At 39.8% G+C, this 258,905-nt stretch overlaps 4 protein-coding genes across 7 annotated transcripts; 3 read left to right on the top strand and 1 right to left on the bottom strand.

The window, feature by feature from the left end:
- Positions 1-110,267: 110,267 nt before the first annotated feature.
- RANBP3L (RAN binding protein 3 like) lies at positions 110,268-144,400 on the top strand. 3 transcript variants are annotated; one of them, XM_071801962.1, is made up of 16 exons: positions 110,268-110,920; positions 120,332-120,390; positions 120,657-120,693; positions 121,307-121,384; positions 122,323-122,397; positions 123,459-123,533; positions 124,174-124,298; positions 124,768-124,871; positions 129,222-129,306; positions 130,419-130,518; positions 131,723-131,847; positions 132,779-132,899; positions 134,111-134,253; positions 136,737-136,929; positions 141,824-142,066; positions 143,229-144,400. In XM_071801962.1, the coding sequence occupies exons 1-15, from the start codon at positions 110,344-110,346 to the stop codon at positions 142,021-142,023; spliced, it is 2,097 nt and encodes a 698-aa protein (XP_071658063.1). In that variant the 5' UTR covers positions 110,268-110,343; the 3' UTR covers positions 142,024-142,066; positions 143,229-144,400. The 3 variants fall into 3 exon arrangements, with proteins under 3 accessions (XP_071658063.1, XP_071658064.1, XP_065716869.1); XM_071801963.1 differs by having other exon boundaries at positions 110,269-110,920; positions 141,827-142,066; XM_065860797.2 differs by lacking the exon at positions 141,824-142,066 and having other exon boundaries at positions 110,272-110,920.
- Positions 144,401-150,636: 6,236 nt separating this feature from the next.
- Positions 150,637-182,660, top strand: NADK2 (NAD kinase 2, mitochondrial). 2 transcript variants are annotated; one of them, XM_065860419.2, is made up of 12 exons: positions 150,637-151,155; positions 165,841-165,929; positions 166,284-166,372; positions 167,813-167,894; positions 169,238-169,321; positions 171,370-171,506; positions 172,536-172,614; positions 174,932-175,075; positions 177,230-177,285; positions 177,369-177,422; positions 177,859-177,982; positions 179,883-182,660. In XM_065860419.2, the coding sequence occupies exons 1-12, from the start codon at positions 150,658-150,660 to the stop codon at positions 180,019-180,021; spliced, it is 1,575 nt and encodes a 524-aa protein (XP_065716491.1). In that variant the 5' UTR covers positions 150,637-150,657; the 3' UTR covers positions 180,022-182,660. The 2 variants fall into 2 exon arrangements, with proteins under 2 accessions (XP_065716491.1, XP_065716492.1); XM_065860420.2 differs by having other exon boundaries at positions 174,980-175,075.
- A 627-nt stretch (positions 182,661-183,287) lies between these two features.
- Positions 183,288-198,347, bottom strand: SKP2 (S-phase kinase associated protein 2). The gene is made up of 11 exons (XM_065860594.2): positions 198,301-198,347; positions 197,445-197,674; positions 196,351-196,610; positions 195,431-195,542; positions 195,019-195,162; positions 194,332-194,466; positions 189,371-189,469; positions 187,704-187,831; positions 187,284-187,335; positions 186,607-186,714; positions 183,288-185,444 (listed from the first exon to the last, which is right to left on the bottom strand). Exons 2-11 carry the CDS (start codon positions 197,450-197,452, stop codon positions 185,231-185,233), a joined length of 1,260 nt encoding a protein of 419 aa, XP_065716666.1. The 5' UTR covers positions 197,453-197,674; positions 198,301-198,347; the 3' UTR covers positions 183,288-185,230.
- Positions 198,348-198,438: 91 nt separating this feature from the next.
- On the top strand, positions 198,439-228,987 carry LMBRD2 (LMBR1 domain containing 2). The gene is made up of 18 exons (XM_065860499.2): positions 198,439-198,589; positions 205,508-205,737; positions 206,192-206,271; positions 207,538-207,633; positions 208,375-208,542; positions 210,119-210,329; positions 213,481-213,555; positions 213,891-214,004; positions 214,568-214,751; positions 215,394-215,575; positions 216,304-216,437; positions 216,652-216,757; positions 217,486-217,583; positions 219,379-219,482; positions 220,683-220,729; positions 222,510-222,612; positions 223,876-224,005; positions 225,681-228,987. The coding sequence occupies exons 2-18, from the start codon at positions 205,564-205,566 to the stop codon at positions 225,739-225,741; spliced, it is 2,067 nt and encodes a 688-aa protein (XP_065716571.1). The 5' UTR covers positions 198,439-198,589; positions 205,508-205,563; the 3' UTR covers positions 225,742-228,987.
- Positions 228,988-258,905: the final 29,918 nt, after the last annotated feature.

A 258,905-nucleotide genomic window follows, 5' to 3' on the forward strand; every position in this document is an offset into this window, starting at 1 on the left:
TAGAAAATAAGTGGCCTTCAGGTTTTTTTAGCTTTTAAAAGTCTGTACTATTGAAAAGATGTTTGCAGAGTAGAGGCAGGGGAATTCCCAAAGACCTTCTTTCACTTTTTGGAGAAAGACTTTCATTTGAAATATTGCTAAAGTCTGTTTAAATAATATAATAATAATTATATTTCAGTGCATCTTTAACGAGATTTTAAACTGTATTTTCTTACAAGATGAACACATATTGTAAATGGAAAGTTATATACATTCATCCTAAACATATAATTTAAGACATTGGTTTATAGATTATATGTCTTCTGTATTTTTTTTCCCCCGGAAAGCTATTTGAAATGTACGGAAATAATTTTATGTCTTAGAAACACAAAAATAGATATGAAATAAAATTATGAGTAGTGTTACCACCACAAAGCCACAGTTATGGTTTTGCTAAAGTGTTTTCTACTTTAAATGTGCTTCAGATAATGACGTATAATTTAGAGAAAAATTATCTTTCAGTATAATGCAAACTTACTCATGATTAATGTAGGTTAGAGATTGAACTGTGTACTGTGGAATCTTGATCTTAGTTATCTAACTTAAGAAAGAGAGTAAGCATCTAAATCAAGTTATTAACTTGCTTTAAAAAGCAAGAAGAAATGTTGACAGCTTGTGTTGCAATGATAGAAACACATGTTGTATTTTCTCCTACCTGAAAGCTCAAAAGTCTATCTCATTCTTATTTTTCATGGTGCAGTTTTAAAATACTTTCACTATTTTTCCTGGAAATGGGAACTGACCTCTTAAATGACCTTTGGCCTGTAGTGATCTGCTTGTTTGATCTTTCTTTTTGGGAGTATGGCATGCTTTCTGTGAAACCTCCCAGATAAGGACTTCTTTCTGCCCTCTTTTCATATGAATAGTAATCTTCCAGTTCTCTTAATGGGAGAGGGGTCAGGCCCCAAATGAGGTGATCCAAAACTATATCATCATTTCACACTTTCATTTATAACGGAGTCTATAAGAAATGAGGATAATCTTGTGAGAGAATTAGCTGTTCACTGAGACAAAATGAAAATAGACAATGAGCAGTTATACAACTTAGCGGTCATACTTCTATTTTAGCTCTCAGTGAGCAACAGGCATTATTACACATTGCTGACATGTTCTTGTTCAACATCTTCTTTTTATCTTTTTTACTCCCTCCTTTCTCTCCTAATACCCCTTTCTTTTATTGATTTTGGCTTTGATGGTGATATAAGGTAACTATACTATATAAAGAGTATTATCCTTTATGTTACAATAAACATGTATTCTAGATGTGCCTGGATAGCACTGTTCATACTACAGTGTCACCATGCAATATTTGAAATTACAATGCACTGAACTTTCCTTTAAAATATGCAATAGTTTTAACAGATGTAGTATAAAGTATTTAATGCTAGGACTAGGATAAATTTAAAATGCTTCTAAAATGCTTCTATCCATAATTTTCAGTATTATTGTTCGTTTCTAGGAAGAGCAACTTGAAAGTTGCTAGAAATATTGTAGGCTTTAGATTCTATCAGCCAACAATAAGAATATACAAAAGCATTCTTATGTTTTAAAGAGTAGCACAGAGCAGCAGTCATTACTGTTACCGCCAATTTTACATCAACAAAATAATTTCCACATGCTTCAGGGTTGTGTTTTGTTTTGGATTGGTTTTAAATCAACAAGCAATGACCTAAGACCTTGATGAGCCTGTCTGTGCTGTTACATTAGCTCAGCACTCTAATTTGTGCTTTGGGTTTCATTTTCAGCCCTTCATTGACAAGGTGGCTTGTAAAGCAGGGAAATGCAAGTGTAGGGTAAGGACTGGTTTTAACTTGAACCTCATCCTCACAGGCACTGTGGGTTCAGCCACCTGAAATCACACATCATGGTAAACTCAAGCCCTGTTTGGTTGTGGGTAACAAAGTCAGTCAATAAATGTACTTTGCATGTCCACAAAGTATCTGAGGGCCTTTGTAAAATAAGCAAAGGTATTAGAGTGGAAGCTGCTGTTCAAACACAAAGTATTGTTATTTTTCAGCTGACTAGAGCTATCAAATGAAAACACAGGGAGGTCAGTTGTAGCAAATGTAAGAAGTGGAAATGAAGCAAGAAATTGTACAACCATTTCATTTTCCGGATAGTAATAAATCTAGCATGAAAGTGCATGGATGCCAGCTGAAATAAGTGTTTTAACATTTAAAGTAAGCCCATCTTCACATTAATAAATCAGCACTATAAATTAATACTGGCTGAATCTTTGAAGTTTTGCGGTTCTAGGCGGAAGCTCAGTGAAGTACTGCTGAAACCACAATGGCAAAATTGGAATAAAATTATTGTGAAAGAATATGTTTATTCATGGTAAACGGTATGACAGTATGTCCCCAGTCTTCAATTCATTTGGACAAAATAAAAAAATGTATTATCCCCTTGCAAGGCCCAATCGAGCTTAGAACTGTTAATTACCATTGTACCTTGCTCTACCAATGAAAAAACTGAGTCTCTAAGAGGCCAAATTTAATCCACACAAGTTAGTGAATGTGGCTTTTTTTTTTTTCCTTGAGACTGGTGCTTGTTTTCTTGAACATGATAAAATGAGTATAAGAAGTTGAGGTTTGGTGTTTGTTTATTTTCAGATCTGTTTATCACAGTGGCATTTGACAAATACCTCACTTTTGGACAGCCAAATATGAAAAATATACTTTCTTTTTTATTAAGGTCTGATACAATGGAAGTTAAGACACTGTTTTATTGAAGACAGTGGGAAGAGACACTATACTGCAATCTATACACTTGTATGTGTTCTATACTCATCGAAAAAGACATAGGCTATGTTCTGTTAGCAAATATGAAGACCTGCAGGAAAAGATCCATAGGTCCATAGTTGGTACTGAGGATGTGACATTTGCAGTGTAAGCACTGCAGGAGTAGTATTTTGGATTAGTTTTAACCACGGTTTTGGCCCAAATGCCCATTTTTGCTTTGACTGTATGATCTGATTTTGTGTCTCCTAAAAAAAAATCTTCTTATATGAATGAAAGCATGTTGCATTTGGTCACTTTTAAATTTTCCACACTGGTTATGCTTAAATTGAGTTTATCTTTTATGCCTTGCAAATAATTGGCTCAGTTATGAATAAAAATTTTGTTCTAAAAGATTATTCTAGATTATTATAGAATGCTACTATTCTACTAAAAAAAATCAAAAGTTAAGTCTTTTGCCTGAGATTAGGAAAAATGATTAATAATAATGGCCAAGATAATCAGAAGGACTCAGATTTTCAGTGATCTATTTCTGCATATCTATTTAGTGTCCCATTACAGTCTTAACACTGTTCACCCAAACCAGCCAACAAATCCTCCTGGCCTTTTTTTTTTCCCTGCATTTTGAGGTCTTGTGCCATGAGAATAATTGCGATTCTATGCTTTTGAGCTTTGTCAGTTGTCAGTCGGAAGTTGTACAACAAAAACGAGGCATTCCTTTTCTTCTCTGAAAATTCCCAGCAGAGAAACATGAACCTCTAGTATCTCCATTCAGCATCATAGGCTGTCTGGGCCTTAACACATACTGTATGTCTGACTGCAGCTGAATAGACAACCTTGTTTCCTTTCAACACAGGGAGTCAGATCACCCACTCACTCCTGGGAGAAGGGGGAAGGGAACTGAAGTTATACCAGCAGAGGATGTGCCTCATGAACTTTTCCCCTGACTGTCTTATCAAGAATGTGAATGTCTGTATGTACAATGGAGCAATTCTCACTAAAGAATAGGCAAGGTTGTCTGGGAAGGATGGGAGACTGGATGGGGTTGTGTCATTGTAAGAAATCTACTGGGATGGCATTGATAGCTGATAGCATTTCATATCCAAACTGCTGCATAGTGCAGCTTCACTGGCTTTCCCCCAGCTAGTGGCAACCAGTTAAATGGGCGCCGAGGGTCAGACAGGCTCATTTGAAAAGTTAATACAGCATTGTGGCTAGTTACAAAAGAGTGTGGCGTTGGAGCCAGAAACTTGCTACCCCTTTTCTCTCAGGTCCCTCTCTGTTTCCTGTTCCTGATCCTTTTTTTTTTTTTTTAAATAAAAACAAAAACAAAACAAAGCAAAGCAAAACAAAAACACAAAACCACCACAACAAAAAAACTCCACAAAAACACTAACTAATAAAAAAAAAACCAAAAAATCAAACTTTTTTCTGATCTGTTGTAAACTTCAGTAACTTGTGAGTCTGCTGAGCTACTGAGAGTCCCCTGGGGAAGTTCTGGTTGTCATGGGTGCTTTAGATCGTGACCTCCAGTCCGTGCTGGTCACAGTAACAATAGAGTAATAATTTCAAATAGATCCTATTTTGGGACCATTGGTGGATGTTCCACCAGCTGAACGGTGTTTTGTCTTTATTGCCTATCAGACTGGTTGTTGAAGAAGCCCAGTTCTTGGATTCTGTGATGCTCTTTATACTGGATGTTCTTTACACAGGGCACAGGCTTATCACTACTAACGTGTGGTAGCCTGTAAAACAGACATGGTATCAGACTCCTTTTTGCTTTTTCATTGCTTCATTTTCTTGACATGATCTCATTAGACAAAGCAAGGGCAGATAGGTGAGAATGAACACCAAGGAGAAATGTGCATTTCTGAATAAGAATCTGGTATTATCTGCGTGAAAGAGTTTTCAAAAAAACATTGTGCTTCTTTTGGCATCTTTGTCTGTAGTTATTTTTGTAAAGAAACAATGGTTTATCTGCTGTTTAATGTATTATAGTGTGTTGCTAGCACAGCAAATAAGACAAATATAAAGAAAACAACTCCTTTGTATGAAGTTCATTTAAGGAAACTCATTTATTTGGACCAGTAAGCTAACATGATGTTTTAAATACACATTTAATACTATGGAATCATAATTACTGCAATCAAGACACATAAAAATCTTTTGTAAAAATAATTATAATTTAAAAACCCACAGCTCAAAGTTGCTTTTATAATAATGACTATAATAGCAACAGTTTAGCATTTGGACATTTTTTTGGCAGGAGGGCTTTGCATTGTTTATTGTGAGAAAGAAACAGGCTCTGAGAAAACATGCAAATTTTCAGCAAGCAAAAAAGCAGCATCAGGTTTGGAAAGCAGAATGGCAGAAAGTCTTCTTTGCTTCTATCATTCCAGTCCCCATAGGCTGAGATGATTTAAAGTCATTAGGTTCTTCTGGATGATCTCTGTCTAATATATTATGGAACATCTCAGATGCTATTTCATAGTATCCCTGGCATCTAGACACTCAGGCTGTATGATGGTCAGCATTTATTTTCTCACTGTGTTTTTAATTCTGAAATTCCATTCTCTGTTGGGATCCAGGGCCCACAGAGCTCATTGGTAACCTACACTTTACTTAAAAGAAGATAGAAACAACCTATTAATATTTATTACTCATTGTTCTACTTGAAAAGTGACCAAATGCCTGTCCCCAGATCTATAGAAAAATTAAGTGTTAGATAGCAGGGTGAACAAGTAAACTTAAAAAAAAATGATGACATATCACTGGTGTGATACATTAGGTCAATTTGTTCTGTTCAGAAGGACTAGGTTCTTCACTCAGTGTCTGAGAAGATATGAATATTACTGTTGTACAAAAGAAATTCAGAAAATTAAAAATTCAGAAATATAAACAATAATACGTTGAGTACACATTTTAAAACTGTCTTTTCTATAACAACACAAATGATTGATACAGTGTACATTGTTTTTATTTAGACTTATTTGGAATACAGTGAAAGCTTTTCTGACATACATTATAAATGCACCCATAGAAATAACACATACAGCAGTTTTTTCATTCAGACCAGAAATTGTTAAAAGAAAGATGTTAATTACATATTACAGCCATAGTATAGTATCTTATCCTTCATTTACAGATTCACTATACAAAACATATCAGGTTTGCTTTTTCATGCACTTATTTGCTCCATCCCTTCGGCTCCCTTCTGAATTTCTACCCCAAGAGAGCGCTACCTCACCCTCTTGTCCTCTTTTCCTTAGTAGAACAATTACTCCCCATATTTTGCAGATTCATTGCCCTCCTTCCTCCTTTCATTAAGTCTACCTCCCTTTTTACTCCTTAGCCCACCACTGCTTTCCTTAGAGTCAAATTATAAAGGACATGTTTAGTTTTCATTTGTATCAGTGAATCTGAGTTCTGAGGGAAGCTTAGATCTTGGCCCTCTTTTGCTCTTAGACACCTATTCCAAACCATCCCTCATATTATGCTCCTTCTCTATATAGTCTGTAATACTCCTTTTCTCTTTGTTGTCTCATGTTCTTTTTGCCCTGTAGCCTTTCTTGCCCTGCCATTTTGTTCTTTTTATTTACTCAACTTTAACTCCTTTTTCACCTCTAGGTTAGTGGCGGGTGCAGGGAGGAGTGTATCACGAATATACAACTGGGATGCCTCTGTAGATCAGTGGATGTGTGTGTAGACAGCAGCACACTGAGAACTGGTTGGTTAGAAATCTCTCCCTCCTCCAAGTAAACAGTGGTAGAGGGTACGGACAGTGGAACGGATTTCTGTTTTCAGTTGCAAGGATGTCAGCTCTTCCCCTGCAAAGTGGGTTGTCTCTTCCGCCTACAAACTCGTGTAGAAAGGAAATTAATTTAATTAATTTGTTAAACCAAAGGGAATGTTGGAGTGAACCACCAGATACCTTTCAAAACAAAACATGTTCAGGCCAAATAGGGGGAAATAAGAGACAATACATTTGAAATGCCACTTTATACAAGTCTTTCACATGGCTCCAAAAATGTCTGTATTTCTTCCAGTTATGTCTACCACCTAGTGTTAACTTCAAAATGGTGATGTATTGGGTGCTTTACTTAGTCACTCCATGAATGGCTCCCATTCACCAGAAGTCCCAGCTCACTCCATATGCAGGCAAAACTCCCAGTGAAGACAATGGGAGTCCAGGTCTCCTGACTCACATTTTGCTCAGGCAAAACCCCCATTGTCCAATGATTGCTTTGCTCAATGAGCAGTGATTCAGAAGTCCTGAATAGAAACCCAGTCAGCTGTGCTTTGATATTAATTTCCTGATGATTCATTAATTCTGTAAAATTACCATCAAATTCTTTGTAGAATTAGCCAGGAGTTTCAGTTTAGCCTAAATGTTAAAAACATTGAAAACATATCACCTATGAGAACGTATCATCTCCATAAAAGTATCCCTAATGGAGTATTTTCTGAATACTTCTTGAAAAGTATTTGCTATAATTGACTTCCTCTCAGCCCCGGAATATGAAAGCATGTAGTTCTTTGGTCAAGTTCCTGATGAGTTATTTAAGAGAGAATTCCAGTGATTTGGTGACTCAAAACGGGAGAATAAAATAAGTGATGAATGAAATAAGACGATAACATTCAGTTGCTGTTGTAGTGCTGTATTCAAGCAGATTGAAACAAGATACGTGAACTCTGTGTAATCACAAACTATTAATGTCTACAATGGTTCAGTAACAAATGAAACTCAGAATTTCTGTTTTCACACAAAATGTAGCCAGAACAGTTGAAAACTTGTTTGAACCAAAGGAATAATATTTTACTTTGATGGACCTATATGAATACCATGAAAATCAAATATGCTTTGCCACAGATTAATTTTTTTTTATATATATTTTGTATTTCTCCCATTTATTAGCAATGTTTGAACAGCTAAATTCCTTTTTTCTTCTGATACCCAAGGGATCTCTAAATATAGTTCAAAAAAGTGTGAAATGCTACTAATTTCACTTTCCACTAGTTTCACTGATGTGAATGCTTATGTAGGTTGTGTGTATTTAATGTTTATTCTGTAAACATTTTGGTAAGAGGCAACATACTACAAAATTATAATTTAAATATAATTTAAATAGATATGAAGCATAACCCTGAATGTATTTCATTTGCATTGCCAGAAACTCCAGGAACCATCTGTAAGGATGAGTCTCACTTTCCAGATATAACTCACTGCTCTCTAAGATGTGGGAGCAGTGATCCAGAAAGTGCAGTTCTCTATCTACCAGAGAACTTCTCTTGGATTACATTAAAAATGTAGATTTTTAGTCCAAGCCCCTCATACATCACTTCTAGCTGCGGTTTCAGAAACCAGGATGCATAGCTATCTTCAGGCTGCAGGTTACTTTTTATCACAAGCTGTCTGTCCGCTTTGTTTTGTTTTGCTTTGTTTTGTTTTGTTTTGTTTTGTTTTGGTTTGGTTTGGTTTGGTTTGGTTTGGTTTGGTTTGGTTTGGTTTTTAACATGCACACTTTCGTTCTTAGGGGTCTATAGAGAAAACTGGTTTTATAGCATGTTATATTTCTTTGGTTTCCTTGACATGCTCATGGTCTTTGAAAATAAACATACATGCATATTTAAAACTAGTTTGTAAGTAAGAGTACAAATGTGTACAGTATATCTGTAAAATAGAACCCCAGCAGTCATTTTGAAGATACTATTTGTAACTATAAATGTTATAGTATATTTTGGTACATAAGAGAATAGCAAAATGAACACAAATCATCAGTTATTTTTTCATATTTTTTATTTTATTCACTACAGACATTATAAGCAACAGTAGTAATGTTTTACTAAGTTATTTTTAAATTTTAAAAAAATGAAATAGCCACTTGTAGCACTTCAGAATCTTTCACTCAGCAAAATAGCATTTACACTTCTCAGCTAGCCTAGTAAAGTTGTCTGTAAAACAGAAAGGCAGATTTTGACATAGTAGGTCATTCTTGAACACAGAGTAACATCCGTTAGGTTTTAGATCGCATAATATACGTAATTAAATATTATTGCCACAAAAAGAGCCCAACATGGGAAAATGAGTTCTGCTTCAGTTGATATTTTGTGAAATAGAACTGCGAAAGTGCTATTAAAATCATAGTGAAATGTGTGTTTCTTGGTGTTTGTTTTTTTTTTTTTCAGGTTTGAACCTAAAAAGCTGTAGCAGGTTATAGCAGATTGAGTTTAATAAAACAGTGACTTCTAGAACAGCTACTATAACAAAATAATGACTCTAGAGTAACTATTGGAAAAGAAAAGTAGCATCAAATTTCTTCATAAATTGGTTAAAATCAAATGGTAAAATGCAATCTCAACTTACTGCAGAATATTTGCACTGGTATTCTAGATATGATGCAACTTTTGTTCTTTACAGTGAAATGTTGTATGAACCAACCACATAAGTGTAATTCTGTCTGAATAATCATGCTCAGTCTGAAAATTCAAAGTAAGTTGTTCATATATGCCACTATATTGACAAGTTTCTGAGCAAGAAGACGTGAGACATATTCAACCAGGGGGCTAACTACTGAAACTATTTAAACTATTTATATGTATATTATTTACATGGTATGAACTTTTCTTTTTAAAGTATAAAATTAGAGAAATTATTCTAGTGACTTACACCAGATGCTAAATTAACCATAAGAGTTTAAAGGTTTTGAGGTAATTTTAAAGCATAATTAAAACCAGGAGAAACTGTCCATTCTTCCTAGTATATATGAATCAGCCTCTTCCTACACTGTAATGTTTAAGATCCCTTGTGGATAAAAGCTTATGATTTTAGTTGGCATAAGTCAGTATCTTTGACTCTGTTGAAAGCTAGGTATTTCGAAAAGGTGTTACTGTGGAGGATCTTTTGAAACGTCTATTTAGTAGCTGATTTTTATCTTGTTCAGAAGATCTTCAATCTGAGATGGCATGTTAAGCTACCCACCGATTGCTTTTGATTTTTCTTAAGAAAACATCTTCAAAAAAGACCATTACCCTCATGAATATTCAGTAGGTGGCTATCTGATCACATTGCTTGCTGGTAACAGTTCACAGAAGAGAAGAATTTTCTGACATCTATATTTACCTTTTATGAGCCTGCAAAACTTGTAATATTGTACTTATAGCTTTTGAATGAATCCTTGACCATCAAGTGAGATTACTGGAATATAACCTGAACTACAAAGTAATCTACAAATTGTTTAGGAACTTTCCTATTTCAAAAGTCTATGTTGCTTTGTAACTTGAACCAAATCACAACAGGATTCAACAAGCATCAGAGCCAGGTAAGGCTAAAAGAGTGTGCAGCTGGGAGTAGAAAGGTGAGCAGAGTTGAGGGAACATGACTCTTCAGAAGAGGTCTGGTCTTTGATGGTCTCACTAGTATATGATAAGCAAATATTGCCAGGGAAACAAGGGACCATGCTCAAGCATATGTTACATGTACTGGCACTCAGAGTACTATTTTTCTGCTGTTTTTTCATCATTTGTTTGTGTATCAGTCCTTGACTACAATACTAAATGCTTTCATGTCAAAGACTTAGTCCTAATAGTTCTCAGATGTCATTCATTTAATTTTTGAAATGCCTTTTGGACGAACTTAATTTCAAAACCAGCTTTGGTGTCATGCATAAAACAAATTCAATGTATCTTTCAGAAACCTGTAAACAGTTGATTATATGTATAGTTCTGTTTATTCATTAGTTAATATACTACAATGCCTGTAAATGGCAAGTGATTTTTTTTTGTTTGTTACAGACAAGATAATGTCAGTGTTTGCTATGATAATAGTAGAACATTTTAATGACATAGATTTTGTTTTTTAAAAAGGTGGTAAATGAAGGAATAGGCAGATTCTCCTTTATGATCCAACAGGAACTGCATTCCAAAGAGACAACTGAGGTGGAAGACCCAATGAAAAGCTACATCAAATGGGCTGGTGTACTATAAACCAGGATTGACAGGCTGTGGTTGTTGCTGCGTGTGTTTGCCAGAAGCAGAGAACAAGCAGAAGTGCAAAAAGCAGTGGTGAACACAATCTTATTAGGCAGCTGACAGTCAGAGATTCTTTGGAAAATGCTTGTCACTAGAAATGTATACTTTTCTGAACATGGACATGATCTTTTAGTTCATATGCTTAATACTGAGTGAAACAGAATCTTGCATATGATTTTGAAAATAAAAAGATACCTGACTATCATTTTTCTTGTCAAAAATCTGCTTCTGCTCCTGAAACTGGCTAAATACTGAGGGTTCTACATCTTTACTTGTCCCTCTTTACCATTATCAACAGATCAAATAGCTCTTGAGTGAGAGAAATACTCAGTGAAATCTGGATGTTGCCATGGAATATGAATGTTGTGATTCTAAACCTAGGCTTTGATATTTAAGTAAGCTAGATGTGTTAATCTAAAAACTACTCTTGTCATGCTAAGAGCTTTGAAGCTTTCACTCCTTGGACAGGAATGTTATTTCTACCACAGGGCAGAGAAAGCAGACACAGTTTTACTTGGAATTAATGAGAGCAGCCAGACCCTAGTAGTTTACATCCTGCCTACACCTTGCTATCTTAATATCTTTCTCTTCCTGAATTTGATCACAAACAGCCTGGCGTTTCCTAAACAAATAAGAAAAAAGAGCCTCCCCTTTACCAATGATGCTGCTTTTCTACATATATAGGTGAAATAATTCCCTGGCTTTTTTTCTGTACTCCTATGTGTGAAAGTCAGTGCTTGTACTGATTTTGAACCACAGAAGTTCTGAGTAAACAACACAACTGTTCAGCAAAAATGCAAGCATAAAAGTTCTGGACTGATGGATTTATGACAGAAAAGTACTAAAAGGGATTCTCAAAGGATAAGCACCTTGAGATCACCTTCATGTGCTATTTGTTCTCTTTTACTGCCACTGCAGCTTATTCTGTTAAACTGACTTGATCATGTAGTTTTAAAACGTTTTTTTACACTATTTTGGGCCATCAGTATATTTGAACAAGAGTCTTGCAGACATGAAAACATTAGCTTCCTTCTCTCTGTAGGTACTCCTGAATTTTCTCATCATAAATTTTATCAAGATTAAAAAAAAAAAAAAAAAGAAAAAAAAAAAAGAATGCTGTTAGAAAAGTTTAATATTGCAACAATTTTGCCATATGTAATCTAGAAAAATTTTGGGGAGTCTTTTCCAGGTAGCTACACCACTACTTTTAAACCAGACACTCTTCTGGGTTCAGATTATCTTCCAAACCTCTCACTTCCAGCATGTTAATCCATCACTGACTATGTTACACACACACGAAACTTCAGGGACAAATCTCTCAGCTACATTTTTTGCAACCTCATTAACATCATCCTGCCTTTGCTCTTTATGCCTGCCTCTCCCTTTTATTCACAAATGTGGTAACGAACGAAATCTTCCTGATATGAATGTACAATGACTTTGTATAGTTAAAGTGATTTTGTTTCCCTATTCTTCATTGTTTTCTTCATAAATCTGCACTTTGATCTTGAAGCTGCCTGGCACAGCTCTTGTTCCGGTGCTGCCTGTGGATTCTTTGTGAATGAATAGTAAAAAGGACAGTTTCCAATCACATGAGAATGTGAGAATTGTAATTCAGATGAAGTATATAAATTTGCTTGGTTTTTTTCAGAAAAATATGCAGTCTCTGGGTAAACTCAGAGAAAAAATTACATTCCATACAGCTTAAAATAAGAGCTATGAATTTCTTCCCAGGGCTACTGTGAAGAAATTTAATTTAAAACTGAGATGTAAGTTAACTGGATTGAAACAGTTATAGCATTTTTTCCCATCATTATGATACATTCTATCAAAATTTAAGAATGGAACAATCAAAAAACCTTTATGAAACTATTTATTTTACTCAGCTATTTTTCAAACTTTAAAGTTCCAATTAACTTACAGCTATGAAAACAGACAATCCAAATGACTGAAATTTCTTTTGTCACAGATGTTTTACGAGAAATTCTATTATAAAAGTATGCACCTTCTCTGTAATCCCTCAACAGCAGGAATATAGTGACTGAAGAGGTAGAGAGCATTCTTTTCTTTAAACACTGCATTGCAAGGGTACTGTTTGTACACAGGTCATTGACTGACAGCAATTTGAGATACACCATAGTGAGAAAATAAAAACTGAAAAGGCTGTAAGAAAAAAATTAGACATTCTTAACCTACATTTTTCCATATATGACTTTTTTTCAACTTGAAAAGTATTCCCATCAACTGTTGTGCATTTAGAAATGCCTAGTTTTGAAGGAGAATAGCAGTGGACCCCCTGCAAAGATCTTTTTATTGAGAACATATGCACTAGAATAATAAATATGGCATTTACCACAGGCATAACATAGTTTTGCCGCCTCTTATTTTTTATTCCATCTTTGTGTTTACAAAGGTTGATATATTGCATAGCGGGAATCTTATGTTTGCCCTCTAGCCATATACAGTTCTGTGTGATACAGGCAGACACACTGGGAGCTCCCTGGTACCCTGCCAAAAACCTCAACCCTGTGATCAAAAGCAATATTTTCTTCATGGACAAGAGGTAATTCAGTCTCTGTGCTTGTTTGGTTTGGGCCTAGCACGATGAACAGTTTAGAAAACACCTTCTTTTTCTTAATTTGCAAGGTAATTTTGTAACTCCATATGGACAGTGGAGTCAAAACGCTCACAGAAATTCGTGTTCCATGGATTTACCGCTATGACTATTGTAACTGCAATCTTTGCATGTTCCAAAATCCATACTTGAGTGTGTATATTAGGAGGTTTTGTTTCTGACTATTGGACCAACTCATATTAGGCTGCATACAGCTACAGGCTCCTTTGTGCCATAAATTGTGAGCAGCACAGGTTCAGATATTGTAAGGGATGGATTCATGGTGCTAAGGCCAACATACAGGAAGAATAAAGACTCGAAGTTTTTTAAAAGAAGAAAATATGTATGTTCATTTGTATATGACTTTAATGTCTGATGACAAATGTAGAAGAGCCTCTGCAGTTTTAGCCCAATATCTTGTAGGGATAGTCTGATAATGGAAGAAGATCAAAGCACCTGTTAGAATCCAGGTATCCTCCAGGCTCCCAGAGAGGGTTGGGCCTTTTGTGTCCTTTAATTACAAAAAAGAGACAGACAGTGCCCTGGAGGGCTTTCAGTCTGAGGACACAGAATGAGGGTAGGCTATACCAGACAAATCAGTTTGTTGGGGAATTGGCCCTGCTGTCAGAATTGTATGGCACGCACTCTGTTTCTTTTGTTTTTCTGTTGAGTCTGGAGGCAGGGAAGGAAGGAGCATTAAAAGGAATACAGGGATGGGAAACAAACGCAAAATCTTTATAGCTGGAAATTTGCCAGGAGCTTGAAACCTTATGGAGGGAATTCGTAGAAATAAAATAACTTCCAATTATTTATTGGAATTTTGAGAAGAAGGTTTTCCAAAACATAGTATTATCAGAGAAGGAATTTTAATTGTCCTTAGGATTCAGTGATGAAAGGGAGAGAGTGTAAGGTTCTAATAACAACAGGCAATACGCATGCTATCACAACTTTGTGTATTTTATTAAGTTAGCCTGGACCCATGATGCTTTTAACTGTTAAATTTATTTAGGAACTAGACATATGTGTAAGACTCTGACTGAATCCTGAGAATTTGACTCATTTTGACGGAAATGTTTTAGGAGGTGCTTTCATGCAGAGAAGCTTTGCTGGCAGGACAGAAACTGTGGTAAATACTGCAAGGGGTGCACCAGTGAGTAGCGAGGAATGAATATAAGAGTTGTATCTGTTTGAGCTGGCACAGGTGCAGCCAGAAAGGACACACACCATATGTGTGCCCTAAAATATTAATATTCTGCTGCTGTGCAAGTAGGTACCTCCAGTGGAACGTGCTAGGTCAGCAGGGAATGTGATGAATAAGCAACAGCATAAAAGCAGAACAGTTTCATTGTCTGCCCAGTAGTACAAGCGAAATTATTTGGCTGAGATGTGAACTGATCTTGTCTGTGCATCTTCCAGGCAGGGCTCAACATCTTCATAGCCTTACTGACTTTAAAGCTGGGAGGGAGGATCTGTTTGGTGTTTGTACTGCCCAAGAATTAACGTCATGTAGCTGTACTGCTGGGGTTCACAATTATTCTGTTTTCTAGATTCTGCCATGTTAAACAAATAGAATAATGAACACCGCCCACTATGTTGTGGTGAGACATATTTCAAATACGGTTTATTAATGTCTGTATAAGAAACTCAACAGGGTTGCAGATAAATTGAGTGCTAATAAATTTTTGGAATTGTCTAGAATTTTGTGGTTTTTTGTGTTATGGAAAACTTTTCTACAATCCTTTCGATATTGACTTTTATTTGTAGTAGTAAAGATAATTTAATTTCCTTTTGTTTGGTTCCTTCTATGCAATCACAGTAACTTTCACATGACTGTTTATGGTGGTGACTTTAACAAATGAATGTAAACTGTCTTCATCTTTGTTAATCGGTTACGGTTGAATGTGATGATTCTTTCCTTTTTCTCACTGCTGTGACCTTTGGACAGCTACAGCGCATTTTTTGTTCCATTAATAGGTTTGCACAGCATCTCCACCTGAGTAAGCCTCCAGGGCTGAATGTAAAATGCTTATATACAGCAATCAAGCAAACAGGGCATGCAAAAGTCACCATAATAAACTCTGCTGTTCTTTCTGGACAGCGCGTCTTTGATAATTTTATCTTGATTTTCTCAGCAGCTCTTTTCCTCTGAGTTGTTTTTTCTTGGCTCTTCTCTTGGCAGAACAGCTGCTTCTCTCTGGCCAGTGGGTATAGACTTATTTTATTTATTCTTAACTTTTGTAGGGCAGCCAGATACATGGGGAAGGGTGTTATATAACAAATACAATAAATAAATAAAGCCCTATTTTGCAACATTCTTGCAGTCCACAGTGAAAGCTGTGGTCATGGAGAAAGGAGTTCATTACACAAAAATGCCCTGTTTGATCCTGTTGGGGAAAATGGCTAAAAAATAGGATTGGTCATTTAAACACAAAGTTTGAAAGACAAAAAGTGAAATTAACAGAAAATCAGCTGGTTTAGGGACAACTGGTAGACTTGTATGAGTGTTTTTTTAAAAAATAAAATTGAAGTATGATATGTCCCTTTGGACCAAGCAGGTCACCAGATTTCGATTTAAATCTGCAATTCTTTAAATTTTAGAATGGTTGAAACTCAGGTTGCTGCTGGCGCTGGCTGCTGAGAAGGAATGCCAGTCTCAGTGTTCTGAGGGAAGTTGATTGTGCAGAGCCAAAAGACTGATCAAGGATTCACGCACTGCAAGCAGTCACTGAGTTTATTTGAAACACTAGGATAGATTTTATAGCATTTAGAACTTCAAAAGGGTTTGAAAGAAGAGGTCAGCAGGATCTGTTTTTGCAGGAGGCTCTAGAGGTTGAGAAGAGGCCTTTGCTAGTGTTGCCAGATTTTCCAGTTGCTTATGAAGACTGAAGACTGTTTCTTCCCTACCTTTTCCCTCTAGACAATTATCTTTCCCTTTCCCATACCTTTTCTCATTTTTCCCTTTCATTGGTCCCTCTTGCTTTCTTTCCATGCCATTATTCCTCCTTGCTACTTCTCATTACATCTCTCCCTCAAACCATTGCTTCCTATTGCACTCTTCAGTCATTGGGATCAAATACCATTTTTATTATTACTCCCCTATGGGCTAATGAGTAAGTTGCTATCTTGAATGAAGAATGTCTCCTAAGCTAGACAGTAAAGTATAAGATATGCATAATTGTTTTGTTTGAAATTTGAATAAGAAAGGCCTGATGATGTGTTTAAGTGTACTATCAAAACAGAACCTTTGTTTTTCCTGGCCTTATAACTCAGTGTCACTGCATATGTATCTTCATCTCTGTTAGTAGTAACATATTTTCATAAATATGTCACTGCGTCCTTGTAGAATGCCAGCTACATTAACAAGATGACTTTTAGAGTGTACCTGGTAGGTCAAGAAAACTTATTTTCCCCCTCTATTTGGCAGCAGTGATACGTCATTCAGGCTACGGCACCAAATCTTGGGCTCTCCAGTACAAAAAAGACATCGACATGCTGGAGTGAGTCCAGCAGAGAGCTATGAAGTTGGTCATGGGGTTGAAGCATATGACCTATAAGGAGAGAACTAGGATTGTTCTGCCTCTAAAAGAGAAGACAAAAGAGGGTGGGTGTATCTTACTGTTGTCTTCAGGTACTTCAATTATAGAAGAGTATAGAGAAGATGGATTCAGACTTTTCTCAGAGGTGCACAGTGGAAGGGCAAGAGGGCAATGGGAATAACTTGGAAAAAAGAAAATTCTGACTTCACATAATAGTATTCACAGAATCACAGAATGTAAGGGATTGGAAGGGACCTCAAAAGATCATCCAGTCCAATCCCCCTGCTGGAGCAGGAACACCTAGATGAGGTTACACAGAAATGTGTCCAGCTGGGTTTTAAATGTCTCCAGAGTAGGAGACTCCGCAGCCAACCTGGACAGCCTGTTGCAGTGTTCTGTTACCCTCACTGAGAAGTTTCTTCTCATATTTAAGTGGAACCTCTTGTGTTTCAGTTTGAACCCATTAGCCCTTGTCCTACCATTGGCTGTCACTGAGAAGAGCCTGGCTTCATCCTCGTGGTACTCACCCTTCACATATTTGTAAACATTAGTTAGGTCACCCCTCAGTCTCCTCTTCTCCAGGCTAAAGAGACCCAGCTCCCTCAGCCTTTCCTCATAAAGGAGATGCTCCACTCCCCTAATAATCTTTGTTGCTCTGTGCTGGACTCTCTCCAGCAGTTCCCTGTCCTTCTTCAACTGAGCGGTCCAGAAATGGGTACAATATTCCAGGTGTGGTCTCACCAGTGCAGAGTAGAGGGGAAGGAGAACCTCTTTTGACCTACTAACTACCCCCCTTCTAATACACACTGCAAAGGTAACAGACCTCAGAACAGGGGACCAGAAAAGTTGTGGACTTCCCATCAGTGGAGAGGTTTAAAATGTGGCTGTACAAGGCTGTGAGCCTTAAATCACACAAATTTGTCATTCTGTCGATATACTGTTGACCTCGCACAGAGTAATTGTCTCTTGAGGGCATTACCCTCAAAGACATAGTAGGATGTAATTTGGGCAACAGTACACTACAAGCTCAGATGAGTAACAGGGATCAAAACTGTCTTGAGCTACGAAATTTATTTATTGCAGGAGTGAATATAATGTTATTTAAACTTAGCCTGAGATGTGCATTGCCATAAAACAGACTTAAAGTCTCCTTCTATTCTTTTGCTGTTGAATTCCAGCAGGGTGAGCTGTGTGTAGCCCACGGGAGATGTATTTGTGCTGGAAGTCAATTTCTCACACTACCACACAGTCCTTTTAGAAAATATGAAGAGTGACATACCAGGAATACACAAAGCAAAGCCTTCATTATTCACACAGGAAAAAAAAAAAAAAAAAAAAAGCTTAGAACTTGCAGGGCACTGGCATTTTTCTTCTTACATTCCAGATGTTCATTTCTCTAGCAATATAAGTGTATCTAAGTCATTTTAACAGTATCTATTCACAGTACTAGTAAAACCAATGCAAGTATTTAACAAAGAAAAACAGTGAGTCAGTTTGGTTCTGAAAAGAGATTTAATAGCAGAGATACAATATATCCAGTGAAATCTGCCTTTAGTGATCGCCATAGTTGCATAGATTTAAACTGACATGGAAAAACTTTTCTCAAGGGAAGCTTCTACAAAATTAAACTGAAGTACAAGGTGAGAATTGAAGTGCGTAGTTATAGAGTTTTATCTCTGTTTACTTGTAGAGAATATTAGGAGAGCATCATATGTACAAAAAAAGCTCAACATGACCTGGCAATGTGCACTTGCAGTCCAGAAAGGCAGCCATATCCTGGGCTGCATCAAAAGCAGCGTGTCCAGCAGGTTGAGGGAAGTGATTCTGCCCCTCTGCTCTGCTCTGGTGAGACCCCACCTGGAGTCCTGTGTCCAGCTATGGAGCCCTCAGCACAGGAAGGACATGGACCTGTTGGAGAGGGTCCAGAAGAGGTCACAGAAATGATCAGAGGGCTGGAACAGCTCTGCTGTGAGGACAGGCTGAGAGAGTTGGGGTTGTCCAACCTGGAGAAGAGAAGGCTCCAGAGAGACCTTATTGTGGCATTTTAGTATTTAAAGGGACCTATAAGAAAGATGGGACAGACATTTTAGCAGGGCCTGTTACAAAACCATAGAATAGCTTCGGCTGAAAGGGACCTTCAAAGCTCACCTAGTTCAATGCACCTGCAACGAGCAGGGACATCTCCAACTGGATCAGGTTGCTCAGAGTCCTGTCCAGCCTGGCTTTGAATGTCTTCAGGGGTGGGGCATCTACCAGCCCTCTGAACAATGTGTTCTTGTGTTTTATCACCCTCACAATATAAATTTTTTTCCTCATGTCTAGCCTGAATCTCCCCTCTTTTAGTTTCAACCCAATGGTCCAAGTAGTGAATCGATGGGGAGAGCATTTAGATAACATTGGCCTTCACTGGGTCTGCCAGTTTACAGCAAATCAGATTCTGTTTCTATACTTCTCTTCTGTTGGCAGTTTATGCAAGATTTTGCAGAGCCTGGAGTGGAGGGCTGTGCTGGCTACTTTTCTCCTATAGAATCTGCCATGGACTCCTGCTAGCTGTCTGTACACTAAGAAGTTCTGTACAGGTACAAAATCTATACTCTCCCAACTTTTCATGAGTTATATGAAACTATGGAGCTAGATGTAGTTTAGCAGAATTCATATTCAACAGGTTACCTGTTCAGTTTCAAGCTGTACATAACAATTTTGGCCAAGCACCCATGTAAGATTTCATCCCCTTAAGGCAGGTGTGTGACTAAGCCTAGGACATGGAAAGCTCAAGGGATATTACCAGTTTCTTTGGTTCCTAGTAGAATATGGGCTGAGTGCTCCTTTTGGGAGGAAATGCACAGAGTTTCTTGGTCTTGATGACCAAGGACTGGAAGGGTGTTTCTAGTTACTTGTCTTATAATTTAAGGGTAGATTCTCTGTATGGTACTGCCCTGAGAGTCCTACATTTCACCACTTCACCATGTAGAGTTGAATATCTTGAAAATTCCCTGGATTGCTTAAAAAACAAAGCCTTCTCCTAGTGCAGCTTTAGGGTATTCTAGTTTTAGTATAAACCTCTAAGACATACTTGGAGCAGGTATAAGGCTTACCAAATGAGTCTATCAAGAAATCACTATATGCTTGCTCTGCTCCTTGATCTTTGTTCTCCTTTGTACACTTCCCTAAGGATCCTCTTTTTGGCCACTACTGGAAACAAAATATTGTGCTAGAGTCTGACCCAGTGCAGCCATTGTTATATTCTAACAATGAATTAGAATTAAGGGCTGGATGGGGGTGGTTTCAGGTGCCTTGTGAAAGACGAATGAAACTCTGTATTATGTGTGATATCTTTTTCCTTACCACTGTTGGGATTTGGGAAAATGTCTATTCAGTGTTTAATATTCACAAAGACTTCACCAATTTCTTCCCTAGATTATAGTGTTTTCTTTGTTTTTTAGTGTGTATTTCCTTTCACTGCCAACTGGTACAGCAGTCTAATTTTTTTTTTTTTTTTTTTTTTCAGGTGACATCTCACTTCTGTTCTCAAACTCTTACATTTCAGTTTTCCAAGGTGCTGTGAACATCTTGATTCTTTGCTCTCCTTTTCTGTGTTAGACATATCTGTCAGACCAGAGCTAATAAATGCTATCAACTTCTTTGGTTGGTTGGCAATCTCTTTCATTGTGTTAATTGGCTGGGTTGTTTTCAGCCATTTGTGCATGAAGGTTTGGAGCAGTACATGTAATTAATAAACATCAGAATTGGGTTTGCACAATTTATAAAAATTAAAGTTAAAAATTTGTACAGATGCAGATCTAAATATATACAAAATCGATGCCCTGAACACGTCAAGTTTCAACAGGGTTTAAATTGAAAACTTTTGTCACTGTATTTTCTTTAAGGTTCCTGGAGAATATTCGTCTTTAGAAGATGGAATTAGAGAAAGTGTTCTCTTCTGCCCTTGTGCTTTTGTAAACTCATATTTTGTCATGGAACAACATAGGAAAAGTCTGATCTTCTGAATAAACGGGGCTAGGAAACTAGTCCTGCCAGCTATAGGAATAATTTAGTGCTAAGATATCCTAATTCAGTGGTCTAGAAGGAATTCAAATTACAGGGGCAACTTTGGAGAAGATAAGAATGAGATAATTTGCACCTACTTCTGCACTGCATAAACCCTCAGGACAAATTCTTCCCTTCACTCAGAATTTCCATCTCAGGGCAAATACAAATACTAGCTTCATTCTCTCTACTGCAGAGCATAACTTTTTTTTTTCTTCTTTTCATTTTTTACCCCTTTTCATTCTGAGGACATAGACAGAGGGGTGCCTTGCTGTGGTATCCAGGTGGCCTCAGGTAATACCTGGATAGCTGACAGTGCATCTGGAATGCAGGGTATGTCAAGTTTCGACAGGTAAAAAATTTTGGCTTAAAACGTTTGATAGTGCAGATATTGCTTCTCACAAGCATAAGCTTTTAAATTCTGCACAAATTACACTTTGAGTACCTATTTCTACTTGTGATTTTACCAAAGAGTGGGACTAAGAAGGGATGAGGTTTAAATATGTTTCACTAGCCCTCCTCGACATTATTAAGGCTACAATTCTATCCCTGCAACCAAACTTAGACACAGGTGAGATACAAAAAAAAATAAAACCAGGTTCTTTGATTGATGTTTGAAATGTATTCCTACTCTACTACTTCTTTGAAGGGGTAAAGTGAGAGATCATAGAAGCTGTGACTTTGGTACCTGCATTACATGGTTATATCATTAGCGACGACTACCCACTACAATTTTACTGACACAGAAATTGTTTCTGTTGAGGGACGCATGTGAAAATGCATGAAATGCCATTATTAGAACTCACATTCTCAATGAAGTTCAGAGAATCTTGAATAAATATTTCTTTAGCTTTTCTTTTGCCTGAAGTCTTCCTTTGGCAACATGAAAAACAGGTTCTTTTATTTTGCATTTTTTAGCACTTGGATGCCTATAGACTCCCAACAATAAGTAGGCAATGGGCTGAATGCCTTAAAACCTGGAGAAATGTTTTTAGAGCTAACTAACATTGCATATTAAGTTGCAAAACTGATGGGAAGTGAAAAAAGAGACACTATTTTGTACTCATGATTCAGGGATTTGTGTGTCCAAACTAAAGCAAGAACCCAAAGAGCAGGTCATAGCTGTACTGCATGGAAAGAACAGAATCCAAAAAAGATCTGTTTAAATGTATCTGTTCTTGTATTGGGACAGACAGTACTTCTAGACAGAACAAACATTAAAACATTATAGAAAGCACAATGCAAAGTTAATTCATTTTATAGAGGGAGCTTCAATCTTTACAGAATTAATTGCATGTGCTTTGAAAAAAATCTAATTTCTGGTTCCCATATGATTCTGTAGCTACATCGTTTACCAGTTGATGAATAGTGGGATGCTTTATTCAGATATGTTTACTGATAGTATAAAGACCATAATATTCAAAAATAAACATTTCATGTGCTCTTGTTTAACAATTGTCTATCATGTGTGATGTAAGACCAAATAAAACAAAGAAACCCACAATCACTGAAAATCTCAGAGGAGGAGACTTAACCAACATTTTCTGATGACAAGAGAAATGTTCAGATCACTAGACTGCCATGCTAAAGGTAAGATTACCTGTCCCTACTTACATTCTTTTATACTGTTAGAAGAAAACAATGATCAGTGTCCCAGTACTCAAATGCATGACTGCTTTTTGCTGTTAACAGCTGAAGTGATCTAACATCTAAATCAAACTGCTCTGATTGCTCTAGCAGTTAGTCCAGCCTGTCTCAGTTTTGTTCACTGTGGGTCCTGCTCTCATCTCATCTCATCTCATCTCATCTCATCTCATCTCATCTCATCTCATCTCATCTCATCTCATCTCATCTCATCTCATCTCATCATCTCATCTCATCTCATCTCATCATCTCATCTCTCTGAACCCCACCACACTCCTCAGTGTTTTGCATAGTATCCAAATGGATGTGGAGACAGTGGTGAGATGGGAATGCCACTTTTCCCCCCATAATATTAGTTTAAGTGAGTTTAGCTTCCTGACCCAGATCACTGAAGTCTCAAAGAAACACCACTGCTAATGGAAGGGAAAGAGTAGAAACATTCCAGCAGGAACAAATGGATGACCTGTTCTGCCTGTTAGCCGCATTCAGCTACAAGATGCAGTTACCTGTACCATTATACCATATCCTCAAGCTGCAGTTTCCTGGTTTCTTTAAGCCTTTGCTACAACTGCTGCCCAAAGTCTTATTTGACAGAATTAATTCTAGCAAAGCTAAACATTTGGCCAGTCTGGGGGACTGATCTTGCTGAGAATTAACTTTGTGGTATCAATAACAATTTTGCAAACTTTCAGCTCAGTCACTTCCTTGATTTGGAAGTGGCTCTCCAGGAAAACACATAAGTGTCAGCAGTAACACGTTCAAGGGCTCTGAGCTCTGAACTGAAGTTTCACATCTGCAGCTTTCAGACAGGCAAGTGACAGCATTCCAGACTTTTTTTTTTTTTTCTTAGCATTTCCTGGTGCCTGGATTAGGAATTGCCTCCTCCTTACACTGACTGTTGTCTAGATATGTAACTCACTGTCACTATATAAGGAATTTGCCTGCAACTTGGATTTAACTTTTAGGCACTGAAGCATTAAGCATCTCAATACCAAACTAATTTTTTTGATATCATCCAATGAATAAGATTTGAGGACAGCTCAGGAAAGATCATAGAAAGCTATCCAAAACTTTAGTGACCCATTTAATTGGGAGGAGGGGTGTGGAGAAAAAGAATGAAATATTGCTGTATGATTACTTTTGTCTGTAAAGAAGTTCAGGTAACTTGTAACATGTCAGCTCAGATTTGACATCTCTTAAAGATATCTGTCAGAGAATGTTTCTTGATATAAGCCCATGGTTTGAAACAATACTAACTGATACCAGTATGTGGCATCATATGATATAATACAGGAATTATATATAATATATAAAAACTATAACATAATCTGATTTTCCTTGCTGAATATATTACTTTCTCAGCTAGGATTTGGTTGGTTGATTTGTTGGTTTGTTAACAGCATGTTGTAAATGTATGTGAAATCATAATGCTCTGAAAAAATGTTAATTTAATGCGCATCATATGTAAAGTAAGAATTCTGAAAACTTGGGTAAAAAGAGCTGTATTTTCCCTCTCATAACAGTACCCCTGGTACCTCTCTTTTTGATGCATCTCACACTGTCTTGGAATCACAGAATGGTTTGTGTTGGAAGGGAGCTTCAAAGGTCATCTAGTCCAACCCACCTGCGATGAGCAGGGACACCTTCAACTTGATGAGGTTGCTCAGAGCTCTGTCCAACCTCGTCTTGAATGTCTTCAGGGATGGGGCATTGAGAACATTTCTGCGCAACCTGTTCCCATACATTACCATATTCATTGTAAAAAATTTCTTCCTCATGTCGAGCCTGAATCTCCTCTCTTTTAGTTTGAAGAGCCTTCTCTTCTCCAGGCTGAACAACCCCAACTCTCTCAGCCTGTCCTCAGAGCTGTCCCACCTCTGATCATTTCTGTGGCTCCTCTGGCCCCCCTCCAACAGGTCCATGTCCTTCCTGTGCTGAGGGCTCCAGAGCTGGACACAGGACTCCAGGTAGGGTCTCACCAGAGCGGAGCAGAGGGGCAGAATTACCTTCCTCAACCTGCTGGATATGCTGCTTTTGATGAAGCCCAGGATAAAATCAGCCTTCTGGGCTGCAAGCTCAATCAATACTGCCACAGGTACTTTCCCAATTTCAGGTATTGTTTTGCCCTCTGATGTGTTGTCTTCCTGGCGTAAATGTCAAGTATTACCCAACAATATGTTCTTTTATTTAATGAAAGCTTCAGAAAGGTAGAAAATACCTGGTATTATGCTGGAAAGACACAAGCTTTCCTTTGAGAATGTTGGAGTGTGTGTAGTTAGTGGAGGTAGTTATCTGACTAATATAGCTAGGATATGTGCAGGTAGTATATTTTTGTTTAAAAAAGTGATGAACATAAAGTATTTAAAGAATTTAATAGGACTTAGCTATGAATGAGACACAATGTGCAAGCTGGGGAGAACAGGTAAAAACAACTCTAAAAGATAAGATGCAGGAGAGAGACTTTTTACTTAAATGATCCCCTTTTAAAAGAAGGTGAAGCAAGGTCTGAGCAAGGCTGTGCATAGGTGAACCATCCTTCTTTTGGGACCAGAAGAGAAGGATGCTCCCTAGTAGACAAAACTGAGAACAGTGCTTATTCCTCAAACATGGCAGATATCCAAGGACAGACAGAAGACTCAATGGAAATTGCATGACTCTACCTACCAAAACTCTGATTGATTTCCAGAGAGCACAAGAGGAGTCATTCTGGCTGATAGGTCTGCTCTGTGAAGCAACCCCATTTTCACAGCTTTAGGAGTTCTCTACTAGATGGAAAGGGATAATGTGGATTTGATTCATTGCCCTTTTTAAAAATTATGCCCTTTTTCTGCTCTTTCACATGCACTGAGCAGGCAGAGGGAAGGATCTAGCTCTGTCTCCTACAGCATATTACCTAGTATTTTCTTTCAGTTACTTTCAAATGTTTTCTGCAAGAGACTGTGCCCATAGCAAAGTAACTTTCACAAAGCTTTCTCACGATAAAGTCCTTTCATGACCATAAAATAATGTCACTCTCCTTCATAATTCTGTGTCTTAAATCTCTCCTATATCTCCCTCTAGTTGTTACTTAACCATCATATATTAGGCTGTTGATTTCGTCCCAGCTTTCACATGGACATCTTTATTCTTCTGTTGATCTTGTCTAACCAGATTCCAATAGCTTTGAACATTGAGTAGATCATTTCATGGTCATACAGGTTTGGATTTACATGATTCATGTGTAATGACAATCTATATTCAGGGATTGAAAATGCTACAGAAAGAAAACGTCTATTTATACTTCCATATGGTATCTTTTTCTTGCAATGTTAGCTCCTTTGCATAAAATTAATCATTAAGAAAACGTCTGTTTGGGCAGTGCAGTTTAACAGCCTGGATTAATACTGGAGAACTCATAGTACTTCATTAGCAAGCAATTCTGTGACTCCTCATATTTTATAATTCTGTTGCTAACTACTGTTAAGTGTGGTTGTGAGATGTAAAATTCCATTATTTCTTTAGCTTATAATTGTATCTTCTTTCCAAGACTGATAATTGAGACCTATTAAATAATATACTGGCAAAACAGGTATTCTTAATAGTTGCATACACTACTCCTATAAATCACTTTGTGTGATACTCCTGTGCTGATTATTCTGCAAACCAGATACAGATTTATTGAAAATGGCTATGAGAAGGAAAAAACTTGCAATTTCTTGCTTTCCTGTTTGACACTGGTTTTTGTATCTGAATGAGATTATACATTGCAAACTCTCTGGAAGAGACTTTCAGAGTTTAGGTACTTTCCCTGCTGTCGCACTGATGTCAAAGAACATCTAGTCTGCTCATGTAAAGATCTCTCTTTCACATATTACAGCCTCCAGACTTGCCCATGCAGGTAGTTGAAGTATTCTGTTACCTCCTGGAAACCCTTAATATTTCCACTGAGAATGGTTCTGTCTTCCAGTTTTCAAAGCTCTTAGGAATGTGGTGCCCTCTCCTCAAACTTCCTTCTTACTCAGACTTAATCTGCACCCTTCTCTTCTTCAGTAAGGATTTCTGTGAACGTAATAAGGAAGTTGACCCTTTTAGGAAGAGTTTACTGCTTCTACATAATGTATAAAACCCCTAAAACCAGCAGAGCCAACTTTGATTGAAAAGTCTTCGACACAACCTGTTAAGAACTACCCTTTTCCTTTTTCTTTTCTTATTTTTTTTTTTTTTTTAATTGAGGAGAATTGTCTTTTCCACCTTGTGAACTGGAGTTTAATTTGAAACTTAAGGTTTAGATTGAAACGTTGAACATCTATAAATCTGACTGCACTGGTTACTGGTTTTTATATGAATAAAAATAACATAAACAGACACACAGTTTGTCTGAAGCTTTCTCAGACAGAAGAGTAGTGATGAAGTACTCCTGTTATAAATTGGGTCTCACAGTTTTTAACTTAGGCTTTAAGATAACATGATGTGTCTCATGTTACATTTCTCAACTATAAGGTAATGCATTTATTCCTGTTCGCTGTGGCTAGGAACATGCATAAAGTAGTAACGAGCCTTTGCTATTGACTGCAATCCATTAGGCTGTATGCACTCAGCCAAATATCTGGTACTTTTTCTGTATCTCAATCTTCGCTCTGCAGAATGCTTTTCCAGTTCACTGGAGTGTCTGCACAGAAGCTTTGTGAAACTAAATACATTACGAATTGTCTGGTACTTATAACCTTGTATGAACTATGTAACTTGTAAAAAAAAAGTGATAATCACTAATTTTAAACTAAGGCCTTATTAAAAGAAGTTTTTTTTTTCTTTTCAGTCAGCACTATAGTGAGAGTTGAAAAGAGCTCTGTGGAAGTGGGAAACTTAAGCTTACATGGTAGATTTAGAAATTTTCATTCTTTCTCACAGAATCACAGAGAGAATCACAGAATGTTAAGGATTGAAAGGGACCTTGAAAGGTCATCAAGTCCAATCCCCCCACCAGAGCAGTAACACCTAGATGAGGTTACACAGGAATGTGTCCAGGCAGATTTTGAATGTCTCCAGAGAAGGAGACTCCACAACCTCCCTGGGCAGCGTGTTTCAGTGCTCTGGCACCCTGAAAGTAAGGAAGTTTCTTCTCATATTTAAGTGGAACCTCCTATGTTTCACCATGTTTCTGCTAGTTTTTTTTTCTCCAGAATCAGCTCTATGCGTTAATTCACTGAATGAGAAAGGGGAATGGAATCTGGTCCTGCAGCAAGTGAAGCTGAAGAGAAAAATGGTTTCTCTTCCTGCAGTTTAGCATAAGATCTCTCCCCTCCTCTCCTCTCCTCTCCTCTCCTCTCCTCTCCTCTCCTCTCCTCTCCTCTCCTCTCCTCTCCTCTCCTCTCCTCTCCTCTCCTCTCCTCTCCTCTCCTCTCCTCTCCTCGCCTCGCCTCGCCTCGCCTCGCCTCGCCTCGCCTCGCCTCGCCTCCCCTCCCCTCCCCTCCCCTCCCCTCCCCTCCCCTGCCCTCCCCTGCCCTCCCCTGCCCTCCCCTCCCCTCCCCTCCCCTGCCCTCCCCTCCCCTCCCCTCCCCTCCCCTCCCCTCCCCTCCCCTCCCCTCCCCTCCCCTCCCCTCCCCTCCCCTCCCCTCCTCTCCTCTCCTCTCCTCTCCTCTCCTCTCCTCTCCTCTCCTCTCCTCTCCTCTCCTCTCCTCTCCTCTCCTCTCCTCTCCTCTCCTCTCCTCTCCTCTCCTCTCCTCTCCTCTCCTCTCCTCTCCTCTCCTCTCTCCTCCCCTCCCCTCCCCTCCCCTCCCCTCCCCTCCCCTCCGAGTGTTCAGCTAAATCTGAAAAAAACAAACCCAAACTACAAGGGATCACAACTGCACCTGAAAACATTCAAACACAACACATCCTCCCTCGGCCTCTTGACCTACTGGGGCTGGAAGAGAGCAGTGTAGTGGTTTGGTTTGGATAGTCCCTGTGGAATGGAAGAGATGTCTGAAACAGGCACCTTAATTCCTCTTTGTGGATTCTAGTGCTTGCTTTGCCAGAAAAGTGCAGACAAGTGAGTGTGCATGGAATTGTATTTTAAAGGGAACAGCAAATCATTATAGCATGCCAGGAACACGAGCTATTGCTATGAGAATTAAACTCCATTAAAAAAAAAAAGGAAACTAACTCTACATTTCCCAACAATCTGAATATTAAACTCAAGTGCTAGTGCTACCTATGGAGACTGGTTCTGTCCCAGTTTTTTTCCTGATACTGAAATGAAAGTCTTAGAAAATTACTAAAGAAATCAATCATAAGGCTGACATTCTGGGGGAATTTGCAGCATTCCACATCGAAAAATACCACAATCACAATTGAAAAATTCAGGATATAAATGGGAGACATGCTCTGACTTGCTAGTACTACTGGTTCTATACAGAGAAATCTGGAGCATTCAAACATTGGCAAAACTTTCCACATTTGTTATTCTGTCCGAGAGACTTATGGAACCTTAATTAATTTAATTTTGAAACCAAGATCACAGAAAAAGACCGTTATTTTAAAGAGAAACTGCAAGAGGAAAATCATCAAATCTAGAAGGGTGAAACAGTTATAGTTCTATATAAATAATTTCAAAATAACTAGACACAAAGTAACAAATGATAACATTTCTCTGTTTTTTCTGACTTTATCACTTGGCCTAATGAAGACCAATTTCTTCTTCATATATACCTTGCTTGCCCATTTTTGCATGCATTTATATCCATGGTTTCAAGGCCTTCTACCAGAATATAAAATTCTGTAAAACTTTTCTATCAGACAGGTATCCAAAACCCACACATGTGACTCATGTACACTTAATATAATACATAAAAATGTAATCTCTGACAATTTGGTTAACTAATAAGCAGCAAATGTAAATTCCTGATTTCGTATCACTGGAGGACACGAATTCTTTTAATACTTGTCATTATTGTTCATTTACTAAAATGTTAGTGCAGTAAAGTTTACTGGAGGACATCCCCACCCTTTCATTGGTATTTGCTGTACTTCAGAGTACATAAGGAAGTTACCTGCCTGTCTCATTTTCCTCTTTAGTTCTGCCTACCTTTTATGGGTTTTCAGTCATGTTAAAAAGCTGCAGGCAACCCAGCTTCATTGGCTGAATTTCTACAGTAATTTTACATAATATGTGTTGGTCTGCCATAGGGCAGCTTCAGACAATGTGTTGCTGTGCTCTGTTTAGGTTTGTTTCCATCCCTTACTAGTGCCGTTCACCAGTAAACTAGATGGCAGGGAAGTGCTACATTTCTATGAAGAGTAGCTTGAAGCAATAATCACAAAATATGCAGCAGATAACATATTGCAGGTAGTTTTTGATATCTGTCATGAAGCACTGTTTTCTTGGACAGACATATGAGATATATTTTTGCTTTGTTCATCAGAAAAATTCTGGAAAAAGAAAAGGCAGTAATGAAGAGAATTCCTGTCAGTTGAATTTTTCCCCAGTATATGTCCTAAAATATTTGTGAAGTTTGCTAAAAGCATTTCTGTGGAATAGATATCCATCCAGAAATGATTCATTGTGTGTTTGAGTACAAGCCAATAATAAAACAGGTTCTAATGAAGAAATACTAGAAGCATATGGAAAATCAGTTTGAAATCTGTAGTTTTATGAATAACCAAGTAGTTAATATCAGAAGCAACAAACAAATGTGTCAATATCTTATTATTCACATAAAATTCTTAGCAGGAAATGTTTGAATTGCATTGTGGTTTTTGCTAAAGGTTCATTCACCTAGCTAGTCAGAAATACTGCCTATTTGAATGGAAAAATATCTTCCTGATCTTCAGAAAGAACAAAGCATGAACTGTTATATTAATCAAAAGCATTTGGTTAATAAATCTAATTGCAATTAAACCTGAATCTCGGATGAGGTGTATGCTACTTATATTTACCATTTAATTTAAAGAGAACAGTTTAAGTGCATTCAGACAAAAGTATGTTCAGCAAATTTATAGAATGGTACAAAAAATGCTTAAGGCAAATGTCGTGGTTTTAGCATCTATAAAGAGATGGAATGGAGGAATCCCAGTGATTTAATTATAACACCTTGATTTATATTTTGGTTTCAGATGTGATTCTTAGGCAGCATACCTGCACAATACCCAAATACTTGAAACTTGTAACAAAGTCACAGTTGAGCCTTCACAGAATTTATAGCTTCCAGTTCCAGTAAAGGGCACAGTTTTTTTCAGTTTTATCGGTCTGATAGCCTACATTTTAATTTGTGCAGTGGAAAGACTTAGGCAAGAGAGTGAACTGCAAATTACTTATTACTCAAGTGTTTGCTACCTTTCCTTGGTCCAAGTATGTAAAAGCAAGACATCAAAGCAAAACACCACCATCACCACCACAACAACAAAACCACAAACCAAACCAGAACACAAACAAATAAGCAAATACCCCTCCCCCCACCCCCTCAACACAAACCCCAAACAAAACCCAAAACAAACAAACAAAACTTAAGAAAATGTATTATGGAAGATGTTAAAACACTGAAGAATGGCAATATTTTAAAATTAATTAATATTCATAAATTAATATTTGTATGAAGAGATACTACAGTTTTGTTCTATATTCTGCTGTAGAGGTCATTATTACTTATTTCACTGCTATAGCATGTATTCTGTTCTACAGATCAGACATGAAAACACAAATTGCTTCTAGTGAAAAGTAGGTTGGACTAAAGGAAAAAGACATAAAAAGAGGATTCCTGGCATGTTGTAAGTACAGCTAAAGCCTTGTCTACTGGAAGGTAGCATTATCTCTGGAAATCTGGAAACTTTTGTTAGGCCTTCATTTTCAGTTCTTAAGGTAAACAGTAGTGTCAGTAATGTCAGGAGACACATGTACATTGAAAAAGTATATGCATATTGCATGTATTATACAGATTATTGTAAATGTTTTCAGGAATGTCTTTGCAGGCTGTCTAATGTCTTTCATCACACATCCAGAATCCTATCTCCTATTAGAGTTTGAAAGAAGGCTGCTGTAAGCTCAATTTGGCAAATACTCACTTACTGCAAAGCTGTTTGGCCAGGTTATGATGTGAAAGGAGATATTAAAGTAAATGTATATTTCCATTTACCTGCATCTCTCTAGGATGTCTAAACTAGCAAGACTTTGGTGTTTAAGCTAGTGTCCCAACAGGTAGATTTTACTCAATATTGCTAACTTTAGTGATAATAAACAAGAATACGTATTTCTCCAGTAGTACTTACCATATGCAGATTTGAAAGCATTTCACAAAGTAACTCAGTGTCTTTTACTCATTTTACAGCAGGAGGAACCATACTGAAGGAAGGAGAAAGGACTTGGAGTTGATTTTTTTCTTAGTATTTCTTTAGCATAGGTGGCTTCATTTATTTTATGTCACGAAGGCAGGTTTTGTTGTGTAAGTGAAAGAACAAGTTTCAACATAGTGGTTAACCTATCACAAATAGTATTTACACAGAGAGAAGTATGATGGAAATGAGTCATTCCCCTTTTTAAACTATGACTTCAGTAAACACAGAGTAGCAGGAGCTGTACACTTACAATGCTGGCAAGCTAACTTAGGTGCTAAATTGAGAAAAAAGTTAGATGTATGGATAGGGTACTGATGGATGGGACTGAAATAGAGATCGCTAGAGATCCAAGCTCCCTTTTTATTTCCTTGTAAACTGGAAACACTGAAAACACTTTAGGGATCTCTGGACTGTTAATATCTGAAGCTAAATTCCATGACAGCAATGATTTTGAAAACACGGTTTAAGGACTTTTTTTTTTTTTTAAGTTAAGATGGTTTGCTTTAGGTGCAGACATTTAAACAGAATAATCAAAGAACCACCCAGGTACAGAAGGGACTAGATATCTGTGGCATTTTTAGCACCTACAGCTGTTGTAACGCAGAATCTAATGGACTTTTTTGAATGAATTTTCTTCTGTTGTTCCCCCTGAGTAAAGACACTCCTATAGAATTTCAGAGTTCTAGTGATGAGGCACAGGCTATTAAATAGAAGAAACTAAGTATCTCATAGCTTTTAAACTATAACATTCTCAAATGTCTATAAGCAGTTTAGTTCATTCTGAAATAGAAGCTATAGCTATAATACAAATAAGTATATAGCTTAGGATCCAACAGGACCGCAATAAACTTAGAATTAATCTCTGCAGTCTTAATTTTGTTATTCCTTACCGTAGTGTTCTGTTTAGATGACCAGTATGTAATCTAATTCTTTATACTTAAATACTCAGGGACAGATGGAGTTCACATTTTATGTTTCTGGGCTTTCTTCTCTGTTTCTTGCTCTTCAATGTGCAGATGATGCATGATTCCCACTGAAAAGCTAGAGAGTAAATATTCCATTGTGAATTCTCTTACTCAGTGAGAATGTTTTTATTTCTTTCTATGAGCTATGGACCAACCCCAACCATATAAATCACTTGAGGCATATTTTGATCTAAGCTGCGTGCATATGGGTCTCCCTCACATAAAGAGGAGCCAGATGGTTTCCTGTTAAAGTTATTTCAGATTGCTTTCAAATGTGGTATTAATCTTACCATTTCCATAGACTTGCCTTTATCACTAGGCTTGAAAATGCAGATGTGAAAGATTATCCGTTAGTTGATGACTGATAAGAACTACAACTTCAAAAGTGGGCTTATAAATTCAGAAAAATATAATTTTTGTTCTTTGGTTTGACTTCATAAAATCAATAGCATTGCATGAAAAGCCCCTTTGCTCACTCTGTTCAGCAGTAAAATATCAAAATCATAATGGAAAGGAGTGACTCCTTCTGCTAAAGCAGCTGGGCTGCATCTGTCAAGTGCATTGTACCTTTTGCTGACCATCACAGGGCAAATTTTAAAGCTCTTTGAGAGCAATTAACATACAGTGTAGAAGAATTCTGGGGCTGGAATCACACTCAAAAGAGTTATGTTCTGATCCTGAATATTTCACAGAACTCCTCTGTATTTTTGGAGATATGATGTAGCTCAACATCTTCAAAAGTGTCCAGTATTTTTATAGATCATCTGAGATTGCTGGATTTTTGGTCTTCAAATAAAGCAATGAAATAGAGGATCAGCATCAGATTCTCACTATAAATATTTCAAGTGAACTATCTGAAAAATGAACCATTCACAGTTATTGGGAAAATTTTCAAAATACACTCTTTCTATGCCCTAAACAAAATAAAAGTGAAAAGTCTTCCTTGTCTCAGCCCACAATTCTTCGAAAAGCACTTAGTTCTATTCCAGTAAGTAGTGTCACATCAGCGTGTGTTGCTCCGGGTTATAAAGACAGAAATCTCGTCCACATAACTTGGACAAATAAATTAGTAGCAAGTAATCCAAACACCACATGAGTTTCCTCTAAGGTTTTCAGAATGAAAGTAAGGAACACAGAACAGGAAACGTGACACCACTTTCAAAATATAAATACGTACATATCTGCCAGAGTGACAATCTAACCTTTTTTTCCAGAATCTGTAGAACATAATGACAAAGGGTACAATTCTTCAGATTTGATGTGCAGATATGATACGTGGATTTAACGTTTAATATTAAGCACTCATAAAACAAACGTATCTTTTAATCTAAGCTTTTCCTCATTTCTATTTACACACAATACAATTTAAACATATAGGAAAGAATCATAGGTTGGTGTATACAACTTAATTCAGTTTTAACTAGCAACAGAAGAATAACGGTGCATAAAGTAGAGCTCTGCCAAGCCTCTGTCACATGGCAATATAAAATTTCTGAAGACAAATTTCCAAGAATCTCAAAAACTTAAAGATCCATAAAGTTTCAGTACTCTGTTTACATTTGTTGTGCTTTATAAATAATGGTGGTTTAATTTTTCTTACTTTGAAAATTGAGTAGGAGCAGGAATGATCAACAAATTTTGCCAAGCCTAATGTTGATTTTCCAATAACACATTTCAAAGTGTCACCTTGCAACTGATCAACCATTTCTCACTGGAGAAAATGCTCTAGGTGTTACATAGGCTAGCCAAATCCTGTGTTGATCTGTAATCAAAAGAGGTCTCTCAAATTATTCTGATAGCTTCAATTGTTGCATGGCATAGCTTGGAAAAAGTGTTGCTCCTGTTTCTCCCATGTTAGCATTTCAGCTCATCGTAGTTTCTCTGTGCTAGGTATTGTCTTACATACCGTCTCAGCAATGTCATCATACAATAACTGCTTGTACCACTTGAATGAAGTATGAAACCAAGCCTTTGCCCTCATCTGAATAGTAAAAAAATTTGCAGCACTATTCATAAAAATAAGGTTATTTATCTTTGCATCTTTGCCAAGGTTAAAAAGAAAAAAAAAAAAAAAAAATCCAGCCTGGTTACTATCTGTTGAAGTAGCCCTACAATTTTTTCCTACTCTTTGCTGTGAGTTTGCACGGCATGAGATAGTTACCACTTGTCTCTTCACAGGACAGGGGCTGTGGGGGGACATCTGCATTTCAGCAGTGGGTGAGTTCGCTCAAGTAAAGTACAGAGATTACAATGCATTTACAGAGGATTTCAGCTCTGGGAGATGAGAAACAGAACATGCTTGAGCTTATATGTTCCCCAGAGGTTTTTAAATCTACTGGTTATCACAGATTAAGCACTATCAAACGTTTACAGATTTCAACCCAGGTCTAATGTTTTTAAGAATTCTGTTAAAATATCCTTCTAAATGATTTCATAATGAATTTATAATTGTACAAGTGCTACTTGCAAGCAGGATTTTACTTTTGTGATGTAAGTTTGAGAAACAATTGATTTTTAGTATTTTTTTCATTTTGTTAATTCTTTTATTCCAAGAACCTTAAATCATTTCATTGCTTTTAGAAGCATCACAGGCCATTCCATGGCTGGCAACATGAGGACCATATTTCATTGGATGGAGATGTAACTGTTTTACATTCTGATAGCAGAAGGACTCAAACTTGCTTGGTAAGGTTGAGTAGAGAGCAACCCAAATGGCTAAACACACACATAACCAAGAATTGATTACACGGTTCCCATATTTCTCACTAATTTTTTCTAACCTGGCAGTCCCATCTGCACATATGGTAAATAATAGGGAAATACAAAAGGTCTGGCAACTTTGCATGGGCAGTATTTTGAAGTGGAGAAAAGAAGCCAGGCCCTGGAAGAGCAGGCATCTAGTTTTGCACTCTGTAAAGGGGATCTTATTTCTGAGTTATGTGTCAACTCCTGTATATTTTGTAGGTCAAGACAACCACCAGTTTTTATTGAAAGATTATAATCTTATTATTTGAGCACAGGATAGAAATAAGAGATTGAGTGTCTGTCCCCAGCTTTGCAAGAAGTGTGACCCAGGGTAAGTTACTCACAATCTTTAAACCTGAGGGATATTTCATCTACAAAAATGGGCTAATAAGAGACATATCTTTCTAAATATGTAAAATACTCTGAGGTCCAGGGAAAGAAGCTAGCTATATTATTTTGCCATGTCTTTCAGCAGACAAATCCCAAAATATTTGGCAAGCCATGTAGTTTAAATTAACTTCCTCAAGTGGAAATCACTTCTTAGAAGACATGGACCAGACTGTACTAGAATAACATCCAGATCTGTGGTCAGGCATGGTGGACTCCATGCTCCCTTCCAGCCCTCATCTCTGTCCCATGGTCAGCAGGACAAGGTATACTTTCAACTACACACTGAAGCCATGCGGTAAATAGGTAAATAAGACACATTTTCCAGATAGGAATTTGCCAGACTACTTAGGCCTGTTTTTACAAGAGTACTAAGAGGAGAGATTCTCAAATGCCTGTGGCTTCATTTTGCAATGACATAGATAAGCCTATGATTCAATTCTTGCAACTTTTGAAAATGCTTTCTTACACCATCATCCCATTTCTAGTACATAATGTAAAGCTTCCCTAAGAAAATAATGACAAGCTTAAGCCATTAACATAACTAAAATAACACAAGGTAATTTTCTGTGAGAAAGTTTGAGGGTTCTGAGCATAAATCTAATTCTCCAATAAAATAAACTGTTTTTAAAAATAACTGGACTCCATGAAAGTGCTTGTTTAGAGTCCCAACTGCTGTTTGATTTTCTACTAGCAATTTAAAGTACAATTAGCAGTAAAATAGCCAGTTGTTAAGGCCACCAATAAATTAGAGTCAGAAAACAATGATGACTTGTGCTTAGTATGCAGATCATATAAACCCTAACTGCAGAGCTGAGCATTAGGATTCTGGACACCTGGTCTGCTCTGGCAGCAAATAAAGAACAGGGCTGAATGTTGGGCTTCAGTCATACACTTCTAGTAGTTAATCCTCTTTGTAACGGTCAATTTACATGTTAGAAGACCTAAAAGACAGGAAGTACAGTGTCTGGCTTTGGGTCTTGGTCTGAGAGCTTTCTGTTCATTTTCCTACGCAGGAATTGCAATTTATTACCCACTATTTTGTAGTTTACTTTGAAAGACTTCCACATGTTACACAGTAATACAGCGATCAAAAAGCATCAATACAGTTAAGGCACTGTTGGTATGTTGTATTTTCTACAGTTGAAATCAAGGCTGAATATTATCTTTAAAAAAAGTAAAAGCATTATTGAATAGGACTCAAATACAGAAATATTCACATGGACCTCAGGCCACCTTGTCCATAAAGTAGTGTGTACCTTAATGCAGTTATTCTGCTTTTAAACTTGTGGTAAATGTTACTAAACCAATTATAAAACATCTCAGAGCTTATAGGTCAGTCACCATGAGTCAGACAACAGGCAGTTAATTTGCTAAGGTAACCCAAATCCATGACTGTACCCTTTGTGTCACACCTGAAGCCTGTGAGCAAAACGGTACAAGCCCTGGTGCCCCTGCAATCACTCAAATGACCCCCCTCTAGGTAGACTGCCCACCCCTGAGACCTTGCCAATATGTGGAGAACCTTTCAGAAGGGCAACCTGGCAGCATGACAACAACCAATCAGCAGGTGATGCAGGAATTAGAGCCAATCAGAACCAGGCATTCTTCTGTGGTTGCTGAGTGGAGTCAACAGACTGCTGAGAAGCTCCCAGAGAGCCTGGAGGGCTGATGGCAGCTGGGGACATTGCAGCCCCGTCTGCTTCACGTGCATGGCCAGATGGGACCACCGTGCCTGGTCTTTTTTTCTGGATGGCACTGTGCTCTCCTGAAGGGCAGGGTGATCGCATGAGAAACCGTTATGCTGACAGCCCATCTTCTCTTCTGGGCTGTGCCATGGCTGCTGCACAACAGGCAAGTTGTGACACTTGCTAATATTAAACATGTCTCTGGCTGAATATGCTGTGGTATCTGAACCCATGTAGTCTCCATGATGTCAGTTCAGTCTCAAACTGACGTGAACAGAGCAGTGCTTCTTCGTCAGTAGTCATTCCTGCTCTTCTCAGATGTTCTGTGTCCCTCTGTGGCTCCCTTGTCTTGTAGCAACTTCTTTTCACCAGGCAAGCAATTTAGTTACTTAGATGAGCTTGAATCTGCATTTCTGTCAGGTATTTCCTAAGACTTTTGTATTTTCCAACACAATCATATATGCAGATGGAATTTTGCCTGCAGCTCATTAGTGAAAAGACATGATATGTTATCATAGATATTGAATGATGGCTGGTAAGTATATCTTTGGTCTAGGGAAGTTTCAGACTTCACTCAAGCTGGTAGGTATGCTAGCTGCAGCCTGCTCAGTCAAAATGTTGAAACAAGTACATCTACTCTTTTTGATCAATGGCTAAAGCAGAGTGAGGCATTATCCACATACAAAACGTGGGAAATAATTTGGATTCATCTGTGAACACGGCTACCTTGGCTTCCCCAAATAGGAAAGAATAGTTTGTCAAAAAATTTTGAAACAAAAATGCTGTTACTATATGATACAACTCCATCTTCCCTTGCTGTTTCTCAGTGATGCTAAGCTCTGCTATGTGAGTTAAAAAAATGGCTGGATGGCCAGGCCCAAAGAGTTGTGGTGGATGGAGTCAAATGCAGTTGATGGCCGGTTCTGTTTAATATCTTTATTGATGAACTGGATGCAGGGATTGAATGCACCAAATCGTGTGTGAGTGTTGATCTGCTGGAGGGTAGGAAGGCTCTACAGAGGGATCTGGACCAGCTGGATTGATGGGCTAAGGCCAATAGTATGATTCTCAACAAGATCAAACACCGGGTCCTGCACTTGGGTCAAATATGCTGAAGGCTTTGGGAAGAGTGGCTGGAAAGCTGCCTGGCAGCAAAGGACCTGGGGGTGTTGTTTGACAGCTGGCTGAATATGACCCAGCAGTGTTGCCAGGTGGCCAAAATGGCCGACAGCATTCTGGCATGCCTCAGGAATAGTGTGGCCAGCAGGACCAGGGAAGTGATTGTCGCCCTGTATTTGACATTGGTGAGGCCCTATCTTAAATTCTGTGTTCAATTTTGGGCTCCTCACTACAGGAAAGACATAGAGGTGCTGGAGAGTTCAGAGAGGGGAACAAAGCTGGTGAGGGGTCTGGAGCACAAGTCTGTTGAGGAGCAGCTTAAGGAGCTTGGGCTGTTTAGCCTGGAGAAAAGCAGACATGGGAGTCCTCATTGCTGTCTACAACTACCTGAAATGAGGTTGTAGCATGGAGCGTGTTGGTCTCTTCTCCCAAGTAGGAAGTTATAGCATGAGAAGAAATGGTCCTAAGCTAGGCCAAGGGAGGTTTAGAAAGCGTTGTCAAGCAGTGGAACAGGCTGCCCAGGGAAGTGGTTATGTCATTATTTTTGGAGGTGTTTAAGAAATGTATAGACAAGGTTCTTAGAGACATGATTTAGTGCCAGAGTTAGGTTAATGGTTGAACTCTGTGATCTTGAGGTTTTCTTCCAATGAAAATGATTCTATGATTCTATTTATTGTTGTCATTTTCACCTAAAAGAATGAATCCTTTCTGCAATTGCTAACCTAAAGATGCATAAATCCTTCTAGTTTTGGGTCAGTCTGACAAAGATAAGGGTTACTTGCGAAGCCCCTAATCAGAGAGACTGACCTTGCAGCTTTAGACAGTTTGAAGCCCACACAATTAGTTGAGTCTTGCTTTAATGCATATCCCAAGATTGTTGGATAAAGTGTCATCTATCTGAACATGGTTCATTGTATGCCAAAAGGATTATGTAACACAGTGGGGCTCTTTAGGTCTGCCCTGCATTTTGTATAAGATTTTATATAAGATTTCTATAAGATTTTGTGTATAACGGCTTTCATTTTCTTTCTGGCATACTGTCTTTATTCCAGCATCCAGGCTTGTGCAACTCTGTAATAAACAAGATCTTACCTCTGTGTGCTAAATTTGGTTTCGTTGTATGCATACTGGGTAAAGAACACTGGTTTTGGGACAACAGGCAAATGACAGATGATGACTGAATTCCCTTTTACTATGTAAAGGGAGATCACTGAGATCACTGTAGATCACTGAGATTATCTGTGGATCACTGAGATTTTGGATACTTGCTGTATCTTGTACAATACCTATGAAATGGAAGGCATGGATGAAGGTGTGTGTATGTATTAAAAATATCTGAAGAGCAAAGGGAAGTTGGAAATATACACATGCAAGCAAACACAGAACATAAGAGATTTGGACTTGTGAGCAAGGAATTACTTGATGTAGTTTGATCTTACCACATTCAAGAAAAAGGAGACTTCTTATAAATTGTGTTTAAGAAAAAACAAAACAAAACCACAAAACAACAACAGAACAAAACAGCAACATTAGAAGCATCTCATGCCATCATTTTTTCTTTTTTTTTTTTTTGATAGAGCAGTGTCTATACTCTGGCCACAACAATGATAGTATTTTCTTTTTTAATGGAGTGTAGTGCACATGAATACCTCTGTCAGTTTCACAGGAAGAAGACTGGACTAGCTTAGATAACTTTTTTTGTTGATGAAGTTGAGGACCAGCAGCATTACAAGAACACAGCTTTTGGTTTTGTCACCAAAAAATTCTAGTTCAGCCGTGTAGTGCTGGCTGCTTTTCAGAGCAAATCCCTACTGTTATCCATCTTTGTTAGCTTCTTCATTCATCATGTGTTTCTTTAGAGGTACACAGAACCAAGGTAATCAATACAACAAAAGTTTGAACAGCAATCGGTGTATTTGGGAATTTTCTTGTTGTCTCTTGCTGTTTTGGACTGCATCTACTGCATTTATCACTGCTTGCAGGTGAATAAAATTCTTAAAGCTGCAAAATAAATTATTGCTTAATGTTTTTCTGAATAGAATTAATTTAAGTCTCTAAAGTTTTGAATCACAATGAATTTGTGTAACCAAGATATAAAACATAACAAAGCAAATGGATTGAGTTGGACAAAAATTAGAATGTAAATTGTCATCTGAAAAAGTAATCTCAGGTGAAACTCATTTAACTCAGCAAGTCATTTCAGGGATTTTTGGAAACAAAATACAGATTTTTAGAAGTGTATTTTGTATTTTTGTTATTGTTTTGAAATGCCTCAGTTTTCTACATTTAATTGAATAAAAAGGTGAACCACCTGAAAATAAGAGGTAACATTTTACTTTAGCCAATAAATCATGTTGGTCCATCCAAAATGGTCTCTTCTGTTTGTCCAGTGAACCAAAGGATCAGTTATTCGCTCAGTTCCACAAACTGATTTTATGCCATGCTGGTGTAAAGCTCTGCCACATTGGTAAAGGAAAAAAGTTCCTGGAGTGAAAACAATTTGGCAAAGGTTTTCAAAATCAATCAATATTGGCCTTGCCTGACTTTGCTTCCACTTGTGTGATCCAAGGGTTTAGAGATCCATTGGTGGAATCCTCCCTTCATTTATGCCTATACAAAAACATTGTCATTAGTGTCTAGTATCTATAAACTCAGTCTCTAAGGATGAACAGAATTTATCAGCAACAAGGTCAAAAAAGAGGTAACCTTTCACACAGCTAGGCTGGTTTTCCAGATCAGAATGAAGGTCAGGTATTAACAATCAGAGGAAGGTCTGGATTTAAAGACGTCTAAATGTAAAATCCTTGCTGTCTTAGTATGCTATGTAAATTGCTTTAAGCTAGATTTCTTTAGTAGTAAAACAAGCCTTTTGAGTGCATACACTATAACCCTTTACAACATTCAAAGCAATTAATGAAATTTTTCTAGTTCATTGACTGACCACATTAATTACCTTTTGGAATAACATCATTAACCAACTTTTGCCCATCATTTACAGTTCTTGTCCTTGCATTTCAGGTCCTTCATAATTTCATAATTAGGAAAACTCCCTGTTTGTCTGCATAGACATATCATATTTTCTTATTACAAATTCTGATCATCTTGACTTCTACTGTGAGTTTGACTGTTTCTTAAGAAAATATTGTGGTCATTTTTTAGTTTTGGGTGGGTTATTTTGTGTGTGGTTTTGTTTATGTGTGTGTGTGTTTGTCTTTGTTCTTATTTTTGGTATGTGGTGAGAGGTTGTTTTTGTGAATGCACTGCCTAAACTAATTCCCATGGAATTATTTTCTCCTATCACATAATTCTGTGAGGCTCGCTTCCTTGAACTTGTAAGAAATACACTGTAACTTGTATAAACTTGTAGGAAAACATGCAGCCCTATAGCTGTAACATATACAATAGCTATTACAGGTAAGTCTGGTAGCATTTTCTTTTATGAAAGCTGACTGACATATTTATTAAGCATCTACCTTTGGTTGCTTATAACTTTTTCAAGCTTTTAGTCACATTTCAGACTGAATGTGTCATAAGCTGAATATTTGGAGGAATGTTTTTGTATGAAATGCTTCAATTCAAATGGAAGTAGCCTTTCCTCTTTTAAATAGATAGATAGATAGATGATAGATAGATAGATAGATAGATAGATAGATAGATAGATAGATAGATAGATAGATAGATATCTTTCAACCTTTTCTTCGAAAAGCCACCTCTTTACTATAGTATTTGCAGTTTGGCAGTGTGCTTATATGTGCTTCTATGGAGCTCCACCCTTACATAGCCAGGTTATGCTTTGAATTATCTCAGTTGGAATGTACTCTAAGACTTCTTCAGCACCTTAATCTGAAGATTGATGGAGGTGACCTCTCTCAGTTCTCAATCCTGGCCAGCCTGTACATGTCACTCCAGAAGCACAGCTGTGTTTGCTGTCTAGTAGCCAAGACATAAAACCTTTCCCAGCATAGTTACTCCCAGCTGTTTGTGGGCCAGCTCATTTTGAGGCAAGCAAATGCTGAGAGCAGTGGGGTCCCTCCTGTACTCCATCATGCAGACAGCACAGGGGCAGCAGACACTTGAGAGGGGTGCAATGGAGACGAGGCTTGTATCAGGGTCACTATGGGGAGCTGAGCATTGACTTGCAAGGAAGGGCCAGATGGGCAAGGGGAATGGAGCAATGAACTGGGGGCTGGGGTTTGGACACATATACGGCACAGCATTATATGCAGGGAACTGATAAGAAATGAGGGTGGAAAATGCTGATAGAGAGACACAAACAAGATTTAGGCTGCAGTTTCTTGTGAGAGTGTGTGAACCAAGACGGAGATCATCTGTATCCCTTAATCTGCACTTCCTGATCTGATTCCATGCCTTAACACTGATAATGCTACCCCTAGCTGTTTTAAATTCAAAACATTCAGCAGAAACCAACCCAGCTTTTTCTACTCAGTTTGTCTTAGCATTAGGAGGCTAAAGTGACCATTCAAGGGGTCCAACAAATGCCAATTCCAACATGAATTAAGTGGAAGGAGGATGCATCCCATAGCCCAGAGGGCAGAAGAATAATGGGCAGTCATTAAGAAAGTCTCTCCTTTTGTGACAGTTTGTTCAGTCTATTTTATGGAACAGAATTGACAGAGTGAATTGATGGATGTCTAAAAATGGCTGACCTGGTTACTCATGGGGGCATGGGCTGCAGATCAAGAGAGAGAAGTCTGATGTTTAGAAGCATGATGGGTTTGTCTGGAAGAAAAAGACAAGTGATAAGGTCTTAAAAGGTGATGGGATTTCATTGATACTACGGAATTTTGCTGGTAATGCTAAAGTGAATGGTAAACCAAGATGGTCAGTTTACTTCCTTTTTATCACTGTATGCTTGGGGACTATAAATCAAAACATGGAGAAAATGAGAAGGAGAAGACAGAAGATAACCCCATTCAGTTTGTGGTTGACTGATTTGGCAAGGGGTATGGGAGTGAAATGAAGAAGTTATCAGTGTGTCTTTAGAACTATTTCACTTCAAAGGGTGGATGTAATATAGATCGATTAACAATTTTTGAAATACCTGTGAGAGTGAATACACGACACAGCATTCACTTAGTACCCTTTAGCACAATTCACTATGGAGAGAATAGCATAAGATGTGAAAAAGCGTTCACTAAAGAACATTCATGTCCAGGTTTTCTGTATTTCACTGCTCCTTTCTCAGAACGTACCTATGCATCTGGCCATCTGGTAGTTTGTCTTGGTATCTCTCAGGAGGGCCTTATTAAAGATAGCAAATGCTAATGATACGAGTTACTCCTTCAGCACAATTGCTGTGCCATAAACCTAAACTTCATCTAAACTTCATGTTCTCTTGGTTTTGGAAGAAAAAAAAAAAAAAAAAGAAAAAAAAGTAACCCCACTGTGAAACTTGCGAGGTTTTTTTGTCGATTGCTTGTGTTTTTTTGGTCATTTGCTTTCAGGGAAAGCCTAGGAAATAATGCACACCTCAGAGTAGTTACCTAGAATTACTATGTATCCACTCAGCTGCTTTCTTGTACCTGTAAAGTGATACATCCCACCTTAATTATACCTGAGTGTCCTAAAAGTTAAATTGACAAGGATGAACACCTCACATATGATATTAATACATGCTGGAGAAAAACACACAAGGAAAATACTATTTCTTGTTGTCAGACATGATTTTAGTAGTATGTGCTAAATAATTTCTAGAACTACTGTTGAGCAACATTCCCATTATTATATGAGCAAGCAGAAAAATATTTGTCATTTGTAAAAAATGCAAGAAAATACTTATATGTGACAAATGTTTATTGCAAATAAAATTGTTACAATTGTCATCATTAAGAGGAAGGAAAAAAAGTTTGTTGTGTTAGTGATGGTTTTAGGATCTGGTTGGCTTAGCATTATTCCCACCCACAAAACACTGTTCTGCAGTTTAGGCATCAACCTGAAACCCTGGTGATCTGAGATCATGTCTTGGCTTAGTTACAGACATGCTGTATGACACTATAGTTAACTCACATAGGCTCAGTGGCCTTAGTTTTCATCTAGTTTCTCATGTAATTTCTTTTTTCTTTACATAGTAATTGCAGACCATAAAGTCAAGCCAAGAATCTCTTTAATGCCTGTATGTGCTGCAGTGAGATTGGGAGGCACCTGATGTTAATTAAGGTTGTACAGGAAGATTTGAATGGCCTTGATATTGAAGTAGTAGAAATGTGATAATATGAAGTGTAAAGTAATGTACTTCTAGATCATTGAAAACATTACTAGGAGCTAAGCAGTTAGAAAAAGGTGTTTCCAACAGATGAAGAAGGATTTAATGTGCTACTCAGACAAATATGGCAAATTCAGTATTACAAGCATGGTTGTAGCAGAACTGTACACAGTGTAGATATTGCTGTTTTGCTTAATGCCAGCTTACTTGGGTATAAGCACTTCAAAAAGTATTAGCTTTTTAGCCATGTCTCTTTGCACACACATAGCTTATTTCCTATATATTATCTTATTTGGCTCTGTTGCTGCTTTTTCTCAGTCCTCGTTAGGTGTACACTGCATTTGTACTTTGTGTGTATAGAACTATGTTTACATATATTTCTTTGTGTTTGTATAGAAGGTACATAAAAATGTATGTTTGTGAGATGTTAAATCACTTTCACAGTGAGTTAGCTTTTATTTTCAACAAATAGATGCTGTTTTGCTATTTTACATCTATACTTGTTTTGTCAGTGTCATTGTCTTGTTTCCTTGCTGCCTTTGATATTTGGATTTCTTGCAAAATACAGTATCCTGGTTGGTTCTCTTCCTCTGCAGGTTAGTAAACTTTGGTGAGGGGGACTGTGCTCCCCTCTTTACATGAGAGTGTGTGTGGGGGGCATTTAAGCTTCAAAATATTAGCTTTATAGTGCAGGGATTGCTTTCTGTCTGTCTTTGGACACAAACAGCCACATTGACATTGTTCAGTAAAAACATCAATGAAGATACGCATTAGAAGTAATAGGATGAGTATATTGTACAGGAAAATACAGAAAAAAAAAAAAAAGATATACTTATTTTCTGATCAGTTATTGACACAGTTTTAACAAATGTACAAATTCAAGTATGTATTTGTGCAAATAATGCACAAATCAAAGAGGCAGGAATTCTGTTGTCTAGATCAAAGGGTTATTTTAATTATACTACGAAATTAGCTAAAATCACCTCAGAAATGAACTTAAAACTCTGCTGTTTAGTGTTCATGGGTTTTTATCCTTGCTTTTCACTCTGCAATTTTGTAAAAGACAAGGATTTCCATTACCATAGCAACCACAGAAACATGTGATACTGTATGTACAAAACATTTTTTAAGAAAATACACAGCACCATGGGAACTGAGTGTCGACTCTTGGGGGCAGCACATGCTTGCAATAAAAGCAATTCAAACACATCATTCAAACAAATGGTAAAAGTCTTATATTAGTAATGCAAGACAAAGACTGAGGATCTATGCTACAGTGGGACCGTTTAGATATTTCTTCTTATTGCTTGTGGGCTGGAAGTTTTAGGCATTCTAGTCAGGGGATGGAACGCTATGCTCCTTTTGCACTGGAAAATATTTTCCTAAACTCACTGGCAATCTGACCATTGTGACTGTATTATTTTCACAATACTTTTGTTAAACATCTCTGTTTCAGACAGTGTTTAATACGTTTTTGCAGCTAACTTTGTGTGTCTACAGATGCACCCTAACCTTATTCCAAGGACTATGTAGATGAATCGAGCAAATATCTCAGTAGTCTCTTTAGAAAAAGGTGTGTGTGTAAACCATGTGTTTAGGAAATTTTCAGATATTTTTATTTATTATTAATATATAATCCTCCCTTCTTCAATTATAGCTATTTTTCTGCCTTTTGCTCAGTTGTGCAGTAAAAATGTGTTGCTAAAATGACACTGCAAGGAGCAAATGTGATAAATCAACACTCCTCTGTGTAATACAGATTTTTTTACTTCTGAGTTGTATAGACAGAAATAAACTCATGTATATCAAACATCTGAGATCAATCAGAGATTAGCATATTATAGTGCAGTTTCCATCTACTAAACTGCACTTAATCACATCAATCATTTTTTTGCTCCTGAACAGGATGGATCTCCACATCAGAATATGAGAATGGCCATTCTGTGCCACACCAAAAGTGTCCATCAAACTCGTTTCTCCAGCAGTGGTCATAAATGAAAGTCAAGAGTAGGGATAGAGCAGGCAAATGTGTTTTCTACCACCACTTAGTTCTTTACAGCTTGAAGAATTGCTGTGTCTGTTGTGGCATTATAAGTACAGTTGAAGAGAAATATTTGTATATAAGAATTGTATTGATAAAACAAAGTGGGTTTTTTTCCTCAAAAATGTGATTAGTGGGTAGAGTAAGTCTCGTAGTCTAAAGAAAGGGGGAAATTCTAAGTGATAGAGTATGAACTTCAATTGTATTTATGCAATTTATAAATGAACACTAGAGCTACCTTTACAAACAACTAAAGTTAGCTTACCAGAATGAATAGCTGGTCTCATTGAATCAACTGATTTTGCAGGAGCTGTGATTCGACCTCAAAAAAACCCATTCCTTGCTTTTTAGATACATTACTTAAATTGCCTCCTTTCATTGCCAGCCTGCAATCATCTGGTGTTTTGTAAAATGTTTTGAACCATGTGGCACAGAAATGTAACACTGCAGCATCCCAGTTACCTATAAATAAACCTTACATCCATTATTTAATTCCTCTAGCCTCCTGAAGGTGTATTAGAGAATGTCTATTCTCAGGGGACCTCCTGCATTGAAGCTGAGACAGGGAATACGAGACATCTAAGGTCACTCTGAGGACAGAAACACAACCAGCACACTGGAACTAGTTCTGTGATCCTCCTGGATTAAACTTCAAATAAGTGCTACTATTCTCTTCAGTTACTGTTGACTGGAAATGACTACAGCTTGTTCTCATGTCTGAAGGAGACAATACAATCCCTTACAAAAAAATGTGAACACTGCATAATTCTGATCACTGCATGTTAAAAGTACCACTGGTCTAAATTGAAACAAACAAATGAACAAACCAACAACCCACAAACAAACAAACAAACAAATAAAACCAGATTATAACATACCCAGTCAGAATTCAAGTGTCACGACAGAAAATCAAGTTGCCTCGGTGTTACTTACTAAACAAGTTTGTGTTAGGGATACTTCCTGAACATTTTAAAACTTACAAATGATACCTTTGCCTATTTTAGTACTGTTGTAACTGCCAGGATGGCACAATGTTACACTACTGTTTTTACCAATCTGGATAAGTTATGTGTGTCTGTCTGTGTCTGCAGCTGTGTGCATGTTACAGGATTGTTAGTAATAAATGTATATAATTTTTCTGTTAAAGCTTTATGAAATTATCTTTTCCAGTGCTCTGAATTTTTACCAAATTCAAGTGTCTTGGGCTGGAATTTTTTGCAGGAGCTTAGCTGTTGCCAAAATGGTGGTAGAAGAAGCTATCTTTTCCTCACATCATATTACAAAAACTCAAAAACTTTCTGGATTAGGAACATGCCATTTGTTGGAGCAGGATATCTGCAAGGACACTCAGTGTGAAATTACTGTAAACTTGTAAAAGCTAAGGTAAGCTATGCTTCAGTGGTTGATTTTTGAAATGTTAATCAAATTTGCATAGCTAATTTCCTAAATATGGAATCACTGCATCTAACACATTAGTTTGTTGTTTAGGTATTGTCTGTAAGTATTTAAAGCCCCTTACCCTCAAGAACATAGCAATATTCAGTCATGCAATACACATGGCTCTATCATGCTCTTGTACCTATGTGATTGCACCCACATACCTGCCCTTACATGTCCTCTTGCACTTATATAGTGTAAGAGGCTGAATTTTTACTATCTACTGGTGACAGCATAGAAAAGTAGCAGTTTATATAATGTTTGAAATCTCAAATTCTTCTATAGCACCTGGTTGAGTACCTGTTAAATAACCCTTTGAAATGTGGTATCAGAGATTTGAGAATCTCAGTTTCTTGTCCAGACAAGAACTGAGTAACAGTTAAAAAAAAAAAAAAAAAAACTTCCAAAGAGTTTCCAAATCCATTTCAGATTCTGGGACCAGCATTTTAAGGACGGAAGATTCAAATGTGAGTGCGCAAAACACAGTATGAGTTATTCTGTATTAATTCACTTGCTGACTTATGAATGAATCATTTCTTACCATAACATTTTGAAGGAGTAATGAATCTCTGTTTCTTTCAAGAATACTTTCTGTGCATTCTGTGTGTAACATATCAATGGCTGTGTCTTTGTCAGTCTAGCTGTTCTGGAAATTAATTCAGCTGTCATGGTTCCAAGAGGGATATCTCTAGATCTGGATTTCTCTCTCATTCACTTGGTGGGGTGGAGGTTGAGGGGGGGTGGGAAACAAAAACCAAACAACAAAAGGAAAAATAACTTTAAAAAAATTAAAGTAAAATAAAATAAAAGCAGAAACCAACACTAAGAATTATTCCTAAGAAGAGATTCAATGGGATTTGCCTACTGAGATACAAGAGAGCGGTTAACCTTCATTCTTAAGATGTGTTTTGTTTTGCACAGGTGAGCTACTTGACTGGCTATTTTTTTAAAAATTATTTTAATATCTTCTAAAAGACCTTGAGAAAAACTGAGGAAAAGTGTGTTGTAAAAGCAGCTCATCTTACACTGTATATTTGCATGTTCAGTATCTTTGGCCAATGGATAAACCTGATTTCAAAATACTATAAATTGAGATAGCCACAAATTTTCCAATGTCACAATCAATCACATTCAAAGGTTAAATTTAAGCATGAGAATTTTCATAGTTGGTCTGCTGTGAATTTTCCCCATTTTTCACTTGTGTTTTAGTTGCACAGGCTTAATTGTGAAAGTGGATCTTGCAGAATGATCAGAAAACCAGTAGTCTTATTTTTTCAGAGATGTTTCAAGAGGGCTTTCTGAGTGTGTACAAGACAGATTATTAAATGTACCTAGATGGCATTTTTGGTGGCTACTGTGAAGGGGAGAGGAACATGAAAGGAAGCTGTAAAGAAGAGCATTACTAAGTTTTGGGTGATGTGTTGCCTTAAAAGGAAAGTGAAGAAGTGTTAAATAAATATGAAGGATTTGGGAGTAAAGTTTGTATATGTATTACACTTTGCATCAGCTGAGGAACACAGCAATTCTGAGTTGGAGCTGACTATGAAGTTATGAGTGGTATGTAGTATATTTTCATTACAGTAATGAAAACATAAGCACAACTTCAATTTGTCTTCTACAATACTTTTTAATGCCTGATGGGAACAATGGGAATGTGTCTAAAATTTGGGAATTTTACTGCTTACATAGATAGAAAAATAGGTCCATCAGCTGATGGCAGTTACATGCACCTATAAACATTATCTTTCTCTTTACGATAACGTTTATATTCCTGACTTATCACATTCCTATTCAGGCTTCTTTTGGTTATGTTTTGTGTGGGTAATGTTTTCTACCTTCCTAATGTTTTCAGTCCAATGTCTGAAAATCCTGTTTCTCTCTGTTACAGCCTGCCCAGTGGATCTGAGTCTTTCTTGAAGCGCATTCCCCAAAATGGATACCCTGCTCTGTACACCATGTGGTTTTATCGGTGCTGATCAGACTAGACAGATTACTTCACTTGTTTTGTGGTACATATTCTGCTTATGTAACCTAGTCTGAGCTTTGCCTCTTCTGTAGCAGTAAGCCAATCCTGGCTCATGTTCAGCTTGTGTTTAATACCCAGTTCCTCCTTAGCCGGTTGTCTCATGTACAGGATTTGTACAATTGGTTGATTACTCTTGCTTTCATATAATACTTCTATGCATGCTTGCTGGGCTTCATTAAAATCATGGCATCACTCTATGCTTCCTTACTTTTTGACATCTAAGCATAAATAAGCATGCTCTAGGTATGATTTTCCATCAAATTATGCATCCATTTTATGTTAGGAGAGTCAACAAAAACCTTTCCTGAGCTGCTCATGAGAATGTTATATGGGACAGTTGTCAAAAGCCTTACTAATGTCTGGAAACATGGCATCATCTGCTATCATCTGCTGCATCCTCGGTTGTAAGGCCTGTTAGTTTATAATAAAAGGCTTGACATGATTTCATATAGTTATAGAATATCTCAAGTTGGAAGGGACCCACAAGGATTATCAAGTCCAACTCTGAGCTCCTTGCACAGCTACCTAAAATATTATTCTTGACAATGTTTGCAAGTTGTTTATTTGTTAGAGGAATTTTTTTGGTAATTGAACATTTGTTGGTTTCTTTTTTTTTTTTTCCTTTATATATATTTTTTTAATCTCCTTCTTCCCCATTAGAGTTGTGTCTTGCATTTTCACTCTGTAGAATCTACTCATCTTACTGGGTTTATTTGTTTGTTTGTTTGTTTTTCACAGGTACTTAGAGGACTGCTTATGCTCTGAAGCTTTATCAGGAATTTTGCTAAGTAAATATTGATAGTGGGTCGAGCTGATGTGAAAATTATTTTAAGCTGCTTTCATTTATAACGTATTTAAAAATTGCCTAGCTCACTCCTTCCTTATTTTAATCTAAAGGCTTATGTTTTATCACTCAACTAAGTGTTTTAGCTTCCCATTTACAAATGATCTCTTTAGTGAACTCTGAAGCTCTGTAACTTTTCATCTCTCCGTTGGAGCAAAGCTCTATCATCCTTGTTTTTCTTATGGTTCATAATGTAATTATTACTTGTGTATTTATTCCCATTCACTCTTGGTCTTCCTTGCTAATTGCAGCTGTTTATACCTTGGCCTGAGTTTTGTGTCTTCTGAAAAACACTTGTCCCTAGCAGGCTAACCTAATTTCCACTTTCTCTGTGCTCTCTTCCTGTGTTTGGGGCTAATAACAAGCTCATGACTTAGCCAGATTGGTCTCTTTCTGCATTTTCCATCCTTCCTCTGCATTGGACCAGTTTGTACTTGTGCCTCAATACCATTTCTTTGAGGAATTGCCAGGTCTCTTTAACTCCTTTTCCCCATGAACTTGCCTGCCACAAATTCTTAACAAATGTTTCCCTGAGTTTACTGGAATCTACCTTCCTGAAGTTTATTGGTTTTATTTTGCCTTCCTCTCTTTGGTTTTGCGGCTCTTTACTGTTCTCATAACAGATTTCTCTGTGGTAAGTAGTTCTGATCCTCCAGGGAAGCAGTGGAAGGCCTCTGAATGTTTAGACGTGCACAAAATCACATCCAGTATCCAAGATTTGTCAAAGAACACTACCAATTCTCTTAGAGTAGTGCATGGTCAATTCAGTTTTATTGGCGGAGACCATGTCATGGGAAAGTATTTAATACATCTTTCTAGTGTCTTTTATTTCTGTTCACAAGGTTACAGCCAGCATCATGTGACAAGCCAGCTCTCTGTGGATGACTGCAAACAATAGTTTGAGAATTACTGATTTAGAGTACAGCAGTTGCTCTATTGGAGCAGGTCCTTGGTCCATTCAAAACAAGGTGGAAAAAAACTCTTAATGACTTAGAATGCAATGCATGCATGTGAAGATTACTCAGGATAAAGTTCAAGAAAGAATTACAGGGAGAGCATAATTAGAGAAAGATTGTACTCAGTTCTTAAAATTCAAGCACTTCATTTTCCAGTCTGATCCAAATTTTATAACCAAAAGAAAATTAACGTTCCCACTGGCAGCACTTAACATTATTAGAACAGGCAGGTTTTCTTTTCTCAGCTTTCAAATTTTTCTTAGAACTAGATTTGTTTCATTTTCTACTAAAGCACATGACTTCTCTGTAAATCCTTTTCTCCTCAGAGAAGTGTCCTGCATCAAACCTTCGGTTTATTTTTAAAAGGTTAATCCATTTTGTCTGAAGTCAAGTTATGATTTCACTAAAACCTGTAACTACCTGTTCTGATTAACCAATCCTTTCTCTCTTTTAATTCTGCATTCATCTTTGTTACCTCTGAAGAACACATCCTATGTATTAGGTTAGAGAATGAACCTGTTTCTGCAGTATGATATGCTTTTTAATACTGAATTATTGTGTAAAAGATGACACACATGCAACAGTGATCTTTTAAAAGGAATAGTTTATTACATGTGTGCATATGCCACCAGTATTTTGTAAGTATTGGGCTTTTTCTTAGACTTCTTTTTATAATTCTGCTAGCTCCCTTATAATAACATTTTCTCCAAAACTCTTTTCATTATTTTGTATGCAGTAAGAAAGTCTTATCAAACTTATTTTCAGCGTACTGTAAGTTTCTACTGTTTTCAAGCAAAACTTGAAATGTTTCTGCAGTAGAATCCTGTGTTTCATGTGGATGTCGGTGAGGTGTGTGCTGATTTCTTTAAGACATGGAGTTAATGCTGTAGCAGCAACTCTTGAACTTGGTCCTTACTATTTTGGTGTGAAGAGACAGAAATGACAATAAATACTGAAGAGATTAATTTAGAAGATTAACAGGATTATGTTAGTTAACATATGCAGATTTCTTGCAGGTGAAAAAGAACTGTAAGCGTACTAGGCAAATGTAATGCTACAAGTGCTAAAAGTCAGTACAAAATCTATAAAACACCATGTAAACACATGAAGTAGGTGTCTGTCAAACTGCGATCCAGAGCTGTCCAACACAGAGTAGTCTTGTAACCTTCACACTGCTGCTGCTTGGATGTGTAGCACTATCAAGCCTCTCAGAACTATTGATGAAAGAATGCTGCGAAAGATTTGCAGTTAATGAGACAACAGCATATATAGTAATGTATTAATCTCTTTTGTCTACTAAGGGTACATTAGAATGAAAAAGCTGTTTTTGTAAAATACAGCATTTTATTTAAGGGGGAGGTTGTCCTTTTGGTTTAGACATCAGTCTCTGTGTACTCTTGCAAAAATTGATCTGTGGTTCAGATCTTTCCAAGGGTGCCAATATGACTCCACATGTGAGGCAGCAAGTCCTCAGTTCTGTGTGGGCTGAGTAACTCCACATCCAGTGTAGACGTATCTTTGCTCTATTCGTGTTTAACAACTCTGCAATAACAGTCCTCCAAAGCTTATACTAACCTCCCGGCCAGAGGTTTCAGGTCTTCCGGCTGAGATGTGTCTGAGCAGAAGCTACCCTTAGAAGCCCTGAACAAAAAGTGGATTTCTGACAGTCCAAGTCTATAAAAAGGAAAAAAATGCTACAATCTCATTACTTTGGTAGTTTAACTAGCTGTGAGGAAAGGGCAGTGACTATGCAGTCCATGCTTTCTGAGAAAGTCTGGGAAAGAAATGCCTACAGTCTGTTACTGAAGGGCTTTCAGGCACCAGGTGGAAGTGTGGGATGAGAGGCAGTGTAGCATCCTTTCCAGAGATACTGGTGTGACTCCATGGAACAAGAAATATTTCAGTGAGTGCTGGATTTGGTGAAGCTTGAGTTCTTGTATGTGCTGGTTGAGTAATTGTTTAACTGAATGATGGTGAGGTTATGCTTTCAGCTCAGCCCTTATCAAACTTCAGAAAACGAGAGAAAAATACTAGGAACTTGTGCTGTGGGAAAAGGCTTAATTGAAAGGTTTTTATCGTGCAAGATACCTGAGAACCTAAACAGAGGAGAATGCTTAGTTTACGAAAATGTGTGTAATGAGTGTGATCTCTTGTGAGCCTGTTTCCTAAATAAATACAGACAAAAAAACCTGGAGCAGTTGTTGAGTCTGGCTCCTTCTATAGGGAGCCTCATGTTGTTCTTCTGAGGGGAATGAACACTGCGCAGTTGCAACTGTGCAAGTTACCGTATTTCTGAGCTCCTTAGAGAAGAGGTGAAAGAGAAAGAAAAGAACCTCCTAATGAGGAATGGGCAAGGTCTAGGTAGATGTAATTCAGATTTAGTCATTTAAGCTCTACTAAAGAAATCACAGAATCACAGAATGTTAGGGACTGGAAGGGACCTCGAAAGATCATCCAGTCCAATCCCCCCACTGGAGCAGGAGCACCCAAATGAGGTTACACAGGAAGGCGTCCAGGCGTGTCTGGAATGCCTCCAGAGTAGGAGACTCCACAACATCCCTGGGCAGCCTGTTCCAGTGTCTGTCACCCTCACTGAGAAGAAGTTTCTTCTCAAATTTAAGTGGAACCTTTTGTGTTCCAGTTTGTAATCATTACCCCTTGTCCTATCATTGGTTGTCACCGAGAAGAGCCTGGCTCCATCCTCGTGACACTCACCCTTTATATATCTGTAAACGTTAATGAGGTCACCCCTCAGTCTCCTCCAAGCTAAAGAGACCCAGCTCCCTCAGCCTTTCCTCATAAGGGAGATGCTCCACTCCCTTCATCATCTTTGTTGCCCTGCGCTGGACTCTCTCCAGCAGTTCCCTGTCCTTCTTGAACTGAGGGGCCCAGAACTGGACACAGTATTCCAGGAGGCAGGGTTAGTTCCAGGAAACAAACCAAAGTGAGGACAACTCTGGCATATTCCTTCTGTTCTTTGGCCTTCTGCTAAACCAGATTTGAAAATAACTTCCTTCATTGCTCATGTATAAACAACAAATAATACAGAAGTGGAAATGTTGTTTATTTTGCAGACGCTCATTCCTTTTGCAGCTCAGAGATCTGAGTCCACTGCCACATAATGCCCAATTCCTCTCAATGTAATCAATACCTGCTCAGTTGGTAACCAAGCAAAGGTGATCAGAAGCAAATCAGTGCTATCTGTCTCTATAGCTTTCTGCTACCTTACCACAGACTGAGGTAGCACATTTGAGTTGCTTGAGGATATTTTTCCTTTCCCGGTTTTTCCTGTAAAGGACCAAATGCGATCCAGCTGCCAGCACCCTGGGTGAAAGTACCATATCCACAATCATTGGATATGCATGTAAAGGAAATGGAGGTGATCCTCTGCTTTTCCCTGGGCCTAGGGAAGAGTTTACTATTGGGCTATCAATCACCTTCAGCAGCAAGTTAAAATAGCTTCTAATGGCAGAACTTTCAGAATAGACATAGAATGTATTTGAAGGCGGATAGAGGTTCCTGAACAGAGAACTTCCCAGGACAATGGATCGCGCAGTTTCTAACTGAAGAATCTGCCTATTGCTCGGTTTTAGTATCTTTAAGAAAACAGAACCTCAACTGCGTTTTTCTGTAAATATGTCTGGAGACTACCTGAACTCAGAGTCGCCATTCCTGATCCTAGTGGAAGGAAACCAACAAGGCCCTGGATTTTAGCTAAACTTTTCAACCCAGTAGTATGGCAATAAGTAGTGGTGTGAAGATGATAGACTCTGTCAAGAGAGCAGATAGTCAGTGTAATGAATATCTAGATTTGAATACTGAAATTATTCAGCCATGCTGGATTGCCTGTTTCTCTTTAGTTGTAGTTCTGTTGTTGGTTGGTGGGGTTTTTTTGGGTTTTGTTCATTTGGTGGTTTGTTTTTGTGGGTTTATGTGTGTGTGTTTTGGTTTTTTTGGTTGTTTGTTTTGTTTGTTTTATTTGGGTTTTGGTTGTGTGGAGGGTTTTTTGTTTGATTGTATGGTTGGTTTTATTTGTTTGTTTTTAATAAAGCTTAAGATTAATTCATCTTAATATTAATTCAGGTTGACAGAATAATGGTCACATCCTGCAGCAAAAGATACAGGCAGGCACTACGCTACCCAGACTGGAGAGGTGTCCACCTGGTTCATCTAATCTGTAAATGCAACTAAATGCTTTTACCCAGTAGACAACTTGAGCAAGACACAGAGGTCTGCAGGGAAGGCTACATGTTCACAGGGCAAGAACCAGGCCATATGGCAAGGAAAAACTGTGGTGAACATAGCAGCTTCTCATCAGGTGCTTAGTAATGCACATTTAAATATGCCATACTTATACCATCTCACATGTTCTCTTCTTGTAAAAAATTAGAAATTATTTCTCACTATTTTGTGCCCGGACAAATACTGGACAGCTCTAAAAACCTCTTTCACTGTCAGTCTGCGCATAGAATGAGATGAATACCTAATTTAAAAATCTTGGAAAAGAAATCTCCTGTGGAAGGAAGATATTTGTTCCTTATCTTGACAATCTCTTCAAGACGAATGAGAGGAATCCTAAGTTACTGTTTTCTGTTCTGCTATGTGGGAAACATGCCTGAAATTGGAGGACTGTGTAGTCATTTTATTTAGCGGCACATGAGCACCACCTGCTGGTAAAAGCTTAGTGAGTGTAGGACTAGAGGAGATCTCTTTATTCCTGAAAGTCTGCCTTTGAGCTTATTACTCTGTGATATTGGCAGTTTTCACACTGTAGCAAGATAAATAGCTTAAAGAATTAATATTAAGAATTGATGATGATGATGATGATGATAGTAATAATAATAATAGTTGTAGCAACTATTATTACCTCATTACTCACATTATCTCATAGAGTAATAATAGCATTACTTTAATGAGAAAAAGCCTGATTCATGGACCAGGAGTCCACTGTGCGATTTTTTTTGTCAAAAATCTAACAATATAAACCTAGTGATGTTAGTTACCATCAGACGAGCACAAGGGGACATTGAGATATTATGGGTCAGTATGATAAGCAAACTACAAACTGAATTATCATGCTTTTCTAGGCAGTCTATTGAAGACTGGTTTTGAGTGCTGCTTATAAGCACCAGAGATATTTCAGGAGAATGTAGTTGATGGAATACTGAATTCAATATCTCAGTAAAAATAGAAAATAGTAGATAGAGTTGTGGGCCCAAAAGAGCCATAGGAATGGGAAAAAGGACAATTGCTTCTATTTCCTAGAGAAAAAGAAAAAAGTGTTCGTGAAAAACTGCCCAGAAGATTGTGTCAGGGCGAAAATAACAAGTTGAAAAATATTTTGTTCTTCATGCATATGAACAGGAAAACATAGTCAAAGGAAGAAAAGCCCTAATAGAAATGTGACAAAAAACCTTCCAGGGTTTTGCTATGCAAGCGAACAGGGATCTCTACTTCTCAAAACAAAAAGAAAAACCAGTGGCAATCAAGCATAACCTCAGTGTAAGACTGGAACCTTCTTGAACCAAGTCTGTGTCCAAGCCAATGCCCAGGTTACATAGTAATCCAGATGTGCTGAACTTGCCATCAGCAAGGGGCTAGAAGGGGAGGAATGAATGGGCTTTTCAATCTCTTTTCCTCTTTCATCCCAGGGAAAGGGCAAAACAACTGTTCATTACGTTGTTCCAGCCTATAGCTCTGTGTGCAGATAGCAATTGCATATGGGAGAAGGCTGCACGGGTCCTGAGTTTTCTAGATGATAAGGGAAGTGAATTATTGACCACAAGAAGCTGCTTTTTCTGTACCACGGAAGGAAATGTGCTGTATTATGCATGAAGACTATCAATGAGATGAAAGCAGGCCCATGTGTTTCTCTGATATTTCTTCTGAGAAATACCTGGCACACTCAGAGAAAGATAAAATAATAAACAATGATAATTGTTCAAGTCATAAAAATGCCGTGCTTTGCATGGCATGTCTTTGAACTGTGAGAGAGGGTACTAATGCTGGCAAGACAAAACAGACTTCAGAAACTTCAGCAAACAGCTGCACATCAGGGAGTAGTTTTAAAAGGCACCAGTCATGAAAGGATTGGGCAACTTGTCAGACTACTTCATTATACTGATAGAAAGCATTTTTATTAGAAAGCTTCCAGTTTGTTTTTTCAGATTTGCTCACACAAGGCAGATGCTTTAAATTATTGGGTGATGCTTATTCAGTTAATGTTTTGCAGGTGGTAATAATTCTTCTGTCTTTGAAAAAAAAAAAACATATCAGAGAAAGTAGAAGACCCTCCTTTTGCAAGTGTCCCGCTAGGGAAACGTGACAGCCCCTAGATCAGTTCAGAGCGTAACTGAATCTGTCACTGGAGTTTTCTGTAGATTGTCATAATACGCTTTATTTAATATAGAAGACAGTAAGAAGCCTGTTTAGAGGAATTTATTATGTGAATTAAATGATAGAACCATTGAATAGTTGAGGTTGGAAGGGACCTCTAGAGATTGTCTAGTCTGACCTCACTGCCCAGAGCAAGTTAGCTAGGGCAGGCTGCCCAGCTCTGGGTCAATTTGAGTTTTGAATATTGCCAAGGATGGATACTCTACCACGTCTTTGGGCAACCTGGTTCAATGCTCAGTCACCCTGACATTAAGAACATTTCTTTTTTCTGTTTAAATGGTATTTCCTGTATCTCAGTTTCCTCCCTTTGCCTCTTGTCCTACCACAGGACACCACTAAGACAGCGTGACTCCATCTTCATTGGTCTGTCATCCCACCCCCAGGTGTGTATACACATCGATAACACCCCCAATGAGCTTTCTCTTCTCCAGGGTGAACAGTCCCAGCTCTCTTAGCCTCTCCTTATACTCAGACACTCCAATTCCTGAAACACCTTTGTGGACTCTCAGTGGACTCTTCCCAGTACTGACCCCTAAGGTCAAGTGACTGTCTGCCAGCTGGACTTGTGTCTCTTACGACATTCATTTGAGCCTGACAGTTCAGCCAGTTTTCTGACCATGTCTCTTTCTGCTTATTGAGTCTGTACTTCACCAGTTTGTCTACGAGGATGTTTTGGGAGACAGTGTCAAAAGCCTTATTGAAATGGAAATAAGCATCACTCACTACTCTCCCCTCATCCACCAAGCTCTCCAGTCGTGCAGCAAACAATAAAACATGCAAAATGAGTAACATGTGAGAGATAGTTATAGTCACAGCTGATATTGAATTAACAAATAATGATAGTGTCTGCTTTCTTTTACAGGAAGGGTTAGAACACGTTTGATTTGAGGATGTGATCGGATCAGAAATTAAGAACATCAGTGCTACTGATACAAACCTCACTACAGTGAGAAGAGGATTACATTGCAAAGTATTTAAGCACCTTTTGTGATTGTTTTGAGTAAATAATATAGTTGTATGCTTTTAAAAATAGTGAGTTTCAGTTGTAACCATTTAAGGCATTTTTGTAATAACTTATTTTAAGTCTCCAAAAGATTCAAATAATGTAATCCAAATTTTTCATCTTCAGCTGTATCCACTGGATATTACCTTTCCTCATTACCACATGTGGTGTAGCTTCAAATGTGCCCTAGTTTCAGATACCCTGCCTACCTCTGGCCTTTGGATAAAAAGGTCAGCATGAACTAGAAAGTCTCACTGCATATCTGTTGAGATCCGAGAGGGCCTTCTTTTTCTGATTGTTAATTGCATCTGTACTTAAAAGTATCATGATCTTAGCTGTATTTATCATAGTGGAAACTGTTTTTAAAAAATCTTACCAGATCAAAAAAACTTAGTGTAAAGGACTGAAAGATTCACATTGACATTCAAGATGAAAGGTGAAATGGGTCTAAAACTTCCAAACACCATCAACTAAAAGGAAATTCTTTGTTCTTGTCTCAACTTCCAAAATGCTGAAGTGTCAGTTTTAGGTAAATGTAATTGATTATATCAACAATGTTACTTTTCAAAATAATTACAGTCTCTTCTTCTGACACCAGAAATATGATATGAAATCCAATGTTGTCTTCTGACCTCTGTTTTCATAGGTTTAGAAAAGTTTTTATGGTTTAGCAGTAACATTCATCATTAAAACATATTTGTTATTTCTTGCAACATTTCTGCCTTATTTTTCTTGACATAACTGAATTATAAGTGACCTGAAGAAGGGCTGAAACTTCATTAGTAGAAGCAGAAGGCTTAACATGTTATTTTTAAGAAATGTTTACTCAACCTGTGATGGGCCACAGGTACACAGTTTTCTTAAGAAATCTGACTGTGGCATTGCTGTCTGTCAGCAGAAACCTCGCTGTGCCTGGATAGTTCTGTTTGCAAAAGCGTGTAGTGTGGCACCACACGATGAAGCACTTCCAAGGGAACGGACTTGCATGAGCCGTGGAGTACCAGAACTCAGAGCCTCCCCCTCACCTGCTGCTTTACTTCTGCATTATGGCAATTTATTCCTTAACATGTGGATAATCAAGTTTATTAGCAATTCTGTTCGAGAATGGAAATACACTCCCCCCTCTCCTTTTAACAGAACTAAAGCTAAGCAGATGATTTGTATAATTTTGAAGTTAGACAGTCATCTAGCCAATTTCCTTTGAAGTTTCATTGCAGCGGAGAGCTCATTTGGTCTGTTTATGGTCTGATTGTGTACCTTGGGTGTGATTGTAGCATATTATTTCTTCCAGGTCAAACTATAGGCATCCTGAGTCTTACTTTGCTCTTCTTCACATATAGATGTAGGTCATTGTGATGACAAGTTATGTCAGGGACACCTGAGATCACACAAGGAATAGCACTCTTTGTGACCATTTCAATTTCTGCCCCAGAAGCATGATCTTTTGTTCATTCAGTGATGGCAGCTTCACGATCCAGTATTGTGTAGGGACTTTGTATACTTTAGAAATCTGCTTTGATTATAGTAAGCTTTCAATTTCTTAGCCTTCATTTAAAATGAAAGGTGACAAACCAGGTTTCATTAGTGCTGCCTTTGATTTAACAATACTAAGGATAGATAAGAATCGGATTCTTCATCATTAATGAGTAGTTTATTTATCATTTTAACACTGTTTTCAGCAGCTGTCAGTAGCTTCAATACATCTGCTTAAATGCAGCTGAAAGTCATTTGGATTGAAATGAGTACAAATTATTGAAAAGCAATTCCAGGGGCTTTTTGTTAGATGCAGGATATAGGGTATCTAGCAAAAATATCTCTGCTGTTTTGCTGTTGTAATTTCTTCTTAAGAATATTTGTTTAAAATCTGTGCATGACCCTTTGAAGAGCCTTTCAATCAATCCTATGCCTGCCTTGCTCCAAGAAGCTGATTCTTCTAACACTGGCCTGGGCATTTCTGTTTGGCTTGGCTTATAATTTTAGCATGTTGATCAAGACTTCATAATTTGTTGCTACTGACAGAAAGATAGCATAAAAGATTTCTCACCATTACATTTGATTTTTAAATTCTAAAATAAATTAGATTTATAGTTTCTTTTAACATAATAGGCTTCTTTATGTAACATAGGAAATTATTGATGCCTATAAACATAATTCTACAGAAGCGACATCTCCCTCTCAAACACATACTTAAAGCCTTATCCACTGATATTACTTCACATCCTGAGTTATTGCTTTAGCTATCACAGTCCACGCTGCTTCTATGACAAAACCAGACATCTTTCAAGTGGATACCACCCAGTTGTAGAATTTGTCTCTCTATATTTTTGCAGAATAATAGATTCACACTAGCTCGACAACAGTAGTAATGATTGAGTCTTTGTTACACACCTCTCTATAGCCTAGGTGGAAGGGTTGTGCTAGAGGATGAAAGCTCTGTGGCAAAATAGATTTGAAATCTCTGAATTGTGTCTCAAGACACCATTCTAAGGATATCAGCTATTGTGAAGCATGGTGACAGCTGTATTTCATTTTTCCATTAGAAATGTGTTTGAAAGGTCTGGTATTCTTCCACTGCTTTCTGGTAATTTGCAGAATTAATTTGACAAGTTTGGCAATTATTTCAGCTATGTTCAAAGTTACAGAGTGAATTTTGGTTTTGACAATCTCTGCTCAGAACGTTTTTTCAAAATTAACTTTTTATAGAGGTAGAAATAGTTACAATATATTTGGACCAAATGCAGAGTTTCCTGTGAAAAAGAGTTTCTGAGCTCCGCGTGGCTTCAGCTAAATGACTGCTTTATTCTGTAAAGTTGAAGAGTTCACAAAACAGCAAAACAAATCAAGGTAGGAACTGGCTGAAACAGATAGTAACCAAACTTTCCTTTTCTTTGTAACTTCACCTGAAGTTACATCATAAAAGGGAATGAGTAATTCACACACTGCATAGTAAATTTTACAGTAACAACAAGTTCATACCACAGTTCCTTAGAGTTGCAAATTATTGTAAGTCCTCCAAGTTTCAAAAGAGATCTCCAGACTAAAGCAGGGCACATCAGGCACCATTTAGCTTTCTGAAGGATGGCTGTGACACATGAGCTTCATAAATCACTAATAACAAATGGATTTACAAATTACAAGAGGCAGTAATAGGGATTGGTGATAATTCCAAAGGAAAGAAGAACTCTCTTTGGAACAGATGGTGATTAATTCACAACAGGCTTACCACAGAATGCCAGCAAATACATCTAAATGTCTTCTTTAATTTTAGAAAATATTCAAAATATATCCCATGACATGAGAAAAAAAAAGTCATAATTCTTAAGTTGTTATTTATTATGAGTTATAAAACATTCAAGAAATTCTGACATTGGAGAAGAAATATCAAGGAAATATTGCATGGATTACTTCATTTGGTTGACTTTTCCCCTAAAGAAGCAAAAACCAAGTTTTCATTGGCACACATTAAGTCCCACATTGAAAGAAGATTAAAAAGTTTCATAAGAAAAAAAATCAAACATAGGTTTTTTATTAAGGTAAGCCATGTTGCCTTCTTATATTTTGTAATTTCTTCTGCCTAAAATTATTCAAATGTGTTAATATACATCCTGACATCTGATTAGAGATTTACGTGTGGTTAACCACTTTCGATTTTCCTCTTTCATCTTGAGAAATGAGTTTACTCATACTGAGTTAATATTCATTCTATAAACTGTGTGACCAAATATCTTATAAAAATCTGAAATAAATATCTTTATATTGTACTGTATCTGTCCAAAAGTCCATCTAGCCCAGAATCCTATTCATGCCAATGGCCAAAAGCACCTGTGTAGTGGAAGAGTTTGCAAACAAGATGGGAATATAGTGGTGTTTCCTTTGATATGCCCTTCTAGGCAATACATAACTTGTGAATGGAATTTATAAATGTATCTTTGTGTTTAGAGGTTTTTACTTGATTTTTTTTTCTTCCATTATTTACTCTACTTGCTTCTAAAATTTCATTTATAATGTTTATGTTCAGAGAATCTTGTGGCAGTCAATCCCATCATTTAATTATTCACTGTATGGAAAATTTTGTCTGTGTAAAGAGTTCTGCCTGATAATTTGATCCCTCACAATTTTTTGTTAATACAAGAAATCTTGAGCAGCCATTCCATATTTGCCTTCCACACACCATTCATAATTTCATAGCCCTTAACCATACCCCCTTATTTTTCCAAGTTTGTTTGTTTGTTTGTTTTCCAAGTTTTATCACCTATTTAATCTCCAGTTCTGTGGTAAGTGTCTCATCATCTGTGTTGAATGCACCCAAATTGTCTATATCTATTAAGTTATTTTCAAGGTAGAGGAACAAGAATGTCAATTTGCATAATGGTTACCATACTTACAAATCACACGATTTTCTTACACAAGCTGTCCCTTTGATGCTTCAGCTTGGACCCAAAATCAGTATAACACTGTTCTTTTTTTGTTTGTTTGTTTGTTTGATTTTTTTTTTCATAGGTGCAAAAGGTTGATTGTCAAAGAGCTTTTGAAAGCTTACCATCAGTAACAAGAAACAATCTACAGAACTAGTTGAACTGTTGAATTACAAGCCACATGGTCTGACTATGACCTAGACAGAGCAGTTATTGGATTCTCAGTCCTGTAAACTAATTTCATTAAATCAAAGTCCCTAAAAATTATATGAATGAAATATTGCAAAGAGAAAAAAACAAAACTTTTTTTTTAAGTGCATTACATTTAGTTTATATATAGTCTGGGCCTACTTTATCATTTACACTCCTTGGTATGTAATGATACTTCCATTCATGTTTCCTTTCAGAATATGTGAAGGTGGTTCTTTATACACTCCTGTACATCTGATTAGACATAGAAACCACCAAAGGTAACCATTACTAAGCAGGAAGTGATACAGACAGCTCAGATGTGAGTTTTAGAATCAGTCATTCAGCATTCATTTAACTGTGTTCTTACTGATACCATTGGTAAAATCCTTTTTTGCAAGATGAATAAAGGTAGATTAATATTGATTTAAAAAAAAATAAAATCTTTCCTTTTGCATGTTTTACACTATTAGCATTTATTTGGGAATTCTCAGTATGTGAGGAATAGACTAGACTAGACTAGACTAGAATAATAGAATAGAATATTTCAGTTGGAAGGGGCCTACAATGATCATCTAGTCTGACAGCCTGACCACTACAGGGCTGACCAGAAGTTACAGCAGGTTTTTAAGGGCCTTTTCCAAATGCCCCTTAAGCACTGACAGGCTTGGAGCATTGACCACCTCTCCAGGAAGCCTGTTCCAGTGTTTGACCACCCTCTTCATAAAGAAATGCTGCCTCATGTCCAGTCTGAACATCCTGATGTAGCTTTAAACGTTTCCCATGTGTCCTGTCACTGGATCCCAGGGAGAAGAGCTCAGCACCTCCCTCTCCATGTTCCCTCCTCAGGAAGCTGTAGAGAGCAATGAGGTCGCCCCTCAGCCTCCTTTTCTCCAAACTAGACAAACCCAAGTTCTTCAGCCGCTCCTCACAGGACATTCCTTCAGCCTTTTCACCAGCTGGACACATTCAAGGACCTTCACATGCTCATTAAATGGTGGGGCCCAGAGCTGCACACTGTGCACAAGATGAGGCTGCACCAACGCTGAATCCAGCAGGACAAACCCCCTCTTCTGACTGCTGGTTATGCCATGTTTGGTGCTCCCCAGGATGGGGTTTCCCTCTTGGCTGCCAGGGCACATGATGCTGATAGTGTTGAGCTGCTGTCTACCAGCACCCCCAGGTCCCTTTCTACATGGCTGCTCTCTAGCCACCCCTCTCCCAATGTTAATAACGCCTGACATTATGCCATGGCAGGTGCAGAATCCAGCATTTGTTCTTGTTAAATTTGATGCCATTAACAATTCCCTAATGCTCCAATCCACCTAGAACCCTCTTGTCCCTCAAGCAGCTCAACAGCACGTCCCAGTTTGGTACCATCAGCAAACTTGCTAACTGTTCCATCGATTTCTTCATCCAGATAATTGATAAAAATATTGAACATCACTGGCCCTAAAATTGAGCCCCGAAGAACACCAGTGGTGACTAGTTGCCAACCAGATGTAGTCCCATTCACTACAGCCCTTTGAGCCCAGCCCTTCAACTACTTATGTTACAAACGTCTTGGTTTCACAGTTTTTAGATGTTGATATCAGGTTATCCTTAACCTTGGTGTTATATGTTCAGTGTCAGTATCATTCATTTGTCATGCTAGAACAAACCAAGGATTAGTCTTATCAGAGTCTGTCTCCTACAGTGGCTCCACAGCAGCTGCTTGGGGAATATTCAAAGAGAGAAGGCATACCTTCTAAGTGGGTATCCTCTGTCTAAGTATTTTCTAAGTCAGAAACTGTGGAGCTTCACCACTGTATATTGCATTATCTGCATTTGGTCACTATTCTTTTGAAGCCATTGAAATATTGACTACCACAACACTTTGCAGCAAGAAATACCTCAGTGAATTGTGCTCTGCTGAAAAGAATACTTGCTCCTGAGATTAACAAATCTGTGATGGGTGATTTAATTGGTGCCTGACAAAGTTTCAGTTGAGATTAATATTTAATAACTATTTTCTTAACTCAGGTAACAGCCAGCCCTACTAAAGGGGATGAGTTACTGGACCAGATCGTAACCAATGGAAGTGAGCTAATCAGCGATGTCAAAATTGGAGGCAGCCTGTGTTGAACTGGTCATGCAATGTTGGAATTCAGAGGTCCGAGGGACACGGGACAAGAAAAGAGCGAAGTGAGAACCACAAATTTTAGGAAAGCAAAATTCCAGCCGTTCACGGAAGTAATCAGCAGGATCCCCTGGGAAACTGCCCTCCGTGAAAAGTAAACAGAACAGACCTGGGAAATCTTTAGGAACACTTTCCAGATAGCACAAGAGGTCTCACACCTCAGGTGTAAGAAATTAGGAAACGAAGGCAAGTGACTGGAAAAAACTGGAAAGACTGAAAAACATCAGTGAAATACTTGAAAGGAATTAAACGATGTTCCTCTAGGAAGGTGATGTGGCCAACAACCCAGCTGAAGTCCCTCTACACCCATGCTCGCAGCACAGGCAACCAACAAGAGGAGCTGCAAGCCACCGTGCTGCTAGAAGGCTCCGACCTAGTGACCAATACCAAAATTTGGTGCAGCAAATCCCATGACTGGAGTGCGACAATGGGTGGCTAAAGGCTGTTCAGAAGGGACAGAGAAGGATGGAAGGGTGGAGGGGTTGCCCTCTCCATCAACAGATGGATAGGGTGTGAAGAGCTGTCTCTGAAAAACAGCCACGAGCAGGTTGACAGCTTATGGGTAACAACCAGAGACCAGGGCAACGAAGGAAACTGGTGTCTACCACGGGCTGCCCAATGAGGGGGAGACTATTAATGAAACCTTCTTACTCCAGCTACAGGAGGTATCGCGCTCGCAGGCTCTTGTCCTGCTGGGGGACTTCAACTGCCCCGACATCTGCTGGAAAAGGAGCACGGCGGAGCTGTGGGCAATCTGTGAGACTCCTGCAGTGCATTGGGGGTGACTTCCGCAGGCGGGTGATAGACAGCCTGACCAGGAGAGATGCAATACTGGACCTGATGGTCATCAACACAAGTGAGCTAATTGGCGACGTCAAGATTGGAGGCAGGCAGGGCTCACTGATCAGGCGCTTGTGGAGTTTGCAGTGTGAGGTGAGTGGGACCGGTGAAGAGCAAAGTCAGGACTCTGAATTTCAGAGAAAGCAACACGGGTGTGGACAGCAACACCACCTGCGTTGTTAGTAATGCTAGGACCTTTTCTGCATTTTTCATGCAATTGTTTTATTGTGTAATAAGGAGGTCTAGGGGGCTGGGGTCTCTTGGGGACCAGCCTGAAGACCCAACTGCCAGTCCGGTTGTGGTTTGTGGTAGGCCCTGAGGGACCCTCCCCGAGTCACTGGTGGTGGGCTGGCTTCTTGTGGGGCTGGGAGGGCTCCTCAGGGCTGTCGGCCCTCCTCTTCGGGGCTCGCCGGGGCCTCCCACGGAAGCGTTGGCTGCCCCGGCTGGAAGTGGAGGTCCCGGGCACAGTCTCCTCAGCGTCCTCCTGCAGTTCTTCTCACTCCCCATGGGTGGAATGATGAGTGTCGGGTGGGCTGCTGGAACCCCCCTGAAGAGCTGGGCTGGGTGCAGGAGACTCCCCGTGGGAGGCAGCAGGGCCTGGAGCAGGATCAGGGCTGCTCTCCCGCTCTCCAGCAGCAGGGGTGTCCTCCAGGTCCATCTGACATCGGATCTCCCCACTGCACAGGCGCACGATGGTGTCGACAAGCTGCTGGTCAAAGCTCCTTGTGCGCCTGCCCAGGGAGGTCTGCAGCACCCGCACCAGAGACTCTTCGACGAGGCCAAAGCGGCACAGGCTGGAGATGATGAGTCTCTGTACTGCTGCTGCCTCTTGGGCATCTTCCAAGAGCTGCCCCAGCTCCTGGTGCAGCCAGGGCAGCAGGGGCTGGAGGACAACGGGGTGGATGTGGAAGATGGACGCCCAGGTGGAGGCATGGAAGCCGCCCACTGGAGCCCTGGGCAGCGGCCCTGCGACCGGTGGCCGGACTGCTGCAGGCTGATGGAGGCCATGGGTGGCTGGGTGTCCAGGAGACCCTCCGGTCAATGGGACGACGACCAGCGGTATAGGTGGTGGAATGATCCACTCCTCATAGTCGTCGTCTGCCCGCATCGAGTGCAAGATGGAGGTCACCCTCCTCTTGCAGAGGGGCCACTCGGGCTTGGTCTCAGCCCACCGCACGATGCACGGGTAGCAGAACTGGTGGAGACATGGCAGGACGTAGCTGGCCTCCTCCCAGCTGTCCAGGCAGATTGGACAGCGGGTGTCCAGCTCCGCGGCCATGCTCTCCACATGCGGCGGTGGGCTGTGGGGAGCTGGGGATGTCACGCTGCTCCCTCTCGCTGGCGCTGCAGCAGCGGGTGTCACGCTAGGAAAGGAAGAGAGGCCACAGTCCATCGCTGGTCCGGGCAGGGCTGGAAGCAACGCCCAGGCCCCTTGAGGAGAGCCTCCCGGCTCCCCAGGGTGAGCTTTCCCCTCTCAGCTCACCTCTGCTGCTGCGAACGCTCCGCCTGGGTGTCCCGGCTGCCTGAACGAGCCAGGGCCGGGCAAAAACCTCCTATGGCTCTGGGGTCGTGCACTGGGAGTTGCACTGAAGAACTCCCCGAACTCGACCTCAGCACCAGGAGATTTGGGTTAGACAATGATGGTGGTGAAACACTGGCCCAGGTTGCCCAGAGACGTGATAGATGCCACAGCCCTGGAGACATTGAAGGCCAGGCTGGACGGGGCTCTAAGCAGCCTGATCTGGTTGAAGATGTCCCTGTGTATTGCAGGGCGATTGGACTAGATCACCTTTGGAGGTGCCTTCCAACGCAAACCATTCTATGATTCTATTACGCTATGATTCTGTTACTCTATGATTCTGTACTCTATTTTCTATTTACTTTCAGTCAAATCATGATTTTTTTAATCATCTTTGAGATATTTCTTTTCTCAGATGAGAAGTCCTACTCTGCTCAGGCTATGTTCATATGGAAGCTATACATTCCACTGTCTTTGTCCCTCCTTTATACCTTTTCTGTTTTCAGCGTATTCTCTTTAGCAGTTAGGAAGAACTGTTTGCAGCATTAAGGATTCATTAACAAAAGGTATTTACAAAGAGGCATAACCATCCATGTTTTCTTTATTCCTTTCCTAATAATTCATAGCATTGTGTAATGCTCTGCTTCCCAACTGAATTAATACTTTCAGAAAAATACCCATATTGGCTAAGATTTTATTCCCTGAGTGTGAAAAGCTCAATAAAGGCCATGTTGTACATATGCTTAGTGATTCTTTTTCTGTTAACTCTTTCCTTTCTTGTGGTTGTCCTTTTATCACCCAAGTGTGTATTTTTGCAGTTCCTTTGCAGCCACCTTTATTCTTGACTGTTATGAATAACAATGCTGTTTAATTTGTTGCTGCACTGTGCAAACTCTTTTCTAAATCATTGACAAATTAATTCCTGTTCTGAGCTCTTGTTACTTTCCAGGTAGTTTCTCTCCAAGTATTCCTAACTTTCTGCTTGTATCCTGTAACCAATTACTAGATGAGAAGCACAGGAACTCCTGGTTTACAGACAAAAGAACAGTTCTTGTCCCCAAAACATCACAGCTTGCCTGTAGCCATAACTGTTGACTATACAGACTTAAAAAGAGGCAAACAGTTGCACTCAGTAATAAAAAAGGATGACTAATTGGGTGGGTGACAAAGACTGGAGAATACTACAGACAGTACAATGTGTCAGTATGAGACAACAGTAGAGCAGGCTAAACTATGAATGCATATTTTGTTCTTAGGCAAACACCCCACAGGTTTTAGGGGATCTGTATTCATTGTGACTCCAGAAAACTCAGGAAGACCAAACCCAAAAACTGGCCAGGAGGCTGGAAGAAAAAATAATGTGACACAGCATTCCAATGTGTTTATGAAGAGACCACACACACAACCCCCCCCTTACCATGGGTATGGCTCATTCCTCTACCAATAAAGCACGCAGTGGAAATTTCCACTGCAAGTTACAGCACATTTCCACTCTTTAACCCTACACACACCAAAGTTTTGCAATTCTTTATGGTAGTTGAAAGGTATAACCTTTGCCTTACTAAAGATAACTAATCTGGTTTTAAAAATCTAATCTAATCTTTCTTGTTTAATCCAAAAAAGGTGCTTTTTAAAGTTCTAATGAGAAATATGTAGATACCATAATTTGAATAATAAGCAACCATCTAACCAAATAATAAATCGTTGTTTTAAATTGAAATAATTTTATGTAGGTCAATATTTTTACAGATAAAATCACTAGTTATATCTATGGAAAATAAAAGTATTTTTAGTTTTTAATATTTAATAGTTGTTAATATGTAATATATTGTTTGTTTTATTCACAGTAAGCATCTACATTCTGAGCACGCTGATCAGCAAGGTGCTTTGTGAACAGAAACCAGCTCCATTGCTGCATTTGATAGGCTGAGCCTTTTAAGCCTGTGAAGCTCAGTACAGTCACCTAGATGCATGCCCATATGCCTAAATGTGCATTTATGAATGACTGAATATGATGATTTTCTTACACTAAAAGCATTATTATTTAAAGTAGACAGAATTAAAATAGTATAGCAGATGAACACAAAAGAGGTAAGAAGAAATAATCAGGAAGAGAGAAGTGCTGAAAGCATTTATAAGAAAAAGTGTTTTAAGGCATGATTTTGAGAAAGAAGAGAATATAAAAACTAGAAATAAGGGTGTCCTTGACTTGCTAAGTAAGAATAAATAGTGGTATATATCTTGGAATGATGAGACAAGGGAAAAGCAATAAGTACTTGGTTTTGAGGTACAAAGGACAAATGATAAAACTTCCCATGATTAATTCAGCTTTGTTTGGTTTGGAGTTCTTTTTTTCCCCACTATTTTATTAGGAAAACTCGTGGTCCAGCTAAGCCCACCTCCCAGTCCTTTCTGTGGTGGTCTTGACTGTGTCTGCACTGCAGTTTCTCGTGCTGCCCTCCTCTACTGTACTGCATGAACACTGAAGAACTCCCTGAACTCGGCCTCAGCACCAGGAACCGCCTCGCAGAACACTCCAACTTTGCATCCTCGCTCAGCTGGCATGCAGGCAAAAACCGACAGGGTCAGACTCGGTGCCCAGATACAAGCAGGGATGCGTGGTCACAATCCATTGCTCGGTGATGTCACCGTCCATCGCTCAGTGACATCGCCATCCTTCCCTTGGCAAAGTCACCACGGACCATCCTTTCCCACAGTGCTCAAATAAGTATGTGGTGTCACTGCAATGCCACTGTCCATTCCATGCCCCATCTCGCCTTCAGCTCAGCATCGGTGTTTCACTCCGGTCACCGACCCCTTGGCCGCGTCTCCCCGCGGTCCCATCAGGTCACTATGGCCGTGGCTGACGTCTCCAAGCACATGCGAACAGAGGGTTCACTCAATAACGCCTCCTGCCTCCCTGGGAGGCTGCAGCACAAAGTCCCACGGGCTCTCCCCACACCCCAGCACTGCTGGCCATCCCTCTGCACTCCCCTTCTTCCTCCCACAGAGGGTCACAGGCAGCACCTGGCTGACTCTCAGGGATCCCGTTCTACCCAGGGGGGATCAAAGCCCACGGCTGCCTCCAGCCCCGAGCCCTGGGTGTCTCCTTGCCAAAGGTGGTTGCACGGCACGCACCCTGTGGAGACTTCACAGAACATGGTCCCTTCTTTAGAAGGGTCTTTGTGTTCAGTTCCCGATGCCCCTTGGGCCGGGCTGGGTCTGGAGTCTGCAGGATGACGGGGGACACAGCACCAAATACCCCAGCCTCTGTTCCTGCCGTGAGCCATTGAAGCAGCTTTGGGAAGAAGCAGGAGCCTGTTCCGAGTCAAACCTTGGCTCAGTCTGGGCACTCACGGGTGGGAACTGCTGGCAGTGCAGCTCCGGGACCATGAAGAAGACGGCCACGTGCCATGCCGGCAGCATCCCGCCTCCCCATCCACAGCCACTGCGCTTGCGGGGCCTGGCCAGGCATTTCCCTGTGGGGTGTCACGACAGGCACAAGCCCCACCGTATCTGCTGCCCAGCGGCACGGCTCCAAGGCCATCTCCCTGCCCAGGACCACCAGTGGCACCCAGAGATGTCGTGTCTCTCGAGTCCCCTCCAGGACTGCGAGGGACTTGCCCTGAGAGGGACTTGCCTGTCCCCCACAGAGGCTGCGTCAGGCTCTCTCCTGAGCAGGACGTGGTGCGGGAAGGCACCGTGCCATCCTCCTGGACGCTTCTTTGGGGCACTTTGGAGAGTGCTTGATCAAACGCAGGGACTTGGGGTCCCCACAGGCCCTGCCAGGTGCCACTCGAACCACAGGAGCCCATGGGCCTGCAATAACAGACGGCATCATCAGGCCTTTGGCTCTCGCCTCTTTTACTGCTAGCCCTTCTTCCTGCTACCAGCTTCTCTGCCCACCGATGCAGATCTTTTCGTTCTGTGAGAGTGGGGGAAGGCAGAGAGCCTTGGCAACCAGTGCTACTTGCTCTCAGGACAAAGGGACAAAAAAACAAAATCAAAAAAACAAGGCCAAAGCCCTAAGCACAGAGAAAGTCGAATCACTGCAGGAACTTGTGGGCGTGTGCAGCCTCCCCACAGCCCGCTTTCATCTCCTCAAATGCACGATTGGTGCTTTGCAGGGCCAGGAGGGCTTGATGGTCATCAGGCAGCACAGCCCTGGGGCTCTTCCCTCCTGGAGCCCTGTGCGAGGCGGGCTGGAGAAGGGGATGCCATGGTGCCTGGAGATGGTGCACTGCAAGCCCTGAGGAGCATCCACCAAGGTGTTCTTGCGGACCGATGATGACAGAAGGCGCCCTGGTAGCATCCCTGTTTAAGCACTGCTCATAGGGTCACCCATCGACCACACCCGTAGCATTAAGTCATAAATTCAAAGAGGATGGCGAGAAGTCAAGGAACTCTCTGGACCAACCTAGTGCTCATAAGCGTGGGTAATATGGACATGGACAGCCAGACAATGAACAAGGAAAATGCAGGCTCATCTACACAACAGGCGTTGACAGGGTCAGGAAGACCTATCCGCCGTATTGCAACCGCCTCCACGAGGAAGAAAAGAAGGGTTGTAGTTGTAGGTGATTCCATTCTGAGGGGTACAGATTGGACAGACCCTCCTCTAAGAGAAGACTGCTGCCTTCCAGGGGCCTGGGTTAAGCACATCAGCAGGAAACTTGCTAGCCTGGTACAGTCCTCGAACTCCCATGCGTTACCAGTCTTCCACGTGGGTAGCAATGAGGTTGCGACCCGTATTCCAAGTGCCATCAAAAGACACTTCTGGGCCTTGGGACAATTGGTAAGGGAATCAGGAGCACAGGTCATTTTCCCGTCTCTCCTTCTAGTTGCAGGCAGTGTCATTAGAAGAAACAGGCGGACACAGCCTATTAATACATGGCTGGGTGGCTGGTGTCACCAGCACAATTTTGGGTTTTTTGATAATGGGATGACTTACGTGGCACCGGGTTTGCTGGCATTGGATGGAGTTCAACTTTCTCAAAGAGGGAAGAGGGTCTTTGCACGTGAGCAAGCAGGGCTCATCAACAGAGATTTGAACTAGATGGGATGGGGAAAGGGGATGATATGAGGCTCGCCCATGACAAGCTGTGGGATGAGAAGCCAAGGATAGAGAGGGCTGGGGTGCTAGCGAGGACCCTCAGCCTCTGGCCTTGAGATGTTCTGACCTCACTGGCGCACACTTGAAGTCTTATGGAGATGAGCCAGGGACTCCTGAGGTAATGGAGGGCAACAGAAAAACACTGGTGAAATACTTCAAAGGAATTAAGGGGTGCTCCTCTAGGAAGGTGATGTGGCCAACAACCCAGCTGAAGTCCCTCTACACCCATGCTCGCAGCACAGGCAACCAACAAGAGGAGCTGCAAGCCACCGTGCTGCTAGAAGGCTCCGACCTAGTGACCAATACCAAAATTTGGTGCAGCAAATCCCATGACTGGAGTGCGACAATGGGTGGCTAAAGGCTGTTCAGAAGGGACAGACAAGGATGGAAGGGTGGAGGGGTTGCCCTCTCCATCAACAGATGGATAGGGTGTGAAGAGCTGTCTCTGAAAAACAGCCACGAGCAGGTTGACAGCTTATGGGTAACAACCAGAGACCAGGGCAACGAAGGCAACTGGAGTCTACTACGGGCTGCCCAATGAGGGGGAGACTATTGATGAAACCTTCTTACTTCAGCTACAGGAGGTATCGCGCTCGCAGGCTCTTGTCCTGCTGGGGAATTCAACCGCCCCGACATCTGCTGGAAAAGGAGCACGGCGGAGCTGTGGGCAATCTGGGAAACTCCTGCAGTGCATTGGGGGTGACTTCCGCAGGCAGGTGATAGACAGCCTGACCAGGAGAGATGCAATACTGGACCTGATGGTCACCAACACAAGTGAGCTAATTGGCGACATCAAGATTGGAGGCAGGCAGGGCTGCACTTGCAAGAGCTGCCCCAGCTCCTGGCGCAGCCAGGGCAGCAGGGGTTGGAGGACAGCGGGGTGGATGCGGAAGATGGATGCCCAGGTGGAGGCATGGAAGCTGCCCACTGGAGCGCTGGGCAGACCATAGATTTCTCCTTAGTGAAGCTGGTTTCTTTACTGTTTTTTTTAAAGTTTACAATTTCAGTTTATTTTTATTGCTGACAGTTGCCAGTTTCTTCCATTTGTGTACGTATTTTTTAGAGATACAGACATACAGACTTTACTGCTGTCACATTTCTCTGATAATGTCTTTGTTTTCAAATATTTCTTGATATCCCTAAAATGTTTTCTGCTACTATTCACATTTTTCTCCTGGGCAGCTGACTCACTGATTTTAGCAATATAAAATTAGCCTTTAAAATGCTGACAGATGTATAAATACATCCACTTATATTAGTAGCTTCGGTATTCTTCTGTTCACCTATGAAAATCTCAAATTAGAGTTTCTTGTGGCTTAACTAGTGCTACGTTTTCTTTCAATGTCCAGTTCTTCTTTATCTGTGCAGTGTCTTTAGAATTAAAGAAAAATTACTGATAATTATTGGTTTACTAATAATTATTATCAATATATCATTAGTGGTACTTTGAAATCAAAAAGTTGGAAAAATAAACACGGATACATTTTGTTCTCACTAGGAGTGGTTGTAGTCCATTGCCTGCATTTAAACTTCATTATGTTAGTCATATGTTTCTCAGATGGAGGGGCCCTGTGACAATCCAGCTTTCTAGCCTACACATTAAGAACCAGTTCTCAAAATGATGATCACCGTGCTCACTGGTGTGATTGATATGTATTAACCCCCACACTGTATATTGCTTTGTTTATCCTTCAGGACATTGATTTGTAAGCATTCAATAACTTTGTTGTTGTTGTTGTTGTTTTTAGCTTCTCAGTGACTTGGAAACAAGTAAAATAATTTTGACAAAGACTGAGACTCTCCTTCCATTTTTTGCCCCCTTGATTCTTCCTAAATAGTTGAGACTGAGCATGAAGTGGAAAGTTACAGGTATGCCTGAGTAAACCTTCCAAATTACAGGCTGAGGTCAGGCAAACTGTGAGCAGTATCCTAACAGTTCTTTCAAATGAGAGCAAACAAAGCTTCAGACCTTGTAAAATATTTAAAGTTGTGTGAAACTCAGCAGTTTTTCTTGGCAAGAGTTCTGACTTTGTTCTGGCTGCAGTTTGCATAAGGTTTGCATACACTGAGAATTCAAAGAAAAATGTAAGAGGAAACTCAGCTAAAAGTATTCTGGTTTTGATAGAAACCTCAAAGCAAATATTCTTGATGACTTTCACTAAAAATCTCATATTGGCATAAAAATTATTCACACTTTAGTCCAGGTTTTTCAGAAAGTTTAGAGTTGTGTTTTCCCTGTCACGGATATAAGCTGCAGGAAAAGTAGATGAATCCTATCAAATTGTATTAATTTAGAAAATTTGACAGCTCTGAAAATATTGTGGTCTTTTTCTTTGAAAATTGTGACTCCCCCATCATGCTCATGCGGAGACTCTTCTGTCTCATAGCAGGTCTGAGTTTGATCTGCAGGAAACGTAGTATTAAACCCTGGGAAGACTGAATTCATCTGGCCATGCAAAAGAATAGAGGAGGAAATAGCACCTTCCTTTAACTTCTCAGTACAACAGCTTTGAATTGGTGGAGAGGTGAAGTTGAAAGATGTGTCTTTAGATTTCAGTCCAAAGAGTTTCATTTATTAAAGTGTGGTGCATGTAAGATCACTGAATTCAGCAATCGCTGAGACAGTAGAATAAATCTTCTCAAGCTCATTCATGCACAGCAGATGGAATGAAAATATATAGTTTGTAAATTAGGTAAAAAATATAGCAGTATCCAAAGAGAGACAAAATTATTGAAGCTTTTTGTCAGTTCTTAGAGCAATAAAAGGGTCCTTGTCATGTACTTTCTTGTATTCTCAGATAAAAATTCACATCTGCTGGTGATGAAACAATATGGAAATCTGGAGGTGTATATTGCATACAGCTTCCTTCTACATACACTAAAACACATTATCATGAGTCAGGCTTCTTTAGGTTCAGTAAACCAGAGCCTTAAAAGAGCTATGTGTTTCAAAATGTCAGAATAACCATTATTACCTTCTAGCAACAGGTGTGAGAGCAATACAGATGCCTGCCCTGGTTGGTGTCACAGTCAAAATTTAAGTAGCAGTTCCAGCATGGCTGTGATGCCTTTTTTTCAGGTTGGAGGTCTCTGGATGCTAGGTATGGGGTGTGGGGGGCTTTGCAACTAGATTATTGTTAAGGTTAATTAGAGAAGTGTGGTGATATAGTAACAAAATGTCCCTTGCAGTCCAGCAGATAAATTGTTTATTATTTTTAAAATTTTCATGTAAATTAGTAAAATGTTCATAAATTAGAGATTAAAACAGTGTTCCATTTATAAACCACTGCATTCTTAACTTCATGAAGGAAAACTGAAAGGGAAAGCCAGGATGTTTTTCATACAAGAGCATCTACTTCTTAATGTCAAGTAAAATATATATGACACCACATTTCAGTGAAGCCCAGAAGTATTTTGTCCTTTCTGGAAAATGTTAACATTGAAACAAACCAGTTTCTGTCATTGAACAGTTAAAAATCAAGTCAGTTCCTCACTTCATTCATTATTTTCCTGCCCAGTTTACATTCTCTAACTAATCTGGACTTTATAAATTTTAGAAGACACATATGGAAGTCAGAAAAACACTTGATCGGAAGTATACTGTGAAAACCAATCTTCCTGTAAAGAGAGAAGTTCACAGTTGTCTAGTAGCTTGTTACTTGATTTTTAAAAATATTTTCAAATTTCAAGGGGGAAGAGTATCATCAGATGAACAAGGAAAACCAGATGGAGTAAATGATTATAAGTACAAATGCTGTTATGAATCCTGAAACAATTACAGGAGAGCCTGATTTTTTTTAAGGTTTTAAGTGTTTTATAAAGGAAGTGGTCTACATCTGTTCTCAAACGTCATAATTTTTAAGTCTTTTTAAAACAAAATTTCTAATTAGGGGTAGATGTCACTGTATTTAGATGTACTTATTGTAATTGTATATAATTCATTATATCATATCGATAGATTTTGTCTCTCAGTGGGACAAAATACTGCAGAAGTGACAGAAACATAGGAGTAATGTGTAAATAATCCTAAACTTCTTGTAATATTTACAGCATTTTCAGGTGAAAAGCCTGTAAAATAGCACAATATTCAATGTGCCAATTTGCAGGAGGTATGGCTTCATCTGGAGGTGCTCAGTCAGGAGGTGATTCTGTGATTCTGATGTAGATGTGACTTCATTCTTTATTCTTGTTCCTTCTTACTTTACACTTTTTACAAATTGTCCTTATAGATATCAAATGATAGTAGTCTTGTGAATAGTGGCCATATATTATCTGATTTTCTCCTTCCTGAGCTCTAAAGGACAAAAACAATGAAGACGTCAGTTTTTTACAAAGCCCATTGAGATTTCTGTGTTTATAATAATTACTGTATAAAGGCTCTTGCCTCCCTTCTCCATAAATGTGCAGTTGATCTTCATCACATTCTTGCTTCTGGCATAATCTCTCATTTAGGTCTGTTGTCTGTCTTGGCTCTGTGCTCAGTTGCACCCTCTCATTGTATCTATGCGTTGTTCAGGAGTCATTCTAGCAACTACTACTGCATCCTGAGGTCTTCTGTTTCCTCATTATTGTAAATCTCTCTGCTGCTCAGTGACCTTGAACTTCTTGCAGTCAAGGGTTCTGGGTTACATTGCCATTGTCCTCTCTTTCTTTAATTATCTATGTTGTGACGGCTGTCCAAGTGTTCTTAACCTTCCCTTCTCCTTTCCACTTCTTCAGTCTATCCAAAACTACCCTTTCCTCCAGCTACAGTGTTCAAGTCTCTTTCTCTTTTCCTGCTATCAGTGGATGGTTTGTTTTCCATATCACTTCAGCTGATTCAAGCTGTTTTTTAAACTCAAAGTTGTCTTTCTCTTCACTTGTGTATGTGGGTAAGTACAGGTGGTAACAGTCCAAGCAGTTAATCTGAGTATTCTTCGTGCAGGGTTAGGAAATAAGAAATGGACTTCCATCTAAGCAGAGATAAAACTGTTCAAACTCTTCAAACATTATTTCAGTCTGAGTGGGACTTTTGGTCAAATACTTAAAACCAACTAAATATAGAGCTGTTATTTTAAATTGTGTAGACAAAGAAAATTACTTCCCAACTACTGTTGGAGCCAATAGTGTGTTTTCAAATTTGTGCAAAGGATAAACTGTACAGAACAAAAACTGAACATACTTAGTTCTGACAGCTGGCAGTGTTAGTCATGAGCTGAAGTTGAAACTTCTGAAACCTATTTAGGAATTGAAAGATTGAAGACTATCTGCTTATCTAGATGCCTTTTATGAATATTTTACAAGAAACAGTGACCAACAATTAAAACCTAGGCAGTTTAACTTTATTCATGTGTGCTGAAGCTTATTAATATATAGTAGTACTTTTGATAACTGATTTTGCTTTGTGGTGTAACTTGTACGTTTTGACCTCAAAAAATTAGACATGAAATGTAGTCCAAACAGAATCAAGAAAAAAAAAAAATTGTTAAAAGTGTGCATGAAGCACAAGAAAAGAGTTAAACTGAATCTCAAAACTGTTGGAGACTCTAAAGCTGATACATTTTAAGCATTACATGTATATAGCTAGCTACAATATATATAAGAGAAGACGGGAACCAGCATACTCCTGGTGCAAACACTGACTTCAAGTATGAATACTTCACAGGGGTAGTGTGAATATTCGTGTGATTTTTAAAAATTCTGTTTAAAAATTATCTAATTAAAGAGCAGACAGGAAATATCCAAGCTAACAAATACAATTTCACTTTGGAATTTTAAATATCAAATACAACATGCTTTAGAAGATCAAAATAAACTTGACCACATTGTGACAGTAAATTTTCAGTAAGTAATTTTTTGTAGAGTATTTTCTTAAATTTTCTGTGTGACTGTGATGATGTAAATTTTCCTCTATTTGGATTCTCCTCTTTTTAAGTAGATGTAATGGGTTTTGCTTCTTTGTACCCTTTACTTTCAGATCCCCTCATGAAAGAACTTAGGTGAATTAAAGCAATGAAATAAAATAAAAAGCCTTAAAAAAGTGTTAGGGTAAAACCACAATCCTGAAAACTCATAGAAGAAAGAAAGCACTTAACAGTTGCATATAAAGGAGATAATTAGAAAATAAGTATGCAGGTGTATTATTACTTTGACCTTTCTACATATTTGAGTTTATCTGAGTATTATAATAAACAAGAAGATCAATTTTTAGCGGGATAAATGGGTATGACTTCATGAATTTCCAGGGAAATTTTCTTACCAACATACAGGGTATGTAAGGTATGAAAATTGGAATATTTAGCTGAATAAATAAAAACCAACCAACCAAACAAACAAAAAAACCTGCAAACCATTACTGCCTGTCTTGCACACTGTAGAAGCAAATAAGAACTACAGATAAACTTTAATGTAAAATTCTCAACTAGTAAACCCTATTACAAATCGTCATGAATGTCAGCAGAAAATTCAGTATTCCTGAGCCATCTTTAAATACAAAATTTGGAAGTTCAAACTGATGAGGGAAGTTGAAGTTACAGTGTCAGTCACTTTATATCATCCCAGATTTTGGCTTTACAAGGCAGCTATGTTAGGGCTGTAATTCAGCAAACAACTTTAGCATATGCTTAGGTCTTCTTCACATAAACGAGATTTAAGCATGAGCTTATGCTATGTATATAGATGCACATGGATTTAAAAACCTTGTCAAATTGGGATGACATGTTGAATTAGAACTAAATCATCATTATTCTCTAATGTTTTCCAAGTTTTCATCTAAATTCTATTTTTTATGACTTACATTTTAGAAATTATTTTTAGGATGGGTTGATTTTTCTAGTAGTCTGCTAGCAATAACAGTTAGAATCTGATGTCTTTAATTGCATTGAATAGTAGATTTTCTGTTTTATTTATTTTACACATTTGAGATGAAAAATGAAAAGTCTGACTGGGCTAGAAATATTTTTTGTGGTGTAAGACTGCTGTGTATTTATCCACATGCATTCTATGACTGTCTTTCAAAAAAACTCCGCACAACCTATGCAAGATGATATGTAACATAAACCTGTTTCATATAGAGTAATATATTTTTCTGTTTTATTAGGAAAAAAAATATGACTATGTATAAATATTTGGCACCTGAACTGCAGTAATTTATAGCACAGATTACTTCCATCTTTCATTTTTGTGATCTGTGTTCAGAAGGTATGTATAGGGGCATTGACAAAACTTTTTCAGAGCTATGGCTTTTTATAATATTAGTAGATAATGTAAAGTTATATATTTGAGAATGAGAAGGGAAGTGAGCCTCTAATATTTGCTCCTGCTAGATGTCCTGTGTTTAGTATTAATTGTGTAGGAAAGGTTTTTGATCTTACAAACACTAAACCTGGATTAAAAAACAAAAAATACAGTCCCAGTAAATGAGAAAAATATTTTTATTCCACAATAGAAATTATAGCTTTAATTAGCAGTATTAGAATTGACATTTATGACATATCATACTACATTTTTGAATTAGACTAAATAAATATAATATTTTCATCCATTATACATTTGGTTGTATGGCAGATGTGCAGATTATTCTGCACTTGTCTGGAAAAAAACTTAAGGAAGTTGGTACGGGGCTGAAACAGTCATAGAGACAAGTAAATTGCCAAATGTAAATTTTTTTGCCAGCAGCTTCCTTAGTCAAGCAAATCAAGTACCATTCTATCAGCACTAAAATCAGACAGCTTAAGACTCTGCTGCCATTTTAAAATTTTCCCTAAGCAAAGACACAGTAGTGGAAAATCCCCAGCTCAGAGGAGGGGATAGAGAAAAAGTAATCATTTACCTATCACCATGTGTACCTGTAACCAGCACCAGCTTTCCAGGTACTCCAGCCCCCTGTTACAGAATTGAAGTGTGAAAAAGGATCAGAAAAACATGAAATAGAAAATTAGAAATGTGGTGGTTTGGTTTTTTTTGGTTGTTTTTTTTTTTTTTTTCATAAAAGCTCAGAACGGCAGTATAAGTACCTTGTAGCCCTCAACAAACAAGGTGTTGTTAATTTTTGTGCAAGGAGGGGAACAATGAGGTTACTGTGCATGCACCTTTTATTCCCCTCTGTGATGTAGTATTTGGTCCCTCTGAAACAGTTGAGACAAAAGAAAAGCTTTTGGACAAGCATTACTGGGTAAGGTCAGGGCATGACTGATCTCTGTGGCACAGTACTGTGACCACGTAGTATAAATACTTAGAAGACCCATCTTGTTAATGCATTGGCTCATTTAGATGGAGGTACATGCTCCTCTCATGTTCTCAGGCTCAGGTGGTTGCCTTAATCCCAGAGAGCAGAAAGCAGCGCAATGCTACACTGAAGCCAAGGAGTGAGACTCCAAGCAGGGCTCCATTTCACCATCCTACCCCAGCATTACAGTCCCTTCCCTGTTTTGTTGCTCCATACATCATATAGGCACCTTCTTCATGTTTCCAAATGTGTAGTTTCCATCTGGCGAGATACCTCAGGTCTTTTAGTCTCTGTACTCTACTAAAATAGATATGATATTGAACAAAAGGGGATATCTGAGGCAAAATTTCTCTTATCATCATGATCTCAATTATTTCTGGAATTAAATCCCAACATGTATTTTCTTGAGAGATAATTTACTTCACTGGGTTTATCTTCACTGCAGAGTTCGTTAGAATCATAATGCTCATCCCTTTCCATTCACTCAGAAATCTTAACTCTTCTTTCAGCTCAGGGTGAACTGGCTGAGAGCTGAAACCAGCACAACTCACCAGCAGCTGACACAGCTGTTCTGTGGAAGAGTTACTGGATCATTTCATTTGCCACTGCTAGGCCTTCTATAAGTAAGGGCATGAGATCTTCAGTGGTTCACTGGGAAGGATTGTGTCGAATGGTTTGGTTACCTGCAGTGCCAAGAATGTGGGGATTTCATCCAGAAGGGAAACTTCTATGCAAAGGAGGGTAGCAGCAGCACAGACAGAGCAGCTCAATGCTTCCAAGTCACAGCCAAACTCAGCTGCAGTAATTGGAGCCATCAGTCTTCTGCTCTGCTGGGCCACCAGAAATCACTGCCTCAGTAGCAGGACTGTTGTTGGTGGCTGAATAGAACTGTTTTATTTTTTTCTTAGCTGCATTAGTCTGTAGGCCACTGTATTAACACAGTCACTGACTCAAGCTTGCATTAATGCATGAACTCTAGACTGTGGTTGCTGCATTCAAATACCAATTGGTGACTTCTGCACAGCCTGGGCAGCTACAGTGGAGTGTTAGCCACAGCTGGTAAATCCCTTTGCAATTTCCTCCAGCACATTTAGAGTAAAACCATAAGTGATTTCAGCTTCTTGTAGAGCACTGTAGTGACATGAGTCAGCTGTTTTATGGAACAGCTGTTTCATGAACAGTTCAGCCACCTTCAGAGCAGGAATCGGCCAAAACAAAGATGGAGATAACTTTGTCAACTTTCTTTATTCATTGGTTTGAGGCCCAAGGTAGGCAAGTTAACATGACAAGGTAATCTCATTCTTTTAATCACCCTTACCAAAAGAGACACAGGGACTGATCTTTTCAAAATATGGCTCCTATTAGCTGCATGAATTTGCAGACTTGGTTGCTGTTCCAAAGACAATATAACAGCTAAAGAACTGCCAAGATTTATGCCTCAGGCATTTCAAGTTTTACATACACACGGGTACAGTTAGGATAAAACCTTTGGAAAATTGAAGTAATTAAAGTGCTACTGAGCAGGTGCTTTCCAGGTAAACCTATCCCATTATATTTTAAGTAGTGTGTTATAGAAAAAAGAAAAGAGAAACAAAAAAACCCACAAAAAAAACCCAAACCAAACCAACAACAAAAACACACACACAAAAAAACCCACAACATAAAAGGAACCGTCAGTAAGCCTGACTTATTACCAGAAGTTGCTGTTAGCCATTTCTAAGTGATTTATCAGATCACATTTCCTTCCTTCACAGCACCTCCCTTACGAGGAAAGGCTGAGGGAGCTGGGTCTCTTTGATTTGGAGAAGAGGAGACTCAGGGGTGACCTCATTAATGTTTATAAATATGTAAAGGGTGAGTGTCACAAGGATGGAGCCAGGCTCTTCTCGGTGACAACCAATGGTAGGACAAGGGGCAATGGGTACGAACTGGAACACAGGAGGTTTCACTTCAATATGAGAAGAAACTTCTTCACAGTGAGGGTGACAAACACTGTAACAGGCTGCCCAAAGGGGTTGTGGAGTCTGCTTCTCTGGAGAAATTCAAAACCCACCTGGACACATTCCTGTGTAACCTCATCCAGGTGTTCCTGCTCCAGCAGGGGCATTGGACTCGATGATCTTTTGAGGTCCCTTCCAATCCCTGTCATTGTGTGATTCCCAGCACTTCAGTACATTTAGTCTTACTGATGGGTATGACTATTTAGTTAGTTAATGGCAGACTGTAAATAAATGAGCATAAGATAGGCTTCACATCTTTCGCTTTTCTGATGTGTGTTATGCAGTAGAGTCTATTATCAATCAGAGAAGCTTCTTACATTGTAGGAAGCAATACTTTCCTAAGTTTCTCAGGCATAACCCACAGAGATGTCCTATATAAAAAGCAGCGATATGCAAGAGAAATGCTTTGTCAGTTTAAGAATACAAAACAGAATGGCATACAAAATAGATCAGGCCAGATAAAACTAGTGTAATTACTTAGACTTCAACAGTTGATTTAGGAATAATATTAAGTAGGTATTAGAATTCCTAATTCTCAGCTGCACATTCTTTAAGTTCAGTATCTATCTAGATGCTGTAATAATATGTACTAGTCATTTGATATAGATACTGACTTCAACAATAGGCTTGAATAAGTCAATATGTGGCATCTTCTGACCTCCATAGTCAGGAAGACAAGCAATCAGCCAAACAATTAAAATTGTTTATTGTTCCTTCAATCTGCAAAGTGTCGATATGCTTCAAAAGATTTGTAACCTTTTCTGATTGGAAGGAGATATCTACCTGTCTTCACAGATTTGAGCCCCAAAACAGGTTAAGTAGGGAATCCCTTCAGTTATGAAAAGACAACCCCACGGTGTATTACAAAGTAACATTTGTTAGATTTGCGTATGTGCTTGAACAGGAAAAACCATCACAGGACTTTTACTTCGAATGAACTCACTGTGTGTGATTGATGTTGTGCCTTCTTATATTTAACCACATGAATCAAGATTTTTCAGTATTTGAGGCAGCACAAATAATTCATTGTTTCTAGTAATGTATATTCTACCACAATATAGCTGTATCAACAGTCTTGTATTTCTTTGCTTCTCTTTCATTGGAGAACACAATTACAGAAAAACATGGTGTTATAGATACCTGGGACCCTGGGCAGTGGAAGGCCACAAATCAATACATTAAGCCGGTAGCAGCTAGAATGAGAACTGAGGTTGCAAATTCCCAGTTCTCAGCAATAGAAAGTAGTAAAAGAATGTTATTGAAAAATACACTTTTTGGAGTTAAATCTATGTGGATGTCATGTACCCGAAGTTATGCAATAATCTTATCGTGAAACAGTGAATCATTCTGAATTCAAGCAAGACTTATGAGTAGCAGAAGCATGTAAATTTGGCATCAGTTTCTTCTGGTCATTCAAATATTTATATTTGAAAAATAATCAGTAAGCCAGAAGGAAACAGGAAAACATTGAAGATGTTACCTTGGCTCTCTTTATCACTGACATTCTCTGGAATAAACAAAGACACTGTAACTACTGATATCATCAAGGAACAGATATAATTCACATTTATTAAGTACATTCAGCTTTTTAGTTAAACTTGGGCAATACTCACAGGTAACACTGATTCCCTTTAGAGGAACCTAAGTGTACAAGTAGCATTTAGAACCCAATAAATCTGATTAAATGTAAATGACAGAGGAATGATTAAATTAATAGGAAAAAAAAATAGCACAGTGAAAGTAGCACAAATGTAAAACTAGTGAAACAATAATAGTAGGAGAGGTGCATAGGAAATCACATTAAAAATAGCAAAAGGAGGGAATTCTTTAATGACTGAGGTTTTCTGAACATATGTGTAAACCTAGGTTGTAGAGTTTTGTCAGAGAACGTAAATAGTCGTACTTCACAACTAACTGATCAGTTTTGGTGCCTGTTGATGTCAGAGGGGATACCCGAGAGACTTGGATCATTCCCTAAAACTTAAAACTGCCAAATAAAATGGATGGTGTGTATTAATGAATGGCAGAGCATAAAGGGATGAGTCTGGTAACAATCTTTTAATATGAATGAAACACTGTTTAGCAGATGTTATAACATATATTTAGAGTAGGTGTTCTATAATACTTTTTTTCCTAATGATTAATGATTTTATTAATATCAAACCACTTTACAGTTACTAATTAATGTGATTATGGAGGCAACTGAACATTCTTTCCACTTCATATGTGGGATACTGAGACAGGAAGCTGATTCATCGGTGAAGGCCAAGAAGAAATGTCAGAGAGGAGCCGAACATAAAATTGTTTAATTCTCTGCAGAATTCTCACTCCACAGGAGTGAGCGAACAAATAAAAATATCCCTCCTTTATGCCTCTTCGAGTTTGTATCTTTTCTTGCCCCTCCATACCCACTTTTCCTGTAAAGTTGCTCACCTTGCCAACTTCCACCCAGGAAAAAAAATACTCAGTTAAATCATAACATTGACTACACAACAGTTCAGTAAGGAGGGGAAGATGTGGCTGTATGCCATAGTGTAGCTGCCAAGAAGAGCATACCTCAATTGATGTCCTGTACAGACTTCTTCCGTTCAGCTGTATTGCTCATTCTTCAGAAGTAAATTTGAGGAACTATTTTTTACATTGCCTGGGAAAGTCCTTTTTCAGCATTGAAGAGCTATAGGAAGGGAAACATGGCCTAAAGCTGCTAGTTTTCTACCATTGTGTAGAAGGTCATGATTTAACTCCTCATCTTTAACACAACAATGCACCATTCTGGATACAGGAGTTTGAAATAGCACTTGTAAGAGCTGTTATGGAGCAAAAGAGATTAAATAACCTCCCGTAAGCAAAACAGTATGAATGACTTAAAGTATGATTCTGCAGTTTCTGGTTGTTATCTTAAAGTCAAATACTGGCAAACAATCAACCCCTAATGGTCAAAGTCTATCTATTCTATTGTAAAATAATTGGGACGTCTTTGGCCACATCTAAACTAATGTATTAGATCACTTCCAAGGACTGTCCCAGGAGTTTAAGGCTCTTCCAGTTGCCCTAGTCACACCCATACAACAGACTGTCCCAAATGCCCTTGGGTGCCCTATTTCATCCAAAAGTCATTTCACCATCTCAGCAAGGCCCTTAAATGCTCACCTTGATCCCACTTCATGTGCACATTTGAAAGGTGACAACCTTGTCATCACATATAAAGAATACTACCTGACTCTGTTCATCTACCAGACTCATGCACCAAGAAGCAGAAGGGCTGGCTCAGCTGAGAAATCGGCCTTCTGCATTCTGCACCCATCCCAATCTTGTCTGTCATGGCAGACCACATGGGGTAGGCCACAACATCAGGAGAGAAAAGCTTTGTTATCTAAACCACACACTTTATTAGTGAGACCCAGAAAGTGTTACCATTATAAAGGACAAAGGATCTTTTCCTCCCATCAGTGAGAGCAGAACAGAGCCTTAAACCATGTAAAATAGGTACCAAAGGTGAACATTTCCAGTTGTGTCACTTGAAGTTGGCCTCCCGAGCAAGATCAAACGCTGCTCAAAAGTTACACAGTTTGGGGAAAACAGTGCAACCAGTCTTAAAATAAATAAATAAATAAATAAATAAATAAAATTACGAATAAAATAAAAAATGCCTACTAGGCATGGGACTTTCGCTTGTCTTCCTCTCTCACCCAGAACTCACGGTCCACGTCCATATCAGGTCATCAGATTGAAAGACTTTAAAAACTGCCAAATTTGGTCTACAGAGAAGTTTTCCATCATTCATTTCAGCCACCTCCAAGCCTTCACATTACAACTGACTCTGTTTAGGACAGACACAGCTCCCGGGTTCCTCACAGGACCACCAAAATCTCTCAGCAGTGTGTCATTCTCAATCCTATTGTGCCATGCTTTGGGAAGGTACAGGCCACTGAGGCACAGGTAAGAGTCCTTCCAAGAAGACAACCTAAGAAATTGAGTCCATATATGGGGTGAAGAGAAGACTCAGAGATGGATTGTTTATTAATAAAAGACAATAGGTAGAGGAAGGAGCATGAGCATGAGCATGAGGAGAGGTAAAGATTGTTAATCTTCTAAGCACCCAGGAAGGGAGGCATCTATCTAGGTATCTATTTACCTCGTGTAGATCCTGAAACCACTGGTTGCAAGGCTGAAGTGTCACATCTCAGAGTGCCAAAGAGAAGCAGTGACCTGGCATGCAATATAAGCAGGAGAATGAAAGGGTATTCACAGAGAAGCTTCTGCCCAAGTTTAACATTCCTTCTCTAGCTTCACTTCCACACAAGATGTGGCTGCTTCCAGGGCAACCTGGAAAACAGGGGATACTTTCGCCTACAGGTGTTTGGGTAAACATGTAAGAGGATTTGCAATCCTACTGACTGCCAGCTTCTCATTACCTCGCCCCTTTGTTACATTTGTTTATTTTACATTGTCTTCTTTTATTTCTCCTATTATTTATCTTTTTAACAGCTCTCCCTATTATTATTCCTTGGGTATAAATATGGTTGGTCTTTCAAATAAAAGTAATTGCCATATGTTAAGAATTCACATAATGCATAGTTATAAATGATATGGATATAGATACTGTTTATAGATTTTTATATTTAATATTTCTTTATGTACAGAAATAAATGTTTCCTATTCATTTATTTAGGTAAGTGATGAGAAAATAATCTTAACAGTTTTTTCAGTTTTTAGAGGATATACAACACATTCAGCTCTGGATCACCGAGATATTTGTAAAACTGTGCCTCTACATATGTAGCTTCTTAGATAGCTTGGTTATTTTTTTTAACCAGGTGTTCTATTGTCTAGGTAAAAAAATCCTTTGCAAATTTCTGAAGCCTCTTCCCACTTTTTACTTATCTTTTGTTTTTTCTGAGATAAACTCCCAATACAAATCTGCTAGATATTCAACAGAAGTTTATGTTATTGGATTAGGTAATAAATCTCAATTTAGGACCAAGACTTTAAGAAACATATTTTTAGATTTTATTTTAAGAAGTTTACATGAAAATGATGAGCCTCTGTAGAGTTTAAGTATAGACCCTTGATTGCTTTGGAAACTCTGGAGGAAAGATGTCTCATACGTGTATATCCTGTCCTGGGATAAGCATAGTCTGATTTCCAAATCCTACAGTTGAAATGCAAGACAAATATAAACAATGTTATTGCAAAATCATACAAAGGTGTCTCAATTCAATACTATGGAACTCCTGAGAAGAATAAAACTCATAAATCTCACAGTTTTAACTACCAATAAATATATTTTTACCTTAGGTCTACCTTAGGCTTTTGTGTATGAGCTCATTGTCAACGTCAAGACTGAGTGCTAGATATAGTAGTGAATTCTTTCTGCAAAGAGCAGTTCCAGTCAGCATTTCAGAATGTAAGGCTAGGATTTTGAAGGAGCCTAACCCAGTCAAAAACTCATCATTCAGTGGATTTCAAAGTGTCTTAAACCCCCTAAGGATTCCTAAGGAAACATGAGTAGCTCTTGAACAGTTGAAACAGTAGGTCTCTTTGTTACAGTAATAATAAGAAGAGTCTTGTTCCAGGAAGATTTACAAACACAAACCATTTATTGTTCACCAGCAGTAAGTTTCCTGTTAAAACTGCAATACGAATGAATTTGACTCTTTTAACATTTTACTACAGAGCTAAGAAGTTACTTGAAGACAACCAGGAGCTCTCCTGGCTACCCTTAAAAGCATCCATATGAATAACACAACAAACAGATCAATAAAACAAAATGAACATTGCTACATAAGATTCAATTTCCTGGCCTTTCAGCAACAAGGCCAACAGAGATTATAAAATACAGAATAAAACTGAATAAATATTTTTTTTTCCTCTGCTTATCAAAGCTCCTTAACTTGAATTAAAATAAATTAATTCAGTAAACAGCAAAGCCAGACAAAACATCCAACCGAAGATTCAACATTGTTTAAACATCTGTTTCTTCTGATGAAACTCTGCTCTGGCTCGGTTGTGCGGCAGAATGTCTTGTTTCCTGTGAAAACCACGGTGTTGCTGTGCAGTGCTGCATGTTCTCCTGAAAAGGCTCTGTGCCCTTCCGGGAGGCTGCAATACACTTCCATCACACCATGAGTCAAGGCCACCTTTCCAGATTTACTCTTCTCCTTTCACTTTTGATCTACAGAGGCATGCAACTGTCTTTAAAGCTAAAAATCAATTGTTAAGGAGAGAAGATACTGAAGATACTTTTTAAAATCTCAGAATATTTGAACAGTCACTCCCTTTTTTTTTTTTCTTTTAGGCAGTGGGAGCTGGCAATACTAGTTGGACTTCCCTGGCTCACACCAATTGGAAGAAAGGTGCAGGCTGTGGTAGTTTATTGTCTGTCTGGGAAGCTGCTAATTCTTTTTGCTTTCTCTAGTGCTCTTGACTGTCCAGGTATTTGTGTTAGGGTAAATCCAGTATAATTTGCATTTATAGGCAATCTCTTTTCAACGGGAAGAAGACAACGGCTGATGAGATTACAGCATGGATGAAGAAAGTAATTTCGGATGAGAATGCATTTGAAAATAAATGCTTCTCTTTCTATGGAAATGTTTCAGATCATTAACATTGATTGGAAAGGAAATACAGCTATGAAAGGAAATACAGATACAGGTTTATCTGTGTGAACTACCATACTCTAAAGACACTGAAGAAAATTCTAAACAAGCAAATTCATGTAATTAAAACAGTTTAGCCATAGCACAGATTTTTGCCTTTGTTGCCATCTCACTGTAATATACTGGCAAGGCACCATGACATTTCATGTGGACACTCAGAACAGGTTCACAAAGCCATGGGTTGTCTGTTAGTCTTGAAGATGATGAATGCTGCACTGACTGTCAGAAGGTAATGAAGATTCATAGAACAGTAACAAGAGTTAATTTTTTCTATTTAAGAAATCCTAACCACAAACTATGATGTTGGAAAGGTAGTCAGCAGAGATGAGGAAAGAAAAAAAAAAAAAAGAGAGGAGATTCTCCTATAGCTGTGAAAGCATTCATTTAAATGGTATGAAGAATGGTACAAAGGATACCTTTGGAATACAAGTGTTTAACAGAAAACTGGAAAGTTAATATAATTTAGGCTTTTAATAAGGTGGCTTAGATGATTCCATGTCTGAAAGTATTAGAAGCCATTGTACTTTCCATCATACAGCTAGCTCTGCTTCAGGGGTCAGTGTTGGGTCCGGTCCTGTTTAACATCTTTATTGAGATTAGGGGATTGAGACCATCATCAGCAAATTTGCTGATGACACCAAGTTGGGAGGGAGTGTCGACATGCTGGAAGGCAGGAGGGCTCTGCAGAGGGATCTGGATAGACTGGAAAAATGAGCTGATTCCAGTGGGATGAAGTTCAACAAGTGCAAGTGCTGGGCCCTGCACTTTGGCCACAACAACCCCCTGCAGCGCTACAGGCTGGGCACAGAGTGGCTGGAGAGCAGCCAGGCAGAAAGGGACCTGGGGGTACTGATTGACAGGAAGCTCAACATGAGCCAACAGTGTGACCAGGTGGCCAAGAAGGCCAATGGTATCCTGTCCTGTATCAAAAATAGCGTGGTCAGCAGGACAAGGGAAGTGATCCTTCCCCTGTACTCTGCATTGGTGAGGCCACACCTGGAGTATTGTGTTCAGTTCTGGGCCCCTCAGTTCAGGAAAGATATTGAAGTGCTTGAGCAGGTCCAGAGAAGAGCAACAAGACTGGTGAAGGGACTCGAGCACAAGACCTACAGGGAGAGGCTGAGGGAGCTGGGGTTGTTTAGTCTGGAGAAGAGGCAGCTTAGAGGTGACCTCATCACTCTCTATAACTACCTGAATGGAAGTTATAGCCAGGTGGGGACTGGTCTCTTCTCCCAGGCAGTCAGCAATAGGACAAGGGGGCATGGGCTTAAACTCTGCCAGGGGAAATTTAGGCTGGATATTAGAAATTCTTTACAGAGAGAGTGGTCAGGCATTGGAATGGCCTGGCCAGGGAGATGGTGGACTCACCGTCCCTGGAGGTTTTTAAACTGAGATTGGACATGGCACTTAGTGCCATGATCTAGGCAATGGACTGGAGTTGGACCAAGGGTTGGACTTAATGATCTCTGAGGTCTTTTCCAACCCAGTCGATTCTTTGATTCTGTGATGCTGTGATTCTGTAATACCTGTGACTTTGCTTATGTTGTCTTTGGTTAGCATTTCCATTGCCTTGAGGTGTTGGCCAGCTTTCAACTAATACTATGACAGATTGTGAGATACCGAATCCCTGTTTTTCTTATCATTCATTACACTGCTTACTTTCGTCTTCTGCTGATAAATATATCCACAGGCTCACCCTTGTACAACTTACTGTTGCATAACATGTGGTATTTGTTTTGTACAGTCTTTCAGACTAACAGTTCTGACTTTTCCATAACATAGCTGTGAACGGAGAGCACATATTTACAGCAGGTGCACATTCCTAGATCAAGTTCTTTCTTTAATTTGGGTTTGTAATGTGTCCAGATGTGAAATTGATTAGTCCAGCTTACTTCCTTTGAAGAAGTAAGCCTTTCAATTCTGAGTACAAATGCACTTCTGCCTCAGCAGAGAGATGAAAAAGTACAGAGGATGAACCAGGCAAGAACAAGTTCATATTCTGTTCTCATCAAGGAACCAAAGCTGTTAGCCACAAAAGAGGAGTGGGATGCACACCTAAAGAGACATAGTGAAAGGGTACAACTTATTTCAACCATGGAGATGCAGAAAGTACCTGCTTGTGTTCTTACTGGGGTTCTGCATGTATTCTTTTCAAAAAGTTAAGCCAGATAAACCTTTGGGAATCCTATATCCTGTTTATTTCTGTGGAGCTCTTGCCAGTTGATGGAGTACAAATTCAGAGTTTTTACATTATGTGACTTTGTTCTCCATTGGATTGAAAGACAACTGAAGCAGTGCTGCTTAGTAGTTGGGTTTCCATCCCTGCCCTTGACTTGTCTCCTTTGCTTGTAAACCTGTAGTTTTCATTCATCATGTCTTGAATTCTTTTTCTTCCTTTCTCCAAATCCTTCCTTTATTTCAGCACCCTCTTGCCTTTCCTTTCCCTATGGGTGAATCACTTTTGAGGAGGAATGCTTGCGCATATGGTTTCATCAGTTGTTTTGTCTCCCTCACCTCTTCCCAATCCACCTTGTTATTTTATCCTTTTACCTAATTATTATCAGGGTATGCTCAGGTCTTTAGTGGAAGTCACTTTATAAATGAAGTCAGGAAATAAATAGTTACAAAATCATAGTATCAGAGGATCCATGTTTCGATAGGAAGCAGAAACAGTTTCTTTCTGAGGAAAGACATTTTTATACTAGCATGTTACTATTCTTAACATCCTGTAGGGAAGTTACACAGCTTCCCAAATCAAAAGAAGTCCCATATTTCATAAAATGCTTCACAGAAGTCTAAATCTAGGTCTTTATAGAAACCAGATCCTGTTTTAAGGCTGTTATTTTTAGACATATATGAGATAAATGGTTTGTTATTCTGTCCATTAGAGTATCAGAGGAAGGTGCTACCCCGTAATACCTCAATAGGGAATTTCTTCCTGCCTCTTGTAAATACACATGTGATTTACGCTTGGGTCATAGAATTTATCCCTTATTTATTTATCAATCTATATAATGTATTATTCCTGTATATAGTATCTTCTACACTCATTACTATAATGCTAAAAATATGTCTTCTGGCAGAGAGTGCTGTTAGTCCATCCTGGAACAAATATTTTTGCTCAAAGTTTTTTATTTTTTCAGTTTCAGGATTAGCTGCTGTTACCTGAGCTGAGCTTCCTGCAGGAACACTCAGCTCTCTATTATACAGAGAGGTAGGCATTCTTTTGACTCGGGACTTTTTCCCATTTGGTTGAATAGTCAATTGTCTGGCTGAACTGCTTTAACGTAGTTGCACAATAGGGTATAACACTGACCAGTTCTCATTTCTCACTAGTTTTACACAAGTAAATGATCTCCATCATTGTTTTCAACGAAGTTTAGTCCAGTTACAAGGAAGCAAAGGGGCAGGGAGGGAGGGTGTGGGAACCACCGTTACATATTTTACAATGCTGTCTTTTTATTTATCCTCAGTAACTATGGTTTTTATTATTTGCATTTCTCTTGCAACTTATCTCCAGCCATACTGAGGAACTCTGCAATGACTCTTAATGAATTAAACTTTTCTGGACTATAGTGAAATCTGACAATATCCACTATTCTTATTATTATGTCAGTTTAGCCAAAAAGGAAATGGATAAAACATCTGTGATGAGAAGAGACAAAACTACTTGCCTTTCCATGCCGAACTTGTTCTGCTTCATTTCCTCACAAAACAATATAAATGCTTCTCTCTTTCTCCTTGATTTTGTTTTCACTTGCTGATACGTTACACAAAATACTAAACAAACTCTCAATCCGCACATTTGCTATCAGTCACAGAGACTCACTTCAGGCTTCCAGAATTTGTATTCACTCTAATCTTTAGCAGCAGCTTTTGCTTCCAGCCCTTGCTTTGTGTATTATCCTCCTTGGCTCTCTGATTTTCCTGGAATAAAGGATAACAAAAAGCCAGCATTTGCAACTTAGTTCCTGTTTGTGTTTTTCTAATGATGAAAAACTCACCTGATAAGTTCACAGTTTCCACTGTAGCAATGTTAATTATAGTAATTTTAATATAATGTACGACAAACTACCACATAAAAACATATTCATGCAGAGCTACTTCATTTAGGGTCTTGTTTACTCTAAAACACTATGAACTGCCAACTGCGAGTTGCTAGTTACTTGGTCAACTATGAACAAAATTATATAAAGACGTTGACACTAAAACCAAAATGAAATTCCTCATTGATGGGGAGATTATATCAGCACAGTAGCTTTTGTGGGACTTGATGATGTTTCTCTGCTCAGTAAAAGTTTATTCAGAGTGGCAAAATCATCCTTGCCATGTCTCTGTGTCGGCAAGGTCCACCAGCCACTGCAGGATGTGGACAGTGACCTTTCTCTCGTTTGTGCTGAACATTAAGAAACCCTTCAGAGACAGGCAGAGCAGCTGGACTTAAAAGTTGCCACTCCTGTGGTAGCCCTGGCACTTGCATGTTGGGGTCTGCAAAGGAGGGAAGACCTCTCATGTTTAGTGCCTGCTGATGTGGTACTGCACTGACCGAAATTCAGTTTCCCCTTCCTGGGACCTGCCCGTTTGTTCACTGTACACACTGCCATAGCATACAATGCTGTGTGGCTGTTGCACATCCTCTGGTGGGATCTGGAGCCTTCCAAGGGGCAGTTGATGGCTCTTTAGCACCTTTTGTGCCCCACTATGCCTGTCCCCACATACACCCCCACAGTGGTACCAAGGTGCTGTCAGTCACATCCTCCCCTGCACCGGGACAGGGTGACTTCACCTCCACCCGCTGAGAGGCAGGGGGGATGGGACCCTCAGTCAATTGACAGGGCCCTCAACTGGACCCTGAGTCACTTGACGGGGCCTCAACAAAGGAGGTGTCAAGAGTGGCTGAGAAGCTTCTGGACAATTATAATGACCACAGCCAGATCTGACCAGGCTATAAAATGGGGTCCCCACCGAAGAACCACTCGAGTGGTCTTCTCAAAGTAGCGGGTCTGTGAACTTGAGCTATCCCCTTAGACTGGGATGCTGTCTAAGGAAATTTCCTGGGATTGAGTGCACCTCACCTCCTTGTTTGGTAAGCGGTTGTCTTTCTCTGCTGGTCATATCCTTGAGCGAGCCCTCACCTAGCCCAGGCGAATGATTATTTCTTCTGTGTGCCCTCAAGTGAGAAGCCTCTGGTTTTGTTGCTTGTGAGTGAATCCATGCATGCTGTGGAGGCTCATTATTTTTATGTGGTCATACTCCAGTAATCGCCTCAATTGGTATCTGGATCTGTGTTCTACTGTTGTTGAGCCCTAAATAATTTGTATAAACCCTGTTTCTAGCCAGTTTATTTGCTATACTCCTCTGGCTAGAATAAAGTCTGGTTTGGAACTTGTTTTTTGCCTAAATTGACTTTTGGGGTGCCTCTCTGACAAACGCACTCTTGAAATTACCCCCAAAAGGGAAGTAAATGGAGAGATATAACTATTTATCAGTTACTATGTGTGAAATATTACACTTCCATTCCACGGGGTTTGTCCACGCTCTTTTTAGAATTTCACTTGACTTAGGCTTAAACAGACCACATTTCACTTTGAGTATCGGCTTCAAATGAACTCCAAAGTGTTCAGACTCTAAAAACATGGAAATATGAATTCCATATAAGGAAATCTAGTCCACAGGATAAGCCTGGGGAATTTAACACTGCAGGGATTCATCAAAAAACAGTGTCTGGATTGTGTATACAAATTTTATTTTTAAAGGACTAGGTAAATAAACTCTATTTAAGCAAGGTAAAAGAGTAGATAAATAACACCTCATGTTTCACAACACAAAGCAGGCTGGTTACCTGCTGCAAGGAAGTAGAGTTTAATAAATTCAATAGAATTTAATAAGGTTTTGAACTGGTTCTTGTTGAAATCAAAAGTGTTTCCCCAGCTTTAATAGAACTTATATGGTTCTGGCTCTTAGATGCCTCAGACCCAAATTTATATTTCTGTGGAGCATCAGTAGTTGACCATGGCTAGCTAGTTGATTTCATGTATTGTATTAACAACGAACAAATCTAGTGCTTTTAAAAAATTACTAAGGAATCACCTTTGAAGTGGAGAAGTGTTTTGCCATCACTCTTGGAAAAATACTGTTTCATTTACTTGGCTGTTTTGTAGTTTTCTCAAATTGAGACTTTTTTTTAATACCCAGATTTTGAAACATGGAATTAGATTTGGTCAAGGGCACTATATATTTTTGGCTTGATTGTATTCAAGCTTGACTTAATTGCACTGTTACAAAGGGACCTTATGGCTTATTCCTTTTCCACTGCATGAGTAAATGAGGACTAAGTTGAAGAATACATCTGCCTACTTATCATGGGAGCAGTACTACCTATAGCATATTTGAATAATTGAAGTAATACAAGTCCTGTACTCAGAAGAGCACTAAGGAATTTCCTCTGAATGTTTTAAGAGTAAAAGAAGTGAGAAGAGATTGTTCTGCATCTGCTAAAAACTAAGGAGCCCTGACAGCTGGAGCAGCTTTTGCTATTCATTGATCTACAGAATAATAGGTTATATTGCTAAAAGGGGTCATCCTGAACATTTCATGATCTCTTGCATAGCACAGGGAAAGAATTTAACTTATTCTGGCCCTGTGATTCAGGAAGTCACTTTGTATTTTCAAAGCACCAAAAAAAAGCAAATAAAAATGCAGTACTATGACACCACAAAACAACTGAATTATTCTTACAGTTCAGCCATTTAATTTGTAAAGAAACAGAAAACAACTGATAATAAAACCTAGTTTTGCCTGAAGTCTGAAGTTATCATCAAAAGTCTCTGTTCTACTGCATGATAATCTGCTGACGGCTCTTGGTAGACAACTTGCAACATGGAAGCCCTTCCAGGACCACAGAGGGCACTATTCTATCCTTGTTCCAAAATATATGAAGGGTGCAATGGTCTTTATATTGATCACTGTGGTTCTCTTCGGGAATTGCTCCTCTGACACAACAAAGTGGTGAAATACAAAATATTTTTTTTCTATCAAATTCATCCCTTTGATCTTGTCCTGACAGGTAAGTGAGGGCTTCTACTTTGCATATTCTTGTCCTTAAAATTCATTTTCAAGGCATAATTATATTAGTAGCATAGCCACACCCACTATTAATCAGCATTATTTTATTTGAAGCTAAATGAAACCTTGTTGACCCTTAGCATTTACTTAAACGGGTACATATAATTCTAAGACACTCATGTAAGTCAGGCATGCAGCTGCCTTTCACTTTCCTCTTGAATTCTTCCCAGGAAACAATTTTTTTCTAGAAATAGGTTATATAAGTAGAAACACAAACACTCACTGAAGCTTTGAGAAGGCATCTCCCAGTTATGTGAAGTGTGCAAAAATACCTGAGGAAGCTTTAACCTGTAGAGGAGTAAAATACATTAATCTATGCAGAAATACATATTCCTGCAACTGTAAAACTTCCCTACGCCTCAGTTATTAAGGGCTCATTCTGTTGTTTTGCACTATGCTACAGAATACAATGCATGTAATACTCAACATCAGTATTAAAACCTCTGCAGAACACATGGTCTGCCTGTATTCTTTAAATCAGCAAACCTTGGGACAGACATTGCATTCCATTAAAAATGAAACAGTACATTTATAATTGATTTTCAGAAGCAGTATCTGTGAGATAAGGCTTATCTGTGAAACTTTCCATTAGCAGAGAAATATATGACTCATATGCTTCTTACATGGTCCCCCACAACATACCTCTCTCTAAACCGGAGAGATACGCATTTGATGAGTGAAGTGTTCGGTGGATAAGGAATTGGCTTGCAGCCCAGGATGCCAATTGTATCTTGGGCTGCATCAAAAGCAGCGTGTCCAGCAGGTGGAGGGAAGCGATTCTGCCCCTCCACTCTGCTCTGGTGAGACCCCACCTGGAGTCCTGTGTCCAGCTCGGGAGCTCTCAGCACAGGAAAGACATGGACCTGTTGGAGAGGGGCCAGAGGACACACAAAAATGATCAGAGGATGGAACAGCTCTGCTGTGAGGACAGGCTGAGAGAGTTCAAGTTGTTCAGCCTGGAGAAAAGAAGACTACAGGGAGACCTTATTGTGGCCTTGCAGTACTTAAAAGAAGTCTATAAGAAAGATGGGAACAGACTTTTTACTATAGTAGGGCCTGTAGCAATAGGACAAGGGCTTAGGGTTTTAAACTAAAAGAGGGGAGATTCAGGCTGGACATGAGGAAGAAATTTTTTATGATGGTGGTAAAACACTGGCCCAGGTTGCCCAGAAAGGTGGTGGATGCCCCATCCCTGGAGACATTCCAGGCCAGGCTGGACAGGGCTCTGAGCAACCTGATCTAGTTGAAGATGTCCCTGCCCATTGCAGGAGAGTTGGACTAGATGACCTTTGAAGGTCTCCTCTAACCCAAACTATTCTATTACTCTATGATTCTTTGAAGACGGAAAGTTCCACTGTTAATAAAACTAAAAGTTCATTTGCTGAGCCACTCATTTCTGATTCTAGGATGCCTGAGGAAGGTGGATAACCTGGAATGAATGCTTTATTTTGGAACACATTTTGGCTGGTTTTGGCTTTAGAAATGTACGTGGTTGAAAAAGACACATCCTTAAGTAGAAGCAGTTTAGTAACAAAAAGTGTGCTTTGTCATCTCATTTTCAAAGTATTAATTTTTATTACACTTACCACTGTCATCGATCAGCTACTAGAATGTCTATTCATGTGACCCAGCTTTGGAAATGTCTTCTTGAATCTTGATAGGGTGTGGGAACTGAGGAGTGGTGATTAACAGCTTAAGTGTTCCAGGGATGTTCTAGGACACAAACACTTTAGAGTGAAAGCATTTCTGCAGTTAAGTTGATAAACAAAAAAACGCCACATTCACTCAACATAAAGGCTGCAGAGCTCATATCACAGAATCCAGGAAATAAAAATATATTTCTAACAACACCACTACTACAACCGATATTTACTTTCTGTTCCTGTTTCACTGGTGAAATACATAGATTACTACCTTTGTACACCTTGTTTAATAAATTCCAAAACCCACTTAATATAGCCACTTTTACTTACTGATGAAGCATAGATGTTGTTTTTCTAACATAAACTTTACAGCCTTAAGGCTATGTTAAAATGGTTTCTACATTCTACACCATTTTGAAGTTAAAGGCTGCATAAGTAAAAGGGTTTGAAACTATGTGGTTAATAATGATAGTATTTAAACAGTTTAAATTACGTGTGGAACTGTCTGTTCTGTACCAAGATCACTGAAGGAGGAGTTACAGGATTTTTCACTCTGAAGTGGTTCAGATTTTCCAAACTAGAGTAAGGAGGCATAACTGATTTGCTTTTCATAGGGAAAATTTTAATTCCTCTTTTTTTTAAATAGCATAGCTTGTCCAAAGACTTCACCCCTGGCCTTTGGGATTATTGTTCCATTTGAAAATCATCTGAAAAAGCCTCCAAAATTATTATCTGGATGAGAAGGCACAAACCTACTGCAAACAGTGTTAAGGTTTCACTTTAAGACACATTCTTCATAATATTCGTTATTAAACATAAGTGGCCTGTTACATTTGTGAAGTTTCTGCTACTCAAAAACAAATTGACATAAAATTCAAAACTTTATGGAGATCTCAAATATTACACAAATTACAACATAAGAGTGAGACTTACATGTGGGTCTTGTAGGTCATTGTGCATCTGTATTTGATTAGAGGTCTGATGTTAATGAGCCCATTTCCTATTCCAGGAGGAAAGAGAGTACAACACAAACAAGAGAAGAGAATGAAAACTCAGTGAAAGAGGAGTGTATTAAGCAGACTCAGATACCAATAGAGAACAGAATACTTGTTAACAGCAAGGCACAAACCAGATATTACTAACTAAAAGTACAGTATTTTATAATCAGTTTCAAATACTTCTATTCATTACTAGATTTATTATTCATTTAACTTGTGTTCTAATCAGCTTTCTCTTGGTTTCCCAGTTGTTTCTTCCTGATTGCTTTTCATTCTTCTAGTTCCATCTCTGGACTGGCTCCTACAGAGGCCTTCGAGCTGGCTGTTAACATGACTTGAGGTCAGGCGATGAAGAAGACAGAGGACTGCTTCAAGTTCTTCTCTCGAAGAGCAAACAAGACAGCCCCTGCTCTCATCCTGTCCCACTTCGCACAGCAGGAGTTTTTTCTTCCATTTCTCCTTCAGTTTTCTTTCAACAGTTACTGGAGGCAGGTTAATTAAATCCAAGTCTGTTGTACATAGCATTAAGTAATGTTAACACTGTACTAGAATATCTATTACAGAAACACTGGAAAGTTGCCAGGGCATTGAATGGAGTTAATTCTGCCATGTGACCTAGAGCAGAACATACAGTATTTTAATAGCAACATTGCAGCACAGTGTCCATGATCTGATTTTATACTTCGTAATGTCATGATGCTGTTAACATAATATAACAGAAATTAATTGGACGAGGTAGTAGATGAAGAATACCAAGAAATAAATCCTTATACCTTACCTTTGCACACAAAGATATTCCAGGGATAAATTACGAACAAAAGAAATAAAATCTTAGAATAAGGTTTCTCTGTTGTAATCTACCTCATTTTATAAGAAGAATGACGGTAAGAATTTTAATGCATATGAAAAGTAGTTATGATTCTACAAATACTTAAAACTCTTGGTTTTTATTGTATTTACGCATAATCTACAGCAAAATGTTCTAGAGACTTCGGAGGGTCAGTTCTCTAAGTGTAGACTATTCAAGATTGTAAAGATTCTCAGGATTTGCAGAGTTTACTGAATACCAGCCAAAGAGGACAATCTTTACAGAGAAAGCAACCTGCTAGTTTCAGAATTATTGTTAAAGAAACTCGATACACACATTCTCCTTGTATCTGAACTAAAATACTTTGCCTAGTGAGCTGGTTGTTCTTTGTGACATTACAATGCAGCTTCATTTACAATGAAGTTTGGAAACAAAAGACTTTGGCCTGATTTTCATTAAAAAGCCCTGGCAATATCACTTGATGATGAGTTTCCTAAACGGCTTTTGAAATGTGCTTTACATAGTGAAATTTTCATGTTGAGGATGGGATCCATTCAACCTACCTGCGGCTGGAGGACATCTACATCTGGGGCAATGACACTTCGTTTCTTTTACAGTCTCTGCAGGCAAATTTACATCTCTAGGGCATGAGTCATCTGACCTTTTTCAAACCTCTCTCGTTAAATGACTATACATACAGTGCCGCCTTTACTTATTTTCTGAGTGAGAGCTACCACAGTGGGGCTTTGGTTAGTCTTTACATTACACCTTAAGAATGCACTGCTCCCAGTAGAGTTACTGACCCTACACTTGTGTTCGCACTTGTGAAAACTGGGAGTCTGGCAGTAAACGTGCTGTCTCCGGTCACTCAAACCAACACACACTAGCCTATTGACTGCCATGCAAGTACAGATTTCCTTCTATTGCAGGACAGTAAACTCTGACGGGTGAACAGCTGGGAGGTGGTAAAATATAAAATTGCCACAGGAACCCCTTTCAAAATATGAAACTCAAAAGCCCTAGCTAGAAAAGCAGTTAGCAGCACAGACATGTCGGCTCTTAGAAGCAGTGGAATTTTCTTTATCTCTGTTATTGTTATGCACAAGAATAACACATGCCACACATGCTCTGCTTCCAACATCTGTCATTTGGCTCCAAGGGGAGGTGCTCACAGGAGATTCTCACAGATGGTTTGCTGGAGGAGGAGAGAGTACAGAGAAAGGTAACAAAGTTTTCCTTCCCCCACTTTGCAAGCTATGTCTACTGAGTTGCTCTAAACTAAGCTTCATCTTAGGTCTATCTTTTCATAGATGTGACTTCAACTCTCTCACTTTGGTAACCTAAATGAGGTGTCTGAAGGAAGACCTTGAGACCCTAGGCTCCTTCCACAGTCAGTGCAGGGGGAGTGTCCACTCAGAGGCCATTCAGATCACAGGAATAAATCACCTTCCCTGAGGTATAATGGAGAAGTAGAGTAATAATGCTCTTAATTTAGATGCCTTACTTAAGTGCCTAAATTAGATGCATGTAATTTCAGGCAATAGTGCTTTGGATAACCAGAACTGGAATGTGATTTCCTTTAGTAACTCCATGCAGTAACACCCCTCACAATTTTTGTTAACAATTCTTTTCTTTATTCCTGTTTGAAACCCAGAAATGTGAGTGTTTTGCTAGATTTTCTACTGTATTATATGCTTTGCTGGATACTTACTCATGATGTACTCTGAAATGATAGATCAAAGTAAGCATTGTTGTCTTGTAAATTATCATGAGTGATTTAAAATAAAGGACCAAATATTTAGACTTCAATCATAAAATTAGGCTCTGGAGTAAAAGTTAATAGTACATCTCTGTTTAGATTAATGATATGGCCCTTGTATATTTTCAAATAAAATTTTGCAAGACTTTTGATTTAGTACTGTATTGTGTCTTGATTAAAATGTTGTACTCTACAACATAAATAGAGCATATGTATAATGAATTAAAAATTGGCTGGTGTTGCTCAAAAAGTAGCAGTCTTTAGGGAATGACCAGTGAACATGTGTGGCATTTTCCAGAGATTGGAAGCCTGCAGCTGTTACACATTTACATCGACAGTGTATGGATGGCATAATGATTTTGGAGGGTTTTGTCTGATGGCTTTGTAACTCAGGCCTATTTCATGAAAGAATGTTTTAAAATGGCAAAAGATAAAGTTAAAAGTCTAGTAGTGGGAATATGCACATCCGCAGAGAGTGGGAAAATGTATAGTGAAAAGCCTTAACCCTGGAAGGACTAGAGGTCATACAGGGTGCACTGGCAATCTGCTTTTAAAGCAGTCCTGCTCTCCTGCCCTACGTGTCCAGAGGATGTGCTGGAGGAAGATACAGATAAACTGGAGCAAGTTAGGCACATGACCATGGAGGTGATCAGGGCCCTGGAGCACTTGCCCTGTGAGGAGAGGCTAAAGGATGTGAGCTTGTTCAGCCTGGAGAAACAGCTTCAAGGCGAACTTGTAGCAGTTTTCTGAAACCTTTAAGGATGGAGCCAGATTCTTCACTGAGGTGCACTGCAACAGAACAAGACAGAGTGGTCATAAATTGAAATGGGAGAGTATCTTACTTAACATAAAGAAAAAAGAACAGGTTGTCCAGAGAAGTTGTGGAATCTCTGTTCATGGAGGTTTTCAAGACCTGAGCAGTCTGGTCTGATTTCAGTGTCCATCTTGCTCTGAGCAGAAGGTTGGACTAGATTATTTCCTGAGGTCTCTTCTAATCTAAAACATTCTGCTATTCCATGATTTTGATACATAATTTTTGACATGGAAAACCAAAATAAAATTTAAAAAAATCAAGCCCATGATTCAAAAACTAAAAAAAAATTACTCATCTTGACATATATATAGTGTCAGTTCTTTAGTGCAAAATGTGTATTACAAATAGATTCAGAAGTGCATATATTCCTTTCACAAATTAGTACAGAAGAAGCACTGCACATGCACATTCACACAGACATACATCTTTGGAAAATGTGCCCTTTATTTTAATAGAGTGCGTTCTCCCAAATCTTACACAGTACTACTAGAAAGAGTGGATTTTATTTTTTTAATGTCTTTCATTTTTGGACTTCAAAGTCCTTGGAGGATGATATAATAAACATACAGTTAATTCTGAACTACCTGGTGTCTCGTAGTCTTTAATAAGTTTGATTTGGCAGCTCTGGGCATAAAAAATAGATGCATATGTCCTGAATGAGCAACATGCCTCGGAACTCAGTACATTTTCCTGAGCTGTTGGTTAGCAAAACACCACATGGCCCCAAACTGTTAAAAATACTTTTGTTTTGTGCTGGATGTTTGTTCTGAAATACTATAGTGGAAACGTAAGCAGGAACTTACTGCCAAATACTTCCCTCTTTAGTTTCAACAGTCTTCACCAAGCTTTGCACTTCCTCCTAATTCGGTGTCTGGCAGCCATGCTGGGTGTCCCAGCAGGGCTCAAAGCTTTTTCCTTTTCCTTCTGTGTAACTGTGCCCAAGTTAGGAGCTAGATGTCACTTACCAGCCCTGAGGCTGCTGTAAACATCCAAGCACTAGTTCTCCCCATCTGCGTAAGCAGTAACTAGAGCTCGCAGCAACTTATGCTCTCTCACCACCTTCGTGCCTCCTTCCCATTCAAAGATCGTGTGTTTTGCAGCCCCAGCTCTCGCTGCCTGTGTCTTTGGGACAGGTGGAAGGACAACATGCCGTGAGTACTCACAGTGTAACTGGCAGACACTCAGTTACCTCGCTGAGCTCCTGGCTGTTTGGCTGTTCTACCACACAACTGCAAGCAGACAGGCCAAAAGTTCTGACACACAGACCCCTCTCAAATGCATCACTGGAAGCGATCTGAGAAAAGAAATGTGGGAAGGGGTTAAAAATCAATAAAATATGCCATTGCACTAGGCCAAATGGAGCAGAGTGTGAACTGCGTTATGGGAAATCAGTAAAGGACAATGACAAAAGCACTAAGAAAGCTGCTTTTTAAAGTATTTATTCATTGAAACTAGATGTCGCCTGTTATAAAAATCTCATGTTCATTCTTTTGTTGTTTAGATGTGAAGAACAGAAATGTCACAGCTGCAGGGTGCCATTATAGACTGTATTTGTTCATGAGGGTGGGGAGCAAGGTGACAGATATCATATGAATGATATTATCTCCTAAAAATTTAATAAATGGAGAGTGCTTTGAGCATGGGATAGGTGTCTTTTGGTCAAGTGATTAATACACCTGAAAATGTAAAATGACTGTATTGTGCTTGCTTTATTCATGTTAAATAAGGAATTATCTGAGATTATATTTGGATAAGTAGGAGTCATGTGAGTGCATCACGCTGACATTAACAAAATCTGTGCTATCCTTGGAGAAAGGAACAGATCTACAAGGGAGAGTACCAGTGCTGCCAATGACGGCAGGACACATGCAGGCATTTTCAGGGCTTTAACTGAACACTAATTGCAAACATGTGGTTTTGTTTGTTATAACTGAGCATTCACAAAAATATTAGACTCAAATTTAGATTCTAATGTCTTTGGTCTAGAGTTCACAGTTACTTTGTGTATAAAAGAACCTCTTAGAAGCTTGAAGAAATAAGGAGTTTATCTTGTGACCTAGCTAAGACTATAGCACAACTAACTTCTCTGCTTTTTACTTTTCTCTCAGTCCAAAATTAGTTTCACAAGGATATGACGAAAAACTACTTATGGAGAAGCTAACTGTTGGTTAATTTACATTTTCATGGGTGAAATACGTGTGCTTTTTCATTTCCAAACAAATTATTTTGACTTTTTAAACTTTTAGTTTACAGTTTCAAATGATGTTTTGCACTCACTTGGCTGTTGCAGTGTATTAAAGATTTTATTATTTGAAGGAGTTCTGTAAGGAAAATGAATATGGGATTAACACGAGGATGTGAGAATGGTGATGCTGGATTGGACCACAGCATCCTGTCTCCAGCAGTGTCCAGCAATGGATGCTGAAGCTGAGAAGAGGACAAGCCAATGTGATGCTTCCTCAGAATATTCACTCCTCCTCCAGCAGTTGTAGTTAGGAACATCTAATGATCCCAAAAGAATTCTATACAATATATCACATGGAGTGTTTTGACTGTTTGGAGCTTAATGATGGTGAGGAAAGGGTTGAGTGTTTGTTGGTAAGAATCAGCGGAAAGGCCAACAAGGCAGATATCATGGTGGCAGTCTGTTACAGACCACCCAACCAGGATGCAGAGGCAGATGAAATATTCTACAGGCAGCTGGGAGAAGTGTCACAATCACTAGCCCTTGTTCTTGTGGGGGACTTCAGCTAACCAGAGGTCTGTTGGAAATACAACACAGTGGAGAGGAAAAGGCCAAGTTCCTGGAGTGTGTGGAAAAGAACTTCCTGATACAGTTGGTGACGGAGCCAATGAGGGGAGGTGCCCCATAGACCTGTTGTTAGTGAACACAGAAGGACTTGTGAGCGATGTGATGGTTGGAGGCCATCTTGGGCAGAGCCATCATTAAACTGATGGAGTTTTCTATTCTCGAAGTAGTCAGCAGGGGCCTTAGTAGAACTGCTACCTTGGACTTCTGGAGGGTAGAATTTGGCCTGTTTGGAGGCTGGGTTGACATTGGGGGGAAGGGCAAAGGAGTCCAGGAAGACTGGACATTCTTCAAGAAGGAAACCTTTAAGGCATAGGAGCAGTCTGTCCCCATGTGCCAAAAGATAAGCTGGCAGGGAAGAAGACTGGCCTGTCTGAATAGACAGCTTCAGCTGGAACTCAAGAAAAAAAGAGAGTTTATGACCTTTGGAAGAAGAAGCGGGGAACTCAGGAGGACTACAAGGATGTCAGAAGGTTACTGAGGGAGAAAGTAAGAGGGACTGACTAAAGCTGAGCCTGGCTACTGCTCTAAAAGAGAAAAAAACCTGCTTCTGTAAATACATCAGCAACAAGAGGAAGGCTACGGACAATGTCCATTGTTTACTGGATGCAGGGAGAAACACAATGACAAAGGGTACCGAAAAGGCTGAAGTACTGCCTTCTTTGCCTCAGTACTTAACAGTCAGATGAGCTGTGTTCTGGGTACCCAGCCACCTGAGCCGAGAGAATGGGACATGTAGAAAAATGAAGCCCTCATGGCCTGCTACACCACTTGCACACCCACAAGTCTATGGAGTCAGGATTCATCCACGGGTGCTGAGGGAGCTAGTGTAGGTGCTCACCAAGGCACTTTCCAACATTTATCAGCAGTCCTGGCTAACCAAGTTGGTGAATGTGATGCCCATCTACAAGAAGGGCCAGAAGAATCATCTGGGGAACTACAGGTCTGTCAGTCTGACCTTGGTGCTGGGGAAGGTTATGGAGAAGATCATCCCGAGTGCTGTCACATGGCACATACAGGACAACCAGGTGATCAGGCCCAGTCAGCATGGGTTTATGACAGGCAGGTCCTGTTTGATCAACCCAACCTCCTTCTATGACAAGGTAACCCACTTAGTGGATGAGGGAAAGGCTGTGGATGTTGTGTACTTAAGACTTCAGGAAGGCCTTTGACACTGTTTCCCACAGCATCCATCTGCAGAAACTAGCAGCTCACGGCCTGGATGGATAAAGAACTGGCCAGATGGCTGGGCCCAGAGAGTTGTAGTGAATGAAGTCAAACCCATTTGGCAGCTGGTCACGAGTGGTGTTGCCCAGGGCGCAGTATTGGGGCCAGTTCTGTTTAATCTCTTTATCAATGAGCTATATGAGAAGATCGAGTGTGCCCTCAGTAAGTTTGCAGACAACACCAAGTCAGGTGGGAGTGCTGATTTGCTTGATGGTAGGAAGTGTCTACAGAGCGATCTGGACCAGCTGGATCATTGGACTGAGGCCAACTGTATGAGTTTCAGCAAAGCCAAGTGCTGGGTCCTGCACTGAGGTCACAACAACCCCAGGCAGCGCTACAGGCTCGGGGAACAGTGGCTGGAAAGCTGCCTGGAGGAAGAGGACCTGGGAGTGTTGACTGACAGTGACTGAACATGAGCCAGCAGTGTGCCCAGGTGGCAAGAAAAGTCAACAGCATCTTGGCTTGTATCAGAACTGGTGTGGCCAGCGGGACCAGGGCAGTGATCTTCCCCCTGTACTCAGCACTGGTGAGGCTGCACCTCGAATCCTGTGTTCACTTTCGGGCCCCTCACCACAGGAAAGACATTGAGGCGCTGGAGAGAGTTCAGAGAAGGGAAATGAGGCTGGTGAGGGGTCTGGAGCACAAGTCTGATGAGGAGGTGCGGAGGGAACTGTGGCTGTTTAGCCTGGAGAAAAGGAGGCTGAGACCTTATCACTGTCTACAACTACCTGAGAGAAGGTTGTAGCATGGAGGGTGCTGGTCTCTTCTCCCAAGTTGCAAGTGATAAGACAAGCGGAAATGGCCTCAGGTTGTGCCAGGGAAGGTTTAGATTGGACATCTGGAAAAAAAAAATAATGGAAAGGGTTGTCAGGCATTGGAACAGGCTGCTCAGGGAAGTGGTGGAGTCACTGTCCCTGAAGGTGTTTAAAAGACACGTAGATGAGGTTCTTAGGGACATGGTTTAGTGGTGGACTTGGCAGTGTTAGCAGTTGCACTTGATAGTCTTGAAGTTATTTTCCAATCTAAATGATTCTGTGATTCTATTGCAGTAGGGGTAAAACAGCACACTTCAGGATTTATGCCTACACAGACTGAGGGAAAATTACTCAACATCTGCCTGCTCTTGGACTTCTTGAAGCTTTTTATGTGCAAAATCTTACACCGGCTGTGGCGAAACTAGATTAGACCGGATGTATGGTTCTCATGAACTTTTAGCAAATTACTACCTTTTTGTTTTGAACTAATAGGATTAGAGGCAGTTCAACAACAGGCTTGCAATATAATGACCTGAAATCGCTCGCACTTGAACTGAAGAATTTCGGACTGTTATCATTTGACTGAACAACAGGAGACACAGGCCTGGCTTGTTGCGCACTGCACTTGCTACGCAGTGCCTCTGGAAGGAGAGGACCGTAACAGCTTTTTCTTGCCGACATTACATTTTGTTCATGTCAGCCTGCTTTGCTTGATGTTTTGTCTTCTATTTGAAAATAAAAATCAATACCAAGTGCAGTACAAATTGTGCTAGGAAAAACCAACAGTTCCTTTAGAGGGGAGAGCATAGGTCCTTCTTGATGAAACCACCGATTAGGGCAGCAGCACCAGGGCTTTCAAAGGGGTCGGCTTTACTGTGTGAACTTCTACGCTGTGCCGTGTGTCGGGAGGCCGGACAAAGGCGCAGGTGGCGGGGCTGGCGCAGAGACGCGTTGAGGGGCAGCGCGGCGGTCGCTCCTGCTGCTCGCTCCCCGCAGGCAGCTGTGCCCCGGGCCTAGCTCTGGCCCGCGCCGTGACTGACCAGCACCGGAGGCAGCTGCCGGCCCTCAGCCGGCCTTGCCCGGGCTGGGGGCTGTGGTGGACGACAGCGTTCAGCCCTCACAACCTGGCGAAAGCCTCGAAGGGTCCGTTCCTTCAGTGCCACCGCGCAGGGGGTGGGACCCCGGCGGCCTGCGGAGCGGCGAGGAGCAGCCGGACACCGTCGGTGGAGAGGAGCCGAGCCAGCCCCGGCACTGCTTTCCCTGCGCCGCCACGGCAGCCAGCGCCCCCCTGCCCGCTGCCTCAGCCGCCGGCCGGCACTAACAACCCCGCCAGCCGTGGCAGCAGCCAGCCTGCCCCCGGGGACCCTCACGCCCCGACCCACAGAGGGGTTCGCGGGCGGGCCCACCCCTCCCCGCCCGCCACACGCCGCTGCGCCCACCAGCGAGTGAACCTCCCGCGTTTTGTCTGCAGTTGCCTGTGAATACCACGCAAGCCACTCCGACCGCTTCTCCGACCGCCCTCTTATGTTAATCTTCCCGGCTTTACATATCCCCTCCCAACGGCCGGCCCCGCCAAGAGCTTTTCCCGGGCTGTCACCGGAGCGCCGGGCGCCGTCACTCCCCGCTGCAGCGCGGCCCGCCGGGCGCTGTCCCGCGGCGGCCCCGGCCGTTGGCGGCGGTTACGGCACGGCCGTTACCGTTCGGCGGCAGCCGCAAGGGCTGCTCGTTCCCGGGCCTTGCCTGCCCGGTTTGAGGGCGGGGGAATGGCCTAGGGAGCAGCTGATAAGGCTATATCTCAAGTTTGAGACCCAGCTACGTCTATTATACATACATCTGTGTACATCTGAGGGCCTCATAATGAGAAACCAGCCAATTCCCGCTTGCGAAGGCAATGTTCTATACACGGGTATACGGCATTCATATGCAGGTGATGACTTCTCAGTCAAAGCCGGGCACAGTGCTAAGGCTAAGCCTGACCTTCCGGAAAGAAGAAACTGGCCCAGTGACCCCTGGGCTCTACACCGAGCTGCTCGCCTGCAAGAACAGAACGCCCACAGGCCCTGTAATGGCAAGTTAAATCCCAAGGAGGAATGCTGTACAGGTAGGTTTTGTTGGCTAATATATTTTGCATGTCTCTCTTCCCCCTGCAAGGAAATGTCTGGGGAAATGGGATGAACACAAAGAATGTGCACAGTTGGTAACAGCATTGGGGGTGATGCAGAACAAGAGCTTGGCTGGCTGTAGTTTTTTATTGCAAGTTTTTAGTAGTAATGTGTCGGGAATCTCCAATTTATATTTTAGCTTAAGAAAATACATTACCAGATAATGTATATTTGGGGGTTTAGTAGTAGAGCATCCCAAAGTGGTCTGTGTTTATTAGACTGTTGACTTACCTGTCATTTAAACTTTCTGGAGGTTTCCAAAATGTGTGGCCTGACAGCAGGCAGGGATAGTGCGGGTGTTCCTGTCCATTCCCACCCTGCCCCATGCAGCTGGCACTGAGAGCAAAACTGGCTCAGTCTAGCTCCTCAGAGAGATGCCTGACTACAGGGGTGGACAGCAAAATCCTTCATCATCTGGGTAGCGAGAAGGACTAAGAATTGCAAATTATTTACATGAGATTGTAACAGTAATGCTTTTTAAGAACATGCATAAAGAAACAAGTGCTAATATTAAGGACATTTTGCAGATGATGCCATCAACCATTTCTCGCCATGCAGGTTGATGAGCGAACCCAAAACAGCAAGAGGAAGCATGCGCTTTCAAGGTCTAAACCTGACACTGTGACAGATATAGTTTGGAGTGCCCAAACTTAATTTATTGGTCAACCAGCCTTTCAGTTTGTGCTTAGTGTTGAGCACATATAGTCCAATTTACTTCCATGGCTAAAATTCAAGGATGTATGAGTGTTGTTGGATCACAGTCTGATCACTTGTACAGTTCCATTTCGGCGCAAAAAAATGAAGTGTTTCTTCTATGCTACTTCGTAGAGATTTATGAAATGTAATATCTGTACAATGCCCTACGAATTTTATTGCACTTGCATTGAGTATTTTACAGGCTTTTATGATAAATTAAAAATGCTGAGCACAGGAATGTTGGAAGTCTCTAGTGTTAATAAAACAATTTTTGATTCTCTATTTCAGCATAGTACTGGTGGTCTAGTGACACAGTAATTTCTGGCATTGCATCACTGCTAGAATCACATTGTAGTGATGAGACTCCCAAAATATTTTCTTCACTCTAATGTTTGAAATAGAGGCAACAGGGTTTCGTTTCTCTCAGAAATGATGTTAAAGTATTGCCGGGACAGAGATTTTTCTGTTTTTTTAATGCCTATTTATGTGTTGCCACATAAAGATGAAGCTATGTTCTACAGAGATGAATGGGCGTGACATATGCTGTATTTATAAACACTTCTGCAGGCTGTCAGCTTGTTCTTTTTTTGGTTGTTTCTCCATAGATAAAGATAAATATGATAATTTGTAAATCTTATATGCTGTGCTATAAATCCATCATGGAAGCTGGGAGTAGTAAATGGAATTGTTTGGGTAAAAGAACCCTTTCCACAATGATCAAGAAATCTGTTATTTAGAATGTGTGGCACTAAGAACAGTGACTGAAGAGAGGGTGAACATGCTTCAAAAAATTAAAGCCTGATTCTGAACAACTGTGCCTGGATCAAGAAGCCTGGTTCTCATAACTGGCCTCACTGATGACAGTGAAATTATTGGTGTGGATTATGAACTATTTATATGACAAAGAATGTACAACATTGGCATCTAGCAGTACAGTAAAGCTGTCTAGGACAAATTCTTCCATAAGTTTTATTTTGCAATAGTCAGTTGGATGAAATTTTTCTTTTCCTGAGTACAGTGAAATGGAAACTCTGTTCTTTGACCGTGCACTCTCTGTTGATCCAAAGAGGGACGTGTGAAGTTATTCATTACTGCCCCAAACTCCATTTACAGGATGGTATCTGAACCCAAGATAAGAAACATACACTTCATATTTGATACAGTGTTTGAAGAACATGCAGTGCTGTGTTCAGCAATCTCTTCATGGGTCACTGAAGGACCTTCACTTCTGTAGCAAGCACAGTCATGTGGCCAAACACCTGTTGTATATGTTTAAGTTCTCTAGAAATAAAATTCTCAAGAATGATGTTTTTCAAAAATTGAAAGGCTTTGTCCAAAATTTCATCTCAATATGTTTAAAGTACTTTAATAATGCTGAAACTATTTCTTCTCATAAAACACTTCAGCGTGATTTTGGACCCATTATTTAGAACAATTCCTATTGAAGATTTTTGGAAAATCATTATTCATGAGAACTTGCTGCAAATTTATTGATTCACTGACACTCTTCAACCAAGGAATATTGTAAAAGAAAAAATTCTATTAGCTTACAAGTCTGGAAGTATGATTAAGGTACTGACCTTGAAAATTTATTGCCTGTATAGCAACATGCATCTCTGGTACCTCTGCATATGGAAAACTCTTCTAATAAGCGTAAGAGATTTGACCATATTAGACTTTCATGTGATTTATGACCCTGATACATTTCCCCATTTTATTTACCAATTAAAAAACCCACCATGTAGGTCTAATGGATTTCGTTGCAAACAAATTAATCAATCTGTCTCACAAGGTCTTAGCAAAAAGAAAAAAAAAAGTAAATTTGCTTGGAAAATCCTGCTGTCCTGGCATTAAAACCAATCTCAATTTTTAAGGGAGTTGTCCTAGAAAGTACTGATTATACATCATAAGCAAAAATCAAAAGAGTGAAGGGTAATAAACATGTACCAGAAAGTAGGTTTCCAGGTCCATATTCAGAGCCTTAGATCAGTGACCTGATTTTTTTAAAGGTGCTGAGCAGCCACCTGTGAGCGTGAATTCCACTGGTGCTCTTAACTGCCCAGCAGTTCCACAAACAGACCTGTTAGGCTCAGCAATGCAATATTCTTGAAAGCTTTTCCTGTATATCTTAAAATTGGTCAGTTTGATTAAGTTGTGTGTCTAAAGTACTGGTTTAGGACATCCCCATTTTGGCTTGTGTCATCTTCCTAATTTAAGTTTTGGCAGAGGAAGGACTGGCTTATGTAGTGAGGTCACTGAGGGACCTGAGATGTTTGCTGGCAGCCTTGTTGCACTCTCACTTGGCTGTGAACTGACTCTATTTTTATGTTGTGGAGTTCAGTGAGTATTTGTAAAACAAAAGCCATGATTCTTCTGTAGGTTTGGCAAATCCTGTTCTTAGCCAGAAGATTTTTATAATACTATTCTTAAACCTCTTTTTAGATCAAAATGATCCATCTCTGGAAACACTGACAGATGTCTTTTGGTAGCAAAGAACAGAAATAATATTTAAACATGAGTCCGAAATTGGATACCAAAGTATTTTGTTATTTTATCCTACTGCATATTTCCATTATATGTATTTCTCTTCTGCCTGCTATTGCAGTTCTATTATCTAAGTATAGGTAGTTTTCTGTGCTTTCACAGCATATTGAGCAAAAGTCCATCATATTAGTACACAGTTTAATTCTGATGGTCCTTGAGGCAACGTGTTAATGGAGAGATCATCAGCTAGCCTAGTCAAAATATATATATATTTTTTTTAATGGAACTATACTAATTTCTGGATCTATGCCTTCTACTTACATGCTAGTCCATTGTTACTTTCTTTTTCTTCATGTATATTGCCACAAAACACCAGGCACAATATTTTATTTCAGTGTTTTTTTCAAGTAATGGCTGTAAACAGCATATATTCATAAATGGAAGAGGCAAAGCTCTCCCTTGCTGCTTTCCCCACCCCCCCTTAATATTTTAGTAATCTAAAACTATCTCTGTGGATGTAAAAAAGTCTTTTCTTCTCAACATCTGTCTCAATGACATGATCCCATTGAGCTAATCTGTCTGTGAAATAAACAAAATGGCAGTGTTATACGCAAGAATTTGTTTTTATTGCTTAACTTTATTTGGTTTGATTTCTGTGACTTGGGAATCAGCAATGTAGGCTGTAACAACAGAATTTAGAAGTGTTTCTGCTTTGATTTTTGCAATTTATAGCAGTAATATACAAAGCTAGTGAAATTCACACTATATCATAGCAGAGCACAGAAACTTGATAATACTGCATCATAGTTTTATCTCTTGACAGGATAAAATTATAACCTGATTATAAATTTCCATGTAGTAGTTTTTCTGTGTTGTGTAAGGCTTACTAGGACGTTGTGAGGGAAAGCTGGATGCAGTTAAGTTTTGTAATTCAATTATATTGTTTGGAGATTGTACAATCTTCCAGAATCTTATTCTGTTTGGGAAAATAGTGTTTGATTAAGAAGTATTTGTTTGTTTGGTTGGTTTGATTTCTTTTTACCATGTAAAGTAAAAATTGTAGTTTCTGTTTTAGAAGTAAAAGTATTCCTATGAGGTGCAATTGGATTTCTACAAAAACCAAAGAGGTACAAGTTGTTATTTTAATTTAAGAAATTATGAGAAAAATGTTATTTTTTACAAGTCAGCTTTTGTTATCAGTGTTACATCTTTGTTGGCAGCTATGAACTACTGGGTGGGTTTTTTTCAGATTTTTGTGAAGGATTTAATTTTGTAGCTAAACCAATCTGAAATATCTGATTGGAGGATTGGTAGTTATTTGTAAAGAGTTGTATAAATTATACATAAAGTTGTGGGGATAGTAGAACCTCAGGCAAAATCCACTGGATTGGCATTAGGTCTTTAAAGAAATTCTGTGTATGAAACTGTTGAAAGAAACGAGAGAGACATGAGAATCCTGCCTACTAACTGGTCAATGGCACTCAATTGACAATTAGAATAAAAAATGCTTATTGCCAGCTCTGTGGTGGAATATTTTAAGTACAATTTTTCATATGGCTTTCAGCTAGGCCTGATTTTAAAATCTAATACAAAGAGGAACACTATGTAACGTGTCTAACCTTACATTTTATTAGGCACTAGGTTAATTTACTAAAGTAATTACAGCTTTTTTCAACACTGACTGGCTAGTCCCTGAAGATGATGTTGTTTAGTCCTAAGCTTGAATTAAAACATGTGTCTGATGTGTTGCATAACTCTGATATGACAGAAATCAGTTTTGTAATTAGCTAAAGGGGATCACTACCCAATGAAATAGATTTGATCAGAACACAAATTTGAATGAGAAAAATCAGTTTCTGTATGTCCTTTCTACAATAGTGCTAAGGCTGGAGGAGAACAATATTATTCACATGTAAGAACTGTGCTGTCATACTCTGATGCCTGCTTTTTAATACTTTAATGCACATATAAAATCAGTTTTGATTTTTAGATTTGATGGATGCTCACAACTTTAACTGGAGTCAGCCGTCCTGAGTCATATGGAAGATTCTACTGCTATTTCTTATAGATGTAGGTTCCTAACTTTAGTTACAAAAATGTAAAAGTATTTGGTATGAATATGAATTAAAATGTTTTAAGACTTCTGCCAAGTTTGGTAGAGATGAATATGCAATGGAATTTATTTTCTTTTGAATCCAAAAATGTAAAAAATTAACTGTTTAAAAGTCAGATTTTGCTGAAATAATAGATTCCTATGTTATCTTCTTACAGATTTGAGGTTTTTTTGCTTTGCTTTGCAATGACTGTCAGCCACTTTTAACCTATGACTTCAGGCATATGACTGCATGAACACTGGAGAGAGATTTGGGGTCATATTCTCTCCACTGTGTTCTTAGCTCTCCAAGTTTAAGGATCTTTAATCTGTTCTCTAGGCAGGATGGAGCAGGGGTAATAACAACTCTAAAATTTTCAAAACCATCAGTGTCCTGCTTATTTTCTAATATATATATTTTGTGAAGTTTCTACAACTTTAGGAAAAGCAATAGCTATAGAAGTGAAGACTGGAATGTCACAGCAAATTCTGTAGGACCCATACAAACCTCACAGACAATGCTGGCTTTTGGAATACAAATGAAGTTGATGAAAGCAATTTTACATTATTTCTTGCACATCTTTCTGACTAGTGCTTTCTTGGCTTAGGCAGCAGCCAGCAATTATTTTTCCATTCCTGGATTTTATTTTGAATGGAACTCTATAAATGCAGCCTTCATCTGGGCATTGGACAACTGTCATTTACCAGTTGCCCACTTGAACAGTGCTGGGCGGAGCGCTGAGCAGAGTGCTGGAGCCAGGATGTCTGTGCTGTAGAGTAGAACACACCGGGCACCAGGCCTGAGACCCGCCTGTGTTCTGTGCCAGGGAGCTCAGGTCGGAGCACATTTGATTGTGCTTCTGTGCAGACCAGGAGGCTGGAGCCAGGTGGCCCTGCGGATCTCAAACAAAGGAACTGCACGTTTCTAATGTGTCTTCTGGGGAGGTGCTTATTTTGAACTCCAAATGCAGCAAACATTAGGCCAAGACCTTTCTAATTCAGCAGCTTGAAGGGAACTGTAGGGAGGAAAAGAACGTCCAATCTGTGGTGATTATTCACGGGCAGACAGACAGGTTTTGTCTGGACTCTTGGCTGAGGCTGGTGGATTATTCCAGTCTCTGCAGCCAGAGGCAGACCATTTGGCAGGTTCTTCTGATAATTCCTCCAACAGCCTATTTTATCCACAAGTACCAGACTGCTGAGGACTGGAGTGGCCCAGTCTTAAACTGGCACTAGCCAGCTGTGTCTGTGTCCAGCTGGTGAGGAGGAGGAGCAGCTCCAGCCCACCCTGTTTCCGTCCTGCCAGCCTTGGCTGCTGCTACTGCTGCTTCCCTGGGACAGTCAGGCACTGCCTGGCTGGGTGTCCCCCACTGCTGCTAGGAGACGAGGTTTGAGAAGGGCTTCTTCTCCCAGCACACAGTCACCTACCCTGGCAGCCACAGCCTTAGGGCAGAGAATGACAGCGAAAAATGCAAAGTTGCTCACCAGTGTTAAAATTATCACATTGACACAATTGTGGTAACTCCTTGATGGCCTTGTGTTACATCCACAAGTAATTCTGCATTACTTTTTCTGTGGGGATTTATGCTTGAATATCTGAGAAGTTTTAAGTGTAATTGGAAACTGATGCAGGGGATACACACAGAGTTAACACATCATATTTTTAAAACGGTTATGAATGCTCTTTTTGAGGGGTGAACATCTTACTGATAAGCTACACTGAATACTTTTCAGGAATTACAAAAGGTTTTCTTGATTTGGGTAGAAGCAATACAGAACTGTAAAAATTATAAATAACCATGGCAGCATCAGCAGCAGCTGAGTAAATCTACAGATGGCAAGTAAGATTTCCCTTTGGCTCAAAAGCAGTTTATGGGATATATCTTTCATATTTACTGCAATATCAAAATATGGGTATTTATCTTTAAGAGGTACCATTGTAGCCTAGCTTCACATATTTCTGTTAGTAATCAACCAGTTACAAATTTTTCTTCAGGAACTTCTGGGTTTTAAAGTGTTGCTGGAATTTTGTTGTTTAAATTGTAGTGAATTTTCCTAATTCCTTCAAACTCCCTACAGCCTGTTAGCTTCAGCAAAAGTTAACTCTGTGATAGAAAGTCAGTTTCTTTTTCCCAGCAATTCACTCTTTGTTAATTCCGTGCTTTGAAGTAGTAAATGTACCTTTAAAAATATTGCTAACTACTGAGGCTTGAGAGGTACCGTAGAGAATATGAAGGCATCTGTAACCATGCTTTAATTTTTTTTTCCTTAATTCAATAAGAAGTATATTTTTAAAGGAGACAAGAAAAAAAGCCCATTATCTTGAATAAATCATATTTCAGTGAACTACTATTGTCTATGTGTGCCACTCCCCTCTAGTGAATAGAAATGGAATTGCTCCATTTCATGCCATGCCATGGACCCACAGCTGCAACTGGACTATGGAAATTTTCTTCAGCTTTCAGTGACAAAGAGTTATCTTCTTTGGAGCTGAACAATGTGATTATTTTTCTGCTTTTTCTATCAAGGACAAACCAGACCTTCATTGCAAAGCTGTCCTTTGGACATACATAATGCCCAAGTAGATATAAAATTAACTTCAACAACAGCAAAACTGTATTAGTTATTACTGCTGTGTCTGTATATCACTGGGTTTCAGTAATAATTTAATGCTTCTTGCCCCTGTTTACATACAGGCAGTTTTTATTTGAACAATGTTTACTTTTTTGTGATTGTCAAATATATTTTAATTTAGTAATTTTAACTCCTGCATGATAGGTTGATGTTTGCTTTATTAAAACATTAAGTAATTGATACCAATGCTAGAGTGGTTTGGTCAATGACAGGTGTGCAAGCCAAGATAAAAATATATTTTCATGTGGAAATTTTTGTTGAACAGGTAACAGAGGAAGCCAGCATTATAAAAATGGTGTGTACATGATAAATATTCCGTCAAATGTCAGTTTACAAGATATCAAGCGTGGGATTTCTCTGGCCAAAAACCAGTCATGGAGCTCGGCAGTTACTGTGGTCTATCTTTATCACCCATGGAGAGAAATACATGCATTTAAGTCTCTATTAATCTCCTAATGTACAGAACTAAAATATATTCATGTTTGGAAGCTGTTTGTGTCTGTTGACTGCACATTACAAACATCTCAAGCTAGCATGAGGTGAATCCTGTATGTGATAGTCTAAAAAAATCTGTGTCTGCTTCTTTGCTCTTTAATTTTGACATCTACTGGCAAAATAAAGGTGTCATTAATTGATGGTACTGGTGAAAACAGCTTATTTTTTTACACTGACAACCAAAATTATGTCATTAGAGCTGCACAGGCTGTGAAGGTCTCATTCTTAGCAAAGTAAGTAGCCCGAAGAAGTCAGGTAAGACATAGAAGTGAAATGTAAATTAAGAAAAAAATTGATGAGAGGCAACTGAAATATGTTTCATTAAAACAAACAAACAAACAAAAAACAAAAAACAAACACCACACACAAAACAAAAGAACACAGATCCAAATTTGTTTTCAGTCATACCTAAAAAATGCAGAGGCATGCTTCAGAGTAGAATTTGCTATACAGAACTTCATATGTTTATATATCATACATTGAAACTGACACTAGGCATTCACTTACCTGAAGCCTAAATAATGGGCAGTGTGAGAGGCCGAGTGCAACACATTTTCTTGCTTTCCTTTTGGAATCACTTTGCATTTCACATCCTTGCACTTTTCTGAGAACCAAAGCTGCAGTTCACCTTGTTCTTAAAGTATGGCAGACATTTGTAAAGGCTAAAAGCACTTATTTTATCTTTTTTAACTAAAAGAAGTGTAAAAAAAATGATGCCAAAGCATGCAGCATCTAGTTATGCAGAACTCACTCTAGGATTTGACACCTTTAGCTTTTTTTCTTTTAATTTTCTGCACTGTGCTGTACATGACTGCAGCTCTGTATTTTCTTCCTTTGTATAATAATAAAAGGAGAAAGTCCTGCTTGTTATTGCACAGCACTTTGAGAACTGTGGTTAAGAAGTGCTATTACAAAATTGTTATTAAAAATTATATTTTCTCTTTTCCAGAGAGATCAATGATTTCCCAGCCAAAATTTGTTTTTGAAAAGAAGGTCTGTCCTTTGAAGGTAAAAAGCCTTTTTTTTTTTCCCCATAATTGATAAAAAATGCTCAGAAATGAGAATTCTGTAGACAATGATCATAGAAGTAATAAAATATTTTCAGCCAAGTTAAGACTTGTAATAAATGGTCCCAAAATAGAACAAGGAAGAGTAGAAACTAGAAACAAGACTGCTTTTAATGCATATATGCTAGAATTGGTATACTTTGTGTCCTAGAAAACGGCTGTGCTATTCTCTCTGACCTTTCCACACTTCTTTTTTTTTTTTTCCAGCGGCCAGCAGAAGACCCAGTTTGCGAAGCTGAAAATGGTAAGAAACACTTTGTTGAAACAGTATAAAAATACCCTGGGTTATTCACAGGTCTGACTGTTGCCTGTGAAAATAGTATTTAGACCCTTACTTTGTATAAGCAGGGACAAACCCCTGTTGGTGGATTAAGACTATGTGGCTTGTAGAGCCGCCTACTAAATCCTAATATATTTGTCCCTGTGTTACCTCAAGAATTCTTCCATCTTTCTTACCTCTCATATTTACCAGAAAGCCAAACTCCAGAAGTCCTGAAAAGTGGCCAAGTATTTTCTTCACCTGTATGAGTTCCTATCTGCCCTTTTCTATTTGTTTAGGCTACATTATAATGCAACTTCTCATTCTTAATGTCTTCCAAGCTTATGGGCTATTAACTGATTCTACATGGTTGATTTAGGTTCCCTGACATTAGTAGAAATAAAGAAGATTCTTTGGGCTTTATGCCAGGTGTTGACTGAGATTCCAAAGCCTTCTTAGCCTTGGGTACTGCCTTGAAGCTGTTCTGTAAGTCATTCCTAGAATTTATTGTGTTTATGGTTTAGTTCTGTATCATAACATTGTGTTGAGAGCTCCTTCCAGTCTGTCCCTGCAGAACATTATATTTACTTTTCTTTAGATTTCCTTAGTTGTTCCAGAAAGCGTGCAAGATCATCATCTTTTACTTTCCAGAAGTCTGACTCTCGGTCTAACACAGGTATGCCGTTTAGCTCCAGACATGTTTTAAGTACTCTATTCTTTTAAGTAAAAGTATATTAATTTTCCATACTTACATAATATTGCATAAAGTAGTAAAAAATCTGTATATTTCATATTTCCTTGAATTGCTTACACAGTCAAGGGAGGAGGAGGGCTGGAAAGAAATCAGATTCCCTGGTTTGTGGAAGAGATCAGTGTTTCCTGGTCAATTCCAGCAGGTTCCAGAAGGGCTTCTCCTTCCAGCCCGCCAACAGCTGACTTGTAAGGCCCTTTAAGGACTGTGTATTGCTTCCATGGGAAATGCACACAAGTCACTGAGGCTACTGTGCAGAAGGGCTGATCTGTTTCTTACAGTGTTTATTTAACATATAGATGGGGCCAGAGAATTACTTCTGAATTTAGGCATTAATATGCATACACTATATTTCATTTTATCTTGTTACGTGGCACACATGAATGTAGCTAAGAGGGTTTAAGATAAGCTAAGTTTGGTTTACTCTGAAAATTATACTGACATCATGCACAAAAAATCATAGACATGGTAGAAATTTTAGGTATTCCTATACCAAAAAATAAAGTAGCATGCAGATGGAAGCCTGATTGACTGACCTCTTGATCATCCACACTGCTTAACTGATAGCTCACTCCCTGGTTCTGAGTCTCTCCAACTGATGGTCTCCAAGACAGAACTGTTACAGAGTGGACTAGCCATAAGCAGTGTGCCTCAGCCAGGCTATGCCCCTTGGCCTCAGAGACCTCTTCACTTCACCAGCATGGGCATTACCTAACAGTCTAATTCAGAAAGCCAGTAGCTAAGAGATAATAATTTATTCTTCTGCCAATGAAGGCATGACATCAAATTGGCTAACCTGAAAATTAATCTTTTTTTTTTTTTTTTTTCCAAACAAACAGTAATTTCAGTCTCTTACCTTTCAGATACAACTCTTATTCAGAAAAGAGGGAGATCATCTTCCTTTTCCATCCTTCCTACCTTCCCTCCCTTCCAGCCAGGTAATTTAAAAAACAAACAACAAACCCAATAAATATTTATGTAGAAAAGTAGGTATTAGCTAAAATAAAGAGGTGTACAGAAATGCTCTTTCTGCAGGACAGAGCTGGAGTGCATTGGACTAGGCTGGCATCTGGACAGAAGAAAGCAATATCTTAGGAGGAAGACTGTCGGTTCAATAGAGTGAAACTTTTTTGCATTTGGTGTTAGGGAGTCCTGCAGTGCTGGGGAGGAAGCTTTGAATGATTTGCAAATAAGCATTTACACAGTGCAGTACAAATTGTATTATAAAAAACAGAATGGAGTTTGAGTTACTACATGAATTAGTTTACTTGCAATTTAATGGTGATGGTTCCTATAGGAATACAATTTTCTAGCCTGGGAGCCTAAGCAGTGTCCCTCAGAGTATTTTCCCACTTACTAACAATGGGAACAAAAGAGTGGTGTTGAATCCTGGTTGATGTCTCTTACCAGAGACAGGCCCTTGACAGATATTGGCATGAAGGATTTCTAAAGAGTCTTATGAAGACTCACATTGTTACAGCAACAAATCACACTCCAACTACAATGACAAGTAGTGATTGTGTGTAGAGTATCAGTTGTGTCATTTTCGCTGTCACTTTATGGCTCATGTTTGGCATCTTTATTAAAACAGTGAAAGCATCAGTAGTGCACTGCCATCATTACAGTTACTCATGAAAGCCTCTTCACCAGAACAGAGCAGGGTATATTTATTTATTTCCATGTTCTTGGTCCCCATTTACTCAGCTTAAAAGGGCCTAAGACTGGATCAGATAACATCGCCATTTCAATAGCTTTTGCAAACAAGCAGCACCTGGTTTTCAAAGCTGATGAAAGAAAGTGATTTCTGTGCCTAAATCCATCCACCAGTAAAATGGATACAGTAATAGTTATCTTGAAGATCTTGTTTAGATGGATAGGTTGGAATATTGCTAAAGTACTACCAAATTAGAAAGGGGTTACAGAAACATGAATGTAAAGTTTATACATAATGAAACTTTGCTATTACTCATTATTAAAGTTTGAATTCCTTATTCTGTAGTAAAGAAGAATAACATATTCATGACCTCAGCTCTTCTTCGAAGAAACCCTGACTTGATCAAAAGTACTAATGAAGGTAACTGTAATTGCAATATTTGTTTACTGTAGTTCCACAAAGATGTTCTTAACAGACAGAGAAGACACAAAAATGACAACTCGTCTCTGTGCTGAGTGATAGGGTAAATATATTTGTGAGCTTCATAAGTTCTTTTTAAGATGGTGTAAATATCCTGTGAGTTCTGTTCTGAGCCTCTGTTCTAACTACTTAATTCCTCAGTGGACTGAATATAACCTTGAATAGTGAAATTCCACATTTATGACTGAATAACTGTTCCTGAACAAGGCAATGAAGAACCCTCTTGGTGTCTGCAAGAGCAAGATCAAATTTGAAATATCAGAAAACAGATCTAACACAAAGCAATAAATATAAAAATATATTTAAATACATAAATACAAATACAAATATATTTTATAAATATAAATATGTATGTACATAATGCATGACCTTTTTATTCTGATAGTATAACAGGAGCTGGTGTCACTGCAGAGCTGTGTATTTTTGAAGGGATTTTTTCAGAATATGTAGCAAGTAAACAACAGCAAACGTTATTTCAATATGCTATGAAGCTTTCAGTTGAAGAGGCTAGACACATAGGTACGAAATAAATGTGAAGAAAAAGTCTCTGTTTAAATATTTTATCTTTGTATTTTGCAAGGATCCTTGTCACAAAGTCAGTTGCGGAATGTCATTAGACCTGCCATTTTACAGCCCCCACAAGTCCTCACCTGTCCTGAAAATCCTGTACTATCTCTAGTGACTAAGAACGAAACACATGTTCAGGTAAAAAAAATCATAATTTTACTGGCTAATGTAAGTTTAGAGCTCAAATTAAAACAAACCAAAACATGTTGTTTTAAAGCAGTTAATTATTCCACTGCATGATTTTCAAGACAGTTCCCGTACCAGTTTCAGTGGAATCAATGGATCACAGACATTGTGTGAACTGTCAAACTCATGCTGACTGTGTTTGAAAAGGCATGTCTTCTGTGGGCAAATCAGCTTTGGGGGGTCTTTTAGATTTTGTATATTTACAAAGTAACATTTTAGCATTTTGATTAAGGACACTGGCTTAGTACACAGCTAGAGCAAGCTCCGCCAAGTACCACAAACACACACACACATATATATATATAGACACGTCTATGTATATATATATGTAGACACACCCAGTGACTCTGGACTTGTAGCAGATGTTTATTGCAGAAAATACATTTGGTCTAACTAATTTGTCTGGTTTTATTATCCCTAGCTATCTGAAGACAACTATTATTCCTCAGCTGAGAATTCAGAAAGTTCCGAAAGAACAGTGAAGTCATCTACTAGCATGGATCTTTCTAGCTCTAAAATAACACGGTAAGTTTTTTGTTTATTATATTTCTAGAACATTTTTTCACTGGGCTTATGGCATGCCCTTTTGTCATACATGTCTAACATGGTACTAAGCCAATGCTATCTACACCCACACAGTGTTCACTGGTGTTTTTGTGTGGTGGCAGGATTTGTGAGCTCCATACACCATAAGAAGTAGACAGCTTCTGGGAATTAATCTTTGTGGGACAGTTTGTTTCTCATTAGCAATGCTCAAGCCAGAAACTATTTGCCATTTTCTGCAGCTCTGGCAGTTCAAAATACATTCTTGAGTTGCTTTGGAGAACTCTTTTCTGATTGCATAGCTGCTGTGTCTCATAAACGAATACAGAGAAACTCAGGAATTACCAAAATATGCTGGAGTTACCAGCATTTTGGACACAGAAGACATGAAGAAAACTGTACAGGACTGATTTGGAAAACAAGGTGAATGCTGCAACTGATGCTCTACTTCCATGCACATGCCAGAATTTCTGGCATAAACAGCTAGCTGTGATGACTGCAATAGGGTGGCATCTTTGTGCAGACATGGGCTGACCAGCACGGACCTCATAATTTCTGCATGAGGAAGCTGACTTCCTTGGACTAGGACATTGTTCCATGCTCTTGCCTCTGTATATGACTGGAAAAGCTCATGCTGGTCCAAAAGGGAGCTATTGCCTCTCTCTGCAGGCTGGCTAATTAGAATGTTAGGTCTGTGGCTAGCTGGTAGGTTATCTGGTGGGTATTAATACTGCTTGCTGATGGTTGAGGAGGGTTTTTTACCTGGAAGTTGTGAGCAACAGGAATACACCTTGATATCAGTTAAGGTGAAAGAATGGCAAAATTGTTAAAGCCACAGATAGCACATTTGTGATGTTGACTTCTTTACCCCTCCCACCCAAAGAGGCCAGAGAACATCTTAACTGTGAAGGAGTCTATTCCAGTCTTCTTCACAGCTGTATGGGCCACAGATAAAAGTTCCTGCACTCAACATTTGGGATGTACCGTGCCAGGTTCTGAGGAGATTTGGGATTTTTAGATGTACAGACAACTTAGATTCTTAATCCTTATCAACAAGAGTATCACTAGAGGACAGGCATTCACTGTGATTTTGGAAGAGACAGTCTGTCCTTTTCTATCACAATTAATGCTATGATAATGCCCTGTGAGGACAATATGGAGCCACACAGCATGCTGGAATTTTAGCAGATTTGGAATGATGGTAATGCACATGATGAAAAAGCTAAAGGGAAGATACCACTGACTGAAACATCAGTTGGTATTGATATTCATAGTCTATTTACCTTCTGTCACCTGCACAATATCTAGGAAAAGATAGGTGACTGGCTTTCTCTTGTGAAGTAGATGGATAATGAAATGCAATGCAGTGTTTCAGTGCTGACAAATTACAAGATTTAAAAGTGTTTATGGTATTTCTTATCCTTTTCTTTTTTTAAAGAGGAATTGCCAATCTGCTTGGGGTATTTGTGCCTTATTAATTCTGTATATTACAATTGTGGTAAATGTTGGTTTATTTGACAAGTTGAAAATTAATTTAAAGACTACTAGGTGCTTACTTCTCTTCTGAGATAGCAGGGGGGGCATAAGTGCTATTCTACTCATCCATATTAAGTGTCTGATGTTCTAAAGTACTTCAGTAATCTTTTTGGCATAGCTATTTGCTCATACATAACTTGACAATATTAAAACAAACAACTATTAAATTCCATATGCTTGCTAAACAATACCAAACACTGCAGCTAGAACTGATGATTACTAAGAAAATAATTTTCTAGATTTGTTTTTAATAATCAATCAAGGTGTAACTATTGACATTTATTTACAAAATAAAATGCAGAAAGCCTAAACAGCAGCAATTGCTCCTGCCTGTGAACATCCCTCCTCTTCCACCTCTTCTTTTCAATGCGCTACGGTTCTATATAGAGATGAATGACAATGGTTTTTAGCCCCCTTCAGTTGCTGCAGCTGTTCGTGTGCCAGGAAACCACCAACAGTTCAATTTCCTGAACTGGTTGTAATAATGAACTGAAAAGTAGAAACTTGCAGTTTCTTGAGTCTGATTAAAAGCTTGGAAATGAGATTGTATTCTAAGTGACAGAAATATAATGCTGGGAAAATACAGGCATCTGGTCATTCATTCAGCTTTGCACAAGGATTTGCTTGGAAAACTGCACGGGTTCAAGGCCAGCACTGGAACTGGCAGCTACTCAGACCCTTCTGGACACGGAGGACAGTACTGGATCTACTCCCTTTCATAGTTCCTTTCCAGTATCTTAACGACATTTCTGCTTCTCCCATTCTTCCTTGTTAGAAGTGATGTCCTGAATTCAGTGCCTCCGTTTTGCATCTCCATGGCAATATCATCCCTGGCACACTTTGTTCTTGCCCTGCAGTGACATAAGAGTATTGAGTTTTTAATAAGACTTTAAGGCTGGCACTTTCAGTTAACTGTCTGGAAGAAGGAAGTTCCTGCACTGATTAGTTTTTCCTTACATTTCTGAAAATAATCAAAACCTGTTTCCCACATTATTTCTCTGAAACAAGGCTCTAGGTTTTGTTTTTTAGCTCCTCGGGAGTGCTAGCCTTGCTGATTTGCTACTGGAGCAGTCTAGAAGTAGCAGATGAAATTTCAGAATGGAAATTGACCACAATTCAGTGAATTTTAGTGAGGACTTTTCTTAACAATAAGAAACTCATTTAAACACGCTTCAGATTCCCTGTTCATGGCCCAAAACACATATGGAAGGCTACAAGGCTGAAAAGAGACAAGTTTTCTGATTTCTCTTTCTTATTTATTCTTAGTCTTAGCAACACATCAAGCATAAGAATGTTAAGGATAATTTTTCTTAAGTGTAAAATGGAGATAGCTTGTACTTGGAATTCCTTCATCCTATGTGAGATTTCAAGCACACTCTAGTTTTGAACACAGAAACTAAGTTTTTAGAGGCAATCATCAAAGTTCTTGCAAAACCCACAGCTTATTAACAGGAATATCCTCTGCATGACGTAAGTGCCATTAAGTTCTCCCAAGGGTGATAATTGATCTGGAAGAGCAGATAATGTGCTGAAATATGCAGTTTGTGATACAGCATCAGATAATTTTCCTGCCAAGTCATCCTTCTGGAACTGAAAGAGACAAAAATTTGGATAGTTTTGCTGTTGCCAGCAAGAGATGCAGTGATTAAGCTCTACAGAACGTATGAAAAACCTATAAGCCATTTGTCAAAATAACCCTAAGACCCAGCAGCAAGAACAACTTCCACACTGAGAGGTTTACAAGGACTTTTCTAGCAACTTTTATTTAAAAAAAAAAAAGTAGCTATGTATTTAGCAGGTCAAGTCACAACTCATATCAGTATATTCTTGAATGCAATCCACAAGTCTTATATTTTTTACAAGTTGTAAATTGCATCTGCCACGTTTTCTTAAATCTTCTGAGAAGTACGAGCCTAACTGAGAGTAGTTAAACTCAGGGTGGCAATGCAAAAGAAGTGTTTTATCTGGAAAACCTGAGACACTATGAAGAAAAAAGGGACAGAAGAGAAGAAACACTATTGTGGTTTTAATGTTGCTTCTGCTAAAACCAGTCACACTCAAGGAACTCAAGATACTAAACATAAAATTATTTATCTGCTGTACAAAATTTTCTCCCAAATTTGTATCCCAGAACTATAGTTGGCCAATACAAAAGGCTTGCATGTATTGAGTTTTCTTCACTTCTTATTTTAAAGGTAGCTATGGAACAGGTCATTGAAAACCAGAAATAAGATCTTTCTTTCCTGTTTTAGTTATAGCTCATCATAAACCAGCTGCTATCATACCTTTACATTTTTGCAGTATTTATGTAAATTGAAAGTGTGAGCCTTTCTGCCTTTCCAAGATGATAGGTGGATGAGCAAGGAGGCCTTGTAAGGCACTGGGGAGTACCAGTGCTGCATGAACATGAAGGGATAATTGCTAATTGTTGATAGTCTTTTGGTGGGACATAAAGAAACAGGCAAACAAAGGTAATTCATTAAAAGTTTCTGGAGTAAGACACTTCCCTTAGAAGCAGGAGGCATGTAGTTTTGCTTCTTGTTCTTTGCTTTTAAGGAATGTCCTTGATAGTATTCATGAAACATAATGTGATACTCTAATCTCTGTTCCTTTTGTGAAATGTTATGCAGAGAATACTTTCAAATTCTCTTGAATAATTTGTTTGATTGCTTAAATGGTCATTTTTGTTTTTCTTTAATGTAATATGTGGTAGGGTAAATGCATTAACTTATTTATATTCTTTACAAAGTTCTAAATAGTTCTAAACCACATTCTTATGTTATTTTGTTCCCACAGAAGTCAGTTGTTGGAGGACAGAAGTGTACAAAACAGCAGCAATTCTGATTTTGTGTTTGGAGAAAACATGGTTGAGAGAGTTTTGGTAAGATTTGTGAATGCTGGCAGACATTTACCAAGGTTAATGTCCTTATGAATATAATTTTTTACAGAGACTGATTCTTTTTAGCTCCTCCTGTTCTTTTAAAGATGTGAGTAAATATGATTCCCAGGACTGTTGATGAGAAAATAACTAAATATTTTCTGTAGGAGGGGTAGGGATCCCTATCTTCCGTATTCTAGATAAGTACTCTAATTACTTATACCAGTATTCACTTCTTTACTTTTGCTCATTTTTTCACCTGAAAAAGGATTGTTTATATATTCCATGTAAAGTATGACAGTCACAAAATGAGGTAAAAGAATGTGGTTCCCACCGCTCTAGTGGTTTCCATCCATGTTAAGAGACTGGAGAAATCAGTATGAGGGGAAAGATGAACACCCATCCTAGATGCTCTCCATGTTAAACTACATTGTGCAAGCTGTGAGACAGTGTAATGGATCAAGTCCTGAAGGAAAATCAGACAAAAATGTGGTTCCCAAGCTAAAGACTACACCATTTAAAATGGAATTGAAATGCAGTTTCTAGTAGAAGTAGAAAGAAAATAGTATGCATATCTTACAGTGTAAAAGCTTGGCAAAGGCAGGTCAGGGTTATGACTACTGACCAGGACTTATTTATAAGGTAGCATTGAGCCACTGAGCATTGTCAGGAGCCAGAAGCATTTATTTCTTAATAGACATGCCTAAGAAACTTTATCTGCAAAAAAATTAAGGTCATGGGAATTTTTAGTTCCTCTGAGGTTAAGTTTGTGGTCTCTGGGAGTTTTAAACTATTTTGCTGGGGCTTAAGTGCTTAAACTGGAAATTAGATGGTAGTTAAACATCTAAGTCCTTCAGTGGATTTAAGTCCTAGTGCAGGATCCATACAAAGAAGCCATTCTTCTTGTGGAACAACGATATACCTGTTTTAGGACAATAAAATTACTTCTGCTAGAGACTGAAATTGTATCATCAGGGTCATTTTTTACACTGATGATATTACAATTGCTAATCTTCAGCCTAGCATGCATTAAATGATTCAGTGTTCTGTTGAATAGGAAGTAACATAACCATTTTATTTAAATAGGAATTTTTATTTCCCATGTTTTCCTCTAGAGTCCTGAAAAGCATCCCAAGCCATGTAATGAAGTTGATTTATACAAAGGAGAAGTAACATCCATGCATATAGAATCTTTTTATGTCAGTCCACAAACAAGTAAGCATAGTTTGCAAACAAGTACAGCTTTATCATTGTGTTTCACTGTGTCTTGGAGGATGTCACATGAGTGGTGGTCAATAGTTTTCATCTATTATTAAGTTATCCAGTCAATAGCACACTTGCAGTGTGTACCAAAGTCTGTGTTCTGGAGGCAGCTACGGTTTGATATGAAATCTGAACTGGACTAACTTGAGAATGAATTATCTAAGTTACTCGGGAAAGGACAGAGTTTTGCAGATTATTAGTATTTATTACAGATTATTATTATTTATTATTTGAAAAAAATGCAGTGAACTTTGTGAATGCCTTTTGGGCAATATTTTTGAACAATTGTAAGATGTCTGCTGCTTGTATTTTGTTATTGCACATGTAAATTACTTTGCCACACTTTTATCCTAACTGCAGGATTGCAGCTTCTATACAGGCAGATTTCAGGGATTGTTTGTGACTTGAGTGTCAGCTTTTCTATTAGGAAAGTCACGTAAACCTAGGCTGTGTGGGAGTATCAAATTGGCCCATATCTTGAGCCCTCTTGCCGAATTTTGCACCTCCTTTTAGTAGTGGATGTATTGTATCCTCTTAGGTTATATGAACATTCTTAAGAGTAAAAAAAAACAAACCACAAATAAAAGCCTGTGGAAAATTTATATGGATTGTGCAAATATACACAATTTTTTAGCAATTTTGTTCCTTTCTAATCCTGTCCTTTCATGTGACTTTCAAATATTCATTGTATATATATTACTATTCTGAATGTTGGGACATGTGGTTTTCATTATTTATTAATCTGCACAGCAATGTGACAGACCAGTCTCATCTGGAAAATCATCTTCTAATTATTCAGGGCTTGTTTCTGCAAGTTGTACCTTGGGGCAAACCCCTGCAACTGCAGAGAATCGTGTTCAATTCAAAATATGCCTAAACAGGTGAGACATTTTGCAGTATTCCAGCCTTTTTCTTTTTGTGTTCTATTTGCTGCTTTGGTCAAAAACTTACTAATAACACTAAATAATATCAGACACCACAGGAATTACTGAAGTCACAGGCTATGTGCTAGTTTTGTTGTCCCAAAAATACATGCTGCACAGAAGGCATTTCCTGTGTGTAGTGTTTTTGTTGTTGTGGTGGTGGTTTTGTGTGTGTGGACTTGGTTTGGTTTTTATGTTTTGGTTTTGTGTTGTTTGTTTTTGTTTTCCTACAGCTTTGTTGAGGACTGCAACACTTACTGAATCAGCAGCTGCTTTTATTTCCAAGCCAGTGGAGAAAATTCTGTTAGATAAAGTTGACGTTATAACTGGAGAAGAAGCAGAACACAATGTATTACAGGTGTGTATTTCATAAAGCCTTGATAGTGAGCAGTTTTGTTGTTGAAAAGATCTATTACAGATGGCAGCAATCTGAAAATAACCTGTTTACAATTGAAGATTTCGCTTTTTAAGATATGCTTCTGCTAACCCATTTTTCTGTAGGCTGATATTTTATTTTTCATATGATATTTATTAATTTTATAGTCCCTTTCAGTAAGTGACTGCTTCAGAACTTCATTCTACAGCTATATTTTATAAGCATCTACACAGTATATCACCAGTAAATAAAACTTCAAAATTGGAAGTGATTTAGGATTTTTTTTTAATGACAACACTTTTTTTTTTTTAAAAAGCAATGTGTTTTCAAAGTAATTAGTTGTATAATTCATCTTAAATATCAATTATCTTTCTGGCCTAGCAGGCCAGAATCTTGCTATTCTTCAAACTGTTATAGTCTCAGAAAATAGCAATGATGTACATGATTTAAAAAATCTTAGCATTGAAGTTACATTATTTTATCATTGATTAAATCTTCTACCTTGTCAGAACATTAAAGTTTTACTGTCTTTCAAGTACTACTCTCCTAGTAGTGGTACGGGTATTCTGGGCTGCATCCTGTTTCTAATGTGGGAGGGGTTAAGATTGTAGAACACTTGCAACAAATGCTCCTGTGTTAGTGGATATCACAGACGAAGAGTTAATGAAGATGAAATAATTGAAAAAGTAAACTGTTTTTGTTTCATGATGAATCCATGAGGAGCAGAAAGTTTAGAACAGATCTGGGAGCCATTTCAATTTTAAGTAATAATGGTGACATAGCTCTATAACTATCTTTCTGTACCTGCATACAGGTGTATTGAAAGCAGTATCAAAAGGTTTAAAAACATAAAGCATTAGAACCAATACAATTAACACTGGCTGGCAATTTCCATCCTGTATTTCTCTTTCAGATCAACTGCAAGCTCTTTGTATTTAATAAGCTTTCCTTAACCTGGATTGAAAGAGGCAGAGGATCCCTGAGGCTTAATGACACTTCTAGCAATAAACATGGAATGTTGCAATCAAGGCTAAGTAAGAATTAAAGAACACAGTAACACATCTGCAAAACACTAAATGACTTATACTATTGCTGACCAGAAAAATCATAGAATCACAGAATGCTCCGAGTTGGAAGGGACCCACAAGGATCAGAGTCCAACTCCTGTCCCTGCACATGACAACCCCACAGTTCACACCATGTGTCTGAGGGTGTTGTCCAGTCTCTTCTTGAACACTGTCAGGTTTGGGGCCGTGACACCTCCCTGGGGAGCCTGTTCCAGTGCTCCAGCACGCTCTGGGGGAAGAACCTTTTCCTAATGTCCAGCCTAAACCTCCCCTGGCACATCTTCCTGACATTCCCTCAGGTTCTGTCATTGGTCACTAAAGAGAAGAGATCGGCACCTGTCCGTCTTCCTCCCCTTGTGAGGAAGCTGTAGCTGTGGTGAGAACTCCCCTCAGTCTCTTCCAGGCTGAACAAACCAAGTGACTTTAGCCGCTCCTCATATGGCTTCCCCTGCAAACTCTTCACCAACTTTGTAGCCCTCTTCTGGACACTCTCCAGTAGCTTTATATCCTGTTATCCTGTGGCGCCCAGACCTGCACACAGTGCTCCAGGCGAGGCCGCACCAGTGCGGAGCAGAGCGGGACAATCACGCCCGTGCCCGGCTGGTAATGCTGTGCTTGATGCACCCAGGACACAGTTGCCCTGTTTATTCCAGAACATTTAAAACCAAGTACCTAGCTTTATTGAGGCCAAGTTTCTGAGAGTCTTTTTAACATTGCCTGATAAAGTTAGCTGTGTTATGGATTGAGGTACTGGGCATTTTTCACTCAGTTTGTACACCCACGCTTGCGTATGTTGTTATGTTCTGTGGATTTCTACTGCAATGTATTTCTAGCTCAGTCACCAGTCTGACAGTTCGCTCTTTTTTGATTCTGCTTTTATAAAAGCACTGTTTCAAGTAACTTCTGGAATGCTGTTTTTATTCTGCTGTCATTTTCGTACTGTATTGCACAGTTTCAGCAGATTATTTGTTTCCTATGGCCAATGTATTGAAAAAAACTAATATATTTTGGTATTTAAAAGAATAATAATTTAAATAAATCTCACTATGTAAGGTTTTAAACCAAACTGAAAAGTATAACTAATTAAAATAGTAGTTGTATACATGTGCTAGAAAAAACTGCTGCAGTATAAATAAAGGTAGTTCCAATGACTTATCATATAAACCTTCTTATTTTAGTTATGCGAAATCAAGGCAATTTAAGACTGATTCTCAACACTCGACTCTGGGATCAAATGGTTATAAAACGAGCAAACAGAAAGAGCCTTTGCTTCACTGCAACAGACCAAGTGGACCACTCGGTTCAAGTATTTCTAATTCAGGTAAACAAGAGATAAAATCCCCACCCAAATCACTATTTCATGTAGGATTTTAAAGACGTGCTGAGACTTTGGCTTTAGCAAATGGCCTTTTATGCTCTGACAGGCTGTGCTTAGCTTATGGCTTTTATTATGAAATAAACTAAAAGTGCTGTCCCTTGGTATTTCAAAACAATACGTGTGAAGATGGGATATGGCCTTAGGACAGACATTTCTTCCACATTCCAGTCATATGCAGCACTTACTCTTTCTTACAGAAGCAACACTGTAAGCATTTCTACATGGGCAGTTACATATTCATAAGCTACTTTGGTACAAGTAGCAGCTTTCTGCCATGGTTTTCAACACAGTGCTTGCAATAATCCATCCAACGTAGGACCTCCCTTGCTCAATTGAGAAAAATACAGATTTTGCGATATCACCTTTTGTAAGACAATAGTCTTGGGAATTCTGGTTTTCTTTGTAAGGTCTGTTCACTTCATTGGCCACCAGCATCCAAAAGCATTATATAAGGCACATGAGAGTTCCTACTTGTTTCTTATATATCTGCTTTATGAAATTATTGCCCCTGACTTTTCTAATTTTTTTTTTAACTTTTATTACTATAATTTTGGCCTGTTGTTTTTAGGTTATATTGTCTGTCCCTACTCTCTCTTAAGGCAGCAAATTCTAGGAGTGTACTGTAGTACATTTATTGTGTGGTCTGATGAACCATATTCAGTTTATGCACCACTTTTATACTTTTGAAAACCCTCCTCATCCTTCTCTTCAAACCGAAGACTTTGGAGAGGTGTGGATTTGATGAGTGGACTGTTCAGTGGATGAAGAACTGGCTGGCTGGTCACACCCAGAGAGTAGTGGTCAATGGCATAATGTCTGAATGGACACCAGTAACAAGTGGTGTCCCTCAGGGGTCCAAACTGGGACCAGTACTGTTCAATATCTTCATCAATGACACAGTGGAATCAAGTGAACCCTCAGCAAGTTTGTGGTTGACACCAAGCTGAGTGGTGCAGTTCACACTCCTGAGGGACAGAATGCCATCCAAAGGGACTTGGACAAGCTTGAGAAGTGGGCCCATGTAAACCTCATAATGTTCAACAAGGCCAAGTGCAAGGTCCTGCATCTGGATCAGGGCAACCACCAATATCAATACAAGCTGGGGGATGAAGGAATTGAGAGCAGTCCTGCCAAGAAGGGCTTGGGGGTACTGGTGAATGAAAGATTGGACATGAGACAGCAATGCGCACTTGCAGCCCAGAAGGCCAATAGTATCTTGAGCCGCATCAAAAGCAGCATGTCCAACAGGTCAAGGGAGGTGATTCTGTCCTTCTGCTCTGCTCAGACCCCACCTGGAGTCCTGTGTCCAGCTCTGGAGCCCTCAGCACAGGAAAGACATGGACCTGTTGGAGGGGGGCTGAGGAGCCACAGAAATGATCAGAGGCTGGAAAGAGCTCTGCTGAGAGAGTTGAGGTTGTTCAGCCTGGAGAAGGCTGCAGGGGATACCTTTATTGCAGCCTTTCAGTACTTAAAAGAAGCCTATAAGAAAGATGGGAATAGACTTTTTAAAAGGATGTGTTGCGACAGTACAAGGGCTTATGGTTTTAAACTAAAAGGGGAGATTCAGGCTGGACATGAGGAAGAAATTTCTTACAATGAGGGTGGTAATGTACAGGAACAGGCTGCCCAGAGAGGTGGTTGATGCCCCATCCCTGGAGGCATTCCAGGCCAGGCTGGACAGGGCTCTGAGCAACCTGATCTAGTTGAAGATGTCCCTGGTCATTGCAGGGACCTATAAAAGTCCCTTCCAACCCAAACTGTTCTATGAATTCTTCGTAAGGTGCTGCACCACACCCTTGCTGACTTTTGGTGCACTTGTTTTTACCTTATTTAATTCTACTATTGACCAGAATTGAACACAGTACTTGGGACATGGCTGTTAGAAAGTGTTATGCACTGACAAAATGCTGCCTCGTCTACTCAGTACCCTTCTCAATGATGCTTATCTGTTCAACAGTAGCAGCAGAATCCATAGTGTCTTTAAACTTTATAATCACATATATTTTTTGTAGTTGGGTCTAAAAATTCTTATTTATTCTGTAAACCAAAATGCAATACATATATTAACATTTCAATACTTTATTACTTCTGGAATAATATTCAGGAATTGTCTAAACTCTAGAGTATCAAATACTCAGTACATACAAGGGCATTCTTCAGGGAAAATAATAATTTTTACGCTTATGTTTGTTGTAACTACAGAGAAAATAATCTACAGCTACAATATAAAACTCAGACCACTTAAACCTTACAGTATTTATATTTAAATTTATTTCTGAAATGAATTATTAAATATAAATCTTAAATGTATTTTTTATTTAAAAGGATGAAATACAGCTCTTTTGAAAACTTCTAAGTCACCTTTTCTGTGGAAAATAGAGATTTTTCTCAGTGAGTTTGGACCGTATGCATTTTATGTTCTGCAGGCAAGCTCAAAAGACACTGGATACCTGTACACAGCAATACATCACCGCCTTGTGGCACTGCGAAGCTCTTCCGAGCAAGAGACAGATGCTAATCAACTAGATACAGAGTCAGAAATAGCTTTTCAGCCATTAAACTGTGATAGTGATGATGAAGACGATGAGGAAGTAACTCAAGTGAGCAGCAGTGGATCTGGTAAGCAGAAATTTTCCTGGGAATGCTGTAATCCTTTCACGATATTTTCTTGCAAGCAATGAAAATTGTACACTTTTTTTTCCCACGTTGCGTGCAACTTTTATCTGTTACCCCTTTTCAGGTATAAGAGGGTAATTTCTTTTAGTATTTTAACTTACTACTGTTAAAATGCCAGGTTTTGCCAGATTATGTATTTACACATCTTTATAGCAGTGAAATACTCCTCTGACAAAACGTTGAGGGTTAAGAAATTTTAATATTATCAAGCTTTACCTGAAGGTTTCTTCAGTATATTTCAGTAGAAATAACTACAGGTATTGAGATACTAGTTGTTACTTGGGCAAGTGCAAGCTGAGTCCACTCACATCAGTGCTTAGTTACTAATGGCTTCAACCATAATGTGTTTGCTAAGATATTTATTATGCAGTGGTTAACTTGATTTAGAACACTGATTCTTGATCAGCTGTAACAACTACCTCACTAGGAAATTTGCAGGTCAAGATTTACACAGCAGTTTTGCCAGCTTTCTTCAACATAAGAAAAATGTAAGCTCTTCAAAGGGAAGAATGCAACTAAAAAAAGAGATAATAAGGGGCAAGCTGCTGACTTAATCCTACCCTAGAAGTGGTAAATACAGCTCGCAAGCCTGAGGTCACATTTGCAGAAAGCAAGGCAGAAACAGCTGTCAGGCTTAAAAGCTTTTCTGTCTTAGCAAAAGGCAAGTCACATTTATGGGGCAAAGTCACTTGTTTGTGCCGAACTGTAACATTGGATACAGAAGCTGTGAATTTTGTTCAATTTTCTGACAGGACTGCAGAAGTCTTGTTTGAGTTGTTGATCATAGCCTTAGTTTCCCTCTGCAACTGAGTAACATACTGTCTTTATATTATAAACTCTTCCATTTAAAAACTATTCAGTAAGAATCAAATCATGTATGAGTAACAGCTATGAGTGACTGTTTCCTTAAGGAACCAAGTCTTTTTCCTCTTGAGGAAAACAGATTGCAGCTTACAGTGTTTATTCCTGTTATTAGTTGTGATTTGACTACATTTCAGTAGCATTCACTGGTCTAAACAAAACAGGATGCTCTTATAAAACATTTTCTCCCAAATACCTTTTTTCTGTTTAGGAAATGGGAAAATTGTTAGCTCTGAGAAATCCCTGAATTGCTCCCAGATAATCAAATATTCTCTCTGTAATTCCTAAATAGTCTCTTTTGACTTTAAAAAGTGTTTCTGGTAACTTGAATGCTCTGGATGGAGCTTGATTCCGTTCCAGAATTACTGATGATAGAAACTCTTTATTCTTTTAGGCTAGAAAAAAAAAAGGGGGGGGGGGAGGGGAGGGAATAGCAAAGCAGTGTAGGAGCACAGATTAGCAAGTTAAAGATTTGTTTTGATTTGCAGAGACTTGTAATACAAATATTCGGATGGCAGCCACTGAACAGATTGTGAGATGAGTGTCAGGTGATGTTTTTTCTTGACCTTTCAGTTAGTGTCTTTCATTCATGTCCAGTTACTGACAGCAGTTCTAGTAATCCCTTTCACGTGATTTTCAGTGACTTCTAGGATTTCCTTCTTATCTTAATTGCTTCTATTATTCTCAGAGACATGAGATTTTAATTTTGTATAGATTTCAGATACTGATATCTAAGTCCCACCTCACTTGCAGACATTCTTATCTTATACATGCCCCTCCCTGGAACTCCCATTTCCAAAACAGGAAGAAAAATATACCTGATGGTTTTGGAAAGGGTGAGGTCAGTTATAAATATCAACATAAAAATGTCAATTTGGCTGCAACAGATCAGATCCTGCATATTTAAGCACATTTGCTTAGATCTTTCATTCTTATGCTTTCATTTTTATTAACAGACATGCGTAAATAACTTATTTTTTTGATGTAACTCAGTTTCAGAGATTGCCTCTCCTTAAGACTACATAAATGTTAAGAAACATAAGTTCTCAGCAATTTTTTCATTATAATAAATACAATTAGAAAGTATGCTTACATTTTATTTCATTCCATTCTACCTGTTTTATCTCAAAAACCCCAATGACAGTTCTTTCTTTTCTTAATGTAGGCAATTTCCTTCTCGTTAAACTAAACTAAGACAGTTCCCTAGATTATGCTATATATCTCATGACACTGTAAAGGACATGAAAAAATAGACCAGAATTATCTTTAGTGCCAGAGACTGATGAAGAAACCAAATCTGATATACACAATAAGTGAAGCATTATGAACATTAAAGTGATCCTATATGTTTGCAAGACATTTTTGCAAGAATTTTTTACACAGAATTCTTCACATCCACAGAATGTTAATGCTGATTAAGGACAGTGTATAAGGTAGTAGATATATTTGTACCATTTTACAAAGTCAGTACAGACATTTATTCCAATATTTTTAAAATTCTTAATCGAATTGCTTTAGTTTCAAGTAGTGATATTAATTTCATAAAGTCCACAAAGAATAAGTTGCTGTACCTGATATTTTATCAGATCATATTTCACCGGTTACAGCTTGGATATTTTTACCAACAAATGGCTCTGTAAATCTAAATGGAGAAAAACAGAACAATGCATCTTTAAACAGATTTTGAGAGTGGATGGGATCAATAACTCTCTGGGAAGTATTTACCTTTTCCCACTGACTACAAAGTGAGCTGAGGAGATGAATTTAGACTAGACAGCAAACCTCAAAGCTGACCAAAGTCAAGCAAATCTCCTCTTCTGTTTCTTTAATTGCTAATTCATTTCACTGCTATGTATTGTAACTATGTTTGCCTCCAGTTGTCTTTGTAATATCTAGCTGAGAAAAGATCAGCAGAATTCTTTATTACACATGCGAAAAATTTTCACCCTAAATAATTTAACAAATAAAACAATGAAAAATGCTAATATGAGAATTTGGGAATGACTGGAGCAAGAGCGCTCTCTCTTGAGGGAAGTGCCACTGGCCTCAGACACTCGCATGACTCTCCCATTTTTGCTCTCCTTGGACTTGTAAACCTTAAATCCTTTCCTGTGTGGTAGATCTGCTTCAACAGAGCAGAGAATTGCCCTTAGTCAGGCATATAGAATAGTCTGGTAAGGAAGTATGCTCTCCTTCCTGGTAGGCAAGGAGTTGCACCAGCTCTGTGTCTGGTGCGCATTCTGCAGGGAGGAACAGTGTCAAACTGTTGCCAGTACTATCTCTTCCTTTGCTAACAGATCTCAACCATCTGTTTGGGGCTTTCCTGTCTGTTGGCAGACCTGTATCAGGTATCTGTGCAGACAAAGTCTTCTGGTCTTGTTTTTTAAGCACCTTGGCTACAGGCAGTTACAAATTCAGCATATGGGAGTACTGAGTGGCACTGCTAATATGCATAAATTCCATATGTAGTTACTGGATAGACAGTTCTCTGATGTAGACACAGTATCACAGTATCACAGTATGTTTGGGATTGGAAGGGACCTCAAAAGATCATCTAGTCCAATCCCCCTGCTGGAGCAGGAACGCCTAGGTGAGGTCGCACAGGAATGTGTCCAGGCGGGCTTTGAATGTCTCCAGGGAAGGAGACTCCACAACCTCCCTGGGTAGCCTGTTCCAGTGCTCTGTTACCCTCACTGAGAAGAAGTTCTTTCTCAAATTTAAGTGGAACCTCTTGTGTTCCAGCTTGATCCCATTGCCCCTTGTCCTATCATTGTTTGCCACTGAGAAGAGCCTGGCTCCTGACACTGTTCAACTCTTGCAGGGTATCTGTCCATTGGCAGCATGAACAGAGTCATGCTGCCAGATCATGGGTCTGTTATCTATCGCCTCAACACCTAAGCTTGCCATTGTGTCGAGGGTTAAGATTGCGGGGTGACAATCAAACCCTGGCAGATGTATTGTTAACCTCCTCTCCCCCCAACTTCCCCCTTTTGCCCCTCCCTCTCCCCCCTTCCCACTCAGGATAGGCGATCGGGAGGGAAAGAAGGACAGAGAGAAGAGAGTTGGAAAAGTTAAAGATGTTTTACTAATGCTACTAATAAGAATAGAGAAAATAATACAAAATATACAAAACCAATCTTGTAAGTCTCAGCAACTGCAGAGCCAGCACCCGAAGTCCTGGATTAGACTCTGTAGCCAACCGGAGCTGGATTCAGTCTCTCACTAGGCCTCAGTTCGCAGGGACGACCAGCAAGGTCCTCTCCTAATGTCAGCCATGAGGAAAAAGGGAAAAAGGGCAAAAGGGCCGAGATCCTCATGATCTCCCACTTTTATATGAAGTATTCACGTGAATGGAATGTTATACACCGTTGGTCAGTCTCTCGGTCATCAGTTTCTCGTTGCCCCTCTCGCGAGATGTCCATCCGTGCTTATCAATAAGTTTGCATTCCATTGCTAGGTTTATCAAAACATGTGTTGGGTTCTCCAGGAAAATGCAGCTAATATGAAGGCTTTAGCTGACAGGCAAAAATTCACTAAAAGAGAAACTTGTTTTTTAACAAAACCAGGACACATTGGTAGCAGGTGATCTGCTTAGACCCGTAAGTGACTAAGATGTCTCTGAAAATCTTATTCTTTGGATTTGACACTTCTAAGAGATTTTTCCATGTTTTCTTCATAGCCATAAGGAGATTCTGTCCTTGCTCCAAAATAATGTGTTTTGTTTACATTTAGAAATAAGTGCTGTTTCCATCATGGTCATCAGAAATAGTGGAAGGTCCTTAAAAGTGTTGTAACCCCATTAAGTATTTAGAAAGAACAATTATTCCTTGAGAGACATAGGGCATTTCTTTCACAGGGGAGTAAGAAATGTCAGTTGTAGGAGTGGAATAGCAATAGGCAGGGTGGTTCCTGTAATTTCCATCCTTTTCCCTTTGCTCATTTTGCATGATTTTTTTTTTTTTTTTTAATCCCTGAGCAGGTACACAGAACCTGGAAAAGTACATGAGAGGGACAAGGATGACAGTGTCACTAGGCAAAGAAATGTTCTGTGCACAATATCTTATGCTACACCTCACCAATAACGTTCTCAAACCTTCTCCTAACTTCATCCTGATTGAGAGATCCTCTCTTTTGACTGAGGTGCTCTCTCTTTCCTGGCATGGAATTTTATTTTAGAAGCTGTTAGGGTGAATTCAAAGATGCTGGAGTTTAGAACTAGGTAAGTCCCAAGAAGTGTCTACATACATAGCCATAGACCTTAAGAGAAAACCATAGTGTGCAAAGACATAGTGTGTCCCGTGTGGGTCCACAAAGAATTGCATAGATTTTGGAGACTACTGGAACTGAGAGCCAGACTATCATTTCACAGGTGTGCAAAATTTGTTTTATTTTAGAGACATTTTCTAGTCTACTACACGTACACCTCTCATGTTGGCCTTATTAGGAATCTCATCTGCTGGTGTTTGTCAAGAGCTTTTTCTGTTTTTAAGTAAAATACTTTTGAAGTTCTTAAAGGAACTACTGTTGAGCAATACCATAGGAACTCCTGAAAAACTGCCATCTGTGTTTGACATTTCTTGTCAATTTAATTTAAATTTTTAACAATTGTTAAGGATTCTAGTTCACAAATCTAACACACACACAGAGTCACACACATACCTGATAGTGATTCAAACCGATTAAAAGTTAAGAATTAACTTCTTTGTTAGAGTCCAAGTTTCTGTATTGTTTCTATCAGGTATCAGTAGTGTCTAAAGCAGAGAAGAAAAGACAACTTCTGATTTGCTTTGAATTCTGACATATAGGATAGAGAGCGGGAAAACAGATTTAATATTCTGACAAATGCAAGGCCTTTCATTTCACCTCTAAGAGGTTTAAAACTTTTTGTGAGAATATAGCATGGGACAGATGGTATCAGCAATTTTTAAGATAGTGATATTAAGGTGTCTGACATTAGTCAGTTAAATCTACTTTCTGCAAATGATCAAAGTTGTAGATATTATACACCAAAACCACCCCGGTTACTTCATAATGATAAATGAGTTATTTTAAGATACATTGGATTTCTCACAGTTTATTGAGCATCTGTTATGAAGTGTTAAGACAGTGTTCCCTGTACACAGTGAGATACATTGCCCTCTCTAGACATCTGAATCCTTAGTGCTTATGTGCTTGTCTTTATTGACATGGGGGGGTCATAGTCTTCATTCACTATTCACATGCTCAAATATTTGTCAGTAATCCTGTGTTATCTAGTTAGATTTTACCTAAACCACAAACTGATCATACCCAAACTTTAACCTATTGCTTTGGTATTATGAAATGCCAGGTTGTTTCAAAACATGAATACGCTCACAAGATTTTTTAAAAATTCCTTTCAGATCATTCTAGATGGAACCGCAGGCAATCTGTAGTCTGCTCATGATGCCTACCACAGGTTACAACAGCATGGCTGGGAACTCATCTTCCCAAAATATCTAAGTTGACTCATCAGGCCACTGGCCAGAAGAAATCAGGTGCATTTTGCTTTATGACTTTTAACCAAAGATGAATTTTAGGGACAGCTTAAATTTAATGCATTGACAAAGAACTTATGATGCAGTTTTGACGATTCTTGTTGGTCTGTATTGCACTGATGTGGGACTGACATAATGGCTTCCAACATTCAAGAAGTGTTACAAAGGCTTCAGATTTTAGAACTAAATATATTTAGATGCATTATTAAAGTAAGGAATTTTATAATGAATAAATGCTTATTCATCATATTGATGGATAAAAACACATAACCATGAACTAATAATATAAGTGAAAAGATATTTCTTATGTTTCATCTGTTATTTAAAAGATAGACTTGGAAAGAGTTAAATCGGACTTCATTGAAAACATTTATTTAGAACTGTGGTAATGTTCAGCATGCTGTTTGTAAATACATACAAGCAGAATTGGGAGTGGCAGGTTAGCATAACCAAGGTTTATAGAAACCAGCCTTCATAACAAAGCGGGGGGGGTGTTGTTGTTTGTTTTGAAAACATCTGGAGTGGTACATAAGTTACAGAATTTTGTTAAAGTGCAAAGAACCATGATCTGCCTTTACAGCCACAGCATCAGGAGAATTCACCATGAAGAACTGCAAGCCAGTTCTAGAGGGCATATGAGCTTCAATATCTAAAAGTGTATCAGCTTGCACTCATGAACACCTTTTCAGTTGCACAAAACAAGCACTTGCACTATTCATGGTCCAATTGACATACACAAATAAATGCATGCACATTATAATTGGATATCTGCATAAAAATTTATCTTAAATGTGGGAGATTATCTATGATTACTTCTGCCTAAACTGTAGCTATCTCTAAACAGCTAATTCCTTGAGAGAGATTAATGTTACACATCCTAATGTGTGCAATAATCCCAACAGTGCCCAAGACACTCTGTAAAAGTGATTCCACAAACTACTGCCTTCTACCTAACCATTCTCATGGGTACAGACACCATTTATGCTCTGTGTTTTCTGTTCATTCTGTCAAAAGATAAATAAAACAGTCTGTAATAATTCTGCTGCAAGTCTCTGCTGCCTGTGAGTTGTTGGTTACCAAGTATTATTTCTTTGTCATCCTCATAGCTGAAGAAATGTTCTGAAATATCTTAAGTCCCTTTAATTAAGGTAATTTTAACAATTTCTCAGTCTTGAAACTGCATCACACCCGAAGAGTCAAAATACAATTTAGTTTTCCCATCTGAACACATATATGAAGTTGGAAGAAAAGCAGCTTCTTCCTGAATTCTCAGCACCCTGCCAAGATTTAACATCCAGACGAAGCTAAACTAGCATCTGGATTATGCTGAGTCCTGAGTAGCCTGCCAAAATTAGCACTTGTCTGATGCTGATTTAACATCTGGATGACAGTAAGCTTAAGTGGGACTGGATTTTTGTCTTCAGGAAAAGGAGAGTGCTTCACAACAGAGCACCAGTATCAAATATTGGAGTACTGCAATTCTGTTTAACTCTTCAGTATGCTGATAACAAAAATGTTCTTCCCATAAACAGCTATACACTGTGTCCTTTTCTATCAGCATCATTCCTGACCACAATAATATGTGCCTCATGAACCTTCATATTTCATTGCTGCAACTGATACTCAGGAACAAAGCTCCATGCTATAAAAACTTCAGCAGTTGTAAACCACATCAGCCCTATGTATTTAGCAACAGGTCATGGTGATAACTCTGCCCTAGAGTTCAGCTGGCTTTGCACTAAATGCAGAGTTTGATTTCAAAGTCTGTCCTGATAATCAAAGCCTTCTCTGAAACATGACTTAAGCACTTCAGTGTCGTGATATCCCTCTAAATTCTACGGTAACTGTAAAATCCTTGGCAAATGAAGGAGAGCTCCAGAGCAGGCACAACAGAACTTTTGCAGACACAGGACTTAAACTTTGTCATTTGCTCCCACAGCATAAGAAGCAAGGCTTATGATCATTAAAAAATAAACCGACCTTTGATCTGCCTCTTCCCAAAATCATTACCTGTATGCAGAAGTATACACACAAAAACACACGACCATGCACACACGATCAAACATGAAGCAGCATTTTCTAAAAGCTGAGGAGGAAAAGAGATGTTTAATCACTTTGAAGAGTTTGGATACTGTGGTAATAGAGAACATATAAATGCATATATGTGCAGACTTATTTATAGTATGAACTTTTACTCTTGAGATCATAATACTTAATTTTATTTAGTCTCATTGCACTAAAATGGCATTGTTTCTCAAGACTGAAGGCATGCTAACATGTAATATAATAATTTGGTTTTAAAAATGTAAAATTTGTCATTTTATGACAGCCAGAGCAACAATTTCTATGCCTGAAAAATAAACAATTTTCTTACAGCTGTAATTTCCATCTAATTAGTTGTTTTATTTTGTGTCCCAGTTAGCGTTTCCTACAGACAATTCCTTCCATGCTGCAGAATTCAAGACTGCTTTCCTAAGAAAACAAGAATTAAACAGTTGTGTACTCAGTCCATCTATCTGTCAGTGTGTTCAGTTTTAGAAAAACTGTATGGGAGGTAGAAAGCTCAAAGACAATTTAAATGCTTAAGGAAAACTGGCAGTTGTTGAGTGACAGAACTGAGAGTAAAGTATCCTTTGAGGAAAACATTTCAGGATAAGCTTGATATTTTCTGTGAGGTTTGTGAGGTTGAGTGGTGCATTCCAAGGTGCAGCATTTTCGGGGCGGGGGGGGTGGGGCGTGCAGGGAGGAGAAAGGAAAACCATGGAAGGTCTGATAGCTGGGATTACTGTGGCCTGAAGAGGAGTCATGACCCAAATCCATATGAAACTAGACATCACTAATTTTGCTGTTTGTGGAGCAACCTGTTCTTCTTTTTTTTTTTTTTTCAGATGACTGTTATTTATTTATAACAATTCCCAGTGATTGATTTATATACATAAGGAAAGCAGAGCTGAAAGCTCTTATGTACTACTGCAGTAATAATTTTTAAAAGGAGGGAAAACAGTTCCTCATATAAGGATACACATGCATCTGCTGCTAAGATTATGAGTTTCTGGCAAAATCTACATGGATGGGTTAGCTTAAACGGCTTATTTTATGTCCTGGAGATGTTTGCATCTCTTCCTAAATCTTTCCACTCAGGTTTTCATGTGATCATCTTTAGTGACCTCTGAATTAGTTTTCATGAACTGTATGTAGAGCTTGGTAATGTCTCCATTGAATAAATGAATACGGGGGCAAAATTTAGCATGTTTGATATTGCTTTCAGTGCTACTGACAGCCTGTACAACACATACAGGGAGGGAAAGAGCATCCTCTTTTCCCTAGCTGGGTTTTAGAGGACTGACCAGTGAGGCATGCTGGCAAGAAAATCTAGAAAGAAGCATACACTGCCTGTTATACAGCAGCTGTCTGTCTAAAAAGTGGAGTTTGGATTTCTGAGTTGCCTTTCACAAACACTGAAGTTATTTGCTTCTGAAATGTAGAAGTCAGCTGTGTCAGTCTACTTCAGGGATGGTGTAGTTTGCATAAGCAAAGAGTGGGAAGAAAAGTAAATTTCTGTTAAATAAAACATTCTGATGGAAGTGTGGACAAGAAACCTTGCCTCTTCTCATTAGGTTTGTTTCAATAATTCGAATTCACAAGAATAACTGCATTTATTCTTCCTTCCTCTGAAGCATCATCCTCTATTTTTTATTTATGAAGCAAATTATATAACCCAACTATGTAATCATTGATGAGGGTACATACATTGCAATCAAAATGCAAGCACACATGGATAGAACCTGGGATCAGAAATTCAATTCGACTACAACTGATAATGTGTTCATCTGCCTGATTTGTAAGATTCTGACATGTCACACAAGTGATGTATTCTCTAAGCATTAGTCTGGAGTTTTCCTCTGCATAATCAGAATTAACAGCTGTCGTCAGCTGGGCTTAAAATCTGAGAACTCAGTTTTGTGAAACGTTACCATGATGGTCTGTTTACCTCCTCCTCCGAGAATGCAACCAGCACTGATAGCATTATCATTTTCAACACAAAGATAGCACTATCATTTTCAGGTATCAGTAGTACTTAGGAACATATAAAAAAAGTCTAGAGAATGTAAATGATTGGATTAGTTAATTATATATCTGGTTATTAATTAAATGATCACAAGAAGGCATTACTCACAGACTTCAACAAGGAGTAGAAATGAACAGTTGTCATAAGATTGTAACAGGAGTAGAAAAATGTTGTGAATTCTTTTGGATGAAAAAAAGGCTACATTTGGATGCCGACTTATGTAAAACTGTTGGTACAATTGTGCATTGACAGTTTTGTAGCTAGTATAATGACTTAGTAATAATTTAATGTTCACATAGGAATTTTTCCAGTTACATTATTTTGTAAAACAGAACATACTATTTTGTTATATAATCTTTTTCAAAAAGTCCACTATATAACTTGAAGAATGTAGAGCAAAGGATGCCTGGTTTTCTATGGATTTGTGTCTTGAAGTTTAAGTCATGTATTATCACTACTTGGTGTCTAAAATGGGCATTACTCTAAAGCATTTTCCATACTGCAGACAGTATTGAAATGTCTAGTTCCAAAAACAATTTTTAAGTACTTCACGCCCAAAACAAAGTTAGTTGTGGTCAGCCAAGGGTCTGAATTATAGTGTGAATTCATCCATGCTCCATACTCATATGCTGTAAGCATAGCAGGCCAAAATGCCTGTGCTTACTAATTTGATTCTGTATGAACAAATCTGTCTCTTAATGCACTGGATATATTGCTCTACAGTTACTGAAGATGGGGCATGAAGACATGTCATATGTCACAAACTGTGAATATATTTCAGAATAGGTGTCTTTTGACAGATACTTACGTCTTTTTCCTGTGTACTAAGTGTATGTTCACATCAAAAGCTGTAGTAAGGGAGAGATTAAGTCATGTCTGTAGGTCCATTTACAAAGTAACATGCAAAGAGTAAGTAACATTCCCCAAACTCTGTTTTATGTGTTGTGGAATTTTATGTGTTATGTAAGCCTTTTTCCACCTAGACAATGGTGTGTCAGATGATCTGTGTACGCTTCAGCTAGTCTGTCAGAGACTTGCTTGTGGGAACCCTGGGTGAATCACTTCACACTCTGTGCCTCAGCTCTGCCTCCAGAGCATTGCAATATCACCTACTATATATTTCATATTTTATGCTTATAATGCTTGCTATGGCCATTAATTCAGAGACCCTAATATAATAGCTGCATGACCTCAGAGTAAAATACTGATCCATATTCAATCTTGCCTTAGTGGTTGAAGCTGGTTTGTTTTTCAAAGAAAAATCGAAACGGTTCAATATAAGTAGGTAATACATGAAGCACAGAATCCTAGAGGTGCAGCTCAATGGTCAAGTTATAACATAGATACCACTCAAATCAGAGCTGTGAATTTTCAAAACCTCTTATATACTTTTGGTCTCCAGGATCTCATTTTAACTACTGCTTTGTACAATCCAAAAGTTAATAGTTACACAAAATGAGGCATCTCCAGGTTAGCAAAGGAATTAGTTATGTTTAATTACTCTCCTGGTAATCTCGTTTGTGGTAGCTTCCTTGAAGGCTAAGCTAATCAGCAGAGAGAAAATCCTCATACCCATCAGTAAAGAGTGGATGGAGCTTTTGTATTGTTACACAAGAGTAGGGAAGAGCTGAACAGCTTTAGCTGCTCTCCTGCCCTGTGACTGTCTTAGCAAAGAACTGTAGAAGTGTGCTGCATGGTCAGGTAAAAGCTGCTGCTTCAATCTCTCCCCAGCCAGAGGCCATGACATCCCCCAGGGAAAAAACACACACAAGGTGAGTAAAGTGTGCATAAATGAGGCATTTAGCGCAGAAGTACTGTCTCTGAAAGCCCATACCTGAAAAGGCAGTTAAAAACCCCACAGTATTTCTAGACATCTTGCTTACAATATCAAAAAATAATAATTTTTTTTTTTTTTTTTACATGGACTTGCAAAACAGACTCACATGCATTCACAGCACTGCTGCACAGGTCTTTTCCCAAACCTGCTGCTTTCAGCTTGCTACCTGTTCTGCACTTCCTTGTGCATTGTTACCGATGTAATAAAGACCAGAACAGTCATGAATACGAGACAGACTTCTCAAACTACATTTCTTATCAGATGCTCACAAAATGTGGTATTTAGTAATTTTAGAACAACCAACCTGTTGTGTCTTTTTAACTTTCGAAGTCCTTTTCCTCAGAGAAGTTTTAACAACGAAGCCAGCCAGCTTCCCAGCCAGGCGCCCCACATAATCACAGAATGTTAAGGATTGGAAGGGACCTCGAAAGATCATCTAGTCCGGTCCCCCTTCCGGAGCAGGAACACCTGGATGAGGTTACACAGGAATGTGTCCAGGCAGGTTTTGAATGCCTTCAGAGTAGGAGACTCCACAACCCACCTGGGCAGCCTGTTACAGTGCTCTGACACCCTCACTGTGAAGTTTCTTCTCATATTTAAGTGGAACCTCTTGTGTTCCAGTTTGAACCCATCACCCCTTGTCCTATCATTGGTCGTCACCGAGAAGAGCCTGGCTTCATCCCCATGACACTCACCCTTTACATATTTATAAACATTAATGAGGTCACCCGAGTCTCCTGTTGTCCAAGCTAAAGAGACCCAGCTCCCTCAGCCTTTCCTCATAAGGGAGATGCTCCACTCCCTTAATCATCTTTGTTGCCCTGTGTTGGACTCTCTCCAGCAGTTCCCTGTCCCTTCTTGAACGGAGAGGCCTCACCAAGGTCCCCCTCAGGATTTCCACTGTCTGCTTAGTACCGACTCCTGCCGCCACCAGCTCACACACGAACACAGCTGCCTTCACTCCCCGAAGTGTTAGCACAGCAGGGGCTGAGCGGGAGCGGGCCTGGCACCTGCGGGCCGTGCCCTTCGCGCCAGCCGGCGCCGCCAGCCGCGCACCTGCCTACGTGCCTCGCGCCCCACCCCGAGCGCCAGCACCGCAGAGGGGTGTCGGGAGAAAGGCGCCGCGCGCCAGGCGCATGCGCAGTTCGTACTCCCGATGCGCGGGACAGCGAGCACTCGCCACACGCTTCCCCCGCCTCCCTGTCCTCGAGTCAGCGCGGTTGGTCGAGCAGAGCGCATGCGCACGCGGCTCCGAGCCCGGCTCGGGAGCGCTCCGCGCCTCTCCTGCCCCGCCCCCGCAGAGGGCGGGTGTCTAACGTCGCTCTTCCCTATTGGTGGAGGCAGCGCCTGCGCGCGAGGAGGGGCGGGGCCCGCGGCGCGGTGGTGCCATGTGTGCCGATTGCTGCCCGGGCGCGGAGTCAGCCTCAGAGCTGGGGCAGCGACCGCCGGGCAGCGCTGCGCTCTCCCGCCCGCAGGCCCCCGCCCCGGGCGGGGAGCGAGGCCGGGCCATGTGCTCTGTGCGGGGCTTCCTCTACGGCTACTTCTGCCTCACCAGCCGGGCGGCCACCCGTCGTGCCCTGCTGCTCTGCCAGAGGGCGGTGGGGACCTCCTCCGCCGTGCCCGGGCTGCCGCTGCTCGGCGGTACCCGCCGGTGCCTCCTCGCCCTCCGCGGGCTGAGTCCCGCCGCCCGCTGGGCGGCGACAGGGCGTGGGGCGGCGGGGCCCAGGCCGTGCGCGCCGCGGCGGCGGGACAGCGGCGGGCTGGGGGCGGCGGGTGGCGGGTTCCGGCCGTCGCGGGTGGCGGTGGTGGTGAAGACGACGCGATACGAGTTCGAGCAGCAACGGTACCGCTACGCCGGGCTCTCCGAGGAGGATCTCAAGCAGCTGGTGAGCGGCGGGAGGGGGCGGCGGTCCCAGCCTCCCCGGGCGCAGCCGCCGGTGTGGCGGTAGGTCCGGGAGCAGAGGAACTTGAGGCGTTACCGGCGCGGTGCGTGCGCTATTCACTGAACCGGGGCGTCCGGAGTGGGCCTGGGGCTTCCCCTCGCCTTGGTGCACGGGGCGGTGCCGGGGACGCGGCCACTGCCGGGCGGCTGTGCCCGTCCCGCCGCCTCACCGGGCCCCAGAGCTCGACTCTGAGCTGGCGAGTGGTGCTGCCGCCGCGGTAGCCCGGGAGGGGCGTTCCTAGCAGCGCCGCTTACCCGTTCTCCCTTCATCTGTTGCAAATTACCGAGGGATTTGTGTAGTAAGCGCGTTTGGGTTTTATCCTCTGAGTGATTCCAGCAACCTTCAGTAAGTTGCAGGGTTTTTTTCTCTTGCAGAGTGTAATATAAAGTGTGTTTAGAGAAGTGCATGCTGAGAAAAGCACTACGTTGTGAAAATTCCCTCACAGACTTAGAAGGGACTCATTCCCATTTCTCCCACCCTTTTGCTCTGTCACCTTGCCTTACTTCATCCTCCAGGTATTTTTCTAAAAACTCCTCCAGCTAAGCAGTGAAATCTGTTATTCACATCCATCTTGCTCCAGTTTTTAGAAAAGTCCATTTATTTGGTCTTCAAGAAACACTCAGCACAAAAACAGGTGGCTGTTCCATCAGTGAAGGTATGCTAAGGAAAGGAGGTATTTCTAAGTGCTGATGTACACACCCAGTGACTAGTGTCTTCATATCCACCAAGCTTAGTGACCCCATCCTGTTCTCCACATCCCTGTGACTTGTCTCCTTCCCGTGCTCATCTGCTGCTGGTGGAAATAAAGCATGGTACCTTATGGAGATACTTTGGTTGCCAGGAGTCCAGGTCATGAGCCCATATTATTGTCTTTATCCTGAATAAGACCCATTAATTTGTGTCTGTCTGGTCTTTGGTCTCTTACAACTGGAAATATTTTAGACCTCTATTTGTTTGCACTGCTTGGGTTAAACTTGAAAGTGCATTTAACATACAGAGCAGGGACAAATGCTGTGATTGCGTAGCTTTGCTTTGCGAAGCACTAGGATAAAAAGTACAGTATCTAAAGCAAGATTGTTCTTAGATTTTCCAGCGTACTTTGGTTGGTCATCCATCTCTTGTGGAATTACTGTCGGAACATTTTTACTTTTGTAAAGCTCTAGTCAAATTTTATATGGCACCAAGTTTAACATGTGAACATCAACCCGTGTTCTTATTGTCAACTACATGTAGGTTCCTATTGCTGACATGCCGCTGTGCTTCCTTTCGTATGGTAGGTGTGTAAAAGCAATGTATTGCACAGCTAATCTGTAAGACTGTTTTTTTTGTCTTTTTTAAGGTTCTTTTGAGGAAACTTTTCTTGCTCTTAAGTGTAGAGAACCAGGTTGTCCATAGTGCACAGCTAAAACCAGGAAAAACAGAATGGCGTGTTTGGTCACCTTTCCCTAACCACATGTGTGCGGGCAGGAATGGGATAGTGAATCACTAAGCAAGCAGTGTTCTCAGCATTGCTGAGTCCTGAAGGTGCTTCTGGCTGAATGTAACAATAGTTGCAGTTCCTCTTCTCACAGGAATGCAAGTTTTGCATTTTCAGTAGCCTGTGTCTGTCTGAAGGTGCGTTTTCAAAAAAGTAAGTGAACGCACGGTGTCTGACTGCAAGAGTTGCAGAAAAACCTTAGAGTTTGTCCTTTAGGAGGAACTCACAGGTATAAGATCATTTTCCATATATAGGAGAATTGTAGAGTTCTCTAGAATGTTTATTCTAGGACTGGTGGTTTTTAAAATCTAGCTTTCCTGTGGAAATACCTCTGTGTGAAGGCTTGCAGCAATAAAACTCATGGTGTTGCCAGGTAGCCTGACTTGCCTGTGTGTGTAGCAGTATCAAGTTAGGCTCTTGCCATGTCAGTGGGAGTACAAAGATTTGCTCAAGTACACACTGAAAAGCTCTTCCAGAATGTTATCTTTTGAAATGTGAAATAAGAGAGTGAAGGAATTTTCCTTACTGTCCATTTCTGAAATTTTTTAGCTGACCTGTAAAAGTTTCTCTGTTTACATTTTTACATTCTATTGTGACTCTGGTCTCTTCCCCACCCTACCTCAAACTGTCTGAGCTAATGGCAGCCTCAGTAAGTATGTTGGGTGAAGGTTCAGGAAACTCTTAACCTCTCTGCTGTGGGCAGAGATCACTTCTTAGCAGAGCGATTGCTGCAAAGTATGCGTGGCCCTCTGTGCCGTACGTTGCAGGCAGCTTGGGAATGCAATGCCTTTTGCTTCCTGAGGTTAGGTGTGCTCTGTGTGTGCTCTGTGCTCCCTATGCCCCTGCTTCTCCTGGGGAAGCTTCAGATGCTGCTCCCAAGGCTGCTGATCCCTGAGAAATGGGGCCAGAAGCTGCCCTTGGACCTGCAGCAAGTCCCTGCTGCTGCCGCCGCCCAGGGTGATGCTGGGTTTATCCTACAGGTTGTGAATTGCAGCTGTTGTGCATGGGGGCTCGGTGGCTGAACGGCTGCACAGAGGGCAGGGTGGCTGTCCAGGCTTCCAGGACAGTGTGCTGTCGGGGCAGTGCCGAAGAGTGAAAGCAAGAGCGCATGGGAGAGGTTTGGGTTGCCTGATGCTGTAAGCTAACCCAGAGGATGGGTTGGTGTGTGGGTGTGTCACATTGCAGGTGCTCAAGCTTGGGTGGCCCTGGAGCTGGCCAGTGTTGTGACAGCATGGAGCCGTGAGGGGGCCCATACCATGGATTTGCAGGTGTCCAGATACTGGCGATTTGAAATACAGAAATTCAGTTTCAAGGCAATGTTAGAGGCTTATATTTGAGAAGCTTTACCTAGGCTCGTTTGCCTACCAATTGCAGTTAGAAGAGATATTTGCAAGTTCCTAGAAGATGACTGATGTCTCTATTTGGAAGCTTCAAATTTTAGTGTAACACAAACAATGACCGTCATGGGCTTAAGCAGTTGTGCTTGGTGACAGAAATGGGAGAGCAAACCTGAACTTAGCTGTTGCAGTCAGTGTGTTTGTGTCATATGATAGAAAATGGTGAAAGTCACTCAGTGCAGAAGTGACACTGCATGTGTGCCTTTGGGCACCCATCCTCGTTAAATGAGATTTGTTCCATATTTAAGAAGGCTGAAGATGAATCATTGGTGTGCACCAATCGATATTGAAATACGATACAGATCATAGCATGTATCATATATATGATATATTCTATAAATCACAGCATACTTAAAGAATCAGAGTATCTTGAGTATCAAAGCTGGCTGGCTGGTGCTTCTAATGGCAACAGTGGCCCTGAACAGCTGTGGCCTTGCCTTTGGACACACCAAGTGAGTTGTACTGTACAAATGCTACTAAATGTTGCAGTCAAAGCTGCAGGGTCACAATTCCCGAATTCTTTTATCTGTGCAAACAGAGATGGGGGTGGTGAGGAAGCAGCGCGGGCAGCAGAAGAGCAGAGCAGTTGGGGAAGAGATGGAGAGCAAGGGTGAACACTCTTCAAATGAAGAGTGGTAGATCTGTGAATGATTAAATCTTGCATTACATCTCTACGCACATGTTATACATGCTTGCTCCAGGTGGTTGTTTTTATGTATCTTATGGAGAGATGCTTACACACAGGTCTTATAAATCTCTTTATAGCTGTACCTAATCACATCTGACTATCGTAATTAGTATTCTAATTCTGAACTATTTTGAAAATTGTAATTGAGTGCTCTGAATGCTGTTGTCCAGGGGAGGATTTTAGAGTCTTTAGTTCAGAAGGGAGATTAAAGACCTATAAAAATGAGAGATTTCTCTTCTAATACCAGGAAAGAAAAATGCCCCCAAATGACCCAGCACTTTAAGTGTTGCATCACTAAATTCTGTGCATCAAATCACACAAGAAATAGTTTTGTTTTCCTTCATGAGATATAACGAGACTGCGGAATTTCTAACACAGTTACCCTCTTAAAGTTAAATAAAAATACTAGTCATTTTCTTAAGTCCCTACAAACAGTTTGCTTACCACAAATGACAGCAATTTGAATTTCCTCTGACCTGGTTATTGGGATTGGCATCTAAATACAGCTGGTTATGAAAACAAATGATCTAGTCAACTAGTAATGAAGGCTGCTGTATGTCCTGACTCTTCATTTAACTCTCAGCAAATCCATGCAGCGCAAACATTGCTGTTGTCCTTATGTAAGCTAAGAGAGCTGAATATGCCGGTAGCATTAATAGATAAAGCTAATTTCCTGAGCCCTGTTCTTCTTTGATAGCGCAATTGAGATACAGCTGACAACTTCTCAGTGCTGGAAGGTGTCTAGGGAAGATCAATGATTTAGCTGTCCAAACACGCTTCATACATAGTTTTAATTAACTTTGAATGTCTTGTCAGCTGAAAAGTTGTTTGTTTTGGTCTTGAACAGAGAAAAATTATTCGGTGTGGACCACAGCTGATACTCTGTTGTGGCTGGTTAATGTGTCTTTATTTGGAGTGGGGAGGGAGAGGAAGGCGTTGGACTTTGGGACAAATTTTGGCTCTTTTGGACCACTGCAACAAGCTGGCAGGGATGGTCATCTCAGGAGTGTGAAGTTTGTATAGCCTTCTTGAAAACTGGTATCTGCATAGAGAAGAGGTAACCTGTCAGCAGGATGTTGCCTCCTCTGAAAGAGGCAGAACATGGACTTCAGTGTCCTGAGCAGAGCTGGTCCAGCAGGAGGAGAGCTTCAGCTCCTGCCATCTGGTGCACCAAAACAAATCGCACAGAACTGTGGAGGGTGGGGAAGGGGGGGGTGAATGAGGATGTGGAACAGCTTTCCCCTGCCTTCCCCCCAATTCCTAATTTAAGTGTTTTTAGCACCAGCTGTTACTGATGTGCACGTTAAAGTTGTCATGTTTGTTAGGAAATTCTCTATTGGGATAAATGTACTATTTTACCTGTAACTTGATAGGTGATTGATATTTTTAATTACAAAAAAAATTTCTTAACCACCTTTTACATGAAAGGGTGAAAGATACATTTTTAGTATTGCTTTTGAATTACCTTTCCTAAGTACTAGTTTTTCACATTTGTGAGTTTCACAGTACCACCTCAAGGTGGGGTTTTGAAAACTAACCAGGTATTTCATTCTTAGTTTCCTGTTTTAGAGAACTGCGCTTCAACCCAGGTGTGTGTGATCCACTAGAACTCTAATTACAAAATGTTACCCAAATATTTTCAAAACACCAGGATTTTTACAGATACAGGGAAGGTAGCAGAAGGAAAAGGTATTATGCAAACTTCAAAGTTCAGCAGAATTCTAATTTTAAAATTAAATTGGATAATTCAGCAGAGTCTTTTCTTCAAAAATTGTGTTTTGTTCTCTTAAAAAAATCACAGTTGAGCTATTCTAAAAAGCAGTATGTACTAGGGTATTTACTCCATGTTCTCTTGTGGATCCAAATGTACAGTGGTACATTGGAAGGTAATATCTTTAAATAGAAACTTACCTAAAGAGTGAAGTGATACTGTGAAGCTTTTCATCCTTCTGATGAATTCAGACTACGCATCTCTGCTTATGTTTTAATGTGAATTATTTCAGTAGATGTTCTAGGGAGCACATAAAAGTGCTAAAAAACTGTTAGGACTGTTGTTAGCTGTACCTCACTCTGAAAAGGCCTCATCTCAATCTACTGAATTTGAAGGATTCAGGACAGAGGTTATAGTGCACAAAGGTTATATAAAGATAAAGACACTTCTTTAAGAAATAAAATTTTTGAGCTAATCCACTGAAAACTTGGATGTAAATGTTTTTCAAGGTATACAATCTCTATGTACAATTGTTCATCTTTACATTTGAAATTTGGTATACTTGAGTCAATGTTAAGTAACTTCAGTTCCATCTGTTTTTTTTAAAAATTCCTCCTACATTGTCATTCTGTCATAAGAGGAGTCTGGGAAATGATGGAAACAAATGGGATGTACTAATGCATTTTTCCACAAGATTTGTTTTTTCCAGCAAGCCATTCTAGTACACTCAGTCATTTATAGCAAATAGATGCAGAAGTATGGTGTTCCAGTGTACCTGTATTAAAAGTCGTAGACTATCTCACCAAGCACCTCATAGTATATACAACTGAAAAAGGCCACTTTTTGGAAGTGATGTTAATAATTGTTTTTAAGTAGTTATCTAGTTGCAATTTATGATATGTCGGTATCCTGCTGAATTAGTGAGAACTGAGTGATTGAATTGCCTGGATTGCACTGAATTTCCAGAAACCTACCAGTGCAATAAAGTAGTTACTGCTCTGTTTGTAGTTAACACAACAATTTGCTCTGCATTAGCCATTGAATTAAAACCACTCTGTGCATTCCTCAGTTGTGGTTAAAAAGACAATAATACTTTAATGTGGTAGATGAAGAATTAGAAAACAGTTTGTGGCATTTTTACTTCTGTTCATGTACAGATCAAACTCTTGCCCCAGAGCAGCATTTCTGTAAAGCTTCAGGAACATAGTGTTGCCAGTTTCACATTCCAGGTGAAGAAATTATTTAAGTCAGCTGCTACAGAAGTGATGTCATACAAAATGCTACAATATACAGACCCCTTGATATTCATTACTCCCTAGCAGATCTAGAGGCAGCATTTGAAAGGCTGCCATGGCTGTGTGTTGAAAGCTGGGGGTCTAAGTTGCTGAAGAAAACAGTGAGGAAAGTATAAGCAAAAAAATTTCCTAGCTAAAGCAGCACACTGGGCTTCTACAGCATGAGTGGTGACACAGAAAACTGGTAGAAAACAAGCAAAAGGGCAGGAGCAATATTGGAAACAACTCTGAGCAATCAACAGCTGGTTAGTACATGAGGTAACAGCAGACAGGCAAGAGTGTTGGTCAGATAGGACCAGCCTGCTGCCTTGCCTTTGTGGTAGCTGTTGACCTACTGCATAGGTTGACCTACCACAGTTTTTTATAAACAAGCCATTAATGGCCTGTATAATGTCTAATAACCCAGGCCTATTTTTAGCAAAAAAGTTGAGCCGGAGGCTTATCAAATAAAGCATGAATTCAATGAGAATGGAATTTTTCAATGAAAACTAAAATTCAACTAGTGTTTTTTTTCCAAATAAGGTGACCCTACCATGTCTCTTTTTTCTCTAGCAAAACCATGCAATATCAGGCTTGATGTGAAAGCAAGTAGGAGAGCACACTTCCCTTTGAAGAAGTTTGAGAAGGTTAATTCAAGAAACTTCTGTGAAGGCAGAGTCACAGAATTGTAGAATGGTTTGGGTTGGAAGAGACCTTAAAGATCATACAGTTCCAACACCTGTGCCTTGGCAGGGTGACTTTCCACTAGACCACATTGCTCAAGCCCCATGCAGCCTCACCTTGAACACTCAGCCTGTCCTCACAGCAGAGCTGTTCCAGCCCTCTGATCATTTCTGTGGCTCCTCAGCCCCCCTCCAACGGGTCCATGTCTTTCCTGTGCTGAGGGCTCCAGAGCTGGACACAGGACTCCAGGTGGGGTCTGAGCAGAGCAGAAGGACAGAATCACCTCCTTTGACCTGCTGGACATGCTGCTTTTGATGTGGCTCAAGATACTATTGGCCTTCTGGGCTGCAAGTGCACATTGCTGTCTCATGTCCAGTCTTTCATTCACCAGTACCCCCAAGTCCTTGTTGGCAGGACTGCTCTCAATCCCTTCATCCCCCAGCTTGTATTGATATTGGTGGTTGCCCTGATCCAGATGCAGGACCTTGCACTTGGCCTTATTTAACATCATGAGGTTTACATGGGCCCACTTCTCAAGCTTGTCCAGGTCCCTCTGGAGGGCATCCTGTCCCTCAGGAGTGTGAACTGCACCACTCAGCTTGGTGTCATCTGCAAACTTGCTGTCGTAAGTATAAATACAGCAGTTGAAGCCCCTAAGTGATAATTGTCATGATAATTCTCCTCTAGTTAGAAGAAATTACAGGTGGCATGTGTTCCTATACTTAAAGTGAAAGTTGGTGTCGTATCCAAACCTGGACATGTGTTGTATCCAGCCACTAAATTCAACTACCCAGTCAGTTTCAGCTGATGCTGGCAAACCCACTGAATGTTCAGGATTGCTGTGGTGATACCTCAAGGAAATCCTCTTCTGTGGAGCACTTGAAATGTGTCTCTGAAGTGCAGATTTCCACTTGGCAGGTTCTGCCGTGGCTAACTGCTCAGTTTATTTTTATCTCTTTTGTTTTCTGCATTTTAAGATTCAGAAGCTAAGTCATGTTTTAATCCTATTTGTTTGTATGTGGATTACATTACAAATAGGAAAGCTTAAGAAGTGATTTGAGCTCTTAGAAATCAGAAAGTTCAGTGTTTGTCTGACCTGTGAAGAAAACTGGATTTTTTTTAACGTGACAGATGAAGATTTAACTTACCTAGTAGTTAACACTAGAACATAAGAAATTTACTTGCATGCAACTATAGATGCCAGTCTTTGATTTGGGCACTTAAGCAAATAATGAGTCAGTGTCTCTTATTTGTCAGGGAAGCTGAGGAGTGTATTATTTGAGGCTTGTGCTATATTCAAAGCTTTTCTAGTGTAAGTTCAAAACTTAATGCTTTTGGAAATTTTTCTTTTTCTATTTTCCTGTCAAAATAAATGCTTGTTTCTTTTAAAATTGAGAGAACTAACTTTGTCTATACCTGGGAAGAGGGGCAATTTCTCTTTAATAGTGCTGTACTCTGCCTTCTAGGTTAGATATTTTTGTCAACGTCATAGTATTTTCATCTTCATGTTAAACTCCTGTGTTTAGCTGTTACTGTCTAAGTCCATTTGTTTGGTGATTCTTTCAGTAAAAATTAGCCAGATTTGGAAGCTGTAATCTGTTGTTTCCCTGCTGGGGTGTGTGTGTGGGCAAGTTAATTGTGGAAAATTAAGAGAGCAATAATTTCTAGATCTGTCTGGTTTGTTGTTTGTTGGGTTTTTGTGGGTTTTGTTTTTCTAATCAGATATATAGCTTAACCCCTGAATGAGCAGCAGTCATAAAACAACTGATTGGTACACTGAGGCATTAATTCCACCTGATGCAGTGGCAGTTTAAGGCAAGATGAAGGTTAGTGCTGTCAATCCAGGACTAGCATAATAAAAATAACATGAATATACGTTTCGTATATGTATATTCCTATATAACCACAATAGATTGGGAAGGTTCCTGTTAATCTTGGTGTGCTAGGATGAGAGGTAGAAAGTGGTTGATTCACATTTGCATTCTGGACAACATTCACATTACTCTTTTGAGAGAGCACGCTGTTCTATCCTAACGCCTAGGTTAGCAATGCCAGTGAGACTTGGCTGTAGCTTTTCTTTTCCCCATTCGCTAACTCAAGGATCATAATCCAAATATGTGGACAACAGTGGGTATTTGGGTGTTATTTGGCTTCCTGTTATTTTTTTTCCATCTTTGTGGCTACAAACCATGTCGTCTTTGTACAACATGGCTCCTGGAGGGCCAGCGTTACCGAAGGACAGCAGACCCAGCGTCCAAACCCAGTGGGGTGAGGCTTGCCAGAAGTGAGAGATAAGGCTCTAGGAGGAAGGAGCTCTGTGAAAAATTATCCTTTTATCAAAAAAGGGTCTGGCCAGAAGATACCAGAACTTTTTTTAGACATTCAGTCTAGACCTTTTGTCCTTCAGTCTCCTAAGGAAAAACAGCTGCATTATAGGGCACGTTCTGCTCACCTGAGTGTGTTTTCCAGTGCAAGCTCTTCTGGAAGCCTGCTTTGCATCACATCTCTGTTGTGAGGTTTAATAATACTGAAACTGTGCCTGAATATATTTTTGGCTAATTTGTCCCTGTTTTCATATGCTAATGTACTTATAGCTACAATAGTTCTCATGTAAATATTAATACATTTTATTTTACATTCTTGTGTGCTGTTGAGGTCAGATTTTAATAGGCCTACATTTGCTCTAGTTTCTTACCACTGTTCATGAATGCTTCTGCTTTTCAGAACTTCCACTAATGCCACCCGTAGCTGACTACTCTTGTGCTCTTAATGTGACATTTCCTGCACATTTTACCGTTACGTTTTTCATGTACCAGGAGCCTCAGCAAGTGGGACTTGGCAAACAGCATGTTTCCTGTGTGTTTGCAGACCTAGAGCTGATAACTTCTCTTCATCAGTACTTTTCCTTTGCTCTTACTGATCTTTGCAGATAACCACTGGAGGGAATTACTCAACCTGCAGTGCAGGGCTCCAGACCTGTGTGTGGCCCCTCACGTAGGCTTTTACAGCTTCCACACCAAGAAATGCCGAGTATTCTGCACTTTGAAGGTCCTGAGCTCTGTAGGAATAGTGTTCTTATTTTCTCGCCCATGTCTAGGAAGTCATTCTGCAGTTTCTGGAAGAATATCACAAAGTTGAAATGTTGGGATTTTGTAGTATACTCCTTTTGCTGACCTGACAGGCTTCTTCCCATTCTTTGTTATTTTTTAAGTTTTCTATGTTACTTAAGGTAAGCTTTGCAGGAGTGTATAGTACTACACCATGACAGTTAAGGATTTTTTTCCATTTTATGAGGTTTTCTTCAGCTTCGTGGGCCAAATATATCCTCTTATTCCATGGAAGGAAGTGACTTTTTATAAAAAGGCTAGTGGTGAAATTAAGTAGAAGGATTACTTTGGCTGAGAACTTTTTGCTGTAAAATGTCAAAGCTCTGTTGTTTCACTTCATTTAAGTCTTAGTGAGGATTTTAAAAAAACAAAACCCAAAGAAACTACCTTATACAAAACTGCTTACATAGGTGTTACCTGACGTTTGGTATAACTCTGTTTCTCTTCAGGTAGACTTGGTGCTCAGATCCATGCAGCTTCAAATCCCAAATAAACTCAATGTGTGTCTGTCATAATAGCTGTTTCTTCACATTTTAGCCAAGAATGGCAATACTTGGTATAAAGACACCTGCTCTGTAAGACTTTTGGACTTGCTCTTGAATGCTGAAAGTGGATGCTGGCCTGTCAGACACTTTCCTTTTGGAAGGATGACCATGACAATTGTAAATCAGAGCTTCCTCTAAAGAAGGAAGTATTTGCATGTTGTCTTCATGCAGAAGCTAAAACCAATGGGCCTTTTTGAGGAGTGGGTTGGTAAGATCCAAGCCGGCTCTCCTGCAGTGTGAGTTTTTTGTACATCCCAAGTTCCTCCCAGGCTCTTTGGAGAGGTAATCATGTACACAGCAGCTCAACCATCTGATCTTTGCCTTCAGCTCTTCTAGACCAAAAAGGAGGTGGTAGTCTGTAGTTTGTCTTGTTCTTTATCCTTGGTGCAGAGCTCTTTTAAGGAATATTTGTTGTAGTTCCAGTGTGGCATTCAGGTCCTGGCTATGAGGCAGGACCACATGCAGTAGGCACACAGTGAAACAGAGGAGGGTCTATCTGAACATTGGGAGACACTTATTCACCGTGAGGGTAGCTGAGCACAAGAACAGGTTGCCCCCAGACGTGGTGAAGGCTCTGTCTGTGAAGGTTTGAAGCCTAAAGACAGGGTCCCAGGCAAGTGGTTCCAGGTGGCCCTGCTTGAGCAGGGGGCTTGGACCAAATGATTCTTAGAGGTACCTTCCCACCTCAGCCACTTTGTGAGTCTGTGGCCTCTGGCAACAAGGGCCATAGGCACTTCTCTGCTTCTTTGGAGCAGTTACATGAAAAGCAGCTGATGATCAGCATTCCTGTTCGATATACTTGACTGTGGTTAGGCTCCGACAGGCTCTCACTTTGTGGCTGCTTAGATGAATGGACTGGTGAGTTATTTATCTCTGAACTAGAGGGATGAGGCTAGAGATGAGCAGCATGTTTTAATCTCTGGAGCCTTTTGCAAATTAGGACGATTCATTAACTCTGTAGATGTATCTTCACCATTTAAACTGAAGGCCCTGTTTTGTTGCTTAGTGATACCTGCTTGCCTGTTATAGAGGTAAGTTCAAAGAGAAGACCTCTACCCATATGATACCTGCTCTGTGGTGCTGCTCTTAGCAAGAGTAGAAGTATCCCTGGAAATTCTTCAGCCAGTCATGAGGATACAGGCTGTCTGCTTTGTGAAGATGTTGTTGAAATAATTTAACACACCTAAGGGAAATGTTAAGTTACAGAATAGACACTGTTCCACACCAATGACACTACCCGTACCTGTCCTTGCTAGTAGTGCCAGTGAAACGTTATCTGTAGGCTCGGCACTGTTGTTGGTGGCTCAAAGGCCTGAAAATGATCATACAGAGATTCATTACACTCTTTTTGTTCTGAAATTAAAGTTCTTTGACCACGTTGAAAGATAGCATGCTGACAAATTAGCCAAATAAATGAGGTACATAAAATGGCAGGATGGAGTTTTTGGTACCTGTTGTGTGTGGAAATAGCAGCTTGAAAAATGTATCCTGTGGCAGCAATCTGCTTTTCAGGTGCTCGTCTTTCATTCATGGCAGATATTTCTAGAGAAGGCATGAATGGGAACCCTGATTTTAGCAGTACAGTTGATTTTTTTGAGGTTGTTTGCTGTGGATTTCTTGTTCTTTCTGGTAGTAAAACAAGGTCAATTTGTGCTTCAAACATATAATTGAAAATCCTTCTTCTAGCAAATTAGGCCTATGGTGCTCAGAAGCAGATGTTGCCTGTGGGAGGCAAATACCTTCTTTTCTCCTTTCCACTTATATTTTTCTGCCCCAGATGGATTGTGAGAGGCTGACAGCAGACCCAGCAATGGGCAGAGCTGTAACTGGCCATAGCCCTGCGTACTGTTTCCCTCCCCACAGCAGGGCAGGAGCACCATTCAGGTTCCCTGTGCAACACCATGGGCGCTATAGGAGCAAGATGTGTGCAAGCGTGGTAGTGGGGAGTAGAAACAAGGAGTGTGGGTCTGTGAGGCAAATGATGGGACGTAACACCCTGTACCACAGTAAATCAGTATCAACAGGTTTTCTCTGGTTATTTTCTGATCACTCACGTGCTTATCTGTGTGTGGGACCAATCACAGCTGGAAGCCACTTCCATTTCTGCCTGTAGTGATACTGGTGGCATCCCCGCAAAGTCCAGCAGCCACTCTGCTGGAGGCAGTTTCCTGATCCCAGCTGTAAGATCACCTAAAGATTTTGTTCCTGCAGGTCAGTTGCTGATTGTAAACACTGTTAATAGGACTGTGATGCAGTTCCAGAGCAACCAGTTCCATTATTTTCTCGAGTTCCTTCAGCACTGAATCTTTCTTTTTGCTTAGCTCATGGTTGGATTACTTGACATCAACAGTTTTGGGTGAAGAAAGATTGCATTTGTTGGGCGTTGGATCGCAGTTAACTGTAATTGTCAAATCTTGCCAGTCCTCTCCCCTTTGCTGTGAAGTGCTGTGGTGTGGGAGTCTCTGTGGAAATGGAATTAGATGTGGCTCTCTGGCACCATTTTCTCTTGGAAAGGGTGTGCAACAGTGAGTAAAGGCACTTGAATAAGTTGTTGGAAGTGCTTGTTCAAGGTTTCTGGCACAGATTAATTTCTCTACACAAATGCTAGGAGAAGTTCTGGTTTTAACTACCCAGGGCAAAGGAAGCAATGACAGTATAATTGTAGAATAACTCAGGCTAGAAGGAGCCTCAGGAGTTCATCTAGTCTAGCCTGCTGCTGAAAGCAGGATCACTATAATTATGAGAATGTATTTATAAACTCATTTTGCTTAACATCCCTTTCACCCTCTTCTACTTGCTTAATCTCCATGCAAACCTGTATCGGGCAGAACCAACCCCATATGAGCACACGCTAAGTGAGGTGAGGAATGAGTGCATACAGATGGTGACTGAATTACTTGCACAGAAACCAGTTTCAAAAAAATCCAGTCTTCAGCCAGCAGTCTGATCTGCCCGCTCATAAGAGTCAGTCTACCTATATGAACTGCAAAACATTCATATGGTCTAAAAGGTGTGTCAAGATTTGATTTAAATTCTCTGACTTCCAAGAAGAATGATGCTAAAATACAACTGCTAAATACTGTTTATGTTGTTATTGCTATGAATTTGTTTGAAAAATCTGGTCTGTAGTCCAGAGGACAGTGTCAAAGGTAGTAGGTAGAATGTCCTTATGCTTTTTTTGACACAGGGGACATGTCGCCTTTGTCACCACTTGGCAGTCTGCCATTTTAGCTCAAATACAATATGAAGGTTAATTCTCTAGGTATTTCAAAGATACATGTTTTCTTAATTATCGTTCCTGTTACATTTTCTGTTGTCCTCTATAGCACAGTGTTTTTAACTCTTCAGGTAATTAGCTGTTTGTCTGGGTTCTTTTAGCACGTGATAGGAGTGTAGTTACTATAACTATTTTATGTAGATTTACCTAGAGTTAAATTACTTAACAGATTCAGGGAATGCAGAGTCTCTGAGGTGGCACAGAAGTCAGTGTAGCATACTTGTTTGCATATTTGTTTAGAGCCCTTGAAAGGTCTGTGATTTCTTGGCTGCTGTGGCCATGTAACTCATTTAATGAACCAGTCAATGTGAGCTGACTGGTATCTATAGAGGTGTAACTAATGGAATTCTTATAAAAGCATGTGTCTCTATTGAGATGAGATACATGGCTTTTTTATAGCTTCCATGTGTATTACTTGAGCATTTGCTGTAGTGATTAACTTCAACAAAATGAATTTATGTCTTGCAGCTTGCCTTGAAGGGATCTAACTATGCTGGTCTGCTGGAGCGGCATCGCATTCATACAAAAAACGTGGAGCACGTTGTAGAGAGTTTACGGTAAGAGTGTATGTGTGTTGAAATTTTCAGACAAAGTGCAAATATCCCTTTGATTGTGTAAAACAACAGAAGGAAGCTTTGTGTTACAAACTCTAATAAAATACTGAAAACAGGGTGATGCAGATTAACAGTCATCCCTGAAATAATCGTAATGTGGACTAGCTCAGTTCAGTTAAGTAACACACCGTGTTATACTTTGAAAACACAAGAAAATGATGTAAAGGCTTCGTGTGACTGTCAAATGCTTATAAGCCAAATAGCACTGCAAATAGTGTCACTAATTATGTGTCAGTTTTTCAGAAGGATGTGACGGGAAACTATAGGATACACTCAGGCTTTTTCTGCACTTTGTAGGAACGAGGGGATAGAAGTTCGTCTTGTAAAACGTGGTGAATATAATGAAGAGACAGTTCGGTGGGCAGATGCTATTATATCAGCAGGAGGTATGACTTTATGGAAGGGAAGTATTTGTTTCAGTATGTTTTCATACGTATTTAAAAAAAAAAATTGCAGTGCATGAAGCATCTGCACATGTTGAATGTATGCACATTTTGAAAACAAAATGGTCATCTAATTGTCAGAAAATATGACACAATGCAATGGTTGTGACCATCCTCTCTACCACTAGTATCTAAAAGTGTAGCACTGAGAAGTGAATCCCAGTGCATGGCCACTTTGGAAATGTTCAGTATTGTTTTGTGTAAAATAGTAGACTGTGGAATTTACTATAGTTTTCAAATAAAGAGGATAAAATGTTTTCTGTCATATGATTATACATAGCCGTAAACAATACTCTTTAGCTTTTTGTATGTGAGATGGAGACTAATTACTACCTTTTCCTGCCCTTGCTCAAACTGTCTGTCTTGCTTCCGCACTTAATTCCAGTGACTGTAGTATCAAGTTGGATGGTACAGGTAAATGTATGTGTCTTCTGAGCAGCCTCAGAAGCAACTACAGTTAACCTGTTTGTTTCTTTTTAACATTGAATTACAGCAGTTTGTTCAGTTATTTTTGTGATTTGCTGCAAATACTGCATAGTGTTGCTGGGCTCTGACATAATGTTCAGTCATATATGGCAGTTCGAGTTGACCGGGCTCTGCCTTCTTGAAGCATCCTGATATACTCCTGTAGATTTCAAAGAACTCCTCCAAGCTGGAGATTAAAGTGCCAGTTTGGATGTGGCAACATCTGTCATGGTTATGAGGCAAGCAGCTGGGAGATGATTACATCATCAGAGGTTTTCAGAGGTTGTGTCTTGGTGCAAAGACTGATTCAGGTTATAGCTGTCCTTCTGTTTAACAGACAGGACATAATATCAATAGCCGAAGAAGCCAATAACACTGAAAGATTTCTGTTTCAACAGCTTTACCTAAGACTTCTTTTCCAAGTGTGCTTATTTGGGGCCAAACAAGACCTTTAAATTGTGCCTTCTAGAATGAAAATGGAAATTGAACAAAAGTAGTTGTGTTCTTGTGATTCGCAGTAAAATTTGGTATTGTTTCTTGTGTCGTGTGGCTTTGATTAGTGATACTTTAGAAATTTACTTTCTTAAAGAATTTCTCTTACCAGCTGATAAACGTAGAGAAATTTCCATAAATCTCTTTGCAAACTCGCTTCTGCCAAATTCAGTTGCCCGGGCCTGTGTAGCTGTTAGAGAAGTAGTACTTTTTCCAGTCACATTTCTTATCTTGAATTCAGTTGTCACTACACCACTTTGAAAGGGGTTAGTAGTTTTGTGGTCCCATTTTATTTCTGTGCAGCTTATGTGATCGATTGTTGATACAAAAACATGTAGTGATAATGCTACAGGAGATGTGAAACTATTTTCTTTTGGGATATCAAAACATGAAGTGAAACTAACTTTGATTCTGCTTTTTCTGTAGGTGATGGTACAATGTTGTTGGCAGCCAGTAAAGTCTTTGATAAATTTAAACCAGTTATTGGAGTAAATACTGATCCTGAAAGGTAAAAGCACATCTGGGAAAGCTATGCTTTATTGAATATCAGGCACAATATACATCTATTTCCATGACACATGAGGCATGCCTCTGGCATTTGGCAGCATAAATGTGTTTTTTGGTGGATTGTAGCTATCAAATGAACATGTTGTTTTATTAGAAAAGTTTCCAGAATGAGCTATTGTATCTTGTCTGAGAGGACATTAAGTGGTATTGGATAAGCCTGACTGTGTTAAACTGCTACAGCTGTTTTCACACACCAGTGTAACAGCACTTGGAGTTAGTTAACTCATATTACTGACCAGAAGTTTGAGGCTAGAGATGGCAGTATTGAACAGGGACAGGAAAAGGGACTTAATAAAAGAAACTAACAATATGGTGCCTGAACACAGAGAAACTTGGTTTCTCTATGAAGATGAATCCTATTGGAAATCTGATAGGGCCTCAGATTAAGAAGTTTGCTTTGGTTTCTTCATGTAAACCATGTCATAGCTCAAAGGACGCAGTCTCCTCAGCCGGTTAATGGCATTTAGTTGTCCTATTATAAACTGCACACAAGTTGCATCCACCTAGCTGTAAGATTGATTTGGGCAGGTGGATACAGTGTTTTAGTACTGCCTGGTTGGTATAACCTTCAAAAGGATGACAAGTAAAACTCAGAATTCACCAAGGCTGTGTCTGCTGAGATTCCCAGATATAGATTTCTGCTTTAGATATTACCAGTAAATTTAATCTGAGTAGGTAAGAAAGTGGTGGCTGGAAGGTTTTGTTCCTTCTGTATGTTACTTCTCTTCCAAAACTGTTCAAATGCTGTGAATAGATGTTCTCCAGTATCAAGCCTGAATAGCAGGGTTCAAATAACAAATGCCTTCAAGTTATCAAATATCACTCATAAAAGTGGAACAGCATTTAGTCTTCTGGCTTTGACATGAGATTCGTTTGATCTTAGGCATGTTGCTTACCTGTCTCATATCGCTAATTTGTGTGTAAATGGAAGAAATTTTCTTTCTAACTTGTACGGTTTATTAAACTTAAATTCTCTGCCAAGAACTATGCTGACAGGAACTATATTAGTTACCTACATATTCCTGCAGGATTACTGTCTGGACAGCCACTTTTTAGGGAAAATGTAGGAGAAAGATCTTATATTTCACACGTACACCCCAGGAGCTGAAAGACATGTATTGTTGCTGATGTACTGTTATATAAGAATAGTATAGATTCACAAAGATCAAAACCTAGCTTCGTTTTATGTAACAGAAAGAGGCGTTTGGTTTGTTTTATGTTCTAAAGATGCCAGATCTTAATAGTTACACTGTCCTTTTCATTGTCCTTTTTTTTTCCTTCCAGATCAGAGGGTCACTTGTGCTTGCCTGTGAGATACACACATTCGTTCCCTGAAGCGCTACAGAAGCTTTATCGTGGTGAGTTCAGGTAGGATTCACTGATCTTTGGTTTTCCAGAATCTGTTATCATTGTCAAATACATAATGATGTGCAGTTTCTAAGCAACAGATGATGCTTAGTGAAAATCTTAATGCCTCAAATAGTGAATTCTATGTGGATGTTTACTATGTTCAAAAATGAGTTTATGGTCAAGAGTGGGATTGGAATAGGAAGTATAAAATTGACTGCCAGTTTCAGCAAAAAGACTTGTTATGACCTTCGGTAATGGATTTTATTTTCTGACTTAGCAAATTCATAAATTAAGAACTGCATTGTCATAAAGTCTGTATTGGTTTACATATTTTAACACTCAAGTTCATCTGTAGTAGCAGGGTGGGTCATGCTAATAGAGGCTAATGAAGTGTATACGGTCAGTGTGTTGCATCTGGGTTTTGGTGATTGAGGTGGAGTGGCTGCTGTTTTGTTAAAAGATGAGTGTAAGGCAAAGCTTTTTTTTTATGCTGAAGATAGCTCGATGTTTTAATACTAGATATTCTTAAAATAGAATCTTATTTGAATTAAGAAGGAAGCCAGCTGAATTTTAAAGGACAGACTATGCGTAAAACTTCCGTAACACCAGGGAGCAGTTTTTTAATAACTATTTAAAAAGAGACATTGTTCTGTGGTGTGTTAACATTCCAGAATAATTTTATGATGGTTTATGATGGCAAACCTTCAAACAGAAATAAGCCATTTACTTGAAAATATATTGCAATTGGATTTTATTGATATTTCTGGCATATTTGATTTGTAGCTTGAAGTGTAACTGTATTTGTTCCAAGTTATAAAATGAGGTGAATACAGTCATTGGGCAAGTCACATATTCTGAAACTCAGAAAAGAGAAGCTTTTATCTCTCCATCATGCTAAGTTGCTTAGGTAAAGCTGGTAGGGCTAATGCAGATAACCTCCCTTGGTAACGTGGCACTTCTGATGTTTTCTTGGATGCCATATTATATTTTTGTTGCTGACACTGCTGTTTTGTTGCTCATGGTGGAGCTGAAGCCTTGCCAAAGTGAAACAGAAAGGATCTCCCTGGTTATTTTTTCAGAATAATAGGAATTGATATTCCTAAGCAAGGACTTGAGCAGGTGTTTGACTGGGCAGTTCTCAGATTTATTTGGCCCTAAGGAAACTTTAGAATAGGTTGGCAACTGAATGAGCCCATCTGGAAGAGCTTCTGGTGGCTCAGAGTTCCATAAGGATGGTGAGGTGCCAGAGACTGGAAAAGGGGGGTTGTCTTTTCTCCTTATCCTTGAAGTGTCAGACACTTCAGTGCAGCAGTCTGCCTAAGCACTTACCTGTAGTCCCATGAAACAAACGTCATCATTGATTTATAAAGGACAAACTATATCAGACTGTCCATGTTTATTTTTTGGTGGTAAATCGTTTAACAGGATCTCAGAATAGGAATATAATAAGGTACAAATCCCATCAATACCTCCTGTAGGAAAAGCTGAAAAATTTGAATGTTATAACAGCTTAAGGAAGAATGCCTTTTATATCCTTGTCTTTCTTCATTTTAATTCCTCTTAAACATCCTAACATTCTTAGGTTAGGAGAGATACTTAAAATATGAGGATACTTGTGGCCCTTATGTATAAAAAGGTGGATAGAGCTGCTTTTTGTTTTTCAAACAAACTATGGTAAAAATACATGCATTGCTGTATAAATTCCTGAGAGCTTTTTGTTCTCAAAATCATCACATCAGTCATTATTTAAGTTAGGATCCCATGCCTAAAAACATTAGTTGTTCTCTGTAATGTCTGTAGACTACTTTTGGGCAATGTCCTCTTATTTCACACATACAAAAAAACTTAGGTAGCAAGTTCGTAAGTGTAAAGTATTTACATTTTAGTATTATTAACTTTCTAAATGCAGAAATGATAGTGAAAGCTATAAAACTTGAAACAGACTTTGAATTTATTTAAGTTTTAATCTTAAGATGCTCTGCTTTGAGAGTGAAGAAACTCTGATCCTATCTAATTTTGCAATGAATATTTCAGCTACTGATACCAACTTCTTTCTTCTCTCTAAGGTGGCAGTGGCGGCAAAGAATCCGACTGTATCTTGAAGGAACTGGTATTAACCCAACCCCTGTAGATTTGCATGAACAGCAGCTAAGCCAAGAGCAGCACAGCAGGGCTCACATAAATGAAAGATTCCAGGATCAAAGTAAGTTAAAATCTGACAAGAATGTAATCACTTTTCTATGAGAACTTGGAACAGGAGATAAAGATTTTTAAGAGCTGAAGTATTTGAAGCCTCATTGCTGTATTTGAGAGACAGCTCTAATTAGCTGAAGACTCAGATTAAGGTTTTTTTGGAAGGGAGGTTTTATTCTGTATATTTATCCTGGACTGCACACTTAGAACCAGTTTTCATTATTAACAGTTAATTTAGAGATGGTTTTAAATAGTATCTGCTGCCAAACACCGGAGCTTTTTTAAAATGCTGTGTTTTTAGGGTTTCTACAGACACTTCGAGTTACCACATGAACATTTTACCATGCATTTAGCTGCTCCACACTAAAAGTTGTGTGTGAGTGTGCACGTGCGCTCTTAACTTGTGCTAAATTTGAGGTAGGTTACTTCACAATTGAAAAAGCTGGTCTCAGACTACCAGCAAGCAGATGAAAAATTAGAAGTGAGAATCTCTCCCTGGGCAGTTCTTTGGTCATCAGATACCTTGGACTGTTTTCTTTATGAGATCTCAAAGATGCATGGTTCTATCCTTAATCTGTGTCTACCACTGCATTTCCTCACTGGGAAGTCCTTAGGCAACATGAACATTAACAAAATCTCGCTTAATTACCCTATGGTACAAACTCTAATTCTTTGAACTTCATCAGAACTGTCTGTTAAGTCACTGTCAGTAAATTTAACTAGGCTGTAAGAGGGACTGACAGAAGAGAAGACTTCAGTCTGTCTCATTGCTCAATGAGTTTTCAGGGCAAGCAATGTCTGAACGTAAGTGCCTTTGCCTTGTTGACCTTGATTCAAATATTTGTAGTCTCCAGTAAAGGACATTGACTGGGTACAGACTAATTAATCAGTGAAAAATTGAGTCCTTGAAGAAAGTAGAGCACTAGGTCTAGAAAACAAACCAAGGCAGCAGAGTGTGTCCTCCAGTGACTTGTGAATTGTTTTTGAAAATGCATGGTTTAGAGCCATGATTCAAAACTGTTATATTCAATATCTGCAGGATCTGACATTTCTGGTCCACATCTTTTACCAGTGAGAGCACTCAATGAAGTCTTCATTGGGGAATCTCTTTCCTCCAGGTATGTTTGATTGTTTGTTGTTGCAGCAAGGCACAATTTATTTAAATTCTTTTTATGACATTGCAATGGGCAATCAATGATGGGATGTCTTTGCTGTCAAATTTCAGTTCTAGTCCTTGAATATATAACACTGATTGTATTTTTGCTGGTTACAAAGAGTATTTTCAGAGATGCAGGTGCAGTGATGTTAGTCTCTGGTCTTCTACCTTCCTGTCTGGCCATTCTTTCATCATTCGTGGCTGTTTCCTTTCCTCTTCATCATTTTACTCCTTTCCTGGTTAGTTAGTTGTTACATACCCAAATACCTTCAGTTACTGTCTTTACAGTGGATTGAAGATTTAAACATCTATCTTTAAACTGCCTTTTCTCCTACATCTCTTCTTAAATATATTTTCATAAGCTTTTAGCATGACCAAGCAGAAATAACTTTTGACATGACTAAATACTCCTTTCCGTGCCTCTCTGTCACTAGAGGCAAAGGTATCCACCTGCCTTTGGCAGAGGCTTTGTTACTGCAGGAAACCATTTATTTCCTTGTAAGAAACCAGTCTCCATCAAACCGCATTATCCAGGATACCTTTGACTGTTCTTTCTCTCCTGAAGATCAGTGCATTTCTACCAGCCAAATGATAACAAGAAAGATGTGGGAAATGTGACTGGGGCTGTGGGAAAGGAGTTCAAACGTTATCTGTGGTCAGGACTTGGCCAAGTTTTTACTTGTATTTTCCCTTTATTCTGTATCTTTTTTTTTTTTTTTTTAACTTTAGAGAGTAACATATTCTTGTGTTTGTACAGTGCCTGGAACACTGTGGTTGCTGCTGGAAACAGTATTAAATGTTCCATGAGTGCTTTATTCTCCGTCTGGACTGCAGCCTCAGACTGGCAGAAGGAATTAGTCTCAAAGAGATACAAATTTTGCTCTCTACTAAATCAGACCTAATTTTACCACGATTGTAAAAGGTTTCTTAAACTTACTATGGTAGAGGAACACAAAGCTGCTTTCCAGTGCTTTAGAATAACCCTTTCCTTCTAAGTGTCACAAACACATTGTGCTTTTTGGTTCCCGTATGTCTGACAAGCATTGAGGAAAACAATGCCCGTAGGAACGAATCTCTAGGATAGATTTTCTGTTAGTAGGACCTTACACTTGAAAACTAAGTAATGATGTCACACAGGTGAATCTCCTGTAAGGTTCAAATACACTAATCTGCTCTATATTAAGACAAAATGACTCTAGGTGCTTCTGCCAAAGTCTTATTCTGCATGTCAGTTAAGAAAACAAGGAAACTGAAAGAAAAAAAAAAACACACCACCACCATCTTTTATGTGTAGCTTGCAAAAATAATCTCAAACTGAATCAAGCTGTGCACCTGTGTTCTTAGTTTGCTTCCAGTTCTTTCATCTTCCCATCTTCTCAAGAGTGAGTACACAAAATGGTCTTAGTTACCAAGAGTCTAAACCATTTGTCACCGCATATTCTTCACCTAAAACACATTAGTAAGCTCCTTTTACTGAGAAAGGTGAAACTCAGTTGTGCTGACCACAGTGAATGTGTTTTTCTGAGGGTACCTATTAATCTGAAGACCATGTCATACTGTTTGAATTAGGCACTATGAGCAATTTCAGTTCATAAATATACACTGGGATGTTCTGAAGCTTAGCGAGAGGTACTATCTGGTCTCTCTAGGCCTAACATTATGAATCCCCTGATACATAAATAATACCATGCAGAATGATGATTGTGCCCCAAGACTTACTACATTTGAGTTTTAGAAAGAATTTGCCCTGGAGAGAAACATGAGCCTGCTGACTGTTGTAAATCTAAAACTGTTCACGAAGAATCACAGTGGATTTTTAATTACTGAAGTGATGGAAGAATTCAGCTTGAAGCCATGGTGTTACTTACTGGCGTTGGAGTGCCTTACTTCTTAGTGTTCACTGATGTAGTTTTATGAGGCCCAGTCAACAGCATAAACACAGTTTTTTGGTAGTTCAACAATTATGCAAACAAGGTAATGTATTTGTGGTTTCATTTGTAAGTCCAGCAAACCCTGTTTCTGTACAGAGCTATTCCCAGATGAACCACAGAGGTTTTTGTGCAGAATTTAATTTTAAGAGTAGCTCGAGAAATACTGCTTAAAAGTTTATGCTGCAAATCACTTTTATCCATTGTAAAAGCTGCTATAAAATAGTGAATCAAAAGTGGCTGCCAAATCGGAAACACTGTGCGAAGTGTGTGAAATTGTCATCCAGATTTGAAAGTAGCCCCTCTAAATTTTTATGTGCCTGATAAGGCTGTGTGTTCTGTCTTATTCAGGGAGAACTTTAAGTCCTGCAAACCCAGTTTTAAATTCTCGCTTCATAGGGCGTCCTATTATGAGATATCAGTTGATGATGGTCCTTGGGAAAAACAGAAGAGTTCAGGGCTTAATGTGTGTACTGGAACAGGATCAAAAGCATGGTGAGTACATGCTCTACATATTGCTGCTTTCATACAAAAAGTCACTTCAGATAGGCTAGGTGAGATGGACCAATTTTGCTTAAGCATTTTGTCCATACTGAGACTCTCTTGGACTATGGGTAACAGTGCATGTCAGTTATATCCAAATATTCTCACAGTTGGTATGGTTCAGAGCTGTCTTGGGTGTCTGAGAAAAGCAGAGCACCCCTCACTCGGTAGGTATGGAGAGAAAAGCTGAAAGGATGAGGAGTTCAGGCATTGAGACAGAAATTTACCTTAGGTGTAGCTTTTAATGAAAGTGGTCGCATGCTGCATGTTGAGGTGAATGGTTGGGTGTGGCAAGGGGAGGAGATTCTGCCCTGACCTCAACTACTCCTGTTGGTTAAAATGAAACTTCTTAGATGAAGTAGCTTGGAAAACTTAAAAAATCTGAGCTCCAAGAAGAATGATAAAACATGTACTTGCAAACAGTGTTAAATGTTCTCTGGCATACCTATTGTCCATTCTCCTTCCAAGCCTCTTGCTTCTTTCAAACCTCATTGAAAGGGCATGGTCTCCTTGCCAAAATATTCCCATTAGAAAAAGACAGGCATATCTAACTGGAGCTGTGCTAGCTTAATCAAAGGGATAAATTATCTTCAGTTTAAGCAAGCTGCAAGTCTAATAAACTTAGTTTTGAGTTGCGGAAGACATGTACAGTGAGAGCCTCACTAGTTGTGCTTATAGTTTAAAGTTGTACAATAGGCCCTGGATCTATGTGGCAAGCTAAGATGAACTAAACCAAGCTTTTAATGAAATTCAAAAATGAATATTCATGCTGTAACCATGGTTACTAGGTTTTACTCTTCATCGTAATTCAGGATTTTGCATTCAGTCAACATAACTTGGTCCTGGAGGCTGCCCAGGATGAAATTGGCAGACTGCTAAGGGAACTTTCCTAGCGTTCAGTACCTTGGGAATGTACAATCTTAGTTCAAAGCTGTTCTTATGCATTTCATTAGCTTATACACTCTGTACTGAGCAATCCCAGAACCAGCGACCCAACTCCAGGATTGCCCATCTCCATTGCTGGAAGCAGTGTGTGCTGCTGGACTTTCTAAACCAAGGCTCAGGCTCAGCGGAGTCATCTTTCTTAGCCTGTGGTCTGGGAACTCTCCTGGGATTTCAGACTTCCTTGGCCTGAGAGGCATTTAAATGTCCGAGCCCTTCCTTCAGCTCCAAAACTTGCATGAAAGAATAGTTGAGAGAAAACAACTTCAAAGTGTACATCTCAGTTTCTTGCTAGAATCTACTCAGGCTTGCAGGTAGGCAGCATGTGAAAGAGAAGGAGCCTCGGACAAGCACCATCAGCAGCTCTGAAGTCTGTTAGGTGTATGGTGGATGTCTGTTGCAGTCTGAGGTGTTTTGCTGCCATGACAGAAGTGCTGGAGTGAGGATTTTAAGCTGTATAGAGACCTGGGCAGCTGAGATGTTCACGGTGCCGGTGCGCTGAGGCTGTGATTAGTAACTAATTTCTTTTGATCCTAGGGCACAGAAGGGAGACTTCTGTCAGAGTTTAGACTTAGTTCAGATTGAAGTTTTATTTTGACTTGTACATGCAAATGTGGCAAATGCAAAAGTGCCTGATCTAACTGTTTCTTTTCTATGTACACTGATTCTTGTGAGATTCAAGCCCACACCTTAGGATACAGACAAAGAGGCATGATATTTGTAAAGAAGTGTTGAGTTTCATAAATGAGAACTAGCAGAAGAAATTAATTAGCAGGAGATGGATAGAGGAGATAAGAACACAGTCTGTAGAACCATCATGGTTCAGTTTTTCTAATGCAGACTTAAATCAGCAATTATTTGGGTTCTAAGGCAGGAGGATTATTGATAAGGAGACTACATCCTGTGTAACATGGTCTTCTTTCCTGAAGACTTCACTTAATGGATTCTTAGAGTTTAGAAAGCCACAGGTCAAGCCATGTGTTACTTTAAGGGACTTATTTTAAGAAACTGATGTCTGCTCACATCAAATAGCATTCTTTATTTTTTCTTTCTTCCTGTTGTTGGATATAGTTCTTCATCTATATGCAATGCATGTTTTGGTTTTGATTTGTTTTCTCCCAAGTTGTGTTGCTTATCAAACAAGACTTCTACTTCTCTGTCTAGGTCCTATAATATTAACAAGGTAGCATATCAAGCTGTTGAAGAGATCCTTAAGATAGGTGAGTGAACAGTGTGGCATTACTGGCCAAGTTTATATAAAGATACACCTATCTAATTGGGGCTCTTTCTCTTGGCTCAACAGCTGAAAAGCATGGAGGTTTGAATATGCCATTGAACATGGAACTAGTGCAAAAAGGTCAGTGAAAAAGGCAAGATTTCTTTACTTTGACCAGTTCCTTTTGTTTATACTCTTAATACTCGGCACTGCTATCAGTATTTTAGTGCTCCTGCAATATTAGTAATTCTTACAAAAATTATTTAGGCACATTTGGTGCAAAATGCGTGACTTGATATAAAAGCACTTATTTAGACTTTTGTACGTACAGATCTTCAAGAGATTTGAGACACTTTAATTGCCTGAAGAGACCTGTTGAGTTTTCATCATGCAATAGAATGGAAAGGAATCGTCTGTGAAGTTAATTTTTTATTTTTTGGATGAAGGCAATTAAACATATGGCAAGATTCAGTATTCCCTCTTGGTAGGGAAGCTGCTGTTTCCTGGGGGAATGTGTATTTCTGAGAATAATTAATTTTCTCTGCAAAAAAATAATGGCTGATTTCTCTATTTACAGTAACAAATGATTACAATGAGTCCCTTCTCTACAGTCCAGAAGAACCAAAGATGTTTTTCAGTATTCGAGAACCTATTGCAAACAGAGTTTTCTCAAGTACTCAGCAGCGTGGCTTCTCTTCAAAGTAAGTTTTGGCAGTAGCAGACACTGAAGAGTTGTGCTTATCAGTGTTTATAAATACCTCAAGGGTGGGTGTCGAGAGGATGGGACCAGACTCCTTCCAGTGGTGCCCAATGACAGTATGAGGGGCAACGGGCACAGAATAAAGCACAGGAGGTTCCATCTGAATATCAGGAGAAACTTCTTTACTCTGAGGGTGCCAGAGCCCTGGAACAGGCTGCCCAGAGAGGTTGTGGAGTCTCCTTCTCTGGAGACATTCAAAACGCACCTGGACACATCCCTGTGCGATCTGCTCTGGGTGACCCTGCTTTAGCAGGTGGGTTGGACTAGTTGATCTCTAGAGGTCCCTTCCAACCCCACCATTCTGTGATTCTGTGTATTTGTCAAAGTGTAAGTAATCCAGAGGTTTCCCTTGAGGTGTTCCAGCATCCAGTTTGTGTTTTGAGGGGCTTGAGTGTTGTTCTGATAACGACAGGAAGAAAATGTTTCTGTGTGGTGTTACGCTTTATTAATGTTTGAGCCATCCAGAGTCTTACAGAATAAAAGATTGTCATTGTGCCCAGTTTTGGGTGTGTGTCGCTTCTCTCAGTGTGAGGCACGGGCATTGACAAACGGGAGTGAATTCAGGAAAGGGCCACTGAGATGACTAGAGGGTTGAAATACATGGTGTATATAAAGGAGAGACTCAAAGGGAGCTTTTGTTTAGCCTGGAGGAGGCAAGATTAAGCAGGGTGGACCCAGTTGCTGTCTTCAGCCACTAATGGATGGTTATAGAGCTGACTGCCTTAAAGTCTTTTCAGAGCAGAATATGAGACAACAGCCATGATTTTATAGGATGTAAGATTCTGATTAAAAAAGGAAAAAAAAAAAAATACAATGAGAATGGTCTGGCAGTAGAAAGGTTACCCAGAGATTGTGCTCTCACTGTCCTTGGAGATACTCAAAACTTAACTGAGCAAGGGCCAAGGCAACCTAATCTGTCCTTGAAGTAAGACCTGCTTTGAGTGAAAGGTTGGACGAGATGCCCTTCCAAACTAAATTTGCTAATTCAGTTAGGGCACTTGCACCAAGGAAGGTTTAGATCAGGTATTAGGAGAAATTTCTCCGCAGAAAGGGTTGTCAGGCATTGGAACAAGCTGCCCAGGGAAGCTGTTGAGTCACCATCCCTGGAGGGGTTTAAAAGGCACATAGATGAGGTTCTTAGCTCTTGATACTAGAGATATTCCCATTACTCTTATTTATCTTTCCTGAGACAGTAGCTGCCCAGAGAGAAATGGAGGAGTGGAACATGCCTTCATGTTCTGCAGTGTCCGGACTTTGCTGTGTTTTAGTGATGCACAGACCAGTTAAGCTTTGACACTGTGTCTGTGCTTCCAAGCTTTTCAAATTTCTTAAAGAAGTGTCTTCATGAAAATTTTAGATCACTGGATAATTGTTGATTCAGTTCTGGAGATCAGAACATTGTCTAGACCAGGGCCTGAGCCACAAATTATCAAGCACATCCATGTGTCTTACAGCTGCTCTGGCATAACTATTAGTTCACATCCAGCAGTATGAAAAAAAGTTTGGAGAACTATTTATTTAATACTTTCTGCAAATGTGAAAGAATAAATTCCAGTGCTTGATTTAATTATCCTTTTAAAGGTAAATGAAGAGGAAGATAGTTAGTAGCAAGTCCTCCAGTTCTGTCTGGACTCTGCTAAGTCTATAAGAAGAACTGTTAGGTTGGGGGATTATAGTGCTTGGTACAATATTCTTCTCTTAAGTATGCTGCTGTGTGATTAAGCATTTACTGACCCACGCACATGAACGTCCAAGAACCAATCTTCCTGCTCAGATAAGTGCTTGTGTGAAATACTTTATTTTTTAAGCTGTTTCTTGAAAACTTTTTCTTATTTTTGCAGAGTGTGTGTCCGTTCCCGTTGTTGGGATGCATGTATGGTTGTAGATGGAGGAACATCTTTTGAGTTCAATGATGGGGCGATAGCATCAATAATGATTGATACAGAGGATGCACTGTGCACTGTTGTGCTGGAAGAATGAAGGAGCCTAGTGTCTTCTGCTGAAACAATTCTGGATCCAGAAAGGGAACTCCTGGGGATAGACAGCACATCATAATGCTGCATTAAGTTGGAAGTTGGCCTTTTTGGATGCAAGAGCATTTGGAGGAAGCTTTTCATTCCTTTGGGTTGGGGATATCTTAGCCTGATATTTAAGCTCTTTTTGCATCTGGTGTAAAAGAAATATATCAGAAGTCTTACCTCTAACTTCAGTGAAAATGGACATTTTAACCTGTAAGGCAAACATGAAAAAAAGCTCTTTTTAAACACAGGTAGATAGGTTAAGTATCAAGGCAGTAGCATTAAATACTGAGATGTACAGTTTTTTAGTAGCAGTCTGGGACTGATGTAACTAAACACCTTCATACATAAACTTTTGTAGAGAAGTTGACTGTCAATCTGGTGATCTGATGCAAGAATATATAGATTTTGGCAAATTCTGATCCTGATGTAATAGAAATGGAAATACAAACCTTTTGTATGCTTTTCAAAAATTTTACAACTTTGTAGTTTCATACAACTTGTGACAATTTTTTTTTTTCCTTTTCCAGTATTTTTTCTACTTTGTAGATATTCATGAAAAGTCTGGTTTAATCATATCTTGAATGACGTAGCTCTTACCTTTTCCCTTTGGCTAGAAAGGGACTTCAAACCCAAGGGTGTTCTTGAGCCCTTTAATAGAAATATACAAAGTATAGGAGACACGTTGAAGTAAGATATATTCGTTCACTGAATGAGTTAGCTAGCTAGCAGTGTTCAGTCACAATAGCGTATGTAGGTGGCTGTCATTAGGGAAAATATTTGGCCTTATGAAGTTGAATGGTTTGGAATTTTAGGTTCCGAGTTTCTTTGTAATTGAAGAATGCAATGTGCTGGTAGTTGGAGCATGAGTTAATACTTACATGTCTCCCAGTTTTCCAAGTATGAGTCTTTAACTTCCCCACAAAGTTTAAATTTCCAATCTTATGCTGAATTCTACTGATACTTACTTGGCAACAAATTAATTTTAATTTTACATAATCATGTGTTAGGTAAGCAAGTTGATAACAGAAAAAAAGGCTCTTAGGCAAGAGGAAGGGACTTTTCAGATAGGTTTTTTTCAAGAAGCTGTGAACTATGACTGCCTTCCACAGTCTGTGGTGATACTTACATAGATGAGAGGGCAGAATTTGACAAAATGAAGATTCCTACAGCAGGAACACTTCTGCTACGTGACTTGAAACCAATGTGTTTTGTCCTGTCTACTACAGATTATTTCCAAAAGTGAGTTTTCTTCCAACTACTTTTGAATGAAGAGACTTCTTTAACAGATGTTCTCAGGTCTAATGGAAACATTTTCTGGTGTGGCCAATCAGTGTATTTATTGCTAATCAAAAAATGTGGAGGAAGTGGATAAAGGATTTTTCCTTCTGCTACTGAAGTGTTTGTACTCACTATAAACCAGAACATAAAGGAAATTTGACCAGACCATTCAATTCTAGGAAAATGTGATACTGATGGAGCTCTTTGAATAAGCTGTCACTGTTTGTATACATTTCACCTTTTAAGTGTGCTGTAGATTGTTATTTACACTGTCTGCTTGAGTTATCAGGATTGCAGACAAGGGGATAATCAAAGTAACCAAATACTCTTTCAAAACTATGTACGTTCAGGAACTATCACAATACAGCTCTTAGTGTCTAAAATAATCTGCAAAATTGGTATAAAGGTAAAGATGCAAAAGAGTGATTGTTCTTTAGAAAGTTGGATGCACAGAGATCGGGGTGTTTTAATTATTCCTAATCCATCTATAAGCACTTAAGGATGGTTTATGTGCCTCTGTCTAGTACACTAGTCAAGATGCTGTTAAGATTAAAAAAAACCCACCCAACCCACCAATGCCAGTAACACTAATTTATGACTTCCTATGACTTTACCACTGTGTTAGATCAGCAGTTTAGGTATTGAAAGTGTCCTTGAAAACCTTCATAGACAAATTCACGACAGAAACCCTGTCCCCTACTCGGAGACATTTGTGTGCTGTCATGTTTTCACAGAGACCGATGAGTCTGATCAGGGTACATACCTCTTAAAGATGCCTGTCATTCCTTGTTACAAACATTGAGACAAAAAGTGTTTTCAGGCCCTGCAGAGCCAATGTATGATCTGCTTTAGGGCTTAGTAAGAGATTTCACAGTCAAATTCCTAGCTTGCTTAGCAAAATGTAAACTTGATCTACTCATGAGTGGCCTCTAGTGGTTTTATTGAATTGCACTTCTGTTGAAGCATTTACTAGTGAATGCTTGGTTTAAATAACAAGGATGATTCAGAGATCTATAATAGATGAACAGTAAGCAGCTAGTAAGAATTGTAGGATCCTTTATCACAAGGGATTGCAGTACCGAGAACTTACTTGGTAGACAGTATTCCATGACAGGGCTGTTTTCTTGGTTTAACACTGATTTAGTCTGCCTGAACAGACAGTGAACTCTGCACTTCTTATATAAGCTGAATCTATCCATAGTATTTTCGTTAACTGCCAGTCCACACTGTGTTCTGCTAAACTTGACCTTTCATTCTTGGCTTTTTTTAAAAAAGTGGTGTTTATACGTTATGTAATAAAAATTAAAAACTTAATAGATACATGAAGCTGTCCTGTGCCTTATTTCAAATGTTTCGAAAGTGTTTAAAGTGCTCAGCTTCTCACTTGCTGTGCAGTTTTTTAAAATAGTGGGTTTTAAACCTGAATGCTTTAGGTAAAACACAGAGCTTATCTATGCAGCAGTTTTTGGTTTGAGTTGCCTGGAGCTACCAAATGATTTTTTCAGCTAGGAAAAGGTCAGTGGTACACCCTACCCAGAGGACTTCCATTATGCTATGCTACATTATCTATATATTATATTACATATATATCATAACGCATATAATATATATTACTATATATATTATGCTATATTAGATTATGTTATATTACATTATGCTGACTCACACTATGCTACAGCTGCCAACATAACCAGTAGACCTGCAACAGAAATGTTTGGCCCCTTCCAAAACTGAACCTGGTACTTAAAACAGTTCAGGACTACTTCTAGCTAAAGCCATAATACTATCCCAAAGCAGTCTATTAAATGCTAAATGTGTAACACCCTGTCCTCTAAACCACCATTGTTCAGACATTGCTTGAACAAATTAATCTTTTTTTTTTTTTTTTTAATCCCATGACACAAATTTGGTACCAAGTCAGCAAGTGTTCTTCAATTCATCAGTCACTTTGTACAACATAGCAATTCCTTAATCTTTATTAAATGCAAGAGAAGTTGTATTGCATTACATTGTGCAAAGGGAGAAGAAGCATTTACAATAGTGCTGCAAAGATTCAGTTTTTTTTCTTGAAGCAATTTAAGGCATAAACCTAAGGCTGCAAATTGTGAAGCAGTAGAATATCAAATATCCAGTATCCCCAGACCTCCCATCACTTCTCCACTCCATCTTTCATAAGATAAGTTGTCCATTTACTCTTCTCTAAGGGGCAAAACCCCATTAGCAACTCAAGTGTTACTTACACTCTCTTTAATAAAAAATGAAACAATTTAGAACAGATTAATGAGATAGTGCTGTATTTTCTACGCTATAGAAAAGTGAGTTCATTATAAAACTCTAAATACGCATACAGCTTTCCACAGTAAGTAATCTGTACTGCCAGGGATTTATTCCCGAACCCTTCAGAGTGTGATGGTAAACACTATACCTAGGCAACAGCTATACAGTAATGCTGTAGGCTAACTTAAAACATCTGTGATTAAATTCACCACTTGCTCACTTACTCCATTCATGGGAACAGCAGCACACTCATGCCCTATGCAGGGTGCAAGTTTTGCCCTAGGACTTACCAACTAACACACCTGCTGGAACATTCTGGGTTTATGCATGAGGGCCCAGATCAAAGTTTTATTGAAAGTCATTGCCCATCCCTTTCCTTAGCTTGGTTTTAGTTTTTTTCATTGTTGGCTGGGGTTTTTTTTGGCTTGGTTTTGCTTTGTTTTGGAGAACTACTTAGCTTTCCATATGACTTTTAAAAAAAACCAAACCAACATTGAACAGTAGTGGTCAGTGTTATAGGTACAAGAAGGTACAAACAAGCTATTCCAAAAGAGAAACTGATGTCAATAGCACAAAAGTGTCTCTTCCTTTCAGTGCTCTTATGCTGCAGTCCCAGGTTTTTTTTTGGTCTGAGATCTAGAAGCATTTGAGCCCTCCTGCAGTATTTCTGCCAATTTATCAGTTGCAGTGTAAAGATCTTATTCTTTAAAGGAAATAAGATAATATTTTTAAGAAGTTTTATCTGATATCAAGCTTACAGAAGCTACCTAGAGGTTCTGTAATATCTGATCAGAAAACCTAGCACCACAACATGAAACAATTGATAGCCAGCATCTACTTTTACAGATCCTTGTTCTGACTGAGGTTTTCAGATTGTATTTTGCTAACAATGAAGAATACTAAAAATAGATGTTACCTGCTAAACTTCAGTGTGGCTCCTTTATACCACATCTTAACTTGTACAGTACTGAGTTGTCTCTTACCTGCTTTTATGTAGACATCCCTTCCACAATTTACTGTTTTCAGGTTTGGTGAATTCAGACTCAGTCCTCTGTTCCTCTCCTAAACAGCAGGTAGCTTCTTATCTTACTGTACATCTTGTTCAATTAAGGATTTGAATAGGTTTAATATGATGATTAATTTTGAGTTCTGTAAACTCAGACCAAGACAATTTTTTTAGAACCCTTAATAAGATATCCGGCACCTCTACAAGCCGTTTCAGGAGCTTCAGAGCTGGAAGAGCTAACCAAAAACACCTTTAAGGACACCTCAGAGCAACAAAAGCCCAATCAGAACCTGCAACATTTGCCAGAGGCTGACACTATTTAATTACCATGACTCTTCCATAATTGCATTTTTTAAAAAAAGTTCTCCTGTAAAAAAATGACTTAGAGAAAAATTCTGCAATTGCTCATAGATCATCAGATCAGGTCACCTAAAGACTTTAAGTAAAACAACATTGTAAAAATATTTATGAAACTACATTAAGGCATGAAGAAGTCAGAATGCTTTTTACAAAAACAGTACTATGATTAAAGGTGCTCCAGCACTCTGTTTTGTGAGGAGCTTCACTACAGGCAGTGTGTCCATTGCATCCAGAACATTGTACATGATCATAAGCCACTAGGATTTGTCAGTGTCAATCTGCATTTGATGCCCCAAATCTCATGGTTCTTTTTACTGCCAACAGTTGGCCTTGCAATAGTTGTAAAATGTGAACAATTGATCTTCATGTCAGGAAGTGTTTCCTTGAGAAACTGTAGAGAGCTATCAGTCACTATTCCAAATACCTGAAGAGTCTTTAATGTTGGAATTTCACCAAGTTCTCTAGAAGGAAAAAAATAAGAAACTAATCATTAACCTGAATTTTTTTTCCAGTCTGTAACCAAACTACATAACTGCATTTCTACTATTTTTTTAGAAGAGAACTATTTAGGCTAAATTCCCCTTCCCATTTCTTAAAAGCACATATTTAATTGAAACGAGTTCTCCATATTGATAATTCAGGAAACTGGCTGAATAAATTGCTTCTTGCTGTTTCTCTCAGACACAGTGAAAACAAACTGGTTCCTCCCATTCCATTTCCCTGGACTTAAATATTCATAGCAAGTGGATGGAACTGCCTCACATGAAGCTTCAGGCTATCGCTCAGAGGACACAAGCCCCTAGGTACTATCAGTCTCCAGTTTGCTGGGACATTCTGGAAAGCAGCCAGCCCTGGGTTTGTGATTGCTTCATGTTTTCCCAGTCATCATGTGAACTGTGAATCTGTAAGCAAGTATTGGTCAAAATCAAAAGGCAGAGACACACAAGCTTATGACAGCACACACTGCTACAGAAAACGTTCTTCAGATTCCCATTTTGATAGTCTTGTTCCTCTCAAAACACCTTGGTGTTGATAATTTCCTTAGGATTGACATCCTTCCTGAGAGGATTAAGGTGGATAGCTGCTATACTAATAAAAGGCAGGAAAAACCCACAAGTAACTAAGCTGTGTTTCAGCGGCAACCAAAAACTGACACAGCTGCACACAAAAAGCAAAGGAATATAAAGAGATTAGCTAGTCAGCAAGTACTGTCAGCTCTGGTAACTCTTTAAAGGAATACACCTTCCTTGCTGCATAACTGAAAGCCTAAGATTGATACTGGTCCTGGTCACTGGCAGGACTGGAACCTCCCGCTGCACCTCTCAGCAATGAGCACCAGCAACATCATGCTATTGAAGGAAGACACGGTGCACACACTGAGCAGCAAGTTCCATGGGCACAGACTGACATCATGGAAAGCTTATCTCAGATACCTTTGGTTCCAGTCTGGATTCTCAAAGGTACACACTAACAGGCATTTTATCTCGTTTCCTTCTTCCTAATTCCTCATACCAGTGAGTTTTTCAAAACAGTACTTGCAATTTTAAACCTAAAATAAAGCAAGTTTAAATTAACTTACCCTCTGTATGAACAGCGAACTAAAGCCATTTAAAGATTACTTACACTAATGCAGCAGGTGATATCTGATAACAACGGCTAAGACACAGATGTTGTAGAAAGAGGAGTTGATGAAAATATTGGAAGCACTTAGGCTTCAACATCACACTGTCGCTGTACATGAAAGCATATGAAATAGAGGTTTAAGTATAAAGCAGCAGTAAACTTGGTTATTTCCAAAATTCAGACTGAGAAATTTAATGAATATGAACTTCTCATGCCATGAGAAGATAATTACTTTACACACTGAGATTTCAAAATATTTTAATAGACTAGGTCAAAATCAAAATACACCTTTTTTTTTAAACGGTTCTATGGCCAAGTAACAAATTTGTATCAGAGCTGAACTAAACCCTCTCTAGAATGCTAAGCTCATTAACTGTATGCATCTAAATATTTCATTCCACTCTACCTATTGCCTACAATCACATGTTAGTTAACAAATCCTATATGTATGTACATAACATTTACACTAAAGTAATGAATATATCTTCAGGCTAGTGACATGCTCCAGATTAGGTCATGCCACATAGCAAATCTTTTGTAGGTTTAGCATAGAAAGTGTTTTCTGGTTGTGCAATCCTACACAATCATAAATTACTGCTATGTAATTCCTTCACCGCAACAGTTTGCAATCCCCTGAACCACAGGGATTTAAGGACTGGCTGCACAGGTCTTCTTACCTTAGATCTAAATGGGTGAGGAAAGGACATCTTTCCACCAGTGTTTTAACGTCTGAAAAGAGGTCACACAGAGTCAGTCCATCTTTCAGTAATAAGACGAACGTGCTTTATACCGCATACTCACTTCGATATACATTTGTTCATATCTCCCCACAATTTTGTTAAAAAGATACACATGTAAGACTTACAGTATACAGTCTGCCTACCAAGATACATTACAGGGACTTTTTTAATCCTCAGCAAAACAGATCCATTTCATCCAAAGAACTGATCATAAAAGTCAAATGCACCAGCAACTTAACAAGTGGATAATTCAAATAATATTGATGTAGAAATCTACCAAGACAACAACCAGAAGAAAATTTATGGCCTGCTGCTTTATCCCATAGTGGGATAAAAGCTTGCCATGCTGCTATTTACCTGCCATTTGTAGATTCTGTCTGTATCCACTTAAATTTAATTGGATTACTTTTGAAGTAACATGATTGACTGCTGCTTTGACATGGGTGGCTGTGAAGTCACACCAGGACAAGTTCAGCTCCTTCAACCTACACACAAATGAACAAAGAGTTGTTTGGAAGAATAACTGAAATACAGTTTGAATTCTAATATTATCTATTACAGTTGTTACTTTTAAGGCAAAAACTTTTAACATGTCTATTACCAACTTCCTGTATTCATTCCTAAAAATTTTGCTACAATTAAGGACTGGAGCATATTGCCCAGCGAGGCTGTGGAATCTGTCTTTGCAGGTTTTCAGGATCCAACCAGAAAACATTCTCATCAGCTTGCCCAGTCCTGAATTTAGGCCCTGCTCTGAACAAAGGGTTAAAGTGACTTCCAAAGTGACTTCCAACTGGAATGATTCAACAAAATTTTAGGAAGTGAAATGGTTCTCTCTCAGGACTGCCAAGGGGAGACACTGTCTTTTCATCTTGCTTCTGGTGCGTGACCTGAATCTGTTACTACTGAACAGATGTTCACATTCAGCAGAAAAAAGGCTATCCTTTATCAGCCTTGGTCACATGACCAATTAATCCTAATTAGGATAAAATACTTCATAGTTTCATATAAGCACTGGCCTTAACTCTCTTTTATATGCTTGACTACCTATAGCCTATCACCATTCCTGGCTGGGACAAACTCTTTTGTGCAGGTGTTGAAACCAGAGGACAAAGACACAATGAAGAGCACAACAAGAGTATTTAGCTGGCAATCTCTGCGTGAATGAAAAAACAAACAGTTAAGTTGCCACTAGCATTCCTAGGATCAGGTCTGCCATCTGCTGTTCATTGTGCACTGTACAGATTGCCATTCTCTAAAGAGCTCATGATCCAAGTAATCAGACCAAGCAATAGAAAGCATTATCTACCCATTAGAGGCAGAGAAAGATTAGGGCTTTGTCTGTCCATTAACTTGCAACTTGATTAAAAACATGCTTTTGCAGAAGTAAAGATTAAATAGATTGTCCGGCATCTCACAGGAAGTCAGCAGAAAGATCAGGATATAAATCCCAGATTGACTGGGGCTCAGTTCAGCAACTTCCTGCCAGATGGTTTAATTATTTGAGCTGTCAATCTGAACACAGTGCTTCATGAAATAGAAGGTTACTGAAAGACTATTCTATCATGGATGGAAAGGCACAATGTTTTCTGCCATTCATGCTGTACTCTGCAAAAGGAGCTCTGGGATTTCACTTTTCAGTTTCAAAAAAAAAAAAAACAACCATACTTTCACTTCGTGAGGACCACATACTGCTTTCATGAAGAAAATCAAATTTACGTTATAATCAAAGGAACATAAATGGGATTTACTCACTAACAAGACTTCCTTTAAGGATGATTAAGGAAACTCATTAAAAACTACTGGAGTACATTTTTCCTATTAAAGAAGAAAATAACTTGATAGGGAGAAACTACCTGACTGTTCAGCCAACAATCAACTGTTAGGCATCTAGGAACACAAACAGGCTCATAAAAACAATACTAAAGACAAGTACAATTGAGATGTCTATGGAAAAAATAAAAAGTATCATTTTTCTCAGAAATGGAACTAAGTAGGAATGGCAAAAACTATTTTTATCTTACATAGAACAGCTGCTCAACATCAGCTCCAATGCTTCTGCAGAAAACCCTGAGCACCCACAGAGATTCAGTCGGATCAAACTGGGATTCTTAGCAATACTCCTGTAGAGAAGAGAAAAAAAAAAGGTCTGATATTAAATGTTGGAACATTGCTTGCATTGCTAGGATGTGTGATTAAGAGCCAAGACCCCAGCACGTAATTATTTGTTAAACAGGACCCACTGCATCTTTAGCAAACTGACCTGCCTAAGATTGACTAAGGATCTCAACTCTGTACTTGCTGCATCACAGTAAAACTTTGAAAGGGATACTTACCTGACACGCCTGAAAAGTTTGCATATTTATAAACTACTAAGTTTAAAAGGAAACAATTTATTTTCATCTTCTCCTGCTACATGCCATTAAACACATACCACAGAATAATAGAATGGTTTGGGTTGGAAGGGACCCTAAAAATTGTCTAGTTCCAAACCCCTGCCATGGGCAGGGTTACCTTCCACTAGACCAGGTCGCTCAAAACCCCATCCAACCTGGCCTTGAACACTTCCAGGGATGGGACGTCCACAGCTTCTCTGTGTCAGTGCTTCCCCACCCTCATGATGAAGAATTTCTTCCTTATATCTAATCTAGATCTCCCCTCTTTCAGTTTAAAGACATTACCCCTTGTCCTATCACTACATGCCTTTGTAAAGAGTTCTTCTCCAGCTTTCTTGTAAGGCCTCCTTACTGGAAGGCTGATATATGGTCTCTCTGGAGCCTTCTCTTCTCCAGGCTGCACAACCCCAACTCTCTCAGCCTGTCCTCACAGCAGAGCTGTTCCAGCCCTCTGATTATTTTCACAGCCCTCCTCTGGACATGCTCCAACAGGTCCACGTGCCTGAGCTGAATGCAGTACTGCAGGTGGGGTCTCACCAGAGTGGAGTAGATGAGGAGAACCATGGCTTATTAGAGGTGACTGTAACTCTACAAAAGATAATCATCCCATTTCTGAAGTCACACTTGTGCAAGATGGAGGTTATTCCAGAACAAAACATGCTGTGGGATGAGACCGTAAGCACAGAGGGGTGAGGTGAATCAGGCTCTAAATTGATAAGCTTGGGGGGTGGGGTCCAAAGTGGTGATGCTCACACAATCATGTCCAACTAGGGAACATGCCAGACCAATCAGAGTAGCGACAAACATTCCTTAGCTGCTTCCAGAGATGAGAACCAGAGGGCCAACCACCTCAAGGGCACGTACAGCTGCCGATCTTTCTGTACACCTGATGAGGAACCTGCATGCTTGAGTACTTCACTGAAGTGTCTGTACACCAACACGTGTAGCATGGGGAATAAACAGCAAGAATTTGAGATCTATGCATGTTCACAGGACCACGACCTCATTGCTATTACAGAGACATGGTGGGACAGTTCACAACTGGAATGCTGCTATGGAGGGCTATGTACTTTTCAGGAAAGGCAGGCCAGGCGAGGTGGAGGAGTTGCACTTTATGTGAGAGAGCAACTTGAATATCTTGAACTCTGCCTGGGCAGGGGGACAACAAGCAAGTTGAATTTTTATGGGTAAAAATTAAGGGACAAGCTAACAAGGGGGACACTGTTGTGGGTGTTTATTACAGGCCACCAGATCAGGAAGAGAAAGCTGTTGAGGCTTTCTACAGACAGCTGGAAGTAACATCGCAATCATATGCCCTGGTTCTCATGGGAGACTTCAATCACCCTGACATCTGCTGGGTGGGTAACACAGCTGAGCACGCACAGTCCAGGAGGCTCCCACAGATCATTGGCGACAACTTTTTGACACAGATGCTGGTGAAGCCAGTGAGGAGAAGCGTACTGCTAGACCTTGTCCTAACAAACCAAGAAAAATTAGTTGGAGATGTCAGAATGGGGGGCAGCCTTGGCTGCAGTGACCATGAGATGGTGGAATTCAGTATGCTGTGTGGAGGAAGCATGACAATAAGTAGGACTAAAACCATGGACTTCAGCAGGGCAAACTTTGGCCTCTTCAAGGTTCTGCTTAGAAGAATCCTATGGATTTGGGCTCTAGAAGGTAGGGGGGTCCGAGAGAGCTGGCTAATATTCAAACATCACTTCATCCAAGCTCAAGACTGATGCATCCCTATCAACAAGAAATCAAGTAAAGAGAGTAAGAAGGCCAGCATGGATGAGTAAGGAACTCCTGTTAAAATTCAGGTGGAAGAAGGATGTTTATGGAAAGTGGAAAAAGGGACAGACCACCTGGAAAGAATACAAGGAGACTATTAGAGTGTGCAGGGATGCAGTGATGAAGCCCAAGCTCCACTTGGAATTAAACCAGGCCAGGGATGTCAAAGACAACAAGAAGGGCTTCTTCAAGTGCATCAGCAGCAAAAGGAAGGTTAGGGAAAATGTAGGTCCACTGCTGAATGAGGAGGGTGCCCTGGTGACGGACGATACAGAGAAGACAGTTACTGAATGCCTTCTTCGCTTCCGTCTCTACTGCTAAAACTGGCCCTAAGGAATCCCAGACCCTAGAGATAGAAGAGGAAGTTTGGCAAAAGGTTCCCTTGCTTGAGGAGAAGCAGGTTAGAGATCATTTACACAAACCAGACATGCACAAATCCATGGGCCCTGATGGGATGCACCAAAGAGTGTGGAGAGAGTTGGCAGATGTTATTGCTAAGCCACACTACATTGTCTTTGAAAGGTCTTGGAGAGCAGGAGAGGTGCCTGAGGACTGGAGGAAAGGCAACGTCACTCTAGTCACATCAGTGGAAAGGTCATGGAATAGCTCATTCTAGACGTCATCTCCAAGCACGTGGAGGAAAAGAAGTATCAGGAGTAGTCAGCATGGGTTCATCAAAGAGAAATCACGTTTGACCAATCTGATAGCCTTCTGTGACGGTATGACTGGCTGATACACAATGGAAGAGCAGTGGATGTTGCCTACCTTGACTTCAGAAAGGCTTTTTACACCATCTCTCACAACTTCCTCATAGGAAAGCTCAGGAAGTTCAGGCTGGATGAGTGCACAGTGAGATGGATCATGAACTGGCTGGATGGCAGAGCTCAGAGGGTTGTGATCAATGGAACAAAGTCTGTTTGGAGGCCTGTAGTTAGCAGGGTTCCCCAGGGGTCAGTACTTGGTCCAATCCTGTTCAATCTGTTCATCAATGACCTGGATGAAGAGACTGAGTACACCCTCAGCAAGTTTGCTGATGACACCAAGCTGGGAGGAAGGGCTGACACACCAGAAGGCTGTGCTGCCATCCAGACCTGGACAGGCTGGAGGACTGGGCAAGGAAGAACCTGATGAAGTTCAACGAGGGCAAGTGCAGGGTCCTGCACCTGGGGAGGAATAACCCCAGGCACCAGTACAGGTTAGGGGTGGACCTGCTGGAAAGCAGCACTGCAGAGAAGGACTTGGGAGTTATGGTGGACAACAGGTTGACCATGAGTTAACAATGTGTCCTTGTGGCCAAGAAGGCCAATGGTATCCTAGGGTGCATTAGCAAAAGTGTGACCAGCAGGTCAAGGGAGGTTGTCCTCCCCCGCTACTCTGCCCTGGTGAGGCTGCATCTGGAGTTCTGTGTCCAGTTCTGGGCTCCCCAGTTTGAGAAGGACAAGGAATTACTGGAGGGAGTCCAACAGTGGGCTACGAAGATGATTAGAGGCCTACAGCACCTCTCTGATGAGGAGAGACTGAGAGGGCTGGGTCTGTTCAGCCTGGAAAACAGAAAGCTAAGAGGGGATCTTATCAATGTTTAAAAATATCTCAAGGGTGGGTGTCAAGAGGATGGGACCAGACTCCTTCCAGTGGTGCCCAGCAACAGGATGAGGGGCAATGGGTACAGATTGAAGCACAGGAGTTTCCGTCTGAATATCAGGAGAAACTTCTTTACTTTGAGGGTGCCAGAGCACTGGAACAGGCTGCCCAGAGAGGTTGTAGAGTCTCCTTCTCTGGAGACACTCAAAACCTGCCTGGACACATTCCTGTGCGATCTACTCTAGATGTAGCTGCTTTAGCAGGTGGGTTGGAATACATGAGCTCTAGAGGTCACTTCCAACCCCAACCATTATGTGATTGTGTGAAAACACATGTCCAAATAGCATCCCCTGAATGCATTTGTTTGAAAGACCAGAGCAGACATGCAGTTGGCCCAACCCGGAAAAATCCTTACACCCAGTATCTATATTTGTACACAAGGCAACAGAATTCCATCACTGGTGCTAATTAGTACCGTTTTCAGATACTTTTAACCTGGTATCAAAAGCCAAACTATATTGCTTTATTTGTGCCTTTTTTTTGACTTCTCTGGTGTGAAGAAGGCATCAGAAAGCCCAGAAGTAAAAAGCAGGACACTCGGAGTTTCTGCTGTTTGACCTATGGTCTCTGGCATGTTTACAACCACCTGAGGTGATTGAACAGCAAGTTGACCACACACCTGTTAGTGTCTTTCCAGTTCAACCAAACAACAGTTCATCTGCTTGACAGAATCTAATTTTCCAAACACTCACTGTGAAGTTCAACAAAGAAGTGAGAAACCATGCAGAAGCAAAACAAGCATCTGATGGGAGAGCTGCTGAGACCCTTTAAAATAAAAAGTAACCTGTAACCCAAAGTTCTGTTTAGAGAACAGAAAATGGAAAAGAAAAGTAGATCTGCTGTACAGCTTGCTGTGGGAACAGCCAATGGACACATAAATCGTAGAGAGATGTGCAAGTTCTCAGGCTCCCACTACTCCAGGGAATTAAAAAAAAGCCACCAATAAACACTCTTCCAGAGGAGTGTTTCCTCCTTGTCTCTTAGAGGACAGAGAGGAAAGAGGCTGCTCACTTAGCCTGCCAGCTAGCTCTGTGTGGTGCCATTTCAAAAGACTCCCACAACAAGCAACTCTCAACTGCATTTGTTTCCTAGCCTTGCACAAAATGATAGCACCAAACAAAAGGTATTTACTGAATATTCCCAAACATGACACTCACTTGATGATGTCATCAGAAAGCACTAGTCCCTCCAAGCTGAGGTTCTGCAGCCTTTCACACCGACAAAGAATACTCTGGAGATCTGCAACAGACACTGTGCAGTTCGACAAATCCATATGTTGAACTTTGAGAGGTCTAAAAAAGGAGAAAGACAAGTTACTAAAACTGCATTCAAACCCACTCCACAAATTACCCATACCATAAATAATACACTAAAACAATGCAAAGTTTGAAGAAAAAAATTATACTGTTGTATTCAGGTGCACACTGGACATACTATAAGCTCACTGGACCTACTGTTAAGCTACCAGCCAAAACTGCAGAACCTCTATCTTCAAGAAATTTACAAAATTCATCATAACAGCTGAAAATCTGTCCTGCTGGAGTTACAGAATTCTGTTGAGTTTCCCATATTAAAATGCTGGAGATGTTGGCAATTCATGGTTCTATGAGTGGATAATAGTTCTTGATATTTTCAAAAATGGCATTAAATTGATTTAAATAACTGACACAGGTGAATGCAGTTCCTCTTATTTGAAGACCCACCTAACCACCAATCAGCTGTTCCACACTCCAGAGACAGCACAAATGCTACTACTGGTGGAGACCTTGAAACCAAAGATCAAGAGAAACTCTGAATACTTGAGATGTAGTTTCAGGATCCAGACCACACAGAAAAGGCCTTACTTGCTCGTTTTAAACAGCGGATTCCACAAACATGATCTTGGGCAGCGAAACACAGTAACACCTGCAGGCAGCAACTGTCCAATCACTCCTGGCAGCAGATTTCTACCAGTCAGATCAAGAGTCTGCCACAGAGATTCATCAAACCTAAGGCACAGAATTTTACTTGTTAGTAAGTTATTAAGGGTCAGAACTATGAGTACAACCTCAGTGTCACTAAAGACTGAGAGGAGGGAAGCCATTTAATAGAACTTTCTAATGTTAAAATGTGAGCCGCATTTGATTATACATATATTTAACCCACATAGAGCACAGATTGAATTACACAGGAATAAACAAGGTGAAAACCAGACCATTTAACAGTCTATTGAAGCAAAGGTTTTCTTATTGCTAAATGATGAGAAGTAATACTTACGAAAGATGATGCCATCTCTTGCAAATCTGGGAAACTTTCAACAAATCATATAGGGGCAAATAAGCAAAGATTGCCAAAAGCAATTCATCTGGAAGTGCATCCCAAGAAACACCTTTTGGGAAAGAGGAAACATGTTCTAATTAAAGCTGATCAAATGCCTTGTTTGGCTTGGTTGTTAAAAGCACCTCTAGTCTCTGAAGGCTACACTGTCGGCCCACTACTCATCCCCCTTTCAGTTCTTCATTGTAGGCTGAAGATGTTACAGCAATCTTTGCCTTCTTATGTCTGGCAAATGCCAAGTTTTTTCCTTAAAACATGCATGCTAAACATGACCCCCCAGGAACTATCTGATCTGAAAGGATGTGGTGTGATCTCAACTTCTCATGAGCAGATAAAAGGCTCCAGAAGGTGCTACCATTCACATGGGGATTTCTGGGTGGATTATATCAGGGATGGCAGTGCCAATAATCTATATTCATCTGGCAGCTGCAACCACATTTTGTGAAGAGCCTGGCCCTACTTGGTATGTGAGCAAAACATCTCCTGGAATGGGCCCCCTGGGCAGAACAGATGCAGCTCAAGGCCATGCTGGACCAAGGTGCCACAAAAGCCCCCAGCAGCAAGGCCTGACACAGGGACATGCAGCACAATCCCCAGGCACACACAGACAGACTGGCAGGGCCCAGCAGGAGACAACGACGGCTGACATGGGTCACAGTTCTGGAACCAGACACACCACCTCTGCTTAAAGGCCTGTATAAAACAGGACTTATCAGCCCAAGCTGGAAAGCAACCAGATTTAGAAGCTATATTCTTCTGGGAGAGAGCAAAAAAGTAAAGAATATAGTACTAATGACCTGTGATGCCCACTTTCCATCTCTACTGAAGAGCCAATGAAACCTGGACCAGGATGACAGTACCTGACTCTGGCTCTCGGAGCAGCCGAGGCCGGCGCACAATGACAAAATCTCTTTCCTTCTCCTTCACCTTCTGCCGTTTCTGAGGAGGACAGGATGACACCAGCAGGTCCTGCGGCGTATTTTCATTGCCCAGCTTGTCCTTCTTAAGGACAGACACTCCCATGCCAGAGAGAAATTCCAAGGTCTTGCTAGAGTCCCAGTCCCAGGTGAAGCTGGTGGAAACATTGCTGCTGGAGGATGGGATCTCCTGGAGGTGTTTTCTGAGGACACATCAAAACCCACCGGCTCTTAAGGTACCCCAGACTGACACCAACCACATGATGGGGCTCCCTGTATTGCAGCATTTCACAGTCACACGTAACCCACATCCCCATGCAGGGTAGTAACTCCAGCTGAAGCTGCGGGCGCTTGGCACACATGGAGCGGCCACAGCGGAGGCGTGCGCCCGGCCGGCCGGCTTCACGCTAGCAACCGCCCGAGGATGGAGCGCACCTCTCCCGGATGGAGCAGAGAGGCGAGCGGGGGGCTGATGAAAGAAGCCGATTGCGGCGGCGCAGGCCGCGCAGCGCCTGGGATCCGAACGCGGCCCCGGCACCAGCCGCCGGAGAGGGGCGGGAAGGGGCGGACGGCGGGAAGGCGCAGGGGGTGCGGGGCGGCCGTTGGGCGCCAGCAGCGACCCTGGGCGCGCGGGGCCACCCCGCCCCTCCCGCAGGCCCTGGGGGGGGCAGCGGGGAGGGCGCCGCCGCCGGCGGGATGCCCGGGGGCCGGTTCCTGCTCCGCCCGCCGCGGGACCCCGCGCACGCTGTGCCTCCCGCCCTGGCCTTGGGCGCCAAGTCCCGCTGCCAGGCACCTCGGGGGATCCACGCACGCACCCCCGCCCACAACACCTGGGGGCCCTCAAGAACCCACGCGTGCTTCTCCGGGACCCGTGCGCGCTCCCGGCTACCGGATTCCCACGCACACCCCCGGGCAGAGGGGGGAACCGCGCACGCCCCCGCGAGGGCTCGCGCACAGCCCGGGCACCACGCGGTTCTCCCCCACCCCGCCAGCGGGGATGGCGTTGCGGGCGGCAGGCGCTGCCCCTCTCCCCGTACCTGTGCATGGCGGCGGATGCCCTGGAGGCGGCTCCGTGCGGCCCCGCGTTCTGCAGCTCCGCGCCGTCCCGCCGCGCGCGCGGGACAGCCCCAGCCGGCCGGTGCCCGCCGCACAGACTGCCGGGAGTTGTAGTTCGCCGCGCGCACGCCTTCACGGAATCCCAGAATGTCAGGGATTGGAAGGGACCTCAAAGATCATCCAGTCCAACCCCCTGCCGGAGCAGGAACACCTAGATGAGGTTACACAGGAATGTGTTCAAGCGGGTTTGAATTTCTTCAGAGAAGGAGACTCCACAATCTCCTTGGGCAGCCTGTTACAGTGCTCTGACACCCTCACTGTGAATTTTCTTCTCAAATTTAAGTGGAACCTCTTGTGTTCCAGTTTGAACCCATTACCCCTTGTCCTACAATTTGGTTGTCACCGAGAAGAGCCTGGCTCCATCCTCGTGACACTCACCCTTTACATATTTATAAACATTAATAAGGTCACCCCTCAGTCTCCTCCAGGCTAGAGACCCAGCTCCCTCAGCCTTTCCTCGTAAGGGAGATGCTCCACTCCCTTCATCATCTTTGTTGCTCTGCACTGGACTCTCTCCAGCAGTTCCCTGTCCTTCTTGAACTAAGCGGCCCAGAACTGGACACAATATTCCAGGTGTGGTCTCACCAGGGCAGAGTAGAGGGAAAGGAAAACCTCTTTCGACCTACTAACCACCCCGCTTCTAATACACCCAGGATGCCATTGGCCTTCCTGGCCACAAGGGCACAGTGCTGGCTCATGGTCACCCTGCTGTCCACCAGGACTCCCAGGTCCCTTTCCCCTACGCCGCTCTCAAATAGGCCGTTCCCAAACTCATACCGGTACCCACGGCCGGACTGCCTCCACGCGGAGCGGCCGTACCCACAATGTCTTGCGCCACCTCCGGGGCGGGGCCGGGCCATGCGACGTCAGCACCGAGGGGGCTGGAGGGCGGGTGTCGAGGGGCAAATGTCGGCGGCCCCGGTCGGCCTGACGCGGAAGGGGGCGGGCGCGGGCGCCGCTTTCTGCGTGGCGATCTGAGACCTCGCGCGGAGGCCGGCGGCAGCGGAGATGGAGCGCGGCGGTGACCCGCGAGGGACCGGCTGCTGAGCGGGGGCCTCTGCCTGCGGTGAGGGAGCGAGGCGGCCCAGCGCACCGGCGGGCGGGGGCTCGGGCCCTGCGACGGGAGGGCCGGGCCGCGGCGGTACCGCAGCGCCGAGTCACGGCGGGGTGAGGGCGGCGGCCTGTGCCGGAGCAGGCCGGGCCGGGCGGGCGCAGCCGTGGCCCGGGTCGCGAGTGGGGCACCCTGGGGGGCGTCCTGGGTTCCCTCTTGAGGAGGCGGTGGGGAGGGCTGGGCTGGGGCAGGGTCTGTGGGAGGCCAGGGCAACGGCAGGAATCGGCGTCTTCATGTTTCTACTCATAGCCGCTGTTTTTTTCCATCCTTCGGGGACTCCAACCACGTACGTTTAATACATGCAGGTTGATGTTGGTTAGGCGTCCATAGACCTTGATCTGAGCCCCTTACAGGGAAGTGGATGTGCAGAGGTCAGCTTCACCAGCTTTAGTTTGCGGTGGCAGTGTCTGGTTTGAAAGACCAGAATCGCGCTGACAGTGACATTTTACCGTCGAAGGTTTTCCTGCCTTTTGGAAACGCCTTCACTGTGAAGGCCTGAAATTGAGGGACTGCCACTGTATTCTGGTCCTGTCTCTAAGCATCATAGTATAAAGTCTCCGGTTTGTTTGCACCATGTTTCAGACTTACACCAGGCTTTCTTTCAGTAATGCAGCTTTTCAGGCTTTATCTCCAAAATACTTGTTTTGAAATTGGTGAGGATGGAAAACTAATTCAGAAGACACCTACTGCTCCACTCTTAGTCAGCCAGTTGCTTGTCAATGCTGTCGTTTGTTTACAGCTTAGTGATGGAGACACCTGCCTATAAAATTTTAGATGGTAGTAGAATGCAGGGCAAATTGTACACAGCTATTAAGGCACATATGGACAATGATGTGACTCAAATCAGCATTCATATAATCTTAAAAAAATGTGTTAACTGTTTCCAGCTTTAGCTAAAGTCATGGAAGAGTTGTCTAAAGGCTATTTAAGTGGATAATCACATGAAAGAAAGGTGATATTTTTCGTTTAAAAAAAACCAAGCTGCTTATATTTAACCTGTTCTGCAGCCTCTTTTTTTTCTTTGTCAATATTTTCACTTTTCTCTGTTAATACATAGGAAATTGAAAGAAGAATTTGCTGAAGGGGATAAAATCCAATTATTTTTTAAAAGCTCTGGATTATTGAGCAGTCTTAAGTTTGTCTTAATGCTACGTTAGGGTTGTAATCGTGTGATTGACTGCCCTACTGGTACCTGTGTTCTGTGCATGCGTTAGTCTGGCAGCCCAGGAAGCAATTTCTATTCTTTTTTTTAGATTCTTATTGCAGCTGTAGAGCTTTTGCATCTGCTTTTATTTTAGTTCCTTCAAACAAGTTGATTTCTTCAATGTATAATTTCCAGAGTACTCCCCGCAACCCTACAAAAACATCAGTCTCTGTGGTACTTAATGTCTTTCATTAGAGGACAAGACAGTGCCATGTAAAAGCAAGCAAACTTCCCACAGGTTTGTACTGATGGTCCCTGCTTGCTTTTGAACACAAAAATGTCTTTGTTCCTTGGTAAGGCATTTGTATTGTATTTAGTGCTTCTGTAGAGAACCTGGTATCTCCCACAAAAGCAGAGAACACTTCCATTTTGAGTTGAGTTAGGGCAGCAGTTTGTTATTTTTTGGTTGTCATTAACAGATACAAAACTTGTTTCCCTGAAACTGTTATACAATCAATTAAATGTTTAATCAGTTTAAAATATTTTCTTCTTTGTAGTATAGTTGAAGTTACAAGTATTAATAAAATATCAAGTGTTATATAGACTGACCATTGTTTATTGGAAGAAGAAACCTATGCAAATTATCTTTTCTTGATTCATCTCAGAGGTTATTTCTCCCAAATAGTGCAATCGGATAACTTCTCTGGTCAGTTTTCTCAGGCAGTTCATGATTATTTTCTTTCTTAACATGATTTTCTCACTGTGCTGAGACTAAGCAGGTCTTTGTCTGCTGTCTACTTGTTCATACTTACCTTTCCCCAAGCTGCAAGGGTCAGTGTGTAATAAGGAAATAAAACACAAAACAAAATTCCTCCCCAAAAACAAAGGAAAAAGAAGTCCCAACAACACACTAAGCAGACTTGGATATGAAAATGGCTGAAGGATTTATTTTGATTATTGCTTTAATTGTTGTTCTTTTTCAAAGATTTCTAAATGTGAATTTAGCCCATTTTGTTGTTTAGAGATGGAAGTGTCAGGGGCTTTTAGTGTGGGGCAGTTCTGTCAGTCCAAAAAGTTTAATCATGTCTGTAAAGTCAAGTCTTACTTCAGGATTCTTAACAGCATAGTTTTGTAGAGGAGGGCATGATTCAGAAACTTGTCAGAGGTGTTGTGGCATACTCTTTTGCTAAGTGAAATGTACTGGAAGAAACAATGGGAACTAGCAGGCTGACAGAAAGACAAAAGCTCATAATTGAACCGGCCATTAATATTTTGATGGAAATGGCAACTTTCGGTTTATACTTGCCACCGAGTTGTGCATTCAGATTGAGGAGGGATATGCTGTTGCCCAGATGATTTTTTTCAACATGCTGCAACTCTCACTCAGTTTTGTCCAGTACTGTCTTTGATATCTCTTTCATAGTTTGGTAACTTTCTTGATGACATTTTTTTCAGATGTAATTATGATGTTGAAAATACAGAGTAAGGCAAAGAAATCTCTAGCTGTTTGGTTCTTCAAGTGTTTTACTTGAAGTATCCAAGATTTCTAGAAATGTAACTTTTCCAAATTGCTTTGATTAGCTTTATGTGAAAATACCTGAAGAACAACAACAACAAAAGGGTATAGTATTCAAAAAATTACAGAGGTATCCAAGACAGGAAAGCCAGAAGCATGGTGACTGTCTTTATAACTAGTTTTTAAGGACAGGGAGAGCTGCAGACTAGTCTGCATGCTTTTAGATTCCTGAAAAGAAGTCTGGAACAAAAGCTATTTCTAAGCATCTAGAATGTAATAGCTGAGTAAAAGACAGCTTTGGTTTGTCAAGGACAGACTGATAGGCCTGCTATATACAAGAGGATCAGCTGATGTCTTACATCTGGTCTTTAATAGGACTTTTGATTCTGTTTCTCAGGATGTTTTTGCTGGGGAAGAACAGTTGGGAACAACGGCTGTTGTGATTAAGAGGCCAGTCACTTGTCAACTACTCTTCGTTATTTTTCGCAGTTTCCATAATGAAATAGTGTAGTTATTGAAACTTAAGGCACAAAGCTAGGAGGTATTACAGGTGTTTTTGAGTGTGGTAGTGGAAATCAAAATGCCATGAAGATTCAGAAGCTTGTGGGAGGGGAAAGGATGCAAATGAGTGGTATGGCTGCACTTAAGCAGGAGTATCAGCTACGCAAATACAGGATAGAGAAAAACATTGTGTTTTGTAGAGGGAAGTAATTTAGAGAGCATAATAAGCTGAACACATGAAGGGAGCATCATGTGGTTATACTTCTGTTTATACATTTCCATAAGGCATGTGAAGCTATGTTTACCCTGAACTGGGACACTGCGTGAGTTATTAGACTGACTGGATCAATTATTAATACATTAGTCTGCAAAATGAACAATCTGCTGATAAAATGTTTTCTAGCAAAGTTTGAAAAGAATAAAACTGTGGTACAGTCTGATCTGGGATTTCTGATTAAAGGGCCATTGGAGTCTACTTCAGTGAGACCAAAGTTCCTTCTTCACAGACATGCACTACTCTTTCTAGCCCTTCCTTAAGAATATAATATTCAAATGTTAAATTGGTGATATATAAAAGCTTTAAGAAAGTGTGTGGTGTTTTGTTCTTTGATGGTTTATTTAGTAACTTGAGTATTTCTTTGCCAGGTAGAATAGTTTAGTTCATTTGAAATGTAGATTGTCATGAATATAGTTAGTCTTGAGGCTGGCAAGGTAATTTAATGCTGTTGATAGCAAGGAGTCTCCAAGAAAATTAAGTATGAACTGACCTCTTTGTGGTGTTTGCAAAGAGTTATTAGTTGAGTGTGGATTCTACAGAGACTTTCGTGTCAGAAGTTTGAAATGTATGGCCTGTATGGGGGTTGCCAAACTCTTCCATTCACAAAGTGAAAAGCTTACTGATTTTCTCTGTGTCTATAACAAAGCAAGAAAATCCTGAGCCTACACAAGAGCCTGTCTTTGTCGTTTTGGTTAAGTTGTGCTTTCCATTGCCAGTGTTTCAGCTTTTGATGATCTTTGTCTTAATCTGTAGCTGCCATACTCTTCAGAAACAGGGTATGCTGATAGATACTCTTCCCATCAGAGTGAGGAATTTTGTTACTTTTTGTCATTGCTTCATAGGAGCATCTTCTAAGCTGTTGAACATTGTCCAGTACAAGAGAAGTCTTCTGAAATAGTTCATTGATCTCAGAATAACATTCTTTAGGGGTTCAGGAATTACAGCCAGCTGATATTAGGGAGCCATGTGCTAATCATAAGGAGCCTGTCTAAATAAAATGAAGAAACAGGATTATTGGTAAGGAACTTACCTTTCTTTGAGCTAACGGCCAGGATCAGAGGCAAATGCTGCTTGCCGCAGGAAGACGCAGGCTTTATTTACTGCAGTAGTGTATGTTAATGTCTGATAACAAGTAGTTGTAGTAGCATGGGTCCCAAATATGACTGTCCTGTTAGGCAGGACTTAGTTCATTATGAGAGCTCCTCTCAAGCATTGCATTTCTCACCGTGTAATTTTTTTTTCCACTTAAGCTCTTTGTGTTGAGAACTAGTTTTAAGTGGCATCTGTCTAAAATATTTGAACTATAATTTTGAAAATGTATATGCCTTATTTCAAAATAACTCTATTTGTCATCAGTCTTGTAAGAATTCGGCATCTCATTCTTTATCTTGAGATTAAAATAGGAACCAGGTGAAGAACAAAAAAATGGAGTTTACTTTGATAACTGCAAAGTTGCTTTTGGCTTGAAAATTAGTGAAGTTATGGAAGGACTAAATTCCTTCTCTATTTTAGCATTTTCAGTACATTTTTATAATCTTTTTGGAAGTTCCCTTATGGTGTGGAACATCTGGCACAAAAAATTTTCACCTTTTGTTTTGATAGCAGCTCTTTAGGTGTGACTGTAGTAAAAAATTGTATAGGTGTGACTACTGTATAATAGGTGTGTATACTGTATAATTTTTTTTGTTCACATAGCATAAGGTGTGGCTATAATAGGCACTTAAAGCTACATATGGCAGAAAGCACTGCCTTAACAAAGGCGATAAATAATATTTCTTTTCCATTCGTTTTTTCTGTTTTAATTTGCTGCTATACTATAAATGTAAAAGGCACTGTTTCTGAGAAAACAAGAATGGTACAATAGAATAGAGAAGTGATTGAGAAATAGGTTAGATATATCCTGCATTCATGATTTACAAATGATCTAGCCAAAATGTACAGGCACATAGTAAGGGGATGCTTTGACCTAACAGAAACGCTAATAATTTGAGAAACACGTTAGATAAAAAGTGCATATGTGATCTTTGATAAGAAACAGGAAGGTAACTTGACCTATTTTCAAAATATGGTATGCTCTGCGTAGAACAGCCAATATGGCATGAACAGACTCCTACCTCTATTTGGAAATTAAATGTGAAAGGTGCAAAATGGGAGGAAACAATGTGTCAGGGAACAAAATCACAGAATAATTGTCCTGTGTGACCTCAGTGAAATACTGGCATCACAAACTCTGGAATTTGGTAGGGAAAATAAGACACTTTTCACTGCTTCATGCCCTCAGACATAAGAGATCTGCTTCAACAATGTACTGAGAGATTAGTAAACGGTGCACTTTTACAAATTCTGAAGGGATTTAAAAGTAAATTGAGGGAAATTTTAGTAGTAGCATTTCTTCTAAGTCTCTGGAGTTCCAGTGAAAAGCGAAAGCACTAAAAATACAACTGGGGAAGCCACAGCAAAAGCTATTTCAGTTAAATCAAACCAACTAAAATGGCAGTCTTGTTGGAGAAGCAAATTAACCTGACCAGAGTAATAAACTTGGGTTTTTTGTGTGTGAAATATCTGTGGTAAAACAATGCATATTAAAAAGGCCAGAAGCCATTTAACTAACAATGTAACAAGTCAGTGAAATTTTCTCTAATAGAGTCATGCAGCTCACTGGCCCTCTGCATAATAGCATGCCTGTATGAAGACATATGAACTTTCTAGGCATTTCCAGCAGTCCTGACAATAACATAGAGAAACTAAACCCAGAAGGATGAGCAAAGCAAAAACATGTTATGGCAAGACTAATAACAAATTAATTGGGACCTTTGTTTCTCTGAGGAAAAATATAAGAGGGTCAGGAAGATGAGTTAGCTAGCATGTTCCCACTTATTGCTTGAAATTTCAAACCTAAAAGAGCTGCATCACGAGTAGACTAACATACACTTTGCTGTGTTTCTATGCTCTGTTAACTGAGCACAGAATTTAAATGCATAGTTGAGGAATAGTCCGTATAAAAATTGCTCATTGGCTTTCCAGAAGTGTTTACATTAAACATATAACCTGTGTCTAAATTAGTTGATTTATTCTAGAGGAAAGAAAAGACCAGAAGAGATTTGCTTTTCAAATTTATACTGGACTTACAAGCTTGGTTTACAGTCTTATTCAATGAGAGAGATTTGATTTCTGGATCTGTTACATATAAAGAAGATGAAGAGGTATTGTCCTGGTTGTTGCTAGAAATTGCAAAATTGGAATGACATAATATTTTAACTTCTGCAGAGAACTTTAAAACACCTTGCTGAAAATCTTATTCTTCATCTGATCAGAGTTCTTGCCATGTGAAGTAAAGTATATTAGTATGTTTAAAAACGTCTGTTAAACAACTCTTCTCTACGTAAATATCTTCCAGAGATTTTAATGTGATTAAATGTTTTTTTTTTCTTACAGTTTGGATCTGTGTTATTAAGTGAGCTGGGCTGTGTGGCTGGAGTGAACAATCAATAATGAGTGGTGCAGCTTTGGGCATTGAGATAGTATTTGTCTTTTTTCTGGCCCTATTCCTACTTCATCGGTATGGAGACTTCAAGAAACAGCATAGGCTGGTGATTGTAGCAACATTATTGGCTTGGTATCTCTGCTTTCTTATTGTATTTATACTGCCTCTGGATGTCAGTACGGTAAGAAACTTGTGAGATTTTCTGCTTAGTTGCGTAAAGTGTGTATGGTATTTTTTTTAGTTATAGTTGTGACAATATCTTAAACAGGAAATAATTTTTGCAAATAGTATTTTACTAAACTAAACAGTTGTTACCTTTTTGCATGACAATGTCTGCGTTTGCAATTAATTTTATTTTTTGTTGATCTCATCAGATAAAAAAAAGTATTTCAAATGCTTTAAAATTTCATTATTTGTTTATAGCAATTTTTTATCTGCTTAGGCAACATAAAAACACTTCAAGTTTTTTATTTACTTGTCCTGTGAGTTGCATGCTGTTTTGAGGGTTTGTTAGTGTAATTGCTCCCATATGTAAACCTGGAATACAGGAAATGTCTTTAAAAATGGGACTTACGGTATTTAAATAAATGTTGTACCTTTTTCTGGTCACTGATACAAGATTATTTGTCTTTTAGACTATTTATAATCGGTGCAAACTTGCTGTTAACTCCAGCCCTGCAGAAAGTAATGGCTCTGACGGTACTCTTGTTCCAAGGTATGAGCTGTATGTTTTCTTCTTTAGCCTGTTTCTGAAGAAGTATTTCTGATTTTCTTTTTTTAAATGATAGGAGTGTAATACATTTTTAAGGCTAAGAAGCAAGTGTTTTTTGTGTGATATGATGTTTGAAGATTGTAAGCATACAGGAAGGTAAGGGAGAAGAAGTGAAGACAAGTGCATCTGCATCTATTGGTAGTAATTTATACAGTAGTTCTAGCTGATTACCTAATCTTAGGTAAATACACAATTTGAAAACTATTCCATAGCCTTTCAGTTTACCTATAGTTTCAGAACATGCTGGTGGATGTCGTACTATATGTGACTTGAGTATATCAAATAGTAATATCAATTTAAGTAGTAATCGAACAGGTACTGTGGTGGTGCTACTCAGATCTTAAAACTTTGTTTGAAAGCTTTGGTCACTCTACATGTCATTCTGTGGTAGTTTGATAGTTTTGAAAATATTTATGTGTGTGATGTACATAAAAACTCACCACTCAGGCTTAACTAGTTTGATCTTGGAAAACACCAATTATTTCTCAATAGATACTCTTATTAAATTGACTTTATTGCCCCTTGACTCACTGTTGTTTCGTTACCTAGACAGGTGTGGGTTAAAAAAACCTGAACTGTCATAGTGTGGATGAGCACTTAGTCTTTTGGTCTCTTTAAACTAAAAGGCTCTCATAGCTTTTCTGGTCTTCTGAAGCAAATACTACATGTCAGAAAAGTTTTAGCTCAACAAATGAAAGTGTATATAAGCCTGACTAAAACCAGCTGGGTGACAGAAGAAACAAGTAATATATCTCTTTTTACCACTAAATGCTCTGGGTATTAGAGCTGGGTGATGGGGTCCCTAGATATATTTTAAAAGCCTGCTGCACTCAGTAAAGTTGAATGGTCTTCTGTTTACAGAAAGGTTTTTATTTGCATGAAAAAAGTATATCCTGCCCAAAGAGAAGACTTGTTACCTTAAATTGCATAGTTGCTTATTTCTCTTGAGTCTTTGAGCTACTGTTTTTTTCTCTAAGAAAGCTGTCTTGTCCAGATATGTTGTTTGCAGAGCGGAGAATTATAAGTATTTTTAAAGGGTGGTTCAGTTTATTTTCTTCTGAGATGCTTAATGGTTGAGTATGTACTCAAATAGTAGTGTATTACTTCTATGCTATTTTCAAAGACCTTTCTAGATAGGGGAATTTGTAGAAAATATTTTTTATACTCTTGTCATTACAACTAACAATAAGCTTCTGTATGTTGTTGCAGCAAGCAAAAATGTTTCAAACCATGGAGTTATATTCCTGATGGAATTATGCCAATTTTCTGGCGTGTTGTATATTGGACGTCACAGTTTTTAACATGGTAAGTAAGGCAAAAGTATGTAGCAAAGGCTATAATATAGATATATTTTTTAAGTGTAGCATCTGAACAGTCATAGCATACTCTTTAAGGATATATATGACTATTCCACACAACTACCTAATTATATATTATTTGTTAGTGAAATTTCTCCAATATTTACTGTGCTTTATTGAGCATACTTTTTTTTTTTTTTTACACCTTTTCAGGTGGCAACCATGTACTCTTGTTTAACTTTTGTAGTTGAAACTGAGCAATTTACACATAGAGGTGTTTATGGATAGATTGTCTGAAAAGTGATTTTAGGCAACAGATCACCAAAATAATTCCACAAAAAAAATTGGGTAATTTTTGAGAACTCTTTAAATTATTTGGTTTTGTGTGGAATCCTATATAAAGTTAGAGATACAGCTACAACAAACACATTGTCTATGCTTTTGGGCTAGATTGATGTGTGGTTTCTTATCAACCTAGCATCAAATAATGATTTTTGTAGCTCAGTCAAGAATATCAGGGTTGGTAGCAAGTTCTTCATTAACAAAGATTTTTCTTATTAAAGTCAGCTTGTTTAATGTTTGCCATCAGACTAGTAGATGAAGAATAAAACCATGTAACTAGCTGATTTTATTGGAAGCTTGGGAGTCTTTGGCTTGAACACCCCTGTCTCAGTATCCTGCCACTGCTAAACTATTTTTTTTGTTTTGTTTGGCTGATGTGATTTGGTTTTGTTTGCTTTGCTCCTAGGATTCTGCTACCTTTCATGCAATCATATGCCAGATCAGGAGGGTTCTCCATTACTGGAAAGATTAAAACTGCATTGATTGAGAACGCAATTTATTATGGCACTTACTTACTGATTTTTGGAGCATTTTTAATATATGTGGCTGTAAACCCAAACTTCAATTTACAATGGTAAGAATAATGTAAGCACTTGTATGAGTTCTTAAGAAATTGTCCCAGGTGATCTCTTTTGTAGATGAAATGGGTCTTTTTTAAAACAAACAAACAAACAAACAAAAGACGGAAACAATTTTAGTTAATGATTTTTTTCTAGACAGTTGGAAATTTTTGTTAACTTTTTTATGGAAAGGTATGTTTTTAATATTTATAGAAATTTTTCTCCTGGTTTTCTGATTTTTGGTAAGTAGGGGAGAGGAATCCTCTTATATTTGCAATGCATTGGGTTTTTTATCCCCAAAAAGCATTTGCAAAGTTAGTAGAAACTTTCTCAGTGTTTTCAAAGTAACATCTTTCCCAAAATCTGTGTCAGTATTTCCTGTTCAGTGCTTCTGTCTCCTGTAGATGCTATTTAAAGGCCATAAGGTGAGTTAAAAGAATTGGTATTCAGAACATTCAGAACAGTCTTTCATACTATATACAGCAGTAAACATGCTAATGTAGTGCCTAGTTTCTTTCAATTTTCACTTCTGAATACAAATCCTGTGTTCTGAGGCTTTTTCTTACAGTGACTGGCAGTATGGTACTTTGACCTGATTTTCAATAAGTTTGCTAAATTCATGCTGTTTCCTAAAGGAACATGCTACTTTGAGAACAGTTTTGTCTCGCCTTCAGAAAGGACAGAAACATGAGATTGTGGCAGATGATACAAAGTCTGTTCCTGTAAACATGAAAGCCATATTGTTGCCTAGATACTTAGAATCATAGGATCATTTAGGTTGCAGAAGACCTTTAAGATTGAGTCCAGTTGTTAACCTAACACTGCCAAGTCCACCACTAAACCATCTCCCTAAGTGCCACATCTATGCATCTTTTAAACACTTGCATGGATATTGACTCCACCACTTCCCTGGACAGCCTGTGCCACTGCTTAAATACCCTTTCTGTGAAGAAGTTTTTCCTAATATCCAATCTAAACCTCCTCTGATGCAACTTGAGACCATTTCCTCTTGTCCTGTTGCTCAGTACTTGGGAGACCAACACACTCCATGCTACAACCTCCTTTCAGGTAGTTGTAGACAGTGTAAGGTGTCCCCTCAGCCTCCTTTTCTCCAGGCTAAACAGCCCCAGTTCCCTCAGCTGCTCCTCATCAGACTTGTGCTCCAGACCCCTCACCAACTTTGTTGCCCTTCTCTGAACTCTCTCCAACACCTCAATATCTTTCTTGTAGTGAGGGGCCCAAAACTGAACACAGGATTCAAGGTGGGGCCTCACCAGTGCTGAGTACAGGGGGACAATCACTTCCCCATTCCTGCTGACCACACTATTGCTGATACAAGCCAGGATGCTGTTGGCCTTTTTGGCTACCTGGGCACACTCCTGGCTCATGTTCAGCTGCTGTCGATCAACACCCCCAGATCCTTTTCCAACAGGCAGAATTCCAGCCACTCTTCCCCAGGCCTGTAGCATTGCATGAGGTTGTTGTGACCCAAGTGCAAGACTTCAAGGTTGCTTTCTTGCAGGTGTGGTATGAGGATGCTGTTTATTTGGGTTTTTTTTTTGTTTTTGCTCTTGTGTTTTTTTTCCTTAGGAACCAACTTCAGACTATTGGGATAGCTGCTGCAAACACATGGGGTCTCTTTCTTCTTGTGTTGCTTTTGGGTTATGGTTTGGTGGAAATTCCCCGTTCTCACTGGAATGGGGCCAAGAGGGGTTATCTACTCATGAAGACCTATTTCAAAGCTGCCAAACTAATGACTGAAAAAGCAGATGCAGAGGAGAATTTAGAGGATATTATGGAGGTAAGTAACTAGCTTGCACGATGAAGTGAAGGCTGCTGTTAATCATCTCTGAATTTCCTCATGTTGGGCACTTGTGGCAAGAAAACATAAATGTTGTGAACTTACTGTGAAGTAGCAGTAAATTAGGAGAATCATCATAGTGTGCCACTTGATGACACTCAATGTCTAAAAATCAAGAGAAGTTGTCCCTGGTGTGAAGAACTTGGCAACTTGGTAGCCATGGCAACGTGATATCTCCAAGCCTGTCAATGTAAAAGGGGCATTTGGACAGTGCCCTTAATATAAATCTCATGTTTTTAGTCAGCCCTGAAGTGGTGAGGCAGTTGGACTAGATGATCATTGTAGATCACTTCTAACTGAACTATTCTAATCTGTTCTATTCTACAAAACATACCTTGTGCCTTGAACACTCTTCTGTCGTTTAAAAACACAAAGTTTTGGTGGAGGCACCAGTTCTGGAGCCAGGTATTGAGATCCGGCATTCGCCTGTTCCTTCCAAAGTCTCCCTACGTTACTGGGAGGATTGAGGAAAACACCAACCTACACTCCTGATTTTCTAGCATTCTTCCCAGGACTCTGAAATCTTTTCGACATTTAATGAAATTTATCCCTGCCCAACTCTCCAGCCTGTTGTAGTAAGCTGTTTAGTCTTGTGACATCCCTAATTTAAGTCCCAGGAAGGCAGTAAACTTCCCTGAAAAGAGGGTCTTGTACTAGACGGTTGTCTTGTGCTAGATTGTCCTTTAAGTCAGGTAGGGTGACTGACAAATTCTGAGATTATATCATACACAACATAAATACATTATATTGTTAATGTATGATAAAACCTTGTTTCAAGGTTTAGCACTTCATAAAACCATAGAATAGAACCATCATAGAATAGTTTGGGTTGGAAGGGACTTTCAAAGGTCATCTAGTCCAACCTCCCTGCCATGATTAGGAACATCTTCAACTAGATCACGTTGCTCAGAGCCCTGTCCAGCCTGGCCTTGAATGTCTCCAGGGTTGAGGCATCTACCACCTCTCTGGGCAACCTGTTCCAGTATTTAACTACCCTCATTGTAAAAAATTTCTTACTTGTGTCCTGTGCCCTGGATTTCCCCTTCTCTAGTTTTAAAACCATCACCCCTTGTCCTTAAAAGGCCCTGCTAAAAAGTCTGTCCAGTCTTTCTTACAAGCCCCTTCTAGACACTGAACGACCGCAATAAGGTCTCCCTAGAGCCTTCTCTTCTCCAGGCTGAACAACCCCAACTCTCTCAGCCTGTCCTCACAGCAGAGTTGTCCCAGCTCTGATCATTTCTGTGGCTCCTCTGGCCCCTCTCCAACAGGTCCATGTCTTTCCTGTGCTGAGGGCTCCAGAGCTGGACACAGGACTCCAGGTGGGGTCTCACCAGAGTGGAGCAGAGGGGCAGAATCACTTCCCTCGACCTGCTGGCCACACTTCTTTTGATTCAGCTCAAGATATGATTGGCTTTCTGGGCTGCAAGCGCACGCTGCTGACTCGTGTCCAGTCTTTCATCCACCAGCACCCCCAAATCCTTCTCGGCAGGGCTGCTCTCAATCCCTTCATCCCCTAACCTGTGTTGTTACCAGGGGTTGTCCTGACCCAGGTGCAGGACGCTGCACTTGGCCTTGTTGAACCTCATGAGGTTCCCATGGGCCCACTTCTCAAGCTTTTCCAGGTGCCTCTGGATGACATCCTGTCCCTCAGGAGTGTCAATCCACAAACTTGTGTGTCAGTCTTGGTGTCATTTGCAAACTTGCTGAAGGAGCGCTCGATCCCAGTATCTATGACATTGATGAAGATATTGAACAGTACTGGTCCTTCACGCTTATTTATCCACTTTTTTTTTTTTTTTTTCCCTTTCAGTCTAGAAACAATTGCACTATACTTCAGAAATTCTGGCCAATATTTTATTTTCAGCCTTCACAGGAACACTGAAATGTGTGAAAATATTGAAAAATTCGTAAGAATACCTGTGTTGACTCTGAGAACTTGATTGTAAATATTATGACTGGCTGCTGTGTCAAATAAGTCACAACATTTGTCTCTCACCCACTTCAGTTCAAGCTTTTGTTTTCTTCCCTTATCAGAGATTCTGAAGACACAAGAAAATGTAATACTTGAGGATGCATCCCCATTGTTTTTTCCAGTACAGGGCTCTACTTGACAGGCCTGAATATGTTAGGATTGGTACCCTTAAGACATTCTTGTGGAATTTTGTTTGCTTGTTTGTTTTTCATAATCCCACTACGTAATGAAAAGTTCTTTGCCATAGACTAAACAGATCTCTTGTGATCATTTTTTCAAGAGATTCAGAGGGCATCTAGAATTACTGACATTCCTCTATTAGAACACCCTTTTACATGTTGAAGGACTGTCTATGTCCAGTTAGCCTTCTGTGTCACACCACACAAACACAATTCTTCTGTCTGCGTAATCATCCTGTTTCACAAGATTTCTAAGCTTTTACAATTATTTCTGTCCTCCAGAGTCTAGAACTGACATAATTTTTTCTAAGTGCCCTTTGTAACAATAACAAAAAAGCATCAAAAAAGGATCTCTGGATTGCCAGTAGGATGAAAAATAAAACCTAGTTCTCACTAAGCCTGATAAACTGCTAGAGTCAGTTCTGACACAACTTATCTAGCTGTTAGATAACATCTTTTTAGTATTTAAATGCCAAATGGTGTCAGAAGTGATCTGTGTGCAGATAAATGCGAGGAAGATATAAAATGAAGTAGTGTAAAAAGATACTCATCAAGCTGCTCAAAGCAATAAAAGTGAAACTAAATGAGGTAAAATGGAAGCTCCTTCTCTACCTACAACTAAAACAAGGAAGTATTTTTCATTTCAGCATTCATACATAGAAACCAATCCTCCAGATCTTCACAGAGTAATGTTTGCACACTAACATGTGTGGGGTTGTTTGTTTTTTTAAAAAAGTATAATGTTCCCTATAAATAATACTGCAACTATCTATTATTAGTTGTATAGTAAAGCTGGGGCTTTTAGGAAGTTCTGTTGTTTTTAAGCTCTGATGGTTATCTCTTCCATTGGGAGGGCTGCAATTCTTATCTGACCCTGTTAAATTTTTTAATCTTTTTAACATAGTGAAGCAGCTCTTATATTTTTTTTTTTCCTCAACAGGAAGTCCGTAAAGTAAGTGAGAGTATCAAGTATAACCACCCTTTGAGAAAATGTGTTGATACAATACTGAAAAAGGTAACAAATTACTCATCTTCAGCCATAATTGGGAGGGGGTACTTCTGTATCTACTGAATACTTGTATGTTGCTTTCTTTTCCTCTTAACATAAAATCTAATTGGCATCTTCTGAGTTTCTGACCAGACATTGGGTTCAAATTCTTTGTGGAATGCTTTCTTATGTTGTATCTAGTAGTCTGCTGTACTTTAACATACGTAGCATTTTAGAAAGAGAAAAACCTATGCTTAGAGTGAGCTTTTCAGCTGCATGAAATGCCCCAAAGATTTACAAATAATTAAGAAGAACATGTGCTGCTCCTTTGTCTTCAAGTTAATTTTCCCTTTTCCTTCCAGTGTCCTACTGAGTACCAGGAAAGAATGGGTAGGAACATGGACGATTATGAAGATTTTGATGAAAGACAGAACAATTACCCAAGTGAAAAAAGTTTGGTCAAACTTCACAAGCAGGTATATTAATGAATGAGAGGATGCCTCCCTTACGGTAGTGTAATTAGAATAAATGCTAGTCAAACAAACATTTTTAAATGCACTTTACCTGAATTGCTGAATATATTGAGGTTTGGGATTGCTACTTAACATAAACTTTTCTTAGTGAAAGAAAACACAGAACTTTAATATCCCAAGTGATGTCATAAAAGTGTTCTTGTGTTGTATCTTGACAGTGTTTTACCTGTGAGTAAACCTTGTATTGATTGATAGACAGTGCATTCTAAAGAAATAGTATTAGAAGTTTGGTATTTACTAAGATGCAAAAAAAAAAAAAGACCGACATATTGGAAAAAGTAATTGCTGCAGATAGATTGTGATGAAAGAACTGTGCAACTCAGCAGTCATATATATAGTCCTCTTATGATTTATATATTTCGAGAATTAACTGCTTGTGTTTGTGGGTATGTAGGATTCATCTTTGTAACTCTGTAATGTAGACATTTTGAAGGGATTTTGCAAGTTTTTGTCTCATTTTTTGAAACAAGTATGTTGTAACCATGTTATCTTGGAATTTATTATAGGTAATCTATTCAGTACAGAGACATCGCCGTACACAGGTCCAGTGGCAAATTCTTTTAGAACAAGCATTTTATCTAGAAGATGTGGCAAAAAATGAAACCAGTGCAACTCGACAGTTTGTTCATACCTTTCATTCCCAGGAACCAGAGAATAAAATTATTCAGTATTTCTACACACCAACTGTTGGTAAGTGCTGTCATGCACATTTTGAATATGTGAAGGAACAAGTGGTGCTGTTTTGTAAGAAGACCCAATTGGTTTATGTAAAATATTCAGTTACAATAGAGGGAACCAAATATGTATTTTAATGCATTTATGTAGTAGAATAGGCATCGGGTTTTGATTTAGGCATTTGACCATAAGCTTAAGTTTTTTTACAAATTTAATAGCAGTTACATGTTATAATAGCAAACTTTCAAGCCTTAGAAGAAGGAAGAAAAATAGCATTAAATTGTTGAATCATGGCTACCTTCTGCATTTGTGGGATATTCTTGAAGTGGCACCACTCTTCCAGTAAATCAAAGAGGAAGGGACTCTTCATCTGTCATGTACCAAACATGAGGAGATGCAGCTGCTTGTGCATCTTTCTAGAAAGTGTCTTCTCCTAATTATATTTTAACTTCCAACTTGTTGTGCACCAGTAATGAATTATTTCCAGGGTAGGACAGTATAATTATTGGAATAGCCCTGAAATTAAATGTGTGACCCAGCCTTGATTTTAAGGGTGTGTGTGCAAGAAATTCATAACACTTTTTGTGAGGGAGTTCTGTTTCTGGTTGTGTAATCTACATTAATCCATTCCGGATGTGTGTGTGTTTGTTTTTCCAGAGTGGTACTGGGAATGTCTTCTACGACCATGGTTTTACAGGGTGCTTGCAGTTGTTTTGGCCACATTTTCTGTAATTGTTGTGTGGTCAGAGTGCACATTTTTCAGCACAAATCCAGTTTTATCACTGTTTGCAGTTTTCATTCAGCTGGCAGAAAAGACATATAATTATATATACATAGAGGTAAGTTCGAGATAATTGCTCAATAAAAATATATTCAGATAGATTTTTCCTACAATAATAGTAGACCAGATTGATTTAAAAATATATCTCTGAATAATCTGTCTGTTTGCATAATACCAAACTTCGTTTCTGTGTCTACCTTTTGCCACTTCTTACAACTTTCCAATATGCGGATACTCAGTTGAGCTGAGTATGTGTAATTTGTGAAACATTAGCTTGGAGCTTAGTGTTTTAGACTTTGTGTCTAATCAACCATGTACATGACCTCTCTTTACTGAGTGGGAATTTGCTGCTGACAAGAAATCCAGTCACAGGTGTGGCTAGCGTATACGTGCACAAACTTATCAGTAAAGGAACTGAGCTTAAAATTTCTGATATATTAAGAAAATAGGTTGAATTGAAAACACTATTTCTATCACTTTTTGTGAGAAGACATGTCAAACTAGTCAGTAATTACTAAGACAATTACAACAATTTCATTTACATAACAAAAAAAGTAAACACTCCTAGGGTCAGTTGTGTTAGCATATATGAAGTGCAGAATGTCAAAAGTATGATTCTCAACTTATAAAAACAACTGGAAACTTTTCTCAGAGCTGGTGGTGTTGTCTTATTTCAAAATGAAAAATCAGACTGCAGTCTACCTGTTATGTGTACAAACTATGTCTTGAATAGATTAAAACCTTTAGTAGAGTTCTGCATTCAAATAACTTTTTTTTTCCCCCTAGATGGCCTGTTTTCTTACCATCTTTTTCCTAAGTATTTGTGTTTACTCTACTGTCTTCAGGATCCGTGTATTTAACTATTATTACTTAGCTTCACATCATCAGACAGATGCATACAGTCTCCTTTTCAGTGGCATGTGAGTATGTGGCATATACTTTGCAGAGTTTCTGTCAAATAGTCAATTGAAAATGTCCATGAAACCTTCATTTATATTCTTCCATTTATAGACATATGGGTATAAATCCTAATGACCTGTACATGATTATTCTGTGATATATCCAGTTATGATTTTTAAATATTTTTAATGCAAGAAATTCTTTAAATTGTTGTTGCCACTTGCATTTGTGCAGGTTATTTTGCCGTCTTACTCCACCATTATGCTTGAACTTTTTGGGCTTGACCCATATGGATGCAACAATCTCTCACAGAAAAACTCAGCCAACTGCTTATACATCTGTAAGTACAGAAAATGTGGTTTTGAGGCTTATCTATGGTTTGGAGAATAGGCAATATATTTTTAAATACTTCCTATAGTAAGATTCAGATATTCAAATCTTTCCAGTACTATTAAATGGGGTAGAAATACTTATAGACCAGGCATTTGGCAATGATTACTAGCTACACAGGTGTCATTGATAGGTCTCTTTATCCTAAGAAAGTAGAGTACTATGCTGAAGAGTTCAGATTGTGCTTCATATTGTAATAGCTTTAGCTTCCATGTGCTTTAGCGTATGAGGCATTTTTACAGGTTGGGAGCAAACCTAACTCGCCATTTAAAACTAGTGAGTTTGGTTTTACTGAACAAGTTTCTCTAGGAAACCGTGTTAAATCTCACACCTTTGCTGTCAGCGAGTAGATTCTTAGTGTTGTCCAGGGACTCCTTTCACAGCAGATTAAAAGAGTCACCAGATTTGCACTGGTTCTGGATTAGGTGAGACAAGAAGATCTAGCATTTTAGAAACCTCAAAGTGGGTAAACTGTTAGAGGCAGCCTTTGTATCTGGGCATTTTGGGTCAACTGTCTGCATCAGGTCTGTGATGATAATACTTACTATGTTTCAGTAACTGTAAAAGATTGTGTATTTGTTGTTGTGGACTGCAGTGAGGTGGCACAATCTTTATGGATATATTTAGAGTACATCTGATTAGAGATTGTTCTTACATTTTGTTTTGGTTTTTTTTCAGATAATGGGATCCATGAGGGTGCTGTCTTTTATTGCAGATGGTTTCTATATATATTACCCAATGCTTGTTGTCATTCTTTGTATTGCCACATACTTTAGGTAAGAGATTTGCAAGACAGAGCCTCCATGTTTCTTTACATTAATAATATTAGTTTCAGCAATCAGGAAGAGATTCTCTTCTCATCTTGCAGCAGTTCAGTTGTGACATTAATAAAAATACAAAACTAAAACAATAATGAAATTTATAAACAATAATGAAATTACATATTTTAAGAATATTGATTGTATGAACTCATAACTGAGTTTGTGGGCTTTTTTCCCCGTTAAACTTCAGTCATAGATTTTGAGGTCTGATCTGCTCAAACTTTGGAGCCCACAAGCAGTTGGATTCGGCTTTTGCCATTAAAATTACCATGAGGAAGCTATGTTATCAGCAAGGTTTTTCTAATAAGCTAAAAAAGCATTAGCAGACGCTTTATGTAGTGAACTTTTCAACAGACATATAGCAAATCTCTGATCCATTAACAGAATTCCGTTTGGAAGCATACTGGTTTAGATCATTTGATCTTGTCTCCCGAAGCCACAGTTTGTTGGAGGCTGGAAGGATTGCTGAAAACACTGTTCGTATAACATATGCTTGTTTTATCCTCATATTTCCAGATGTCTTTTTTGACCACTGTAAAAGATGAGATACTTTCTGTCTGAGCTTGCTCGGCTACATTTATTTCACTTAATCAGTTTTGCATTACCATTCAGTCAGAAACAATATATGTGTTGTGAGTCATATATTGTAGTTAAATGCCTTGAATGTCCATTAATACCCTGGTTGCATCCACAGATAGTAAGATGACAAGGAGTCAGTCCTAGGTTTTCACTGCTTACTTTTAGGTTAGGTGACAAAAGCAGAGGTGGAGGAAAAAAAAACAAAAACAAAACAAACTAACTAACAAAACCACAAAACCAAAACAAACAAACAACCCCACACATAAAAAAACCCACTAAAACGAAAAGTAAACAGGAAACCTAATGACAAGAAAGTAATTTGTGTGACTTTTTGTCTGTGTTAATCCTGAGTCTGGAATGCCATGGTGAAAAGAAAGAAAATAAACTAAAAGAGAAGTTGCTTTGCATGAACTTTAATGCCCTCTGATAATTCAGATAAGTGCAAAACTTAACGTTTAATTAAAATCTACCAAGGAAGGCTGTCTCCTTTGGTTAATCCAACAAACTTTACAGCACAAATATACAGTGAAGCCAAATTTGAACATGATATTGATGCTCCAGTTTGCAGAGAGGAAATCTGTACCAGAAACAGCAGTTCTGTTCTGGTGTGAAGTTGAAAAGGGGGAATTGGTTTCGTGATACCTAGTTCCAGCACTGGCTTAAAAAAGATGGAGCAAGCTTGTTACCTGATCACTGCATAATGGGTATCCAAAGTGGCAGCCAGCATCCCTACAGTGTAAGAGTGTGCCACGCATTTCTCTTGAGTGAAACCTGAGATCCAGGTGGCTTTCCTGTGTTACTACTGTTAAAAAAACATGGAAGTTGTAATAGGCAGAATTTTTATAGTAATCATCTTCTGAAAAAGAAGAGTCAATGAGATATCAAGCAATTGTCTTACCTTAAATCATTTGCACTGCTCTCAGACTACAAACAGTTTTATTTCACTCTTAGAATGGCATCATTCCAGCACTTTTCAGTTGGATTTAGGAACCTGTCACCGTTCTGAATTTTCTGATTTCTCAACTGGTAGAATAATCTGTCTTGTCTTCTATATTGCTTTTTTGCTTTAATTTTTCATACATTTCTGAATTATTTGTCTTACATTTTGCAGTATAATATAAACTATTAATTGTAAATTAACAAAGGAAATTGGTTCTCTTGCTTTTACCAGTTTAGGAACTCGTTGTTTGAATCTTTTGGGATTCCAGCAGTTCATGGGGGATAGCGAAATGACCTCTGATTTGATTGATGAAGGAAAAGAGCTAATCAGAAGAGGTAACTTAGGTCCTCTGTCCTAGTTTTCCTACAAAATATAGTATGTTGTTGCATTGAATTTGTATGAAATGTTGCACAAAAAACCCCCCAAACATGTAGCTTGTCAGTATTTCAAGCTGCTGAGGCAGTCTGCTGCACAAAATGCAGTAGACTTACAGCTCTGTGTTTGCTATATAAACAATTATTGACTTCATTGGAATCTGAAACAAAATACCAGGTTTACTTGTGCAGTATCTGAATTTTAGATATTTCTGAAGGTTTTACACTTCAAGTAACTGGTACTCCTCTGAAGTCATTGCTGATATAATAATACCTGAGCAGGTACTTGTGTAATCTGGCATAAAGGATAGTTAGCACTTAAATTATCTTTACCATCAACAAACTCTTTTTTTTTAATATTATTTTTCTGTGAATGTGTTGATAGAGCTGTCTGAATTCTGTCATTTTCTTTAGGATTTTTTGCTGTTTCAACTAATGGCTGTGTTTTACCACACAAAGCATGCTGTTTTGTAAAGCTGTAATTATGTTCTGTTTTGGAGAGCTTCTTGCCTTTTTTTTTCCTTAATTTTTATTGAAAGTGTTTCTTGAAAGTTATTAAAAGCTGTTGTGGTTCTTGAGTAAATGTTTAGATATTAAAATCCCTGGATACAGTGTTATATTATAGAATACTTTTATCATTCTTTCATAGATTATGAAAAACAAGATGTAAATTTACTTGAAGTATCAGTATTTCTTTTTTTGGAGAAAGAGGAGTGTCTCGTATTCCCTTGAACAAGAGGTTTCTCTTTCTTTGTTACTGTGATGTTCCACTTCCATCTTAATAGCAGATGTAGACATGAACTATTTGAGCTATGTGTTAGCCTTTACAGAACTTCAGCAAGATTTTGGTGCAATAATGCTCAAGTTTCTTCTTAACGTTATACTTTTTCAAGCTATTTGTAAAAGTTTTTTTGCTTTTCCAACTGGTATCCAGATATTATGCCTTGACGTGAGATATCATCATGATGAATTCATTGTAATGGAAAACTTCATAGTGATAGACAAGCAGCTCTGTCTTTTGCTTTAATTTAATTGTATAAGCCATCTATTTCAATAAGAGTCTTTGCCAGTTAGTTTTGGATTTTCATTGTTTGTTTAGAAAAATGGTAATGATTTTTCTTGTATATAACTCAAACTACTTTTTTTTTTTTTAATTTATAGAGAAAAGAAAACGACAAAGGCAGGAAGAAGGTGAAAACAGAAGAAGGGTATGAGATATTGTTTTAATCTACTACACTATCTGATAGGGTTTGCCATTGCTATCTAATTCAGTATGTTGTATTTCACAAAAAAAAAAAATCTCCAGTAATTGATGGAATCAGTTTAATTTTGCAGAACAGTCTTGGCTGAGGGGAAAAACCAATTTACTCTTTAATTTTAAAGGGTAAGAGGATGATTGTGGTCATGCTACTTGGACACTTTTGTTACTCAGTGTTCTGTGAGAACAGTCTATGTCAAAAGGTGCAATAAGCATTAAGCAGGGTCTTATTATCAGTTTTTTCTGTTGATACTGCTCTGCTTGAAATAACTACAATTGCAGTGTCATCATATTCACTGAAATGAGGACTGTATGCTTCTCCCAAACTTACCTGTTGCTTTGTGTGCTCATTGGAAAAGTAATTGGTACAGATTTTTTTCTTTTTTTTTCAGATGAACGAATTACGTTTAAGACAGAATTAATACTGTTAACTCTGAGTTACAAACAGAATGTTTGATTCAAATTATACTTGCAGTGCATATTGAATTGCAGGATTTGTAAAGGCAGTCAATCTGGATAAGAAAATAATTCAGGCAGCCTCATTTTAAGCAGCTTTAGTTAGCTATAAGCTTTGGTTTTCATCAAGTTACAACATTTGGAATTTAGTATAGAAAGTCACAATCAAAGAGGTAAACTGAAAGGATGCATACAAAGAATGAACAGACTAAAATAAGGGAAAAATATTATCTGCAGAAAGGAAGATAATACTGGGACTGAAAACTCTCTTCTTTTCAAGGTCAGGGATACTTCAATTCTTTATGCAAGCCCGTACTACATAGTTGTACTGCATAGACCTTTCTTCTGATCCTCTGCTCCCATCTCATGATTTTAGAACTTGAACTTATTGTGAAACCAAGTAGTAGCAAATGCATGATGCATTTAGTATACAATAAACTGATCTGACATTAAGCAACAATTTTAATTCAACAGCAAACTCAATTTCAGATGTTACCTGATTTTTGAGTTTGTTAAATACTGTAGTACATTCATTCTTGAAACTTGTGGGGCTTCAGAGAGTGTTATCTTCTTCTGGATCATGATTAAATGCTTGATCCTGCTGCAGCTTAGAACTGTAACATGTGGTATAGATTAACACAGTAATTTTGAGTATACCAGTTCCTACCAGTCCATGATCTGAGATCTAGATATGCATCTGAAACATATTGAAGTAATTGCAACAATTGGAGAAGTTTCTATTGAGACATGAAGTTGTGACCTAATAAAAGCATGAGACATTTTCTTCTTCAATATTTCATTGTACTTCATACTAAAATGTGTATGTACTAAAATGTGGTGGAATGGAAACACAACAAAACAACAAGCTTAGAAAACATGGCTTGTCCAATTTTTTTTTTTTTGTGCTATCTGCATCTGGTTGTTTTACCATTCTACCACTAGATGGAAGCAGAAATCCAAAAAGCAACATTCTCACCATACCTTAGAGCAGTTAAATGAACTTCGTGTGCAGATTTAATATGTAGTTCTGCAAGTCTTTCTTAAGAACCATTATGGTAACTGCTCTAGTGAAGGAACATATCTTGAGTTGAAAACAAAACAAAAATTGTTTCCGTGTCGAGAGGACCATTTTCAAAATATTACTTTCATAGTCTGATGCAATTGACCAATTAGCTCTAAATAGTGGGTCTGGAATATTTCTTGATCCTATGTATGCTTTCGTTGTGTTATTTCTTCATAACAGCTTGTGTTTTCATTTTTGTCATTTTTTTCAGGAATGGAAGGAGCGGTATGGAAATAGAGATGATTCCACTAGAAACAGAGTTGTCCACACAGACCAAAAAGAATCCAGCTTCTCAGAGGCCAATACCAATAGATGTAAGCTTTGTGCATTTTGGGCTGAGTTTGCTTTGTTTTCTTAGTATCTTGTGTGCACAACACTGGTTGTGTGAGTAGCTTCAAATAGATTCCTTTTTGTCTCTGATGATTATTCCCTTAGATGATGATGATTATTCCCTTCTGTGGCACAGTACCATCTTGCCCATTAAAGACACCTGAAAAGGGTTCTGTGTTTCTTTCCATCTTCAACACTTCAGCTAGCTGAGGCTGGAGATTCTGGCTGGTGTCAATTACTTGATCTTCTTATGGGATACAATGATTGCAATTAGAGTAGCAGTTATCAACAAAGAGAATTTATTTAGGATCTGTCCTGTGTCTTGAAGTTGGGAGTTTTAAATCTTAAAATTTACCTCTTATAGTTGCAAGTGAACTCTCTCAGACTGGAATAATGGAATAATCAGATAAATGACCAACAAATATAAAGCAAATAATCTATCACATGAGCATATATGTGTTCATTTAATAATGTCTATTAGCAAAACACTCCTTTATGGATACTCTAAACCTTGAAAAATTTTATCACAGTGTTAATGTTTTTTATGTATTCTATGTGCTTCTGTAATCTAACACAAGTAAGTGAAACTGGAAAAAAGAAGGAAAAAGGGGGAGGAGGAGGGCAGCTTTGAACAGACTTTTGAGACAACCCTGGTAGGTTTTCCCCTCCTCTTTACAAAGTTGGAAACCCAAATTTTCAGTGCCAGACTAACAGAATTATATGAAATTATATTTTAATATTAACCATATAAATATGTATCATTCCAGCACCAAAACAATCTGTAGGTACTAGCCTAGTGAACGAGGCAGAGTGAACTGCAAAATACCTATATTTCATTACTTCATGAGATTAACTCTTTGAAAACAAAACCAAAACCCTCCAACTAGATTAGTTAAAGTGGGAGTTTGGGAAAGTGAGTGGATAATTTATCAATTTAATGGTAAAGTTTGCGTACAACTTCTCTTTTTTTTCTTTTTTCTTTAATTCTTTGCAAAGCAGATATCATACTATTTAAGGGGCAAAAGCAAAGTTATAGTTAAATTGCTTTGGAGATACAAAAATGAAATAGTACAAATTTGAGTATGTAGCCAGATTTGCTTTAATATTGAATCTACTCCAGATCATCACGCTTACACTTTGAATGAGATACTGGCAGATCGTTATTATGGTCTTTTATATTTTATGTCTCCACATACTCCAAGGTGTTCATAGAGCAAATGAGTCTTTCCTTCCTTTTACCTATTCAGCACTATCAAAATATACCCGATCAAATGGCAGGACTGAAAGAGATAGAATAGAACTCCTCCAGGATGCAGAACCTTTGGACTTTAATGCGGAATCGATTAGTGATGATCCTCTTGAATCGGATGCGGGAAGGTGAGGAATCTTTGTTACTTACAATTAAAAGATACTAATGTCTTCTGTCTTCTGAACTATGACAGCTATATCAGATGGTTTCATAAAAGTAACTCCATAAACAAAATTTGCTGTCTCACCTAGCTCTTTTCCTTTCTTTCTTTTCTCCCATGGTATGGGATTTGTTTTAGAGCCAATTGAAACCTGAAGGTTTAATATAATTTTGTGTATTGGCATAGTATGAAAAATACTGCATATAAAAACAGAAGTGAAAGAACTGAAGAATGATATGTATATGTACAATAAAAGGTTTTCTATAGTTTCCTGTAAGACTTCAGAAAGCTCACTTGATTTCCCTGTACAAAGACCATCATAAAGGGCTGCAAGAAATAAAACTGAGTATTACAAGACCAAAAGTTGCAGGAATACACCTGGGCATCCAGTCTTGGAACGACTGGAGTAAATGAAAATCTGATCTTATTGAAGAAGTCCTAGAGTACACAGCCTAGTACATCTGTAATGGAGAATTCTGTGATTCTATGGGTTTGACTGCAACACCAAATTTCCTTAATTGTGAAATAGAGTATAGCTACTAAGCTCTGCTCCTATTTGTAATAAGCAATGAATTTTATGGGTCTTTTTTATCTAGGCATTTACAATGTAGAACCATTTAATAAGAATTCTAAATTCCCTTACAAAAAGTCATAGTTAATATTATTTTTCAGCTAAAACCAGCATACCTAATCAAATTAAAGAATCATAAATGACTTATATCTATAATGTCAACAAATATTAATAAATGTCACTTCAAAAACATGCAAAGAATGCTGTTAAATGCCACTGCCAGATTTTACAGATTGATTCAGCAATCTTAGTTTGTGTTAACAACTTAACTCTTCTAATGTCACCACATTTCAAAAGTTTGTTCTTTTTAAGCACAAGAATTTAAAGAGGAACTAGCCTAGCCATGTCTTCTTCTATAGAATGTGAAAGGGGTAGTAGTCTGCAAAAATAGCAATATGCGTATGTAATTCTTTTGGAGCAAATACTTTTCAAGTACAGTACCTGAAGTCTTCTGGGACCTATAATGAACTATGCAGAGTGGAACATTCTGAACTTTTTATTTAAAAAGAAAATCTGGAGCCACAGAGTTTAGTTGAGCTTTCCTCTAGCAACCTACTTTTCATTTCATAGAGGTAATAAATCAGGAATAATTGCGTATAAAGTCTCAATTCGCTTAAAAAGAGCTCATGTAACATTGATTTTTACAACTAGAGCTCCTGCAATAATTACAAACATTCTAGGACAGTAAGAGCACTGCATGCCTATGTGTGCCTGTGCGTGCCTGCCTGTGTCACTCAAACTATTTTTGCTATTGGATATTTTGGGGTTTTTTAAATGAGGAAAATTCTGTTCAACGAAAACATTCAACTTCTTTCCTTTGTATCAGGGAAAAAAGTTCTTTAAGGCTCCCGGTATTCATATCACTGTTTTTCTTGGTCACATGAGATTTAATTTAATAACTACTTACGAAATTTTCATGGAAACAGTAATTCAGAACTTCAGATCCTGTAATTCATTGAGAGTGAAGGAGTGAGAGTACAATGAAAGCTGTATGACTTCATGGGTCTTGGTTTGTTTGTTTTTTTTTTTTACTTCCTGTGATACTTTTTCATATTTAAAATTGATTCTGCAGGTACCAGCCTGGTGGAAGATACCTGTCAATGTCTCGAAGCAAAATTTTTGATGATGTCTAAACTCCTCAAAGCTAAAGAAAATTCTTTGGAAATCTATTCCTACTTATTGCTTAGAAAATATTGTATTAATGGTATATTGCTGAACTAGAAAAGAACACTTTTGTTTGGAAAAAGAATATGAAGGAACGACTATTTTGGAAATGCACTTGTATGATAACTATACTGCTTATGACAAGAATATGCTTCTTCTATTGTAGATATTGTTGTGCATCAGTGTGGGCTTTTGTGTCATTACCAAAAAGAGAAGACTGTTAATTGAGTTAATAGAGGGTAAACTTAATAAATATACCTTGAACTGTAGCACTGCAAGTTTTAGGAAGACGCTTTTTAGAAGAAATTTTTTTATATTTTAAGAGAGGTTGTGAGGGCATCTTGATGCACCCAAAGTGCAGTTATATCAATTAATGTAGTAAATACTTTATATAATTTTTCTATTTGAACTTAATTAATTTCAGTAGATTTTGGGCTAGGCATAAAGGCTTATTTTGGCTTTAGTGGTCTTTGAATCAGACCCCATATAAGCAGAAAGATTGAATTGTAGAATCATTGAAGGTCCCTTCCAACAAAAACTATTCTAAGGTCATCTAGTCCAAGCCTCCTGCAATGAACAGGGACATCTTCAACTAGATCAGGTTGCTCAGAGCCCCATCTAGCTTGGCCTGGAATGTCTCCAGGGGATGGGGCATCTACCACCTCTCTGGGCAACCTTTTCCAGTATTTTACCACCCTCATTGTAAAAATTGTCTTCCTTGTGTCTAACCTCAATTTCCTTTAGTTTAAAACCGTTAGCCCTTGTCATTTTGCAACAGGCCCTTGAGTTTGCCCGGGTCCCTCTGGGCCTTCAGGCATGTCAACTGCACCACTCAGCTTGGTGTCATCAAATTTTGCTGAAGGTGCACTTGATCCCAGTGTCTGTGTCATTGATGAAGATACTAAACAGTACTGGTCCCAGTACAGAACCCTGAGGGACACTGCTTGTCACCGGTGTCCATCCAGGTATTGAGCCCTTGATCACTACTCCCTGGATGCCACCATCCAGCCAATTCCTCATACACCAAACAGTCTACCCATCAAATCCATATCTCTCCAAATTAGAGAGAAAGTTTTTGTGGGGGACAGTGTCAAAGGCTTTACAGAAGTCCAGGTAGACAACGTCAGTAGCCCTTCTTTTGTCATCTGATGTAATCACTGTGGCCACTAGGTGAGTCAGGCATGACTTGCCATTGGTGAAGCTGTTCTGACTGTCTCGAATCACCTCCCTGTCCTCTGCGCGCCTTAGTATAGCTTTTAGGGGGATGTGTTCCATGATCTTCCCAGGCACAGAGGTGAGGTTGACGTGTTAATAGTTTCCAGGGTCCTCCTTTCTACTCTTTTTCAAAACAGGTGCAATGTTGCCCTTTTTCTAGTCTCCAGGGACTTCACCTGTCTGCCATGACTTCTCAAAAATCATGGCAGGCTGTTCTTCCTAGAATTTGGTGGCATAAATTTTGGAGGAAGGTGTATCGGTGAAGAAAGGCTGCATTTTTTTCTTTTCTAACTGTATATGCAGATAAATGATTGTAGCATGTTTAAATGGTTGAAATTGATTGTGGACCTGAGTTTCACTGTCATATGAGTGAGTCTATGTGCAATAGCAAGAATACATTATTGATTATATGATATCTGCTTAAGATTTTTACACTTGTAATGTTTGAAAATCTTGGCACACTAATGGTTTTTTAAATGTAAAAGAAATATAATGTGAAAATTGAGTTAGATGCTGAAACATTATAATTTGCACACACCTCAGGCACAGCTTCAAATTGTAGACTCTTTCATAAAAGAAGGGAAATACATAGCATGAGTAGATAATGGTAAACACTTTTGATGTTCCAAATGCCCAGGTTGCATTATGTATCTGTTTTTAAGGTGCCTGTATTTTGCAGTAAGTTGTTGCAGAAAGAATAATGCTTATTCAATTGAATGCCATTCAAAAATGCCAATTATAACAGTGTAAAAAAGCTTCACATTAATTTCACTGATGTGGATAGATTTTTAAATTGTAGTTAGTTGAAGGAATTTTCAAGTGTAATCATAAGGTAAAAGATGTGGTTAAATTTGTTTTATCGTTGAAAAATTAATTTAAAACGTTGCTTGATTGCAGTTTGTCTTACGTCTTTACAGCTTGAAAGTTTTATTATGTGCTTGTTGCAAAGTTATGTTGAAAACTGAAAGAGAACTTCTTTCTGTCTTAATTTTTTTATCATGCTTAAAAAACAGGTATTCCTTAAAGCAGCTGGGTATTAGTTATTCTAAAAGTATATTTTCATTAATGAGGTGTTCTACTAATTTTTAAAAATTGTCTTTGTTTTCTGAAGTAATTGTTGATGGGGATCTAACTACCTCCTGTGATTTAGTACATTATGTATTCTAACAGTAGTGGTATTTGTAATATATTGATCTGCCTGTTTTAAAACACTGAATTGTTACTATGAAGGAGAAAAAATACTCTATTTGTATAGAAATAATTATATTAATAAATCAGAAGACGTAAAATAATCATCAGTTCTGTTCTTAGGTGAATACACTGAATGACAGCCATGCCCGCATGCATTCACGCTCAAGCAATTTCCAGATCACCTGTAAGAGGGCACTTTTTAGTTTATTATGTGTATTATAAAAGCTTGATCAAAATCTTATGGCTGTATCAGGGACTGGAAGTCAAGAAAATTAAACTCTTTATTCAGTTTGTTCTTTAGCAACTTTATGTTAGCACTTATTTAATTTATTTTAGATGTACTTAGAAATGCTATCCTGAATTCAGCCTTTTATATGTCCTAAGAAATCCATCCACATCAGTTTTCTTAGACTTAATGTTTCCTTTTTAAAAAATTATATCTCATTTAATTGCCCGAAAGTTTATTTGTGAAAATCTTTGGATGAAACGAGGCTCAAGTTCTTTAGGTCTTGAAATGTCATTACAGAGGGGCCTAATTCAGTGCTAATGAAAAAATTGTAGGAGAAGTGTTTGATTTTTCTGAATGTTTGTGAAGTATTTTTACCTGGCTCTTGCTGACTTCAGAGAGTTGAACTGAGTTTTCTTGGGGCCTGCTCTTTGCCTCTCAGAAATGAGTGGAATGACTGCAAACAGAATTTTCAGTGGAAACTTGGTCAAGATTTCATATACAAAAGCTAACTAGTCCCTGGTGTAAGTCCTCTGTGCAGTTTTCCTTGGGATACAATAATTAAAGGAGCTGACTGTATAAATTAATGGCAGTGGGATTTCAGTTGCTAACACAGAAATTGAGGTGGGAATCCACTGACCTTTTCTGATGTTGCAGTGGAGTGATGGAGCAACCAATGGCTGCTCTTTGAAAGCATGGGAATTAGAGCTCTGAAAATCTCTCAAGAGGTCATGGAATCACAGAATCATAGAAAAGTGTGGCTTGGAAGGGACCTTTATATGTGATTGCAATGAGCAGGAACATCTTTAACTAGATCAGGTTGCTCAGAGCCCCGTCCAGCCTGGCCTGGAATGTCTCCAGGGATGGGGCATCGACCACCTCTCTGGGCAACCTGGGCCATCACAGTAAAAAGTTTCTTCTTTATATCTAGGCTGAATCTCCCTTCGATCAGTTTAAAATCATTACTTCGTATCCTGTCACAACAGGCCCTCTTTCTTATAAGCCCCTTTTAAACACTGAAATGCCACAATAAGGTCTCCCTGGAGCCTTCTCCAGGCTGAACAACCCCAACTCTCTCAGCCTGTCCTCACAGCAGAGCTGTTCCAGCCCTCTGCTAATTTCTGTCCCTCCTCTGGCCCCTCTCCAACAGGTCCATGTCTTTCCTGTGCTGAGGGCTCCAGAGCTGGACACAGGACTCCAGGTGGGGTCTCATCAGAGCGGAGCAGAGGAGCAGAATCACCTCCCTTGACCTGATGGCCACGCTGCTTTTGATGCAGCTCAAGATCTGATTGGCTTTCTGAGCTGCAAGTGCACGTTGTTGGTTCGTGTCCAATCTTTCATCCACCAGCACCCCCAAGTCCTTCTCCGCAAGGCTGCTCTCAATCCCTTCATCCCCCAGCCTGGATTGGTATTGGTGGTTGACCTCACTCAGGTGCAGGACCTTGCAGTTGGCCTTGTTGAACCTCATGAGGTTCACATGGACCCACTTCACAATCTTGTCCAGGTCCCTCTGGGTGGCATCCTGTCCCTCAGGAGTGTCAACTGCACCACTCAGCTTGGTGTCATCTGTAAATTTGCTGAAGGTGCACTTGATCCTAGTGTCTCTGTCATTTATGAAGATACTAAACAGTGCTGGTCTCAATACAGAACCCTGAGGGACACCATTTGTCACCAGTGTCAGTCGCGATCTTGAGCCCTTGATCACTGCCCTCTGGATGCCACCATCCAGCCAGTTCCTCGTACACTAAGCAGTCTACTCATCAAATCCATATCTCTCCAATTTAAAGAGAAGGATGTTGTGGGGAACAGTGTCAAAGGCTTTACAGAAATCCAGGTAGACAACATCCATAGCCCTTCCCTTGTCCACTGATGCAGTCACTCCATCACAGAAGGCCACTAGGTTGGTCAGACAAGACTTTGCCCTTGGTGAAGCGGTGTTGACCGTCTCGAATCACTTCCCTGTCCTTCATGTGCCTTAGCATAGCTTCTGTGAGGATCTGCTTCATCATCTTCCCCGATATCTCCCAACGGGGAGAGAATCTACACTAGTAGTACATATGTATATGTATAAAATAGAAATAAAAGGTACTCAAGGCAATTCCTTATGAACTCTGTGCACAACTGAGCAGCCCCTGCCAGCAATTCACACCTGGTCCAAACAGCCGATCCCAGAGAGAGAAAATGAGGAAAAAGACAGAGAAACCAAACGGCCTCTGCTTGATGCAAAAGGCCAAGCTAAACGTCCCTACTGAAACTCCCCCAGCTCGTTAGCAAGAGATAGTGAAAGAAGCAAAACCAGAAGATCCTGACTCCTAGCTTCTCCTTAAATAATTAGCATGATGCTAATGGTATGGAATACTCTCATTGACCAGTCTGGGTGTTAGTCAAACTCTGCCCCATCCATGCCCCCCTTCCTCGATGCCTCACACTTGTGGGCAGAGCGTTCAGAATGTTCTTGGCTCTCAGACCAGAGCAATTAAAAACATTAACTCTATGCTGGGGTGTTATCTCTTGTTCTCAAACTAAGTCCAAATAATGACCGTGCTAGCTATGAAAAAGAAAGGTTTCTAACTGCACAAAGAAAATTTGCAGTCAAACCAGCACACCAGGCATAGAGGTGAGGTTCACAGGTCAGTAGTTCCCAGGGTCCTCCTTTCTACTCTTTTTCAAAATAGGTGCGATGTTTCCTTTTTTCCAGTCTCCAGAAACTTCACCTGACTGCCGTGACTTCTCAAATCTCGCAACTACATCAGCCAGTTCCCTCAGGACTCTGAGATGCATCTCATCAGGTCCCATAGGCTTGCCTATGTTCAGGTTCTTCATGTAATCGTGAACCTGATCTTCTCTTATAGTTGGAGGTACTTTGCTCCCCCTATCCCTGTGTTTTATTTCATCCACTCAAGAGGTGTGGGAAGAGAGGCTGCCAGTGAAGACTGAGGCAAAAAGGTTGTTGAATATCTCAGCTTTCTCCTTGTCCGTTGTTACCAGTTTGCCAGTCTTGTGCACCAGGGGAGTACACTTTCTTTGACCTTCCTTTTCTGGCTGACATACCTGTACAAGTCCTTCTTGTTATTCTTTGCATCCCTTGCCAAGTTCAGCTCCAGCTGCGCCTTGGCCTTCCTGACCCCATCTCTGCACAACTGGGCAGTGTCCCTGTGCTCTTCCCAGGACACCTGTCCCTGCTTCCGCTGCCTGTGCATTTCCTTCTTGCTCTTTAGTTTGACCAGCAGGTCTTGATTCAGTCATGCCAGTCTCTTGCCTTTGTTTCCCAATTTCTTACACCTGGGGATCAAGAGCTCTTGCGCTCTATGGAAAGTGTCCTTAAAGATCTGCCAGCTCTGTTCTGCTCCCTTGTCCCTGAGGGCAGTTTCCCAGGGGTTCTGACTAACTCCCTGAAGAGCTGAAATCTGACTTCCCTAAAATTCAGGGTTCTGACTTTACTCTTTGCCTGACCTCCTTCCCTCCCAACAGCAAACTCCGGGAGTGCTGGAGTTCTCTGGATTGCACTTGGAGATCCCTGGTGTCACATGCTCCCTGGATGCTGGGTGTTTAAATACAGGGTTCATTAGTGAAGTCAGGTTTCATCCACAGTGGTCATTGCTGACAAGTAGTTGCTCTAATTATGTGCAGTTTTTCGGCAAATTAATCTAAAGTGTGTTTTGAAAAGCAATTGTGAGCTCATGTGGCTAAATCTGGAAGATTTTCAGAAAAGAAATCTAGAGTTACAAGTATTAAAAAACATCATGGAACTAAGAGATATGCCTGCACAACATTTGCTGCATACTTGAGCTAGTTTTAAACTAATTTGCTTACTGCTTGTACAAATAATGCAGAACTTGTTTGGGGGCCACATGCCAAAGGATTTACCCCACTTGAGAGAGGTGGTAGATGCCCCATCCCTGGAGATAATCAAGGCCAGACTAGATGGGGCTGTGAGCAACCTGATCTAGTTGGAGATGTCCTTGCTCATGGCAGGGGTGTTGGACTAGATGAGCTTTGAAGGTCCCTTCCAACCCAAACTGTTCTGTGATTCTATGACAATTCCTAGACAAATTGCAGCAACTTTTGAGAAGTTCATTGCCACTTCAGCTCTAGTTCTAGCACTACTACAGCTAAAAAAACTTAAAACTAGCTTTGATGTCTTTAAGACATTACTGTACTGTAGGCTAATCATGTTCTTGCATCATATTTGATGCTCCAGCTTAGGTGATGTAAAATATAACTGCTTTGCAAACTGTGCTTTTGTGAACTGAATGTTGGTTTATTTATTCTGTCAGTATATAGTCGTATTCATTTGCAGCTAAAAAATGTCCATTATCGCTTTTTTTTTTTTAGTTTCACTTTCTCAATTACTGAGCAGTTAGGGTATGCTTCCATTTCATCATCATTTCTGCAGTTTCCTTTTCAGCTGTGAACACCAAAAAAAACACCCCAAAACACAAAAAAACCCACCCAAGTTAAGTACAAATGTTTAAGTATCTTCATGTCAAAGATTTAAACCAGTGAAAATAATCCATGCAAGTTGTAGTGAACTTTGAAAAGTGGGAGTGAAAACAGTAGCTTCTTTCATACAGTGTCAGTACTACATTTCTTTAAAAGTATGAATAGCAAAAAGCTCTAGTTAGGCTTACTACTCGTACTAGATTTGTAGTTCTGTTTTTTTTCAGGCAGTTACAAATATACAAATGTACGTATCCTGATATCTATATTGGGAAATAAGTCCTCTGCACGCTGCTTAGGAAAGATGCAGCTCTCAGTGATGAAGTGAGGGATTTTTTTAATGAGGGAAGGTAAAGGATATACAACTTTTAGTATGTGCTAATAGTGACAATTTGGAGAAACTATGGTATATTTTATTACTTAGGTACGATAACATGTTAAGAAACAACAAACTTTATACTACTGTAACTTACACTGCTGGATAAAATCATGATATATAATCTGCCTTTATTTTGCAATCAAAATTGCACTTGTAAAAGTGTCATTTACAGTATTAATGGGGATAGCCAAAAACTGTTGTGTTTTCAGTATTTATTCTTGCTACAACAACTGTGATAATAATTTTTACAAAGTATTAAAAAGTGATTTGCCTGATTTTCTGTGATTATGGTAATTTGTCTTTTATTGAATTTATTGTGGAATACTGTAAGTGCTATGTGAAAAATACAGTATTTTGTTCTAGTTTTCATTATTGCTGTAATTACTTGCAATCTGAGGGGCATTTACAATACCAAATAGAGATCACTCTACGGAGGAAGACTTTTTATGAGGTTTATCAAAGAAATGTGACCTATTCATAACAGACAAATAAGTGCATCTTGATTATTAACAAAAACACTACTTAGAGTATGTATTGTCTTCTAAGTTTTAATTGCTCTTTAAAATTCAGAAAATGATTACTTTTTTCAGAGCAGCTTATTTGTGCATCTTATAAACTTTCTGAAACTTTTACAGTCTTTTTCTCTAGTGAGCTCTGCAGGAATATGTGCTGCTTCATGGCAGTTCTCCAGTACTTGCTGTGCCTCTAATTAAGTAGTCTAATCTAAAGCTGAGACACTCCTACACCATTAGATTATGCTAACAGAAACCCAGCATCCCTAGCATAAAAGCACCTTGAACTAGATCCCTTTCTAAAACATTACTTGCTGTCATTGATCATGTTGCATTATATTTGGTATCTTCTGTTTCAGTCATATGGGAAGCCCCATCAGGTTTATTCTTTGTTTCTGTTAAAATGCACTGGAATGTAATCCTCAGCATGGTTTTGTGCATGTGTGTTTTAGTTGTAATTGGCAGGCAATAATAAGATGCAACTTCAATTGTTTCTTCAGGATAATGTTATTATATTTTACATACTCCTGTGAATTGTAATAGTTGCAGACTGATGGCTTAGCCATCACAGTAGAAATTAATTATTTTCTATAGAATACCTTGTATTTCTGTAGAGGTATCTGGATGATAAGGGAGTGAATTTGTAAGTAGAGGTGTAGTAATAGAAGATGTTAATTTTCCAGTGTTTATCAAGGATAGGTTGTAGGAGTGCTGCTTATGGATAGACTATCTTATTTTGCCTTATGATGCAAGTATGTATGCATAATACCTTGTTTTGAAATTCACTGAGTTATAAATTTTTCACTGTAGTGTTCTAAATTATTGTTGTACTGAATATATTTTTGAAATGTGTGTTAAAATATCTAGTGAAAGAGTTAAGTTGGCATGAAATAAATAATTTCTGCAATACCTTTTCCCTGGTGTATTTTACACATTCATGCTTCTCTGAAATATTTTTTATAGTGATCCTCTGGAGAAATTTGACCTAAATATTTTTTCCAGGTAGAAATTAAATTTACTGAGGAAGAATTGTAATTTTACTGTACAATCCCACCTTGCTTTGCTCATCTTTTTACATCTTCTTTAAAGCAGATTAAAAAGGGAAATAGAGAAGCTTACATATTTATCACTTTTCTATTCCCTACCTTAAAAAAAAAAAAAAAAAAGGCAAAAATAAGGTGAAGGAAGAAGAGACAGGTTTGTTGTGGTTTTTTTTTTTTTTTTAATTTAAATATTGTCTCTATAGAGCTATAGTGGCAGGGTATGGTTTTATAGTTTTAGTTTTCTTTTTGCACTGATAATGTGACATTTTTCTTGAGAGGTACAGAAGTATCTTCTAGATATCATTAATCGAAAAGCCATACCCTGGAGTAATTAATCTTTTTAGCACATCATAGTATTTGTAACAATTAAGACTAGGTGATTCCTGTATTTGATTATTTATTGTCTCCTATAGTTAATCTGCAACTGCTGTTTTAAGTGGGTTGCTGGAAACATTTTGGACACTGAAGACCAGCCTGTGCCATTGCTGCAGAAGTGCACAATGAATGAATGATGCATAACACAACGAATGAATGATGCATGCAGATGTTAAGAAAGATTAGTAACAGAAAGGGCAGTGGACCAAACTGAGACATCTATCATCACCATCCTGTGGATGGCACTTTCTCTGTTTACAAGGGAAGAGGTAGGAGAAGCAGAATGATCTTCTCTGTATGTTTTAAATTTTTTTCCAGAATCTGTTTGGTTATTGAAGTGAATCACTCCCAGCATAGTCAACCAGCCACACTCTTCCTCCAGACTTGCTGTGAGAAGTAGCTACTGTAAGCCTGACAGTACATAGTTCAAAGGATGGGAGTTGTCCTGCATTAGACATTACCTTTCGATTATTCATTGTCAGATTTTTATTTGTCCAGAGAGCAATAAAAATTTTGTTGTTTAATAGTCAACAGATGCTAATGCAACTAGCATGCATGTTCAGTGAGTTTTAAGTCTTCTGAAATAGCATTTGACTGACTGAATTATCAGGGTTGTGAATTAACCTTGCTCTGTCCTCCTTACTTCAGCTCTGCCTGCATGGTGCCATGGTGTGCCTGCTGCAGCCTGCTGCCCGTTCATCCTGCTCTCTGCATACTGTGGTACAGATCTTAACCCTTCCTCTGCATAAACATCCCATATTTTTTGCTCCATTTTGTTATGTGTTAGTTCATTACACACCTTTGCCTTCAGGATTTTTTGAGAGCTTTATGAAGAAGCCAAAGTTGTTCAGGGCCTGACTTGGATGGAAGACACATTTTTCCTTCCCTTCTTAGGGAATATGACCCAAACTGCGAAGAAAGATGCTGGTCATAAACAGAGGTCAGGTATTGGAGTGTTTTATGAATGTGCATTATGCACAAACCAAGCAAAGCTCTCAGGTTCCTTCCACCACAGCTTCTCTGGTTAAAAGGTGTGTGTTTTGCGTCACTCAGTCAACATGAGAGCAAACATGTAACTGAGGCAGTACCTAGACCTGCTCTGTGGAAACCTAGGCCTTTGAAACCCAAGTGAACACTTACAGTTAAACAATTCACTGTCAAATGAAATAATTTCCAGTGCTTAGGAAAGGACATCTATTCTGAGCCTTCACAAAGGCTGCATGCTGCTGGGAATTTTTCTTGTGTGTTCCATGTCCCTCTTATCTCTCAGGGGCTGGCTTCTTCCGTAAGCACTAGGACTCCCGTAAAAACATCATGCTTTTTATTTCGGAAGAATTTCCTGTTTTAAAATCTGTGGGAATCAAGAAGAAGATGCAAAAGTAGTGTGCTGCTGTGACATATTTCAATGAGCAAGCAACAGCTTTCAAGCTCTGGTTTCATAAAAACCTAGCAAGTCTATTGTAAGAGGCTAGGATCAGTGGCAGCCAGTGTGACACAGTGTCACCCCATTCAGAGGGTGCGCAGGTGACTTGTGTGTGTCACACCCTGTGTGGAAAGGACTGAGGCAAAGTGAACCCAGGGCAAAGAGAGACAGGACGAGGGAAGTGGGTTGAGGGGCAAAGCAATGCAAGAGACTGTTTAGTAGTGGTGATGAGGAGGATGTGATCTCTGTGTGCTCCTGGTATAAGTTTACACCTCTTTCTGCTCACAGCCTCACCTCACATTTTCTATGGGAAATCTGATAACAACATGCCAATGGCTGGTACCCAAGGTCTAAGAATACGTAGTTTTGACTGCAGAGCAGCCCTAAGAGCCTGTGTTGGGCTCAGCACTGTGCAAACACTCTGTACAATTTGCCTCTCTTATATCAGGCATCTAACCTGAGCCTGAAGTTTAGAGTCCCTACACAAAGAGAAAAGGAGGGAGTGAGTTTGGGCAGAGACTGAGAACTGAGCAAGTGTGGTGCAATTCAGAGCACCAAAATAAAATAAAGACGTGTCTTGTGTTATTGCCTCTCATAGACAGTTCAGTGGTGGGTAAGGAAGACATAGTTGGAGTCAGGCTTTCTGGACTGCTGTTTAAAACATCTTTATGTATCAGCTGAAACTTGTGAGGTCTGAACAATAAACGTTGCAGAGGCTGTGGCTGCAGTGCTTGAGCAGGCTTGAACGCTGCTGGGTAGCAGGGTCTGTCCCAGGGTACCCACCGAGGTGGGAGTTCCCTGCTGAAGGGGTAACAGCATGAACTTTGGTCAGTGTTCCCTTTTGTCAGTTCTGAGTGATTTGGAAAAATTTTGAGGTAGAAACCTTAAAGACAGTTCTAAAAAATGGGATGGACTTCCTGTTTAAGCAGACATCTGTTGAAATGCTGCAGCAGTATAATCAGAAGTTCTGTCACCATTTATCAGAAACAAAAATCACTTTTGAGCCTTAGGGGTTAAGACCATGATTCTGCTCTCATTTAAATGAAGGCCTTTGTCACTAGCAGTATCAGACCATGTCTTATGTGGTTATTTCTCTGGGAACTGTTACAAAGATTGTCTGAATGCACTAGTGTATTTGAATAAAAAAGAAATATGGAACCAATCTTTAGATCAGCTATATATACTTGCTATTGGAGTCCACAGCTAGTAAGTCCACCTGAGATATCCAACTGTGATACTCGCAGTCTGGCAGTTTGAGCCCATCAGCCGTTGGGCAAGGTGACACTTCCATTTACTTTGGGGTAGACAGGCCAAACCAGTACTCCTCCAGAAGAGAATGTTCCTTAACAAGACTGAAAGGAACTGACCCACTGTCACAATTAAAAAGAAAACAAACAAACAAACAAAAAAACACCAACAAAACACCACAACCAACCAACCAACCAAAACACAAACACACACACGCACACAACAAAACAACAAACAACAACAACAACAAACTTTACTTTGGCTATGAGGTCTTTTAGCACTTGCAGAGACAAATAGAACAGAATGGCAAGTGAAATGATTCTTCAGTTCTAACAGTACCAGTGTTGGATCCAAACAGCTATTTCCTTGGATGCTGTCACGGAGGCACCCCGAGGTTAGTTTAAGGGACAACAGGGTCCAAAACAACTTTTATTAAACCAGTAAGAAACGGGGTTTAGCACTCCAAAGGTGACTTAAATACAGTTTCGGATATCAGTTGAGGAAGATTATTAAGGGGCAGCAACTAATACAACAGGCGGTCCAGCGAGTGCATGCACATGGCTCCACCAAAACAATGCCAGAGCCACCCCTGAGTCCCAGAGGAGTACACACTTGCCTGTACACAGTGTGGGATTATTTTAAAGAGATACACGTATTCGTAGTGAGTACAGAAAGTGTACACTCGCGATTCTGCGAGGGTAAATTTATAATACACTCGCAATCCTGCAAGGGTTAATACACGTGCAAATGTGTACAGAATATTACACGTGCTTATGTGGAAGCAGGGGAGGAAAATACACCCGCAATTATGTGAAGATTAATTTTACACATGCTCATATTGAACACGGTGCCCAGCGGCTCCCTGGTGCCTCGGCAATCCCTTCTCCTAATGGCCCTGGCCAGGGTGCTCTGGGGCCAAACAGGAGGTCCACAGTGTGCATGCACGTGACTTTACCCAAAACAATGCCGGAACCACCCCTGAGTCCCAGAGGAGTACACCCTTGCCTGAACACAGTGCGGCATTATTCTTAAAGAGATATAGGTACTCACTATGAGTACAAAAAGTGTACACTCGCGATTCTGCGAGGGTAAATTTATAATACACTCGCAATCCTGCGAGGGTTAATTTACTTACACGTGCAAATGTGCACGGAATACTACACATGCTTATATGGAAGCACGGGAGGAAAATATGCTCGCGATTGTGCGAGGAAATAAAGTTACACTCGCGATTGTGCGAGGAAATAATTTAAAGTACGCATGCAAATGTGCACGGAATATAAATACACTCGCGATTGTGCCAGGAAATAATTTTATACGTGCTTGTAGTAAGCACGGGAAGTTACACGTGCATATGTGCACGGAAAGGATAAATATACTCGCAATCCTGCGAGAAGTTTTACTCACACACGTGGCGGCAAGGCAAGCAGAGTCTCCATCCCGGGCGGGGGGGGGGGGGACCGCTCCCGGCAGCAGCATCTTCAGCTCGCGCTCTGAGAGACCCGTGACAATGGGCCCAATCTCGATGAGAGAGTCCCGTTTTTATTGGCTGATCAGACCTGACTGTAGGCATTCTAGAAGCTTCTCTGCACCCCCACACCGTGTGTGGCGTGCCTCTGAAGCCTCCAAACATCCCCCACACTGGTCACAGGTGCCCAGCGGCTCACTGGCGCTTTGGCAATCCCTTCTAATGGCCCTGGCCAGGGTCCTCTGAGGCCAAACAAAAGAAGCTGTCAGCCTCACACAGAGAGAGAGGGGGATGTGCCTACTCCTTCCACGATGAAGGAGGGAGGGGGAGAAAGGGGGGTTTGCATTCTGCCACACCTTGCCTTGCAACAGTGAAGGACTGGACTGAGTCCTTAGCACTGGGCAGAAGGAGCTCAGTGTTTGCTTTGGTTTGAATCCAAGGTGTGACAGATGAGCCAGATGTCAGGAACCCCTAACACGGCACACCGTCTCTCCAGGAAATTCTTTACTGGGAAAGTCCCTGGGGGAAGGTTGGAGAGTGGATGAATTGAAATGCTTAGTGAACTTCACAAAGGAAACCTCTTATCACACAAGAGTTCCTCCAGTGTACTCTGTGACTTCTGAGTTGAACATTAAGGGGATTGATGCCTTACCCGTGCCACCCACAGAAGATTTCTGACACTGATGATGACCAGATATGTCCCATCCAAAAGTCAGAAATCTTGAAAGTGTCACACTGTCTAACAAGAGATGCATTGCGTTTTGTGCTTCCTTTTGTTTCCACATTCCTCAGTTTGGGAAGCAGCCCTACATTGATGTATTGATAGACAACCGCTGAATTTGAAGCCTAGAAATGTCCTGTGTTTTATTCAAAGAACAAGATCCACCAGGGAAATCCCCAGACTTGAAACTACAAGAGTAAATTCCATGAATGTGTTTATGTTAAGTCTGTTTTACCTTGCGACATTAGCTTTGCCTAGGAATAATGTGGTAAAGGACTGTACATACATGGCGAAGCAAGAGATAACTTCCACTCAATTACTCTTGCAGCCTTATTTTATTATTTAAAGCCTAGTATTTAAGAAGCCCCTGTCTGGAGCTGTGAGGAATGTGGATGGGATTTGAAGATAATTGAAGATGGATTATTATTAACTGACTGTAAAGAGAAATCACGAAGACTGTGTACCTGGCCTCCACAAACCTGTCAGTTTTGCTGGCAAATCCTTTCTTAAGTTCATCAGCATAGTGCTGGCCACCACAGTACTTGGTACCTTGGTAGGGATTGGACTGCTCCTATTTTAAGCCATATGATATTTATTATATTTTGAAAGAGAAGACATTTTTAACACATTGCTTTTAACTCAGCTTGTTTCTTTTTCCTTTGGATTCATCAGAGTAAAAAAGGAACCTTTATTTCAAATATAAGGAATGAGTAACACTTGCTTTTTCATAGCTCTGGGGCAAAAGAAGACAGAGAGTTCACAGTTTTACTGCTCTGGATCCCAGTTGTGACAATGACAGTCAGAGAACAGCTAGATGTCAGGCACCAAACCTCTCAGAAAGATCCACTGGCCAGGGGTATGTCTCTGTGCTTTCATCCTCCCAATTTACCTTACTTTGTTCCTAAGAAACAGGCATTGATTTGTGCCAGGTAACCACAAATCCTGGAGGATAAGCTTGGAGCCCCAAATTTTCCGAAGATCCAGGGCCATGTGTTTTTCTTCTGGCTAGAGGAGGTCTGGTTCCTTATAGACAACCAGGCACTGGGATGATAGTGCAGTTCACAGAATCACAGAATGTCAGGGATTGGAAGGGACCTCAAAAGATCATCCAGTCCAATCCCCCTGCTGGAGCAGGAACACCTAGATGAGGTTACACAGGAATGTGTCCAGGTGGGTTTTGAATGTCTCCAGAGAAGCACCCAGAACTGGACACAATATTCTAGGTGTGGTCTCACCAGGACAGAGTAGAGGGGAAGGAGAACCTCTCTTGACCTACTAACCACCCCCCAAGGATGCCATTGGCCTTGCTGGCCACAAGGGCACAGTGCTGGCTCATGGTCATCCTGCTGTCCACCAGGGTCCCCACGTCCCTTTCCGCTACGCTGCTCTCTAATAGGTTGTTCCCTGACTTATACTGGAACCTGGGGTTGTTCCTGCCCAGATGCAAGACTCTACATTTTTCCCTGCCCAGCTATCCAGCCTGTCCAGGTCTCTCTGGATGGCAGCACAGCCTGCTGGCGTGTCAGCCACTCCTCCCAGCTTGTGTCATCAGCAAACTTGCTGACAGTGCGCTCTATTCCCTCATCCAAGTCACTGCTCCCAGTACTGACCCTTGAGGCACTCCACTAGATACAGACCTCCAACTGGACTCTGCCCCATTGACCACGACTCTCTGGCTTCTTCCCTTCACCCAGTTCCCAGTCCACCTCACCACGCGATCATCCAGATCGCACTTCCTCAATTTAAGAGTGAAGACACCGTGGGAGACTGTGTCAAATGCTTTACTGAAATCAAGATAGACCACATCCACTGCTTTGCCATCATCTGTCCAGCTGGTTGTGTTAGGAGAATTTACTTGGCATTTGTGTCAAAACATTGCTGAAAGCAGGCAAAGCAGTCTCTAGGACTCCGGCTCCCACCTTCTTTCTTGATGCTACTTGCCATGTTGGTGATGGCTGTACAGGGCTGGGCCAGGTCACACTGTGCGGGCAGGGAGTGACACCAGGTGACATCAGAGGAAGAGCTGGACTGGCACAGCAAAGGTGCCACTCAGTAGAACTTCTTCTGTTTAAGGACGTTGTGGAGAGTGACCGGCCATGGACTGCAGCATAGCACTGCAGCTTCTGCCCTTGGCAGCAGCAACTGGGAGTAGACTAAGTGCACCATCACTAGAGCCCACATAATATTCACAGTAGAAATATAATTGTGATTCACATTATTCTTGTAATATTCTATTTTGAGAATTGTTTAGTTACTTTTTGTTGTTAATATATGAGCTGATTTTTTTTTCTCTTGGCATCATCAAACCAGCCATCTTCAGTGATATCCGGATCCTATGACTCTTTGTACAAAAGCTTGTGAGGTTTCATCCATCAGAGAATAGTGACTTCCTCCTGTAGATAACAAACATGCCAGATTATGAAATGTCTGGGTAGATAATGTCAACAAATTCTTGTTAGCATTATCTGGCTTCAAATGCAGGAACAAAGCAGTATTAGTGGTCTGGATGCTTTTTTGTATGCCCGAGCTACATTTTTCGATAGCATAAATCCATTTGAGACAATTTGATGAAAAAGGACAAGTCTTCAAGCAGAAAAACTAGTTTACAAACACTTAAATGCTGACTCATGCCAGTATCCCAGACTTTATGCTGTGTAAATGACTGCTTCCCTGCTTGTGGTTTGTACCGTGTCAGGGTCCCCATCAACATCAGTGTTGCAATGGAGCTACACAGCGAGACAAATTAAACAGTATTCCCTGAAAATAAAACAAACAGTTTCAGAACAAATAAGAGGCCTTGGTACTTCTTTTAAAAATGTTCTTTAAGCTCCAATGATTGTTTGCTGCTACCCTTATCTACAGTCATGCTGAATAAAGCTATAGCTAAATGGAAAGTTAAATGTATTCACAAGGAGTTAATGTCTAGATCTTATTATTTGCAGTCTCTCAGAGGAAGCAAAAGTAACTACAAATAGCGCTATGCCAGAAACTGGTTTCTTGACCAACAATGTTGCTTCAGCATGCAATGAACTAGTTCACTCTAAAGTGGTCACAGTTGTTGACGTCAAGAGGCTTTGTATTTGAATATGGCATGTCTTTTGGTCCATGTGAAGCAAGACACAGAGTGAGAACATTGGCTGCTGTAAATGGTCAAGTCCCAGGTGACTAACTTCAGGGAGAAGTGGGAACACTGGATGCTTCATCTCTGTTCCATCTAACTACATGTTAGATGCCACATTTCTAAAACTATCAGGAGCTTTGGTAAGGAGTGAATTTACGACTTGACTAGTGAAGAAGGTCTCAAAACAAAGGAGGGTCTGTAACATGTTACAACTTGGCCTGTGGCGCTAGAAAAGTTTTGGGAATTCCACTACCATTTCTGCAGCATTGTGTGGGCCTACTTCTCAGCATTTCCCTGTTGGATGTTCTCTCCAGCATGTGCCTGCAGAACTGTGACACCATACAATGCTCCTTAGTCCCTTCTTACACAAGCCATCTAGATCTGTACTGCACTGTGCAAGGTGGAGTCATGAATTGCTTGGGAACTGTGGTCTCCTGCTGGCACTCCCACCCAACCCACAGCTGGACAAGAGCACCTGGGTTATGGAAGAAAAGCTTGTGTGCATCTTGGGGGAGGTTAACATGGATTTTTTTTCTTTATTTTTCTAGCATTTGTTAAACTAGAGGGTAGACAGAAGGAGAACAAAGCTTGCTGGTGTGAAGGAAAAGGAATGCCACAGCTGGGGCATATTTCATTACAGGTTGGATGGGAGGTCTTTGCTGGAAGATCTGAGTAGCTGATGCCAAATCTGCGGGGCATAACCAACACATACTTACACCTCTATTTAAAATAATTCGTGATGATATGCTAACCTGTGATCAAGGGTCAAGTGCATGGTATATGCAAAGACAAAGACAACACTACCCTGCCGCCATTATGGAGAGAATCATCACTTGCCTAACTTCCCAGTTAAGAAAAAACTCACCATCCCATTCCAAGCAAAATACTTGGAAATGGACAAAGCAATCTCACTGTCAGGACAGACCTTAGCTCTGTGGATGTGAAAATAACTGCACACAACATAACAGTAAAACTTCCAATTAATGCGGTTGGCAGCTGACAACATGCATAGCAGACCTTGGAAAGAGCAGGACTGGTGTTACAGAGTGCCTTCTGGCTGCTCACTGGGAGCTCAATTTGAAAAAGCTTCCATGCTCGTGTTTCATCCCTTCTATTATGCTCAAGGTTTGTTTATGCACAAAAGGAAATAATAACTTACATGTAAGTAAAGCCAAGAATTTATAGTTAATTGAAACATTAGGAGTCTATTAATATTATTACTAGTCCAAATCTGATTGTTATAGAAATGAGAATAACAATAATGCAGTTAAAATACTTCAATACAGGGAAAGGTGTCAAAAATAATACAATTAAAATTGTAACGCACACACGTCCTAGTATTTTATCGATTTTCTGGGGATTATATTGTTCCCTTCTGCTGTTCCTCTGGGTCTTAAAGTCAGCATCTTCCGCCTGCAGAATTACCTAGCACAGTAAATCTTCAACTTCTGGTGTCCTTTGTTGGAAATATTACCACGCTGATGCTCTAGGATCTACTTGAGGTCATTTGTCTGTGTTTACTAACATGCACTTACATTTTCCTCTTTATTCACTGGTGTGCAGCTCCATGTTACAGCTGAATTTGCTGTATGTAGTGTGTTTCATGTGTGTTAGAGGCTACTTCTTTTTCTCTTTGCTACCCATAAAACTAGTTTTATCCATCTCCAGGTCTACATTCCCTAACTGACCACTGATGAGGAGCTATTGGATCACCAATCCAAGCCTGTGCCCCAGCTTTTATAATTTCACACCTGTATTGCTCTGCATGGCATCCTGTGTCTCTACTTTTCAAGGCCTCTGCAATTGTTAACAGTCTCGTATTTCTCAAACCTGCATGGCATTGGTCATAAATACCTTATTATACATAGACTTGCTACTTTTTACTGCTGTCTATATAAAACTCCACCATGTATATACAAACAAAATGAAAACTAATTACTATAGGCAGCTAGTCAGTTAGAGAAATTGCTGTCACAGGAAGAAATAAAAGAAAGGTATAAGTAGATCAAGCAAAGTTCAGGCAAAGCAAGTGTGGCAGGCCCTCATCCTGAAGCTCTACAAGCTCCCTACAAAGCTGGTGGGTTGTTGGTAGCAGGGGCAATGCCAGATTACAGGCTGTGTTTCTTGTCTGCCTCTCAGGGAATGAGACTTGCTATTGTGTTGAGTCCTTCTTTATATTTTTATGATGCAGTACATCTTCTGCAAGTCCACACCTCTTTAGTGTTCACTTATAAAAGAAACTATGCAGAGTTTCAAAGTTTTAGAGATCAGGAACAGCTCTTGGTTTGTTGGTTGGTTGGTTGGTTGGCTGGTTTGGTTGTGTTTTGTTTTGTTTGCTTTGTTTTGTTTCATTTTTTTTAGCTTCCCATCCTGCACCAAGTTAAGCTTTCAGCGCACGAGCACGTGTTTCAGGACCTTTCCTACCACTAGTACTATGCTGCCAAACTGGAGTCAAAGGTTGAAATTATGTCAAAGGCATGAGGAAATCTTGCTTGTAATATAATCCTCTCAGCACTATAACTTTTTCATTGGAGTGGTTTGTAATACACAGGAGGTGGTATGCAGATGAAAATTGTTTTAAATGTATTCCTGTTAAAGTAAGCTCTGTTTGGCTGAAGCCTTTAATGCCATTGTAACAGAGAGAGACAGAAAAGTATAGAAAGACAACTCTAATTTGATTTAAAAAATCTGCTGGGTAGGAGAAAGGAGCCTGTAGGAATGAGATCCTGTGCAGCTACTGAAAGAAATTATCTGTATTTCATTCCACGTTAAAAAGCATGAAACCAATGAACAGACAAACAACCCAAGAATTTTAAAACTAGGGTAGACATTTTGTTTTGTTTTGTTTTAATTTTGCATATCAAATGCTAAAGAAGAAAGAGGAGCATCTCTGTGTTTCATCATTTCAACGATGACTGGCTGGTAATGTGCAGTAAGATCCATGCCAGAACCATAGCACTTTGGGTTTATCAGAAGTGAACATTATGATTTACATGAAATGGTGTTGCAGAAAGCTTTTTCTCCAGAAACTTCAGGTGTGTTTTTGTCTTCATTCATGTGAAGGGGTTTCGTTAGAAGGAGATATGTTGTTGAATTAGTCAGGCCCAAAGGAATCTCAAGGCCACTTCAAGAAGCTGAGAACAGAATCTGCTGTGAGAAAGAGGGGCGTTTCTTCATTAACAGGGCCTCAGCATGGCGTGAGTCGTCGGACCTATCATCGGTGGGGCTCCAGCGTGTGGACTGCCCATGATATTCATTTAGCGAATCCATGCTTGGAGCGTGGATTTGTGATTAGAGAATAGTTGCGTATATAAGGAGACATGTTTCTGTAATAAATGGCTTTGGCGTGATTCACATTGAATCGGAGTGCTGAGTCCTTTATCGTTCCAACAAATGGTGACCCCGACGTGATACTCTGAACGGCGTCTCACTAAGGTCGGGGAAAAGCCTGGAGCGGCCCAGCCGGAGGCGGCTCAGCTGGACTGAGAGCCGGGCGGAGACGTACGGACGTTCCGCGGATAAATTGTGTTGAAGAAGGCCCCGGGAAAGGTGAGCGGCTGGGAGCAGGAGGAGGGAAGAGTGAAGTTATGGGGCAGAATATATCCTCTGAGGAAAAAGCTATAGTTAAAATCCTCCTGCATATTCTCTCTATGAGAGGACTTAAATATGAAGAAAGTAGCATACGTAGACTGTTGGTTTGGTGTAGAACTAACGGCTACCCGACAGAAGCTGAGAAAGCTTTCAAAATTGAACTTTGGGACGATACAGGGCAGAAATTATGGGATAAGGTTAGCGACGGAGATAAAGAAGCTAAATCATTAGCGACTACATGGAAGCTTATAATTTCCACCTTAAAAGAATTTAAGGCTGAGCGGCCTGCGGTTACTGGAATTTTTGCAGCGTTACAGCCTGATAAGAACTCTAAAAATAACTGTGAAGCTTACCCAGTTCGTGTTTTCGATACCCTCCTTACTCCATCCCCTGTTGTGCCTTCGGCACCCCCGATGATACAACAGTCTGGGGCGGAGGGAGGAAAATTACCGAGTGGATGGCCTCCTGTACCATCACACGACCCTGGAGAGACCAAGAAGTCCAAAGAACTGGAGTCAGATAATTTGTCAAAAGGACTGGTGAAAGTTGAGAATGCTAAAGTCGTAGATAAGTGTAATATCAATTCTTTTACTGATTTGTGTCCGCCTTCACCGCTTTCTATCCTTCTAACTCCTACAAGAGAACAGAAGGAGCCGCCGGATAAGAACTGGGCAAAAGAACTGTGTGAAAGATCAGATCAGCTATTAGCGAGTGAATCCAACAGTCAGCAATATCAAGCTATGAGAGAGGTGCCTGAAACCAACAAAGCAGCCAAATCATTTGCAACTGTTAATCAGGGTCCCAATGAGAATTACATGCAATTTATTGACCACCTTCAAGAGACCATCAATAAGCAGATTGAAAACTTAGAAGTTAAGGAAGCACTGGTGTTGAAATTAGCAGTAGAAAATGCTAATGTTTGCTATCAGCATGTTATTTGCGAGTTTTACGGTACATATTATGTGTTCCTGTGTACCGTCTCTCTGAAAATCAAGCAGCTTGTCAGGAATGTGAGTTAATTGTTTTACTAGTTGTTTTTAAGTGCACCATAAAACCTTCTGCCTGCTCTTCCCACTCAGGCTGCAAGCAGCCCTGTGCTTCCCCCCCGCCTCCCCCCCCCCTCCCCCCTCAAGGTTTTTACTTGCAAGATGGGGTCAGGAATGATTGTTTTCAGTTGTGTTCCTAAAAAATCGGTATTGGGAGGTGTTTTAAAACATAGAAAAGCACTTGGACAAGAAATCATTAAATCTTTTCAGACAGTTTTACAGGCAGGGCGATTTGAACTTCAATAAGCTGAGAGAGACTTAACTGATAACACAAGAAAACTTGTTAAAGTCTGCAAGATGCTTTCCTTATTAACCTGTTTTCTTTGTGGGTATCTGTTTAAGCATGTTGCAATTTTGATAGGTCTTTGTTACATGGTACGATAAGTTCACAGTCTGTTAAATCATGAGATTCCGTTGACTCAAAATGTGCATTTTGTGATAATACAGAAGAACATGAGTAATTTAGTTCTTTACTGCGTGAATGTGATGTCTATCCCTGTTTCTCTATTAGGACGGGATGTGTTAGGACAACTAGGAGCAACTCTGGTGACAAAACAACAGCATTTCTAGAAGCGGCCATTGATGATGGGCGACCAGTACTTAAATTACAGTGGAAAAATGATGATCCAGTATGGGTAAATCAATGGCCGCTCAGTAAAGAAAAACTCGCCCATGTCGAAGAGCTAGTACAGGAACAGCTTGAAAAAGGGCATTTAGAGCCGTCTACAAGTCCCTGGAATACTCCTGTGTTTACTGTTCAGAAAAAATCAAAGAAATGGAGGTTGTTACATGATCTTCGAAAAATTAATGATACCATGGAAGACATGGGAGCATTACAGCCGGGATTACCATCCCCTGTCATGATTCCGGAAAATTGGCAGATCTTAATAATTGACTTGAAAGATTGTTTTTTCACCATTGCTTTGCATCCTGATGACTGTAAAAGTTTTGCATTTTCCATAAATTCTGTAAATAAGGCTGAACCTGCGAAAAGGTATCAATGGGTAGTTTTGCCACAGGGAATGAAAAATTCCCCAACTATGTGTCAAATTTATGTAGCTTGGGCCTTGCAATCAATCAGAAAATCTCATCCTGAGTTAGTGATTTACCACTACATGGATGACATATTAATAGCTGGGGAAACTTTTTCTACTGATTTGTTGATAAATGAAGTATCTGGTACATTGCAGCATAGAGGATTGCAAATTGCTCCAGAAAAGGTACAAATTCAACCAGCATGGAAATATCTTGGTTGGGAAATTTCTCAGTCCACAGTGAAACCTCAGAAAATAGTATGTCGGTGTGTGCACATACGCAGGCACATCGCAAGAAGAGCCAGAGGCCACGGATGCATTTGCAAAGAGCAAGTTTTATTTTAGTTACCTCTCTACTGGGGGATCTCCGAAGCCACACCTGAGCTCCCAGGCAGAGGTGACACAAACGGGGACGCAGGCGCTGGTCAGTTCAGCCCTGCTGGAAGATCGCTGGGCCTGCTGAGCTCGCCTGTATTTCAAGGCTTCAGGCAGGCGCAGCCTCCCGCTCTTTCTCACAACAAAGCAGAAATCTCAGACACAGTGATAAGGTGCCCAGAGTTTCTCCCAGGCCTGTGTTATCTAACACAGAGCTTCTAGTCGTCAAGCACACAGGGTCAGTAAGACAATTAGTGTGATGTGTGTGCTTTTTCTACAGACAGGTGCAAGTCACTTGAGCGTATTTACATTTAACTAACCTCCTTGCCAAATCTTCCGCTATATCCCCATACATTCCACCCCCTCGCTCACGTGACTTGCTTCTCCTGGGGTCAACAAAGCCAGAATTGTTCATTTGGGCTTGTGAGGTGTAGCACAGAGCAATTTACAGGGGCAGACAATAAACACATACAGAAAAAGGAAAAAGCATATTTCTACAATAATCAGGTGTCCCATTCATCTTGTCAGGGAATTAAACGAGTCATTCAGCCAGGCATTAGTTCCAAAGATGCAAGATGTTGTCTTCCATGCTGACTAGTTCATCATTTGTGTTGAAGGAACACATGACTTCAAAATCAAAGCAGCATTTGCAGCTACTACCTACTCAGAGAAACAACAATAAGAAACATTAGTGTTAAAATCACTTAGCATAGCACAATTCTGTAACACAGCTATGGGGGTTGTCACCTTCCAGTAATACATACGCTGCTGCTCCAGCTCCTTCAGCTGGTATCACTGGGTTTAACAACCTGTTGTGGGCTAATTGCTTACACACACTGGAAAGTCGTGGCCTGCACTTTTTCAGATTGGAATTCAGTTGGATGTTGAGTCTGTGACACCAATAACATTGTTCCAGTGCTGTCTCCTCTAGATAAAACACAGGTGTTCACTGAAGATACCTGAAATACAAGAACTCGAGAATCTGATATTAGTAAAGGATGTAACATAAGAGGAGAAGTCAGGGTACAAAACCATACAGCATTCTCTGGAGTCATATAAATTTTTACATCTAAATCAATAGGCTGCGGTCCCACTTCACAATCCGTTGGTGTGAATAATTTCATTTCCCCTGTAGTTAGTGGTGACACTATATCCACAGCAGTGTATACATATTGCCACCCCCTAGATGGGGATACGGGGCCAATATAATCAACCTGACAGGTATTCGAGGCCCACTGACCCCGTTTTACCTTTCCCTTTGCTCTTAAATGTAGCTGTGTACAAGCAGCCCAATGATGTGAGCATGTTTTACAAGTATATAACAGCAAAGGGGTTTGATTGTGACCAATGTCCCATGTGTGTGCAGCATAAGCTGATCCATGTCCACAAGCTATATGCACATTTAAAGCTTGAGCATGCAGCTCAGCAGAGGTCATATTATCTGCTTTCTTACTGTTTTGAGACTCAAATGAATCAACTTTATTGTGCTCTGCTGTTAACTCTTCACAAGGGGAATCCTCCTCCACAGAAGATGTAGGGATGGAAATTCTCCAAGGCCCTAAAAATCCTAAAAAGGCATGTAATTGTTTTATTGCAGCTGGTACAGAAAACTGCTGGACTGTGTGCTGTACTTTAACTGGTGTTTCTCTAAGCTGCCTATGCCAAACTATTTCTAAAAATAGTACAGTAGCACAAGGGCCCTGTATTTTCATCAGAGTAATTGCCCAGCCTTGGTCCTGCAAATGCACCTTCAAAAATTCAGCAGCTGCTTCAGTTTCTTGTTGTGACACTGCCATGATCAACAGATTATCAATATCATGGCAATCAGTACCCAACCATAGTGCTATATCAGCTACTATGATTTGGTGGCAAACGGAGGGACTGTGTTTGTATCTCTGAGACAATACTCGGCAAGTATATTGCTTTTGTTGCCAGGTAAAGGCAAACTGGTCTTGCACTGAGGTGGCAGGTGGGGTGGAGGGTGGGTGCAGTGTTGGCGGGGGGGCTAGGGCTGGTTGGCTTTTCTGCATAAGCATTAACTTTTGCAAGCAGCAAAAAATTTGTGATGGCATGATCCCGCTTATTTCTGATTGTGGGATACCAGCTTGTACTAAATCATTCCACATTAGTGTTCTCATCACCTGTGCTGTAACTCTTCTCAGTTTTGCCAGATTTCCATTATCCACCACCCAAACAGAGGGTCCTGAAATTACAGCCCCAATTCCGCTCAAGGCATTTGTTGGAGTGCCTGCATTACCTATAGCACTTGTCACTGCTACCCTGTCCGAATCGGATCCCATAATCAATGCATACACCACCCCCATCTGCTGCACTAAATCAATACTTTCCTCCAATGTGCACCAATTTCCACGGGACAACACAGATTCAAGAGGTTCAGCATATGCCGTTAAAACTGCTGCACACAAACATTGATACAGCACAGGTGCAATAATATCTTGCCTGTCCGGACCTCTGACAGTTTGCAGCTGAGCATATTGTTGTTGTATCTGATCATCATAGGCTATAGGGCTTAAGAAAACTTTTTCATCTGCTAATAAATGGATAGACACAGCTCCACTATCCCAAGCTGGCAAAATCTGTGCCGGAATTCCTTCCCCACTCGTTTACTGAGAGATCTCTGAAAATGCCGTTAACTCCTTCGGAGAGTGAGTATGTGCTATCTGCCCCCCCTCATCTGCTTGTTCCTGCTGCAGCACCATTTGTATGGGGGCTTGTGCTCCCACCACTTCCCTGCCATGTAAGTCAGGGTCAAATTCAGACTCAATATTGGAGTCTGAGGATTCACTCCAAATATTTCCATCCCATTCCTTGGGATTCCAAGAGTGTTTTGTGGTAAGAGTACAAACCTGAGAACACAAAAACTCACTTTTGGCATGTTTTTCCTTTTGTTCCTTAGCAATACATGCTAGCAACCGGTCTACATTATCTTGCAGCTCATAGCACCGCTCTGCTTGAACAGTAATTACTTCTTGTGCGATCGCCTTTGCATCCTGTAAAATCTCAACCTCCTTTTCCAATTCTCTTATTTTACTCTTCAACGCAACAACATCACGATCAAGAGCATTAAGACCGGGAACAAATAACCACCCCAATCTTCCCGCTAATTTGCGAGAAGAAGTTGATGCTGCTCTCCATGGAAGCTTAAGCATAGCTGCTTGAATTACCTGGGGGGTAATCACCGCCCCATCATCAAACCGAGGCCATGACTCCGGTGGAGCGAATTCAGACAGGAGAGCAGCCACGGGAGCCCAGCGCTCCGTACTGGGCCATCCCGGAATTTGGGGAGTCACCCTTGAGGCCTCCCCTGTCCCCGTTTTTTTTGCAAACCACAGCATGGCTGGTTCTAGCGACTGCCGACTACGCCAAATGTGTGCACATACGCAGGCACATCGCAAGAAGAGCCAGAGGCCACGGATGCATTTGCAAAGAGCAAGTTTTATTTTAGTTACCTCTCTACTGGGGGATCTCCGAAGCCACACCTGAGCTCCCAGGCAGAGGTGACACAAACGGGGACGCAGGCGCTGGTCAGTTCAGCCCTGCTGGAAGATCGCTGGGCCTGCTGAGCTCGCCTGTATTTCAAGGCTTCAGGCAGGCGCAGCCTCCCGCTCTTTCTCACAACAAAGCAGAAATCTCAGACACAGTGATAAGGTGCCCAGAGTTTCTCCCAGGCCTGTGTTATCTAACACAGAGCTTCTACTCATCAAGCACACAAGGTCAGTACGACAATTAGTGTGATGTGTGTGCTTTTTCTACAGACAGGTGCAAGTCACTTGAGCGTATTAACATTTAACTAACCTTCTCGCCAAATCTTCCGCTATATCCCCATACAGTCGGCCTGTCATTCAATCCTTAAATGATGTGCAGAAACTAGTGGGTGATCTGAATTGGGTCCGGACCATTTGTGGGATCACTAATGAGGATTTAGCTCCAATTGTAAAACTGCTAAAAGGGGATAGTGACATTAGCTCTCCTAGAACGCTTACTGCTGAGGCGGATGCTGCTCTGAAAAAGATTATGTCCAAACTTGTAAAAGCTTTCAGCCATAGGTGGAACCCAGATTATGTAATTGGACTACTAATTGTAAACAATACTAACTATCCTTTTGCTCTCATAATGCAATGCACAACTGGTAAGGAGCCGTTAAAGATCTTAGAGTGGGTGTTTTTGCATTTTCGACTCAAACGAACCATTACAACCAGGGTTGAGGTCTTTGCTCAGCTTATAATGAAAGGTAGGCAGAGAATAGTCGAAATTTCAGGGGCTGAGCCTGCATATATCATTGTTCCCCTCGTTTCAGAATATTTACAGTGGGCTTTGCAGAACTCCTTACCTTTTCAGATTGCGTTATTAGATTCTCAAGCTTTAATTAAGACATTTTCCCCTCCACACAAGTTAATGTCAGTTTTGAATATGGGATCAGTGGAGGAGGGTCCCCCTCTTCTCTCAGAATTTCCTGTTAAAGGACCCACAGTGTTCACTGACGCAGGGGGTAAAATGCAGAAAGCAGCAATTACATGGAAAACAGATGGAAAATGGCACGATGTGATACTAACTGACCTGAAAGGATCAACTCAGCAGTTGGAACTCAGGGCTGTAATAGAAGCGTTTATCAGATTTGCTCATAGCCCAGTGAATAGTGTTTGTGATTCTTTGTATGTGGTAGGTGTGGTAGCTCGCACTGAAAGATCATTGCTCAAAGAGGTTCAGGATGCACAACTGATGTTTTTGTTCAAGCAACTATGGTTGTTGATCGAAGAGAGGCAACACCGATACTTCATAAAACATATCCGTAGTCATCTGACAATTCAAGGCAATTTAGCTGAAGGAAACCGCCGAGCTGATTTTCTTGTATCTCCTGCCGGGGTTCCACCTCCAGTAGATAGGTTTGGGCAAGCAGTACGCTCTCATAGTTTCCTCCATCAGTCTGCTCAGGTCTTACAGCGGCAATTTTCATTGTCCGAAAGTGAAGCCCGAGGTATTGTTAAAAGTTGTGCAGATTGTCAGCGCATCTCAGTAGGGCTGGGTGCAGGAGTCAATCCAAGAGGATTAGGAGCCTTGGAATTGTGGCAAATGGACGTCACACATGTCCCTGAATTTGGTAGGCTGAAGTATGTGCATATGTCTATTGATACATATTCTTTCGCCATATGGGCCACTGCTCAGACTGGTGAAACTAGTTCACATGTGCAACGACATTTACGTTCTGCTTTTGCAGCTTTGGGAGTTCCTGCACAGGTCAAGACAGACAACGCACCTGGTTATATTGCCAAAGCTACTGCCACCATTTTTCAATTGCGGGGTGTTAAGCACATTACAGGGATACCAAATTCCCCTACTGGTCAGGCCTTGGTAGAAAGGATGAATCAAACTCTCAAGCATCAGCTTAACAAACAAAAAGGGGGAACTGACTGTACTACTCCACATGACAGACTAAGCAAAGCATTATGTCTTGAACTTTTACGTCTTCTGGAAGGGTTCGACATTCCACCTATGATTTGTCATGGAACAAGCTTAAAAGGACATTTGACAGACCTTAGAGAAAATTAATGTCAGGTCAAAATACGCAATGGAGTTACTGGTGAATGGGAGGGTCCTTTCCAATTAATAACTTGGGGAAAGGGTTATGCTTGTGTCATTGCAGACCAAGGATCAAAATGGATTCCTGCGAAATGGGTCAAGCCATGGCTGAATAAAGACAACAAAGATTCGACAGATGCAGAAGGACAGGAGGGAGATAAGTTGTGAGAATTGTCTCAAATGTAAACCATGAATTCTTATTCAGTGTTATAGATGCTCTTAGACCCAGTGGTCTAAAAGCTTATTAGTAAACAGATAAGGTACCTTCCATAGAGAATGCTAATTTGAACAGATGGTAAGAATTCCAAAAGGGTGATATTACAATTAGATAATCTATGCATAGATAAGGTAAAAGTATAAGATATTTCTACCATGGTAACCTAATTTAGCAACTGGTAAGGTTTTAAAAGAGATATTAAGATTAAGCTATAGATCTTTTAAATAGGTTAATATAAGTTTTAAGATATTAATTCAATAATTAGCATATGAATAGGTTAATATAAGTTTTAAGATAGTAAGTCAATAATTAGCATATGCTGATGGTATTAAGTACGTTACTCTATAAACTGCGCAGTTATAGATCTTTTAAGAATTTAAGAGAATATATTGTATTAAGTTGTCTGACTATTCTAAAATAGTGCGTTGGTAAGGTTGTCATAAGTAGAATTAAAGTTTTATATATGATATGAAGGTTTGAGTATAAGCAGATAGTTGTTTAATCTTATTAAGTAAGGTTTAGCTACATTATATGTAATTGTAATTATGTTGTTAATCACGTGTCCTATGTTGCAGTGTATTTCAAAGACGATTCAGCATGCTGTTTAAGGGGCCTGACTAGTTCAAGAACAAAAAGGGGGAATTGTGAAGGGGTTTCGTTAGAAGGAGATATGTTGTTGAATTAGTCAGGCCCAAAGGAATCTCAAGGCCACTTCAAGAAGCTGAGAACAGAATCTGCTGTGAGAAAGAGGGGCGTTTCTTCATTAACAGGGCCTCAGCATGGCGTGAGTCGTCGGACCTATCATCAGTGGGGCTCCAGCGTGTGGACTGCCCATGATACTCATTTAGCGAACCCATGCTTGGAGCGTGGATTCGTGATTAGAGAATAGTTACGTATATAAGGAGACATGTTTCTGTAATAAATGGCTTTTGCGTGATTCACATTGAATCGGAGTGCTGAGTCCTTTATCGTTCCAACACATTCACAGTGAAAAGCAAACACAGGATTGCATCTGAAACGGAAAGGTGTGTTTCTCCTTTTCACCTGCCAGCAGACTTGCTCCCCCAGTCACCTCTAAGCAAAAGAGTCATAAGGATGTGATTTTTGCTAAAATGGAAATGGGCTCAGAGCTACAAGGGCTGCAGCATCTGAGCCTGTTATTTAGATCTTGCTGATATCTGAAAAGCACTAAGTTTGCTCTCAAACCCAGAGAAAGTAGGGTTTGGCAGTTTCTCCCCGTCATCCTTTACCAAGCCGCGGGAGTTCACAAGCCGAAGCTGGAGTCTCCTGTGTCAGGAGTCTGCTTCCTCCAGTAATGAAAACCACATCCAGACTGGGTGGTGGAGGATGACGTTGGAAAATATAATCCCAGAGCTAAACTATTAGGTGCCAGGAGGTAGTGGAGAAGAAATCTGTCTTCATTTTAATTCCATATACATGCTTTGTGAAAGCTGTGGGCTCAGATCATGACTCAAGGCTGTGATGGCAGATTGCCCAAGAATGTCTGCAAGAGCCTCACTCTCCTGGGAGCTTCAGCAGAACCAGACACCAAACTCCCTTGGGCTTGCCTTGAGGCTGTTGAAGGCACCTGTGCATGATTAGGTAGGAAATTGCAGGGACTTTCATCTTAAGAGACAGTCTTCCCCGTAGGCCAAAAATTTAGAGGCTTATGAAGGTGCTTATGTTAAGTAGATTTAATTCCACCAAGGCTGAAGAGCAGCATCCTTGGAAAGCCATGTCTGATGACCTAGCCTGGAATTACAAACCCATGCCTGACTCCTACTCCAGGCAAATAAGAAGAAACCAGTAAAAGAAGAGTGCACTTAGACTTTTAATTCCTTCGCTTCTCCTGGAGTGTGTACATTTGTGCTATGTGGGCACTTTAGGTGGCTGCCAGGGGTGCTGCTTTCAGCTGGAAAGTGTTAGGGCATCTCCATGCCTCTCCTTTTCCACAGGGTTTGGTCACCAGTCCCAGCAAACCTGGGTTAAAGCCCTTGCCACAAGATTGGGAGGCCTGTTGGCAGAGACACCCTTGCTGGACTTTACCAGTTGCATCACCTCTTGCCTTCTAGTTTTCACCCATGAGGATGCCCCAAAATCTGAATGTTTGCTTGCACCACCACATGTGACCCACAGGATGTGACAACTCAGCGCCTCTGGTATTTGTTGCTCTGAGGTTTTTCACAAGGGCCAAAGGTGTGAATGGGTTCAAAGAGGCGCTAGATAAAGTCATGGAGAATTGCTCTGTAGGCGGTACCTCTAGCTCAGGAAGCCAGGAGATACCTGGATGCTGGAAGGAGGATGGTGGAGGAGAACTCTATAGGCATGCCCAATGCTTTTGCCCCAATGGCAGCTGCTAGCCACTGTGGGATTAAGAGACTGGGCCAGGAGATGTTTGGGTTGGCCCAAACAAATTATTTTTAACTTTAAATGTTCTTAGGATGCTGTAAAACCTATAGCAGGGTCAGCTAGAGGGTGATTCAGTTGCCTAAATGCAAGTATCTGATCTCATTGGCTGTTCTGCCATCCCTTCAGCTTCTCTCCCAGGAGAGCTCAGGTAAGTCCTGCATGCTTCTGTGCAGGTACCTGGGGTGTCCTGGGTGGCTAAAATGGCCCTACATACGTATGGCTGGACTCTCACTGTTTCAGAGAGCAGGTCAGAATTGGGTGAGGGAGCCCTTTTTGAACAATGGTACTTCCAAGGAGTCAAATGTTCAGGTTCTGGTGATCACAAGCCACAAGGATTTGGGTACTGCATCATTAGGAGAGGTTAAATGCCAATACTTTGCATTACTCTGCTTTGATATCTAACTCCAGGTCTTTAGTTTGTTAACTCATCCCTGCATTGAAGTAACAATTGCAGACACACAAACTCCCCAGGCTGACAGGTGAAGCATTCCCCTCACTGGCACCTAATGCAACTTCTCTCCGCAGCATCCAGCTCCTCCTGCAGCCAACACTTTGCCTGTGTCCTACAAGAAAGAGCCTCTGCCCTCTCCTGTACAACCGCTGACATTGCTTTTCCTCCTCCTTTTTCCCTCCTGCCAAATGATGCCTGTGCAATCCCATATACCTGTAAACATCCACAGTTTAGAGAACCTGGAGATTTGTCAAGAAATTATTGAGACTTCTCGTGTTGGCCTGTGCCAAGAGCAGAGACTTCACAAGCATGCTTCTTTCCTCAGTCTGTGCCAGCCCTTTGTCACGATCATCTTTAGAGAGGCCTCTTTGAGGAGCAACTAACCGAGACCTCCTCTCTGGTTTTGGCTGCCTTTTCTGTGCCCTCTTCACTGAGAACACATTGTTCTCACTTTTGCTGCAGCACGCTGCAGGCTGCTTTCCTGTTCCTCCTTACCTCCTCCCCTCTGCAAAGATCCAGTGCAGCTTTTCAGCATCAAAAGGTATTCGATCTTACTAAATACTGGGTCCATTTAGCTATTTTATTTTCTGGAGGAAAGAGAGACAGGGAAGTGAACATAAAAGTTGCCCATGCATGTCAGACCTTCATAGCTTTGAGCACAGAAGTTTCTCACATTAGACCTTCATTGCATTGTTTGACTGTGATTGACTGAAGCTCAATATTTTTGAAAAATGTGAGAGAATAAAACTAAACAAAACCCCCAAATTAAGTTTTTTCCACATTGTGTAAAATCTTTAAAATTTAAACGTTCATTATTTCAAGGCACAGGGTAAGAATAATTGATTTCTGGTAAATATTCGTTGCTAAACTTCTTAAAAAGCAGAAGTATCTAGTGTTCGAATTTTTCATTCTCTAACTGAAAACATATTTGTGGTAGATTGGCAAGGAAAAAAAAAACCACAAACAACTATTCCAAAACAACTGCTCTCTTTTCTGGAATATTCCTGATCTCAAACCACCTTCAATATCATGTCACACAACAGATGTAGT

Source organism: Patagioenas fasciata, chromosome Z (genome assembly GCF_037038585.1).
Source record: "Patagioenas fasciata isolate bPatFas1 chromosome Z, bPatFas1.hap1, whole genome shotgun sequence".
NCBI classification, from domain to species: Eukaryota; Metazoa; Chordata; class Aves; order Columbiformes; family Columbidae; genus Patagioenas; species Patagioenas fasciata.

What these genes read in the sequence shown, in the direction of transcription:
- SKP2 (XM_065860594.2), bottom strand. An exon ending in CTTTCTGATGACATCATCAA is followed by an intron (nt 189,470 to 194,331) that starts GTGAGTGTCATG and finishes TCTTCTCTACAG; the next exon opens with GAGTATTGCTAAGAATCCCA. An exon ending in ATGTTGAGCAGCTGTTCTAT is followed by an intron (nt 187,832 to 189,370) that starts GTAAGATAAAAA and finishes ATTTGTGTGTAG; the next exon opens with GTTGAAGGAGCTGAACTTGT.
- RANBP3L (XM_071801962.1), top strand. Translation starts at nt 110,344, where the DNA reads ATGTTAATCTTCCCGGCTTTACATATCCCCTCCCAACGGCCGGCCCCG. An exon ending in TTATGTCAGTCCACAAACAA is followed by an intron (nt 130,519 to 131,722) that starts GTAAGCATAGTT and finishes GTTTTCCTACAG; the next exon opens with CTTTGTTGAGGACTGCAACA. An exon ending in AGTGAGCAGCAGTGGATCTG is followed by an intron (nt 136,930 to 141,823) that starts GTAAGCAGAAAT and finishes TTAATCCCTGAG; the next exon opens with CAGGTACACAGAACCTGGAA.
- NADK2 (XM_065860419.2), top strand. Translation starts at nt 150,658, where the DNA reads ATGTGTGCCGATTGCTGCCCGGGCGCGGAGTCAGCCTCAGAGCTGGGG. An exon ending in CTTTATCGTGGTGAGTTCAG is followed by an intron (nt 169,322 to 171,369) that starts GTAGGATTCACT and finishes CTTCTCTCTAAG; the next exon opens with GTGGCAGTGGCGGCAAAGAA. An exon ending in CAGCGTGGCTTCTCTTCAAA is followed by an intron (nt 177,983 to 179,882) that starts GTAAGTTTTGGC and finishes TTATTTTTGCAG; the next exon opens with AGTGTGTGTCCGTTCCCGTT.
- LMBRD2 (XM_065860499.2), top strand. Translation starts at nt 205,564, where the DNA reads ATGAGTGGTGCAGCTTTGGGCATTGAGATAGTATTTGTCTTTTTTCTG. An exon ending in TGTATTGCCACATACTTTAG is followed by an intron (nt 217,584 to 219,378) that starts GTAAGAGATTTG and finishes TGCTTTTACCAG; the next exon opens with TTTAGGAACTCGTTGTTTGA. An exon ending in AAAAGAGCTAATCAGAAGAG is followed by an intron (nt 219,483 to 220,682) that starts GTAACTTAGGTC and finishes TTTAATTTATAG; the next exon opens with AGAAAAGAAAACGACAAAGG.